The 288,358-nt window shown below is 29.3% G+C and overlaps 3 protein-coding genes across 5 annotated transcripts in view; 1 reads left to right on the top strand and 2 right to left on the bottom strand.

Annotated features, from left to right (window-relative positions):
* Positions 1–39,279: 39,279 nt before the first annotated feature.
* Positions 39,280–186,371, bottom strand: whd (carnitine O-palmitoyltransferase whd). 3 transcript variants are annotated; one of them, XM_075372886.1, is made up of 17 exons: positions 186,128–186,371; positions 96,469–96,614; positions 93,746–93,882; positions 92,274–92,383; positions 85,253–85,419; positions 81,303–81,626; positions 79,122–79,321; positions 74,033–74,237; positions 71,260–71,367; positions 69,510–69,535; positions 64,894–64,971; positions 63,038–63,100; positions 52,762–52,876; positions 51,320–51,454; positions 50,354–50,488; positions 46,764–47,123; positions 39,280–40,167 (listed from the first exon to the last, which is right to left on the bottom strand). In XM_075372886.1, exons 2-17 carry the CDS (start codon positions 96,607–96,609, stop codon positions 40,048–40,050), a joined length of 2,424 nt encoding a protein of 807 aa, XP_075229001.1. In that variant the 5' UTR covers positions 96,610–96,614; positions 186,128–186,371; the 3' UTR covers positions 39,280–40,047. The 3 variants fall into 3 exon arrangements, with proteins under 3 accessions (XP_075229001.1, XP_075229003.1, XP_075229002.1); XM_075372888.1 differs by lacking the exon at positions 64,894–64,971; XM_075372887.1 differs by lacking the exon at positions 63,038–63,100.
* An 18,863-nt stretch (positions 186,372–205,234) lies between these two features.
* On the bottom strand, positions 205,235–258,280 carry snRNP-U1-70K (small ribonucleoprotein particle U1 subunit 70K). The gene is made up of 10 exons (XM_075374259.1): positions 257,962–258,280; positions 250,041–250,158; positions 244,544–244,608; positions 241,834–241,896; positions 233,835–233,916; positions 220,740–220,841; positions 216,521–216,809; positions 210,893–211,072; positions 207,142–207,218; positions 205,235–205,616 (listed from the first exon to the last, which is right to left on the bottom strand). The coding sequence occupies exons 1-10, from the start codon at positions 258,103–258,105 to the stop codon at positions 205,459–205,461; spliced, it is 1,278 nt and encodes a 425-aa protein (XP_075230374.1). The 5' UTR covers positions 258,106–258,280; the 3' UTR covers positions 205,235–205,458.
* A 777-nt stretch (positions 258,281–259,057) lies between these two features.
* The window catches only part of Tudor-SN (Staphylococcal nuclease domain-containing protein 1), a 63,883-nt gene continuing 34,582 nt past the window's right edge, over positions 259,058–288,358 (top strand). The window contains exons 1-8 of the mRNA XM_075374013.1: positions 259,058–259,317; positions 262,074–262,189; positions 265,821–265,966; positions 267,826–267,956; positions 274,188–274,373; positions 279,005–279,163; positions 284,062–284,223; positions 286,165–286,292. Of these exons, the coding sequence (XP_075230128.1) occupies positions 259,282–259,317; positions 262,074–262,189; positions 265,821–265,966; positions 267,826–267,956; positions 274,188–274,373; positions 279,005–279,163; positions 284,062–284,223; positions 286,165–286,292 (1,064 nt within the window). The 5' untranslated portion in view covers positions 259,058–259,281. The remainder of the gene's footprint in view (positions 259,318–262,073; positions 262,190–265,820; positions 265,967–267,825; positions 267,957–274,187; positions 274,374–279,004; positions 279,164–284,061; positions 284,224–286,164; positions 286,293–288,358) is intronic.

Consider the following 288,358-nt stretch of genomic DNA (forward strand, 5'->3'; position numbering starts at 1 on the left):
GCCCCCAGAAAAAAGACCGTTTGAGGTGAAATCGTTTAATCATCTCTTTGAAAAATTTGATATAATAATATATTGATAAAAGTGTTTTTTTGTTGATGGTCTTTTCATGTCCTACTCAGAGCAAACGGTCTTCTCAGATTTGAGAGATGTTATCGCATAGTACTGACTCCCAGGTTAATCAATTTAAGTAAATTAACTATAGAAGAGTGCCCCCGTTTTAATTATCATGAAGCAGTTGAGAGAGCAGTTTTGGCATATTAGGACTTCAGCACTAAATATAATTGTAATCTCCAAGCATCTACGATTACATACGAGGAGCATCCCACCTCATCTTACTGATTATGTTACTTCTGATTTTCATTTTTTGCGGCACAATTTTAAGATGCTCACGAAAGGATAATGTACGGTCTAGAGTTACTCCCAGGTACTCGGGGTTCATCTCAAAGATCAGTCCATCTTTTGAACATGTTGGTCAGACGATACTTTGTATCTCGATTGTTTAGGAAAAATGAAGTAATGATAACTTTCTTTGGGTTCCGTTGCAGCCTCTGCATTGCAAAATGTGTTACTTATGCAACAACATTACCTTCTTCACTCTTATCATACATAAAAATATCAGTAATAGAATGATGGAACAACTCCTATTTACTGTTGAATTAAAATCACGTAGTAGAAATAACTGCACAAGCGCGCGCTTATATGTTTTGTTTTTGTTTTCAATATATTATCCAGAGATTAACTATCTCTTTTGTTAAAGTTGATTTTCTATCGGGCACATTTCTCAACGGAGGCCAAAAAAAAAAGCATGAAGTTTTGAACTTAACTTTTCGCTTGGTTTCCCATAGTGATTTTTTCAAAATTTTGTCGGGCACATTTCTCAACGGAGGCCAAAAAAAAGCATGAAGTTTTGAACTTAACTTTTCGCTTGGTTTCCCATAGTGATTTTTTCAAAATTTTTGACAAAAGAAATACTTCTTTCAATTGTAACCGGAATGAAGTTTTTTGTGCATTTTGTTTGTAACTCTTTAGGAAGATACTGTGTACCGCAGTTATCATTTTTTTAAATAACTTTGCGAAAATCAATTTACGTATTTGTTTATTTTATTTTGTTTACATTATCCAGATGTTCATTTAAATCTGGTTTCCTATTTCAGTTGTAAACTCTTGATTCTAGTTTTCCTTTACAAAGATTTCATTAGTGTAAATTGATTCATTTGCGTGTAAGAAGTTGGTGAGACTACAGTTGAAATGGGAGGAGCCAGATCTCGCATATAATCATGTTATCTTTTTTAAGTGTCGAAAACATTAAAAAAGTGTCACTTTCGTGTAACTTTGTGAAGTTACAGAAAGTTTTTAAAAACAACATTGTAGTTACACTATAACTGGGTCTTTACATCCTGATTGCAGTTGAAAGAAGCATTTTTTGTCAAAAATTTTGAAAAATCACTAGGGAAAACTGCAAGCGAAAAGTTAAATTCAGAAATCCATAATTTTTTTTGGCTTCTAATGAGAAATGTACCCAATAAAAAATCAGTTTTGATAAAAGTGGTGCTTAATATTCAAGCGTATTTACAAAATCGACGAAGGAGCCGGACGACCGTTTACCGCCACAAATGAGGAAAACGTTGAGCGTGCACGCAACATGGTTTTCTTAGACATATGAGTAACTACTGATGAAGTAGCACATCGTCTGCAAATTAGTCACGGTTCTGCCTACGAAATCATCCACAACAGACTTGGGTTTCATAAAGTCTGTGCAAGATGGGTCCCGAAACAACTCGCACAGTTGCATAAACAAACACGCTTGGACATCTGCAAAAAACATTTGTATCGCTATGGTAACGAATAAGTATCTAAGTATCTTCTTAGACAGAATCATCACTGGTGACGAAACATGGATCCATCATTACGAACCGGAAAGTAAACAGCAGAGTATTGAATGGAAACATCAAAATTCGCCCTGGAAAAAAGTTCAAGACCCAACCATCCGCAGAAAAACTGATACTTACGGTTTTTTTGGGACTCACAAGGCCCAATACTGGAACATTATGAGGAAAGGAGCACAACAATAAACAGTGCGCGTTACAATGAGATGCTTACTGCCAAGCTGAAGCCTGTAATTCGAAGCAAACGCCGAGGATTGCTGTCGAAAGGTGTTGTGTTATTGCACGACAATGCCCGTACACATACTGCTGCCCACACTGCTGAAACGCTCCATAAATTCAAATTTGAAGTACTAGCCATTCTCTGTATAGTCCTGATCTTGCCCCTTCTGACTACCACTTGTTTGGTCCCTCAAAGAGGCATAAGGGGCCGTCGATTTACCTCGGACGAAACAGTGAAAGAAGCGGTGCATTCCTGGTTCGGAGCTCGACCGAAAACCTTCTTTTATGAGGGCATCAGGAAGCTTGTACAACGATGGACCAAATGCGTTGAAATGCAAGGGGACTATGTTGAAAAATGATGTACATGTAAGTTTCCTATTTGTATTGCAATAAAATGTATAACTACATTGCGAATTATAATTGACTTACCCTCGTATTTCTACAAAATAACTGCTGATTATGCTAAAATGGTTGACCACTCTTGACGCTCAGAGAAATTAATTCCAAAAGTGAAATTTCTAATCTACTATTTTTCAGGGATGAGTGATTATTCAATTTTATAGACTAAGCACCAATCAATCAGATCTACCAAACTTAAAATAAGGAAACCAGAACCTCCATAATTTAACTGAATGTTCTTTACCCACCAAAAATGGATGTATATTGTGTGAATATTCTTTTATTCTAGTACTATAAGTTTTTGTTATCCTCCAAACGTATTTAGATAAAAATAAGTTTATTTTCTGAAAAAATTTAGTTTATTCAAATTTTGTGTTATTAGTTTTAAAACTAAATAAGTCTATATAAAAAAGAAAAACAATAAGAATAATATCTTGGCATAACCTTCATTTCAAAGATTCTATCTTCATGTTGACCAGTTTTTCCGGTTTCAAGATTACTATATTATCAGGAAATCTTATACTGTCAAGGTAATATTTTTTTTTTTAGGATTTCATAGCGGTGCTTAAGAAACAAATTAACCTTCGTACCATTAAAATCGTTATTTCGTAAGTTCTTAGAAATTTTTATAGTTTTCCTAAGTATACTCTGAATAACTGTATAGAATTACTCTACTCAACAGCCACAAAAAGTTATAAATATGGAACTTTGATTTTGAGGTCCTTTATTTTCAGCACCTTTTACAACCAAAGAATTTATCATTAAAGAGAAAAAATGAAAGAGTTACACCAAGACGAACTCTTTCTATTTTCTGGCTGTTTAGAAAAACGCTTTGTTAGAAAGTTAGGTTATTTTGTTAAACTTCTATATTTAACCATTAGAAGTTGAATCTTTTCAAGTTTTCTTATCGTGTACCGAAGAGAACCTACTATTTCCTATAAACACATTATTCCGGAAATACTTTAATGAATGCTGGAGTGAGAGGTACTTCGAGTTTATAGTATAAATAAACACAATAACTTAACCCTCTTCTACATGTACTTGCTACCAGTTTCCCGCAAATTGTGTTACCACATGCTGACGCAAGATGTCGTGGTATAACTTGCATATTAATAAGTTACCAAGAAGGTTAGTTTACATGTAATTTATTGTTTTGAATATTCCTCTTTAATATTAATTAATGCTTAGGTATATTTTCCTTCCTAATATTTAATTAATTTTAGTATTTTTTTTTTTTTTAATATTTCTTTTAAAGCATAAACTAACCTAAATATTTTAAATAATTTAATTTAAAGCTTTAAATATATTTTCCGATTAAAGCCCATATTTGGAAATTTATACAAAATAACAATATTCCGGACTATGTTATTTTATTTTATTAATATTGATTTTATTTAATTAATTAATTTTAATTATTATTAATTCGAACAGCTGTTTTTTTTTTCAAAGAATTCTAATTGATTTTTCATAATCTTAATGTTATTGTATTTAATCATAAATATTACAACATATTGTATTTATTTAATTGTGTAGATCTCTACTTTTTAAAGGTCCTCCGCCCTTCAGCAAAAAGATAGAAAAAAGTTGTTAGTATAGTATGTTAATAATGATTAAGTTTTAAATAACTTAACTTGTACATAAACTCTCTGTCCATGACAATTAAAAAAAAGTAATTTTGATTTGAAAAATCAATTTTTTAGCTCTTTTCCAAAGCCATCGCCTATCATTACAATATATAAATAAACAAAATACATATTTTCTCGAGAAAAAAAATGAATTTTTTAAATTTTTTTCTCTTATTTTCGGGTATAAAATGATTTCTTAAATCATAATTTACAATGATTGAGGTAAGTGAGGATTTTTGATGTGTTAAAAATGTTTTTTAAAAACATTTTATAACGATTTTTCCCATTAACAAACTCGACCGAGATTTTGGATCGTTATATTTTATGAATCAATTTGAAAGCGATTGGCGCAAAATTACAGCAGTAATCGTATCCACAATTAATTTAATACATATATACATACATAAATGTATATATAAACTTTTTGACTCCTTACAAAAATAAAATAACAAAATCCCAAAATTATTTAGGTTAAAAAAACGACAATTGTTAATTTTTACGGATAAAGAACGCCATTAATTTAAAAATACCGTTTGATCTGTCAGAAATCACTTGATCCCGTTTTATGTATGCAACTATTTTCCTATGTCCAACGTCATTTTGTCGAAGATTTATTAGATAAAGCTGAATAATTGTTAATTTTATTTTGACTTGAAAGATAAATTGTCGTTTTTCATAAAAATATCAATTCATCCCGATCTACATGAAAATTCTATGGACTATATCAAAACTCCATGGATAAAACAAGCTCAAGGTAATAAACAAGTAATTATTAAAATAGTCAAACGTCAGGATTATACTACATATTATTCCTCTATAGTTTCTCATTAAAAAAAAACTCATAAAATCGATGTAAGCTGTGTGATAAAAACTAAAATACTATAATGAATGGACGAAACCGATCGCAACTCTTAATTATCCGGAACGGTGTTACACTCGTAAAACCACCTATTAGAACTTTGCTGAATCTTTTAGAAACTACTAATGAATTGAAAATAAACATCGATGAAATAATTTCCGTGGGGGGGGTAATTTTACTGCCAATGAACATTGATGTAAATAAGCTTTCTAAAACGTGTCATAACATAGTTAATTCGATGGATATTTGCAAATAATTACGATTTAATTGGTAGATTGAATGAACGCCTAGTATAATAATAATAATAATAGTAATTTATCATAAGAAGTCCTACTGAATTCAGGCTCTCATTTATATATGAAAATAATTATTGAGATAAAATAATTTTATCTCATTTATTTTTTTAACTTGCTCTTTTCCCACATAATTAACTAAAATACGAGCATTAGTATAAAAATATTTTTGTCTTATTTTCTGCTCCAAAAAATCGAAAGTGAAGCTTTTATGGGAGCTGGGGAATATTTAAACAAAAATGATCGCTTAAAGGTTTCATGTTTACAACCTTTCAAGAAAATAAATATAATATTAATAATTTATGCGTTCTAACCGCCTGTAAGACGTTAAACACCGTTTAAGTTTACATTAAGTTAGGTTAGTTTTACGTCGGGTGGTTTTTAGTTAAGCTTTTTGATCGATACAATTCTGCAACACCAGACCTTTTTTATATATTGTGAATAAAACTATTTTATCAGTAAGACTTAATTACAGTAGAAGTAAATTTATCATTTTAAATTATTCTATAATTTTTATTTTTATTTTTAAAAAAACAGCTTTTATCTGAAATACCAAATGTTTTTAGTAGTAATTTATTTCTACTTATTTCCGTGTTGTTTTGTTGTTTTTTTTTAAGCACTTCTGTTGTTTTTTTTATTCAACCGATAACGATTAAAAAGAAGGAATGGAAAAGCCACTCAAGAACGGTATGAAATACTGTTTTGCTTTGAAGCGCCTTAGTAAAACGTTTCACTGTCATTATTATTAAATATTTATTATACTACCTTATATTCCCGTCTGAAATATGTAAAATATCATCTCTTGGGAGCTCTATCAGGATCGAGAAGTCAGAATGAGTTTTCAAGATACAATAATGAGTTGTCAAATCATTGTTTGGCAGCCACAAGTACAAATCATGTACCGATTTTCGTCACCGGCATTTCGTACGGAGGTCCCGGGTTTGAATCCCGGCCAGGCAAGGCATCTTTTCATACGCTACCAATTTCCACTGGACTAATGACCATAATTGTTTATCCCCGCTCTTTCATAAAAAAAAAAAAACAAGTAAGCATGATTCATGAAGACCGATATTTACAAAATTGAAGAAGGTTAATTAAACGTTGCGTTTAAAATTATCTATGTACAATCTTTACTAAAAAAAATTGTCAGTTATTAAAACAATCCCTTTTGGCACGCCGGAAGGCGGAGGTAGATTTCACCGGTGCTAAGAAGGAGATAAAAAATATTTCCACCTTAAACTTAAGAAAAAATTCAAATTTACTCAAAAGGACAATGGTTGCATGTGAAAAAGTTCCACATGTTTATCATACGACAACCCCATCTTCTTACAATTACAGCAACATCTTAGTCATCCCTTGCTGTAAGGGTTGGTCATATCAAAAATTGTTTCAGACTAACGTTTTAGGTAATGTTTAGAGGACTAATGAACACTTTAAATTGATTCGATACTGTGCCTATTAAGGGAGGTATGATTTTTTTTTTCTTCCAACGCCATTGCAAGAAATGGAAACACCATTTTTTCCACTCCCTGCGCCAATGCTTGGTGATATCAAAAAGATAAGTTTTAGGCCCTTATCTAAAGAATAGTAGGAACTTTAAACTAATTCGATATTTTACTTAATATAAAATTATAGCGATATTTTGTTTTTTCGAAAAACCCCCTCGATTTCCACCCTCATGATCCGATTTTCCCATTAACAAACTACACCGAGATTTTGGGTCGTTATATTATATGTATCAATTTGAAAGTGATTGGCGCAAAATTACGGCAGTTATCGTGTCCACAAGAAAGTTAAATATATATATATAAACTTACTTCAAAATTTATATATATATATATATATATATATATATATATATATATATGTACACATACATATATATATATATATGTACGAAGTGACGGTGGTTTTGGGGTCTGGGGGATGTGAACGCGAAGATATGTCGAAATTTTCCAGAAGTCAAATCGTGGTACCCATTACAATCGGTAACTTTCTTATGAAATTTACCTAAATAAGCTGACAATACAGTTGTAGGACAGACTACTTGTCAGCTTGATATTATTATCCGGTCGACACTTGATCTCTGTGCTAATTGGAAAAGCCGGGCCGAATGAGTGATCGTAGAAAATTTTATTGCATATTTGGCGAAAGAAAGGATCGCTGAAGGGGTGTGATGTTTTCTTGGACTTTCCTTCTTTGTGTTTATGTTAGGTTATAGATTTTTTTCGTTGGTTATGTTTTTTTGCTCTTATGTTACATTATTTATTGTTATGTTTTGTTAGTGTTTTTGTGTTACGTTTTATGATTCGTCGTATGTCGAATTCCTGCGTGAAAGAGAGTTAAAACAAATCGCTAATAATTTAACTTAATGATTGAAACTGTCCGACTGACATTTTCTTGCACGAACAACAGTTTCCTTAATGAACATCCCACCATTAGGAAAAAAATTCAAACATTTACTTTAAAAATTTTACGAATATTTTTATAAAGACGTCACTAGAAAAATATATAGAAACATTCACAGTCCCTGCATCAGTTATTTAGTAGTGCTTCTTCCTATACATTAATTCCATTGGTTTTTCGGTTACTTCCAATTTTATTATTCTCTTTTGTATAATTGAAAATCACATATCATTTAATTAAGTTTTCCTAGTTCACGTGTTCATTTTTGAAAATTTTGTAGTTTATAAAAGCATATATTCAACTATACGTAAAACAAGACTATCAGTTACTACTTAATGATTGTTGTATAATCTTACTTCCTGATCTAAAAACTAAATCGGCTCTTAAAAGATAATAAATCGAGAAAATAATTTAATTTTCATCCCTTAAAATATTAAGGATCCTGGAAAATAATTTTCAAAATTACTAACGATTTTCAAAAGTATTTTTTTTTTTTTAATGGAAACCTAAAATTTTAGCCAGTAAAATTACCAAAATACAAAAGATTAAAAAATTGATCTTGTTGCAATTTGGAAAATTTTAAACAAATTTGTATTGTAATTTCTCCTTTCCCATCTAGATAGCGCTATAGCTCTACAAGGGAAAGTATTGTAAGCGGTCTAATTTGGGCATATACGGTTTTCACCGGATCTTGACGTTTTGATACCTAAGGAACCCAAAAGACCGAATGGAAATTTCCCGGAAGTTAATTACGTGTGTTCAATGTTGGTCTCTAAATCGCCTTATATCTTCAGAAATACTGGACCGATTTGGACCAAACTTGGTCAGATTACTTCTATATACAGGGCATTCATGATATTAAATTTCAACTGAAAAGGTAAAGGGAGTAAGGCTGTATAGCAAGGTAACCCTCAGTATCCCGAGATTTCGGGATACAAAGTAGTAGACAAAAGGAAAATGAGGAGGTAATCGCTATTTTTTCATAGAACATTTTTTTTATTCATTTCGAAAGTATAATCCGAAAATGAATAGCCAAGACATTTTTTTTTTTTTTGTAACAACCTTCATATTGATTGTTTTGTACTGTTTACATATTAAAAAAAAATCAAATAAAATCATTTAAAAAATAAAATTATAACTAAAGAAAAACGAAAACTCATGAAAAAGAATTTGTTTCAACAAAAAATGGCAGTAAATTTGAACAGAATACGAATTCGTAGACAAAACAAATACCCTGACGGAGAGTCTTACTCTTTAAGATTTTGAGGGTTGGCGTCCCCACGGCCCTAGCATACGTAGCTTTTCTTCCCACTACACCCCGTCTGCTGAATTCTTTACACTATACACCAACATTACACCACAAACATTACACAAATTACAACATACACACTTACACAGCAATACAAATAAAATCTTACACTATTTCTTCTTACACTTACATTATTTGGTGGTTGCGACACCTTACGAAACGCAACCCACAGTGTTTTGTGAAACCCGCAACTATCGTGAGTATCAATCAAACATCGTTTTCGTACAACAGTGAACCCTGGGCACCTACATACAGTTTCCATACCCTTGTATGCAAACCTTGCTCCAGTACGCGCACGCTCTGCGGAGAGGTATGTTACATCACCAGTACTCGTGGGAACCACATGTCAATCACAATAAATATTCTTTCAGTGGTTTTTGTCCACTTTAAAAAGCCACAAACCAGTTGATAACACTATAGCATTGTAAAAACATATATTTACGTATCATATTTCATATAATATAATATTAACAATAATTATGATATAATCGATTAAATTAAAAGGCAATACCTGCACAATTTAATGAAGGAAATATTTCCGGGATAAAATCGTTCCACTTCATAAAAAAAAAAAAAAAATTGTAATCAATTAACTAATGTACATTATAGAAAAATAAATACACATATAATATATATAGACATATATACATTTATTATGAAGAGTTATAAGAAACTCTGACTGACTTTGTCGGCCGAAGATTTAGCTAGTGATAAGGAAACTAGAAACGTTACGGAGGGGGGGGGGGTGAAATTTTCCTGCGTAAGGTTTCTTGTGGTGAGATACAGCGAGGAAGATAAATCGTTTCGTAAGGTTTCTTCCTTCTTGATAAATTAGTGCGTCGCAACAGCTTATGGTTCTCCAAAATCTGTTAAAAAGCTAAGGATTGGGACCCTGCTTGTTGAAATAAATAATGAATAACAGTGCCGGAAACTGTTTACCCTTAGGTATACAGGAAAGGTGGAGCTGTAGTATCTTATGAGGATAAGATTTATTTCACAAGATCTTTTGCCGTAACTTGGCTGACGTAGGGGTTACCTGAAGTAACAGAACAGTTGTCACCGCAGTCAGGCCCGACAGTAGAGAATTATGAGAAAGAAGAATGGTGTTGATGTACCGACCGACATCTTCGTTAGTTCTAACTTTTTCAAGTCCGACCGTTCCTGACAGAATTAAAGTAAGTTACTTTTCTATCCGTGAATGACCATATATACCTAACGCCAGATGCTACTTCTAGTGTTAGGGTTTTGGTCACAACAAAGATGGTTACACGAAAGAACACGTTTGTGCGCGTTGCGGTTGTAAGAGACACGATGACATCATATGCGCTAAAAAAGAAAATGAGCAAATTGTAAAGGTCTAGACTCAGCATGGTTTCGAGAACACCCCATTTACAAAGGAGAAAATGCTATTTTGAAGATCTGTAAGAAAGAACCGAAAGTTCTCTTTCCTGTGGCTCGTCTAGAATACAGAAAGTCCCTCAGAATGAGGATTCCTGTACAACCTGGTATAAGTTTTGTTTCAGACTCTCTCTTCTAACAATATACAAAAAGAGAATGAATGCGGATCTTGCAAAGAACTGACCAAATTGGTAGATGTTTTATCAGACCAAGTAAAGTTCCTCACAGCCGCAATTACGGCACGAGCACTGGCAAGAAGATAACTTCTGCTAGAAAAACCGATGGTGATTTATCTAAATCCACCTTAGTCGTTAAACCATCACATAAAGTTTCTGCTGCACCAATTGCGTAACAAACAACGAAGATCCCTGTGAAGGAATCTATTAAAACATCATCGCCCGGTACGGCATCTCCGTCCTCTCAGGCTTTCAAGTCCCCCTCCACCATCTCGAGATTTCTATGAGAATATGATAGCGGTTGAAGTGCCCAAAGAAGCAAAGTACTTCGTAAAGGGCATAAATTCAAAAAAGATAAACCGGATAATACTTGATAAGTAATCTACACGCAGAGTTTTTATACTTAACAGGAAAAAAGCATTTCCTATAGCTAAAAACATTATTCAGTGAATGTTTGCGGTCTCCGTTCTTGCCGTGAGGATATTGAAAATCTACTAAAGGAAAAAATCCTTTAATACTGTGACTGAGGAGACTCACCTCCGTCCACAGGATGATGTATCCTTTCGTGCTTACATCTGCGAAAGATGCGACCATCAAACTGAGGACTGAGGACGTGAAGGTATGGCTATTTTCCTGAAGTAAATCTTATTAGCCGCGCGTATTCCGCTAGTGACAAACATCTCTGCAGTCTCAGTGAAGATACTGACGCCATTTGAAATAAATATTTACAACTTACACTCATTATCTTCCACCAAATTCTGATATCAGTATGGATGAACTGTCCAGTCTGTTTTCACAAATTCCTTTACACTGCCTAATAACTGGTTATTTCAATGCCCATCACTATTCATCGTGTTCAACATCACGTTCTTCCCGAAGCGCTATAGTTGATCAACTGAAACCTTGGTTCCTTGGTGGGATGAAGACTGCAGCAATGCACTAAGGGATCGGCGCAGAACTTTACGTAATTTCAATCGAAGATCTACGATTAAATTGTTCTGCGCCTTCCGCAACGCGAGGACTATTTGCGATCGAGTGTTTCGGTGTGCTAAACGGAAATCATGGATTATATCGATACCATTTCTCGAACAACTTCATCATCGGTTGTGTGGAGAAAAGTTCGGGCCATACGTCGATCAGGACAGTCACAACAGCCGATTGGATTGGAAAACAACGGCATCCTCATAACAACGGCAATTTCATTTACATCATCATATTGTGAGTTTATCAGGTATGAGTTGCAGGTTGAAAGTATTTCATTTGTTATCGGAGGTTCACAAAATTAATTAAAATTTTTTTGCTTCTGATGAGCTAAATTCTTTTAATGAATCTTGAATAATTCGCGTGACAATTCCCCCAGAAATGATAATATCAGATTCAGTATGTTATTACACGTTCAATATGGATACTGCATTACAACTTTTGTGTATCTACAATAGTATATTTTCTGATTAGGTTTTTCAGATTCTTGGTCAGAAGCATTGGTGATTCCCGAACTGAAACCTGGTAAAGATAAATCATGCCCCTAAAGTTATCGTCCTATCTTCATAGATAGTCTATCGATCTTGTGGTTGCTCTTGAATTCATTCAAAACGCCTTTCTACTTCGCCAGCACCTCGTTGCTGTATTTTTCGATATGCAAAGGCGTAAAATACGGCTTGAAGGAGAATCCTAAATAAACTGCATGAATGGGGTATACAAGGAAATTTTCTTGCATTTATCTGGCAGAGGGTTTTCTCACTAGTCGGTCGACTAGTTTGCTGTAGCCATAAATACTATAGAAAACTGCGTGCGAAAAGCCGTTATGTGTTCTTTGTTTGTAGATGATTTTTCAATTTACGTGGAATCTACAACTTTAGCTATTCGCTGCTCCAAAACACAATGACCCGTTTAGAATCGTGGTGTAATACGACTGTTTTCACGTTTTCTCAGGAGAAAACAAAATGCATTTGCTTTTCACGCTTGAGGGAACATGTTGACCCGTAACTGATTCTTCATGATGAGCCAGTTGAAGTACACACGCGAGTTGGATTTCTAGGATTGTGGTTTGACCAAAGACTAACGTGTGTAACACATTTAAAGAAATTTAAGGTAAAATGTTTAAAAATGCTAAACATGTTAGAGTTCTATCTAATACTTACTGGGGACGGTGATCGAGTAAGCGGGTTGCGCTTATACCAAGCTCTGATCCGTTCCCGCTTAGACTATGGATGCGTGGCTTATTCGTCCGTACGGGCTATCGTTACTCGATGCAGTCCATCATTTATTTATCCATCTTGCCACAGGTGCGTTTCGTGGTAAGTCCACTAATGATGAGCCATTTCTTTGGAATAGACGAAACCAAATGATACGCTCCTACGTGGCTCATATTTAAGCGCAACCAAATCATCCTAGCTTTGATGAGGAATTCTCCAACCGATATGAGGAATTGCCATCATTTACTTTTTCACTAGGTATCACAGCTCAACCCCTTTTCTCAACTCTAAATATATTATTACCTCCAGTTCTTGTTTCTCCATGTTATTAGCTCCCTTGGCGGCCTTCCTAGTAAATTATTGTTTTGATCTTTGTCACTATCATAAGAAGAATATAAATCCGGTTAAATAACAAGAAAATGTTTATAATCTTATAAATAGAATCCTGATGCTACAGTTTATAAAAACTACTCTAAAACCTTGGTTGCGCTTTTATGGTTGGCAACAGAACATAAATGTTTGGCCTTCCCAATATTTTCATTGCAGAGTTGTATGCTATTAATAAGGCCTTAAATATAATTAGTCAAACATTTCAACACATACTTGTCTTGCTCTGATTCCATGAGTGCCTTACAGGTGAGTAGTGGTATGTACTCCAGACACCCTGTTGTCTGTGAGATTCAGTGTGTTATTTCTCAAATGACTCAACATAAACAACTGTGAAATTCTGCTGGATCCCCATATTGGAATTTCCAGCAATGAACGTGCTGACATACTGGCAAAAGGCTTGTTTCCACCCTCCTTTCACTAATCGCATTGTTTCAAACAATCTTGTCTGTTTTCTGAAGAGGGTGGTTCATGATGATGGGGGACAATTGGTAAATCATAGCAAAGTGAATAGAATGCTACCATCAACAATAAACTTCATCCAGTTAAGAACACTGTGTCACCCTGGAGCTCCATGGTGATTCCTATACAGGATTTTGACAGTTATTCCTGTATAGGAATATTATTTGGAATTGGAGGAAGTTATTATTTGCCATTTGCAAATAGGGCACAGTAGGCCCACTCATGGATATCTGATGATGACTCAAACAGACACACCCATTTGTGCTCGCTGCAACTGCCAACTAACTGTACACCACATCCTTATGGACTGTGTCTGTCATGTGGCACTGCATGTAAGTTTAAACTAGTGGCTAACATGTGAAATATGTTAGGGAACAATGTAATGATGTTATCCAATGTCTTACAATTTGTAAAGGCATTGTTCAAAAATTTCCAAATCCTGATACAAAAATTTAATTATTCATACAATTTTTATTGTCTATTTATACCATCTGGTGTAAGCTGGATGGTAATTTTGTTCTTTTATGTTAATTTTTTAATGTTGTATTCACTGTGGTTTTATTTCACTTTTAACATACATCAAGGGCTTTTTTCCATCTATGCTGTATTTTTATAAGACTGTTTAGTTTTTAAATTAATTTTTAATTGTTTTTTCTCAATATTTGTATATTTACTATATAAATCTCATAGCCAGGCACAAATAACAACACTTCATTGTGTGCCCAGAAAAAATCTAAATATAAATATTATACATATAACAAAATTTTATTTATATTTATGAATTTTTAGATATATAAAAATCTAAAACAACCATTAGCACAAGGCTGAAAAGTGAAAGGGAGATATGAACATGTATTTATACAATAAGGGAAACATTCAAGTTACGATTACCGTGTCTCTGGGATTTCTCCATACAGGCAGGGATTTGCAGAGGTGCATGTATGTGTGTGTGTGTGTGTATGTTCACTTCACAGTAGAAAGATAAGCATAGCTACCCAAAATTTTCATTGCAAATGGTTAGAATTGGAGAAGTTAGGATTTTAACAATCTTGGAAGAATTTATTTTATACTTATCAATGTTGTATAATTTCTACTTTATAATATACCTCTAAATATATGGTGAATCATACAATTTTTGTATTATGAACCACTAAATTACTACAGCACTTGCATTCCTTGGGTTTAATAATATTTTATTTTTAACAAATATTTATTTTTGTGTTAAATTTTTATTAATAAAAAATTGTCTTAAATTTTATTTTATTTTATTGAATGGAATTCAACAAAATTGTGATTTTTTTATTCAAATGATCCTTTACAGTTTATTCTTTTTGTTTTGTATTTTTTTCTCATTCTTTGTATTTTTTTTAATACTTTTTGTAAAAGATAACAACATGCAAGCATGTGAAAATGTTATTTTGAGGAAAATCTGAGAAAGATATCTTTTAGAACTGTACTAAGTAAATAAAGGCTTACATAAACTATATTATTTACTTTGCTCCAATAAAAACAATTAAACTATTAAAAATATCATTGAAAGATTATGCATGATGCCAAGTTTTAAAAGAAAAATGCAGACAAGTAAAAATTAATAATAGCTTTAAAGATGGACTTTATACAAGTTCACCCCACATTATTTTATTTTTTTAGTCTTACAAGCATCAACTGCTACTGTCATTAGCTCAATGTGAAATTTACATATTAAATGCCTTATCATATTAAAAAATGCCTTATCTGACCGGGATCTGATTAACTTGGGATCTCCAGATGAAAGACTGAAATGCTAACACTCTGTATTTTGAGATGGGAGAGAATAAGAGATGTTGATATTTGTGCATCAGTGAAAGATGACAAAAATTGATCAGGATGATGCAGCTCAGCCAGTGTGGTACAGACACATTTAGAGGATAAGTGAGGACAGTTGACTGAAATGTTTTCTTTTGAATTAATCAGATTCTGGACAAAAAGAGGACCACCATAATTAATTTAATTTTGACATTATTACACAAACTACACAACTCTGGGAAGATGACAAATTTTGAAATATTTTTTTCAACTTTGTTAATATATGAATACCTCACAATCTGCAAAAGATTGCAGACATTACTTTTTAACTTGCATTAAAAAAAAAGAAATATTTAAAAAATAACACTTTGATTATAAAGTTTCATTTTTTTCCAATGCTACAATGTTTGTTCCTACTGAACTTAATGATTCACTTCATATTTTTTAAGAATCAAAATCAAAACTGTTGTTTGGTGAATCAACTTCTTGTTTATAAAAAACTAAATTGTTGTCCCTCAAGCAGTGCAGATCTAGACAAATAAAAAAATGCAATTTGAATTTTTTATATAAACTTTATCCTTTTGTTTTATATATCAAATTAATTTGAAACAAACAGCATTTTTTTAATGCATCCACACTGTCAAGTTATAATAATAAAAAGTACTTTATCATAAACAAGTTCACGCAGATTTATAGTGAAAGTTTTCTTCCACTTTCATTCATTGAAAAAAAACAGTTTTGGTATGCAGATTGTCAAAAGAGATGTTTAAGTAGGAGGAAGTTTTAAAAAAATTAAGGATAGTAAACTCTGAAAAGTTACTGTTTCAAGCTACAGCGGTTCTATAAAATGTCTGTTATCTATTGAAATAGTTTTACAGTAGTTGTCATTAACCTTTAATTGTTTTTTACATAACTTTTGAAATTTTTTACACCATTAAAAAATATGTAGATAAATTTATTATCTTATTGATAAATAAATGGATTTTCCTATGAAGTATGTTTGTAACACAAGGTACTACAATATCTATTATATTACAGGACATTATATTCCCAGAACTCTTGATTAGATGTAGGAAAAATAAATTAATTTGTGTAGATTTTATATTTACTCCATTTATCTCAATATTTGTCACTTGCTGAATGCCAGATTTTACTACTGTACTGTAGTAGATCAATTTATTCTGGCAATCTCTATTAAACTATCTTGAATTTCTTTCCATTTTTGGGATTATTTGTTAGGATCTTATTCTGGAATTCCTTTTTATTCATTTCTAGAATTTTTTGTATGAATTCTGGAATTCAAACTTTAGGTTTTTGTTTTAAAGCTAGAATAAAATTAATTTTAATCTGAGATAAATAGTGATAGGATTTTATGTTAAACAATTTTCTCTCTTTTACATTCTGAATTTCTTTATAGTAGTTTTTATAGATTGCCAACTGAAATTCTCCCTTGCAAGGATTTATAGAAATCCATGTTTTCTTTTTATTAGATTTAGCTTTAAAATTAGTTGATATTATTTTAAAGTTAAAATTTTTTCACATCTGGATTAATTAATTTTTGTCCATCTTTATTTGTTCTTTTACAGGCTGGTTATGCTCTGTTTATATTTTTAATTTTCTTTCTCTACCGCCTGCATGTTGAAATCTCTCAATAGAATTTTATTATCTTTACGAATTTTGATTATTTCATTTTCTAGAGTATCCCAGAATTCCTCTACTTTTACTTTAATTAATGTTTGTACCTCAATAAGTCAACTAAATAAAACAGACCTGGAAAAAGTAGATTTCTTGCAACACTAAAATTGAAATATTGCATTTTTTAATTCAGTAGTTAATTTTAATTTAATTTTCCAACTTGAATTAAAGAATTTATATTGAAAGTGTCAAAAAACTATTTTCTTTTGTTTTTAAAACTTTCTTGTCATGCTATGACTCCTCACAATATCTTCAAACACCCAGGCACCCCAGAATTCAATTGCCTGATTTTGTTTTCGGGGTAATTTATTATCTGAGAAGTCATTTCCTTATAGTTGGACAGTATCCATCATTAAACTGGTATGGTTGTAGCCCTAGAGGGTTTCATTTTAGTTCACTTAATCCTATCTTTCATCAGATTAAGCTATCCAGCCACACCATCATGAAAGCGCACATCTTCATTGTGTTATTTAACGACTAAAAAAGGATGGAAAGAAAGGGTAGTCATGAAGATGCCAAAATCAAAAGTGCCTTTAATTTCTTTTATTTATTCATTTCTATTTTTTGGGCAAGTTCAACCTAATTAGACAGTAGTTTAAATTTCAAATAATTTATACTATATTTTTGGCTTCATTATATATATATATATATATATATATATATATATATATATATATACATTTTTTAACACCTATTTCTAACTCATGAATAAATTTAATTGTTTCATCTAAATAGCAATTTTAGGTTTAAAGACATTATTCTTGACAACATAAGAATTTTAAATAGCGTAAACACTAAAAATAAGGAGTAATTGACAATACAAATCATAAAGTTATATAAAAATTCATATATAACACACATACAAAGCAGAAATCCACATATAAACTTTTTTTAACTAATAGATTAATAGAAACTGATTACTTCCATTACATCAATTTGAAAACAATGTGGGAATGGGGATTATGAGTAACTTTTGTTGATAATTAAGAGATGAAATGGATGCAAAACTTTTGTTTTAAAAATAAAATTTCTTATGATTACTGCACTTAAAAACATCATGAACAGCCATGTTCTTGAGTGATTGAAAAATGTTGTTTTCAAAGAAATTACCAAATTACATGTCTACCATGAAAGAAAAATTAAAATAAATTGCTCTAACAGAGAAATATGAAAAAAATCAGCAAAGTATTACTACTAGACACAATTTCTGCAGAAGAAAAATCTGAAATAATGAGCTTTTACAGCAGCAGCAGCAGTGTTTACACTGCTAATTAACCAGCCTGACACAGGCTGGTTAATTAAACAATAAGCCTTATTATCATTAAGAAAAGAAAATGAATGAAAATATGGTTTTTGCCAAAGATTGTAAGTATTTACAAAACTCTTTAAAATAGCATAGTATTGAGAAAAAAAATTAATAACACATAAAAAGAATTTAATAATCTCTTTAGTTTGAAAAAATTGCTGTTAACTTTGGGTTGTTTCTGATGCACAGCTTATACACACAACTTAATTTAAAATATTTATCATTTTATTTAAATAAAAAAATTTTTCATTTATTTAATTCAGCGATTCTAACTAAAGTCCGCTTGCACACCATATTTAATTCGCACAATGTGGTGGTTAGCAGCAACAGTTGACACTAAGTTAATGTAATCTCTGGTGTAGTCGTGAACCTAATACACCAGGTACAAGTAAACTAGGCGATCGAGTTTGAGACCCAGCCAGACTGAGTTAATTTTTTACACATTAAATATTACTCATTTGTTTAATTCTATCATTCACCTGTGATGTCACAATATATCAGTAGTTTAGAGCGTTTTTGGGGTGGGAGGTACAATTTTACAAGAATTTTTTTTTTAAATATTTTTATTTTTTAATTGTTAGTAGATGTGCCTAAGAAAAATACAGCCTTAATTAGGTGAAATCGCAAGATACTGAGAGTGACTATGCTCTACAGCCTCATCCCTTTGACCTTTTAAGTTGAAAATTTAACGGCATTAATGTTCCATAGATAGAAGCAATCTGACCAAGTTTGGTCAAAATCGGACCAGTAGTCCTAGAGATATAAGGTGATTTAGAGGCCAACACTGAACACATGCACACACACATACACATGTACATTAAGATCTGGAAAATTTCCATTCTGTTTTTTGGGTTCCTTAGTGTCAAAACATCATGCCTTGGGGGTGTTTAAACCCCCATGCCTTGGGGGTGTTTAAAAAAATACATATTTAAATTTTTTAAAAAGTTTTAAAAAATTTGTCAAAACATCAAGATTCAGTGAAAACTGCATAGACCAAATTAGACTGATTACAATACTTTCCCTTCTATCGCTATAGCACTATCTAGATGGGAAAGTAAATAATTCATTCATATTTGAAATGTAAGAGTTAAAAAAATGACCAAATTTTAATTTGTTAAAATAATTATTAAAAAGAAACACAGAATCTGTTTTTCAAACAGATTCAAGGAATCTGTTTGTTTGAATCTGTTTGTTTGTTTGATTCAAGGAATCTATTCGAAAAACAGATTTATCTGTATGTTTTTAAGCTTGGATGTGAAATAACTTCAAAGCAACATTGTCACTCTTTAATTTAACTTTTCTTATAATACAAAAATCCAGATTATTTTACAAAGGGTAAAATTTAATTAAATTATTTTTCAATGGTTTGCAAAGGTTTCATGTGAAATATTAATGTTTTTAATAAATACAGAATTCAATAAAACATTCATAGTAAGATAAGCATCAATGAATAATACTTACATTTTACTCTTTCTTACAATTTTAATTAGCAAATGATACAAAAATGTTTTCTACAACACAACAAACTCTGCTTTATAAAAATTCTTTCTCAGCCAATATAAAGAAACTAGATTGTACACCAAATCTCTGATGTGATCTGAATTGATTCCCAGTTTGAACTTGGGATTTTCCTTTTTCATTTATCATCTCATTACAGTATGTTAAAAATCTTTGCTCAAGTTATCAATCCCACCACTCACCAAAATTAACTTTTTATCACAATTAAAAAGAAACATTAATTTACAATTATTTACTTGATTGATTGATTAATAATTAATTTAATTAATTTAATTTAATTGATTAATAATTAATAATTAATTTTTCACAAGAAAAATAATGTAAAGAAACAGTTCAATCTGCTTTTTAAAAAATACTTCATAAAAGAAAGCAACACGAAAAAAATTTTTAATTTATTTTTTCAGGAAATTAATAATCTTTTATGCATAAAAGAAAGTAACAACAATCTATACATCTTCTTTTTTGCATAACAAAAAAATCAAAATATTAATTTTGTCTAAGAACATTCCTACAGGCAGAAATTAAAGAAATATACAGAAATGCAGCAATAGAAACATTACACAATCCTGATCCCTGGATTACAATTCTGTAGCTTGAATTTACAAGAGTTCTTCAATATACATAGTGAATCAGTAGGAAAGGGGAAAAATTTGGGAACTGGTTCTAGAGCTTGAAATAAGGAAAAATGTTCATACAAACATATATCCAAAAATGCTGTTATCGAGTTACAGCTAGCAAAATATTACACCCAGATTTCAGTTCCCCCAATGTGATCAAACTGAAATTTTTAAGGCATTATATAATGAGTAAACTTAATAGTTTTTTATGTTTCTTGACATGAAAAATCCATTAAAACAGATCCCAGAACTGCATCTCCCTCAGTTTTCATGATATTCAACATAAAACTGAAAAATTCAGTTAATGAAAAACCTTTTTTTTAGGTTTGAAGTACAGTAACTTTGTTAAATAAGTAATAAATATGTCAATTTTACCCAACTAAATAATTATTTGAAAATAGCAACTTTAATTGGAAAACAGATACAAAGTTTGGCATGGACATTGAGAAATGATTAGTTATTCGGCAATCATTGAGCATATTTTTAGAAAAATATTGTACATTCCACACAGCTGTAAAGTTATCTTGGATTCAAAAATAGTCCAAAAAATGTTTTAAGTATTTTTAAATGTCATTAATGAAATAATTAATTAAAAAACATATTAGCAAAAAACAATAAATCTCTGATCTTTTATTTTTTAAGTAAATTTTTTAAAACTTTAAACTTATTGGTAATGAAGTACAATTAACAGCTGTTGCACAGTTGAGATTGTTCTTATCTCAACTGTGCAAATTGTAATTATTATGTAATTATAAATTTGATTTTTACATAAAGTATATTTTTTTAAATAAAACACTTTCCAATTCCTTTTTGGGACCAATAAGTATAGAATAATCATAATATTTGAAAACCGAATCAATTCTCATAAACCACTATAATAATCATTATAACATAGTTTGTTATATTTCCTAGCCTGTAGAATATCATTGTAGATTGATTTTACAATACAAAGGATTAAACTTTATCAACAAATCCTTTTTTTCTTAAAAAATAACTCCATACCCAATTTCAGAAAATGTACGGACAAAACTGAAATAATAAAATACATGATTTCAAATTACAGTAATTTTTAACACCCTCCCCTCCAATGGCTACCCTTTTCTATGTTTATTATAACAATAATTATTTCATGACAATAAAACACAAGCTGATGTTTATTTTAATTTTTTTTCACATTATAATTTTTTCCAAAAGTAATGTCTTCTCAAACTTTTACAGCACGTGCATTTCAATTTGCTGTGAAGTAAAATCTATTCTAAATTACATATAATTAGTAATGAAATAATTTTAAAATAAATATTTCTGAATAAATGATTAAATCATTTTTAGGAAATTTGTAAATAAAACTGGCAAAATCAACTCGATCTTGTATTATAGAAATAGCATTTTGAGACCTTACTTCAATCTGTTGGATAAATCAGTAACTAAAACAAACAGATAATATTTCACAATCAAGTTTGTTTAGTAACTAATGCTATCTGTTGGAAATAATTTAACTACAATTTTGTATATTTGGTTGCTCTCTATTGGTTAAAAGAGTAATTAAGAACAAGTTAATATTTGAATACTTAAGTACGGGTATTAATATGAAAAAAAAACACATCAATCTTGATAATTTTATCAGCTTTTCCAATTAATAGATGGCATAACCCAGAAACATTAACCTTCCGTTATCATTTAAGCAAATTTGAATTCAGAGAGGCAAGGAAACCTTATCATTATGTCAAACAACTATATATCTAAAAAATGTTAAATCTTTTTTTTTTTTGAATGGTGATGTTAATTAATTTTATGTTTTTCCAGTGTTCACTATGTAACATTTGTGCATAAGTAGCTATTTCTAAGGTTAAAAAGTTAATCTTTGAAACTGAAAAATGTTCCTATAATAAATAAGTTGATTTCTGTGGTAGAGTGGTAGGGTCTTGGCCTTTCATCTCGGGGTCCCATATGGCTTTTTGTTTGCTACAAAATTTCCATTTCATATTCCCAGCGTAAAACCTTCAAAGCTTGTGATGAATTAATCATCCTAAAAAAAATGTTATAAAATTCTGTTTTTGTAAGTAACATTTACACCTGCAGTCAAACGAACAACTACTCAGCAAAATAAAATATTTTTATAGCCTATGTCATTTCATTTGTAATAGTTTTCAATATTGTCAGTATTGTTCAAATTCAGACTTCTTTTCACTTTAAAGTTTTAGTATTAATGATGTATCATTTTCAACAAATATAAAACCATTTTTAAATTAATTAAAGTACAATTTATTTTAAATAAAATAATAAAAACTTTTAACCAAGCTAGAGCAAGATTTTGTCTAAAATCTCTTCAAAGACAGTGCTGTTAAGATATGGTAATGGTGTTTGAATTAGATTTAAAAAGATTTTTGTTGTTCAAGATTTATTCAAAAAGTAAATGTAATTTAAATTTAGTTTGTTCATTTAGAATGTTATTTTGTTTTTTTTTTTATGTTTTATATACTGAGTTGCCCAAATGTACCTAGTTAATATGTCATTTAAACACATCAACAACATGAAAAATCTTACACATGTACAATAAATATACAATACTGGTAAACTATAAATAAAATATAACAATGCTAATTTCTAGATCAACTGTCTTAAGTTCAATTCCCAGGAAGATATGGTATCTTCTCACTAATCCTTACATCTGTATTTAATCTTTTTTATGTTGCAAGATGTCAAATACCATAAAAAAAAACACACACAAGAAATGAAAACTGTATACATTTTAAAAACTCAAAATACACATTCATAAAAATAAAATTCTAAATGACCAAAAGTACAGGGCATAAATAGATTTTTACATGATATAGAAATTTGTTTCATAAAAAAATTAATAACCCATTGTACGATTACCTTATAAGGAAACATTTTAGATCAATTTCACACTTAATACAAATGATATTAGAAAAACTAACAAAATATGAATCTGGGTGTTGCTTGTCGGTAGGAGTGTAACTAGAAACTACAGTCTGAGAATTTTGTGCCTGTTTTCACACATAATTTTTGCAATCCTTTTACAATTTCGACCATATCTCAACTTTTTGTCAACAGATTTGAATAAATGGCATCTCATTTTGTTCAAAATAAAAGGCTTGACATTTATCTTATGGAATATAATTTTATAAAACTAATATGACTACTAACAATAATTAAAAAATTTTAATGTCTGCCATTTTTTAATCTCTAAAGGTAAAATTTAAAAATTTAGTTATTTTGTAAATGTTAAATAGATATACAATAAGTTTCATTAAAATATCTCAGTCTGTTCTTAATAAATAAATTTTTATTTTAAAAAAAACAACAAAATAGTGAATAGTCAAAAAAAAGATAGGATGTTTGTTATGAACTTTTTTATTTTGTTCTGAATCAGTAACTTAAGTTTGGCCAACATCCCTGGATGCCCTGCATAGCTATTGAAAAGGGGTAACAAATTAAAAAACTACATCTACCATAATGATCCTTGCCCGATGGAGTTAAAAATCAGAGAAAAGCTGGGTTATATATAACCAAATTTCAACTTCTTTGGTCAGCAGATTTTTGCGATATGGGAACAAAGACTGTTAAGAAATAATATTTACTATTTCTCAACCTAAAACCTTGACAGCCTTCAACTTTGGAATTTTAAATAACTCAATAAGTACTTTCATCATATTATAACTCAATTTTCCACAATCACAACACAAAAAGTCAAAGATTCAAGATGACAAAAAGTATCTCTCCCCTTTTTTAATTTTATTCAAAATTAAAATTTTTTTTTCTGATCAATATACCTTCCCTTCATATTATAACTATTTATTTATTATCTATATTTATACAGCTACTATATATAGCAACAATGGAGCTATGGCCAGGAAATATAAAATTAAATTACACATATTGCTCAACATATTATGAACAACAAAGACCCTGTAACGACTAATCTAAAAGCAACACCACTTTGCTCAGGAATCCCAGTGGCAATCTCTAAAGAAGCTTGATTTTTAGAAAAAGCATACACAGACTCAGGACAAACTTTTATAACGCTTACTTTAAAATAAAGTGTACTGAAATCAATTTAAAAATACTTTTAGATTCCCTTATTTTAATGACATATTGTATACATTATAAACCTTTAATTAATCTTTGACCTGTATTTTACATAAAATAAGAAAAAGAATAAGGATAAATAAAAATTAATTAATTAAAACTAAAATAAAAACCACAACTATAAATCATTTAATGACTCATTTATGATATTATCAACAATTGTAATCAAATCTATATAAAGAACATGTACTATAATAATGCATTGTTTAATATTATTACAAAACTATATAATACATTCAAAGAACACTATTAACACTGCAGCTCAATTGATGCAATAATACAAAATATAATTATTTCAGTAATACAGCATCACAGAAAACTTACAATGTAATTTGATAACAATCAATTAACCAATCAATAACTTCAAAAAAAAAAGATATACCAGCTAAAAATATAATTGCATTGGTATTTGCATTGAAAGCACCGCTTACGGAAATTATGTTCTTATCTACTAATTAAATTTAGTAATAATCATAATGTAATAATTAAATAAAATAAGTGCATTGTTTAGATATTTATAATTAATTATTAAAATTAAATAATTATTTTTAACAATAAAAATGAGCAAAAGAGCACCAAGAATCAATCAGTTTTAAAATCAACAACATAAATGTGATCATAATAATTATATTAACAAAGTTATCTTTATTACTTGTTTGTACTGTTAATATTTATCACAATATATCATATATACATAAATACAAATTTCTGTAACATTAACTTCCTTAACTTAGTTACTTTATTACCTGCACCAAGAAACATAGAAACAGTAGGTAGTATTATTAAATTACATCATCAATTAAGCTCAAAAAGATTCCATTAATCTTTAAGAAGACCAGAGTCAATCTGGGCTAGACTTGACTGTAGTGTATTTCAATTGTTTTAAATATTAATAAAGTGCTATCTACACAGTTCAATGCATATATAACTGCATTAAAACCCAATCATTGAAAGCAACACAGTATTGCAGAGATAGACTGGCCTACACAATGCCGGTAAAAAATTTTCAGTACATATTATATACTTGAGAACCATATTAATAAATATTATATTCAACTTGTCCCAAAAAAGTCACTATTTTATAACATATAATGAAGAAACCACATTACACTCTATTTGAAACTTCATCACAGTTCCTTTCCAGTCAAGTTCATACTAGAAAATACATACTGAAATGAATAACAATTAACCCATTTATTCGTAACGAAAAACTGGATGAATAACATATGAAGCTGATTTTTTTATTCATTTTAATGCTATTCCTAGACTATAAGGATTTATCTTACTTCGTATGATAAATTTTTTTAAATATATTTATATATATATATATATTAGTTTTAGTAGTATTTCTAGCTATTTTTTAAATATATTTCTCATTAAAAAAGGATTAATTAAAAAATTACTACTTGTTTAGTAGCTTATACAGTCTGATAGTTTGTAACAGAGTCTACTTCATACTTATGATAAGAAAATAGAAATATTTTTTGATTAAATAGTATTTTTTTATTTCCTAAAAAAAATGTTCAACTTATTTACAGTCAAGTTTCTCCAACAAATATGGTACTGTAACTTACAAAAAAAAAAAAATTTAAAGTTTAATGTAGAATTTACTACTTAATATATTTGGAACAGAACAGACTCAAAGATTATCACAGCACATGTTTAAAACAGAGGGGAAAATTTTTTGTTTTTCCGAATAACATAATATGTTATATGAAATAGATTAATGTAATAATTGTTGTCTTACATAGCACTACTACACATTGAAAGTCATATTACATGTCCAGGCATCCGATATATCTTAATAATTTCCAATGTGCATATATGGCAATGAATGAGTTAGTAATTAAATAACTTAAGTTTCATTTATTTTTAAATAATTTTAAATAAATCATCTTTTATAAGAAAATATTTTAAAAACAATTTAATTATTAACCCACAGAGATAAAACAATTTTTAATAAACTATAAAAGTAAAATGATAAATTAAAAAACTCATACACTTTATTAATATCTAATTACTTTAATTCTGAACTTATTTATTTTTTTTATTATTATTAAAATTCAACTAAAAAGAAAAATAATATGAAATTTCCATAAAATAATCTAATATTAAAAATTCTTTGTTCCTGAGATATACTGAGTAATAAATGCTACGTTAAAAGAATTGCTAAAATTTTAAAATCACTGTTTCTAAACACTTTCAAATCATTAATGGCACTCTCATTAAAAACAAATAAGCCAATAAAAATCTTGTACCAGAATTTCACAACAGTTTCAGTAAATAGACAATGAGTTAAAAGTTTTAAAAATGATGATAATCTCAGTATGTATTGTAAACACAAAATTACTTAATAAGAAATGTTCTAAAGCAAAATTTTTAAACTAATTTTATATATTGTTGAAAAATCATAAGTACGAAATAAAACAGGAATTTAAACATGCAACAAAATTGTTGTAGCAACAATAAAGAATAAAAAAAAGGATTAATAAAACCCATGGAATTTGTTAGACGAGAAAAAAACTGGATCAACAAAGAAAACATAAGCAAGTCATCATGGAATCGCAAGAAGTGTTTATTAAGATTATAAAAGGTAAAAATTAATTATAAAGTAAAATATAACTAGTATTGAATCTATAACAGAAATATACAAAAATTTCATAACATGTAAATTGAACAATATAAATAAAAAATAAATAAATAGGTCACTGTGCTGCAAACATATGTGAAAGTAAACTTCAATTAATGATGCTCACAATAGTGTGCACTTTGGTAAGTTTAAATAGTAGAAAGTAAGTAAGTAAGTAAGTAAAGCAGTAAATCTACCTCCATAGATTTAAAAGGAGGGATTCACCCCAATGCGTGTATTGTGGCTACTTGGATACATGCGAACACACATTCTATATGTGCCAACGGTGGTTGAGCATAAAGCAATAATTGGAGCTTACAAGAATTACACCAGATAATACTATTAACATCATGCTACGTGGAAAAGAAGACTGGGCTGTGAATAAGTGCATGCCTACTGATTATCAAAAAGAAGGAAGCTGAGCTCCGAGAGTGGGGTGCAGACTAGTATGGAGTAATGGATAGGATTAATGAGTCATGATAACTGTTTACTTGTCAAAACACCTCTAACATGAAGATGAAGAAACTGAATGGTGAACGAGGGAGAGAGGGACAGCCCTCTGTGCAGTTGTCGTTTGTTTATGCTTGCATAAACAACTCTTAAACCCCTGAACTCAAAGGCACCTCTCAGGGCCTAATAATGCTTGACTGCAGGTCAAGCCCCGGGAGTGAAGGAACGGTGAGAAAGAAGTTTTAATCAGTAAGGTGCAGCAACACATAGGCCTTTAATTAAATCTAGACGAACCCGTGCGAGTCCAACACTCCCCTATTTATGGGAGGTACATAAATGGTATTTCTCCTACTGATCAAGAACAAAAAAAAAAATAGTAGAAAGATTCCAATTAAACAATATACACTAATATAGTTTAATATAAATCATTATAATTTTAAAATGTTGCTGGATTCATTATCTTTATTAAAATAATATATTAATTTATTTCTTAAAAGATAGTAAAATATGTGTATTAAAAAAACCTAAGATACAAATTTATAATTTTGTTAACTTTTACAATAGTAAAATCTGCATACTTTTACATTTTTGTTACGAAGAAAAATTAATTAAAAGCAACAGAGATTAGTAGTAATAAATCCTTAAGGAGATATATAGCAGACATATTCTGAGCAAGTATTGTCCTAGAAGAATCCTGAGCCTCATTTCAGTCGATTCTTTACTATCTGGAGGAAAATAAATTTCTTGCAGCATATATGTAAGCCAGTCTATACACAGTAAATAATTACTAATGTGCTGTTAACATCCTGGTAAACATCTACAATGATCTCCAAAAGAATTCTAAATATGATGTTTGCCCAACCTACAGTACACCTTTGAATAGGAGGTTGTTATCTCTTTTCATAGTTCTTCTATGGACAGATCATCCATTTATCTACCTTTTCCTTATACTTAATCCTTTCCTGCCAGTGGTTTATATGGGTTTTCATTAGATACTTCCTGGATCTGTATTAAGAATGTGGAGACCTCTTCATAGTTACCACATCCTTCATATTTGCAGTTTAATGGAAGCAAGTCTGCCTACACAACTATCTAAAGTTCACTATCCCAAAGTACAAAAAAAAAATAGAGGGTTTTTTATCAAGTAAAACTAGGCATCCTTATCTTTCCTACTTACAATACAACTAAGAATAATAAATTATGTATAAGTTGGCTCAATCGAATCTCACGAATGAAATTTGGCAAGTGCACTAATCCAAAATATAACTAATTAGCGACTGAATTTACTTAAGTAATTGAACACATGATAAACATAATATGAATAACATTGGGCAGGGTATAAATATTAATAGCAATAAATATGTATTATAGTTAAACAATATCTACACCAATTTTAATACTAATTTCTATGCCTCTTTTTAAAATGTATTATAATGAATATTATTAATTTGTTTATAATTTCATATTAAAATAGATAATAAACAGTTATCTAAATGTAATATTACTATTGACAAATGGAACTATTGTTTGACAGATAATGAAACAGAATCTAATTAAAAAATTAAAAAATATGGAGATATGAAAAATTTACTAACATAAAAATAGTACATGTATAAAAGTTCAATATATATTTTTCAATCCGAAAATACAATATACTATACATATGTAAACTAAATGGGTTGAAGAGAAATAGATCTGGTAAAATAGCAGTCAAAAGGTTAAACGATTTACTTAATTATAAAATGTTAATAATCTTTTATAAAATGCACTTAAAGGGATAAATAACGCAACTACCTGAAAGAAAAATAGAAGAGTCTCAAATAAGAATTAAAAAAAAAAACACTTGGCACCAAATAAAAACTAAATACATTACAATAAAATTAAATCCAACTCTTTTTCCTTGAATCTTTTTTCCTTCATCATTCTTTATAAAACAGCATAATTTTTTCTACCGTTATCTTCAGCATAGCTAATATAGCTTTTGAATATAATCAATAAAAATATTAATTATGATCAAAAATTATCTATTATTTTGTGAAATGTCATTTAATATTTTTGAATGGGAAAAGGTTTTTTTAATCCTACCCAACATTTATATTAGAGTACAAAATCCAAATGATAGAGAAATGACGCTTAGATTCTATAAATAATATTGGTAGTTTTAAAAAATATTGGTAGATGTGACATTTTTTAAATTAATTCTATTCCACATACTGTTAACATTACATCTGTAGTAATCAGTATTTTAAAATGTTACTGTAATGAAAATTGATGAAGAAAATAGCCACCAATTCGTGTTTATACTCATCTTTGTATGCTCTGTATTTAATTTTTTCTTATTAAAACCAACAACAATTCTGTAAAAGAAAGTGATCACATTTATATCAGATGAATTTAATTATATATTAGATAATTTTAAATTAATAATTCAGATTTTTCAATGATTTTAGCAATGATGACAATTCTAATATAAACCAGATATTATTTCTGAATATATTTCATGTGATTTGCCAGACAACATTAAGATACAACCTGATACTGATAATAATATAGAGCTAAAATTTTCAATTTAGTACAAGATGATCACCACTGGAAAATAGAATAAGCTTAAATTATATAATAAGGTATGGTGATCCTACAATCATCTCACCATAAAAACAGACCCATATCATTTTTCCAAATCAGACACATTCTACATGCTTAAAATGTCCTTAAATTAAAAATATACATGCTTTAAAATTTGCTTTATACTATTTATATCTTATTTTTAATTACTTTGTTATAACTTTTCTATTCTAACATGGCTAACATTTCAGAAACAGTTATCCGATTAAGCAATTAAAATTAATTGTTCTTTTCAAAAAAAAAAAGTAAAAGATATACCAATACATTTTCAGAAATTTATAGTGTAGGCCAGTCTGTAAAAAATACAGACTACACAAAATATTAACTAATAATTGAGTGGCATGTCAAAATGATAATTTCAATGCATCAGCCTAATTTATTCTAAATTAAAGATTACATAAATAATAAACTTTATTAAAAGAGTACAATCTCTTACTTTTTGTTACACTTTTTATCCAAACTCTTATGTTGGATGATAACTCATAAATTTCTTATTTGCTTCACCTCTCACATTTTCTTCAAAGCAATAAATTTAAAAAAAAATATAAATAAATGAAAATCTTTTCAAATCAAAATTTGACTTATGTATATATACATATATATTAAAATATTAAAAGCCTGTCTTAATTCTACAAAATTACAATACAAACAGAATTAAGATAAAATAAAATTAGTAACACCTTAAAAAAAGTAATCATAATTTGATTTTAAAAAAAACCATCTCAAACTACTCAATATTTTAATAACTGAATAAAACATAAACAAGCTCAGCTTGTTACTTCTAAAATAAAGAATAGAAAAACCACTATTTCGATTGATTTAACAGAAACACATCAATCAGTTAACAAATTAAAACAAAAAAATAAATATATATATAATGATACACATCAATCTACACACACTCAGAATTGTAAAAACTTTACTTACTTGTTTTATAAAAATGTTAATACAAGAAAAAATAAACAATTTCAAAAGTTATTTTTATTTACATTAGAAACACACCTCAATCTTATAATTAACAACAAAAAATAAATAAAACATAAGTAATTAGTATCAAGAAAAATTATTCCATTAAATATTAATTTATTGTAAATTATAAATTAAAATTTACATAACTATAGAATTAATCTGAATATTGGGGAAATTTTTCCAGTCTTCCTGCAATATATTTGATTACAACTATAATATAAATTATGCACAGTTCTTAAAACCGTTCACAATTATTCGCTTTTCATCATGAATTTAATAAAATAAATAAAACTTTTGTTTATAAATTCTGTACTGATATTGAATAATTATATCTTTCTTAATAAAAAAAAGTATAGATTATATAAAACTTGCATCAATAAAATATCTAAGTAAATTTTCATAAACAATAAGAAACTAAATCAATAATTTATATTAAACAAGTAATTTATAATTTTTTTTTTTTTTGCTTTAAATAGAGAGGAAAAAAGTAAATATAAGCTGAGGGTATTAATAATTACAATCTTATAAAATACTGACCAATAACCATAGAAAATTCTTGAATTACATGCTGCTAACCAAAACAATACTATACTTCAGACCTTTAGTTCAACTATTGGCTTTTCCACAACTACCATATTGTAAATAAATAGATAAATATGAATCATAACAGTAAATAATAACTTCTACTTATAAAAAAGGCAAATAAAGATCCATCTAAATTATCTTCCTGGTAATAAACAGCAATATCAGTTAATAATACAGTCCATATTGTTAGCTAAATTAGTAAGAATAACTGATAAATTGTACTATATTGTTTCTACACAAACAATAGAAATATAAATAAATTTAGTTAGTGTTGGTGATTCAGTTCACATCCTTTCATATCAGTAAATGAATAATAAAATAGGTAATATGCATAGCCTATGTAAAAAAAAAATTTAAAAAGGTTAATAAAAAATCAATTTGATCTATTTTCAATCAAGAAACTAAAATAAAGTGCTAAGCATTTATAAATTCAGCTAATAATACTAAATATAATTTAACATAATCAAATAACATACAATACCATAACAGAAACAATGTGTGAACACATGTGTACAGTTAAGTAATTATATTTGTGTACAACCATAAAGTAGTCCGGAGGATTTTAAAGATAAATTCCAAAGCTGACTCATGAGTATAGTATCTTGGGTAGAGAATACAGGTTGAAAATATCAATACGCAAGACAAAAACATTAGGGGTAACATTCATTAGGGGTAATATTTAACACAAAACAAAACTGTATTAGAAACTGTATTTGGTCAAAATGTAAAGCAATAGTAGCTGGATAGTTATACAAAGATAAAATTAAACAAATTTATAGTATATATGATACAGTTAAGAGCATAGCCAACAAACAATGTTTTTATAAAGTAACAGCTTGCCTACTGCTTTTGCACAATAGCAAAACATGGGTTACAACAAAGCAAGTTTTTGAAAAAAGGATATAAAGCATAAGAATGTAGATGTTGTCAACAGAGTAAAGAAATGAAAACTGAAATATTTAGGTCAGATCTTGGGATTTTTTTTTTAATCACAAGTAAAATTGTGATTCCCAGGATGAAAGCTAACCTTCAACAGAAGACAGCATGTAAAGAAAAAATTAAATCTATTTGGATGATATATGAATTGAATTTAAACTGATGGAACTTAATGTTATTAAAAATAATAAATGGAACTGGATTGCTAATTTTGAACTAATGGAAGAAAACACTTTCCCTTGTAAGCTTTAAAATACTAACCTTACGACAAAAGATAGATGTGGAAGACCTGAAAAGAGATGATGGAAGGGTAGTAAGCCAGTATAGGGCTTTTCTTGTCCTAATCTAAAAACATGCTGATAACATTGAACAAAAAAAAAAACAAACAGTCCTACTACATACAGTTGTATGAAGCTTACTTGCATACAGCTGCTTGGTAAAGATAAATATTTATACTAAAGTACTTGGAAATAAAGAAATGTCATAATAATAGATAAATTATTCTTTTCATATAATTCTATTACAAAAAAATATGACGATAAACTGCTTGCACGTTATGATGCAAACATATTAATTTATATTAAAGTATTACAATTAAAAAGGTAACAATCAGTTATTTTCAGAAAGCCATTACTTCACCTCAGTCAAAGTGAGAAGTTATATGAAGTTCATCCTACTAGTTGTTGATCAAAATATTTAAATATAATTTCCAAGTCAAGACTCTAGTCCACCTAAAGTAGACACCACTCTGTTGATTATCAAAACTCACTAAGACAAGCATTAAAATCTTTTTGTTCAAACATTGTTTCCTCAAGCAAGGTAAATAAAAGTTTTGTGGAAGTCATATAACAGTCAAATAAAAATATACTGGATGCATTTACCATCCAATTACAAAATGAATTTACAGAAGTTCAATTGAAATAAAAACTAAAATTTACTCTCTAGGAAAATGCTGTAAAATCTTAATGTTGTGAATAATAAAATTTGTTTTTAAAAGATAACAAAAGAAATATTTATTTGATAACGTATCTATTCTAGTTATAGACTTTTTCCTTAAAGAATTCTGATATATAATTGCATGTACTTTAAAAATATTTTTACTCTTTTGGAGTTTTATGAAGTATCAATATAAAGAAAATAATCCAAAATACCACATGCATAACATCATTTTTAATTTTTCAGTCTTAGTCATTTTGATTAGTAGATTACTACTACTTATTACATTATCACAATTATTTAGTAAAATTTCATCATAGAAATTTCATCCTAATTGGATGTGATATAGATCACGGAAATATTAAATAAACAATCAAAAAATATATTTTAAAGCATTTGGGACAGCATTATCCTAACACTATTACATTAGTTCAAAATATTTACTGTTGATTCCATCGAATCAAAACATGTATATCTAAATATATATTAACAAATAACCTTACCAATACATAATGGACTCTAGGTTAACTAACAAACAGAATTCAGGGCCCTGTAATGAATAGGTCTGTACACACTTCACCAAACAATGAAGATAGTTTCAAAATACATAAATATACTGTCACAATCAACACAATAACTTTCCATCCAATAAAAAAAATGCTAACTATGATAAATGATCAAGTTCATAGCTTATTATAAAAGTATATACATCCTAATACATTATAGATAAATCACTATGTTTTAAAATGTTAGGTTTTTCTCTTAACTCAATGTTAGATTTTATTTAGAGATGTAAACATTATTCATTGATATAAATTATTATATTTCTTCCATGATGAAAAATGAATAATCAAAGAGTGTCTATAGAACTGTGGTAATTTGATACTGTTATTAATAGTGGGCAGCAAAAACAGTCCTTATTCAAAAAAATTTACACCATTCTTATCTTTGAAAATACAAAAATTAAGATTTTTATTCTTTTAATAATACAAGATTTTCCATCTAAAATAAATGATTTTATAATTCTTAAATTTTTACATCCTATTCTGTCTTTATAAAACTCACACAGATTTCCATACCCAGTTTCTGTAAGATATTACTAGCGTATAATGTAAACAAATGATAGGTCTCTGATTATATTACTTAATTTTGTTTATCAAACACGAAGTGTTAATCCATGAACACACTCTATTAAGATTTAGACCAAAAAATACACACAGGATTAATATCAATGATAGATTAATATCAACATCTATTTACGAATACATTCAGCAACAAATCCTTTTGATAATATACTATAATAAAATGTTTATTATAGTTTATTTTTATTATAGTTTATAGTAATTTATTTTTATACATAAACAAAAATATGATTAAATCAAGAAGTCTAATGAAGGCAAATGGACCAGAAATTGCACTTCATAAGTTTAAAAGAAATTTACATATTTAGATTTTTTTCTGTGGAGGCATGTGAAGTCTGGTCTGTTGTCTACTAGTTATATCCAAAAATTATCAAGAACTTAAAGAATCACAACAGAAAACAGCAGCATTACAAAGAAAATGCTTCTATGTGTTCAGGAATCATCATGCTACAGAATGTGTTTACAGTTTGAATATGAAAAATTTACAGCACATCTTCAATAAATAACTAATAATTAGGTATAATAAGGCATTCTGATAATAAAAGTATTTAATTTCACTTTTTTATTAACATATTCTCTTATTTATTAATTTTCCATGTACCCATTGTGCACAACTTCTGCTAAAAATCTCTTACTCCTTTTACAGAAAATCTGATTTTTACTTTCATTTTACCACCCACTTCGGTACTAAAACAAATACTTAGACCAATGAATGCTGTCCTACACCAAAAACGGAACTACTTTTTTACCAAAACATATTATAATAAAAATTAAACACAAAACAATAAATTTTCATCATTTATTACAACTGTTAAAAAAAACTTGTGACATGAAATAAAAATAAATATTATAAAATTATATTTAAAATAAATAAATCATAATCAATAAATTAGCATAGTTGTAAGTACAAATTTTATTAAAATATAAACAGAATTCAATTTTTTATTATATTAACTGCACGCAATATTAAAAATCAAATAAAGAACATAAAAATAATTTAGAATCATTTTAATCCAAATGTTTATTTTAATAAACAGAAAATTTGGTGGAGAAACATAGCATTTATTTTTAGTAGCTCTTAATAATTTCAGAATAATATTAAAAATATTAGGCAGATAAAAAAAAATATTCAGTCCAAAACCAACATGGTACAATTAACATTAATGAAAGAATAATTTCATACTCACAAGCCATTCACAGGACAGCATTGTTTTATTGAAAAAATGTTATTATTAATAAATAATAGTATATATATTTTTAATAAAAAAAATTTTATGAAAATATTATCATTATATAAAAAATCTTACTTCATACCATCCATATATTTCAAAAAAAAAAAATGAAGAACTATAGTTTTTTCATCATTAACCAATTTGAAGCTGTTTTCAAAAAAAAGGAAGAATTAATGCTTAAACTAAATTAACAGATAAGTAGATAAATAAAAAAACATTTCAGTTAAAAAAAAAAATATATATATATATATATATATATAAAATTCATAAAATAAATATTAACTGAAAATAATACTTCTGTGATAAAATAAAAAGCAATAGAAAATAATACATAAAAAATTGAAAATAATGCATAAAAATATTTTATTTTAAATCTAAACAAATTGTAATACTAATATTTCAATACCATTTAAAACTGTCTATTTAAGATATTTTTAAATAGTTCCAAAAATGCCATTTGAAGAACAATTGGGTCATAATTTATAACAATATTTAAATATATACAAAAAAAAAAAATAAATAAAAAAATAATGAACAATCTAATAAAACTGTTATACATAATTTATCTCCAACTTTTATTCATTTTGAGCATCAGGGAAATTTCAACATGAATCACCAGGGATTATCAAGAATAACCAGCAATGACAGGCTAATCACATAAAGTGATGAGTGAGGTGGTTTCAGTGCCTGAAACAGTCAGTGTTGAATTTAAACTGTCCGCTTTATATGTTTTACATAACTAAATGGAAAAAAAAACATTAAAAATGTCATATCAATCAATTTGATACCCTTGAGCTTGGCAATGTCTTCAGTAAATTTATATACAAAATTATACTACTACACAGTTTATAAACTTATAGAAAGAACTTATATAAAGTTTGGTAGAGATAGTAAATAAACAACACAACCTTTCTAGCTGATATCAGAATGACTGTAATATAAGTATTAACATTTGAGATATAAGCAAACTAGTTACAGTTGCTTTCTTTAAGTGTAATGATGCTGACAGTATAATAAGTGTGAACAGAGTAAAGGTGTCACTTGTAAAACTTAATATCACTTACGTTCTGGTGGTCACAGTTTGCCAATAAGCAACAGTATAATTGATATACTGAAGACATCAATAGGGAATTCTAACCTTTTCCTTGTTAACCTAGCATGAAATACACTTGAAAATGGCTGTACTATTTTTGGGAGTAACCGATGTCTCATGGAAAATTGTATATAACAACCATAACACAACAAACAAACATAAAAATCTGATAAAGAAAAATACAAACAATAATCTCCCCTAACATAATCCCCCAAATATAATCCCCAAACATGAAAACTTTAAAGAAACATATGGCTTTGAAATATATTAAAATAAATATAATAACATAATTCATACAAATATTATATAATAAAAATAGTATTTAATCCTGTTAGAATGACGCACTAGTAGTAACTAAAATATACCAATATGGATGAGATCAGTTTACAAAGTACTTCACATTCAATGGATTCATAAAATCTATTCTTAAAATTTAAATTAATATCAAAACTTCCTAATGCAAGAAAAATAAAAAAACTTTATTACCTTTTTTTATTTAAATTTTTATGATTATTATAATTATGCTGTTACTCTGTAACGAGCTTTTAGCTAAAAAAAATGTAGTTAAACATTTATTTGTATATTTTTCTTTTGTTAGATATATATAATATTTGCAACTTTAACATGAATCACCCGGCATTCTCAAGAATAATCAGCCATGCCAGAATAATCATAGAAAGTAGTTAGTTAAATAGTTCCTAAAATGCCATTTGAAGAACAATTGGGTCATAATTTATAACTAGTCAGTGTAGAATTTAAACTGTCCATTTTTTTAATGTATTTTCATGCCTAAATGAAAAAAAGGGATTAAATATGTCAATCAACATCAAAATGGGCATACTCAAGAGATGACAGCAATTGATAAAATAAAATCAAAATTAACAAATAGTTTTACCATACCTTCAAGTAATAATAAAGAATAAAAAAACACAGTCAACATCAGAATTAACTTAAGAAGAAACAGGCTGTATTTTATATAAGTAATTATACTAAATACTGGTAATAAAAATTTAAGAATAACCAATAATATAAAATACTATAGTAAAAATACTGAAATTAAATTAGCTCAGTAATAAATTTTAGTTTATCATAGAATTATTATTTAACTTTCATTCTAAGGTTCTTTGACTCTTTCAACTGAAATAATTCTACCATCCTATCTAGCTCAAAAGTTTAATAACTATATGATTCAGCTTGTAAGTAAAGTTACAATTTATTTTAATTCCTTTGTAATATTTATTCAGGTACAATCAGAAATCAATTAGTAGCTATAAAACCATCAGTAAAATTGTTTAACAATATTAGAGCTGATTCACAATCCATCAGTAATTCAATGACACATTTGTTTGACTGTACTTGTTCATTATATTCTACGTGTTTATAATAACCATTCACAGATAGTAAAAAACAAAATTTTTTATTTTTACAATTGCTTTGAAATATATTTTTATTTACTTTGTTCTATTTTATAAAAACATAAATTGCATTTAGGTAAATATGGCAGCACTAAAAATAACAGGCAATTCATTTATTTTTTTTTTGAAAATTTGTAACTTTAACTCTACTTATTTTAATAAGTAATGAATTACTTATTTTAATAAGTAATGAATTACTTATTAAAGATCCACATTACTTATTAAGATCCACATTACATTATAAACTGCATATGTTATAATACATACTTTTCTTAATACATGTCAATCAATACAAATAATCCACGGACTAATAATAGCAATGTCAAGCAAAAGAATAACTGAAATATTTATGAGTAATAGTTTCATTTTAATATATAAGGTTAATTTTATTGTACAAGCACAATCTGATTTTAGTTAAAATATAAAAAACAGAAACAATTCTTTTCATACATGAAAATAAAACAAAAAATGAAATAATAATTAGGTTTTTTTTGAAAAGAAACCATTACAGAAATACTCAACAAGAAAATTAAATGTATATGCATACAAATAATAATTGATACACCTCCGTATTAACTTGGAAAATAAAAAACTGAATTCATACGATTAAAAAAAAATCACATTTAATTTTAAAAAAAAGTTACTATAGACCACAGAAATTAAGCAAAGCTAGGTCCACTTCCCCATAACATTTGAAGTCATATACTTACAACATTTATTCAAAAAAAAGAGGCAGAGCTAACTTATTGATATCTCCATTATCAATAAATAAATAAAACAATAAAGTTTATTTTCGATACAACAATATTAAATTTACAGATTGCTTTTTTCAAACTGAACATTTTATTTTTAAATTGAAAGGTCATATATTGATTACTAATTGACAAACCTTCTTACAAATTGCACAATATAAACCTATTTAAAGCTCTAATATAGTTAATAAAATCTATCTTCTGATCTCTTCTTTTGTTCATTCAGTTAAGGCGTACAAATTGTCAGTTGTCTATACAATCAACCCAACACATATACAGTACTTATTTCATTTTCAATGACACAGTAAAAATTTGAAAATTTATAACTAGTATCAACAGTTAAAAATAGGATTTCATTAAAAAATACATAATTTTAATGTATTTGAATTTTACAGTTGCTCATCCACATTTTCCAATATGCATATATTTTTGTTTTAATTAATACAATACTGTTGAAAACAGCTCCAATTGGTCCCTTTAAATTAAATTACAATATACCACACATATACTTTTTTAATATTTTTATTTTTTATCGGTATAATAATAATTATACCAGTATAACAAATGTATTTTCTAATAGAACTGTAGTGTATTGTGAACACTAAGGTGAAGAGGTACCACTGGTAAATATCTACCAATTATTTGTTTTTAATGTTTTCATTATTTTGCATTTTTTTGTTTAACATTTTCCAATCCACAAATAAATTTTTCATATCTGTCAATGCTCTCTCTATTTGTTGAGCAAATCGGTTGGCATTCTGGGGAAAAAAGAAAGAAGATATATTAGTCGGGTTAATAAAAATGTTTAATAACACACAAGCAAAATAATCACAATGTGCATTTAATTTCCTGAAGTGAGTACTTGCCATTAAAATAATTATAAGATCAATTTTACAATGTTAATGGTATTGATATACTAATTAATTTAATTACATGATTTTATGCAAACAAATCGATTCACTCGAGATAATCATAAAAATTCTGATAATAGTCAATTAGCAAAATACACTCAGATGTACCTGTTCCTTTTCATGAATGGATCAAGAGTCTTGAAGTTATCAAAGTCACAAATATATATGCATCAAAACAAATCAAGATCTGAAAGATTTAAGATATGGCAAAAATCCTAGTTTTATTCACTAAAACCCATTTATAATGAAACCTGGGTTTAATGAAAACCTGCTCTACAATGAATATGAATTTTAAAAAAATTTAATGTTAATTTTGCCTATATCAAAATCTGGCTAACACAGAAATAGAAGAGAATATCTTGTTAGTGAAACCATTTTCAATGAGTCTAAAAAATTATCCAGGAACTAAGAGAATAGTTAAACTGTTTTTATGTTCATTAATAAACTATATAAATCATTAATATAGATTAGATACCTAAATAAATTACAGTACCTTGGATTATTTTAGAATATATTCTGTATATATTAAACTTTTTAATCTATTTAGAATATCTGTATATATTAAACCAAAATCATTTGAATTTCAAGAACAATAATTCATTTACCAAGAGTTTATTGAAATTTTGAGGATGGTTTTACGTATAAATTTATTCAAATAACACCATTATTTGGTGATCAGTAAAACTTTATCAGAATGGATATCATGTTTACCATGTCATGTTTAATGCAATAATATTTTGAAACGCCGTCTAAATCATATTCTGAACGACATATAACAAAGTTCCTACAAATGAACTTAAAAAAAAAAAAAAATTATTTTTATTATTAGTATCTCATTATCAAAATAAAAAGCTGATCTGCTAACATCTATAAATAAAATATACCATGATTATATTATGTAGGTGACAGACACAAGTTTTTAGCTAACTGAGCATTGTTTACGTACTCTAATGTAAAGTTAAATATTTAATTTGCTAAAATGTGCCTTATTTTCATGATATTAGCGCTGCCGCATAAAAACGAAAACATTATTAAAAATTAAAGTAATTAATTAAAAGGACTTCTGCTTCACTGGTATAATATATTTCTATTACTTGATTTGTGCAAATTTTTACAGGATTATGCCTGAATAACATAACCAGTTTTAATGAATCTTAATGATAGATATTTCAACTGGATGTAATAATATAATCTACATGATTAAATCTTAAGAATGTCTGCAAATTCTAAGTTGAAAAATTTACCAATGGGTTAACATGAAAAACATTTTCATTAGATGCTTTGATTTCACTGCTCAGGATGTATTTTTTACATGCCAGTATTAGAGGTTTATAAATAGGATAATTTATTTTTATTTAATAATTTCAGACAATTTATATATATATATATAAATTGTATTTTTTATAATTAAAAACAAACTTGAACAACCCAAGTACAAAATTACAAAGTAAATGAAATGACACTTACTTTGTTTTTCTTTTCTTTATTCCAATGGCACTTACGGTATCCCATATCACCACTTGTGTATAAGTTATATAAAATTACATATCAAAACATAACTTTTTCTTTTTTTAAAAAAAAATTAAAAGATTAAAATTAGAATTACTATCATATATAGAAAACATGAAGTCAATTAAATAAAATAATTAACTTATTATTATTTTTTAAAACTAGATTTTTAGAACACATTAGAAATTTTAAAAATGGTAAATTGGGTTTGGGTTTATCTAATGTTGCTGACCACCTTATTAAAAAAAAAAAATCTGTATCTGATATTCAGACAAATTTGGAAATCGTGAAAATCAAGATTTAATTAAAATAATAATAGTAAAAGTTCGGACATTTTTGGAGAGATTTTAGATACATAGGTACAAAAGCATTTCCAACTTGATCAACTTTCAGACATAGTATGAACATGGCACTATTATAAAAGGCAACAGATGGGAGCACGTTTTTAGATAAAAATAGATATAATCAGAATGTATATAAATATTTTCAAATCCACTGAGTAATGAAACACTGGCTGGCCAGGTTACATGGCATAAATGTCTAATAATTTTATTTTTTAATTCTTAATTCTTAACTGACATCATTGACGTCTTTATTGGCATTACTTTTTTCAGTTCTTAATTGATATCATATTTAAATATATACAATTATTTTATTTAATTGACTTCATGTTTTCTATATATGATTTTAATTTTAAAATTTTATTTTTCTATAAAAAAAAATTGTTATGTTTTGATATGTAATTTTATATAACTTATATACAACTGATGATGCAGGATCCCGTGAAAGTGCTATTGGAATAAAGAAAATAAAAATAAGGTAAGTGTAATTTCATTTACTTTGTAATTCTGTACTTGGGTTGTTCAAGTTGGTTTTTAATTATAAAAAATACATTATATTGGTACAGAGGAATATGGGTGTTATAAGTATTGACTAAAAAAAAAAAAAAAAAAAAAATATATATATATATATATTTAAATTCTATTAAATAAACTACAAAAAAATATATATATATATTTAAATTCTATTAAATAAACCACCTAGTACTGAGTAGTAAAAATTTAATAGAATTTAGATATTTTAACAATAGAGAGGAATAACATGTATCTTAAAAATATTAATTTCAGTAAAATAATATACATAAATATAAATTAATCAAGTATTTAACATTTTCATTAATTTGTTTGTGATAGAAAAAAAGACTATTTTTAAATAAATGCAACAATGGGAACCCAGGTGGTTGGTGAGAAGTAGACTACTGGCCAAGAAATAAAGAAATTAGTTATCAGACCGAAAGAAGAAATTCTATTAGTCACATTGAATTTGCGAAGTAGACATCATGTTGGCTAAAAGGAGATCATAGCCCAGGAACTAGCCAAATGCAAGATATCAATTGCAGCTTTGTCCGAACTACAGCTCACGGAATTTGGATTGATGACAGTACAACCTCCAGTTGCCAATGAGATGACATTATTCTACTCCGGTGGTGATAAACAAGAAGCAGGTGTTGGGTTCATGGTGGTTAGCCGAGCAGCTAAAAGCATAATTACCTTCCAGCCAATATCAAGTCGGTTAGCAGTCCTCAGCATTGATGGCACCATCAGGACCCACATCCTGTCAATCTATGCCCCAGCTGAAACAAGCTCTGATTCAGCCAAGGATAAATTCTGTACCCCACTCCAACACATGCTGGGGATTCAATCCAAACTGAGATAATCATCCTGGCTGGCGATTTCAATGCTACATTGGTGTGAACAGGCTTAAATGGGAGCTACCACTGGGCAACTTCAGGCATGTAGTCATCAACAACAATGGCCTGTGCTTATTATTCTTCGCAGCATCAAATAATCTGGTTGTGGGGAAATAGCATCTTCCAACACCCATTCAAGACCAGATCACTTGGCGAAATCATCCGGCATTATATTCTGACCAGTATTGGATTATATTCTGACCAGTTCCCAATTTTGGTCACTCCAGGATGTGCATGCCATGCGAGGCCAGACTGTAGATCTGATCATTACCTTGTTCGAGCCAAAATACAATAGATGTATTTTGTGCAATACGCAAGTCACCACCAACAGCCAGACTGATCTGGTAACACCTGCTGGATTCCATACCCAGAAGGGAATTCCAGATTGCACTTTCGAATTGAATTAACCAACTAGAAACAACAGATGATGAGAAGAACCAGGTATCAAAAGCCATCATGGATTGTGCCAAACCATTGTGTCCTGCCATCCAACATAGAACGCAGCCATGGATTTCATATCAGTGCCTGGATATGGTAGAAAAACTAAAACAAGTAAAATTGACGACTATTGGCAATTAAACAAAGATCCAACAGAAAATGAAAAAAGATAGGGAGGCATATTGGAATGAGATAGCAGCTGAACTTGAAGGAGCTGTATCCAAACACGAATGCCATACCCTGTACCACACACTCAGAAAGTTAAGCAGGAAGACAAGATCAACTAACGACATCTGAAAGATGGAAGGATCCTTTCTGCAGTCACCAAATGAACAGCTACAGCACTGGAAGGAGTTTTTCCAGTAACTCTACAACCTCCACAATCCTCCACAGGGGCGCTACAAATTGATGCACCAGCAATGCCATTAAACCATAACCAACCAGCGATTGAAGAAGTTAAAGTAGCAATAAGGTCGTTGAAGAATGGCAAAGCACCTGGGGTGAATAAGGTCCAGCAGAGGCGATCAACACTGAAGGAGCCATTCTGCTTCAACAACTCCACATACTATTTTAGTAGATCTTATTGAAGCCACCTTCCACCTAGAAGAAAGCTGTCCAATCCATAAAAAGAGGGATAGTCAAGATTGCAAAAAGTGTCGCAGCATCAGCCTCCTTTCAATCACTGACAAAGTGTTCATGAAAGTCATTCAACTGTGACTGCAGAAACATCGTGAACAGACAAGCCATGAAGAACAAGCTGGATTTCAGCCACATGGTGGCTCTTGTGATCAGAATTTTGTCTTCTGCCAGCTGATAGAAGAAAGAATCAAGTGCAGAATATGAACAGTTATTGTGTTCATCGACTTTAAATCAGCATTCTACTGCATCCCGTGGCCTGCACTGTGGAATACACTGAAAGGCAAACATGTACCCCGGGAAATCATTCACCTTTTCCAAACATCATACAATGGGTTGTTAATCAGCTGTGTGTGAATTCAAAATGAATTATTCGATGGATTTTTCATTCAAACAGGAGTTTGCCAGGGAGATGTCATCTCCCCGCTGCTGTTCAACATTCTAATTGACGCTATAATGAAGAGAGCATTTGCAGGAAGTTGTGGAGTACAATATGATAAGGATCACTTACCTAACCGATCTGATGTTTGCAGACGACAGCGCCACATTTACTAACAGTAATGCTGAGGCAACAGATATTTTGTATGAGATCTTTTGTATAGCAGAGCCCTTTGGACTCCATTGTTTACCATCACAATCTATTGTTTACCTCGAAGGAGCTTATATCGAACAAGTCCAAGAATTCAAATAACTCGGATCACTGATCCAAGAAAAGTGCCATCTACAACTGAAATTCACGCCAGGATTAGGCAGGCAGCTACAGCTTTCGCCTCACTATAATGGTGTCTATGGAAGCAGGCAAACATTACCATCCAGACAAAAGCCCGGTTCTTTCGCATACTTATCATTGCAATTCTCCTCTATCGATCAGAAACTCAGACCCTCCCCCAAACAGACTTGACTGGCTTTCCAAATGAAAAGGTTTTCCAAATGTTGTGCCTGCTCCAGATCATATGGTTCTCACTTTACGACCATATCCAAAATGAAGTCATCAGATCAAGATGCGGGCAGCAACCAACAGTTGAAGAGCAGATCCAAAGTACAAAGCTGTTTCCTTCAATGTACTCCTCTACCTTATTCACACACTTTTCCCAGCAGTATTTCCACTTCGCAAAGCAGTCCTGGATAACTTCATTTGAAATGGCCTTTAAGGTCTGTGACAAATTTTCTTTAATGTCATCAATAGTCTCAAAACATTGTCCTTTAATCATTTCTTCAAAAATTTAATCGAAAATTCTTCCTTCCAAGCCAATTTTTTAGATTAGGAAACAAGTTATAATCACTGGGAGCCAGATCAGTCTCATCAACTGTCACAAATCGACATAAAAATTCCTCTACATTGTGTCAAAAGAGCTCAAGACAATCACTTGAAATGTTTTTTGGTAATGTTTTTGGTCAGGCATGAGCAAACACAGCACCTGTCTAGCACACATCTTGCTCATGCCGAAATGTTCTTGAAAAATATTGTGAACATGATCTGTTCACATGCCTGCAGACTCTTCTAACTCGATCATTGTCATTCGTCAATCTACCAAAAAAGTTTTAGGCACTTTTTCTATCATTTCTGGCTTAGTCACTTCAGAAGGGCATCTACAGCATGGTTCGTTATAGGTGTTTGTCCCATTTTAAGCTCTGCAATTCAGCATTTAACTGTTATATTTGATGGAGAAATGTCTCTGTATATATCAACCTCTTCTTTAATTTCCTTTGCACTTAAGCCTTTCAGAAAAAAGTATTTAATCATTGCAAAAATTTCCAGTTTTTCCATATTTCAAAAAACTCCCTAATTCTTTACTTTTATAGACTGTAAATACCTTACAAGTGATACAGTGACTTGAAACTCTTACAGTAAATAAATGAAGAATGGAATCATGCAACGGTCGAGAAATTAAGCGTACTAATGCCATCTCTCTATGTGAGGCCTGGAACTTTTAACCCATTCTCGTATACATACATATATACATATATATATACACATGTGCATACATCTTTTCAGAACCTTTGTTAAAGATTTATAACAAACAGTTAAATAAAATAATTAAAGTTTATCACCATTTAAAACAAAAAAATTATTTTTATAGTAAATATTTAATTATAAAATAGAACTTACAGTAACAGGTGAGCTCTTTTTACTTGAAATATGAAAGAACAATAAATCTTCACCAGCGACAATATAAGATACACCATAGCCATCATCTGCAACGGGTCCAAAACCACCACCAGCCGATATACAACGAGGAAATTTCTTCAAGTCTAATCTTGAAGTCTGACCGTGAGGGGTTTGGGATGTAGACAATCTCCAGGGTTCACTTAAAACTTCCTTAAGAAATGGAGAATCCACTTCTAAATATTTTGATACAACATATAGGCAGAACAGATGTCTATCTATTCCTTTACCACACATTGCATCTTGGTAACCTTTTTGGTGCATGTCACATGCTTTTTGTAATAATTGAATTCGTTCTTCCACCTAAAAGAAAGTAAATACAAAAAGAGTATTTTCACATAATTTACCTTTTTTTCCTAACCCAAACAACACTTTATGTTCTATACAAAATTTATTAACTACTACTACAATATGAAAGCAACAATCTAAAATCTAGTAATTTCAGAGAGAGTATTTAAGCCCAAGCATTTTTAGATAAATTCATTTTTTTAGAATTTTATTAGACAAATATAGGAAAATGAAAGATGGTTACCCATGACATTATAATGGCATGTCTATTTCAAATGAAGTTTATTTGCCAATAAAGCATTTATTTTCTGTAGTAAATACACAAGAACAGCATAACAAAATTTTAAATTCTGAAAATCTGTACAGCATCCACAAACAACCACTTAATTCAGTGAAAAGAGATTGAAATGTCTCATCAAAAAAATATTTGTCCAAGTTTATACTAGGTGAAAGTAAATATGGAGATTAATCAGTTTTACAGCTTTCTGAACACTTCTAGATAAACTACTATGTCAAGAAAATTTCTTAACTGACTTTCTAAGAGTAAATAACAGATCCCAAATCCTTCATAAACTTTCAGAAATACTTGGTAAATTGGAAAAAATATGGTAAAACTTCTTGAAATAAAAAAAAAAAGAAGAAAGAAGTAACTAATCATTATGTAATGAATCTATTTGGCAACTACTAAAAACATTTAAAAAACTTATTTGACAAATTAAATATAACTGAAAATTTTAAAACTCTCAATGTACAATATTAAAAGGCTGGCATAAAGATGCATTTCTGATCACTAGTTACAACTAATTTCTTTTTAAATAAATTTTTGGTGAGATTGAATATTTTGGTATTAGCTACCATAAATATCTCACTAAGCGGTAAAACCGCACCCAGCATTGTTTAACTACAGGAAGTACTTTATTAGAAATAGTTACTACTGCTAGCATTTTACCCTTGTTTTACACTCTTTAAAAAAATTTTCAGGAAGGTACCTCTCAGATGTTTAAAATGTTGTAAAACCATTAAGGGGTGCAGTTCAGAATATTACTCAGAACCCAAACTACACATAAAATATTGTTAAAGTTTTATATATTCATGAGCGCAAAGAATGGAGGGAGATACCATTCATTTAACAATAAAATATTTTATTACATTTTATTAATATTTTACTATTAAATGGATGGAAGAAGACAGCTATCTCCCTCCTATTTAAAGTTAAAGATTTATTAATATTTTTTTAATAAACATGTACTCATCATTTGAAGAAGTATCCATCACTGCAAAAGTGTTCATTAAAATAAGTAAAACAACTGAAATGTAGTAAGAAGAGTCTTTATTAAAATAATAATTTTAATATTAAATCCTTCTAGGATGGTTTGCTATAAATTTTTCATTAATCTAACACATTACTATATGTTTGAAAACAAATTAACCGAGGAATAAATACATTTAGCATGGTTATCAGAAGTGCTGCAATTCTAAGAGTAAACTTTCTCTGTTAACACAATTAATTTATATATTACCTTCCTTTTTTAAAAGAGTGTTCCAAAAGTAATGCACTGTGAACATGGGTTAAAAAAAGAGACATGAAATGTCTTACAGAGGACAGCAGCGTATAGCCTGAAATCTCAGCAGATCGTATAAGTTGTTCACTGTCTATTACGTTGTTGCATAACAATATCAAAGCAATCTGAAGATGAGAGAAAAATGAACTTGATTCACACAACAAAATTCAAGTAAGGCGCATACACAAAATCATAAAAGAGATAATAATATGTAAATAATTTATCAATTGTTATGGGAAGTATGTTGTGATGGTACTGCAGATTTTAGCACCATACAGCAATGTCACAAAACATTTAGAGAAGGCAGGAATATCACATATGAACCACGACTCTGGCTAACCATCTGCTGCTACAAGCATAACTACTGTTGCCATGGTAATCATTGAATACCACCACAAGATGGCAAAATTGAAAATGAAACCAGAATATTAAAAACTACAGTACACTTCATTTTAACAGAACGTTTGCACATAAAAAAAAGTTGCAGCATGATGGTACCACATTATTGAATGAACAGCAGAAAGCAAAAATTGCACAAGAATTGCTTACATGTTATGAAAGAAAGGCAAGCAATTCTTGAATCAAATAATTGGTACTGATGAAACAACATGTTACGTGAATTACATGTTATGTGAATAACTTGTAATGAGAACTTTTTTTTTTTTTTTAATCTGAACTGAAATCACAAAGCAGTATTTGGAAGAATCAACACTGTCTGTGAGCAAAGAAATGTTACTGCATTCAATCAAAAACAAAGCAAATGATATTCGCTTACAATAAAGGTGTTATTGCATCAGAAAGAGTAACAAATGATGTTAGTGTAACTGCTGCTTACCACAGAAACTTTATTCAGAAGGTTTGGAGACTGAAAATTCAAAAACTGTGTTCAGAAAAAACGACAGTGGCATGTCAATTTTGCATATCCACATATTGCGAGTTCTATCATTGATACTTTCGTCATTTATGCTTGGGAAGTGCTTTGCCATCCGCCACATAGCTCTGATTTGAGTTTAATCTCTTGTTAAACTCTCTGGATGTTAATCTCTTTCCAAATCTAAAGAACTGCTCCAAGGAATCTGTTTTAGCAATTTCAAAGAGAAACTGCTGCCTTGATCCTGGAAATCTGACACCTCAATAAAGATTGTCTCCTAACAGGAATCTAAGTTTGTCACACTGGATGGTTAGCATGCATTACTCATGGGGGGGCATTATATTGAACAGCTGTCAACTTAATTTGGTGAACAAATAAATTTTCTTTGAATCCTGATGAACTGCGCATTATTTTTGGAACTACCTCAATAAGTTGAATATTCAGACTGTATAATACAGAATGCCCATTAAAAATACAATTGATAATACAGTAATGTATTATTAAACATAATCAAAAATTTTAGAAATATTTAACACATTCTACACAACCCAAAGTGATTTGGATAAGTAACTGACCTAAGATAAAATAAAAACTTCAGTTAGAACAGTTCTTGTCCACGTGAAGTGTGATATATGTATAAATAATCTTAAAAAATTACAACATTCAAAATTACTTTTTTTATCCAAGCTGCTTTTTTGATGTCTAAATATTTAACACCAAGTTTTTCATTTCGACAAACAATTATATCTAAAGTTTGCTCTAACTGAAGTTAAAATAATTAATATAATTGTTATGTAAATATTTGTACATACTGTGCAATCTTTATTTTGCATTGATCTAACCCAAGCTGCAGATTCAATGGTACAAGGTCGAACAGTCTCTGTACGGCCCTCTCTAAACAGACGAGTCATTGAAGCTTCATATGTTAGACTAAATTTTCCCGCATCCTGAAATAGAAATTATTTCATTTTATATATATATATATATAAACATTTAAATTTTATTTAATAAACCGTCTATTACAGAATACAGTTTAAAAAGCTCATATCATAAAATTAATCTGTGTGGAATTTATAAAATTAAATGTAATGATTATGATGGTATTTATAAAGGAAAATAAATAGATCCTTTAAAACTGGATTTCTAGAACATTATAGAAATTTTAAAAAAATAATAAATTAGGTTTATAATATGACATACCATCTAATAAATAATAAACATTATATTTCTGATATTAACGACAAATTTAGAAATATCAGAAATTAATAAAGATGACAAAAAATTAAATTAGAAAAATATTACATATGTAAATACAAACATAATTTTAATCTGATAAACCATCAGACAGTGTTTGAAATTGCAACAGATAGCAGTACATGTGTAAATTAACACACAATTTTTATTATTTTAGTATTTTCAATTTAACGTTTTTATTATGCAATAATGGAATTTTTTATTCATGACAGGATTACTGGATCCTGTGAAAGTACTTAAATTAAGGCAAGATATGTTTTATCTAAATATTCTGTACTACGTGGTTTATTAAATAGAATTTAAATATAATTTAACAGTACTGAGGAATAATATGAATCATAAAAGGATTAATTTTAGTAATATATATATATATATAAATATATTCTGTAAATTTGCATAGTAGAATGTAACACAAAAATATTAAATATAAAAAAAGATTGTACATCAATTTATAAAATTCAAACAACATAATTATATTATCTGATAGTGTTAAATTTACATGAAGTAATCTCTTGTAAACTTACCCGATAATATGCAAGCTGGAGTGCCATTTGTATATAGGCATCAGGGCTAACTCTGCATTCTTTCATAAATCCTTTACCATATAAATTATGTACGTAAATTCTTAATTCAATGTCATCTATTAAACCAAGTACCACCTAGAAGAAAAGAATGAAGATAAATTATAGAATTAATTAAGCCTAAAAAAATAAGCCATTATAAAGTAATAAATAAATTAACAATTAATATAATCCACCTTATTCAGCTTACCAACACCTTACCAGCATCCAAAGATACATTCTCTGCATCTTTCGGCTTACTTGGAAGACATCATCAGGAGTTAAAATTAATGCATTTAAGTTAAAGTTTAAAAATCATAGTTAAAATTTGAAATTTTGAATACCTGAATTGCATACAACATGCAGGAGTATATTTTTTCATTTTTAGCAAAAATATTTTAGGTAGAAAGCTATGTAATGGGTACCATGATTTGACTTCCAGAAAATTTTGACATATCTTCACGTTTCACATCCCCCAAACCCCAAAACCACCATCAACTCAAAGGTTTATACATATATATTTCACTTTCTTGTGGACACGATAACTGCCATAATTTTGTGCCAATCACTTTAAAATTGATACATAAAATATAACGACCCAAAATCTCAGTCGAGTTTGTTAATGGGCAAAATCGGACCATGGGGGTAGCTTTTTCAAAAAAGCAAAAATCATTATAACCTTATTAAGTAAAACATAGAATTCGTTTAAAGTTCCTACTATTCTTTGGATAAGGGCCTAAAACTTATCTAAGTAAAGTTTTTTTATATCACAAACCATTGGCCCAGGGGGTGGAAAAAAATGGGGTTTCTAAGACAAAAAAAATCATACCTCCCTTAATAGGCATAGTATCAAATTGGTTTAAAGTAGTCATAGTCCTCTAAACATTATCTAAAACTTTTGTCTGAAAAATTTTTTGATACGACCAACCCTTATGGCAAAATGTTGGATGACCAAAATGTTGCTGGACTGTAAGATGTGACTTGTCGTATGCTAAACATCTGAAACTTTTTTTACATGCAACCATTGTCGTATTAAATAAATTTGAAATTTTTCTTAACTTTAGGATGGAAATCTTTTTTATCCCCTACTATGCACTGGTGAAATCTACCTCTGCCTTCCAGTATGCCGAAAGGGTTTTTTTTTTATAGAAGTAACATTACTCGACTTATTGTTTGGAAACACTGCCATCATTTTACATAACTAGAAGAGTCACCTTAAAAACAAGTCATTATGAAACTTGATCAATTAAAATAATACTCTATCAACAAAGTACTTCACAGAGAAATTACTCTTTTAAACCCCCAGGCATGGGCATCAAAGATTTGTGGAAGAAAAATTATTTTAAAATTCATACTCCATTACACATCCAGCAGTTAGAAAAAAATGAACACATAGATTTAATTACCTGATAAGAACGATCAATGGCAGCTAAACAAGAAGGTGAAAAGTCCCACTGTAATCGAGTTGGGACAGGTGGCTGAAATTCTGCTTTGCCAACAGTATGGCCATCTTCCCCATATCTAAATAAAGCATCAAAATAGTTAACATAATAAAGAAAAATAAGGAAGAAGGATACAGCAGAAACATTATTCTATATTAAATATATAATTCTAAAAATTAAGTACAGAGACATCTCAATAATTTAAAATCCAATAGTTCAAGCTATAAAAGTTTGAATTCATGAGATCTTGAATTACTGGATTTTAATTAAAAGCCCTAAATTAATGGTATTGTCTTTTAATTTGTAAAGATCTTATAAATCTATTATGTGTCTTTCAATTTGTGAAGATATTATAAATCTATAACTACTAATATGGTTAAAAAAAATGTAATCGTACTTAAAATATTGTGTACTGAATATAATGTAAAAAGCAATGCATTACTGATGCCAAAAAGACATTTTTGTTTTTGACAAAGTCATTATTTTCTGCAGACAATAACCACACCATTGAAAATAATTTTTCTATGAACATTCTACTGATCCTGGACACAGTGCCTACAATTCTGTCTGCTTAACAATTTTAATGCTTTTGACTTTGGGCATTAAAGAGTTTTTTTTCACCTTTTATCATCTTCATAGTTACATTGGTTTCAATTTCCTTCTATTTTTTGTGTAACCTGACAATTTCTTTTATCATTTCCTACACTTGCATCATAAAAAAAGCTTTGAATAATCACATCTCATTAACACTTCTTTCAATACTAAAAAAAATTTAACAAATCATCTTAATGTGGTACAATATTTCAATAATTTAACTTAAATTACTTTAAAATACATATCTTAAATAACCAGACTAGGTTCTCATGCATGGTTGAGACTGGGGATTACAGAAACATGGGTTCTTAACCTGCCAATTTAAACAAGCAAGTTACATGTGGTCTTGATTCTCTAATTTCAAATATTTTTTATCATTTTTATTAGTATCATTGTTAAGATTGTGTAAATTCATTTCTGTGTATTAGCTCTAAGTGAACTGTTTCAAAAGTCGAAATAAACCTTTACTATAAGCTACTTTGTACCCAGACAATCATTAATTTGAAAGTAAATCTTGTCAATTATTTTTTTAATAACTTTTTATAGTTTGTTAAATTCATGAAATATTGATTTTACATAAAATTTCTAGGGAAACTTCAAAAAATATATTGAACGGTAATTTATTTTTAGGTGCTAATACATGCTAAATTTTAAAAGCAAATGGAATAAATGAATAATTTTTTAATAAACCAATAACTAATGTAAGGAATTAAAGTATAAACATGAAAATCGGTTCTCTAAGGCGGATGAGGAAGAAATGTCCCAATGGCTGAAAGAACAGAAGAACCTAGGGAAGTATACCTTGAATGGAAATCCGGCAGGTTTAGAGACAGTAAGGTGGCAGCCGCACCACCAATTTAGCTCTGCACAGTGCTCATATCGCAGTCAGAAGACAATTTAATTAATGGAACATACACATATGCCTCGGATTGGACTGGATTGTGGTAAACAATCAGAAACACTCAAACATTTGAAATTCTTGACATATTATGCTAGGGTACATGGAATGTCAGAAGAATAACAGATAAAATGATTTTACTGGAAAAGATCCCACTAGAATACAAAATTGATATTGCTTATTAATGGAAACTAAAATGAGGCTAGTAAGAAATTATGACTATACACGGTTATATATAGTGGAGTTTCACAGAGTGGAAAAGCTAAAGCAGGTGTAGCAATAATAGCACATAATAAATGGAAACACCAATAAGCATGTATAAATGGATTGACAAAAGAATTTCAGTTTTGATGCAAGACAAAAAGAGGATATATATATTTCACATGTGCATACATGCCAGAAGAGACCAAAACTGAAGAAGCAGGGGAGTTTTATGATCAGTTGTAACAAACATTAAATGAATGTAACATGAATGATTATATCACAATTGGTGAAGATTTGAATGCACGTTGGCAGGATGCCTTTAGAAGGACCTATTGGTACTAATGGAGAAGATGTTCTGAATTCCAACGGCAAACGATTGAAAGACTTTGCAAGTTTTAATAATCTACAAATAATGAATTCATATTTTAAACATAAGAAAATTCATAAGATTACTTGGTCAGCTAGAGGACACGCATCAACTATAGATTATTTTCTTGCAAATCAGAGGACAGCAAAGTTGTTTCGGGATACTAGAGTCTTCAGCCATTGGCACAGACCATTTCCTTTTGCGAGCTGAAATGAATGTCAAAGCATGATGGGTTAAAAGTTGACAGAAGGTTAACAAAAATATGAGATATAAGATTCAGCTCAGAAATAATCAGTAAGAACGTTATACGGTAGAAAAGTGTATTCGATTAATAACAACATTCAACAATCTAATGATATGAATGAAGAATGCAGCAGAATAAAAAAGATTTTATGGAAAGTGATTTATGAAGCCCTTGGATATTAAAGAAGGTCTTAACAGAAGAAGATATATTTTAGACTACATAGATGAAAGAGGGTATACAGAGAAAACAACAAACAAACAGAAAATAACTCATGAAAAAAATGGCTCATGATGAGGATGGAAGGGAATACAATAGACAGAGAATTATTACAAAGAACATATGTAGAGATCAACAAAATAATCAATAGGATTCTTTCATTACAAAGATAGAAAATGACATCCACAGACATCAAAATATTGCTTATAAAGTAATGAAATGTCTGAATAGTGAAGAAAGAAACCTAGCGAATAGCAGCTGTAGAACCTTTGATTTTTTGGCATATTTTGGAAAGCTATGGATAACAAATTTTGAGAATGAAGAGTTAGATACTTTTGAGGATTGCAAGAAAATAGATCGATTGGAGATGTCAGCATTAAGACAAGCATTAAATGATAGCAAGAATGAAATGGCTACTGGATGTGATTGTAATTGAATCGCTCAAATTTGTTAATATAGATGTGAAGAAGAGAGTTTTGCAACTGCTTTTAATTAAAATTAAACATAAATTTGAGAAGTTCAACTTTAATCAGAAATAAAACACAAACTGGATCGGAAAAGTGATACGATTTTAAACAAAACAATTTTCATCAATGTTTGAACAAAATAATGTAAATGAAAATAAATAGAAAACTTATCAACAACAGAAAACAATTAACAAAAAATAGATTTAAAAAAATAAAAATCACTTACTTTTCGGTTTTTTCTAAAAAGAATTAAATAAATATAAAAATTGTTACTTAATAAAGTAGTTGCTCAATGTGGCCGCCGTTCTGTGCAATGCATACACAGTTAACCTCAGTGAATCCATGCTAGCCAGATATGTCTAATAGCATCATTATTATTTCTAATAGTAGCTCCAGCTTCTATTATACAATTTCTCAATTCTTCTGTGCCAATATGAGTGAAATACACTAACAACTTCATCCAATCCAGTCCATTGATGTGAGATAAGGAGATCAAGTGGCCATTTTACTGGTCCATCTTGACCAATCCATTGCTTACTAAATGTGTTATTTACATGATTCATCACATCATGACAGTAGAGAACAGGTGCACCATCATTGAAAAACCACATCTGCAATCTATCAAGTAGAATATCTTCCAAGAGTTTCATCAGATTTGTTTTGCAAAAAATGCAAGTACCACTCTCCATTGAGCCTTGGCGATAAGAAAAAGGGCCTATGAGGTAATCACCAAGACCACACCACACATTAAACAAAAAAGGGTGTTGGAAATGACTTGTAGTAGTCTCATGGGGATTCTCTTCCGCCCAAGTATCAGTGTTTTGATAATTTAAAATTCCATTTCTAGTAAAACAGATTTATCAGTAATTAGAATATTACTTAGAAATCAGGCTGATGTTCACATTTTATAATTAACCATTGACAGAATTTCATCCGTTAGAAGGTAAAAATAACTCTTGTATACGTTTTGCACGGAATACTTACAATTGTTGCTCCCATAACATTTGCCACACACTTGGTTGTGAAACATGAAAGCAATGTGAACCTTCTCGTACATAAGATGGGAGATAATTGTACTGCATTTAATATTGCTTCTTCAATGTTGGCATTTTTCACAAAATATTCGCAACCAGCATTGAATCATTGTAGTTTAGGCATATCTGTTTCTCAAACTCACCCTCTCCAAAGCCTCAAATGTTTTATGATCTGGTACTCTTTAATCTTAATAATTTTCCTTGTATTCATGCACACCTGCCTTGTGATGCTTCTAGTCACCACAACAACCCCCCCCCCCCCACCACTCTTCATAGCCCTAATGGGCTTTAACAGGAGTCGTCTTTCACCCTCTAACTTTTACATCTCATAGTAATAAGCCAGGCCTCGGTAGACATTTGCATCAGTGATCTGTAACTCATCTTTTGCCTTCACTCCAGGCCACACATCTTGAATGTCTTACATCATTTTGTATTCATGCACAGTAGTCAATCCATTTTTATTTACTTTACCATAAGTTAACAACATCTCCATCAACTCTGCAAATGAAAACAAATTTGTGGTATCAGCCATAGTGAATGACTGACTGAACAATAACAGCACAAACACCGCTCAAATGAATATTCAAATGCTAGACATTAAACTTAACTGTTAAGTTGTTCAGCTATTACTGCCAACCTATGAAAAAAAATTTTAATACGTTTTAGAAGGATGTAATTCAAATTTATTTTTACAATTTTTAGGATCTGTAGGTAAATTGCTCTGTTTCAAATTTTATTACTTTTCCAATCTAGTCGGTGTGGTTTGTTTCTAATTTAAGTTGAAATTCTCAAACTTGTGTTTAAATTGTAATAGACATTACTAGAGTTAATTTAAATTAATAGTTAAAAGAAGAGACAGACTTATAGGCCACATATTAAGGCATCCTGGAATAGTCGCTTTAATATTGGAGAGACAGGTAGAAAGAAAAAATTGTGCAGGCAGGAAATGTTTGGAGTATGTAAAACAAATTGTTAGGGATGTCGGATGTAGGGGGTATACTGAAATGAAAAGACTAGCACTAGATAGGGAATCTTGTAGAGCTGCATCAAACCAGTCAAATGACTGAAGACAAAAAAAAGACGTTACTTATCAATTTTCTCAGAATTAAATTTACTACAAAGTTAACTAGAGATTTTTATTTGTTCATTAGTACATTAACAAAGTTATTTTATTCTAAACCTAAAAAGTGTATTTTCCAACAAAACTTATGTGTTTTACCCCGTTTTTCTTAAAACCTAAGTTAGACAGAGGTCTTGAATCAGTTTTATTCAATTTCTTAGATCAAAAACCACAAGGAAAAACCAAATTTACCCCTCAATTTATACCCCAAGAATTTCAGTACGGTTAACTTCACAGAGGGAAGAGAAAGCAAAGCTAAAAGTTTCTCAAGCCAAAGTTCGCTAACAAACCGTTTTCTGACCTATGTTTATAAGAATTTTTTTTCTTATTTTTGACTATAAAATCATTTTTCAAAAGATTGATGTGCAATGTGGAATCACCTTGTAATGCTGAATATCTAAGGCACTGCAATAATTAAAATCTTTCCAAACATAAACTCTCAACTATATAATGAGCTACCAAAGGATATACTTTCTACAAGAGGTACTAACAGGACATAATAACAATTTAAAGCGATTAAAAATATATATACTAGTCCAGCAAAGTTGTCTAGTAAAGGATATAATAGACTTGCAATAGAAGATCTTGAATGATATGAATGACCTTGGTTAAATACAATTTACTATTATATTTGAAACTGTTAGATATCATCAAGAATAAAAAGTGAACTTTTACATTAGGTAAGCAGAACAAACAATTAAGAGATTTTCAGTTATGAAACCTCAGTAATAAAGTCAAAGAGAACTAATGAAAAGAGATTATAACTTTTACAACTGTAAAATTTTTTCAAAGCAGTAATAAATGTCATAAAATTATTTTTTTTAAAATCTAATTAGCATAAAAAGCAACATTTAACCTTTCTTAAACAAAAACTTACATGTAAATATTATACATAAGTTCAAAATTATAATTAAATACACATTATATAATCTATGATTTAAAGTATAATAAATGTACAGTCCAAAAAGAATGAAATTGTTTTCTATTTATGAATGTGCAATGAGAAAAACGACAGTAGGTGTAACAGAGTTTAATTTATCACTACAGTACTGTGTACATAAACACATATATTTTGCCGAATTTTGACCCACTACATCAGATGATTCAAAAAGGACTTAACAACTTTAGAAGCATTTAAAAATTTATTTAGATAACTTACATATTCAGTAAGGTCTCATATCATAGAACACACATCAAATTTTGATTCACATAGTTCAGTAATATCAAATTCAGCTACCAACACTGTCACCAGCGCTGTTAAAAATGGATACATCTACTGGTGCAGAATGTGCTGGCTGTGTGTTTTGGTTTCATGATTTGTAGTCAGCAACTGCAGTTCAATGTAATTTTTGTAGAGCGTACGATTAGGAGCCTCCAAGTACGCATACAATTTACTCTTGACACCAAATTTTCATTGAGACAGGTTAAACATACAAAATCACCAGGACACCCACACATCCTTGAAGTTGCTGTGAACAACTCGGAGAAAGCTTTTCCATGTGCATCATATGAGACTGGCATTCCACAAACGACTTTTTGGCACATATTACGTAAACAATAACAATTCCACTTGAAGCCATATAAACTAAACATGGTTCAACTCATTACAGATGACGACAAAGTTGCTTGGCTGCAGTTTTATGTAAAAATGTTGATAGAATTGCAGACAATAATATATTTTCAATGTAATTTTTAGTGATGAGTCAATGTTTCACATCAGAGGCAAGGTGAACACCAATAACTGCCAAATATGGGTTAGTGAAAACCCTCATGAAACTTTGCACAACATTTGTGATAGTCCTAAGGTCAATGTTTTTGTGCCCTAAGCAAACAAAGACTGCACGACCTGTTCTTCTTCCTGGAGGCCCCCGTAAATGGTATTATTATTTATCTGGACATGCTTCAAAATTTTCTAATTCTTCAGTTATATGATGATAACCAGATGGCCACCATTACTATCAGCAAAACGAAGCATCACCTCACTACCGCCTAGAAATCTGAGATTTTCTTAATACTCGATTCCCAGGTCGATGGATTGGTCATCCAACTGTATAGCCACCTTGCTACCCAGATTTAACACCCAGTATATTTTTTCTTGGGGGGGGGGGTTCATTAAAAATTGAGTTTATGTACCACCTATCCCTGCTAATCTTGTTGAGCTAAGACTTCAAATTAATGCCACAGCTACAGAGGTAATGCCCGCCTTGCTGACTACAGTCTGCAATGAAATCAACTTCAGGTGGGATTTACATCACATTACAAATGGAAGCCATATCGAATCAAAGTATATATTGGGTGACAAATTTTATGTGTTTTTCTATGAAATGAGACCTCTCAACCGAATCTGTAAGTTATCTCAAAAAATCTTTATGTGCTTTTAAAGTTGCAAAGTCCTTTTTGAAACAACTAATACATCTGTCACTTATTTATAAATTTTTTTACTTAAATCACAATACCCAAATACTTCCTTAACAACTTAACAAACATTATATACCAGGGTCAATTTCATTCTTACTGGACCATTCTTAACCAAGAAATTAAAATAAAATTTGCTAAAAATTAGATTAAATGAAAAGTATCAACAATTAATTTTAGATATGTAAATAAATTGCAATTATTATATGCATACGAGTATATTACAAACAGCAATTTTTACCCCTAATACAAGCAACAGCCATGCACCTGTATTGCTTCCTTCGCAAAAATAATAAAATGAAATAACAAATGAATAAAAATTAAAATGATAGATGACTTCCCATGAATCATGCAAATGTGTTAGGTTTATTTTTTCATGTTAACATTTTATGTATAATATTACTACTATTATTATTATTAAGATTATTGATTTTAAATTCATAGATTTTTAAATTCAAAGATAAATGCATTACAAAACCAAGCAAAAGACTGAGGAATACTTTGTTATTTCATATTGCAAAACATGGTCAGTGAATACATAAAAAAAATTTTTTTTAATTAAATAATGTAATTACGCTAACCTATTCTATTCTTTACATACAATCAATAAAAGTGAACAATTGTACATGAAAGATGAAAGAATATAAGAAAAAATAATTCAGATTGTTTCCAAAACAATCAAAATAATATTAGAAGAATTAACATTTTTTTATAAAAACAGAGTTACAACCATGAATAAAACTAGTATATTTAACAACAAAAAAAAGCATAGCATACATAAAGATGTACAGGATGAGCAGGGAAATGTGGATATACAGAAGAATACATGAATAACAGCAGAAGAAGATAAAATTAGCTTTTAACTATTAAAGAAGATTTAGCATTTTTATTGTTTAAATCCAACTGTGTATCCCTCATCTTTAAAATAGACTGGTTACATAACAAATGTGCTTTTTAAATAATTTAGTACTTTGCTATAAAAAGTTTTATTGCAAATTTCATCAAAGTAATTTCCTTCAGCAATATTACCGATTTTATTTCTGACCATTCACTAAGTTGTTAAAAAAACAAATCCTTTATCCCACTCTTAAAAACTTCCTTCAGCTGTTTTTTGCAGCACAGTGCCAACATCAACATCCTTATATAACATTCCTTTCATAGCTGATGTCAAGTAAGGAAGAAAATAAAAATTATCTTGTGCCACACAAATATTTCTAGACAAGAATGGATTGATATGCATGTATCATATATAATTTTATGTGACAATATGATCCAATTTCTGTTCATACTGGAGAATACTATGTCAACTTATCACTTACATGCCAACTTCTGGTATTACTTCCTCAGCAGATTTCCTTTGACCACTCAATATTTTTGTTGTTCATCAAATGGATGAATGACCAGTATAATAATAATCATCATCATCATCAATGTTATCATGACACTCATAGAAAGGCTTGTGTAACATAAACTAATGTGATTTTTCAACTTGAAGTTTAATATATGCTTCTTAAGCTACATCAATATTTCTGCAAGTTATTTTTGAAACTGAGTAAATTTTGACATTTATTTACCATTTAATGAATATTCTGAACTTCAATAAGATCACACTATATTTTACAAACACACCTGCTGCTATTGCTGCACAGCAAAGAAGACTGAAATATTGGCCACATTGTCATCAATGCTGTCAACATATAAAACAATAAATACTGTATCATGATTGCCTTTTTAAACAGAAGGAGCTGATTCTGGGAATTGGGAAAGTTTTGATTCAAGTTCACTTGCCATTATAAAATAAATCAATGAGTAAAAACAAACATTGTATTTAATACTTTCAAGAGTCAAGAACATAAAAATAATTAAAAAAGATTGCACAAGTCAAAACACATGTTAACAACAAATAAAAAATGTCTGTTAAAGAGATCTAATATTCTTGTCCTTAGTTTTTTAAAAATCGCCAAAATAAATCTCCTTACAACTTAATAGTTGTAAAATTCTTTGGACGCTTCATGGAATGCTATAAGGAAATTGAAAGCTGTGAAGGATAAGAAATGTTGAATATAATTTTCTGCCTTTCCTAGCATTTTCACTCTAACATTCATAGTTGATGCATTCCGGAATACCTCCATCCTCAAAACTACTTTTAGCACTGAGTCTTCCTCAGTTGGGATTGTCAAATCAGGTCAAAATTGATTGGAATTGTTTGTTTGAATGATTGAAGTTGCAATTCAGTATATTTTAAACTGTATAATATTGAATTAAAATCTAAACCTGAATGATGCAAGGTAATCTGGATCAACATACCTGGTTCCTTTGAAAGAAAGAAAAACATAATTTAGCCACCAGCAAAAATCAGGAAGGTAGTACATGAATATTTAAACCTTACTAACATAACAATGGATTATTTATTCTTCTAAACCATAAAATGCAAGATATTAAACAAATCAATTTTTCAAACTTGTAAAAAAGGGAATCCAACAATATTTCACTGTGATAATCGTAGACCATTCTGTTCAACTTTAAAGATAATTTTAAACCGAGTAAAAGTTTATCATCATTGATTGTACAAACACTTGATTTAAAAACTGAATTAAATGATTATGTGTAAATAATTAACATTTACATAAGATTAATTAACAATTCCTCAGTCTTTAGATGAGAACATTTTTATTATTTACCCATCTTCAAGATCAGCAGCCAAGATGTGTTCCCACAAGTGGCCCATGACTGGAGCGTCTGCCCTGCACCAGATAATCAGAAAAATAGGAAATAAGAGTAAACAGGTTGTAGGGTAAACCAAGGTAAGGAAAGAGCCAGGTAATAATAAAACCACAGGTAAATAAATAAATGATAGGATGTGATGCGGTAAACACAGTTCACCAACATTCAACGAATGTGAAAAATAATAACTGAAAATAAAATAAAAATAACAAATTATAATGGTGTCTTTGTGGTAAATGTTACATTACGTGGTGAAAACAAAATAAAATTAATATGCAAATAGCTATCTTAAGTATCTACAACAAAAAAAAATCTACAAATAATATGCTAAAAAATTGTGTGCTACATTATCTTTGATGCCAGAAAAATGGCATTTTACCTGAATGTTGTTAAATCTTTTTAATATAAAAAAAAATCAGTATACATCTCTACATTAGACTGTTATTCTTATAATTATTCTATAAATCTTTTTTTTAATGAAAGGTATCAAATTAGTTTGAGAAGTTAAAATTTTCAAAAAACCTTTGTAAAAAACGAATAATATAGCAAATTAAAATTTTTCTACACAATTTTATCAAGAACTCATCTCATAACAAAATACACATCGTTAATATTTTTAAAAATACATAAAGAATACAATTTTTACTTCAACTTTAACCATATATGACTCAATAAATAAGTTCCATAATTTCAACGAAATTTTTTTAAAAAAACAAGTAGTTAAAATGTGTACTTCTAACTTTACCATTACTAATTTTCAAATTCTTTCATCCATTTGGTGATGGTAGATGTTATAAAAAAATTAACATCTCCTCTCTGAATTGGTATATCAAAACAATCTTTCTTTTAGATTATAAAACAATTTTATAATAGCAATCAAAAATGTAGTAACATAAAACTATTTTTTATGATATATATATATATATTTATAGTTCCTTGGTAGGTATGATTCTGGTTTTATGGATCCATTAAACCAGAATCTCATACCTACCAAGAAAATAGTAATGTAATCTATAAACATATTCTATAAATAGATATATTTTCTTTATTAATTTCTCTGCAACCATTAGTTCAAAATTACAAATAGCTTATAAATCTTTTTATATTTTTTATTGTAAATTATTGAAAAAAATTATTTACATAATGATAACTCAGAACTGATTTATTTTAAAAGCCTATACCTGAAGTAATGAATAAAGCAAGCTGCAAATACGTGGATCAAAGAGAGATGTATGGAGTTTAACATAATACTGAATATTTTCTAGAATAAGTTTAATACCCAGTTATAGGTAAGAAAAAGCAGATTCAAAAAATATTTTTTCCATATGTTTATAAAAAAGATACATACACATTTCTTGTTATTTAAATGAATTCTTAATAAAATAATTTTAATTTTGTACATCATATGGTTTTTTACAATGGTTAGTTTGTAAATTATAATAGCTCTAAAACTAGTGATTTTTTTCATCGGTTTAACTATAATCAAACTGAATAAAATACGTTTTAAATTGTATTACAAATTTAAATTTAATAGAAAAAAGAATTAAAGTGTTTATTCTGGAACTAAAAAAAGAAGAAAAAATTAAAACAATTTACATTTCATACAATTTACTACGTTTTTAAAAATTGAAGTTTCATTAATGAAATATACTGAAAATGCATGATTAACCACAACCAAATGAAATAAAAATAAAAAAGCAGAAAATATGAGCGCAGCAATAAAGAAAATTAGTGAGATAGATACAGTTTATTTTTACATCAAATATACATGAAACAAGGTTTTTGTGTGCAATTAATAGATAATATTAATTACCCTATATTATTTGTAATGTTACTTGCTTCATCACACACGATGTATTCCCAGAGATGAGACATAACAGCTGCGTCTGCCCTGGGACATTTATAGAATAATACTCAAAAATAACAACAAAAAAAAGTTTATTATAATCATAATTGATTCATACCAGGTACTTTAATATTCATATATTTTTTTAAATAACTTAGTATTCTATAACAATAAAAAACTACAATCTATTTGATAAGACTTACGGTAAATTATGAATCTAAAACTATTAACAATAAAAAGTAATTATTTTTAAATAAAAGTTTGTTAATAATCATAATATAAGAGTTAAAATGTGTAAAAACTGTTCCCAAAGGTTATTTATTCAAATGATTTTTAACCCTAAAAGTGGTAGTAGTACAGTTCCATTCACTGGCAGGCACACCACTAAAATATTTGTATCACATACTATTCTTACATACCAAAATGAATGTGCATTAATAAGTGAACATCACACAGTTGTGATGTTATATAATCCTATGTTCAAATTTTATATCCTGTTTCTTATAACTGTACCTAGTAATTTATTATTTTATATTCATAAAGATATTAAAATTTGATCTAACTGATGTGATGATGTAACATGTCATCACTAAATATTAAACACTGCTAGATTCAAAGCACTTTTTAGTGCACATCCAATACCTCAAAGCAGATAAGCCCCCATGACAGTTGCATTATTCCACGTTTAAAACATACCTATTATAATGATATGTATATTTTCTTTAAAAACAATTATGAACTCTGAAACCATCAAAAAAACTTGAGATAACAAATTATAAAATTTTTTGTGCTAGCTTCATAAAACTATTTTTAAATTTAACCAGATATAGAAAAAGCATTGGAATGCATCCCATAAGTATAATTTATTTTAAAAACGTCATCTGTATAACAACACAAAAATTCAGGGATTATTCAGAAAGTAAGGTATATTTGGCTGCAATACATTTAAAACACAATTTTTTTAAAAAATTAATTTGATACAATGAAATTTAATTCATTTTTCAACACAATCATACGTTAAATTTAAATATTTAATAAATCACTTAACTAGTTCTTCTACTCCATAGTTACACAAATACATTGTTAGTTTTATCAGCCAAAAAGTGGCATTTTTTACTTAATCATTGCTTTTAAACTGATTGCAGCCTACAAATTCTTTAACTTAAGAAAAAATTAATATCACTGTGGGCCTGATGAGGGTTTTACAGTGGATGCTTGTACTTACCCAAATGTTTTCAGTACCGAGCTACAAAGTTACTGCAACTCAGTCCAGTAATTATGAAATAAATAAAAAAAATAGATTACAAACTTTGTAATCTATCTTACTGCAGAATACAATACTTGCTTTGTAGTGGAACTAGGAAAATAGTCTTTCCCAGGTTTTGTAACAACAGAGCTTATCTTTAATAAGCCTATGAATTTATAATGGCATGAAATCAAATAGTAAAGGCCTTTCTGGCCCAAAAAAAGTTTCACCATCACTTTTAACATTCTAAGAACCTCCTTAATTTGCTTCAGTTCTAAGGGAATTACTGAATGATTCGATTACTGGCGCTCACTTTCTGTAGTTTTATGACAGATCCATACTTAAATACAAGTAGCAATAGGAATAAGAAACTCATTCCCTCACTTACATCAATCATGAAATATCAAGGTCAATTCACTTTTTCCCATTAACTTTTTCTTATCTAATTTAAACAGTAGTCCAGGAACCCAACTGGCACAAATATTTTTGTATCATGAGCATTCAATGACAATCCTGTATAGGAGAAAGGTTAAAATCAGAGGAATGTGACTTATCAGAACCTTATCGGACCTTATGAATTATGTAGCCCATTTTTTCTTTGATTCTTCCATTCCAAGAAATGATCAATCATTCCTTCTATAAAATTGAAGGACTCCTTAATTTTCTCATATTTCACTCATTCATAATCTCCTCATCACCGTACATTTTCCTTATATCCCATTAAATATCTAGACTGAATCTACTTTGCATTTATAAAGAGGATCACCCTTTAAATTTCACATTTGATAAGGATTTTTTTAATGTGTTTAATAGGCTCAGAAAACAAAAATAATATACTTACCGAGGATTAATTATTTTTTCACACTCTGAACAATGAATACTATGAATAAATTAATTATTTAATATTCTTAACAATGGATATTAATAACACAATCATAAAACTTGTGAGCTAACACTACTGACCATGGATGGAAGATTAATGCATAAACATTTTTTCAATACATTCTTTACTTTCTTATGCTCCTTTTATATCTCCTCTGGTCTGATGCCATTTCAGTGTAACCATAGCCTGATTGGTGAGTAAAAATAAAATATATAAAAACTAAATGAGTATTATTTTATTAAAGGAAAGTATTTTTCTTTCAAGGTAAAATTTGTATAACTGTTGAAAGAAACAAGTAAGAAACACATAATTCTGAATATTTAGGAAAACTGGTGATATTTTGTCAAGAAGTTGGCAGCTATCCTCTAGAACACCTTGAGCAACATTATAAAAATATGTTTTATTAACAATTAAAATAAGTAGACTGTATCCTAACACATGAATCTTTATTTGATCCAACTGACTGTAATGATAAAAATACATTAATTCTGTAAAATAAAAAGTATTATAACATACAATTGTGGAAAAGAAGTATTATTTTCAATTAACTATGGATTGTATTAACACTTGAGGTTAATTTTTCAAGCTTGACAGATTTTATGTAGTTCAAGAATGTAAGATATAGATTTATGATAAATAACTTATAACACTGAAGATACATAAAAAACGTTTTTTTCAAGATGTTGTCATGAATTAACTTTAATTACTTCTAGATAAATTTGCAAAATTCAGAATATCTACTTTTTAATGAACCATACATTCAAATACAAGATAAAATATCTATATAAAAGATAAGTACATGAGTCATATGAAAAAAAAAAATCGTATTACCAATACTCACTTAATGAGCAAATAATAATTAAAATTTATTTGGCTAATACTCTAAGTTCAATTTTTTTTTTAAATATTAGAATAAATTACTTATCACCCAAAACTTAAATTAATTTCCAATTGCCTCAACTTTTTGATAAATTTAAAGCTAGTTTTCTTTTAAAAGGAATTTTAGCCAAATTTAACTCAACATACCTTTGAAACTCAAAACAAGATATTTATGAAACAATATAGAAAATGCCTTAACACTGAATAAATGTTTTGTAGGTTAATGCATGAATAGTTGGAGAGACCATCTTAACAATGTATTGGTCACATTACACCTACAGAATTTTAAGTAGCAGACAGAAAAATGTAAACACTGAATTGAAAATTGGGTATCCATCTTGAACATCTATGAGCCATCGAAGTATATGATTTTGTCTTCTCGATAGTCTTATTATACAAATATACGGACAAAAATAATAAAATAAAGAGATAAAAACTGGATTATGAATAAATTATAAAAAAAGGAAAAAATACACAGATGGCTCAATGAAACTGGACCGCAATCAGCACAGGCTCTAGATAAAATACTTATATTATATATATGAGTAAAAAGAGAAGAAAGTGCACTAACCAACTATTAACATGATTATATTTCAACATCCTTCTGGCTGCAAGCCCAATTACAGACACAGTCATTTGTTTTAATTTTTTAAACAAAAATTATAAACAAATGTTTAACTACAGAATTGTCAAAGCGCTGAGATTACCCTTAAAAATGCAAATGTTCTTTTAGCATAATTAGTTTAGTTTTAAGTTATGTTCGATAAGTGATGGATTTTTATCTTTTTCATTTCAAATTACAGTTTAAGTTAATATTAACGCAAACACCATAATAAATAAAAAATGTTTAACAGGAATGCTATCATTAATAAAATACTTTAGCAGAAATTTACAGAAAATTATTAATTTGCTAAAATCTCCAAATCACATATTTAAAATAGCACTGACTAAAGTGTTAATATTATAAATAACTATTAGTACTCCAGTATATATATATTAACACCTTTCTATTGGATAAATGTAAATAATCCAAACATGCATCAACATTCATATAATACTAGGTAGTAATTTAAGATTAGAAATAAAACAATAAAAAAAGTTTAATTTTATTACCAAAAGTAAAAAAAAGGATTATTCTTCACAATATTTTGGTTAATAAATATTAAATTTTAAATAATGTATTGATAAAATTAAATGTAAACTGCAACTCTAAAGAGAAATTTCTCTTTCTATAAATGCAATTATAAAAATATCTGCATTATCAGACAATACTAAATTTATTCTGATGACTTTTATCTGGTTTAAACCAAATATGTAACTTTGAACCAAAAAGGAAAAATTCAGGAACATCATCTTCTTCTATGTAAATGCACAAAAATAGTCTAACCATAAACTGACACACAATGAAAATTAAATAACTAAAATGAAAATTTTATATATACATATAATATAAAAAATATATTTATATATATATTTTATATACACACACGCACGCACGCACGCGCACGCACACACACACTGCATTCCATTATAATTGCAAGATGTTATGATTTATTAAATAAACATAATACTCACCAAGAGTGTTCAGCATTGAAACCAATCTGTAAAAATTAATAAATAATTGTGTAAATTTAAGAGTCCCTTATCCAATATTCAATCAGAACAGAAGCACACAAATTAATAAAACACAGGATTTTTTTAATTTTATTTAATAATTGAAGAAATTTTTGTAACTAAATTTTAATACTTATATATAATTACATTCTTTGTCTGTAAACTGGAGTATATTAAATAATTTTGTATACAAATTTATTGAGTTTTGTTACTGAATAAAATTTTTTACACACTTCTCATATTGTAAAGTAAGTAAGTAAGTAAGCAAGTAAAATATTGGATGCTGATTTTAGAAAATGTTCCAACCATATACTGTACATCTTTTAAAGTATATGGCACAACAAATAACCTTTATCGTAGTAGTGACTTAATTACTATTAATCCTATTTTTAAATAAATTGGTTTCTTTTCAATTTGATGAAATAGCAAGAATAGAAAAGCCTAGTCTTGTAAGTTATTATAGGTGAGGAAAATGTAAAATTTACATAAAAATAAAATTTATTATCTAAAGTGAAGATTCTGTAAGGTACACCATGAATCTGCAGGCAATGCTTGTCACACAACTTCAAACAATGCTTTCTACAGGAAAAAGTAACAAAAGATTTAGGACATTGCCAAGCAAGTGAAATATTTAAGAACTTCAGAAGCCAGAGTACTCCTGACATAATTATCAAATTGAGAATATCTGGGAAAATTAAAAATAAAAATGAAAAACTGAACTATATCACAAAAACTAATCTCATTAAATCAATATCCATAAATTATGCTAAATTATGCTACTTTTGACAAGTCTACCGATCCTGAAAATTTGAAACCATAAATACAAAGATGAGACACCAGTCCTTGTAGGCTTGAAAGTGTACTTCGTTTAAGACTACCAAGTTAAACATTAAATTTTTTGTTGTAAATAAAAAACATCATTCTCAGTTATTTTTCCCTTTACTGACACCACTGCCAATTAAATGCTTTTTCCCTTTTTTTGTTTATTTGACAGTAATGAGTGTGCAACACTTTAACTGCAAATATCAAGGCTATGTTTGTTTGTTGATATAAGCTAAGTTATATAAGCTTCGTTAAATAACAATAAATAGTTTAATGAAATTAAATAACTTTTTTTATTTAATTTTTGTGTAAATGGAATGAAATCTTATTTATTTAGTGAATTTCACACATAAGTTACCTACATGAAAAAGTCATTTTTAAAAATCGATAATTACTCAATTAATTGTCAACACCTATTCAAGAAACATATTTAAAAATAAGAAATAACAAAGTTATATTCAATAGAAAGCTCACATTCTGGTATTATTTAAACTAATAAGATTCTAGCTATTCTTAGACATATGATACTTAAGAAAAAAAAGTCAAAATTTTCTGTAAAAGTTTATCTGAATGGGTTTTGGATTAATACATATGCTATAGAAAATAAAAAACTTAAATTTTTCATTTCTCATGTAACTTTTTTTTTCAGTAGTACTTTATACAGTTTCCTTATGTAAAACAGGAAATAGTAAATTAATATTTTTAAATTTTTCCCTAAATTTTACATTGAAAACTTTTTCTGCAATCTAATAATCATTAGAAAACCATAACTATCTTAGCATTTTATGCATTACCTAAGTTTCTTTTAACTATAATATAGAAGATACAAAAAGTAACTTAAAATTTTATTGATGAACAGACTACAGAAAAAGAAATAAGATTATCTTACCCTTCCATTAGTGCTAATACAGAGAGTAAAAGACTTATCAAACCACCTATCATATCCTTTACCATGCAGTAATATGCGACCATACCTATCCAATTTATCCGGATCTACCTAAAAAAAAACAAAAAAAACATTCTATTTACAAACTTAGTATATACACTGCTTTACGTATTTAGTTCTTGATTGGCTAAAAGGAAATAGTTTTTAAATATATAATGTTTTATCACAAATAATTATACTTACACTCTGTTACATAATACAATCTCAAAACAAAATCATTCAGAAGTAAACTTTCCATTAAAAATGTTGTAATTCTTAAAAAAATTACCATAAATTCCAGCATATTAGTTGAGAACTGAAAACCAAAAATGTTTGACTAAGCTGCTAAACCTTAAATCAAACTTCTTTAATTTTTCTTGCTAATCTATTAAGATCTTAACTATTTATACTATAAATTGATTACTAATTAAACTAATTAAGATACTATTTATACAGTAAATTATTATTTTACATAAAAGAACATGAACTGAAAATAAATTTTTCATTAGTCTTTATTAGTTATACATTTACTCCATATATTACAAATTTATATATAAAACTTTCAGTTTTGCAAAATTTTATTTTATTCAGGATTATATACGAGGGCTATTCAGAAAGTAAGGAACGTTTTGGAATTTTAAAAAACCAAGTACAAGAAAAACTTTTTATTAAATACATGTGAAAGAGGGACTAAAATACTACTTTTCAACATAATCACCATACAAATTCAGGCACTTATCATAGCGGTGGACAAGCTTTGAAATTCCTGTGTCATAGAATTCTGCCGCCTGTGATCTCAACCACTCATTGACGCACCCATCTTGCACAAAATTTGTGGTAGCCTAGCTTCTGTGAAACAATTTCAAACAATAAAGTCCGTGAAACTTGTGGGAAATATAGAGAAAGCTCAGTTATTGTGAAACAGTGGTTTTCACGAATCTTTTTGTCAACTTTGGAGACCAGATCATCAGTCACAATGCTCGGACGTCCACTCTTCTCTTTATCGTGAACGTTTGTTCGGCCGTTTTTAAACTGAATGAACCACTTCCTGATAGAACTTTCACTCATTACGTTGTTCCCGTACACTTCACACAGTTCCCGATGAATTTCTATTGGTTTTAAGTTTTTTGCCAACAAAAAACGAATCACAGACTGCACCTCACAACTGGCGGGATTTTCGATTGCAGCACACATTTCAAATTTGTATATAAAAAAACGGGCAGTGTGGAGATGTTTCCGTTGTCACGGCTGGATGGTGACTGAGGTGCCGAGCACAAGCACACCAATATATACACGATTGGCGTGCGTCTGGCGGCGTCAGGTGGAAACGTTCCTTACTTTCTGAATAGCCCTCGTATTACTCCAATAGCTTACATAAGATGAAATAGCAACTAAAATGCTACTGCAACTAAAATTATTTGGGAAACCTGTTTTTATAACAACAGGCTTTTTAATCCAGAATTACCTAAAATATCATATGATTAATGCATATTACAAGAAGGATATTTTAATTTAATATTACCAATTTCTTAAAGAATAGAATGCACTGATAATTAAAATAAAATTTCCATACTCAGTTAACCAAACTCATTGGAAACATTTTTTGAAAGACTCTATTGCTACTTATATACTCCTAATGGTTTTGTTCAAAAATACTGTTTACAAAACCTTCATATTTCTTGGTGTATCTTCATCTATTAACATATATTGATTTCCTTTCATTGGTTTGGTGCTGGAGTCATATGTCACAGAATTTAGCCACAGTTATGTGCCATTAGGAGTAGTAGTAAAAAATGTTATACTGGCATGGTACTAAATAATTTGTATAATAATTTAAATGCAAAGTCACACATACCTATCCAATTGATACTTTACAGAATGTTTATCAAAGGTTTATTAAGTAAGAGTTCAAAAATAGGTCATCACTTATTTTTTAACTTCAAATAAAAGTTAATAATCATAATTTTAGCAGTAATAATTTTAAATATTAAGAATAAATGTATTATGCTGATTTATTTTTTCTAAAATCTCTTTATTCTAGTGTTTACTCCAACAACTTTTATGTAAAATGTTTAAAACATGATTGTTAAAACATTGATTGTTTATGTAAAACATAGACAATCAAAAACATACTGGTAGAGTTTTCTGGTGTTGAAGATACATCAACATATCTTGCCCACTTCAGGGCATGTGGGTAAATTAAACATAACAGTTAAATCACTGGGCAGTTTTCATTTACTCACTTTTTTCTTCTGTAAGTCAAGCCAAACAAGTTTTGTCTGATTGTGCAGAATATTTTAAACAAGACATATATAAATAATACATACATTAATTTTTCAGCCAATCATCAATAATTTTTTTTACAAACACCTTACTTCACTCCTCTTTACTATTGTATGGATTTTTTTTAAATGTACAAATAGTAATTAAAAGCAAGAATTGCACTTCATATTTTCATTAAAGCTCATTTAAAATATTAAATAAACAACTATAAAAGTAAAACATACTATTAAATGAGTGCATATAATTAAAACTGCAGGCATAAGTTGGATGAATTACATCCAACAAATTTTCAAGAATGCATACTACATATATGTATAGAAGCTTCACATTATAAACTAATTGGGACTAAAATGTGTTTAAATTAACAGACTGCTTGAAACAAACCAAACAATCCAGCCCGTGATGAACACAAATTTTTTTTAAACAAAATTAAAAAATTGAAATTACAACAAACCTCATCAAATTCATAAGGCACATCATCTAATGTGACAACAAATGCAGCCTTTTCAACAGCATCAAGACTCTGTCGATTAATACCTTTAAAAAAAAACTCCTGCCTAGAGTTTGCCCAAGCAGTTCTTTCACCAGCAGTTAAAGCTGCCAGTTGTTCTTCCCCAGTAGCAGGCAGTGATTTATCATCCAATATATGTTGCATCTGACTGTAATAAAACAAAACATCACATGAAAATAATGAATCAACATCTATTAAAATGATTATTTAATAGTTAACTACAGTAAACTGAATTATATTTTTAAAAAAGAGGTACTGTTATGGAAATTAACACAGAGTATTCCTTTTGTATTCCTTTTTTGTAGGTTAAAAAGCTACATTAAAATAATAACTGCAAGGATTCAAAAAAAAGTCGGTTGATATGATGAATGTGGAACAGTACAATTTCACAAAGTGATAATTAAACAGCAGCTTGAGAAAAGACAAGATTATATTCTTATAATTCAGAAATCTATCTTGTTTTAATCAACTTGAGAAAATGTCTGACGATGTAGATCAGACTATTGTAGGAAGGGCTAAAGAGTTTATATGAAAATATTACAATCAAATAACTTTTTAAAGTAGTGTTCCAGAAGTTTGAAAAGGTGTCCTTATCCCCTGTTCTTTTTAATTTATAATTAGATGATCTAATAGTCTTATGGATATGATGTGCACTACTTGGTGTAGATTTAGAAGATGATAAATATCTAAATATAATCCTCAATACAGATGACATGATTGTAATGGGGGAAAGTGAGGATGAACTTGAGTTGGGTGTATATAAGTTGTATAAATTAACAGAAAGTTACGATTCAGTGATTTCTGCATTTGAAATCAAGCTGTTGACATTCAATGATGATGAATCTGCAAGATCTAAAATTGTGATTTCGAAAGATATTGGAACAGTCCAACAAGTTCATTATTTAGGTTCCAACCTTTCTTTTTCATAATAATATGATAGCAATAAAAAGAAATTAAAAATTCTACTGGCATTAAAATTTGAAAATGCATGAAAACTAAGTCTTAAATAAAACAGTGGCCATTCTTACTCTTCTCCATGTAAGATATGGGTGTTTAGGAAAAATGATTTGAGCCAACTGTTGTCTACAGAAATGTTCTTTCTCAAAAGTTTAAAGGAGGTTACTTAATCGATAAGTTATGAAATGAAACAATTTAAGAATATTTAAATATTTATGCTATCATGATAAGATTCAAGATACTAGATAGAACTAAGTTCAGTATCTTTACTATATGGATAAAAAATATCCAAAGATTGCTCTAAATTTTGCACTTAAAGAGATGGAAGCAAATACAGAGAATGAAAAAATGGTGGGAGCCAGAAAGGTGGAAGACCTATAGTATGAAGCAATAGGTCTTTAAGTGCTAATTGTTTAATTATATAATTTTTCTAAGTTTTTTTTCTGTAAACTATTCAGTTTACATATAATATGTAGACTAAATATACATATAACACAATATTTATACTGCAAAGAAATAAAATGCCTAAGTAGTTGATATTTTGTATTATCTGTATGATTTTTGTCTTTGATTTTTGTTTTTTGTCTTATCTGTATGTCTGCATATATATCATACACAATGATGTAAACTACATTAATTCATATTTTAATGATTGTATTTGCATGCGTGCGCGAGTTTTGAATAGGTCAAGGTGAAAGTATATATGAAAGTATGAATACATATATACATACGTACATAAAACATTGTAATCAATAAAATAAATACGTGCTGACTTCTTTGCAGTATTACATGAGTTTCACACAATAAAATAAAAAAACAAAATATATTTACTTATTGAAAAAATTATAATGTAATGTTTATAAAATAATAAAACATTTCTAATCAACAGACTTATATGTACAATTGTATACAACTAAAAATTAAGTACATTCTTGCAATACTAAACATTGATATTAACTTTAAACAATAAAAACTGAACACTATGTTTTGCACCCAAAAAAAAAAATATATATATATATATAAAAAATAAAATAAAAACTGAACCAGAGCTAATTACATTATGACAACATTGTGAAATGAAGATGTTTTGTAAGCAGAATTGCCCAGTACTTAATAAGTACTGGATAATTTATCAGACACAATTATAAATAAAAAAACATACACTTTTAAAAATATTATATGATATAATTAATATTATTAGTCTCGGGGTCTCCCTAAGATGAAAATTTAGGACAGTTCAAGAAGCTATCAAGTCATTTTTTGGCAGTAGTAAATATGACTTTAAATTTTAAAAAACACACTTTTGCAACAACCCAAACCAAACTTCAAAATATAAAATCTTTATAATATAGTTTACTTAATGTTTAGTTAAAATTACAATATAGTTACGAGAAAAGAATGTTCTATTTCAAAATTTAGTTCAGTATATCATCACAAAAAACAATATAATTTTAATATCATCACTGACCATCACAGATCAAAACACATAAAAAAAATCTGATAACTAACTTGAAATACTTTTCTGGCATTGGTTATTTATTCATTGTGGAAATATAACTATACATGAAAAATGTTACCTAAGATTTGTTTTTTTTAGGGTGGGGGTAATTTATGGAGAAAGTTTTATTGTAAAATTACCATTACATGTTTAAATAAACCCAAAAAAGTTTGAAATAATATATAATTTTGTATTTTTTATTTTTTGTTCCCCCACCTCAAAAATCACTTTCCATGATTTTTTTTTATTTCCCTATGTTTATTATGTTAAATGGTAAAAACTAAAAATAATTACATGGTAGTAACTAAAAAGTCAGTTAGATTTCTTTTTTTGGGATAAGGGGTGAATTATGATAAAATTCTATAGCAATATCATTAATAAAAGTTTAAATAAAAGTTTTGAAAAACTAAAAAAAATCAATATTTTTAAATTCTGATCAGCTTCTCCCCTCCAATATTGTCTGCAAAGTATTTTTTGGGGGTCTCACTAGGCACTAGTCCTGTGCCGAAGACATTTTAAAAAATTGGTTAAAAATATGCAATAAATAAAATTAACTTTTTTTATTTTTGGGGCAGGAGGAATTTTAGGGGAAAATTCTTTTTAAAAATGGTAGAATAAGCATGCACAGATGTACTGATTTTAATATAAAGGGGATTAGATTAGCAAAATTTTGAGAAAACTGACTCCACAAAAAGTCCCTACCAGCTCCTGGAGATATTGATCCCAAAATTTTACAAAGTGTCCCACATACATGAGTGTCAGTACAAAATTTCATCAAAATCACTTAATCCAGTCAAAAGGTATTAAGCTTCAAACATGCCAACACACATTATGTGCCAAACATGCCAGCACACGTTATGTGCATACAAACATTATCCCCATGTTTTTTTTTTTTGTTTAATGGGGCTCCTGGATCATGAAATGTTGAGAAATGCAAAAAAATCCCATACCCCATTTTTTGACTGATACTATACTTTCCTTCTTTTCGCACAGCGCTAGAGCTATGATGCCAGGAAAGTAAAAATGAATTGTGTAAAATGATATTTTATGTAAATTAGAAATTGTAACATTTACATGAGTTCATATTTAACGTATTAACTTTCCTTAAAAAAATAATTTTTTTAAAAATAGTAATTTACTACTAAAAAAAATAACAATACGTCTATCAAACCCATAATTAGAATTATTTTCTCATTTCACAGCATAACAAGCATTACTTCAGCCTAAATAAAAGGACTATTATGCTTCTTCTGTTTTAAATAATTTATTGAATCATCTAAAAGATTTTCTAACAGTTTATCTAAAATTAAAATATTTCTTTTAACAAAAGCAATTTTACTCTTTTGATTAGTTTTTAAAATAATACAAAGTCAATATTCTGTATTTTCTACATCCCCATTTAAAATGTACTTAAATATGTTCATTTGACACTTAAAACTTTTTATTTCATTTTGTATTAATTTATTTTCCTTTATATATCTGTAACATTATCATTTCATCAAAACTTTTACATATGAATACAATCTAAAACCACTTCCATTTTATATCACCTAATTTTGCATTCTATGATGCAGATCTGGGCATCATAGTATCTCAAAGTTTTATCCTTCCATGTAAATCCTAAGAATCAGTTATTCAAGGTTTAAACTACTTAATCAAGAAATTATCACATTCAGTATATTTATTTACTGATTTGCATTTTTATTTATTTATTTGAAAAATGCAGCATCTAAGTCAATGATTTCAAAGAAAGTGATATATATACATATATATTATTTTACTGAAATTAATCTTTTTAAGATTCAGATTATTCCTCTGTACTGTTAAATTATATTTAAACTCTATTAAATGAACCACCTAGGACAGAATATTGTGATAAGACATATTATCTTAATTTTTCATGAAAGTACTTTACAATATCTGTAACTATTTAAATAAATACATGGTCTTTAAAAAATATACATTTAAAAGCTATTACTCGAGAAAATTTGCTAAAAAAAAATTCAGTTTAAAATAGTTATCCTGTAATTATTATAAATTACTTTTTAAATAACTTGATTTTAATCAAATATTTAAAGAAAAATATAAATTAATTGAAAATTATTTCCAGCTTAAAAATAATATTCTTGGTAAAGGCTTTGTAAACTTTCAGACTATATATTATTTAGTACAGTGTTCTACACACGATTAAAAATGATGTTTGGAAGCAAATATTTATTGCTGAATAAAGAAAAAGGAATTTTATAATGAATAAATCAGTGAAAATATCAAAATGCCTCAATCATGAAATCTGATCCTTCACTTTTTTCAAATACTCCATATTCTGGATCCACATTATGAAATATTAGGATGTTATAGATAATCATGTTTCTTAGCATAGTAACTTAAAAGACTGGAATTAAACTTATTATATTATTATAAAACTTATATAAACTTATTACATGGTCATTAAATCATTAAAAAAATGAAGACGTCCACATAATTATTGAAAAGAATCACTATAAATATACAGCACAGAATGAATATATTAAGAAAGTAAACAAAAAAGTAAATAAATACAAATCTAAGAATACATACATTTCTAATTCAGGTGGAGTAAGCAATCTGTTCCTGTGATATATTATAACTTTAAAATACCTTCCTTTATGATAAACAATGATGTGTTTCGAGTCATTGTAATGAACTATTTTATCAGATTCAACCCCTGGTACTCTAGTCGTATTAAAAACTCTTTCATACTGCCAAGAGCATAATGGAACAAGTCCCTGAATTAAGATCTGTAACAAATATTCATAAAATAAACAAAAACAATAATAATAAAAGCAATATATCATAAAATAATCTTGATTTTATTTTAATTATTATAAACAGAATTAAGATTAGATGCATCTTTTGTTAAGAAATAATCATACAAATCATTTAAAAATTAACTACAAATCATATAGAGATTCATTATTATAAAATGAACTGAGAATCATTATGATAGATTATTTACAAGGATTAAAAATAGCCAATATAAATTACTAATAAATGGAATTATAATAGTAGTTGTAATAAGGAAAGAAAAAGTTTGTCTTGTAGGTGTTATATCTTACAAACCATTAAATGGAAAAAATTGAGTTTTACACCAAATTCAATCTTGTTACATTTTTAAAAAGAATTGTAGGAATTATGGCAAATTATCAATGAAAAAAATCTTTTTTCCAGGTTTTTTTTAAGGTAGCACAATTGTAATGATCCTTATCCAAAAAATATATAAATAAATTACATTAAAATATTATTGTTATTTGGGAATAAGTAATAACTATTTATGTACTGTTAAATAACTTTTAAAAATTTCTCCAAAGTTAGTTAATCTAAAATATGATGACGAAAGGGTTATAAAGAAAAGAAGGATTTCCATTAAACTGGAAGAGACTTCAACTGACACTGAGGAAATAAAAAATTTACTAAATTTACTTAATAATTGTGAAATATAGTACATTATAATTGTCTAAATTGTTGTTACAACTGTTGAGCAACCACTTTTTTCTTTAACTTAATGTCAAACTTGCTATCAGTTTCATAGAAATCATTCCATCCACCCCAACTGTTTTTCTCTAATTTGTTAACATACATTTTTAATTAAATTACAGAATTTTGAAACTGCACTAAACAAAACAGGAAAACTGATATAATCGTTTATGGATAATTTTTTTAGAATTTCCTGGAGCATTAAATAAACTCCCAAAATAAAGACAAAAAGAACTAAGTTCAATTTGGTGTACAACAAATTTTTCACTCAGTTTCAAAAGTTATAGCTTGACAATGACTTCTTCCATAATAACTACTATATTTCTGCTTTCAATTACCAGATTAGGTTTTTTTATCTTTCATTTAGTTAATTTGTCATTAGACAACCAATTTGTTCTCAACCATTTGAACAAGCTAAGATTGTCAGCTTTTTTCTCAAAAAGGTGCTAACAAATTAGTCTCCATTAAAACAAAATTCCTACCAGCTGATTACACAAACAAGCAATGTAATCATTTTAAACTTAAAACTATTTTAATGAAATCATCTCTATACTTCAGACTAAAAGATTTTTTTGTTTATTTCTACTTTAATGCCTACTATTCTAACTTACTTTAGATGTATATATCCTTAGTAAATCTGTCTTTTTCCGTTTAGTCTCTGAAAATCATCTCTATACTTCAGACTAAAAGATTTTTTTGTTTATTTCTACTTTAATGCCTACTATTCTAACTTACTTTAGATGTATATATCCTTAGTAAATCTGTCTTTTTCCGTTTAGTCTCTGAAAATACCATAAAGTATTACTTCAGAGGATGAATGAGGATGATATGTATGAATGTAAATGTGTAGTCTTATACAGTCTCTGGTCAACCATTCCTGAGATGTGTGGTTAATTGAAACCCAACCACCAAAGAACACTGGTATCCACGATCTAGTATTTTCAAATCTGTATAAAAGTAACTGCCTTTACTAGAATTTAAATCTTAGAACTCTGACATGTTCACCACCAGACCAACCAAGTGGGTATTCTCAGTAAATCTGGCCAATCAAATCAGAACTTATGTTCAGAAAATATGAATCTGTTGTGAATCTTAATTAATGATAACCAATAAGTCTGTGGAATGTTTATACAGGTTATATATACTAGCAATCACATCAGATATTATTAAATTACCCAAATTAATAAATTATTTTGAATAATTAAGCTAAAAAACAATGAAAGATGTATAAAAACAAGCACTCACTGGTTCCAGTTCTTGGCGTTCAATTAATCGGCGATACTGCAAAGCGGTATGAATTATAGTTGCTGCCCTAGCAGCCTGTATATGTGTTGGGTGCATTAAAATTGCATCAATGCCATAAAAATTAGAATTAATTATAAGAGGTGAACGACCCCTCAAATATACATATTCTTCCCACCAATCTGATACATAATTGGTAGACCACCATGACTTGAGAGTTAAATAACGTTGTAATTTAACTGCAATACCATTCTCAAATTCATAAGCTAACCTTTCCATTCTTGAATACTGTACATCATCCAACAAAGGACACACGCTTCTTAAGTACTGAAAATAAAAATAAATATTCATTTTTATTTAATAATTCAAAAAACCTGCAAGCTACCAACATAAGGAACTCTACAGAAAGCAACTATCTTCTCTGCACACTACATCTAAGAGAAATAATTATATAGCTGCATAGAAATACCTAGAGTTCAGTTCATAGCTAATACAGATATGACAATCAACTAATAGGACAATCCTCAATCAACAGACATATTACAATTAACCTTCTGTCCATTGGTGACAGAGCCTTCTCTACCTTTACAACCTCTACCATTTTACAATGTGAATGGCAAAGTGCAGTGAACAACACAAAATTGGCCTCAAATTGTCATGATTGCCACCTACGACTACAATACTATTACCAATATTAGCACTATTGTTAGCATTGGCTGTTTGTTACTAATCTTTCCTATTGCTGGCAATTAAACACTGTTCATCCTTCAATGCAGAATGTTATGTCTCAAAGTTGTGTTTTCCAAATGCTTATTCTGTACAGGAAAAACTGTTATAACCAAACTTTTGAGCATTCAGGATTCTTTAAGCAAATATGTGAAATATCTATTGAAAGGTTCCCTAATAGCAGCATACCAATAAAGAGTATCATTAAGAGATTTGGTTAAAAAGTGGCATATAACAGGGTAGTTTGTAAATCCAAAATGAAATAGACTTCTTTCTGTTAGGACTCCCTATGCCATAGCCAGTATTCAGCACAGAATTTTTGCAATCCAAAAAAATTTATATAAAAATCATGCAACGAAACTGTGTGAAATAGATGTGGCATAATAATACTCTGCATGCTTCAAATTAAAGACTACATTGTGTAATATCTGTGCAACAACTTAAATCAAAAACATTTTAAAAACCAGATCAAAATATTTAAATTATTCCATCTGGCCTATCAATAAAATTGCTAACAGTGAAATAAGACTTGATGCTGTATTTTATGACCAGTGAAGCATAGTTCTATCTTTCTGGACAAGTCAATTCACAAACCCTCACCAACTGTTTCAGAACTTACTTTATGATGTGAAAATCAGTGTTTGGTGCACTGCGTCTGACAAATGTATTATGGGGTCAATATCTTTTGATACAACTGTTAATATAGAAGATACCTCACAATTTTTTAAGAATTCTACGCTTGGTTGATTGATGATGAATTCAAGGTACCACTTCTTTCCCAAGATGGATCAACATGTGACATATCTCGTACTTCTCTGGCTCACATTCATGTAGCTTTTCAGAAAAATGGACAGTCAGTACAATTCTGTGACCTCCATGTTCCCCAGATCTGTTTACTTGTAACTTTTATCTTCGGAGCTACTTCAAGGTTAAAGTTTATGAAACAAATCCCCACTCTTTGGTAGAAATGAGAATTCACAAAGTTAAAGGAGGAGAAAAATCCATTGCTGAGAAAGGCACTCAGTTTAGCATTTTTTTGTAAAATTAAATATGCAAACAATCAATAATAAATACAAGTATTTATGTTTTTTGTGTTTTTATTTACATCACTTATACATAAAATCATTATGTTGGCTGTTTGGACTAGCCTTTAGCAGCAGTGCAATTTTATGATGCTCATGCTGTATATCTATGGTGAACTATACCTAGTTTAGCTGTTATTAAGGAAAATTATCAGGCAACTGTCTCTAAAGCGAGAGAAGAAATAGAAATCAGAAATTTATATCTTAATTTTGATAAAAAGCTGAACAATGTATTGTTTGATAAAACATTATAGCAAAATATGTGCCATGGCCTTTAACTAAGAAACAAAAACATGTTGCCAATTGAGAACTTTTGGATTAATGAAATGGATAGAAATTTTTTTTTTAAATTATATACAGATTATAAATCATGGGTGTATAGTTATCATCGAGAAACCAAAGCACAATTATGCAAAGATGGGAAAATTAGTACTTCAACCAAAACAGAGGGCAAAAAGTCACCAATATCAATGTCTAGTCTTCATGTTCCCACAGCATAAATCGATTGTTTGTCCTTCAAAATCAACAGACAACAATTTTATTTAATAATATTCAGAGTTTAAATAAGAAAGAAGCAGCCAGAAACATGGGACAGCAATTCATGAGTGCTTCAGCTGCTCATGCGCAGTAACTTATCAATGAGTTTTTGGCAGAACATAATATAACTGTTGACTTCAACCCTTTCACTCTCTGAAATTTTCATCTATAGACTTCATTTTCTTTTTAAATAGAAACAACTTTGAAAGGTTCCATTTTAAACAATCAAATATCTGAAAATTTAACAATAAAATTACTGAAAATTTACTAGACAACTACACTCTATTACAGAAACAGAATTCTAAGAAGCTTACCTACAGTGAAAAAAAAAATGCTGAAAGTAGCTCATTTATACTACAGGGAGGTATTTTGAAAGAGGTAAGCCAGAATAAAATGTAAATTAACAAATAAATCTTTTTAAGATTAAAGTTTCGTTTGTTATAAACAGTTAGTTGTTTGGATAAATATTATAGTGGAAGACAAGCAATGGAGTATATATATATATATATATATATATATATATATATATATACAGATAACTGAAGATATTTATATGGCATTAAAATTGAGATTAAAAGTTTAACATAAAATAGAGAGGAACAGGAGAAGAGAATTAAATCTAGCAAAGTGACAGATGGCCTAAATAAAATGTTTAGTGTAGCTTACAGAGTATGCAAACAACAAATATTGGAACTGAAAAAAATAAGAACATATATTTAATTATACTCAAGCTAAAAAATAATAGACCTTAACACACTACAACAGTTAACAATATGAATCTAAATTGTGTAGAGCGATACTCTGCAATGTTGTATAGCCCCTATGATTAGACAGCCAAATATCAGTTTACTTATTTATTGTATAAAAATTAGATAAAAAATTAACATACAAATAAAATAAAATTTTACTTTAACAATAGTGATCAGTTTAAAATCGAAATACATACCCAAACAAAACACGACCCAAAATACATAGCTGAATTACATTATTCAGTTATTTAACCGATGTACTAAGATAAATAACAATGATAGAAAAAAATAAAAAACTTTCATGCACTCTGTGAAAAGATACAAAACATAAAATTAAAAGTATGTTAATTTCCATATAGAATTGCTACCTGTTGAATTAGATTGACTCAGCTGACTTAAATAAGAGTATGTGATTCTTCATCAATACATACAATGCCAAATAAGTAGTGAATACCAACTTGATCATCACTGTAAGCGAATTAGTAAATCTTACAGGTTCACAGATGGAGGTGCATGATTAGAGGAACTTCATCAACCAAATAAATATGACAGTTTGCTACACAACACATTATTTTTAAGATTTTGTTCCATTTTTATTTAATAACTGTCATGAGAGCTCTTTAAATCAAAGATATTCTTCACTAACTGTATTACAAAGCAATAAAAAACAATTTATCTGCAACAGGACACCAATTTTGTGAACTGACATTTTTTACAATCTATGCAACTTTTTTTAAAAAGAATTTAGAGTAATAAAGATTTAAAAAATGCAAATTTGTATGTATTAATAAAACCATTCTTAAGCAATATGAATATTCTAAAGATAGTTAATACATCGAATAAAATTATAATAATTTACCCTTTGCATTGTGTTTCGTACAGATGGCAAAGGAAGTCGAGGCAAAGAACCTTGGTAACTGTAAAGCATCGGTTTGCTACCACCAGAAAATAATTTCACTCCTAATAACCATAATCGAGTTATGAGAGAAATACTTCTATTTTTTCCTCTTGATTCATACATCCAACCTAAATTATTAAGAAAAATAAGAATATAAATAAAAATCAGTACACAACATCAGAAGCGTGTAGCCAATTTTTTCTACCCCCACACAACTGCATGAACTCCTAACAGTTTTTAACAAAATAAAGCACAGAAAAAATCGCTTCTTCTATAACATGTGTTTTATCTACACAATAGGCTATCCCAATTTTTAATTCATTTTTTTAGTGTTATCTGTACATCTGTGGTGACAATAATATTTACCTCCATGTAAAAATAAAAATACATAATAAAACATAATCTAATAAGTATAATTTCCATAGAGGATGCTGATTTGTAAGCAAGTAAAAAGAATGAAGCTAATAGTTCATATATTCATTAATTTTTTTTTATTAATTATCAAATAAATTTAAGAAATCCAAAAACCAAATAGAAATTCTTATATTTAAGAGGAATGCCAGATAATTCAGCTTACATGCTGAACTATCTGGTTTACCTCAGGGTATTAATGTAGTATAGTTTCCCAATACTTTTTGAAAAAATTTAGCTTACATGTAATTTATTGTCATAAAAAATTAGTGAAGGCTTGTTATTATTATAACTTGAAATATAAAAGTATTGTTTTAATATCCTGTGTACTGTCATTTTTGGTTTTAACACTTAACCAAAAATATGAGAGGTTATCTCTAAAGTAAAGACCGTTTCACTGTAAAAAGAATGTATTCTGAAAACTTTATAAATACTTTTTATTTCTCTTAAACTACATACATTATGCGACTTCTTTATACAACCGCCACATGAATTAAAACATTTATCATAGCTATACACCAGCATCAATATACCTTTGTCATTCTTCTGCCACCAGTCCATTTAGCCACTGATTAACAGCATTTTTTAAGTTTATTTGTCACCCATGAATTTGCTTACCACTCAAAAATTCTTTTAATTTCCCAAACAAATGGTAATCAGAAGGAGCTAAGTCCAGACTGTGAGTGATCGTAAATTTCCCATCCAAATTTTCTCAGTAAATTACGAGTTGGACCCGCAATATCGAGTGGACGTGCACTATCATGCAGCAGGATGACATCATCGGTCAGCCGCTCACATCACCAATTTTGAATGATACACTGTAACTTATGTAGGGTTTTGGAGTAGGCTTCTGCATTTATAGTCGTTCCACGAGGCATGAAATCAATCAGCAGTAAGCCAAACCAATCCCAAAAGACTGTGGCCACCAGTTTGTGTCCAAATGGTTGTGGCTTGACCTATGTTGGTGATTGAAAATGACGCCATTCACTTGACTGCCGCTTTCTCTCTGACATGTAATATGAAATCCATGTTTCATCGCTGGTAACAAATGAATTAAGGAACTCATCACCTTTTTCTGTGTAGCGCATCAAAAATTCCGAAGTAGATCTCATTCATTTTGTGATGTTCCATTAAGGCGTGTGGCACCTAACATGCACAAACCTTTCTGAAGCCTAAATAGTTATGAACAATACGACCAATAACAGCTCTTGAAACATCAGGAAAAAGAAGAATCCATGTCAAACCATGTCAAGACATTGTTGAGTAACGATCTTTTCTGATTTCATCACCAATGCGTTTCAACAAGTCCTCAGTGATTATCGAGAGCCTCCTCGAACATTGTTCATCATGTAGATTAATTCTGTTATTTCTAAACCTTTCACAGTATTTTCAGATGTTTCGTTCATTCATTACATTATCATCATACACAGCATCCAACTGCCTATGAATTTCAGCCGACGGCAATATCGATTTTCCTTTCATTTTATAACTAATAACTCACACATAATCAAAGATATTACAACCCAACAACTTACAGACAACAATGCAGTGTGTACATGACTAACATGGTCATGAACAACACAGGTTTGCCAACCTTAATGAGAGTAATTTCCCAGCAGTCTTTACTTTAGAGATATCACTTGTAAATTTAAATTGCACTGATATTTGTTTGATAGACTTGTCAAACACCTCCTACTGAGTTACTAAGAAGTCACCTTAATAACTCAGTCCTAGATATAGCTATAGTTCAGGATAGTGTAAGTTTAGCATTCTTCACCAGGATGATCATAATACACAGAAAAAAGAGGGTTAAAATAATTTTCAGAAAAGTATAATTTGTTCTAAGTTGTGACAGTAGTTTTATATTAAAACTATATGATTATAAAATTACCATCAGGTTTATTTCCTAAATTATTTACTGATTTAAGTAAATATTTTTATTTGACCTTGGATTTTTCTTTTGTCATGATCAATTCATAAAAACATAAATAGTCACAAATGTAGCAGATAGAAAATTGTAATACCACTATTTACATATTATTAAGTAAAAGTTAATAAAAAATAAATAAAATGGTTTTATTGAATTATAATCTCGGAATATAGAAATAATGATGTATGAAAGAGTAAAATATTGCATAGTTTGAAAAACGTTATTAAAGTATTACGCAAAAAATCATAAAATAACACTGATCAGCAAAAAAATAAAAACTAACTGCGTAAACAACTGTTATAATTCAAAGTTCAGAGTTCATTTGCATAACATTTATAAAATAGGACTAAGATTTATTAACAACAGAATATGAATCAAATAAAATAATAATTTAACAGCTCTTTCTACTGCCACTGTTTATCAACAAAAATCATATAACAAGTTTAATGAAAACTGCTCATTTAATTTTTTTTACTAAGATACAAATGTGTGAACATACAAGATGTAAAAGTATACCACCTATTTCTGAAATTTACATACTATATAAAACTAACAAATATCATAAACAGTAAGAATTTTAATAATAAAATATTCTGTTTCATTTTTGTGGTTACGATTTCTAGACTAAACTAAGTGATAGGACCTCTTTTAAGTTGAACACCTGTATAGAGGTGGTATGTAAAGGATCATGTTTGGTGAAGGTGGTCATATGGTAGAATAAACCATAGTCTGATATTAATATTGCATGAAAGTTGAAGGTTCGCTTGGAATTTCTAGAATTGGCACTTCAGTCTTTGTTTACCTCTTAAGTTTTTGTCCTATACACATCTTTGTACTTTTAATAATTATAAGTATATGATTTAATATATGGTTCTATAATACCGGGTGATTCAAAAAGGACTTCACAACTTTAAAAGCAAATAAAGATTTATTGAGATAACTTACAGAATTGGTTGAGATCTCATTTCATAAAAAAAACACATCAAGTTTATCACCCAACTTTCACTTTGGTTCGATATGGCTTCCATTTGTAATGCGACATACATCCCATCTGAAATCAATTTCATTCCTGACTATAACCAGCAAGACAGGCGTTACTTCTGCAGCTGTGGTGTTTATTCGAAGTCTTAGTTCAACAAGATCAGCAGGCAAAGGTGGTACATAAACCCGATCTTTAATGAAACCCCCAAGAAAAAATATAGTGGGATCAAATCTGGGAAGCGAGATGGTCATGCAATTGGACCTTCACAAACAATCCACTGATCTGGGAATCGATTATCAAGAATATCACTTATTAAGTATCACTAGAAATTATATTGCCTAAAAATGTGCAATTGTCTGAAATTCTATCTATCATTTGCACACAAAACTGCAGCCAAGTAACTTTGTCATCAACTATAACATGTTGACCATGGTTAGTTTCTTCATATGCAATCGTTTACATAATATGTGTCATACAGTCATTTGTAGAATGCCAGTCTCATGTGACACATGTAAAGTTGATTTCTTCAGACTATGTACAAAGCTTTCTCTGAGTTGTTCCACAGCAGCTTCAGGGAGACATGGGTGTCCTAATAATTTGTATGTTTAAAGAACAACCTATCTCAATGAAGGTTTGGTGCAGAGAGTAAGGCTCCTTACCATACTTTACAAAAATTATGTTGAACTGCAACTGACTGCGAATCGTGAAACCAAAATACACAGCGAGCATATTCCAAACCAGTAAATGTATCCATTTTTAACAACATTGGTATCAGTGCTGGTGGCTGAATTCAGTACTAATGAACTACATGAATCAAAATTTGATGTGTTCTGCTATGAAATGAGACTTCAACCGAATCTGTAAGTTATCTAAATAAATTTTTAGATGTTTTTTAAAGTTCTGAACTCCTTTTATAATCATCTAGTACATCTAACCCTTTACTAGATTCTGGCACAAATTTCTTTCCTTTTTTATTAATCTTAAGCTATTTATTTTGCACTTTAACTCACTTAATCCTTTACAGAAGGTAGTTGAAAAGACTTCAATTCTCTTCCTTTCTGCTTTTCCTTTTATCAATGTTCCAGAACTAAGCACTTAAATTCATAAAAATATTTTTCTGAATTTCTTTCTAATTTTTAGATCTAGATTTGATATCGAAAATTATTTTCTGCAAAAAGCTCCCCTTGCTTGTACCAGTCTCCTACTGATATTTACCCCATACTTTGTCTATTCTTTGTAATCTACAAATACTGTAATACTGCTTTTACTACATCCTCCTTTCTATCATGTTTCACATAACCTTTCTTTTACATTTATTTATTTTCAAAGTTGAATTTCTCTCTTGCCTACAGAAATTTTAACTCAAGTTATCAATGAATATTGGGATCTTTATTTCCTTTCCCAGAACAACTACTCTTTTATTGAAATACCTGAATAACTTACTCTTAAATTTGTTCTTTAATTCTTGTACAGCTTTTACTACAAATAAGTTAAAAAGAAATATAAAAAGGATCTTGCTTGTCTCTCACCTTTGTGAAACAGAGCTTACTTTTCTGTATCTTCTAATCTTAGCAATATTATCTGATTCTTGTAGATTGTATAAATTTGTCATCATTTTTCTAATCTACATTAACAAATTCCTTCTAGGGTTCTGAGAATACCATGAAGATAGTTTCATTCTAAATTCTACTTTCTAAGAATAGTCTGAGAGCCAGAATGAAATCTCTTGTACTCACAGTTTTTCTGAAAGTAAACTTCTCTTCTGATCTTCCAAGATACATTCCATTCATCTGAAAACAATCCTAGTGAGTATTATTCAAGATGAGACGTTAACACTGACACCGTGGAAGTTCTCATACTTATCTCCTTCATTCTGATCCCCTGAGGGGAAGACACCTTATGAGGATCCCAGTCGCCACACCAACCCCTCTGTTCCTAGCCCGGCTTTACTGGAGGTCATCTTTTAGACCCTCTAAACATGATCAACACAACAAAGTCATCAAATTTGGCCTCTGCCAGGGTGCCACCAATGTAAAAGCCTTGCCAGATATTTCTATCAGTGTATTTAACCACCTACCATAACTTACAACCCTCAACTATCAAATTAATCCGATTCGCAGAAGCACAATCCTTGTGCCTTCCTCTAACACTGAAGGTTTCATACAAAAACTCTTCCTATAACTTCAATTAGATTATGTATTCCTACCATTACTAGATTGCATCTTTAAATACCAAAAATACCTTATCGCAACAAAACAGGTGTTGATTGCAACAACAATTTTGTCCTACAATTCAATTTATTCAAGTCCTCTTGATTTATTTAAAAATCAAGAAATAGATTCACAAATTTAATAAACCTGTAATCAAATAATATTGCTTGTCTTCTTCAGCTTTCTTTTGTACTGTAACAAATAAAATTTTTTTTACCATCTGAACTTCTCCAGTACCAGAAATACTACACACTATTTATACAGTTGTTCAGCCGTGCTTCTCCTAAGCTAGACAATAATTATTTTTTTATATAATCTATTTCTACTGCCTTAGGTTTAAGTCTTTTAGAAAACTAACATAAAAGTTTCCTCTAATATCAATATTTTTCTTGCTCCAAAACACCTGATAATTATTCCTGAACTATTCATTTTTAATGGAAGTAAAATCATTACAAAATCTTTTAACACCATACAGAATTTATTTACTTTAATTTTTAGAGCATTTAACCACATTTTTGACACTACTTGAGTCTAAACAAAGGCACTGAAAATTGTACAAAATTTTAATATTTTTAATGAAAAACAAAAGCAAACTAAAATTTAATTTTTACTTAAGTTTATTACCTAGTTAAAGCATAAATAAAATCACTCATAATGATGTATTAAAAACTGTATTAAATAGAAATTTGGTTTGGTTAAGCCATTACAAAAGTCAATAGTTTAATGGATATATTTTGTTTAGTTACTTTGTAATAATTAATTGTTTCAATAGTAATACATCAGGCCCTAAAAAAGAAGTAAACATCATCTCTAACAACTTGATGGTTCCATAACACCAGGAATGTCTAAGGGAGTAGATACTTACTACAAACTAAAAAGTATAAAGTAAATTTAAAACAATGGTTGCCAAAGCCATATTTATTCTCCCATGATTCCCATAGAATATCAAAGAAGAACAATCCTGTAAACAGTTTCACTCCAAGCTGTTAGCATTTATTAATGGATAAGAAGCATTATAACAGATAAATTGAATCAATAGATACAAAACTTAACAAAAGCTGTGCTAAGTAAATATTTTTTTCCATCTATCAACTTCTAATGTGACGCCATATCTCCTTAGTTTACATTTCTATTGTCTTCTGTAATATCAAAAGAAAAATACACTTGTGAAATACCACTAGCAGAATGAACATCTCTGCTTGCTTTTCTGATACTTTAATACCTGGGTTTAATGGGAAGAAACAAGGTATGTAGCATGGAATGAGATTTAATACCAAAGGCGAAAATGATATGACAATAAATCATATGTTCATTCTCTAGGTTTGAAAGATTCTTCAAGCAATGTAATAAAAACTATAAAAAACGTAAATTTTACTTGGAAAAATTTTAGTATTTAACAGTATAATGTAGTATTTAAAAATATATTACATAAAAAAAAGAAATACAAACCTTTGTACATTAGGAGTAATTTTAGAACATAACGTATTGTGTATATAAATACTAGCCATATTAAAAACGATACTATTGAACAAGCAACTAATTCCCAAACTACAGTTTTTCTGCAAGAAAAAATTAAAAACAAAATGTATAAATTAATTATAATGCAATGAACCAAATAATAGATTCTATCTAAGTACACAAACAAATCAGCATTTAAATAATTTGAATTTTTCACTGACATGCTAATTTACTCACTACATGACATGGATTAATTTTGACAAATCTATATAAATAACAGACTATCTTTGTTTTGTGTGTACCTTAATAAATGATTTCACTGAAAATTTCACAACTTATTACTATTTGTCCCAGGAGTGTTTACATGTTTGTAATTACTTCCATAATACTTAATAATTTAATAAAATATTTAATCACATAATAACTGTCTGAGGAAGTCAATACTGACATAGGCAACGATCGATACAGACAATGACAATCGACATTGACAATATCTCTCGATACATACAACCACATTAAATTCAGTAAAAGAAGTTTCAGTTTATCTATTTATACTTTTTTTATATGATTTATAAAGTAGTGAGATTGGTGAGGTCTGAACTGTGGTAAACATTCTGGCAATAACAAACCATTGCCGGGTCCACTAGTTTAAAATAAAGAAACAAACAAACAAACAACCTGAAAACTGGAATCTTATAACTTAGTTCTTCCCTGAATTCATATAAGTCATAGTACATTCAATTTCCATTATTAACAATTTACATTAACATTATTTATAATTTATTGTTAGTTTTACTACTACAATCTGATCACCTATCAGTAATTCACAGAATCAATGCAGAAGTGTATGAAATTGTATTACATGCTAATTATGCTTTTATTAATTATTTAACTTTAAAAATTGTTTACTTAATGATTAGTAAATTGCAAAAAGTTGTTTTTAATTTGGCACATATTTTTAAAATCAGAATTTAAATAATGCAACAAAAAATTTTTTGTACCTTCTAGTATGTTTCTTTAAGTAAGTTTTATTGTTTTAAAGTATATTTCATTTTAAACTTCCGGTTCTACCTTTATTTAAAATAAGAGTATATCTATAAAAAAAAGCTGCTCGTTCTAAAAAAAATAAACATTTGTTGGAAATCCAAAGTCAAGAAACAGATCTGTAGTGACAAAGGTAAAAAGGAATTCAGAGACAAATATTAAAAAACTAATGCTAAGAAAAAGCAACTCTTTCTCTCCAATTTTAGTCTGTAATTTAATCTTTCAGTAAAATTTAAAATAAAAAATTAAAACATTCCACAACCAGTGATTACACATCAAAACACTAACAGAAATGAAAGTATAAAATATCATCAAAAAAGTTTATTTTAAAAGAAATTTAATTTATTTAATAAATTAAATATTTAATTATTCTACCACTGATTAAAAATTACAATCTAATAAAAAAAATTCACACATACTCTGGTAAGAAATCTAAAAACAATTCTACCCAACCATTGGGAATAATAACACCAGCAAAATGACAACCGGCAACGATGGCTATAGTAGCCCATAAGCTCTGCAGTGGAGCTGGATATGCACCATTCTTTATATTATTCTGAAACAAAAAATAATCATGCATTATATCCAACTGTTTCTGTAAAAAAATATAACTTACAGGTACAATTCCTAAATGAGAAAGGGTACACAACCCTTCAAGTTGCAATTCAATAACATTGCACTAAACATTTGATGATATAGCATATATCCAATTAACAAAAAAATAATAATAATAACCAACAGCTGAAAGATATTTACATTTCTTTTTTTTTTAAATAAGTAGTAAATAAAATTATAACCTGCTTTATACATAACAAAATATGTTATGTTATATTTTAATTACACTTTCAATTTTAGACCCTTTTTCTACAGAATAATTGTCATTCAAGACAACTTTCTTTTAACAATCTTCTTTTGAGGAAATAATTAATTACATGAGATTTTTTCAAAAAAATATTATATTTTGTCATCTTACACTATTATTTTCTAATATAAACCAAACCAAGTTTTAATAGCAATTTAAAGCTCACAAAATTCTTTCAGCTCCATTAGCCACTACTGACTAGAGGTACTGATATGAATTATTTAAATATTATTTTAAATAAATTTTGTTTGATTTATCACTAAAAATTAATAATTTTATATAATAATCACCAATAACTGTCATGGGCAAAAAAACATAAATAATTCATTTTTAAATTGTTATAGATGTATTGTGAAATTACTTGAAATTTTTGATCCTACAGGTGGACTGCATGGCCCTGCTTGGTATAGTGTAATAGCTGACATCTTGGAGTTTAGCTTATTATGGAATGTTGCTTTTCTGTGACCATATCTCTGTTATTTATTTATTTTAATTAAGTATTTTACTACTCAATGAGAATTTTACAGACATAAATACAATGTAGTATCTGAAAACAGTATTATTTTGTGGGTGTCTACGTTCATAAAAAAGGTACTGTGGTGATACAAAACCTCCAGATTGCTACAAATCTGTTTGTAATGAGGAATTTGCTAGTGTTAAATGCAGTCTTTAATTGAAGACCAATGAAATTAACTGTAATGTATATTCCACCTCTGAATCTACCAATAAGTGTTTTCAGAAGATTTAAAGAATTAAATTTCATACAAAAAAGATTCTGATAAATTTATTAACAAACAATAATAAGCAAAAATTTCACAAATGCAAAACAATACCATTTTATTTTGAAAAATGTTAAATGTTTCTCTCAACCTTGTATTTATTATTTATTATCTCTACAGTAAAACATTAAAGACACAATAGATATCCAATAATGATTTCTCAAAACTGAAAGGTACTAATGTATTTTTAATTCCTGGAAAAAATGCTTAGAATTTTCTCATAAACCTCGTTAAAAGTCATTTAATTTATGACTGATAGATTGATATGAATTAATAGGTGCTAATTCCCATCGAAAAAGATATTTTTTGACTAATTAACTTCAAAGAAAAATAAAATTTCAGGACAGCCTGCAGAAGGAAATTTGATAAATAATTAAGTCCTGTGATTTGTGAAGTCATTATTCTTTGTAAGCGTTTCTTTTGATTTATATCTTTGATAATCACAGCAACCCATTACGACACAGTCAGTTTAACTATAAAAGCAATTGTTTCTTAGAAATAGCACAATATCATTCAACTTAAAATCAATAGGTATAAAATCTCATAATATAATAATTAATTAAATGTTACAAAAACGGTTTGTCAAGAAATAATAAAATGATCCAATTAAAAAAAAAATTAATGATTCCAATTAAATAAATTAATTTTTACTTTGAATTTTTAAACTGAAATATTTTTGACTAATTTTATACAAATTTACATTTCTTTTAAAACTTACATTATTTGGAATATCAGAAAATTCATCAAAATGACTTATAACTTCATAATAAGATAAACAGTAATAAATATAATTTTGTTAATAAATGTAATTTTGTGATAAATCTAACCATTAATTTTAATTTATTTATAAGGTACCTATTTAAAATTAAATATTTCAGGGATTTTATGAAAATATGTTTATTACGCAATTTTGAATTAAAATTTAACTATAATTTATTCATTAAAAAATTATAAATTTGATGAATCTTGAAAAGTATTTTAAGATGAACAGGTAATAAATATTTCCTTAGTAATTACAATATAAAAAGTTAATTAAAAAATATAGTGAATGAAAAATCGCTTATGTGTACTCTATCTGAAAGAAGAGTAGTTTGAAATGAGATCGACTGTTACTTGCCAAAAAAGTTTTCTTTTTATGGACAAACACCATTTTTTAATAAAATTAGTGTATATATAAAACTCAATAATTCCAATGCAGCTGGATAAAAAAATTACTTTGAAAATTAAAAAAAAAAAAAATTTATGTAAATTCATTCTAACAACAGTCAATGTAAAAGAAATTAACATGGCAAAAAATTTTTTTTTCAAAATTATCAAAAAACAAAATAATTCTGGATTGATAGAGTTCATTTGGAATGACACCACTGTTGTTCAGTATCCTTGTTTAAACTAATAAAAATAGCATTTTACTAGAGAGTTACACCCATAACAGAACCCCCCCAAAAAAACAATGATTACAAATATACATTAAGTCTTAAAATTAGTGAATGCAAATACATACCTTAAACCTAAAAAATCGTTTTTTCCATGAACGAACACCAGAGGCCCAAATAATATGAAGAACTTCTCTATCAAAATTCACATCCCAACCCTCATGAGTGATTGAAAATGAAAACGCGACAGCAGAGTGTGCTTCTGCCATTTTATCTGAAATCATAAAAATTAACTTATAATACAATATATCTCTTTAATAATAAGAAACAGCACATGAAAAAAAAAACATGCTTTTTGTATGTTTTTGAAGAAAAGATACAACAGGCTACAAGAAAAGAAGCACATGCTTCTTTTAATTTTAATTAAAAATTTATGTAATATGTTACAACAGCACAGATAGTTAGTGCTTGTCTTCCTATACAGGTTGTTTGTTATCAATTGTAATTGATAACTGAAAGACCAGTTAAGAGCTGTTAATGTACATCAACAAAAGCTGTTAAAGCTAGATATTACACCCCCATTGCTGTTCTACTGATGGGTTCTAATCAACAACACACCATGACTTTTATTCAGGAATATAACAAAACAAAGAAAAATGAAACATTTAACTATTTTTTTTTAATAAATAGTTTTCTGTGGTGTATCTATTAGCCATCTAATAATAGTCACAAACAAATTCTAGGATTTGGGTATGAAATTTCCTCTAGTGACTAGTCAGTTGAATAATTTATAATTTGACTGGACATCTACACAATCCAAAAAAAACATTGGGTATTTTAAACAGCAGTTCTGCCAGTTGAATAGCTATGATTCCAAGAGAATCTATTTCCTACTCTGCAGTTTTTAAAAAAATATAACAAAAGTTGATCCTCAACAAATAAAATCAAGCTTCCAAATCCTTTCCACTTGATAAGCACCATTTGCCACTGAAATGTTGCATGCACTCATACAAGAACTGGTTATTATCTCAAATGATATGGAAACACAACATATAAAGTTTCAGGTAATCAGTCCTTTATTCTATATTCATGAAAATTTTTAAAAATAAAAAAAACTACTAAAATCAACTGCAAAAACAAGCACCTTGAGAAATATTTCATCCTATATAAAAAAAAAATAATATCAATGGGTGTACAAAAAATAATATCAATGTTTTCATTTGTTTTAATATCTTGGATAAGGTGAACAGTGCTGATTTAAGGTTAGAATCAAAGAGCAGAAAGGATGTAGTTGCTGCGCATGGCTGTACATTGATTCCCTATCTTTTTGCTCGACAGCAAAACTAGAAGAGGTAACTATTGAACAGAAGCTTTCTGTGTTTTTCAGTTCACAGATTGTGAATCTGTATTACAGTTCAACTTGCACTCTGGAAAGTTTAACTGTAATCCTCCAACTAACAATAACAATTGAACATATCAGGGAATCTTTTCTACTTAGGGAATTAAAAAATTAGGGAAGGCCAGCCGCAAACTAGTAATGCCAGTGACAAAGTGGAATGTTTTAAGGAAACCGTTACATGTGTGTCCATACCATTTACAGCTGTAACAGGCTTTGAAGCTACTGAGTGCGCTGTGCATGCTGATTTCACAATTGGAATGTTGTAGCATGAAGATGACAACTTTCTTGATCATGTTATATTTAACGGATTCAATATTTCATCTTAGTGGAAAAGTAATAAAAATAATCTTCACATCTGGGGCCAAGAAAATACCCATGAACTCTTACAATGTGAAAGGGACATCCCAGAATTAGATATTTCTGTGCAATAATTCAACAGCAAGTTTACAGGCTGATATTTTTGCTGAACCAAGTGTAACAGGAACTTCTTAATTGAATATGCTATATGAAATGCTCTTTTCTCAAGTGTGATGGAAGAGAAAATTTTATTCACCAATAAATTGATGCATCTCCTCACTGGCATAAAACTGTACGGACTGGTTGAATGATGTTTTCCCCAACCGCCAGATCAGTCGCCATGGAACCAGTAAAATAGGTTGTTTACACTGCTCTCACAGTCACCCGATCTGTGATTTTTTTCCTTTGGGGTTTTATAACAGATCTTGTGTAAGCGCTTCCGCTACCGCTGATCTACCAGATTTGAGACGCAGGAGTGAAGCAGCTGTCCATTACTTTAAACATGCTGATTAAAGTATGGAGTAAAATCTCCAATCGGTTGAATGTGTACCATGTGAGAAAAGGTGATAAAATTGAATGCTAGTAATAAACAAATGTAAGATTTATTGTTTCATTTTATAAGATCTATTGATATAGCTTATTATTATAGTTGATATAGTTATTGATATAGCTTATTATTATAGTTGATATAGTTATTGATATAGCTTATTATTATAGTTGATATAGTTATTCATATAACTGTAAGATTTATTGATTCATTACTTGTAAGTCAAAGTTAAGAAATTAAATAGCATTAAAACACTCTTTTTTTATAGACCCCCTATATTTCTCATGTATGTTTTGATGAAAATCACCAGCCTTTCAAGTCTACTATTTTTTCTAAAAACATTATGATTAAAAGAAGAAATTAGCAAATGGCAAACATTAGATGGATGAGAAAGTTGACATTTTTTTTAATTTATTTGGCAAGAAGCATCCTTTGTTCATATTAATGTTACAAATTTACAGTAGTTCAAAGCAATTAACTTTTTATATCTTCTTAATACATATAGATTATGTTTAAAATAACACTTTTTTTTGGAAAATAGGGAAGAAAAACATAATCTGTTTTCTTAACAGTACCAAAAAAACACTCAATATTACATAAAAGAACTGGAGTAGCTTCTTGCGACCCTGCCCCAAAGGATAAAAAAAAACAAATTTTGTCCTTTCTTCTTTATATGTATTTACTACTCCTTGATAACAATGCAGGATTTGGCTGGTTAATGACTTTAGGCTCACCTCAAATCTACCACACAAAAGACACACTTCCTAGATAACCTTCAATACTTATGTCATAAAAAGAAACAAACCAAGTGAACTATAAATGAATGATGATAAACTACAAACTCATTTTGTTTGCATAAAATCCATACCCAACCACAAAACAAACAACTTTTATAAAGTTTTATCCGTGAAGTAAAAATAACAAAACCTTGTTCAGTTTTCTTATTTGTTACAAGTTCAATCTTATCAATAATCAACACAATTTCTACTCCTTCAGAATTAATTTTTTTTTTCATAAATGGATGTGATTTGCTAAATACTTGAGGTAATCTGTTTTTACAGTGATAGTTACTACTGAAATTATAAAACAATTGTTTTATCATTTTTAATTTTTCAATTCTTTCATTTTTCATTGTTTTATTTTTTTTATTTTTTCTATTTAGAGTAGTATGCTATCAAGGTAGCACACTACTCTAAATAGAAAAAAAATATCAGATCACAATTAACAGCCTCTAGTGCTTAATTTAATAAATGAACTTAAATCACAACTTAGGAAAATAATTGCCATGATTTTTAACAGATTATTTTACTTCTCAAGAACTATTCCAATAATTTAAACAATAATACAATACAATATAAAAAGTAATGTAATATGTTAAACATGCCGATATAATTCATCAATAGACAGCATAGAAACTACACCTGACAAAATTCTAAAAATTTATGCTTAAAACATTTCTATTCATCAAAACAGACAGCCATTATTTTTATGTTTGCTGGCTAGATAAAAATAATAATATATAAAAATAATAATAAAATAACAAATAATACAATAATAATATAATATAAATATAATAAAGTATATAACAATAAATATATTAAATTAAATATGTGAAATATATATATATATATATTTAATATGTATTAATATTACGAATATGTAAATTAAGAAGAAAGACAAGTTCACACTAAGTAAAATTGCCTCGTGTACTCCTGGCAGTGCTGTCAAATAATAATTATATATATAATAATATATCTGATATATTAAATGTAATATAAATATAAATAATGTAAAAAAATATAATATAATATAATAAATAATAAATGAATACATAAAAATAGTAATGTTTGCTAAGGAAAAAAAAAATTAAAGTTACTTCCAGGTAGCTTTTTCAATTAGCCTAACATATAACAGATTAGTACACAAATAACACCAAATTACCAATGATTTTCAACTCTATAGCATCATTTTGCAGTGTTCCCCAAATGGACTTAAATTCATACCATACTGAATATTTTATTTTTGTATTTATTTATATTATGTTATATTTATTGTACTTCTTTCTGTCCATGAACAATACAATACTAGACATAAATTTATCATTCTAAGTAGGAAAGGAAAATGAAAAAAATAGAAAAAATGTTTCTGATAAAAGTATTGATAAAAGAGAATTGAATCAATTTTTCTAACGCACAAATAAATAAATTAAACTGGAATAAGGATAAATCAAAAACACCATTTTTAATGTCTAAAATAAAATAAAAAGCAAAAAATAAAAAAAAAATAGGAAAACATCATAATTAATGAATCTTTAAACACCAGATAAACAATTTCAACAACTTGTTACTTTGGTTTATTATATAAGGTTAACGAGTTCTTTTTTCTATAAAGAAAAAGAGGGAAAGAAAGCCAGTATTTTTTTATTGTTATGAAAAACTAAATAACAAATAACTTTTTTTTCATTATATAAAACTTCAGTGAACTTTAGTGTGAAGAAAAGTACACTACATTAAAGCAACTATCATTTTCTTTTCTTTTTTTAACATTTAATTACTTCAATTATAGTAAACAATTATTTATTTATTCATACAATAACAATAGATTGGCATCCAATTACAGTTACATTTTCTTTTTTTATATATTTAAAAAAAAAGAAAAGAATTTGGATGTGAAATCAATCATCCAATAGAAAAATGTATACAGCTTTTTATAACCTCAATGACCTAATGAAACTTAAACTAACCTCTGCCATTTAAACTTTGCAGTACAAGTTTTATGAATATATTTTGAAAAATATTTCCGATTTTATGGAATAATGTTATCAGAATATTGTAGAATAATATTAATTGCTTCTCTAATACATAAAAGTAATATTGTATATAATATTAATTTAAAAAGAAACATTATATTATTATTTTTAACCAAATAAAACAATGAAGTATGTTCTCATTTCAACCCACACGAATGTATTAAACATGCTTTATAATTTGAAGAACAATTGGGCGATCATTAACCTTTTAACACATGAATTTAGCATTTCAGAATGGTTTAAAGCATAAATATTCATATTTTAGTAAAAAAAATAATAATAAATGAAAATAAAATGTATAGTATTAAGAGTTTTAATATTCAAATATTTTATATTTGAGTAACAAGAAAACAATAAGCTACAGAGAGGCCTGGATGTAAATTACTTCACCAGTGTTCTAAACAATTAAGTTATGTATGAATTCCATATATCACAGTTATTACAATAACTGAAGTTATTAAATTTAAAAAAAAATATTAAATTTCATTAGTACTCTATAAATAATATTTCTAAAAGAACGAGAGAAAAAAGCTTTATTAAAAGCTGACCAACCTAAACTAATTTCTGCATTACATAAGTGAATAAAAAATATATCCAAAATATTTTTAAGATAATATCTGTAAGTGTCCCATAAGTTTCCATAGATAGGAAAAATAAACATTTTTTAAATGAAAAACATTTTTACTTTTTTTTATTTAATTTTTTTGTATTCTACGTATGGAAACGTACATTATGGGACACCTATGTATTATTTTATGGCATTAAATAATTTTTTTTTTATAAAGATTATGATAAATACTTTCTATCTCATTTTTTCACGTTTATGATAAGGTCACAGTTAGGTGTTACGTAGCCAGACCAGCAAGTAAGCAACATCATTGTCAGTGCCAAGCCAAGGACTTCCCCAACAGCCAGTAGTTGTTGATTTGTGTTAGGTTAGATCTATACTAGTTATCACTTACTAGTCAAAGTAAATTTTAATTAATATCTAACCAATCGGGTTTAATATATATATTTTTTAATGTGTTCCTTGTTTATTTATCTATTTTATTATTTGCATTACCTTGTCCTTAAAAATGAATCGATTTCCTTATTTTACTTCTTAATTATATTACAATCAAGTAACTGTAATTCAAGTAGTTATCATACTATGTATTTTTTACTATACTTAATTACACAGTTCACTACAGGCTGTTAGCTCAATTATTACCACTAATCCAAAACGATGTAGTAGTAGAATTTGTGCCAGCAAACCTACTTACTGATTTTTCAGAGGAAGTTTCTTTAACTAGCTTTGGTTGTTTTGGATATAAACATAAATTAGTATTAAACATAATTTAAAAAAGATAATTTGTAATAATTTTTTCCTTTTATAAGAAACTACAGACTAACTGCCCAATTACACCTGCTGATAAAAAATAAATTTTTGTAGTATATAAAAATGCTAAGCATGACTGATTTGAACCCAGAACCTCCAGATGAAAAGCAGAGACACTACTGCTCTGCCATGGAGGTCAGTATATAACAATAATTGTATAATTTTAATACTATACCTATGAGAACTGGGAAAGTAAAAACATAAAATTTGTTTTTATCAAAAAATTGAAAATTTATAAACGGAAAATAAAGAAAAAAGTGCCATATATACACTTTATAGAAGCATATTTTCACAGTTACTTATCAAATAGTTTAGACTGTTTGAATAGGTAAAAAAGTTAATTATTAATTTATAATAGGAAGAAAATTCTGAGGTGGCAATTGTAGCAGGATCTTAATAAAATCTAATTTTCTTTATTTCTAGATGGGTTAATTTTGTTCCAAGTATAAGTTTTTCAGCACATTTACTGTTAATATAAGCAAATAATTTCTTACTGTTTAGTAAATAGCCTGAAATAAGTATTTTTCTCCAGTCAATTTTTGATTTTGAAAAAATAATTCATATTAAAAAAAAAATTATTGATCAAACAGCATTATTTTAAATAAGAGTAAACTGTAAAATCTATAAAAAAAAACTTGTTACAGTGTTGATTCAGACCAAAATTACATCACCACTGCAGCTACTTATGCTGAAGTTTTCACAATGTTCAGACTTCGCCAGTTCAGTATGTACATCAACCAGCATCATGTTCAACAATTATTTTTGTTGAAAAAACGGAAAATTTCACATCAGCATATTCTTGTTCAAAACGAGTACAGCGAAAAATTAAAACCATATTAACATTTCAATGTAAAACTTAAAAAAATAACTTATCTTTTTATTCCAACATATTTAAAAACATTTATTTGGCCCACTTTTTAGTATCCACTGTAATAGAATCTTTAAACATATTTCAACAAATTATCATGCTACAGTGCAAGATTTATTTTTACCAAACAATAAAATTAGATACATATTTATTGTATTACCACGATGAATGAAAAATCCAAGAGTGGAGAGTTAAGAAAAAAAATGGAATCATGACTCTAATCTGAGAAAGTGGTTTGGTTGTTCACCAACTGACCTGTTCAACCAGGAGTTTCCAAAATTAGGATCACCATTATAACTGCAATCCTCCGACTGGAAATGGCAGTAAAGAAAAAAGAAGTAATACAAAATAAATATTATTACAGCTTCATAACTTATGGTTCACCATATGCTGTAGGTCCCAACTAGTTTCAATGGACTCCAAATAATTTACTGGAAATAAATATTGAATTTTATATCACTGTAAAAATAACTGCAAATTGCAAATATTAATACAGGGTGGCAGTAGCATCTCTCCCTTTAATCCAGAAGGTCTGGATTAAAGTCCAGCTTCTTTTTTTCTTTTTTTTTTTAACCTCTGGGTCCGCAGTTTAGGATTAGTGCAGAGAGAATGAGATGAATGATTTGTAGCGTGTGTGAAAAATGCCATGCCTGACCAGGATTCGAACCCGGGACCTCCGGGTGAAAGGCTCCCAGTCAAGCTTGGCATGTTCCATTTGATACAAAAATTCATTTCTCATCAATGGCTGTAATTGTGTAGTTAGATTTGTAATTGCTTGAAAAGAGATTCAACTACAAGGACTAAAATTCAAATAAAAATGTATATTCTTTTAATATTTATTTAAATTTACACTTGAACAGTAAACAATGAAAGAAAATTACCCAAATAATACTAACTGCTTGGCTTTAAATTTTGATTATGTTAAAGTACCAAATTAGTTCTAGTGATAAAATTGTAATACCAAATATAACTGATTAAAAAGTTTTTAAAATCATAATTATTTTATAAAAATATTAAAAAAATAGTAATACAAATATTTGTTTCTTCACTAATTTATTATTTTTGTACTTAAATGTGAAAACAATTTTTATTTCATAAAGAGTTCATAATTAGAGTAAACAAAATCACTTACTAATCATTGGTCAATAAATGTTTTATATCAAAAGATGCTAACAAAATTGTTTTTAAATACATTCTTATTCTCATTAAGACTGTTCTCATCTCCCAATAAATCAGCTGTGTGTTTAAAATTTATAGCTAGATACAGATTTTAATAAATTTGAACGTACTAGAAAGTCTTACTACTTATATGTCAAAATAACAGAAAAAATTTAAAATAATAGAAATACATATAATATTAATAGAAAATAACATCTGTTCACAAAACTTAAAGATATTGTTAGACAATAAAACATATCTTATAATCTCATAGCTCAAAAATATTAGTAATAATATCTAATTAATTACCAACCTGAAATTTAAAGAATATGAAGCAAGATTAAAATTCTCACACACAATGCCACATTTAATATACCAGTTCCCATGGAAAATCAAAATGTATAATTGCAGTTATTTTATGTAATGTCAAAAGTCAATGTTATTCTGCTTAAAGTAAAAAAAAATGTAATAAAAACAAAGCACTTAAATGTTTCAATACTTCTCTCTAATCTATATATTAAAAATGCTAACCTTTTTTTAAGCAAAATTATTCCTGGAATTCTATTAAATAAAAATTCTTGTAGAAAAACAATGATTTTAAAAACTATATTTGCACACAAAAATGAAATAGTGTTTTAATTTATTTTATTTTTGTAAAAAAATTAAATTCTGAAGCAAAAAAATCGTCATTATGTGCAAGATATTGTTTGTTTGACAGAGATTATAAAACTGTTTCCTATTATTATTATATTCGTTCATATAAATTTGAATCTAATATTACCATTATTAAAATAAATGCATGTCATTAACATGAGAGTTCTAAGGTTCAAATCCTTGTAAAGGCTTTTATATGGATTTGAATACTAAATCGTGGATACTGGTGTTCTTTGGTGGTTGGGTTTCAATTAACCACACATCTGAGGAATGATCAACCTGAGACTGTACTAGATTACAGTTCATTTACATTCATACATAACATCCTATTCATAATCAAACAGAAAAAGATCGTTCGTATCAAGAAGTATGTGTCATTAACAATAAACATTTTAAACACAAATGTACTTTTTTAACTTTTTTAGATATATTTAAATTACACTATTTTAAATAATAATGAAAAACAGAGTATTTTACTACTTATTTCCCAATATTCAAATGCTAAAAAAATTATATTAAATGAGATTTTTAAATGTATTTATGAATAAAATATGTTAATTAGTAGTGTAGAAAAAATCTAATTGTATGTTTCTTACTATTCATACAAATGAATGGTATGTATAATTAGTACAACAATATATACTATTCATTGGTATGAAATGTAAAAACAATCAATTAAAACTTACATTTTTCTACATTTATTACAAAATGTTTATTTAAACAAAGATAGATTTAAAGAAAAAGAATGAATAATGTGACTAATTAACATCTTTATATTAAAAAAATATATAAGTTATGTAATCATAATTTTTAAATAAAATAACGATTAGTTATGTTTTCAAGTAATATCTACTAAAAACCTTATATTTACTTTGTTCTTTAATTAAATTTTTCACTAATTTTTTAAAAATTATTTCATACACCATGCTATCAAATCAGTTTAAAGAATTCAGTTTACAATAATTAACTATAGTTATAAAATGAAAATAAAAAAATATTCTGTCTGAAAATTTTAATTTGCATATACAATAAAATAGAAAAAAAAATATAAAGAAAAATATAAATCTAAGTAAAACTTATAAACTCATGAAATGATAAATTATATTTGCAGCATGATTTAATTAGAAATTATTATGCTATTTAATAAACTTATCATTTATCACTTTATTTTTCACAAATTTATACATCATTAGTAAATCACAGCAAACAGAAAAAACTTCAAATCAAAATAAAAATTATTAAATAATAATAACAAAAGAACTCAACCAGTTACAAAAAAAAATTTGTAATATTTTTAATGACATCGTATAACCATCTTATTCCAACAATAATAAAATAATATCTGTATTTAACTTTTCATTATAACTATTCAATAATTTTCAAAAATTAACCATAATATAAAATATAACAATGAAATATAAAAAAAAAAAAAAAAAAATTATATTGCACCTAATTTACACTATCTACATTGAATTATGTAAATGTTAAGTGACAAAAACATAACAATTAGACATGACCTGATATGAGTCACAACCAAAATTGATGCAGTCATCCTTGACAATAATTAATCATTCCATATCACATTTACAAGGGAAAATGAGGAATAATGTCATTTCCTATTCCCTTCTAAGGGAAAATGATTGAAATATGCAGTTGCATATCAGCAATTAAAACCACCAAAATTCAGGTGATATTCAGGCCTCAAAGCGTCATCTTCATTCTACTCGCCATAGGAACTGCCTCCATAGTAAACAACATAACTCTTACAGTAAATAACTCTGACTTACTTCACTTATTTTGTTTTACTTGTTCATATTGCAACACAACAAATTAATGTAAATTTTTTTTTAATGAAATGTGTTATACATGCTGGTTACGTTAACTAGAGAAACCAACTGAAATATTAATTGCTGTGAATTTGTCAAACTACAAAAGGAATTTTTTTTACATATAAACTCACAAATTACATGGAAGTCATACCTTCAAAGAACTAATTTTAGTCATTTCAGTACCTTCTTCAGTGATTATTGGTGATATTGATCTTTACGGTGTCCTCATTTAAAAAAAAAAATCAGAAAACCCATTGGGGCTTGATAGTATTAAAATTATAGAGATAGATTAAAGTATTTGATAGCTGAGAAATGCATTCAATCTACACCATAGGTTTTTTTAATTTAATATCTTAGTTTTGTGAAACTTAATGTATTTTTAACTGTAATATTGTTAAGGTGCGATAAGATCATTATATCTGTTATAAAGTCAAATTTCCATTTTATGATTGTCTTTATATTTTAAAAGTATACACTTTTCTAATAATATACACTTAAAATATAATACTTTTCAATAATATCAAGTCAAATAATATCAGTCTAATAATATACACTTTTAAAATAAAAAAATACACACTTAAAATATAAACTTTTCCAATAATAACAGAAAAATTATAATCAGCGTTTTTAATAACTAATATCAAAACATTTTCAGTAATTTTTACTACTATTCAATGATTGGTGTTGCTCTTACACTCCAATATCAGCCAATGTTACTACTTTTGGTTCTTTTTAATTAGGTAGAATGTGGTCGAAAAGTATTAGATTCTCATCTGTTCATTTAGAATAAGTTTTTCGTTTTTTTATTTAATTTTGTGTTTATATGTTTCAAAAAGTATTAAGATATGGTTATTTTTTGTGTATACTGTAGAAAATCACGATTATTATCAATGTCCCAGCATTCACCAGAAAACATCAGCATCAGCAACTGAAGATGGTCACAAAATCGAGTAAAAATATTTCAAAGTTATTAAACAAATTTTTTATAACTGGTTTGATTAATCATTAACAAAAGTTCATATTTTAAAAATATTAATATTACTGACATGGACAAAAACAAAATATGTGTCCTATTTCTACAAAGTAATGAGAGAAAGTTGATTCTGTAGAACAGTATAAAACTACATTCAGTTTTAGAAACAAAATTATTTACTTTTTTTTCAAATTTTCTTAGTATTAGATGATCTATCTATTTATTTAAATTAAAAAAAGTACAAGATGGTATTTAAATATCATCTTACTGAGATGTTTATTGAAAGGTGTTTTCACATTTATAAACAGCTTTCTGAAAAATAAAATTTTGTAGACCTTGCTCAGCCCAGGAAGATGGCAAATGGAAAGATGATTAGAAATGTTTAAGAAGAAAACATTAGTATGCATTCTACTTATTTCAAAATGTACAAGTATCTATTGAAAAACAGGCTACAACCAATCCAATACTGTCCCTGCTACTAGGTGATGTATACAACGCTGGTCCACTAGTAGAATATATGTTTGACTATATAAGAATAACAATAGATGTATTGTATATAAAAATAACATGTGTGTGTGTGGTGTGTGTGTGTGTGTGTGTGTGTGTGTGCACATGCTTCATTTCTTTTCAATGAAGAAAGAGAGACAGACTTTTGGCACACAGTATGATGAAGTGGTGGGAAGAGATAGATATTTTTGTTTACAGTAGTACAGTAACTACGTGACATTGCATATTCCAGTTGTTGTGATATGGATGTACCTACTAATATAATCAGTATTATTATATTTCAGCATTAATTATAGAATTATTATCCAACTATAATGAAGTAGATGCTACAACATCGGTTTTAATATACTGTAACAAGACCGGTATAGCGGGCTTAAGTAATGGATTCCTACCAATTATGAAAGTGGTAGAAAATATAATAATGGAGGAATCCAGAAAGGGACAATAAAAGAAACCCTTTTATTAAAGGTAACAGGTCCGTTTAACAATCGTCTTTTGTTAGACTGCCCTTTCTTTGTCAAACAATGAACACCTATTGTACCATGAGAAGAGATCACGTTTGGAATTAATGGAAACAAAAGCCCCGATCTTCATTCTCACGTTTCAACTTGGTCCGGTCCGGCAGGTAGAGACTAGAAGTATAAATAGAAGTAAGACAGCTAAAAATCAGTTATACTAGAATGCGAGACGTTACGACATCAGTTCCACGAGGAGAGACTGCGAGATGGCAGTTGTGTGAGTTTCGCGGGGTTCTGTGATTATATTTTTAGGGTTATTATTACTATTTTCCTCATTATTATTGTGGTTGTAATTACTATATTAATATTTGTTAGCTTACCATTTTTATTAATTGTTTTATTATCACTTATTATTACAGATTTGTCTGGTTATAATTATGAACATTTTAAACCAATAAATTGAAATTATATAAACATTCTAAAATGTTAATCTCTCAATTTCCTGATCCAGCCGCGAACATGCGACAATATCAATAGTATACATGCCTCTTGTTGTGATCTATATATTAATATAATCTTTATTAAAATAAATTTTAACAAAAAGGCATAATTAAAGCAACTTAAAAATCAGCAATTCAATTTGTATGCTTCCATAAAAACAAAAATAGTCATAGATTTCTTGTAGAACTTTGTTAATTGATTATCATTAAAAATGTCTTTAGTAGAAAGCTTACTTTTGAAATTATTAGTACCTGCCTACAGCTTATATTAAAATTATACACAGAGATATTCACGAAGAATGTAACACATTCTTGGGACCCAAAGTAAGGGTAATGTATATTCAGTGGTTTTATAAATCTTACCTGAAAAATTGAAAAAATTTGGGAGATGACTGATGAACTGAACTTAAGTTTCTACGTGGTTCAGTCAATTTTAACTGACGGTTTGAACATGCATCGAGTGTCTGCAAAATTCATTGCAAAATTGTCAGACCAGCAGAAACAACACTGACTTGAAGTGTCCCATGAACTGATTAATTGGGCTGAAACTGAACCAATTTGTTAAAAAGGGGTAATTATACGGGACAAACCATAGGTTTACGAGTATGACTTAGAAAAAAGGCACAAACATTGCAGTGGAAGGATCCAAGTTCGCCATGACCGAAAAAAGCAAGACAAAGTCCAATCGAATGTGAAGACAATATTTGTAGTTTTCTTCCATTCTACGGATATTGTACATCACAAATTTGCCCCTAGGGGCGGACAATCAATCACGAATATTAAAAAACTGTCCTTCAGCATTTTTGAAAAATGTGCAGAAGAAAAGGCCTGCACTCTGGACAACACACCGGTTCATAGTGCATTCTTGATCATGGAATTTTTGGCCAAATTCCTGTGCTTCTGCAACTCCCCTATTCCTCTGATATAGCCCCTGCCTGTTTCTACCTGTTTTCTAAACTGAAATTTTTGCTGAAAGTTAACCAATTTCACTAAATTGAAGACATCCAGACACAAATATGAAGAAGGTTCTTAACACCCTTAAGAAAATCTCCAGGAGTGCTTTCAAATGTGGAAAAATCGTTGGAGTCAATACGTTCAGTAAGGAGGGGACTACTTCAAAGGAGATCCATCACAACAGCCTTTAAGTACTACGATTTAAAATTACAAGCCCAGGCTTAAAACTCTCGAATCACACCTCATGTGCACGTGTGTGTGTGTATACAGATAAATGGCATGAAACACAGAAGAATGGCTTTAGTAGAAGAAATTCAAAATGAAAACTAATGTAAACACAATAGCAGTATAAAATACAAACAGAGGCAGCAATAATTATAGAATTTCATTACAGCCAAGACTCCATATAACAAATCATAGTGCATCACACAAGTAGGACAACATGGTAGAAATCCAACAATTCTGAATAAAAGGTTTTTTCATATCTATAAAAATTAAAATACAACAAAAAAAAATTAAAAACATTCCTATAAAAAAAAATTACATTATACATATAAAGACCAATAATACAATAAAGTTTTCCATCAACTAATAACATTCAATAATATTACTGATTAAATCTGCTATTCAAAACAATAAGGAAAACTACAAATGATAGTTATGATTGTTATTTTTATCGTGGGAGAAAACAATTTTCCATCATTTACAATAATGAAAAAAGTTTATAAAAAAACTTATATATTCAATTATATTTTTATTTACATAGATTATCTATAACTAAAGAATAATTTATTACATCAAATTAAGTTATGAATTATTTTTAAATAAATTAAATTGAATATAAAATAATTTTATTATATTTTAGAATAAATTCTTAATTCAATTTACTATTCAAACATAACATCTATTATTAAAAATTTCCTATTTCAATTTTTTATTATTAATTAATACATTAGACTACTAAATACTATTAGTATTACTTAATTTAACTGTTCTAAGTAATAGTAAAACAAATATTTAATTGTTTTACTAACCTTACATACATAAACATATTTAAATTATTTATTATATTAGCAAGAAGGGGATTACTTTGAAATAGATCCATCACAATATCCTGAAAGTATTGCCATTCTAAAATTACAAGCCCAGTCTAAAAACTTTCCCGCCACACTTTGTATAAATATAAATATATATATATATCTGTACAATTTACATGTTACTTTATCTTATTTACACTTCCAAAATCCAAATGTAGAATCAATTAAAATCTACAATTACACAATTATTAAAAGTAGCATTGGGTATGCAATTCCTGTGTGGAATCCCTGTTCTAAGATTCCTAAGGTATTTTAGGATATTTTTTATATTATGAAAAGAGTACTGTGTAACATCCAACATATTTTCTATCCAAGAATTTCAGAATAAATTTTGCAAAATGTGGTCCACATTTTGCTATTATATGCAAAAAGAATGTTTTTATAAAAAGACTTTCTTAATTATGTAACTGATCAGATAAAGGTACCTAATTCTAGATACTGCATCAGGCTCACTATGTTTCTAACAAGCATTCAGAAAAAGTCTTTCAATGTAATTTATCAATAATTATTAAAATTAGTAGACACCATTAATGCAGTAGTGAGTCCACTGATTTTTATGATCTTTATCGCTTTCGGTAAGTTTTACGAAGGTGTCATGATCCCTTGAAATTCATATCATTGCTGCAGTAATCTTACTTTTTTCTTGTGATCATCAGAACTATCTTTTTTTTTTAATTTGTAAAAGCTTTTTGAATAATTGTACCATGCATGGTATTCAACTCGCATCTTTTTATGTATATTTATGTTCTTTATGAATTTTATATATCAGCTAATTTTAAATTTCATTCACATATATTTATATAATTACTTAAAAATAACTCGCCTTACAGCGTTTTAATCCCTATGTCTATTCAAAAATATTTTCATGGCAACTGTTACTTCATCGGATGAGAAAGACAATATTTTATTTTTTTTTTTTTATTACTTTTAAGACCATAATGGATCACTTTAGTCAATTTTTTTTTTTTTTGGCAAGTTCTATCTTTTCTTGCTGATTTGTTGTTTTTCAGCTTTTCTTTTTTGCCAGTAATTTCTAAGGGTTTCAGATCTTCCTGCCCTTTCTTGTTCAGAGTACACCGGGCTTATTGTTTTCTTGGGTTTTGATAGGAATCTTGTTTCTTTATTCTTTAATTTCTCATAGTTACCGTTTTTAGCTTTTCACGGGTTATGTCTAATTCCTCCATGTCTTTCTGTACTTCGTTTAACCAGTTCGGTCTGCTTTTTTTGTTCCAGAAAAGTTCGATTATCCGTCTGATAAGTCTGGTCTCTTCCATTCTGAAAATATGTCCTAGAAAGGAAATTCTCTTCTTTCTAAATTTATTAGTTATCGGGAAGATAGTTTTGTAAATCTCTTCGTTTGGAATAATTCTCCAAATCCCATCTTTTTTAATGTTTTTCCCGATGCATCGTCGTAGAATCTGTCTTTTAATCTTTTCCAGTTTGTCGGTAAACCTTGTCTGGTACAATCCAAATATGGTTTTGCATCCGTAAAGTATTTCTGGTTGGATAACTGAGTTATAATGTCTTATTTTTGTGTTTATGGACATGCATTTTTTGTTATAGATGTTTTGTGTTTTTATTGTGGCTTTGATGAGTTTATTTATTCTTTCATTCCAGTTTGGAATTTCTTGGAGGTTGTGCGTGATGTTTTCCCCCAAATATTTAAAGTTTTCTACTAGTTCTATGTCATTATTGTTTATTTTTACTTTGCTTATGCATAGTGGGTCTATCACCATAATTTTGGTTTTTTCGTATGAAATTTTTAGACCGATTTTTCCTGCAATCTCTTCCAGTGTTGACAGTTGGTATCTGGCCTCTTCTATATTTTGGGATTGTAGGGCTAAATCGTCCGCAAAGCCTAAGCAATTTACTGAGATACCTTTTCCAATTTTAACGTTGTCTTTATTTAATTTTTTCCAATCCCGTATTATAAATTCAAGGGCACAGTTGAATAAAAGCGGTGACAGTCCATCTCCTTGTCTCAGTCCTGTTTTGATGTCGAATGGATCAGATATTTCTCCCCTGAATTTAACCTTGGATTTGGTATCCGTTAGTGTTAGTCCGATGATTTTGACTAGTTTTGGGTGAAGCCCTAAATTTCTCAGGATTTTTAGTAGGGATTCTCGATGTGCACAATCATAGGCTTTCTTGAAATCAATAAAAGTCACTACCAGTTGTTTATTCCTTAGTTTATGATGCCCTATAATTAATTTTAAATTTAGAATTTGTTCTGGGCAGCCTGCCATGGTCTAAATCCCCCTTGGTATTCCCCTAGTTCTGGTACCAGTTGGTCTTTGATTCTGTTGTAAATTATTCTTGATAGAAATTTGTAAGTGCAATCTAGTAAGGAAATTCCCCTATAGTTGTCAGGGTTGGTTTTATCATCTTTTTTATGTAAAGGGTGGATTATTGCGGTTTTCCATTCTTCTGGAAATTCCTCTTTGTGCCATATTTTTACCATTTCTTCGTGGAGATTTCTGTGTACTTTCTCTGACGCGTTCTTCCATAATTCTGCAGACAGGAAATTTTCTCCACTTGCTTGGTTATTTTTCATTTGCTTCAGAGCTATCTTTACTTCTGCTAATGTTGGTGGAAGGATATTTTCTCTTGGTGTTTTAATCTGGGTATTTGTGTTTATTTCCAGAAGTTCTTTTGGTTCTTCACAATTCAGAAGTTTTCTAAAGCTTTCTCTCATGATGTTGGCATTTTCTTTATCAGTGAGTGCCAGATTTCCTTCTGAATTTCTTAACATTAGTGTTGGGGCATTAAATGTAGTGTTATTCAGTTTAAAGTTTTTGTAATATTGTCTTGTATTATATTTATGGAATTCTTCCTCAATCTGTTCTAGTAATTTCTTGTGATACTCCCTCTTTTGATTTCGGATTATTTTTTGTGCGAGTTTTCTTTGCACTCTTAGTTTTTGTTCGTTCTCTTCTGTCTTTCTTGATTGGAAGATCAACCAAGCCTTGTGTCTGTTTGCCAGTGCTTGATCACAGATAATGTTCCACCACTGGTGTTTCCTTTTTTTATCTGGCGGTGCAATTTCTGATGCTATTTCTTTTAGTTTTTCCACCAGGGCTTCTAGTTTGTTTTCAGTCCCTAGTTGGTCTTTTTTTTTAGTGTGTGACATTTCCTGTAATTTTATTCTGATCCTATTGCTTTTTAAATCTTTTGTCCCTTGCAGATGTTCTCCATGGTGTCATTTTGATTTTAATTTTGATTAAGTAATGATCTGAGTCTACTTCCATGAATTTAAATAAAAGGTAGTGACTTCTACAGTAATCCACCAGTCTTTGGCCATTTGCATCTGTTCTTTTCTGTACAGGCCATTTACCAATGATATCTTGGTATCTTTTTCCTTTCCCAACTGTGCATTGAAATCCCCTAATAGAATTTTGGTATGCCTTTTGTTTATTTTGGTAGTTATCTGGTCCAATAGGTTCCAGAAGTTTTCCACTTCCTTAGGGTTAGTCCTGTTTTTAATGTTTGTTGGTGCATGTGCGTTGATTAGTGTGTAGAATTTGTTTGCTGATTTTATCGTCAATGTTGCGATTCGGTCTGAGTACACTTGAAAATCTATGACTGAATAGAGTATTGTATTTTTGACAATGAAACCTGTTCCAAACAGCGGGACATTTTTCATGACTTTTTTGCCAGAAATTCCTTGGTAGATTCTGAACCCTTGTGATTCGTAGTGTTCTTGTGTGGTATTTCTCATTTCTTGTAATGCTAATATTACTATTTTCTGCTGTTCTAGTATGTTTGTGAGGTTTTTGAGTTTCCCTGTTTTCATTAGTGAATTAATGTTTAATGTCGCAAAGTAGTGGAACTGTTTTGTTTTAACTGTTTGTTTTTTGGGTGTATTCCGACGCTCCGATTCGTCTTTAGAAGTTTCTCTTATTTGTCCACCTCCCCAATCTGATGGTGAACTTCTCTGGTTATTACCAGAAGGGATATAGTTAGTAATAAAAGAACTTTCCATACTTGAACTTTCTAGGATGTTTCTTTCCTGTGTTGTGGGCAAGCCCACGAGTTTACAACTTTGGAGTTTAGCCAAAGAGGTTTGACTTCACTTAGATATTTAGTAGATATTTATAGAGATTTAGTTCACTTATGGATATCTCCAGTTCTCCATAAGCTATCCAGATGAACCACGTGGAGGCCCGAACGATTTTAAGAATTAGATTTTGTATTTGGAGAAGGTTTTAAAATCATTCTGAAATCACTTCGTCATATTTTATTTAATTTAATAGAAAAGATAAAATAGATCTTATCAAGTTGCTACACAACTTATAATACTGATGAATCAATTACATGTAAACATTTAAAAAAGTAACATGGTTTTCTTAAATTTCAAGCCTTAAACTTTATTATGTTTACACAAGTAACTTCAAAAATTTTTAATTTTTTATAAAAGAAATGATGACATAGGTACCTTCAAAAATGTAACCTCCCAATATACTGTTCAACATTACATTGAAGATTTGATAAGGAATATATTAGAAGAGAAGAAATAAGTATAGGAGGATGAAAAATAAGATGCATAAGGTTTACTGATGTTATGATAAAGTATGATGATGATGATGATATGATAAGGTACGCAAGTGCTTCAAAAATTTTTAACAGTCCTAGAGGAAAGAACAAAAGAGTATGGAATGAAAATAAACATAGGAAAAACTAAAATAATAAAAGTAAACAACAAAGAGGATTAATAGTAAAACATAAGTGAAGAAAGAATAGAAAAAGTAAAAAATTACATATACTTGGAGATTATATTGACAGAAGACTGGAAGACAGCAATAGAAATAAAAGGTAGGATGGCAATGGCAAAGGAAGCCTTCAGTAAGAAGAGGAAATTACTATTTAGTAAAAGTCTGAACTTTAAGTAAACCAAAAGTTAAGGAAGTTACCAAAGGCTACTTATGGAGTGTAAAGACACTCCATAAGTATGGAAGTAGGTATGGAAGTGAAGCATTAATGATGAGGAAGAAGTAGAGAAAATGGATTGAGGCTTTTGAGATGCAGATATGGAGAAAGTAACATGGTTGCATAAAGTGAGAAAGTAATAAACATTATTAAAGAAGAAAGAAAGTTTTATGAGAAGTACACAAAAGAAACTGGTAAGGCTAGACTACCCAAATCAAACTTTTAATAATAAAATTGGAGTTGTAACTCTCATTTATAACCAACATGAAATATAACCTTGAACCAGATACTACTTTAGAAAATGATCAGCTTCAATTACCAGAGCAAACGAAGCAAGTAGAAATCAATATACAGAGTGATATTTAAGCATGTAAACAGCTTTATATTGAATATCTGAGAGGTATTTGAAGGCAGAAAGAAATGGGGTTCTACATAGTTAAAAAAAATCTGCATTATGGTGGGTTTTTTATTTTTTCCGCCATATTGAATCAAATTTGACATTTTTAAATGGTAAGGTGGACATATTACACATGATTTTGATTTAAAATTTTACAAGAAAAACTATGATGAAACCCGTTTTTCTGTTAAAGTCTTCATTAAGTTATATGTATTCAAAGTTGCAATGACAGAAAAATCGTGTTAACAATAAAATGAGGTAAAACACACTGCCTGAACAATTTTATTGCATTTTATAATCATAATGCATACAACAATGAACTTTAAACAGTGCTACAATACTGATAATAATTAACAACACTACAACAAATTAAACGGCTGTATCAACTGCTATTATTTACTTTAAATATTACAATATTTATTTTAAAATTTTAAATAAATGTTTTTGATTGTAAATTACTAATGAAATAAATTCTGAAAGCATACCATTCTACAATAAATTTTTCCCCTCTATAGCTAGGCAGTGTGCTAATCTTAAGCAATATCAGTTTATAACTTGTTGAATCATCTCTGGTTGTACACAACTGATTCATTTCTTCTTTTCTCATTCTTCTTTTCAATTCATCAATGTTTGCAGGTTTTGTTTTGTAGACATCATGTCTCGGGTACCCCCAAAAACTTAATCCAGAGGAAACAGGTCTGATGACCTGGCACGCCATTCTATGGCTCCTCTATGACCTACCCAGCAATTTGGAAATTATTCATTTAAAATTTGCTGTGACCTTGGATGAGGTGGTACCCCATCTTGCTGAAACCATACATTATTATTTAATTTTCGTCCAACATTTTCCGAGATATTTGGTATAATCCTATCAGCTAACAAGTTGCAGTAGGCATCTCCTGTAAGATTATCATCTAAAATAAAAGACCCTACAATACAATGACCGACAATTCCTGCCCAAACATTCACTTTCTGAGGGTGCTATGTATGAACTTCCAACAACCATCTGGTATTATTATCACTCCAATATTGACAGTTTTGGTTATTTATAGGACCATATAACATAAAAATCGCTTTATCAGTAAATACTATTGAATTATGAAAAAATTTACATCTATGTCTAATTTTTGCATTATATCACAATACTCAACTCGGCGGTCAAAATCATATTCCAAAAGTTCTTGCACCAGATATAGCTTATACGGGTGAAATTTGTTTGTTTTAAGAATGTTTTGAACTGAAAAACAACTGTCATGTTGGACAACAGCTTTCTGAATTGATGAATGAGAGTCTTTAACAAAGGTCTGCAATACATCTGATGCCTTTGCATCAGTTGTGACAGTTTTTAATCTACCGGTGCAACGATGATTCTTTACAGTACTGGTTTCTTCAAATCACTGTACTGTCTTGATCACAGTCGATTTACATATTGTTCTCTGTTTGGAAATCTATTATTAAATAAATCACATACCTCTTGTAAAGATCGAACTCTGTCACCATACCCATACATCATCAACAGAGTTATTCTTTTAGTTTCACTTAAAGAAGGTATTGCTATTTGAAGATTTAACATTTAATAAAACTAAATAAATAAAGGAGGACACTGGAAGTTAATTTTTATTTAGAAAATATCAGTTGATATAGCCGTTTAATTTTTTGTTGTGTTGTTAATAGTTATTGTTTATTATCATCAATATTATAGCACAGTTTATAATTCATTATTGTAGTATGAACAGAAACAATTGATATGTTTCAACATTTAAGTAAATTCAATACTGAACAGCAACCTGTAATGCATACTCCAATTGCTGGATGCTTTTACTATGTACAATACAATACATTGTAATGTGTTTTCATTGATACACTGTTTAAAATTTAATAAAAAAAACTCATAACAGCAAAGTAATTAAAGTTAATCTTATATTTACCTATTAAATTATAATTATATGGATTTCACTTTATAAAAAAGGATCTTCAATATGCAAACTATAAATTTCATATATTTAAAACACATACATTTGTGTTTTATAAGAATTCAGCATAACTGAAAGACATGAAGAAAATTGTTTCAGATTGACACATATTTTTTTTAAATATACAAAATTAATAATTGCAAAACAATGAAGATGCTTTTATAAAAGGTGAATGTTTTTTTTTTTTTTAATAGCAGGTGTAAACAATATTTTTATACACACAAAATATATTATTCTTTTTAACAATATTAACATTAATTTTAATTAATTAAAATGGAATTTTTTCCTTGCGTGAACAACAGTGATTAAAATCTGATAATAATTTTACAGCGTAGGTCATGGTACAATAATACTGATAATATGTAATGAGAATATATAAAGTTAATAGCAGCAAGGTTTATGTTAACAGATTAGAATTTTCTCATACTTTAAACTAAATTTTTCAGTAAAACAATGTGAATAGAGCTGAAATTCAGCATGTAGAAATAACATTCAGTATGGAGTAACAAACATTGCAAAAATTAAAAATTTCAAGATGAATATTAAATACTACATTTTTTATTACTCTCTTTCTTTTATTACTCCTTTTCATTCATATTCTGATATAATTATTACTGCTTTTTTTCTACATTTACTATATAATTCTACTATTATTATTAGTTTCCTACATTCATCATTGTTCATCAGTCATCATTCATCATTCATCAGTGTTTTCTACATAAACCATTTACTACTTATTTTCTCAATGTCTGTTATTTTGATTAAATATAATTAATTCTATTAAACAAAGGATAAAGTAAAGAAAGACGTATGAGCCAAAAATCCGGTATACATTGCTTAACTAATTGTTTTTTTAATAACTCCTTTAAACTGAATTTATCTTACATAAAATGGGCAATCTAATCCAGTGTACACTAATTAATCAAATAAAATTTTAATGCAAAATTTTGCTGTTAAAAATCTAATAAAAAAGTGATTTTATTTTTAACTCTGATTATAAAATATGCATTACATGCTTAAAATAACAGAGGTGTTTCTTTTCCAACACCTTGATTAACAGTCAAATATAAAAAAGTGACATTACGAAAAAATTCAGCCAATGGGAATTTCAATGTACATGCTTTGGATTAAATGTAATAAAACGATTAAAATGAATTTTCATTGAAAGAATAATTCAAATATGATCCAAAAACAGACAAGTGGTTGGAAACATCGGCATTAAAAACTGTCTATTGATTAACACAATAACTGTGGCTCGTGTGTTTTCACCAAAAACTGAATATTCTTACACTTTTATATACTGCAATTCTTAATTCTCATACAGTTTTAACTTCATCAAAAAACTGGCACTAGGTGTTTTAGGTCACCCTATACCACAATAAGGGCTTTATCAATCATCTAATCCTTAAATTCTCTTAGTTGTTAGATTGTTTAAAAGATATTTGTTAACAGTATATTATTATGTTATAACAGTTTTTACATAGTAAAAACAAGTAAAACTTGTACAACCTTTTACATAGTAAAAAGTTGTACATTTCCATGTAAATTCTTTCCCAAAAAACAAACAAATTTATAATGAAAAAAAAAATATTACATGATAAGAATCATTTTGCATTTTTTTTTGGACATTAAATCAAATCAGGTAAAAAAAATCATCAAAAATCTGTACTTTTCTTAAATTTTTCTTCAGTTTTTTGGAAAAAAATCAATAACCAAATGAAATGTTACAGATTAACATCAGGATAACATAAAAATGAGGAATAAAACAAAACTATCCTCAATCTTATTTTTTTATATACTGAAAAGCAAATTGTTATACATGAAAGTATAGAGTCAAAGACATTGCATCCACAGTATTTTTTCACTGAATTGTAAATTAACTAACGGTCATAAATAATAAAGGCCATATGCGTTATTCAACGCATATATTACATTTCACATAATGACAGAAGGAATTAATTACCAAAGGTAGCAAGATTAATTGTTTAAAAGGTAAGATTATAACTTAAAAACACTCAAATAATAGAGCAATTTGTAAAATAATAAATTATAATTACATACAATTAATTGTAATTCATACATTTAAGAACTTTTAATGAAATGTTGCTAATTAAAATTAACACACCAATCAGGTATATAAGTTTTGGGCCTTAACTTTTTATAATATTTTTTTTTTTTAATGTAGCTTAAATTAAAAGTAATAATAACAGTAATGAACTTTCATAAACAATAAGTAGGAAATTATTAAATAAGTAGAATAACATTAATAACAATCTGCATAAAGTAAGATTGATTTCTCTTTTATTAATAATTTAAAATTTAGGTGAAATGTTTCAAAACAAATTAAAAAGTTTACAAGCGTACCTAATAACAGTACAATAATTAGCATTTAATATAAGAATGATTATCAAGCAACACAAACGTATAATATATATATATATGTGTGTGTGCAAAACACAATTACATTACTATGCTACTAGCACTATTTTAATACTATGATATAGTACATTAACCCCCACTCAAATAACTACAATATACATTATTTACAAGGTCATTATTGTCTATGTAATTTAGCATAATAACCTAAACCATTATAAAATACAAAAGGAAAAACCAAAGTTAAATTAATAGGGAATTGTAGAACAAAAAACTCAGTAATTTATTAATTAAAATATATTTAAAAAAAACAAAAAAACTAACGCAATTGTAGGACTTTTCCGTCACGTGGCTTTTTTCTGATGCACACAGCTTACATACACAACTTAATTTAAAATATTTTTTGTTTATTTAATTCAATGATTCTAACTAAAGCGCAGACGCAAACAGTATTTCATTAGCACGTCTGTGGCGGTACTAGTGGCACTTTAAATTTTTTTTTACCTTTAAATGTTAATGCTCACCAGTGATGTCACAACATAGCAGGCAACTACAACAACAGCTGTACGTTGGTAATACACTAGCGCACCTTGTGGGGAGAGGGAGTATTATTGATGCAGAATACTCAATCACTAGTTTACTTGGATCATTTTTTGGAGTGGGAGTGCGATTTTGCAAAAATGTTTTTTTTTTTTGCAAATATTATATTTAACAAATAGGCGAAATCTCGAGATACTGAGGGTGACCTTGCTCTACAGCATCACCCCCCTTGGCCTTTTAAGTTGAAAATTTAATGGCATCAATGCCCCATATATAGAAGTAATCTGACCCCAAGTTTGTTAAAAATTGGTCCAGCAGTCCTGGAGATATAAGATGATTTAGAGGCCAACACCGAACACACACACATGTACATACGAATATCCGGAAAATTTCCAGTTGTTATCTGGGTTCCTTAGGTATCAAAACATCAAGATCCAGTGCAAACCACATATGCCCAAACTGAACCGATTACAACACTTTCCTTTCTAAAGCTATTCCTCTACTATAGTGCTAGTCAGGAAAGTAGAATTTAAAATATTTTAGCTAAATTTGTCCTTAATTCTCATACATATAACAATAATTAATTAAATGTCACTAGTGCAATGATGAAATTTAATTACTTGTTATTTTAAGTTAAATAATTAATCATTTTGAATGCAAACCTGTTAAATAATAAAACAAGAGTAAAAATTAACTACATTCAATCAACCCACACTTTCATATATGTCTTATAATTAACTACCAGAAACTCTTAAGAATCTGAATGCAGAAAATAAAACTGTTAAGACCACATTAAAAAAGTGGATGCATAAGGGATAAAGTATAAATTTAAGATAACTACAAAAACTGGAAATAATATTAACAAACTATTATTAACATAGACATGATTGTGAACATTTTAAGTTAAGTACATGTAAGTTTAAGTATGTAATTTCAAATAATATGTGTAATCACGGCTACTCATAGGTAAATAATACCTTCTGCATAACTAGAATTATTATTACCCGACTATGAATACAAGTGGAGTAGACAATGTATGTCTATTTAAGTTTGTTATGTATGTTTGTTCCCTTCTGGTAGCTTCACATATCCAATTAATTACAATCAACATTTGCACAGTAACAGGTCTTAGATCTGGAAGTAATGTAAGCTATATTAAATTATCTTAACCAAAAGGGGGGACAACACTGCACAAAATTATAAAATTACACTGTTTTTAAATGTTAATGACAGTATTCCATAAAACAATAAAAATGAAATACCTTTAGCCACTTGTGATTTTTTTTTTCAAAAAATTCATCGTTCTCGAAATATAAGGGAAAAATCTGCTCAGCAAAAGGAAGCAGTAATGCAACGCGGCAAGCAGCTGCCAGCAGCGTGCTGTATGTTGCCAGTATGTCTTGCATTGCATCGCTGGTAACATTCAAATTTTTATTTAAGTAAACGTTAAGTAAACAACATTTCTAAACAACATAAAAAATATACCAGTATCGTATAATTTGTATATTGAATAATAACGTTCATTATAAAGCGCTAAATAAAGTATCTATTAAAAAACAAAAAATCCGACTATTAATTGTACACATCTACCTAGAATACTTATGACTGAGAATATTTATGAATACTTGCTGAAAAACGAACAAAAAAGTTTTAAATAACTGGTTCTTTCATTCTTACATGCATATTTTCAGAATAAAGTAAGTTAGTCATTACTTTTACATTTTATGTTGTAGTCAGGTACCTGTGTAGGCTGTATGAGATGATGATTTTATTTAATGGCTTTCATTTTGATGCCCATAAAAAAGAAAGAAAAACTTATTTAACTATTTTATTTTTGTTTTTATATTATTTTAGGTGAATGTGTATAATTAGTAGTCGGGTTTTTGTTTATTTTTTAATAATTACCTTATAATGAGAATAGCTAGTTAATTATAAGTACCTGACAAATAAATATTTTATGCTGTTTAAAAAAAGATTAAGTTTTAAAAAATTTACCTCACATCCTTGTAATTACAGATCATAAGTACGTTTAAGAGCAATTTAAAAAATAATAATAGAAATACTCAATTAAAAAAAATTAAAATAATAAACTTAACCTTACAATAAAATACAGATTTATAAAAAAAAAAACTGCAAATACGAATAAATCAATTTTTAAAAAAAACTGCAAAGAAAGAAATAACAATTTATTAATTTTTCTTTAAATTTCATTACTTTTATTTAAATAAGTACAAAATTAAAAACTTACAAACCCTTAGTTTGGCGCAGACTTCAAGATAACAAATTTAAAGAACTGTAGAATAAGAAACTGTAGTTTTTAATCTAGTTTATTTTGAAATCAATTTAAGATACGGGTAAACCTACAAAAAATGTTACCCGTAAGAAAAAAATCCCATTCACAAGAAAGGCAAAAGGAAAGAATAATTTTATCAAGCATGACCCGTTGGTATGATTATACAATAAATAATTAAAATATAAAACATACAACGGTGGAAACATTCATTATGACAGGACGTTAGGTCGACGCAATTTTAACATATATATTTTATATACTTTACATAACAATTCTATTCATGATTACAAAATTTTAAGTTCCTGAAGATGGAATTCATTTCCAAAAACGCTAGAATGAATTAAAAGATTGTTGGTAAATGGGTTTTATATTTGAATTTTTAATTATTCAAAAAGGCAAGAATCCTGCCTTTTTCTAAAAATAACAGTGATAAGTTGAATAATTCTTTTTCAGATAAATTCGGTAAAAGATTTCTTTTAAACAAAAAACTACAATTTATAAACAGATGATTTGAAGAAATTAATTTTCTTTCGTTGTCTTCATTTCTTAACATTCTCTCTTTTTCCTGTTTAGCCTCCGGTAATTACCTTTCAGATAATACTTAAGAGGATGATATGTATGCGTGTAAATAAAGTGTAGTCTTGTACAGTCCCAGATCGACTATTCGTGAGATGTGTGGTTAATTGAAACCCAGCCACCAAAGAACACCGGTATCCACGATCTAGTATTCATTTCTTAACACTTTCTTTTTTTTTCCTGTTTAGCCTCCGGTAACTACCGTTTAGATAATTCTTCAAAGGATGAATGAGGATGATATGTATGAGTGTAAATGAAGTGTAGTCTTGTACATTCCCAGTTCGACCATTTCTGAGATGTGTGGTTAATTGAAACCCAACCACCAAAGAACACCGGTATCTACGATCTAGTATTCAAATCCGAGTAAAAATAACTGGCTTTACTAGGACTTGAACGCTGTAACTCTCGACTTCCAAATCAGCTGATTTGGGAAGACGTGTTAACCACTAGACCAATCCGGTGGGTTTCATTTCTTAACACTAACTTGCTATAGAGTAACTTAGCAGAATAGTAGCATCACACCACTTGATCTGGAAAATTCGAATCCCGGTAGCACATAGCATTTTTTTATTCCAGGCAACAAAATTTCCATTTCATACTTTCAAATATAAGCTTTGAGTTTATTTGATGAATTAAAATCTGATATTAAACGCAATTCAGCAGGAAAAAAAAATTGTATGAAAACTTGGGTATGTTTAACCACACCCTAAAGAGCCAAGTTTACGCTCGTTTATGTCTCTTTATGTCATTTCTCTGCATTCCTACTTTTAATTTTTATCAAGATGCAGGTTTCATTCAATTTATTCAGTTAATCCTTCATGCTACATCAGGAATAATTGCATAAAGTTTCAGTTTTCGCGGGCTGGTTAAATTCTTATCTGGTAAAAAAAAGAAAAGCTGACAACACCTAGGTTGTTTCTGATGCACGGTTTACACACACAACTTAATTAAAAATATTTATCGTTTTATTTACATATAATATTTTTTCGTTTATTTAATTCAACGATTCTAACTAAACCGCGCGCGCATACGTGTTTAATTCGCGCGGGTGTGGCGATACTAGCGGCGACGGTCAGCACTAATTTAAGTAATGTAATTTCACAAATTACATTGAACAAATTTAGCTTGTACGGTTGGCAGACTGTAGTCGCGAGACTAAACGCCCAGGTTTCGTGTCGTAAACGTGTTGTGTCGTAATCGTACACATCATGGGAAAACCGCATATGCCCAAATTATACCAATACCTTCCCTACTAGAGCTATGGCGCTATCTAGACTGGAAAATAAGACATACAAAATCGGTTGTTTATAAATTTCCAAATATTTTGTTGATATTTACGTTCAAATTTTATTGAACAAAAAAAATAATAAGCTATATTAATCTTAGGTAAGATAAATGCACTATCAGTTAAAATGTTAAAAGCATGTTGATGAAAATTGTGACGAAGGCTATAATTCTATTCCCCTCCTCAGAGTTCCTTCTTGCCTTACTCAAACAGTATTTTTGATAATCACGTATACAAACAAAATGACAAGTAAAAATAAATAAAACAGATAACACGAAATAAATTTCTTAAACGCTTAAGTTATTGCAAAACTGTGTCAGAGTCCGAATTCATGCAACGCGTATCGCAGGACAGTTATTTTATTATTAATACAGTATTGTTATCGTTAGAAATTACGTCCTGAAGAAATAAAACACATATAAGTTACATCAGTAATACGCTATATACATACTACAATACTGCTTTCACTCGTTAGAAAATCCGGAAATGTTAAACATACAAGCCAGTCCTGAAATATCGTAAGTAATAACGACGACTGTCTGCCTTATATTTACATTAGAAAGGCCAAGAACTATAAACCATTAAATTTTATTACAATAACCAATATTGAATTTCAATACAATAACCCTTTTGTTTATACCATTATAACGATTGGACATAATAACACTCATACAAGATTAACGCGATTTCATCTTCCAAATTTATCTTTAAAAAAACCGTTCGAAATCATAATAAGCAAAAGGGAATTAAAAAAATAATTTTAGAAAACGGCAATGACAAGTTCTCATTTACCACACTATCATTTGTCACTTTTACCATCAATATTAATCATGTAACCAAAGAATGGGCTGAAAAACAGCATTGTTTAACAAAATAAATTTTTTACTAAATCTTCATCTGAAATGACTATTCTTTACCGACTACGTAGTCGTTTACAAAGTTAGAGACAAAACTGTTACAGTCTTTTATTATAAGATTGACAAAAACGGAGTGTAATATATTTAAGGTGTATGTATATATGTTTGTTCCACCGTAGCAGCTCGACGGATGAACCGATTCAGATGTAACAGCCCGCCTTGGAATCCTTACATTACCGGGAGTATAAGCTAAAAAAAAGGTCAAATCTGTAACTGATAAACCTGGATGGTATTATTTCTCTTCAAATAAGCCCGCAATGGAATTCTTATGTTACCGGTAGCCTCATAGGTTTTATATATATTATATGTTTAAATAAATTAAAAAAATTTTAAAACAAAATTATACTATATACAAAATTGTCATCCACTCTTTAAAGGGCCTACATTAAAAGAGCAATGTTTTTATTGGCAGTAGTGTTTTTTAATTTTTAATATTTATTTCTTGTTTTTCTTAATCTCTTCAAAAAAAAGATTATCTTATTAACCAATCGCCTTCTTAAGGGAGAAGGTTCTTATTTCGACCCGTATGTTTTATTTTTTCATTTTTACTTCCTTGTACGAAGTAAAGGATGTATTACACGATCACGAAAAATTTCGGTTTTCAGATTTCAACGGAAATATGACTAGTTAATTTTCACTAGTTTCGGCGTGACGTCTGTACGTACGTATCTCGCACAACTCAAACACTATTAGCCGTAGGATGTTGAAATGTTGTATTTAGGACTGTTGTAGCATCTAGTTGTGCACCTCCCCTTTTGATTGCAATCGACTGAACTAAAAGTGTCAAAAAAAGCCCAGAATCCAAACAAATTTGTTTTTGGACTTTTTCTTAGCTGAAGTAATAAGCCCTCGGTGAGAGCTTTTCAACGATGTATCATAAGTGGTAATTATTTTCATTGGTTCCAGCGTTATAGCCAAATAAAGTTTTAATTAAAGAAATATTTGGATCTTACAAGGGGAAGGCACATCGATTCGAATCCGATTTCATAAACATATATTTTTTCAACTTACTTTTTTTAACTTAGATATATTGACTTATAAATAATTATTAACCTCTAATTGTAAAAAGGTTTTAACAAATAATAATTCAATAATAACAATACAAAAAAAATCAGAAGTTATTACTAAAATAAAATTTTATGTACTTTTCATTGTAATACAATTATTTTTTTACAATCAGAGGTTAAAAATTAATAAGCCAATCAATTTAAATTAAAAAAAAGTTTAAAAAATCCCTTTCGGCAAGCCGGAAGGCGGAGATAGATTTCACCGGTGCTAAGTAGGCAGCAAAAAAGATTTCCACCTTATAATTAAGAAAAACTTCTAAGTTACTCAATACGACAATGGATATATGTGAAAAAAGTTTTACATGTTTAGCATACGACAAGCCCATCTTCTTACAATTTCAGCAAAAATTTGATCATTCCTTGCCGTAAGGGTTGGTCATATCATAAATTGTTTCAGACAAAGGTTTTACGTAATGTTTAGAGGACTAATGTGACCTCTTTAAATCGATTCGATACTTTGCCTATTAAGGGAGGTATGATGTTTTTTGTCTTCAAAACCCCATTTTTTCCACCCCCTGGTTTAATGGTTGGTGATATCAAAAAACTTTACTTACATAAGCTATAGACCCTTATCCAAAAATCTATATATGTACATACATACATATGTATGTATGTACATGCTTTCTTATGAAATCTACCTAAAAAATATGTACATGAAGTCGGATTCGAACCGATGTGCGCATGGTAACAGATCCGACACGTTCTCACTTACACCACTATCTATTTGAACGACGTGAAACAAAATTAATATATAAACTAATATAAAATGCTGATACGGACCCCACAAAAAAATTTTACGCAATGTGATGTCCACCACAATGCAATTGTGTAACTATTCAAGTTATTAAACAATTGGAGGATCGTATCTCACTTTCAGATGTAATAATTTTAAATGAAGTGCCGCAAAAAATGTGTGTATGTAATTTAAAAGGTGTAAAAAAAGTCACGTGGTGTCCACATCAGATTTTTAATTCAAGATTTACTCATCAAATGGACAGATTTAGAATTTTATTTTTGTAGAGGAAAGTTTGTCTGGTGATCCCGTTGTAAGATTTTTCATATTTCTTAAGTGGAAATGGTTTTAAATAAAACGTTAGGTTGTCTTCAACAAAGATTCTCGATATATTTTTCATTTGTTCGTTGATATAGTTACTTAGTATTGATTTTTCTATAGCGCAATGACACACAACCGGATTTAATTCTAAAATTCAAAGTATTTTTACATTTTTTAAGAAAATTAGTTAAAAGCTTTGAGTAGAGTAATATATGCATCCGGATTCTAGAAAGGTTTAATTTGCTTGCCGTAGAAGTGTCTTTACGTCGCTTCTCAGTTCAATTAAATTTCTTACTTTTATCAAGACAAGTTTCTCGTCTTTACGCTTTTAGAGAACTACTTTTTTCAGAGGGGAAGAAATTTTACCAGACTTATCTTATTTTAATAAAAATAAAACTCAAAATTGTAAAATTAACTTTTTTAACAAAATAAAATAGAATTTAAAAAAATTCCACCAAAAATTAAAAAACGAATAACAAAAAAAGGATTATTTTCTCATTTTTAGCGTATATTTTAAATTATTCTTTTATTAAATTCATCTCTCCGTGGCTGAATAATGCCTTTCATCAGGAGGTTCAAGGTTCGAGCCCCGATCAGGCAAGATATTTTTCACACGTTATAAAAAATTAATTTCATATTCATCTCCAGCCGGTACAGAGTGCCAGCCAGAAACAGGAGATAACATTCAACACATCTATGCATCGTTTCAAAAGAGAAGAGGTAGCAGATGTTTAACTAGAAGTTTGTAGATGTTTAATAAATAATTTATGAATACTAGACAGTGGATACCGGTATATGGTACTGGTAGTTGGGGTTCAATTAACCGAACGTCTCAGGAATGGTTGGTCTGAGTGTATACAAGACTACATCTCATTTACAAGTTATATATACGATCATCCTCATGCCACTGGGCCACGGGGACGGGGTGGTTTGCTCATTGCTCACTGTTCACTAGTTGAACAAACACTATTATTACGACGTACACATTAGGAACAATAAAGTTTTCACAACTTCTTTTTTTTGTAATTTTTAATGAATAAACGCCGTTATAAATTCCATATTCTATTCGCAAGTGTATAAGGACAACTTCATTAATACAAAAAAAAAAATACATATATATATATATAGGTAAATTAAAAAAAAATAATCTCATGTGGATAGCACATGACTTTCTTGTACGGCCGTTAAATTACATTAACATATTTTATTAAAATGAAAAGTACATAAAATTTTATTACATTAATACTTTCTCTTTTTTTTTTAATTATTATTTATCCTATTTTTTTTTTAATAAATCAACATATTTAAATTTTAAAAAAAGTTAAAAAGAAGATGAAGTCTGATTCGAACCGATGTGTCTTCTTTTAAGATCCAAATATTTCATTAATTAAAATTTCATTTGGCATAACTCTGGAACCAATGAAAAAAACTACCACTTATGAATATCGCTGAAAAGCTCTCGACGAGGGCTTATTACTGCAGTTAAGAAAAAGTCCAAAATCCAAATTTGTTTGGATTCTGGGCTTTTTTGGACACTTTTTGTTCAGTCGATTGCAATCAAAAAGGGAGGTGCACAACTATATATTACATCAGTAAATATAACATTTCAACATCCTACGAATAATTGTTTTTGAGTTATGCAAGATACATACGCACGTACGTACAGACGTCACGCCGAAAATAGGCAAAATGGATTTTTCCGTTAAACCAATATTTTTCGCGATCACAATACTTCCATTTAAAGGAAGTAATTAACTGACAAAGAATATCAATGCGACATTTGAATATATTTAGTCGCATTCGTCTTTAATTGAAATTAATTAATATCAAACTTCTATATAAAAGAAATTTGTTAATAATCAATGATATTAATGAGGAGCTATATTTCATTACTAATAATAATTAATTGACAGTCAACCTTAAAAACTCAAAAATATTTTTTTCTTTAGCGAGAAGCAGAAAGTTACAATGTTACACATACATATAAAAATTACAAAATAAACTGCGATTTCAACCGACTACAGCTAAGAAGGAACATATTAATCCATCAACTCAGATAAACCGGTCAGGAGGTTGGAATTTGTCTGTTTACATAGTACAAAAAACCTGCTACGTATTTATAATATGAATATAGTATTATCTTCTTTCAAAATATTAGATATTTACCAGGAATTTAAAGTTTTATTAGGTGTTATATAATTATTTATTTAAAAGACCTTCAAATCATTAATCTACAGGTGACAAAAACTTTACTTGAATTCATCGATTACGTTTTAATTAATTCGTAAAAATGCTGCTTGTAATAATTCCTAAGATAAGGCTTGATGAATAAATAGGTTTATTAATAAATTTATTAATTTATTATTATTTTTTTTTTTAATTGGATTCTGTAAATCAACAAAAGCATTTTCATTTTACTTTATTTAAATGGGTACAATGCATGACGACCACTATGGTATTTTAGTATTTCATTAAAACCTTAAACTTTGAAATAATGTTACGGATTACTTAATCTCATTCCGTGTACTTATGTAGATATAAATCGTTCCTTTCACTTTTATCTGTACCTTCCTTATCGGTGACGTTATGCAGGTTTTATTCACACCATGGATTTCGCTTACAAAAGTAACCGGAAACTCTTCTTGGCAAATCATTTTACCTTCAACCAATTTTTAAGCAAGAAAATTTATTTTCAAGTGAATCACAATGGAGCACGAAGTTAGGTTTTTCAAAAAGCAGTTAAAAGAATGGTATTTTCACAATGTATCTCGGTCAATCTTTGACACATATCCGTCAGACAAAAAACCAAGTTAAAGAAAACATTTTTTAAAGAGCTATCTTCATATACTTTTTCATAAACTTTTAGACATTAGAAGAAGAAAAACTGTTGTTTTTTTTTTCATCTAATGGGAGAAAAAAATCGCGATTTCCCCGTCTACTAAAATAAGTGGAAAAAATAATCTACTAAAATAATCGATCATGCTATGGATTCATTGATTCTTGAAAGATTACCGATCAATGAACATCTATGCCAATTTTCCGTAACTTAGTATTTCCTTTTTTCTATTTTATTTAATTTTTTTTTTTATTTGAGTAAACAGAAAATAATATCCTGCAGCAGTTTTTCGAAGATTAGCCAAATTTTAGGCTATGTTGTCAATATCTGGTTTTTTCTTACTAAAATACACCTACACATAAATTCCGTTCCCCTATTAAAAAAAAACGATTTTCCAATTAATTTTTTACGCTTAGATCACTTTGACGAACTTATCTTTTTACACGACTGCCCAAAAAGGAGTATAATGTATTTAGGATGTATGTTGTATTTATGTATATATATGTATGTATGTTCCACCGTGGCAGCTCAACAGCCGATTTAGATGTATGATCTCGCGTTGGAGGCCTTACGTTACCGGGAGTGTCATAGGTTAAATACATATGTGTGTGTGTGTGTGTGTGTGCGCGCGCGCGCGCGCTTTTGTCGCTGTAATAGAAGTAGTAGTAGTAGTAGTAGTGGAAATTTTCCAGTTGAAGCACAAATTTTAATGAATTAACAAACTGTGAACTGTGAGTCTCTTATCACTGTGTTAGCTGGATTTTAACTGAATGACTCAAATCAATCGAAGGAATAATATTTTAAAAAAACTGACGTGACTACATGACTTCCTTGTAAGCTTATTAGATTACATGAACACAATTTTTTTGTACGCCTATTAAATTACATATACACTTTTTTTTTAATGAAAAGTACATAAAAATTTTATTTCATTAACAACTTTAGATATTTTTTCATATATTTTTTTTTTTTATGGTTATTATTGAACTTTATTTATCGTAAAACCTTTTTTACAATCAGGGGTTATTACTTATTAATAAATCAATATATTTAAATTAAAAAAAAGTTAAAAAAAAAGGAGATGAAGTCTGATTCTAGGTGATGTGCCTTCTTCCCCTTTACCCAAATATTACATGAATTAAAATTTTATTTGTCTATAACTCTGGAACCAATGAAAATAAGTATCACTTATGATATATAGTTGAAAAGCTCTGAATGGGGGCTTATTCTGCAGTTAACAAAAAGTCTAAAATCCAAATGTTTTTGGATTTTGGGCTTTTTTGGGCTCTTTTGGTTCGGTCGATTGCAATCAAAAAGGGAGGTACACAACTAGATGTTACAACAGTCCTAAATACAAAATTTCAACATCCTACGGCTAATCGTGTTTGAGTTATGCAAGATACATACGTACGTACATACACACATACGTGCGTACGTACAGACGTCACGCCGAAACTAATCAACATGGATTCAGGAATGGTAATAATGGATATTTCCGTTGAAATCTGAAAATTGAAATTGTTCGCGATCACAATACTTCCTTCACTTCGTAAAGGAAAGTGAAAATAATAGAATTAAATTTACCTTAAATAAAATAAAATAATATTAAATTAAAAAAATTGCTGTTTAATAATAATAATGGGCTTTCCGTGGAGGACTGCGTATGAGGCTAGAGGTGTGGTAATGCGAACACCTCGTACGAGGCTAGACCAATCATCCACCATTAACCGGTAACAAACGGGACGCCCCTAGGGCGCTGTTTTGGAAAGTGCAATGGGGGTGGTTATATCTCTGCATACAATCCTCCGATTTTCAAAATTCAATCGAGTTATTTGTTATAGCAGGTTGAAGGCTAACTTTTGCATGCATCAGGTAAATTCTCGATCTAACACATCAAAGTTATTTGGAATTTTTTTATATTTTAGCTACTAATCTTCCAATTTTCAATATTCAAACGAGTGGGTATTTGCTAGTTATAATACAAAATCACGATGGAACCAAACCAAAACAGTGTTTTTTTTTTCGGCAGTCGTGGTTTTTTTTTAATATTTATTTATCTGAACTATACGATTAATTTATATGACACACCCACCGTATTGACAAAACTGTAATTAGATCTAAATGATTAATATATTCACCGGGATTTGGTTTGCTTGGCATTTCTCCTGCCATCACTCCATTCGGTCGCCTTAAAGCATAAGGCCGAATGTATGTGCAATAAACGGCTACTAAGCCTCGATACAGTTCAGCGACCAGTGTCCTAAATAGCTCCTAGAGCTTACCTAACAGCGTGAGCGGACTAGGCGCGGTGCCATACACCGCCGGCTTACGTGTCCCAATCGCCTCACTTGTCATAAATTTACTAAAATGGCTAGGGGCACCCCGTCAACTACTAAAAATACATATGACATCCATAAATTTAAATTTACTTCGTCTCGACAGCGATTCGCTGCCACGCCTAAGTCGCTGAATGCCAACAAGTACTTGTCCAACATATTAAAGCGCTTAGAGCCTTAATTGGTTTGTGGTCAGCCATATATCTCTAGATTGGCTTCCCACAGCAGTGCGGTAGGAGTCTTTCCCTTAAGTAAACTACTGATGTCGGTTGAACAAAGCAACCGCCTCACGAGATTCCCACACGGTCCGACAATGCGGCTCTCGCCACATTGAATCGCCGCTTGTGAGTGGCCAATTTTCCCTTTGACCTCTAAGTTCCAGGGTGCCCGGTCTCCCCCCCCCCCCCCAGAGCAGGGCAGTCAAGCATCAGGTGTTCATCTGACTGGACCTCCGTGCAGACGCACAGCTCATCAGCTGCCACGCGGAACCGAAACAGGGAATATTCACGGGGATAGGTGTACTCCACAACACGCTCTTAAATTTACCTCAGGTTTTTTCAATCATCCGTATTTATTTTTGAATATAAATATATTAATCGCATTTAAAGTACACTTAATTCAAGAAGTATTAGTTCAAAACTACTCTCCCACAATCCAAACGAATGAAGTATTGCTATGAATTAAATATCACCATTAGAACAAACAGAAACAAAAAAAGGGGAACAAGATAAAAGGATTTCCGGAAAAGTGGTTGTAAAACGATTAATACCTCAAGTAAACCTTGTACAATAATAATACAACTATAAATTTTGTTTATAATTTTTTTAAATAATTAAAATTACAAGTAAACAAGTTACAAACCAGTATTCACTTATTTATACATTAAAACATGCAATAGTTAAATAAGAAGGAAAAAATCTTATTGCAAACTCTACGACCTTCAGTCATTCTAGAACTGAAACGTACAAAACTACAAATAAAATTAAAAAAATACACTAACAAGTAATATCGGCGCTACAATGACATCAAAACAATTTTGAATACGTATACCGTATAATAACACTAAATAATTACAGAAATCAAGCCGTGTTCTAAAAAAAATTATTATCTTAAATTTTATTTCATAAGAAAATGCGTAACGAAAGAGTATTTAACTTATAAAATTAATTTATCCGATTAAAAGTTTTTTTTAAGTCGATTTAAAGTTTATTAAAATAAACTTATAACTTATTAACTGACAGTTCCTCAATTCTTATTACATACTAAAAACAAAGATATTCCTGTCATCAAAAAAAATTTTAAATTAAATAAATACTCACCTTAATCCAATTCTCTTTTGTTATACGTTTTATAATTTTTTTTTTTTTTTTTTTAATTTTTATGGATAAATTAATCGTGATTATTTTTTAGACAGAAATGATAATAAATATCGATTAGTTTTATACTATTAAAAAAAATAATAACATATTTAATTTAAAAAAGTACCTTGGTTTTTTCTTTCTTTTTTATTTTATTGGTTTTTTTTAATGCTTTATTTTTATTAAAAAAAAAAAAAAAAATTCGATTAAAAACTTAAAACATTTAAGTTTTTACTTTTTATTTTAATCGGCTTTTGTTTTAAATATATATATAACAATCAAGAGGCGAAAAAACGAAAAGTGTAAGAGCGAAATATTAGCTATATACAAAATTTTAGTTTTTAAATAATACAAATTCAAAAAAAAAAGGGATAGAAAAAAATACTGCTACCCCAAAGACATACAGAGAGGCAATCACTTTACACAATAATCTTTTATTATTTCTAAACATTTTAGTTTTAAATCGACTTTTTAATATTAATTTTAATAGACATATTTTATCCCACTTTTTAATTAATAAAAAAAAAGGTCTGATGTGGGCACTACCATGACTTCCTTGTACGCCTATTAAATTACCTATACACATTTTTTTTTTAAATGAAAAGTACATAAAATTTTATTTCATTAATAACTTCTAATATTATTTCTTTTTTTTTTTACTGTTATTGAATTATTATTCATCGTAAATTTTTTTTTACAATCAAAGATTAATAATTTATTAATAAGTAAATATATTCAAATTAACAAAACAAAAGTTAAAAAAAAGGAGATGAAGTCTAATTCTAACCGATGAGCCTTCCCCCTTCTCAGATCCAAATATTTCATTAGGGTGTAACTCTGAAACCAATGAAAGTACGTACCAATTATGATATATGGTTGAAAAGTTCTCAATGAGAGCTTATTACTGCAGTTAAGAAAAAGTCAAAAATCCAAACTTTTTTGGACGCTTTTGATTCAATCGATTGCAATCAAAAAGGGAGATGCACAACTAGATATTACAACAGTCCTAAATCCAACATTTCAACATCTTACGTCTAATCGTTTTTGAGTTATAAAAGATGAGTATGTACGTACATACAGAAGTCACGCCGAAACTAGTCAAAATGGATTCAAGGTTGGTCAAAATGGATATTTCTGTTGAAATCTGAAAACCGACATTTTTCGCGATCACAATACTCCCGTTTTACTTTGTACAAGGAAGTAAAAAGTAAATAATATCTAATTATTATCAAAGAAAATTTATATATACAAATGTTCATAAATCTTTACAATTAGCCATTAAGATTTTTTTTTTACATCAACTCGTATAACTCTTTAGTGTAAATTTAAATAAGTTTAATTAATAGACTATTAATAATAATAAACGTTACCGTTTAACGTAGAGTAATTAAAATGTACTTCATTCATTCATTCATTCATTCATTCATTAAATTAAAATGCATAAGAATAATTACGTTCCAAGTTATTAAGAACAATAGAATAAATGAGATGATTGATTCTTATTTTAGAAAGCCACTACCACAGGAGACCTTAAAAATACAAAAAAAGAAAAATTATTGACAAAACAGAAATCAAAACGATAAAGAAATGTTTTTACACGTTACAAAGCAGGAAAAGAAAATATAATTTTCATTACGAAAACACGAGAGAAAACGGAAACAGAAAAGAAGGTTACAGAAAAATCAATGAATTTTAATTGTTTTACTACTATTATTCATCCTGCATTTAACTCTATATAGATTTATTTATTTGTTAACGCTCTGGAGGATACAATAGAATATAACTTGATTTTATTACAGATATTTATTGAAAAAGTCAAAAGAGAAAATTTCAATAGTCAAAACGTTACCGCCAATTCATCCAGTTAATCTCCAAAATCTGTTAAATTAAACCTATTAGGTTTTTACCATGCACGGCAGCAACTCTGCGAGAAATATAAAAAAGATTCAATTCATTTTTTTTTTAACCTGACCCTCTTATGTCATTAACCTATTCAGAACACACACACACACACACACACACACACACACACACACACACACACACACACACACACACACACACACACACACACACACACACACACACACACACACACACACACACACACACATATATATATATATATATATATATATATATATATATATATATATATATACATCTGAAATGTATCTGTAGATGATTATTCGTATTAAACTGAAAAAGTACAACGAATAAAGGCCTAAAAAAGTTTTTTTCAAAACAGAGACCACTAAAACATTTTTAAGGACAAATTAAAAAAAAAACTATTCTTAATACTTAAAACAGTGGTTCCCAAACTTTTCCGAGTTGCGGCGCCATTTTTCAATTAAAATTTTTCCATGGCGCCTTACCCAAGTAAAAGTATGACACTCGTAAGCAAGAGAAAAAATAAATAAAATTCGTTTATCTTCTTTATTTTTTTTTTTTTTTACTTTATTAACATTAAATTAATAATTATTAATGTCTTGGTTCAATTAATTACGAATCTTTTACAATATTTCGCGGCGCCCCTGTGAAGAGGCCGCGGCTCCCCGGGGCGGCGCACAGTTTGGGAATCACTGACTTAAAACATTGATATCTAATTTATTATAATAGATCAAATGAAAAAGAAGTTAATCTCACTCAGTGTTTAATTTAAAACATGATAAAATTTCAGACCGTAAAATTTTCAAAACTTTTCTTGAGCGTGATTCAACAACTATGGGGGCCTGTAGAGTTTTTGTTTTAATTTACTCATTACGGATACACTTTATAAAAATATTTCAAGGGCTAAAATTTAAACAAGAATAATTTTAACTATAATTTACTAAAAAATAAACAAAATAATTTTTTTCTACAGATCAGTCGGTAAATAATTACAACTTGAATAGATCATACACAAGGTGAAGATTACCTTGAGATCAAAGAAAACATCGCTAACTGATAAATAGAATGTTATTATAGCCCATAATATTGCATAAAAATAATAATTTAGATGCGATGTGAAGATAACAAAATAAATAAGATCGGCATAGTTTGTAATAATAATTTCGAAGACAAATAAAAATGTTCCAATCTTTAAAATTCACTACAAACGCTGAATCGACATATTTTTGATAAACCGTATATTTCGTGGTTTATACGCTCAAAATTAACATTCAAATATTACTAGTTATTTAAAAATCAATAAATAATTTAAACACAAATCTCCGAATAAAGCTATTTTGACGCTATTTTTCAATTAGCGTCAAAAATTATTTCACAACTTATTGAAATAATTTTTGACGCTATTTGAAAAATTATTTTAAGATTTTACCGTATACACCAATCCAAATATCACAACTTTACATAAATATTCCCGCGTAAACAAATATAAGATAGCAAGAAAGATAAAACGCGAGTCAGTTTGTAAATAACTGTAAAAAGTACATTAAAAATTTAACAAAAAATCATACTTCAAGTACAGAGACGTAACTAAACATCAATTACACATCAACTCGATATCAAAACGTTACAAGTACGCGACTAGCAGTTACCGATAACTAATATAATATTCATTAACAACAGTGATAAAGTGCTACGTTTATAAAAGATTGCATTTGACAGAACACAGTAAAAATTACGTCAGTCTCCAGGGCTGTTATCGTTTAGATTATATACAACAGCATAAAAAAAAATCCACCTGCAATTACTTAAGAACATGTTCGAACGTTGGTGTGGGCGTGTATGTGAAGTATCGCTTGCATGCAAATATATATATATATATATATACACGTAATATTTTGCTTGACTTATAACAATCTAAATAGTATTCATAAGACTTACATTTAATAAATAATAAACCAATCCAGAAAAACATTTTTTTTCCAACAACCCTACAAGTAAAAGAATACAACTGAAATTTAATTTTACTCAATTTCGGTAGAGCTAATGTCGAAATCATAACTCGAAATTAAAAACACAGATATCAGATTTTATATAAATACATCGGTAACGGAAACAAAGAGTCTCTATCGTGTAATAATAAGCACTTAGTCAAAACAAACCTAACAGTCGATAAAATTAACAAGAATTACATTTCAAAAGAACTATTCTGATTGCAATAAAAATCAATGTAGTAAAGAAATTTTATTTTACAAAATTATAAACGTACCATACTAATTACTGGCCGCCCACTACAGCAGAATTTCGCTTTGCTGTTTTACAGTACTATGAAACTGGATTCAATTCCTAGAACGAAGAGGCTACGGCTACTCATTTACCAGAGAATCCAGGGCTACCTGCTTATAGGAGTGGTTGATGTATTTTACTCAACAGGTATCAAAAGCTATTTGACTGGTTTGATGCTACTTCCCATCCCTTTCTGTTCAATACAAATCTTTTAACGACAGTATAAGTACACAATCATACATACATCCTGAGTTTTATTTTATACTCCAATTTTTGCTTTTTTTTCAACGTTTTTTCACTCTTAAAAAATTAATTAAACCATGACGTCTTTAACATTTAAATTTAATTAGTATCTTTTCAAAATTCTGCCTTCAAGTTTCTCGCATTTTAACTTCATCGACCCGTTTAAATATAAACATCCAATCAAATTTCAAATGTCTTAAAACCATCTTCTTTCTAATTTTCCTGTTGCCCATGTTTCGCTGCCAAAAAATGCAGTACCGCAATGCACAAATATTTTTTCTTTCTAGTTCCTAAAATACAATTAACGCTAAAACAGTAAATCTACTTACTTGTGAAAAAGCTATGTATATATTGCACAATAAATATTTTCTGACTCAAATTTGTATCCAGTCAAAGAGACGTGCAGAAACTGTTGGTAATTAATAAAAATAATAAAAACTTTGTCTATTAACGCCGTAGTAATCGCAAGCGATCTGACATAGGTACTACAAAAATCAAACTTAAAACTGTTACACGCAAACTTAAAAGCAACGAGCTACAGATACTAATATAATGAACTATGATTATAATGTACAATTAATCTAGTTCATCCTTAATTTTTTTATGAATTAAAATTAAAAGTGAATTTGATTTTGTAAATAATTACACATCTTTGATAATTAAGGATACTGCATTTAAAAGTTTTGTTTCACAACATAATGGCACATTACTTATTGCTTCATACTATTTGTTTTTTGTCAATTAATAGATGTGATGCGCAACTTAAGGTACAAAAACAAACAGTCATATTTGCTTTGTTTGAGTAATAATGCCCATTACATTACTTAATAGTGTGAAGGTTTAATTTTAACGTAGATTATTTGCTCATTTCAGGTAATTTACAAATCTAACGTTAAATTTAATTCAGTTTATTATATTTGTCTTATTTAACTTTGGTTTTTATGAGCGCGGACATGCTACGTATTTTAAAGAATAAGAGGAGGTGAAAAAATACTAAAATAGTTCTGATATTTCCTTTTTTTTAGATAACCCTTGAAATAGGAAAATGAGACCGTTAAAAAATGCCAATAAAAATACCTTTAAATAATTATTTTAAAGTTTACAAAAAATTTTGAATCAATTTTAAATTTGGTGCAAATCAAACAAAAGAAACCATAGCCATAATAAAGGACATCGATAATAACCAATAACTCTTCATAATCCTTCACACTAAAACTACAAATCAATTTATCTAGAAAAAACAAAAGAATTAAGTAAAGTTTTTTTTAGGCACGCATTCACATTAAAGAAAAAAGCAATAGCAACTCTATGAATATTTTTTAATTGCCTTTCATTACCCGATAATTTCTTATCCCTTCACAAACACACACCACACGTGTTTGTTTGAGCGCGCGCATGGTTACTCCTTTTTACTTATAGTTAACCGGCTGTTAACTTTTACTAATCGCCACATATAACGAGTCCAAGGACGATTTCTGAACGTATTGTGCCGTGAATTAAGCACAATCGGTTAGTCCGATCATAAAACAAAATTTGAACGTTAGCTGACAACAGCAGTACTCTTAAATATCCAAATCTTATAAAAAAAAAAAAATAATCTACCGACCTCAAATTGTAGCAATACATGTCTATTTAATTAGAAAAATAAATGTTAAAAATCTCAAGAGTAAAATAAATTGGTATCATGTATAATAAACGGTCACTACAGGTGGACCCATAATCTTTAAACACACGCGCTCCAGAGGTTCTCTAAAGTAAAGACCGTTTCATTGTAAAAAAAATGTATTCTGAAAACTTTAAAAATATTTTTTTATTTCTCTTACACTACATACCTTATACCACTTCTCTATATAATCACCACATGAATTAAGGCATTTATCGTAGCGATACACCAACTTCAATATACTCTCGTCGTAATCTTCTGCGGCCAATTCATTTAGCCACTGATTAACAGCATTTTTAACTTCATCGTTACCCGCGAATTGCTTACCACTCAAAGATTCAACTTCCCAAACAAATGGTAATCAGAAGGAGCTAAGTCCGGACTGGTGGGTGATCGTAAATCTCCCATCCAAATGTTCTCGGTAAATCACGTGTCGGACCCGCAACATGTGGACGTGCATTATCGTGCAGCAGGATGACGCCGTCGGTCACAACCGCCCGCGTTGCCGATTTTGAATGGCGCGCCGCAACTTACGTAGAGTTTCGCAGTAGGTTTCTGCATTTATAGTCGTTCCACGTTGCATGAAATTGATCAGCAGTATGCCAAACCGATCCCAAAAGACTGTGGCCATCAGTTTGCGTCCCAATCGCTGTGAGTTGACCCTTTGTCGGTCTGGTTGGTGATTGAGGATGACGTCATTCACTTGACTGCCGCTTTCTCTCAGGCGTGTAATACGAAATCCATGTTTCATCGCCGGTAACGATTGATGATTGAAAATCATCACCTTTTTTGTGTAGCGCATCAAAAATTCCAAAGCAGATCCCAATCGGATTTTTTGTGACGTTCCGTTAAGACGTGCGACCCCCTGACTTGTACAAACCTTTCTGAAGCCTAAATGGTCACGAACAATGCGACCGATAACATCTCTTGAAACATCAGGAAAAAGAAGAATCAGGTCGAAAATCGTTGAGCGACTATCTTTCCTGATTTCATCATCGATGCGTTTCAACAAGTCCTCGGTGATTATCGTGGGCCTCCACGAACGTTCTTCATCGTGCACATTAATTGTTATTTCTAAACTTTTCACACCATTTTCGGACGTTTCTTTCATTCATTACATTATCACCGTACACAGCAACCAACTGCCTATAAATTTCAGCCGGTTTAACATTTTGATGGTTTAAAAAACGTATGACTCCACGTATTTCACAGTCGGCGGCAACATCGATTTTCCTATTCATTTTATTACTTAATAACTCATACAACTCACTGATACTAAAACGCGACAACTTACAGACAATAATGCAGGATGTAGATACTAGCGTGGCCATGAACGACAAAGGTTAACAACTTTAAGGAATGAAATTTCCCAGCGGTCTTTACTTTAGATATATCCTCGTATATATACTATATATTAGACCGTCAGCGTGTTTGTTTTCTTTTATTAATATTGGCTTTAAACTCAGAAACAGCTAGATCGATTTGCATGATTTTTTTACTGTTGTTCTAATTGAACCTTATGGATGGTTTTAGACTGTCGATTTACTTAGATAACTCCTTTATTAAATAAACAGTAGAGGAAAAGGAACAAACAGCGTAACTTATTTTACAGCATAATCTATCGTTTACCAATATTTAGAGTGGCTGATTAAATCGCACTTTTTAAGAGTTAGCTGGAACTAATATTTCTGTGAAAGAAACTTAGAAAAAATTCTGAATTTTATGTTGATGATTCATTTACCAGAATTAAATTAATTAGATTTTTTCCTCGAGATATTTCGATTTAATAAGAAATATTATAATTAAAAAATCGTCCTAAGTGAATAACCCATTTTTTTTGTAGCGTGCTCTATTTTCTTACTGTATATGTAACTGAATTATGTAAATAAATTACATAAATTACTAAGATTTTTTTTTTATTTTCATATTATCTTTGCGTTTCATACTAAAACTGAAGAAAATTCCAATTCCTTCTGTTTTTTCTCATTATATGTAATATCATTGTCTCGAATTGTAATACTTACGTACGGTAAAATCTGATTTAAAGATAGTTGGAGAATGAACTTACTTTAACCAGACGTAGGAAGAATTTATACACGTAATATTTTAATTATCATGTTAATATTTTGTCTATCATGTTTTCAATAGAAATATTTCCCAATAGCCGACTCTTCTAGATGAAGAAGATTTTTGTATTTACTCATTCAGAATACACAAAAAAAAACCAGGAAAATATTCCCTTTCTTTTGGATGATTCTGTTTTAAATCTGCGTAATTAGGATGGTTAACAAAAATTATAACGTACAGAAATAATACAACTTTTCTTGGAAGGTTTTTCTAAAGGGAAAACGGTCACCTAACATTAAAAAAAGATATATGTTTTTTATTATTTAAGGATAAATTTTAGTATATTTAATTTTTTTTCTATTACTTTTTAATTTCAAACAGAAACTTCTCCAATTTTACAGGAAGCGTTTTGCGATTCCGTCTTATCGATTATTTATTTTAGTAAAATATTTCGAGAAAGTAAGAATTAAAAAAAATATTTAACAATTTTCATGTGAAATATTTTTTTTTTAAATTCAGATGATGATCTCTTCTTTGTAATAGATAAGGACTGATATTCTACGAAAACCGAGTAATTGAAGTCATTTATTACAATACAAAATTGTATAACATTGGCAACAGATTAAATTATTATTATTGTTGTTGTTGATATTATGTTATTGTGGTTGTACATCAAACATCAACTAACAAATCGACGCAGAAAACAACCTTGATAGCTTAATTGAGTATCAAGAACGCAGATGTGGACCCGCGCATTAATGCTAGTAGTAAATAATACCAGACTCTTGTTCTGTTCTGCATTTAACAGCGTCAATAAAATTTGTAACCGGTGGCTACAAAAACACCAATACCATAAAGAATTTTTCAGGTTTATATTACTGTGATCTTTTTTTTTTTAAATCTTCACTATTAAACAATTCAATTTTTGCGCACTGATTTGCAGAAACCCCACTTTTTTAGCGAATTCTAGGTAGGAAAAATGAATTTATATCATTATATTATAACATAGTAAGGGAAATTATCCATACAAGTACGTATAATTTGTTCCACACGTTTTAGCGAGCACACATATTTAAAAAAAAATCAATATAGAGTGGTAACGTAAGACTATCTTAAGTACTCAATGAAGAAGCTTAAGCCTCTTGATGTTATAATTACTTGAATTAGATGTTTTCACAGTTAATTTTAAAGGTTCTGACGTACGAAAAAATAAGTACTCCACAGATAAACATAAAATAATACATGAACCATCTACATCCTGATAAAAAAGTTAGTTTATCATTTATACTACATAGAATAACCTCGTTATAAAATAATTTACAAACTACCATTCAAAAAGGTTGTCGGATGAACTCCCAAAAATGTGCAGTATATTTCACAAAATCGAACTACAAAACTAAAATACACATTAGGAAAAGTAAACTAATATAATTTACTCGGAAAAATAAATTATACTGTCCTACACATAGATAAAGATATATAATATCAATTTAAAAGAAATACACTGATCAAAGGTAACCATAAAATAAATAATTAAAAATAACATGCCCGAATTTAAAATAATCGCCCTCCTGTTAGATTAAACGCAGTAAAATGGAATTGTGATGAAGCAAAACTTTTCTATTAACCCACCGGGTTAGGACTAGTGGTGAACGCGTCTTCCCAAATCAGCTGATTTCGAAGTCAAGAGTTCAAATCCTAGTAAAATCAGTTATTTCTATACGGATTTGATTACTACATCGTGGATACCGGTGTTCTTAGGTGGTTGTGTTTCAATTAACCACACATCTCAGGAACGGTCGAACTGAGACTGTACAAGACTACACTTCATTCACACTCATACATATCATCCTCATTCATTCTCTGAAGTAATACCTGAACGGTAACTTCCGGAGGGTAAACAGGAAAAAGAAGAGGTCTTTTGTATGAATAACATGATTTTTCACGAAGTATATCCTTTCAGCATTTTCATTACGATTACAGAACTCTTAGTAAGCTGAGTAACCAGGTGAAAGGTTAGGTATCTGACCGTGGCGGGAAGCCGGGTCAGCGAAAGCAGAAATGTGTTGGAGCTGGAGTGTTTTTATATTAACTTTTGGCGTTAGCAATTCGATTGATGAGTAGTCTTCCAGTTCTGGAAATAAGAAATGAAACGATCTGAAATCTGAAACAGCGGCGTTTACAGTAAGCGTGAATTTCAGAAGGAACCCCCTTTATTGTATACAAATGTTGTAGGTAGTATTCAGTTTCATGTCCTCCTTATTAATGGTAAATAAACTATCTAATTTTTTTCTTCTTACTTATGTAAAACATATAAATTTGTTATACTAGTTGAGTTCAACAAGTGTTTTATATTATGCATTTTTAGTTTTTAATTGTATTGTTAGTCTAAATCAATTTCTAAAGGATGTAACTTAAAATGTGTAACTAAATATAAATTCATTAATTATAACACTCTTTAAACTGGAAACGTTCACCATTTTTAAACTCAAAAATGTGTGATAAGTTACTAATTATATATTTAAATAAGTGACAATGTATCTAAATGTGTTATACTTTATTTAGACTTATTAGACTTTATTTAAAGATTTTAATAATCCAACGGCATAAATTCTGAATAATGAAAGATGCACTTAGACCCAGTTATACGAACCAGGTAGATCCTCTGCACCGATTAATTTTCTTCCTTCTATATTTATATTTTAAAAAAGAATAAACCGAACATAAAATTAATTCAATTATATTTTGAAACGGAATAAGTTCACAGATTGACGCTAACGGAAATGTTGAATGGAAACAAATAGAAGACCTTGTAAGGGAGTGATGAAAGCGGAAAGTTTTCTATCTCGATCCTCATATGGCAACTGAATTTTTAAGTACATAATAAAAATAAGGAAACTCGTACACCAGTAAAAAATAAGGAAAAATTCTTTTAACTTAATTCTTTTTAAACTTAATTGTTATCATAGAAAATAAAAGGGAAAAAACTAGTTGAACGATGAAAATAGGTACAGATATTTAATGTATCTTTCAAAAAATCAATATTCCACGGCACGATCAATGTCTGTAATTCAAAGGGAATAGGAAGTGTGAAAATTACGAAGAAATAAGAGGAAAAACAAATTACAGGAAATTTTATATGCCCAAAAAGTTTTCTTGACACTTTTATAAAACCATTTCTTTTGGAAATATTTAAAAAAAGTATTTTTTTCCTTTTCCTCCCATTAAACTACCTCTGACTTTGTTGTGGACTCATTTCATTGATTCCTGAAACAATTACGAAAACTGAACGTCCAAATAAATATTCACTAATCAATACAATTTCCTTTTTATTGAAAAAAAAAGAAGAAATGTTACTTATACAGAATATAAAATAAAAAAAGTTTAACATACTGTAAATCTAAAATCCAAAATCGGCGTCAGAGAACACCAGATTTCCTCTGAAATAAAATAATTTTTTCGTTCTAAAAGCATGAACTTAAAGACGTAAACCTAAATAAATTATGGTTTTCTAGAAAGTGAAAAAGGACATTCTTTACAACTTCAGTTGTACTTAACTTCAGAGAGTCCCGGGTTCGAATCATCTTAGCGAATCATTTCACGCAAAATAAATAGGATTCATTTCTTATTCGTATCACAAAACAAATAAATACAAAACGAACATCTAAAAGTTAATAAATTCCTTAATTTTCAGATTGTAGAAAGAAAGAATAAACTAAAAAAAGTAATAAGTAATGAAAAAAATTATTTAAAACAAATGAACGGTGAAAAGAGCTGGATTGCTGGTTAAGTACGTCAATATTAATAAAAAAAATATTAAAAAAAAAATATATATATATTTTTTTATATATATGTATATATACATATTTTATATATGTAATGTCATATAACTATTAAATTTCAATTATAATAAAAATGACTAAAGTGTGTAATATTAATTCGACTAAATTCTAGTTAAATCAATTCTTAATCTAACAATTCAAATAAGACGCTATTAATAGACGGGACCTTTTACACAATATTACTGTTATCACGTAACGATATTAATTTAGCAGTGCGTTTTTGTACCACGAAAATATTAACACCCTCTTTCAAGTTTATTTTTTTTAGATTAATCCAAGAAAAGTCTAATTTTAATAAGGTGACAATATTTTTTTTTAAATTACTTGAGGCAAAAGTAATAATTTCCCATTTACTTCGTTGGAGATGACCGCAACGATAAATGATTAATCTTTTTTAATGATTTTCTACTAGACGACGGTAAAAATTAGTCGAAATGAAAATAATAACAGGGAGGAAAGAATCTCTTTTTAAACAAATTTGTTTTCGTTAAACAAAGAGCTTTTTCGAACGGAAAGTCGGGTTTTGAATCTAAAAAATAATTGACATTTATTGAAAATATTACAAAAACCCTTGAAGTACGTATCTTTCCAGGTGAATTTGGAAAGGATTAGATTAATTAACATTCTAACATTTAATTATCTTAGAATGTTAACAACAGTTCTATGTTAACAACAGTCTGTTGTTAACATAGACTAATTTATAATATCGATATTCCACACACAGACATAATAACGCGCCCCAAGTATCGATATTTGACATTATTTTTATAAGACTACTAGATGACGGGAGCACAACTTACAAAGCTCTTTTTTTCTGTTTAGCCTCCGAAACTACCGTAAGGAATTACTTCGAATGAGGATATGTATGATTGTAAATGAAGTGTAGTCTTGTAGTCTCATGTCGACCATTCCTGAGATGTTTGGTTAATTGTTGAAACCCAATCACCAAAAATCACCAAAAAACACCGATATCCACGATCTAGTATTCAAATCCATATAAAAGTAACTAACTACCTTTACTAGGATTTGAAACCTTAGAACTCTCGACTTCGAAATCAGATGATTTGCGATGAGGAGTTAACCACTAGACCAGGCCGGTGGGCTGAATTTTACATACTATACAGAACTTATGAATCTGTTAATATTAATATTACAACAAAAATTTAACCCTGTAATTTAACTGAACTGAAACTAACACTTGAATGATAAACGTGTATTATTAAAAAAAGAAAAATAATTAACAAGTTAATCCCCGCATCTATTAATACAAGGGTAATTTGGATTACTGAATAATTCGAGTTACCGAATGTCGTAGTATATAATTAAGCTGAAATAATTAAGACAAATTCAAATTAAAGCAGTGATTTATATCTAAGAAAATTCCTACTACATTAGACAGAAAAGAAAATTAGGAAAGAAAATAAACAACATATATCAACGAAGTCTTACAAAATGACCCATGTTTTCCACAAAAAAAAATGGTTTATGTCCCCTTCTACAAAAATAAACACCAAATAGAAAGGTAATAAAACACACGTTGACAAATATGCATCCAATCAAATATTACATATTAATATTACAATATTAATATAGTAACATTACATAGTAATATTACAATATTACATATAATCAAATATACGTAGTAAGACAGATATTCAGAATCGCACACACATTATAAACAAAACAATAAAATCTTGCAAATCGTCCCATAGAAACAGAATAAACACACACACAACAGATTAACCACAAACGCAAATTTTACATGTATGATTAAAGTCTACATGTACGTCAAAATCTCGACGTACTTAGAACAATATGAAATTTACAAACCGGGCAAAGTTTGAGAAAAGCAACTAATTAAGCGAATAAACATAATATAGGTCAAACAAACTATTCGATTACGTATACGTTTTTAAGGCGGGAGCTATTAACAATGCAGCCGGAAATTCGACTACGGAAGTTACTGATATCACAAGAAGTTACTTTCTAAAGGTCTATACAAAAAAATTAATTTGAAGGCGAAATTTATATATATTTTTTTAATAATAATTTAAAAGTATTAGAAGGTTTCGTTTTGCTGTTCAACGAATTCAAAAAAAAATTTAATTTATTAAAACGATAAATCTTTTTCTCTTACCATAAAAAAGTTAATTTATTTGGACAGTTCGCTTTAATTAATTTCATTTCAACAATTCGAATTTATATATATACACTCGTATATATGAACTTTGCTTCCCATTAAATGTTTTTCAGATTTCCAACCTATACCAAGCGGGAATTCAAAACAGGAAACCGCTAAACATGCGTGGTCGATTGCGTTTGCAGCTGGATTGTGCTGTTTAATTTCATCTTCTTTTATAATAATTTTAAAACTAGCGGCTTATGTTTATTTCATTGGAATACAGTTAATTCATTGTTTGTAATTTTGTTGCACGGTTATAATTCACTACAGAAAGAAACCTACTAACTTATTGGGCTACCGACTCAATTTTTTATCATACTATCACCTTCACTCTTTGTAGTCAACACGAAGACTGACCAAAATTTATTCCAAAATAAAATAATTTTAGTCTGTAAAAAATATAATTTACACACGAAGGTCCCAACACAAGACATACAACCTAACCAGACGATACCTCAAGACTCATTCAGGCAATCGATGCCCATCTCGTTTACAATCCTTCGGGAGATTAGGACGTTTTTACCCAAATGGAAGCAGCGAATTATCGAGCAATGATTTTGCGACGATTTGCTTTAATATATATCGCAATAGGAATCACTTTTCCTGGGGAAATTACGGGACCCACTTGAAAAAAAGACCCAGGCTTCCTAAAGAATTACCTCTCAACTCTCGCCGGAATTTTACGTAAAGTATTTTGTGTAAAAGTATTCAACTGAAATAGGACTCAAGTCAGATCCCTACTGGAGGATGTGTTGTTGGCTTTTTGATCTGACCAATATTTAATTTTACTTTTCCTGAATCGGTTTCAAGTGGTTTGACGTAACCGTCATTAAATTGCACAAACGATACCTCAATAACTTTAATAAGTCGACATATTTTTTCGTAAGAGAAAAATTATATTTCGACCACTGTTTGAGGATAGGAGGAGCAAGAATAAAAAAAAGTTTTTTTTTATTTTCACAAAATTACGCTAAATTAAAATAACTTTCCTTTTAAAAAAAATGAAAGATAAACGAACAAAAATTTATTAAAAATTAATATTTTTTTCTATTTTTTGTTTTAATTGGATATCTTTTACTAAAATTTGTATTTAACGAGAAAACTATTTTGATTAAAACTGAATTAAAATGTTAAAGATACTACTTCTTTCAATTTGTTTTATAAATTTAAAAATCGTTAACAATAATGAACAACATATAAAAACTTTTAAAACACTTAACTGGACACCACCTACAAAAAATCGAATTTTAAAAAATTGAAATTTTTTTTCCTTTAAAAATTATGTTATTAAAATGTTTTTAAAGTATTTTAAAACTTATGTCACGATTTTTAAAAATTAACGTTTTTAATACAATTTTCATTTAAAATATAAAAATAGCTCCGACAAAAAGCTGTTCGAATAAAAAAAGCAGTCCCGAAAAACGTAAGACGAGAAACCTCGGTCCCGATAGAAATATAAGAAAATACGCATATGCATATATTATTTTTTTGTAGCCTTCAAATTAATTCTCTTGGATTATAAAATGTATTTGATTACTGGAATGGTATGAAGTTATATATAACAATCTGTTCTAATAACAATATTAATGACATGACAACAAATAGAAAGATGAAAAAATGTTTGTCTATAATATCTGAATAAAAATTACAGCTGGCAGTGTAACGTCCTCTGTAGAATAAAATAGAATCATCTAATACATCGATGCGTTTGATGAAACACAAGGCTTTAAATTCATGATAAAAACTAACGAGTCGAACCGAGAACAAACTCATTTTATTAGAGAAGTTTAAAAATGTATATCCCTATAAAAATAAAGGCTATTTTATTAATGTTTATGTTTTAAGTATATAATTATTAATATTAATAAAAAATAAAATCTCTGATATCACGGCTTATTTATGAGATTAAAAAAGGATATACAAAGCAAAGCCGTCAAAGATAGCAGTGTAGAGAAATACTGCATTAGCAATCGATAAAATTCACGTGACCAAATCCTCAGCCAATTAATCTGATATACGAATTTAACTTGTGTTAGTACAAAACAATTTAAATGTTAAGGGCAGTAAAGAACTTCACGGTCGATAAAAAGAAAACGGTTTTCTCTCCAAAAGAAAAAACAAAATAGAATATAACTTAGAAATAAAAATATGTTTTAGCAAACTACTCACAAATTTTAAACTAAATAAATATTTTCAGCATTTATCATAAGAGGGACTATCCATTAGTTGCATAAATGAAAATAAAGGAATGGAAAGTTTACAAAATCGTGCATCATTTTACGTTCTACAATCTAAAATACTAATAGATAAAGATTCCTTATAGAAATTTAAAAGACTGTACTTTTTCTTTTAGATCAAAATTTAATCAAAATAAAATAAATGCTAAACTACTTTATAGCAAATCTCTAATTTTAAAATAAAAAAAATTAAAAAGATAAAAGTGGTTGTAATGTAAAAGTGGCGACAAATTTGTTTGAAAATCGTTTACCTTGTTGATTATATTTATAAAAAAAAAAAGACCATACCGTGTTCAATTTCTATTAGGTATGTATAACCTTGAATATAACGCTTAAAAATATACAGCAAATATTGAAAAAGGTAATAAAACTCCAAAACGCAATATTATTAAAAAATATCTTTGATATTTAAAAATTCCACATCTTAGTAGTTTAAAAATAAATACAATATTACAGAAATACTACAGATCAAAGTAATATTGTTAGTTTAAAAATTCACGTTTATGTTAGATAAAAAAAAAAAAACTGCCAATAAATTTCACATATCTTCCTTTACTTTTCGTAAATAACCAATTTTTACATTAATTACGGTGTAAAAAAAATGATAATACAATGCTTAGTAATGAAACAAGTATTTTAATTAACATCCTAATCCCACTTTATTTTTATAGCATTACATTTTTCTATCGTATTATTTACTTTTAGAAATATTCCTTAAAAATTAATAAGTAATTTATAAAAAATATTTATAAATTAAACTAATCAAACACGATACATACAGTAAACAATAAATAGTTGAAAACATTACAATAGATCATTTTTTTTAAATTGTTCATTTGCTCCTTACTTTCTAATTTTATTTTTGAACTAGCATACCCAGCAATGCCTCGCTATTTCAGTATATATAGATTTCAGTATATACTGAAATATATATACTGATATATATATATAATATATATACTGAAATGTATTCATTTAATCTATATATATATATATATATATATATATATATATATATATATATATATATATGTACGTTTGAACGTTTGATAAAACATCAACAAAATGAACATTACGGAGCTTCACAAAATTTAACCTTTCCCTTTTAACCTTTCTCTCTTTTTCCCTTTCCCATGTCCTTTCACCATTTTCATTTTTGCTTCCCTTTCGCTTTTCCCCATTTCCCCCTTTATATTTCTTTCCCCCATTATCTCTTTCCCTTCTTTCCTTTCCCCCTTTTTCTTTATCATATCAGAAACACTAAAATGGAATCGTAAAATATTTAGTAAAGCGTGTGTAGCTTTTATATCCAACAGATAGCACAGTTTAAAAAAAAAAAATCATGTTTTACCTGTCACAGGTAGGCATCTTAGGTATATAAAAACACGCGTGTATTCGAATGCAATGTGTCAAAATTTCAAAGCAATCGGTGAAGAACTTTCGGAGATTTAACATTTTGAACAAACGAACATTTACATTTTTATTTATACAGATTGGGGAAGAAAGGTTCTAAAATCTAATGGAATCTCACACATGGAAGAGCGCAACAGAAAATCATAACGTTTACGTTAATGTAATTTATGGATGATCCCAAGTATTGGCGACCGACGACATTAGTGTACAGTATATAACGATACATCCCTCGACATTACTTTAAATGGAAATTACATTTTAAATTAACTTCGGTCTTACTAAGATAAATGCCACTAATTGAAACCCGATAAGAGAGGAACATGAAAAATTTAATTTGTATAAAAAGTAAATATACGAGTATTTTTAGAAACCGATGTTTTACAAACAATTAGAATAAAAATATTGTATCCCATTTTTTAATATTTTTTTAAGGCACTGATCTTAACGGTACAATTTAACCGGTATAATTTGAAATTATTTAAATAAAAATGTAGCGTAGAGAATGTTACATTCTTTTAAATTTTTTTATTTACGGTATAAAAAATCAGTTCACTAATTAAGTGGAAAAATATAACATGTAAACTTATCAAACCGGAAATAATTGTTATGACTACCACTGTATAAAACAGTCAACAAAAATAAAAAAATATTTATTTTTATGACAAATCAAACCAAATTTATTAAAAATAATTTTAAAAACTCTCATCAAAATATTTGAACTCACTTTTACAGCCATAAATGTCTGTTCGATTATTTGGGTTAAGTAAATCGAAAATTTTTCATTGAAAACTAAAACTGATTTTCGTAAATAATATTTAAAATATTACAAGGAAAAATGAGTAAAATTATAAAGAAAACGTTTATTTTTACACGTCTTTCAAAAAAGATACAAATAGTAAAAATATATTAAACATTAAATAGATATGAAATTTAAATTCATTTATTATTTTAGTATTATTGTCCATAAAGAAAGTTTAAAAACGACAAGAATAATAATATAAAAATTAATTAGGTTTATAATACATGCATACATTCACGTACCCACGCGCACACGCATATATAACGCATGGATACACGTGTGAAACCGTTTCTGCTGTATTTAAACTTCCTTTTTATTTTATTATTATTAGTACTACTACTACTACATTTTTAATACGTAAACACGACTGAAAAATAAATGAAAATAACTGACTCAAATTCTAAGTAAGCGCAATGAATTAAAACAGGTGGAAAAACAGGTCGCTTGAACAATAGCAACTTGCTTAAAGCAGCAAATAATAACAAAGTAAAGAAATAGGCATTTTATAGATAAATGCGATGAAGTAGTTTATCAGTTTCAGAAGTATTTTACCGATATTATTCCCAAATTAACTATGTTTTCCCAAAAATATTCTATTCAAAACAGAATATAAAACGTTATTAATAACAATGATTTCGATCTAGATATAACCAAAGAATATAAAAAAAACCGCTGCGGGAGCCAGAATTAAAAAAAAAAAAAAAACAGTCATATTGCCCTGCCAGAATACTTGGTATAGCCATCTGCCTCCAGTAAAACTTTAGAATCTAAAAATAAAAAAATGGAAATATAAATCCACATTATTTTTATCAATAATCAACATTTATTACGAAAAAATCTCCAAGTAAATAAAAATTTCATCCAGTTTTTCTTTACTGCCTTATGGAGAAATTATATGAACCATTTTGCTAAGCGACTCAAGAGAACGAAAAAAACCATTTAAAAAATAATACTTTTTTTTAAACTTCAACCCCAAAATTCTTTGCATATACGGCTGAAATTTTCCAATATAATATATAAAAAAGTACATGAGAACATAAATTTTCTTTAGAAAAATTGTTCGCCGTGAAAGGAAAAAACTTCAAAACGACCCATTAGTCAAACTTCTTATTTTTTTATAGATGAAATACATAGCTTGAAAGGCTTTCATATTTTATTTCACGCGAATAGCGGCATAATGAATTTGCCGATATAGAAGACGTTCAATAACTTTTCATAACTTGAGAAAAAAATATCGAGACGGGTCTTAATTTATTTCCCAATCATTCTTTGTCTAACGATAAATTTTTCTTAACCGAAATATATTTTAGATAAAGTTCTTTCTTACTTCAAGCTTCATTTTTTATTATATTTCAATCTAACTCGACTTTACACACATTTGATACGCGTTAAAAGATTTTTAAAATTAGCGATTAACTGCATAATTTTTTTCTGTCTTCATCAAACTTGGATATTTTTGGACCATTGGTTAATCAGTTATCGCCCAGTTTCCAAGTAATAGCTATTTTACTAACTTCATTATTTTCTTTAAAAATTAAAAACTACTTAATTTTTATTTTTTCAAATAAAAATTTGTAAAACCTCTGACGAAATTGGGAATGTGAGTCAATTCAGAACAATTAGCATCAAAAAGATAATGATTCAAAATAATATAGTCCTCTGAAGTCTTTCCACCCCGACTACAATACTTAACCTGCAAGAAATCTTTCTATTAAGCCGAACAACCCAGCGGAAGGTCGGGAAACCAGCGCCGATGGAAAACTAGCTAGATGAAGAGGTTTAGGTCCGAAAGACTAGATACTTTTACTGTATTTTTACCTCACAACCTGATAGTTTAGGAACTAATAAAATGTCTTAGGTACTGAAAACCAAGAGACGTTAGGGAGTAATTTTCTTACAAAATCAGAAGGGCACACCGAAGCCTTGAGATGGCCACTCCAACATCGCGGACCAGTCTCCCATTTTCTTTACATTTTCACGACTAAAACGTTAAGAGAAAACGGACCAAATTCTTTACATTGGCAAGCTTAGAACATAGAAAGTAGGTGGGGTTGAATGATACGAAATTAGAATCGGTTGGAGAAATGAACCCGACAAATGTGTGAGGAAAGACTGTCTCAAAATGTTTACAAGTATAGAGCTCAGGGGAAAAGGGGCATGTTAGGCCCAGGAATAGATGAAGGGAACGGATCTGAAGTAGCGAGGAGAAATATTTAGAATAGCAATAAATAAAACGTTACAAGATGGACAGCTGTCGTGACCTCAACATCTAGGCGGTGCAAGATTATACAATAACTTGTTAAGTCTGCCACGTAATACAGTTTCTTTTCATTTATATTCAATGTCAATTAAACGTTACATCAATCCTAATGCACAGCGCATTTGAATGAAGCAATTTTTTTTAATACATCAGCATTTTTTCACCGATGCCAAACAAAAATTATTCACTAACGTTTTATTTTTTTATTTTTTTGTAAAATCGGTAACTTTTAAATTCAATGAAGAATTTAAGATCCTTTTTCATTTTCGTTTGGAACTATTATTATTAAAAATATTAGATGCACAACTAAATAATTAAAATATTACATTAAATGAGACAATAAAATAAACGGAATCGTATTATCATTTCGTTATTTTCATTGACGCTGGTCCTTTGCATCATCACAGCCCACCGGACCGGTCTAGTTGTTAACTCGTCATCGCAAATCAGCTGATTTCGAAATCGAGAGTTCTAATGTTCAAATTCTAGTAAAGGCATTTACTTTTATATGGATTTAAATACTAGATCGTGGATACCGGTTTTCTTTGGTGGTTGGGTTTCAATTAACCACACATCTCCGGAATTGTCGAGCTGAGAATGTACAAGATTACACTTCATTTTACATTCATATATGTCATCCTCTCAAGTAATATCTTACGACAGTTCCGGAGGCTAAACAGAAAAAAAAATAAAGTCTAACCATCAACATTTTCTTCTAATTCCATGTAAACGTTTGGGTTTTTGATAGTCCCATTTTCTTTTGCACCGTCCAGAATTTTTTATTTTTTCTGCTATCCTCCTTAACAATCTTTCATTGAATCTTTTGCACTGTTTTAATCAATTCTTCTTTTCATAATATTTTTCCCAGACAATTAGCTTTACTATGTTGAACCGTTCCGATTAATCTTCTAGTCTCGTTTCTTTTCCTCATTACTTCTTCAAATCTCACTCTCAATCCATTTAATCTTCTCCTACCTCCCACACACGCACAAACTCCGATCCAAAAAAAATTGCCAATATCAAATAAAAATAAGGATTCGCCATCCTTTACCACTACTTCTCACAATAAATAAACTAATTTCTCCTTCTTAGCCTCCTTAAATGTCACTGATGTAATACTACACAGCCAAGGATTCGTTCCGATGTGTTTTCCATTGATGTACACCTAGCAACGAAATCGCATTCACTTCTCGAGTTGTAATGCCGACTTAGGTTAAGTGGAAAAAAAACAAATTATAGATTAAGAAGCCACGACGACTTTATCAAATAGGCACCTCCGCCAGTCATTACTTAGGTATTTTATGCACAAAAAAAAAATGGCAGCAGAAAAGAATTCCCATACAGTTCCAAAGAGTGCAAATTTATTTCGTCATGTGCAATACCTTTGGTTCGATTACCAGCAAGAGTGTAGATTTCTTTCACCTACAATTTTTACTGTCGATAAAACGTAAGGAAACGTTTCATTTTCATCAAAATACATAAGAAACACGCCTAAAGGCATAATAATAGAATAATACGTATATCCTCTCCACTCGATGGAATTAAAATATTCGTTCAAAAAACTTTATAAAGCCAGCAACCTCGAAAGACATATTACAGACGTCATGAATTATGTATGACCTTCACCTTACTCTACATTCAAATTTTAATTTAACAACATCCGATTATTATATCATAGAACAAATAAATAATGGTCCAAGAAACGACTGAGGGGAGCTTTGACTCTAAATGCAGAATGTTGCGTTGTCTGAGAACATCACTAATAAAATACGGATTTTGTGCATACAATTTTTCTTGGCCTACTACTCCAATTCCAGTACAAGTTACAAGAGGTAACCGTAGCGATCAAATAGGAATACCTCATATACCTAAAAGAACGTGCGATAGTCAACCCGAACTGGAAGACGATTCGACGAGCTAATTTGTACCGGGGAATAAGAACATTTCCTTAGTTTTATCCTCATAATCTGATAAATGAACGATAATATTTTTCATCTCAGCAAGTAAAACCTGTTACATCTGATAATGAAATGAGGGCTGGGTGAAAACCCCCAAAACGATTGCACAAACCATTAAAACAGCTTCACAATGATACAGAACTGCAGGCCAATCTATAAGCATTCCAAAAAATCTTCATTAAAAGAAATAAAATGACTTAACTGAATCTATAAGATCTAATTAGAGCAGCTTAATAAAGAAATTATGTATTAAGTACACAATTTTAAAAAAAGGAAAAAGGTCATAACAAGATGGCGGGCTCTTTGTAAGATCTCTATAACCACCGGTGAATAAAAAAGGGTAATAACAAAAGAGTAAATTAAAAAAAGCAAAGTCAAACAAGGAAAACTTGTTCCCATTTAAATAACAAATAATACCTAATATTATTTTTAGCGAGTAAAAATATCTAAAACATCGTACATCATAAAATAGATCTCATAGAATTATCCTCTGTTAAAAAAATGACAAAAAGAAATATAAGATTTAATGAATATTAATTAATTAGACATCCTTCACCAAGGATAAATATTATAAAAGAAAATTTACGAAAATCGTTTCTGAATGACAAACTGAGAAAAAATAAGTATGTAATTATAATCATGATTGTTTTCTACCTATTTAACAATTGTTACCTATTTAACAATCTTAACAAAAAAAAATATGTATTTACTTTAAATGAAAAATTAATATGAACAATTGTGACCTATTCTTAATGAAATTACATTCTACACATTAATGAGACTAAGTAACCTTCCGAATAAATAAGTCTAATAATACTTTTTAATAAGTATTCATATTGACGTTTCATATCTACGGATGAGAATGGATTTTTATTTTTTTGAAAAGGAGCCTTATCTTTCCTAGTCTTTCTAATGATACAAAAAAAAAACACTGATATGGAAGAATCACCGGTCAAAGTTTGTTTCTCCGAGAACAATGATGTTCAAAATAAAGCCAGTCCTATCATTGATAACAGAATAAAAATCTCATTTTAGGCTTAATATCCTGCAACAGTTCAATGAATAACTTACGTAAACCCCTTCATTCCTCTGCTAAGGTAGTTTGTATATTCTTGAATTAGGCAATGCAATTTTTAATCGACTTGTATATTATATCAGTCCGGTTAAGCCCTTCGGTTATTGCAATTAAAGATATAGATTTCACTATTTTCACTTAAAAGCCGTGTTATTTTGATTTATCCGTAGGTGGATGATTTGCGAAGAAAGCTTTTCAATGCGCCTGCAGGAAAACGCTCGCGGATATGTTTAACAGGAGGGAAATATTCAAAATCAAACGCGAGTATATAGATTAAGTGTTGAAATGGCGGGCAGCCTGTGAGCAGATAGTTAACTTGTTAACTGATTTTAGTCGATGTGCTGCGAATTATTCACGTCACACAGAGTATACAACTAGAAAGAAACACCGTAAGCGTAATTAAGTCAGCAAGTAATCGAGTTGTTGTTTTGTTTCTATTATGGCAGATAAAGATTGGAAATCCCGTTGACCGTCTTTGCTGGATCCATTCCTGTTGGTCTCCCTTGCGGCGATGAATTTCAGGAACTTATCTGATTATCAGCCGAGGGGTCCACCTATAACCAGCCTACACAATTTAACATTTTAAGTCTTCTTACGACGAAGATGTACCGTATCGTTATCGTAGGTTCTAAATACGGTAGGGAGAGCTAGGCCCAGTTCACACGATACGGTTTCGGTTCGGTTTTTTGCCGTATCGTTTATTTTACCGAATCGAATGTGGTGTTCACACACAGATCCGATTTCTTTCACTCGTAGTTGTGAGATCGTGGAAGATTGATGTTAATAATATAAACACGGTTTTTTCTTTTGTATTGCTATCGCCGCCGTCAAAAAAAGTTATGAAATAAAAATAAAAAATACTGGATACATCCTATTTTGAAGGAAAGGTTTTGGCGCTTTTAGAACATTAATGTGTTAGAAACGACGAGTCGGAATTTTTTAACTATTTCCGAATGTCTCAGGCTTCATTTGATAACCTAGCACGTAACTTGCTACTGTTCTAGAGTCTGGAATCCTTCATTTAACGCAATACATATTTCCCTCCACGCTAATTCATTAATACGTTTGTCTTTATAGGATTCTAAAGACTATTCCCATATTGCAGGTCGTTATCGAAGCAAATCGATCCAAAGTTCTGATTTAGATCGGAACTGTCCCGTACAGTAAGCGTTCTCTCCTTCCGGAGTTACTGTATAAACTACTCCCATCCATAAACAGGATGACCATTCCAAATTACTTTTGATATTTCTGATTTACTAGGATATGCGAGGTGTTTTCGGAATTGAACTTTTAAATCGTTAGTTTAATCGTGAATAATATGGTATAGTTGTTTATGAAACTAATTAATCACGTGTAATCAGTTAATAAATGAATTCGCTGAAAGTTCAGGAGATTGACCTACGGTAAGTGTTGTGGGTAAAGTGAAGAACGATCCGTCGACGCAACCAGTCACCTTAAACAGGAATGTGTAACAAATTCCTATTAGCCTTTCCAATCCAATTCCCAAATACTTCTCTAGCGAAGCTTCTTCGGCATCTAACTCGGTGGAAGTTTGCATAGCTAACCTCTCCCAGCATAAAGCCGGTCAGTGACGAGATTCGAGTCGGGGACCTGAAAGTAAAATGAACGGATATAATATTTAAACCTCTCGGTTAGTACGCTTCAGTTTCAAATTTTTTTCTTTTTCACTTCAGAGGATGATATGTACGAATGTAAGTAAAGTGTAGTCTTGTACACTCTCAGGTCGACCATTCCAGAGATGCGTGATTAATTGAAACCCAACCACCAAAGAACACCGGTATCCACGATGTAGCAACTTTTTAAGTCTACGCTTAGGTGTTCGAAGGTGGAAGCTCCACCTACAGGAGTAGGTGGATTCTTGAATCGATTCGCAGGAACTCGAAGTTATTTTTATTAAAAGTAAAGGCAGTAGACCAACTATCTGACCAGAATTATCGAAACTATAAATGGAGAGCTTACAAAACATAATTTACTGCTATTAAAATCAAATTAAAACTAACAACTGAGATGGTTACATCATTTTTTTAAAATTTTATTACAAAGGATTATAAAAAAGGTAGGTTTTGTAAAATGGATGCAATAAAAGAAAGTGATACATCACGAAGGAGATAAAAGTATGGTTTTCGGAAGCTGCTGGAATACCGGGGAATTGTTTGGCTAAGTTTAACAATTGAAGCGCAAGGCAGAAAACACCTGTAAAACCGGCATAAACTAATATTTGTACGTCAACAATGAGTAAATAATAAAATCAAAAACGTTAGATTAGAATTTAGAAGTAAAAATGAGATTTATACGCTGTAATATTTTTTGTATATTAAACGACTCCATGTTATTTCAATTTTTTTTTTTAGATTTAACGATTTTAAAAAATTCTCCCGGCCCTACTTTGAAATTTATCGATTACAGAAATTAACTACTACTTCTTATGTGTTCTCAACACAGTCTGACCGCTTACTCTGACCAAGCAACCGATCAGACATGAAAAACAAACCATTACCTTCATCAAGTCAGCGTGTTTTTTAAAGTTTGATAAGAAAACGGGAATGCTATTGACAAATTAAATAATAAAAATAATTAACACCGAAGTCCTAACACTTCGATAGGATACAATTTTATTTATTTGTTCATATTATTGGGAAGATAAATAAAATAATTATCAGTGGTGTTTACAAAGAATATGTAATTTTTTTTTTTAAATTTGTCGATAATAAATTCAATCGAAACGCGTTATTAAAATAATTAACGGAATTATTTTAACGACAGTAATAATTTAGAATTCATTAAAATAGAACAGAGTGAGTGACATTACATTTACATTTGTACTTAAAAATAGACAACCGATAAATATTTATTTATGCCGTCAATAATTTTCATAAATCATTACGAAACTACCAAATCCAGAAAACTGAATTTTATTAAAGCGATAATTAAAAATTAACATTTTTTTAAAAATCAATCCGGCCTGTAACTGATATCTGTTCGAGTAATAGTTGAAGACGATTATAAATTAACTTAACAAAAATTCTATTTCTGACGTAGTATATGACGTCAAAGTAAGAATACTGAAACTAAAATAAGTGTAAAATAACTCGCCAAACTGGGTACTACCGGTTAACTGCTACAACACAACGTACATAAAAATATTTTTAATCTACACTTTTCCTTAACAGAAAAAAAATAATGAGATGAATAAAACTGAAATAATGAAAAGTTCCAAATTTATACCTCATTAATATATTACTATGATGAATTTTAACTGTAAATAAATGTGCCATGTATACACATTCAGGCCAAGATTATTACGAGGCGTATCGCTTTGCGACGTTCACATAATGGACGAAAAGTCACAGAACTCTATTTATTATAATAATCATTAATAAGAAAAAGTTCTCGTTTAACCGAATATTTTATTAAACAGACTTATTTGTCGGTCCCGATCAAGTCGAATGGCAGTAACAACTAAAAACTGTTGAGTAAAATAATCTTTTAAAAAATAAAAAGAGTTTTACATCTTTAAATTTAAGAATAGATTTAAGACTCGGCACTAAATTACATGTTTTTTAACTTGTCACTGACTTCTAAAATCGAAATTTTAAGATCTAATATTATTTTTTAATTAATTTATTGCATTTTATATACCGCTTCGATAATTGAACGTTAACTATTATTTCGAACAGGTTAGGAAACAAACCGTTAGACATATACAATAAGCCCACCCACCGGGTTGGTCTAGTGGTGAATGCGTCTTCTCAAATCAGCTTATTTGGAAGTCGAGAGTTCCAGCGTTTAAGTACTAGTAGAATCAGTTACTTTTACACGGATTTGAATATTAGATCGTGGATGCCGGTGTTCTTTGGTGGTTGGGTTACAATTAACCACACATCTCAGGAATGGTCGAACTGAGACAGTACAAGACTACACTTCATTAACACTCATACATATCATCCTCTTAAGTATTATCTGAAAGATAATTACCGGAGGCTTAACAGGAGGAAGAAAGAAAGGCATGTAAAATAGACCAGTGATTCCCTAACTGTGCGCCGCGGCGTCTTCACAGGGGCGCCCCGCGAAATATTGTAAAAACTTCATAATTAATTGAACCAAGACTTTTTTACTTTATTAACGTTAAATTAATAATAATAAATAATGAAAGTACACGAGTTTTATATATTTTTATCTCTTACTTACGAGTAGTCTTACTTTTACTTACAGTAGGGCACCATAGAAAAGGTTTTATTGAAAAAGGGCGCCGCAACTCGGAAAAGTTTGGGAGCCACTGCATTAGATCTAGTAACTTGGAATCGCGTGATGTTTCCGTAAATGTTAACTGCGGAAGACGAAATTAACCGCCGAATGAAGTCGCTTACCTCTTGCACTGGGATGGGATATTATGTCGTGTTGTTTTAAATGATAACGCAATCGGACCTCGCCTAATTCATACGTCATCAGACCATAAATTTATGTTTATTTCTATCAATTCCGTTTCAGGTTGTCAGTTTTTAAGTGCAGTGAACTATTAAACATGAAGTTCATTTGTTTTACATTAATTAGCTACTCATAATTTTTTTAAATTCAAATCTTTGATAAAATTATTTATTTAAACTTCTAAAGGTACAGAATAATTTTTCCTCTTGCGATTATCTACGCCCATCAATTTTTCAAAATTAATATACAGAGTAATTTCTCAACTTTTTTCGTTTCATTTACGTATTTTATTATATTTATATATTTTGCAATTTTTTTTCTATTTCCTAACTACAAATCTTTTAGTAATTTCCAACAAGTTTTTTTCACGAAATTTTTATATATTTCAGCAATGATACGGGATTATATTTAAATACGTCTACAAAAACTGTAATTTTTTAATAATTAAAAAATAAAATAGTACTTTCTTTTCAAAGAATGTTAAAGAAAGGGTGCGCTAATGGTTTTTTATCCGTGCACGTAAAAACAAATAATTCTGAACAGTATATATGGTACAGTAAGTTTTCCACCTATGTATTTTTTACCGATTTAAGAACAACCTGAAATGATGATTAAATAATCATTAGGGAGAATGAAAGAAGAAGAACGTTACTAATCTAAGCATCAAAAACGCAGCAGGAATTTGAAAGGATACATTAAGAAAAGTGTGTACATTTGATAAGACAGAATGCAATAAGATTGTTCAATTTTTTTTTAAATTTGAATTTAAATATAGAAAGTTATTTATAATTTGCACTAAAGTTAGATTGTTAAGAAAATAACCGAATTTTATTTTTTTAATCTTTTTTATTAATGTTACAAATTACTGGCACTTGTTCCCTTCAAAGCATTCCCCTCCCTATTCACACACTTTTCCTAGCGGTGTTTCCACTTCGCGAAGCAGTCCTGGATAGCTTCATTTGAAATGGCCTTTAAGGTCCATAACGAATTTGCTTTAATATCATCATTAGTCTCAAAACGACGTCCTTTTATCACCGACTTTAATTTCGGAAAAAAGAAAAAATCGCAAGGAGCCAGGTCTGGCGAGTAGTGAGGCTGAGGGAGGATAATCATCTGATTTTTGACACAAAACTTGACGAATTGACAAAGCTGCGTGTGCGGATGCATTATCGTGGTGAAGGAATCATGAGTTGTCTCGCCACAACTCTCGTCTCTTTTTGCGAATTTTTTCACGTAACCGTTGTAAAACGCTTTGATAGTACCCAGGGTCCACTGTTTCACCTTGAGGCAAGAATTCAAATGCACATTCCATTAAAATCGAAAAAAACAAAGAGCATCATTTTTACATTGGATCGAGACTGACGCTTTCTGGGGGGGGGGAGATCCTTTGCTGATCCATTGTGATGACTGAACTTTCGCCTCAATGACGTAGCTGTAAACCCGGCTTTCGTCTCCGGTTATTATCCTTTGCATGAACGTTTCATCATCATCGACTTGTCCAAGAAGTTACCGACAAATCTCCACTCGATGTTCTTTCTGCTGTTCAGTCATTGCTGCAAGTCGATGTATGTTCAATTTTTCAGTCAAAATGTCATGGAATGCTCCAGTCGGGATGCTAACCTCTTCTGCAAGTTCTCTGACAGTCAATCGGCGATTTGCACGCACCAGATCGTTCATTTTCTGAACGTAACTGTCATCAGTTGAAGTCAAAGGCTTTCCTGGTCGAGGGACATCTTCGATTGACTGACAACTACTTTTAAATCGTAAAAGCCAATCGTAACATTGCGTACGACCCAGAGCATCATCTCCGTAAGCTTGTTTCAAACTCTGAAACGTTTCTGTGAAAAATTTTCCCAGTTTCATGCAAAATTTTACGTTACATCATTCCTCCCGAAAATCGCACATTACAAAATTCGCTACTAACACTTAAACACGTTACAATCAAATAACAATAACACAACAACTAAACGAGATAGCAACAATCCAAGCATGTGGTTACAGAGGTTATGCGGAAAATAATGCTCCCAACAGCAAGTCATTAAATATCTCTGTTGACGCGTAATTAAAAATATTCGGTCATTTTCTGAACAGACCTCGTATACTACGCTTAATGAACAAATACTTCCTTTCACAAAAAAATCAGAAATAAACAGCATCGAAAATTAGAGAGAACTACGGGTAAAGTTGTTCATCGTCAATACTTTTGTAGCAAGGCAAGCGACTACTCCCAAATAAAATGTGAACTTCGGAAATTGTCCTTGAAAACAAACTCATGTATTAGCAGCTGATAAAATTTTTAAAAGTGATGAGCGTAAAAATTAATATAATCTGCAGATATTATAAAGAGATTTTATAAAATGATATATAAAAAAAAAAATAGTTATGACAAGTAAATTTAACAATTTACTTCGATTCAGGAACAAACTATTAATTTAGTAGACAAAGATCAAGAGGTACTATTTTAGGTAAGTAGATTTCCCACTGTTAATGTATGTTTCAAACACAGCGTTGAACAATGAGCCCCGCAAACTCAGAATCAGTAAAGAATATAACAAACCTTATTTACAATGCTAAATTATTTTAAACACGGCAAACAATTCAAAGTTTTACAATTAAAGTTAATACAATACAATAATTAATTAATATATTTTTTCTGAATAGACACACTGATCTATGAATACAAATAATTAGCATTTTCGTAAAGAATATATATGAGGCGGTAAACTATTAATCATTTAACAGTTGTTAAATGATTAATTAAACAAGCAAACTGTAATGAAAGAAAAGAATACGTAAACAATAAGAGCAAACAACAAAACATTAAGTGTTTATCGTATTTACTTTCCATAAATATAATTCAATGATAAAATAAAATTTAAAGTAGAATTTCACAACAAAATAGAATGGTAAATATGAAATACTTAGACTTAATGTATATTATCACTTTATAAGAAAACACACAATATTTGTGCATGAAAAGCATTTATTTGTTAGGGACAATATAATGTTTAGGTAGATTTCATAAGAAACTACCTATTGTAATGGGTACCGTGATTTGACTTCCGGAAAATTTCAACATATCTTCACGTTTTACATCCCCCAAACCCCAAAATCACCGTCAGTTCAAAAGTTTGTATATATATATATTTCACTTTCTTGTGGACAGGATAACTGCCGTAATTTTACGCCAATCAATTTCGAATTGATACATAAAATATAACGACCCAAAATCTCGGTCGAGTTCGTTAATGGACAAAATCGGACCATGGGAGTTGAAATGGGGAGGGATTTTTTGAAAAAATAAAATATCGCTATAACTTTCTTATTAAGTAAAATATCGAATTCGTTGGATAAGGGCCTAAAACTTATGTAAGTAAAGTTTTTTGATATCACCAACCATTGGCCCAAGGAGTGTAAAATTTCGAACACAAAAAAAATCATACCTTTCGTGTGCCTTTTTTAATAGGCACAGTATGGAATCGGTTTAAAGTGGTAGTTGTCATCTAAACATTACCTAAAACTTTTGTCTGAAACAATTTTTGATGACCAACCATTACGGCAAGAGGTGACCAAAATGTTGTTGGAATTGTAAGATAGGGCTGTCGTATGCTAAATATGTGAACTTTTTTCAAACGCAACCATTGTCGTATTGAGTAAATTTCAAGTTTTTCTTAATTTTAAGGTGGAATTTTTTTTTATCCCCTACTTAGCACCGGTGAAATCTACTTCCTTCCGCCTTCCGGCGTGCCGAAAGGGATTTGTTTTAACTTGGTCGAACTGATGATAGATAAATTCATGAATAAAAACAATAATACATCTTTTACGTAATTAAGCAATTTTTAAATATACTCGTATTTTCTACATTAAAAATTGAATAAATCAAATTACATGTAATCATCAATACATTTTCTAAAAATAGAAAAATAAAGTGCAAGTTAAAATGTTAATTAGAAATCAATGAAACGATAAATGAAGAAATCATCAACAAAAAAATTCTGTAGTAGTCTATTTTTTACAGAAAGTATTGTACAAGTGATAAAAAAATAGTAACGTAAACGAGTTTAATTCTCCAAACAGCCATTCGGTTGAGTAGAAGCAGTTACAAACACATGTATAGAAAACTCTCTTTTTTTGTAATTGAATGCAAACATAAATAGAAATATCCATAGTTTAAAATGCCGTTAACAAAAGTAAATTAAAATTTTAATTACAAAAGTATTTAATAACTGTGTTTATTAAATTTAACAACGTATAAATGTAAAAATGTTTATATCTGAGAAAATCCGATGATAATAACCTCTCACGTTCATTAATAAGAACAGTTTATATAATTAATACCCATTACATTCATGTTATAAAAACAAGCAATAAAATGCATTTCCATGACTATGACCTTTATTGTAAGGTAAAGTTAACGTCTGTACAATATTAATTATTATACGTGTAATAAACAACAAAACAAAATTACAGCCTATTTCTTAAATTATATATAATTAATTTACATAATTTAATACTCCATATAAAGGCCAACATTAAATAATCATTTACATAAAATTAAATATTTAATAATAATTAAACATATTTATTAAACAATAAATTAATCATTCGATTCAATTTTGCAAAGGGTGGATACACAAACCAACAAATGCAACCAATTATTTTTGGCCACATTCGGCAAGTATATTGAAACGTCATCATACAGACAATTTTCTTATGGTCACAATCTGAACTGAAATGAGTTTTTTAAAAGTAATATTATAAAGTAAAACTATTTAAAAGTGTATATATATATATATATATATATATATATATATATATATATATATATATATATATATATATATATACCCTGTATATAAAATGCCGTTAACAAAAGTAAATTAAAATTTTAATTACAAAACTATTTAATAACTGTGTTTATTAAATTTATATACCCTGTATATATATATATATATATATATATATATATATACATACAGGGTCATTGACAGGAACCGGATGTTTTTAAAGTAATCATAAAAAATTGAATATTTACTTAAAAAAATTTTGTTATTTGGGAAGTAGAATTACTAAAGATGGACGAAGCAGGAGCGATATAAAATGCCGAATAGCACAAGCTAAACGAGCCTTCAGTAAGAAATATAAGTTGTTTACATCAAAAATTAATTTAAATGTCAGGAAAAGATTTTTGAAAGTGTATGTTTGGAGTGTCGCTTTATATGGAAGTGAAACTTGGACAATCGGAGTATCTGAGAAGAAAAGGTTAGAAGCTTTTGAAATGTGGTGCTATAGGAGAATGTTAAAAATCAGATGGGTGGATAAAGTGACAAATGAGGAGGTATTGCGGCAAATAGATGAAGAAAGAAGCATTTGGAAAAATATAGTTAAAAGAAGAGACAGACTTATAGGCCACATACTAAGGCATCCTGGAATAGTCGCTTTAATTTTGGAAGGACAGGTAGAAGGGAAAAATTGTGTAGGCAGGCCACGTTTGGAATATGTAAAACAAATTGTTAGGGATGTAGGATGTAGAGGGTATACTGAAATGAAACGACTAGCACTAGATAGGGAATCTTGGAGAGCTGCATCAAACCAGTCAAATGACTGAAGACAAAAAAAAAAACTTAAAAAAAGTTTTATTGGTACTGAAACACTTGTTAAATCAAAGCATTTGTTACTTACTCATGGACGAAAAATTATGTCCATTTTGGACAATACATTGTTGTAGCCTTTCACGGTAACTGGCCTCAATTCTTTGCAGCATGTCTACATCAATCTGGGTGACGTGATGACGAATTGCGATCTTTAGGTCCTCCAATGTACGCGGTTTATTGCCGTACACACGCGATTTCAGAAACCCCCAAAGAAAAAAATCACAACTACTCAAGTCGGGGGACCGAGGGGGCCAAGGAATGTCGCCGAATCTGGACGATCCGTCCCGGAAACAAGTTACGGAGAACAGCCATCGTTGCCCTCGCTGTGTGCGCTGTAGCTCCATACTGCTGGAATAACACATTTTGAAAATCGATTCCCCGGTTTCGTAACTCAGGGATGAAAAACGTATTCAACATCGCAATGTAACGATCTGTTGTTACAGTTACGGCAGCGTCATTTTCTTCAAAAAAATATGGTCCGATAACACCGACCTTTCCTATTGCACACCAGTCACCTCTGGGCTATGAAGTGGTCTCTCGTGAAGCTGATGTGGGTTTCTTTCTGCCCAATACCGGCAATTCTGTTTGTTGACGAAGCCATTCAGATGAAAATGGGCTTCGTCACTCATTAACAATAACAAATTTTCATTTTCTTCAAAAACGGTAAGCATTTGTCGACAAAATTGTAATCGCTGCGTGAAATCTTGCTCGTTTAACTGCTGCACGACGGCTATCTTGTAAGGATGGAAATGCAGGTCTGTATGCAGAATTCGTCTTACCGTACTTGTTCTCATATGAAGCGCTGCTGAATGCCTCTGAATAAAGCGGCGTGGGCTTCTGACAATGGCTTCCCTTACTCGTTCGATGTTCTCCGGAGTGCTAACAGTTCGTCGGGGACCCGGTGGTTTTTTCTTCAATATTGAACCGCTTGTTCGAAGGTCGTTTACCCATCGTAATATTGTGTTATGAGAAGGGACACTTGCATTACGATGGATATTAAACTGATGGCGGAAATCTCGCTGAACAGCAGTTACGGATTCGTCATTTCGCACAAAACTGTCATACGCGTCCACGGCTCCATCCCAACGACTAAAATGTAAATGTTATGAACAAAGGAAACGTCAGACACCAGCCACGTGCCCCTCCCACCACGAACACCCGAGTACAACCCACTTCAGAAACATCCGGTTCCCGTGAATGACCCTGTATGTATGTGTGTATATATATATATATATATATATATATATACAGAATATTATCACAAAGTTCTCCCGGGACTTTCATAACCTACTCTACTCGTGAAAATAATGGAAAAAGTACGTATAAACAATTTCCTAAAATGCTTCGTTTGTGAGTTAAGGCTAGTGAAAGATTTCAATCGGATTTCAACTACCCCGGTGAAATGAAATCGTACTGAAATTTTTAGGTCGTTAATTAAGGGCCAGAATCGGTGACTTCATATGGTTTTGACCTGAAAAATCGGATAAAATAGGTATCACAACCGTATCTGCAGTATTTTTTTAGAAATCTGGGTTGAAAACCAATGAATTGGGATAAAAATCCTTGTTTTTTAAGTTCGACGTACAATAACTTTGTTACATAGGTAATATTAAACAAAAAGTGTAGAGAATTTAATTCTGAACAAAATGGTTTAAAACTTAGAAAATTTTGAATTTTATTTAGAAACAGTACTTTATGTCAGAAGAGTAACTTACGAGTATTTAATGTATACAAAAACAAAATACTTTTTTGTTGATGTGAAAAATCAGTAAAATCAAAATTTACTCTCAAAATTGTTAAAAAATTACTAAAAAAACTGAAATTACGCATTTCTAAAATAAAAATTACTTAGATAATAATATTTTTTATTAATAACAGAAATACAAGAAAAAATAATTTGTAAAACTATTATTTCAAAGTTGGCAATAAAATAGCAGCTGATCAACAATGCGCAATAGTGTATTAGTTTATATAATCCTGTAAGGTACGTTACGTATATCGGGTACCGTGAACTGTGCTCCTACTTTATTCGATATTTCAGTTCAAAAACCATACGAAATCACTATTTCTGCGTCTTAATTAACATCCTAAAAATTTAAGTACGGTCTCGTTTCACCAGGGTAGCTGAAATCCGGGAAATTTTTTACTAGGTTATATAAATTTTTTCCATTATTTTCAGTAGTAGAGTAGGTTATGAAAGTCCCGTGAGAACTTCATGATAAACCTGTATATATCAGGAAATCTTATTTCGAAGGGTTCCTTATCGAATCATGTTTCAATAAATCAGCTATCGATTGGGTTTTTTATATTAAAATCTAGGTATATAATTTTATCTAAATTAAATTATCTTCTGACTCTATAGCCAATTTGAAATAAAACCCCATGCAGATGGATTTTTTAGGAAAGAGAAGAAACACAACAGGGTCATAGAATTACAAACTAAATCCTTTAACACAACCTGGTTTCCCCATAACACCATAAAAATGTGAGGAGCAGTTTAAAAAAACCAAATAAAACCAGCAGTGGTTGTGTCATTATGGCCCACAGGCGTCTGCCTTTTTATGAAGAAGATTGACCGTATTGACAGAGCTACATAATTTAAAATTAAAAACCTTGTCTTCTCAATACTTTTTCCAGATACTGCTTAGGAACTCATACTGTACTGGTATCCCCTGCCAAAACAGTTTAACTAACAAAAATAATACTCTTCCACCCACTCATATGATCACATTTTTCTTTGACAGTTATATTTAAATACCTTTCATCGACCTATATAAAAACAACAACAAATTAATCGAAATTATGATACCAAGCCATTATTTTCTTAAATTAATACTTGTTCAAAACTTCTGCTTTCATCACTAAATATTGTTGAACACCTTTGTGAGGACATTCATTTTTAAAGAATTATTAAGTTAAATTCTTATAAGAAAGGCTAACATTACTGATTTAAAATAACCTGTAATTTGTTTCGCAAATATATTTGTAATTAATATTTTAGAAATATTAAATTAACTATTACTTTTCTGTCTTTAGCACACCGGTTTAATTAAGAGGCATATTACAATTTCACTTATCTCTTCTCAAAATGAATTTTTAATTTATAAAATAATTCACAATTTTAAGATAATTAAAACTACCTTTTATTACAACATTCCTTTAGACGATAACTTTATTATAAAATAGTTTAACAATGTTTAAAAGTCATGAACTTTTAAGTTCTTAACTAAAATGAATTTAGGTATTATTACAAAACAATATTAACAAAGAGTCAATTAATAATTAAATGAAGTATTACAATATTGTATGTATGTTTTGTGCCAGGCTTGATCTGTAAAGTGTAGAATAGTTTTCTTCTTCAAATGAGTCAAACATAATGTAAATATATTACGCCAAGCCCAGTGAAGACTTCAGGTGTACAATTTAAATATTCATTCCATTCACCATAGAGGTTGGATGTACAGTGAACATCATTAATCTCTAAGAAGACATTCTGAATACTGTCCACTTGCTTCTCGGATGCATTAATACACACACAGCCATAAAAAAAAAAACAAGGGTACATTGTGTAAAGCAACAAATTAATGAACATCTTCAGTCAATGAAATCCCCATTATACATACATACACGCGCTCACACATATGATACACACACATAGAGGGGGAGGGGACATACACACACACACACACACACACATTTTTATTAGGAGATAATATTAAAAGGTCCATATCCTTAAAATTATATGAAACAAAAATTTTGATCAATACTGTAAATATAGACCTTTGGTAACTCTCTTGCAACTATCCATGCATAAATTAACAGCTGGTAACTATATTTTGAGAATTACCGCAATAAGAATTTAACAGAAAAATTTGGAAATTGTTAATATATGTTCAGAGATAATTCAATAAAAGACATAAAAAATAAAGTTTTGAAAAGATCAACTGATAAAGTAATCTAAGATAGACTGAAAAATTAGTAATAATATTTTCTTAATGATTGATTATCCACAAACGATGTTTGACTAGTTAATGATGCAGAGATCACAACTATAATGATAAACCTAACATTAACAGTTATTTTTTGATAAAATTTTTTAACAGGAAATTTAATAGGTATAAAAAGTAAAGATGTTTAATCAAATAAATCAATAAGGTAACAACTACATTTTTATATAATTAAATAACCATTTTTTTTATACAAATTGATTTAAATGTTTTTTCAATAAAAGTTTTAATCATTTTAAAAATGTATTATGTGCCTACTTAAAACCAGTAAAAAACTGACATTTAATTATTCAAATAATCAGTAAAAATAAGTTAATTGCTTTTAAATTTCATAATTATTTATAAAATATTAATCATTACAAACTTCTTATCAATAAAACAATATTTCCAGTCCCATACATCTTATTAAATCCAATTCCTACATAAATTCTCAGGGAAATAAAACCGGGTAGGAAGTAAACAATAGTGAGCATCATGTTCAACATATTAATTTTCTTTAGATCACAGATATTACATAACAGAAACGGTTGGTTATCTTCATAAGTAAATAAATAATCATTTACCAAATATTATAAATACATTCTACTATAAATTGTGTAGATTATATCATGAATAATGAGCAGGTATGGGACTGCATGGATAAAAAAAACTGTACCAGCATTGGTCTGGACAGATCAATGAAAGACATTTAGTCTAAATTAATACACTAAAATAAAAGTATAATACACTAAAAGTACAAAATATATAATGGTTAGAAAATGTTAATGGAAATCATTTAAGTAGATATTATTTAAACATGAACAGAGATGTAATTTCAGTTTTATTTTAATTGCGATTAATATTTTAAAAACTCATTTACAGTAATACTTTTTCTATAAATAAAAAAAACATTTAATTTTATTTTAGATGAATAGGTCGCATAAATTGATTTAAATGTGTCAATAATTAAAAATATAAATGTAGGCATAACAAATCCCTTTCTTGTATGCCAAAGTATTGTACTGAGTTATGTGAAAATAGTTATAACATCCATTTTCATTAAAATAGGTACTATGGTTTTTATTGTATGAAAAAAATGTAGCTCCATGGAGGGATTAACTTGATACCACGGAGAAAATGATACCAACCAATAACGGGACGCTTCAATATAAAAAAAAGTACAACGATGAAATCCATCTTTTTTATTTTATGTGTACAGAAGAGGAAAAAATCAAACTAAAAATAAAAGGTTACCAAAATATGGTAAAAGAGGTAAAAAATATATATATATATATATAAATAAATAATAATAAAAAAGACAAATATAAAAAGTAGGATATCATAATAAAGAAATTAAAATAATTTTTTCAAATATTTTATCCATTTTCAGAAAAAAAAACAGATTTAAAATATAAAAAAAACCCTTTATTTTTAACATTTTTTACCAGGTACAGCTACGATAGTGAAACATTAACAGGAAAGCCAAATAAGCAAAAACTAAAGGCTTTTGAAACATGATAATAATTTTTCAAAATTATTTTCCAACATCATAATTTTTTTCGAAAATAATAATTTGAAAATTATGTCGACAGATGAGATTTAAAATGAAGAAGTTAAAATAAATTGGAGTAAAAAGAAACCTGTGTAAATTCTTACTAAAAGAATTATGTTAGTAAGTATACTTACTAAGGCATCCACCATAGAAACATAAATATACATAAAGATTAAATAACATAACTCGTACATAAACATACATTAAATATTAATTACATTAAGAAACACAGGGGTGGTTAATTTATTAATGGAAGAATGTGTACAGAAGTTAAATATAGAAGAAGATTAATACAGCCAGACTACATGAAATAATAATTAAAAATGTAGGGTGTAAAAAATATATCAAGATTAATAAATAACAGAAAGGAATAAGAAGCACATTGAACAATTGTTGATGACAACAGACTGCACATTTGATACATGAAATGATACACAAATGATACATGAAGAACGCAATAAATACATTAAGAAAGCAATAAAAACGATATACTAACAGTACTGTTACAAGTTTTTTATGAATAAAAAGTATGTAGTTATTATTATTGTGATACAGTTTTTATTGTGTAAAATTTTAGTACATCTGAAATAAATATATTGACAAAACACCACAACATTTTTCTTCCGAAATCAAAGTAAAATTATTTTAAACTTTTTCCCCTTCATTTCAGGGGAATGTGCTTCCAAAATCCACCTCAGCGAGTGCAAAAATTAGCAATATTTTCTTTACTTTTAAACAATAATGTAAAATTATTTCACTTTAGTTCATTCACAGTTAACCATAATTAATAATAATAGAAATATTAACCCGATTTAACTTAGAACCTTAATTGTAAATTTATCTACTATTTTAGAATTGAAAGATAAGATAAAATGAATGTGAACATACAAGAACTAATACAATAATAACTTTTTATTAATACTTTTAACCTTTTTCTTTTGTTTATACGTGAAACATTATAAGCTAAAAGACTACAAACAAGAAAATAATAAATAAATGCAATATGATAACTAAAAATATCTTTAAAATATTTCTACTAGTTAATAATTCAGTACTGATCACAGCAATTTCATATTGCAATAAATGTACAAAAATTAAAACAAAAGATTGGCACAAAAAAATTAAATAACATAACTTAATAGAGTATATATAATTAAAAATTATCTTGATAATTTCTTTTTAATTTATTTCATAGTAAGTTAAATAGTAGTTATTCAAACAGTTCTAATTCATAAAAAAAAAAACATAATCAAAAAAAGGATTTACAAATATAAACAGACAAAACATTGTTGGCCCCAACTTCCAAAACACTTTGTTTCAACAAGATGGTGCCCTGCCTCATTTCAGTCTTCAGGTAGGTGAAATTTTAAAAGCATTTTTCCTGGAAGATGGATTGGCTTAAGAGGTCAAATAGAATGGCCAGCGAGATCATCTGCCTTGTCACGATCAGATTACTACGGGGCCACTTTAAAAGCATTGCTTATCACAAACCCTAAGATATCGATGATTTACAAAATATAATTCAATAATCAGCACAAAATATCAATAGGCAATCATTGAATAATGCAGTATGATCATCATATCATCCTTTAACAACCAACTTAACTTGTACAATGTCAAACAACAGAAAGAAATTTTAAACATTTATTAAGATGAAATTAGGTAAACAGCAAACATTACATGCATAATAGTTTTTTTTAAATAAATTTATTAATCAGCAACAACATTTCCTTAAAATTATCAATGTCATTTTTTCCAAAATCCAAAATTGATCCACCACCATTTTGGGAACAGACATCATACAAACAGTTTATTTAAACAATTTTTCTTGCCTTAAAGAGGTCTTTAAAATGATTTATCTCACAAAGAGTATTACCATTTTAAATAGCTGAGTTACAACCCCTGGACCAACCCCCCCCCCAGGGGTTGAAATTTTATTTCCTCGTCAAAAGGTAAAGTAGTTGATCTTACTCTGAAGATTACAGTATTTTATCTGGAACAGTTTTGAAGTTATTGAGTGGTTTCCATATTTTTAACTCGCTCTTTAATAACAGACCTGGTACTCAAAACTTTTATGAACAAAATCTCATACTGTGTGTTGACAGTCAACATAAAAGAGTTCTCTAAGGTTCAAATTCTGGTAAAGGCAGTTACTTTTATAAGGATTTGAATACTAGATCGTGGATACCGGTGTTCTGATCGATCTAATGTGACCAGAATACTATAAACTTTCCCAGACACTAATAAAGAGTAATATCCTTGAGATTAAAGCATGTGAAATATGATAAAATCACAATAACAAAGCCCCACATTTAATAAACCTGTTACCATACATCACCAAAGTTAATAATATATAGTGCACCCTTATGTATGTTTTCAATTTACTAATGGCTAATAACCATAACAGATAAAAAAAAAATTACACTTAGAAAATAAATATTAAAACAATTCAACAGAATTATACAAATCACTGCGTAACAAAATAATATTTATGTTTGAAATCAATTCCATTACCAAAGGTCGTATGATAAAGATTATTCAAAGTAACCAGTAATTTTGTTTTGTATGAACAAAAACAAAAATACCATAAATCTAAAACCACAAACTGTTAATCATTTAGAAATTGAAGAAATGAAAGTATATGTAATAAACAAAAACATTTTAATATTATTCTTCTGGCAATAAGAAAAGCCTATTAAAAATAGATATACTGATCATTTAATACACTAAAAATTATAATTTTTAAAATATTTAAAAAATAAACCTTATTATTAAATAAACATAAAAAAAAGGCTCAATTAATAATAAAAACCGTTAATCCTTTAAAATAATGTAGATTAATTAATCGTTATATAAGAGATATAATAAATCCCACATTTTTCTAGCTTAAAAAAATTAAGTAAATTTTAAACAGACTCTTATAGCCTTCACTGAAAAAGCATTAAAATATTTAATATACAATTGTAAACTTCCGACAATCATAATAATTATGATCGTGAATATACAATCAAAATATACAACATAGATATACAGGGGGTGATTCAGCTTTCTGAGTTCATTCTACTAGCGAAGATAATGAAAAAAGCTCATACAAACATGGATGTGGAAACGCTCTGTTAGCGAGTTAATGATTTTGTCCTGATTCCTGGGTATAGAGGGAAGGAAAACCATACTGAAATTATAGGAGCCCGAATTACGGGGTAAACCTAATGGTTTCTTATGGTTTTTGGGCTGACAAATTGAAAAAAACATTCCACAACCATATCTCTGGTAGTTTTCATAATATCCGACGTAAAACGAAAATATTTGTTATCTGAAAACACATTTTTTAATACAAAAACTTTGTTAAACGACTAATAAATGCATAAAATTTATTATCAAAACTAGAGAATTTAATTCTGAGAAAAGTGATGTAAAAATAGCCCAATTAAAAACAAATAATAGTTCAAGAAATTTGATTTTATTATTAACACTTACCGTATGAAAACGAAAGGATTACACGTACAAAGAATGTTTACTTTCCTACTAAGTGAACTGATACAAAAAATATTGTTGTATTAAAGATAAAGATAAAAATAAAATAAAAAATTAAAACAAAAACACAGTAAACTGTTGAAGTAAATATCCTTACATTTGCAGACGATTTAGCTGTACTTTCTGAAAATCTAACAGATGTGACAACACACATTAATCTATTAGAAGAAATGGCTAGAAAAACAGGTTTAAGAACTTCTGTAGAAAAAACTAAAGTTATGTCCAACATTAAGAGAGCCCCAAGATTTTTGTTAGCAAATATCGGTTGCATAGAAAAAATTAAAAATGTAAATATCTAGGAGTCAATCCAAGAAAATGGATAAGAGAAATCTGCCGTAATAGGATTCATAGAATGCAAAGAGCGTATGATCTGACAAAGAACATCTACAACAAAATATGCTTATAAAAAAATGCAAAAATATGCTTTATAACCGTGTAATTAAAACAAAATATTTATATGCTTGTGAATGTCTATCACTTAATTATTGATCAGAATTGTTAGAGAGAAGAATTATTAGGAAAATATTGTGTCTATTAAAAACCAATGAAGGCTGAAAAATAAGAAGTAATGATGAAGTACACAAAAACGTAGAAAAAATTTCAGAACCAATGAGAAAAAGGTTTTTTTTGGGTACATATATAGAGTGATTGACAAGAGATTAACGAAACAGATTTTCAAGTGCCTTTGGGAAAAGAAGTTAAGAAGCTGGATCCAAGAAATCAAAATAGAACTAGAAAAAAACAACAACAAAAAGAAGGAAATAATAGAAAATGATGTGTTTCGTAGAAAGCGCAAACAGACTTCTTAGAAGGTAGGAAGGATAAGAGAACTGGAATAAAGTGGTTCGAGAAAAGGAAAATACGCACAGCTAAAAAATGAAAGAGTACTGGAAGATAAAAAAATAACAAAGAAGGAAATGAAAGCGGCCACCCACCTGTCCGCCAAGATTACGTGATCTAACTCAGATTTTTGGGTATAAAGTTGGATTAAAAGTATTGAATGAAAGAGAAAAGCTCATACATGTGAAGAGTTGGTTGCTCGTATTACAGATTCTGCCACACAAATAATGGAAAGTCGTACAGAATTACGGAGAGCAATGCTAGCAATCCGAAAGCGTGAAGACATGTATTGAAAATTTATTAAATGTATCAATGTATTAAATGTTAATTTTGTTAATTCATTTTCTGTAGTTGATAACATTCAAAAGTTTTCTCACGGTAAATGTTAGTAATAAAATCAGACTTCTTGTACTAGTATTTGTTTTTACACAACCGCTCTAAAAGTAGTGTATGTATTTAGGATGTATGTATTTGTTTGTTCCACTGTAGGAGCTCAATGACTAAACCAATTTAGATGTATGACCCCGCGTTGGAATCCTTACATTACTGGGTGTGACATAGGAACATAAATGTATATATGTATGTATATATACAGGGCGTTTCATAATGTACTTAGGAGTTACAAAAATTCAGTACAAAAAAAGTATTTCACTTACCCAAATGAAAGTTGTACAACGTGATGCAGAGGCTCAAACAGTTTTTGTTAAAATCTATAAATGTTCAATATGTGCTCCTTTGGTGACACGGCACACATCAACACGAAAATCTAGCTCTTGCCAAACTCGTTCTAACATCTCATTTTCGAGTTGATTGCATTGATAATGCGATCCTTTAGCTCAGCGATATCGTGCGGCATTGGTGGGATAAACACCGTACCTTTCACCTAAGCCCAGAGAAATAAATCACATGGCGTGAGGTATGGTGATATTGGTGGCCACAGCATAATGTGTTGGTCTTCTTCAGACGCATGTCCTATCCAGCGACAAGATAATGTTGTGTTAAGGTACTGTCGAACCTTGTATGAAAATGGGCAGGGCAACCATCTTGCTGGAAAATGAAGTCGTTGAGTAGCTGAGGCATAATCCATAATTGTAACATATACAGGTATATCACGCCGGTTACTGTCGTTTCCACAAAAAAGAACGGCCCATACACTGCCTCACGAGAGATCGCACAAAAAACGTTTACTTTCAGAGTATCCCGAATGTGTTCCATAAGCGTGTGGGTTTTCAGTTCCCCAAACTCGCACGTTATGACGGTTTACTTTGCCGCTAATATGGAAAGTAGCTTCATCGCTGAAAATCATCTTGTTTAGAAAATCTTCATCTAACAACATCTTTTCCTGTAACTGTAAAAAAAAATCAAGCCTACGCGTTTTATCTCCATCAGAAAGACGCTGCATTAATTGAAGATGGTACGGTTTGCATAATAAACGTTTACGGAGAAATCTCCACACTGTTGTTTTCGGAATTCCTAATTCTCTGCCTGCAGTCGCAGTCGATTTTGATGAGCTGCGAATGAAACTTGCACGCACACGTTGACTTCTGAGGTTGATGGACGACCAGTAGTTGATTTTCGCTTGCACAAGCAATCAGTTTCACTGAATTGTTTATACCATGCACGAATTGAATTGTCACTTGGTGGCTCCTTATGAAATTTCAACCGAAACGCACGTTGCACAGAAATTACTGACTTTGACAAGTGAAATTCTAACACACAAAACGACTTCTCGCTTCCCGTGGCAGCCATTTTCTCTACTGTCGACGCCTAGCGAGCAAATGGTTTACTAACTGCCTAGTATATGTGGAAAAAAAACTATTTGAAGTTTTATTTTATACTTCAAAAACTATTTGAATAAAACTTGTTTTATTCTTATGAGTGAAATAGTTTTTTGTTAATGAATTTTCGAAACTCCGAAGAACATTATGATATAAAATCAAAACAAATTATGACATGAATGAGTCGTTTTTTAATAACTCGCATCTCAGATCTTCATTCTGAACGATTCGGTAACCTAGTATCTCATACGTGTGAAGTTGTCTTACCAGTGTTTTTGCACGACTGTCTAAAAAGAGGTGTAAAGTATCTAAGGTGTATGTATGTATGTATGTTCCACCGTAGCAATTGAACGGCTGAACCGATTGTTACCCGCAAGCTCTTTATCCTACATCATCAGTAATTATCCTATATAAAAAGAGCAATGTTTGTCAACAATGTTTTAATTTTGGCAGTCATTTTTTAATTTTGAATATTTTTCTCTTGTTTAGTCGCTATTTTACTTAAATTTTCTCAGAAATGAATTCTCTACAAAATTTAGTAAAATATTTTATGCATTAATTAGTCATTAACAAAGTTTTTGTATTACAAACCTAAAAACGTATTTTTAGACAACAAATTTTTCTGGATTTACATCATATATTATGAAAACAACTGGAAATATGGTTCTGAAACCTGTTTTATTCAATTTGTCAAGTCAAAAATCATCAAGCTTACCCCCTTAATTTGGATTCCTGCAATTTCAGTATGGTTTTATTTCCCCTCTTAAACCAGAAACCAGGGAGAAAAGAGAGCGTTAACTAAGCCATGTTAAATTAATTTTTTTCATTATCTTCACTAGTAGAATGAACTCGGATAGCGCCCGTAACACTACGTTAATCACCCTCATAACTGACTAAAACAAATGAAAACCATGCGCGCGCGCGCACACACTTTCCTAATGCAGAAAAGAGCAGCAAATTGTCACAACACTTTGCTAATACTAATGTACAAAGTTTAGTACAAAAAAATAAAGCATAAATAAATTTCTTTAAAAAGATTAATCGAATTGACATTTTTTCCTTGATAGTGTAAATAAATGTAAACATTTTCGACTTACATTTATTTACATTTATTAAATTAACATTTTTAACTGCCTGCCTCCGTGGCGCAAGTAGTAGCATCTCAGTCTTTCATTCAGAGGTCCCGGGTTCGAATCCCATTCGGGCATAGCATTTTCACACACGCTATAAATCATTCATTTCATCCTCTTAAGCAATACCTACGGGTAGAACCGGAGGTTATAAAAAAATTCAATATATTTTCTTTTCTTTTTTTGAAATTGACATGCTTAATTGTATGTAAACATGTCACATGTTAAACATATATCTTAAATCAATTTTAAAATAAATCCTTCATTCACTAAAAAATATGTTTTCTAAATACATTTTGGTAATTTTGTAACCTGTACACATATTCCTTTTGGTTATGTTTGGCTACATACAATTACATAATCTAACCAAACCTTTTTTTTTGATCTAATAACCTTTTTTTTCCCTGTTTAGCCTCCGGTAACTACCGTTTAGATAATTCTTCAGAGGATGATATATGTATGAGTGTGAATGAAATGTAGTCTTGTACATTCTCAGTTCGACCATTCCTGGGATGTGTGGTTAATTAAAACCCAACCACCAAGGAACACAGATATCCACGATCTAGTATTCAAATTCATATAAAAATAACTGGCTTTACTAGGACTTGAACGCTGGAACTCTCGTCTTCCAAATCAGCTGATTTGGGAAGACGCGTTCACCACTAGACCAACCCAGTGGATTAACCAAACATAACCTACCTCCCTTCGTTCACTTACCTTGATTAACTGTTTTGAATAATAAATAAATTTAAATAATAATAATATGTGTGAATAAGTAATTAATAATAAATGAATAAAATAATAAATTAATTTATATGAATTAGCATCTCTTAGCAAAATGATTTTTTTTTTTTAATTACTTGAATTACTTCTAAAGACTAGCGTTAGATAAATAAGAGATACATAATAAGAAAATTATGTAAAATATCTTTGTACTCAAGATCTAGAAAAGGAATTTAAAAGTTCTAGATCAGCAAAACACAAAATTTTAATAACTTTTAGTAAGAGAATATTCATTATTCCAAACTATAAATAATTATTTTTTTACTATTTTTTTAAATAGAAAAAATGGTTGTTTGTAACAAAGTGTTAAAAAAATTTAAATAGTTTTAAAACACTATTGCCCAATTTATAAAAATTTTGAGAAGTTGCCTTTGATGAGAAGTTAACACAGGTTATATTAAAAGCAATGTGCTTTTATTTAATCACATCACATCCAAAATTAGAAATAAATTTGATGTGATAATTAATAAATATGTCAAATAAGTTATCTCATACATGTAGTTAAAATTAAATTAAGTTATAATATCTCAGTACGATTCAGTTTATCATATCGATTGACAAAATTAGTTTATTGATAAATTTGATTGTTAAACACAAAAACATATGAAAATGGATTTATAAACTGACAAAATGTTAATTTGAATATACAGCATAGCTAGCGTGTTTCTTGATTCAGACGCCTCAAAATCTACAGGTTAAGAATGATCACCAAATTCATAAATATAGCAGAACATAAATATTTTTTGATAAATAAACAAATGAAAATCTTAATACAAATTTATTAAATAACAATTTAAAAGCAATTTCTGCTGCTAAAATAAGAAGTATGATTAATTAAAAGAAAATCTGAATAACATTCATTTAGATTTCTGACTGATGGTAATAAACAAATTAATTACATATATAAAATCATAAACAATTATTTCTAAAGTGTAGTTTAACATAAATACAACCCACTAATCAATAACTTATCATATATATGTAATATTATAATTAACTGATCAAAATTAATTTTCTAAAGCTACAGTAACAGTTTATTAAACAGACAGCTTACTACTTAAAACACTACTTAAAAATTATCATACATTTTACTTTTCACTTTAAATGAATGAACCAATTTGTTTTAAATTTCATTCACCATTACAGAAATCTGGATTTCCCTTAAGTCTGTGTCAAATTATCACATTACAAAATACAAAGATTGAAATAATACAATGAAACATACAAGATTGTTATGTAAGTAATATTCAGGGCTACTTATTTACAAGGCAGATACCACAAAAATCTTTTCTTTTTTTTCCTAATGAACCTTCCAATTTGAACTTCAGAACCTTCAACTAAACATTTTCAACTGTTACATTTATTAAATGTAACATTTTCAACTGCTGGCCTCTTTGGCGCAAATGGTAGCATCTCGGTCTTTCATCCAGAGGTCCTGGGTTCGAATCCCAGTAAAATCAGAAACTGATTTGCAACAAGTTTAACTACTAGACTAGCCCATATAAAAAGTTCTTTTTAAATCAATTTTTTTTACACAAAAAAATTTTCAGCTGCGGTTATCAACATTAATTAAAAATAAATTACTGAATAAACTTCTACATTCAATAGATTTAAAATATTCGACTAATTTTAATGTAATACAACACAATTAAATGTGGCATGCAAACAATAAATTAACACAAAATATCATGTTCAAAGAATGGAAGTAAAGGAATTATGATAGCGTCATCCATACTGAAAGAATGTACGTTAATTCTACAATACTTACAAAACCTACACTAATGAAGTAAAATTACTGTTTGGTAGACAGTTGAATTACTTAAATTTTAATAAAGAAGTGCAGCATTAATCTTACACTAAAACACAGCAAGTACTGTAGAATAACACACAATGACAATGAAATATATATTTTATGGATAAGATGCAGAGATATATCTATTTCTATAACTAGTAGGGAACATGTATATTCATAAAAAATAAAATAAAACTATGCTAATTAATTTTATAAAAATAAAACCCCTACCCTAAGAAAACATTCTGAACACCCTGATCAATTTAATACATATGATTATCTCTCATAATACAATTTTAGTTAAGGTAATTTACTTGGTTACATCAATACTTGACTACATCAATATTTGACTGTAATAAAACCAGCAAAAACAATATAACTATCTAAAACCACCTGGTTTTGAGTTATTTTTATTTTGCTAAAAACTTTCACAATATATTTAAAAAATTTCACACTCAATTTATATTACTGATATAGTAGTTTATAAAAAACACTTTCTAGGAACATAGTACTGATTCCACAGAAATAATTATTAGATTTTTTAATAACAATACAACAGATAATATTTTACACCTAAATGACATAAACATTGTGTTTAATCTCTCTTGAATTACTACATGAGAAAACCGAATGAACAGATAATACAAACACAAATTTTAATGAGTCAACACAAACGAAATTGTTCCCAAAATTACGAACTCAATTATTTTTTTATGGTATTTTGACAAAATAAACCCACGCAGAATTATGAATAACTATTATGAAACTGTGAGGTAACAAATGAAACTAACTGGCAAGTAACAAATTACCTTTTTTAATAGGTAATAAAGTTCAAATAGTTAAAAGCAGGTTATGATAATCTTTACCGCCACATACAACAGTAAAATATACACTAACCATTCAAGTTAATACACAAATTAATTCTATAATAACGAGTAAATATCGAATCTTGCAAAATAATTACACAAGATAAGGGAATAACAGCACACATTTGGAAAATAAACCTTGTGATCCTCACCTGTACTTATCAACGGTAACACGGAAGTGTAAAGTAGGCCTTGGCAGTCAAAAGAAAATAAACGAATCTAGAAAAATATTACTAAACGTAAATTAATAACGATAGCAAAATCTAATAGTTCAATCAACACTAAATGAGTATTATGAATGTCTTTAATGCTAAACGTAATGAATACGCACAATCTTCACCAAAACACATCCACGATAGCCAAACTCAAACTGAACCGATAGGTTTCACTGTAGGAACCAACTGCAGCGCAGTAGTGGCGATGTGGCCTTCGCAATCATATGATTATACAATTTAAAATTTCCTCTATCAGAACAACTTTTTTTGGTTTTAGAAACAAAATATCCTTGTTTGCAAAAATTATCTCCAAATAGGTATATAATTTATATTTATAAAAGAAAATGTGAATTACCTGTTATTTTTTGAATATATATTTACGGGTAGAGTTCATATATATTATCTCTTATCAGTAAAGACGGCTAGTATTGTTTAAACTGAATAAGTAAACAACAGTTTTTATTTAGTGATTCATGGCTATTAGATGTTTGAAATAAAATCCATTAAAAAACACTAAATTATAAAACTCCATATACTTTAGTATCGTTAAGTGAAGCAACAGCGCTTTATTTAAAATCACACCACTGCACAAAAAATCGAATCGTTTTTATTGAATTTATTTCTGTTTTATGCTTGTCCACATCTCAAGTAGTTACACACAGAATGAAATATTTACTTAAAAGTTAAATCTATAAACGCATTTTGTTTAGAATGATTCTTATCACCCATGCTGTGGTATATAATTTTATTGGCAAACATAAAGGATTTGATAACACAATAGATTCTCAAATCCTTTGCAAAGATAAACAGGCATTAACATAAACCCACATAATATTCCAGGCGGTTAGAAATACAATGTTTGAAAGAACGATTTACAAAGAGGGTTCACATAATAAAATAAACAAATCCACAATGAAGGAATGCTTTAGGCCTCTCCAGGAAATAGATGCTCACCTTACAATTCCTTTAAGTTGGAATTCATTATGAAAGCAACTAGTACATATTACATTAGATTACAAGGACACATTGCTAACTAATTTTCATAGACCACTTCAAATAAATACCTTCTAGGTAAAAAGATATCCAAATATATACTCAGGTTTTACAAAAAGATTACACTTCCTCGTCCCCAGAATTGTACACCATGTTTAGTATTTAACCAAATTAATATCTGTTCAGTTAGATCCCAATGTTCTATGTTTTATTTCTCTGTCAAGTATTTTTCCTTTAAATCTCTAAATCACTGTTATACCCTTTCTTACTTTTCCTTTAATTTTTATTACCATTATTCTCCTACATGTAATTTTTACTTTGGTTCTTCCCAAAACCAAATGTATTCATCTCAAAATGCAGTAATATAAACAACCATATCTGTTCAAACATTACAAGGACACATAAATGTAATTTTGATGTAATTTTGAACATGTGATGTACATTTGAAAAAGGACAAAAGGTATTATTACATATTAAAATTAATAAAAATAGTGTTATATTTTTTTCACCTTGAGTTTACAAAACTTTAACGACAGTTAGGGGATAGCAAAAATATAAAAGAGTAGATAACTGAATGCCTAATAACACATAAGTAATAAGTTTTTCAGAAAAAATGTAGTTTCAGATTACATATCAATAACTGTTTATTACAAACAATATTGTAACAGATGTGTCAGCTTATAAATGAATGAAATACTACAAAAACAAGATTTGCAAATTTTTTTCAAAGCAATTTCTAGTACATAATGAATTTTTTGGTTATGGTCTCAAACAAATTGCTGACAAAACTATACTTCCCTCACATGCTATTGACAAAATTTTTATTCGCAAACCTGAATTTGAATATCATTTCATATCAGCTACATCTTTTGACATAAAGTTGTCATATTACTATCTATACATGGATCTTTTCAAAAATGCAAGAAGCAAAATAAAAATTCATATAAGTAGATCTTGAAAATAAATAGTTGTACAAGACCAATAGTAATAATAATTTCTTAAGATAATCTCATTAGTAATTTTACTTGATAATAAATAGTATTCTTGGGATAACAATCAAAATGGTTTAGATTTATTTACAGTTTAATACTATGTTAAAACGGTTTTGCAAACTCACACCATTTTTTTTGTCTTGAATTGTTTTTAAAAAATATGACAAAATTATATTGCTTTCCTGGCAATGGTTATTTATTCTTTTACAGTATAAAATAATTATGCATGAAAAAACTTACCTAAGATTGCTTTTTGGGGTGAAGATAATTTATGATGAAGTTTTATTGTACATTTTATCATTATACATTTTAAATTTAAAAAATGGTATTCTCTTTATTTTTCTGTTTACTTTAAATGGAAGAAACTGAAAAATGTACTACCCACGAAAAGTTACCTAATAAATCTTTTTTAGAGCATGGATGGTGAAATTTATTTTTAACTTTTAATAGTATTTAAACCAAAAAAAATTTTTTTAATTCAATCAATTTTTTAAAACTTGATCAGCTCCCCCACCACCAATATATACACCTCATATACATAAGCCTCTGTACAAAACTTCATCAAAATTGGTTTCTCCAGACAAAAGTCATAAAAATTCAAATATGTATATATGAACATTAGACACCACTCTTGCTTGTTTTTTGGGGTCTCCGTTTTTAAAAATTATATGCATTTTAATCACTCTCATTTAAAATCGTATATACCACATTTAAAAACAATAATTGCAATTGCTGTTTTTAAGAGCGGATCTTAAAATCAGTAATTGTAAATATTATTTTTAACAGATTATAAGTTTAAAAATTTTTGGAGCACTAGAAAATCTTTGATTCTCAGTGTGTGCGGTGGGCAAAAAGGTTTTAGAGTCTAGAGCTATGATGCCAGAAAGGTAAATATAAATGAAATAGCTTATTTGCCTGGAAAACAATTTGGTTAGTTTACTAGTAATAATTCTGTAAACTGAATTATTTTCAAATGTTTATTTCATTAATATGTATTTATACAAAGTGGTTCATAAATAGTTTGTATTAATGTTTTACTTTTTTAATCTATCTTCATAATTTTTTTCAGTAATGTAATAAGTTATGCATAAACAATGAGGTTTTAAACATGTTCCTAAACATTTTGAATTCTTCTGAAAGCAAACAGTAATTAGCAAAACTTGACTTTTATTTTTTTTTTTGCAGGAATAGATATGAGTCAGCATTTTGTGAACTTGATTTTTTAAAAGTTGATATTAATTTTACATCAGTTTGTACTTTTAGCAATCATATTCCTCCCTAAAAATGTTAATTAGCATCTACATTATTAGACAAGTAAAAAATTGGCTTGACAATGTAAAAAATGTAATGCTCATATAAAAAAAAGGCAACTGTTGTTTTATTATGGAGGAGGAATGGCTCAAATCTAACTTACAGTTTTTAAACTGAAATATATACCATTAATTTTAAGCTTTATATGAAATTTAAGAAAAAAGAAAATTTGTATAAACTAAGTTAACCAAATCCTTTGTAAATATAAAAATCTTGAGTCCAGTCTTAAAAACATCTGTATAGCATTAATCTTAGTGGATTACTAAGCTAAGAGATAATCTTAAAAAACTATACTTACTGTACACAATTACAAAATAATACAGTCGGCTCTTGATAATCTGACATTCTTTAGCCCAACACCTCTAGTAATTCAACACTATACTGTATTCAGTTAGCTTATAGAATTAAGAATAAACAAATGTTGCATTTGTACGACCAAGTTTGTCAAAATTCTGCTGGGGCACATGTATTAGTGTCGATTCACAACTAATCAACATATAATTAGTCATATAATAAACATTTATATAATGTTATGTCTTCTCAGTTCTATTAAAACCATTGATCTTTTCATGTGATCATTCTTTTGTTTAGGATGGATCATGTTTAGAACTGTAAACATAGTTCGTTGACTTCGCCGTCCGTCCAGTTCTCCGGACTCTTTACCGTCGAAGTTCTAACGAACTACGTGATGTAATTTTTTTAATTTTAATAGAAAGTGAGTATTCCTAGATTTGTGTCTGTATGACTTAGATTATTAACATTACTTTGACGGTGTCAAAGTAATGTTTCGGTGTAATCGGTGTCAAAGTAACCGATTCAGCAGATAATAGAACACGATTATTGATATCCCCTTCGAAAACAGCCCTTATGTCGTGCGGAAAAACACATCAAATTACATGCTTACAAAAGCGAATTAAACTGTAATCCAACGGCGTTGATTTTGGATGACGTTAATAAAACTGCTAACATAAGTGAAGGTAGTGTTGTTTCAGTGTACAAAGTGACTCGCGAGTATAAATTTACTAATGAATTACGGTCAAGGTTGACAAGGAAAGTATTTTCCGAGTGGTTTAATGAGCAGTTCCTGTCATCAGTAAAAAAATTCCTTAAATAGACGGTTACCATAAAAAACATTATTACTTTTAGACAACTGTACGGGACACCCAGACGAGGAAGACTTAGATAGTAAAGATATCCGTGTCTTATTTCTACCTCCAAAAGTTATGGCTATCAATCAGCCGATGCATCAAAATGTAATCCGGATGGTTAAAACAAATTAAGAAAAGAGTCTAATGTATAGTGTAAAGAGTAAATTGGAAAATACGTCTATTTTAAAATGTTTAAAAGAAATAAATCTTAAAGACATCGTGGTTGATCTCGCACAAGCATGGGAAACGATTCTTGCCAAAACAATAGTGTTCTTGGGAAAAATTTGTGGCCAACTCAAACTCTTTTACATTTATACGAAAAACGCAACAAAAAAAACTAGAGGAAAGTGAACGAATATGATTACATCCGAAGGTTGTAATTTCAGTCCTGATGCTGAAATATACAACATTAGGTAGTCGCTAACCGAACTATGGAGTTAGGACGACTCAAGACTACGTAAATGAATGACTGACAGTAATTGCAGATGAAAATATCAATTAATGACAATCTGGAAGATAACTGAAGATGTGCTGGATCAGGAAGACTATGATGACAGCAAAAAACTTGACACCCTTGCTATCCATTAGTACTATAGATCATGAAAGAGCTTAGAGTGCGTTTAATGTATCAAGTGGGCTGAAGAAAATGAAGTAGCAGATCCCGATATTTTGCGAGAAAATAATTTTAAACTGTCCATCAATGCAAAAACAAAAGACTATTGACAAGTATTTTTCTGTTAAGTAGGTAGTTGTATCATTGTTATTTTCTTAATCAAATTAATAAATGCATAGAAAGAACGTAACATTTTTATTTCATTAAACTAAGGGTAATTCCAGTAATCCGACACCAAGGCTGCCCGATTATGTCGATTTTCGAAAGCCTATTGTAAAAAGTGAATTTTCTAAATTAGTTTTAAATAATTTTACCAATTAAAATGAATATGTTATTGATCAATTATATAATAAAAAGTCGGTCTATTCCCATCATTATTACATTCAGATTCTAATCGCATTGATTCATCATGCCAGAATAAAATTACATTTGCCTAGTTCTAGCTACTTTTACAACATAATTTATACAATTATTTCTTATTAATCAAATAAATTTCTTCCTGGGATTCTTTATATCCTGTGAATTTAAAGAATGTTTAAATGCAGTGGTGGCTGGCTCATAGCAAAAATCAGTGTGGACGTTGATACAGAAATTTTTTTCAGGGAGTTTTCAGGCTTTGGTTAAAATTTTCTGTAAAATATAATTGAAAAAACAAATCAAAAAGAATTGCTGGAAGCAAGAAAATAATCTAATTTTACACATTAAAGAATATTGTACACATATTTGTGCTTAAAAATAGTATTCGGTTTAACCGAATAAATAAAATGTCAATACAGATAATTTTTAGTCTTATTACATAATAACTTAATAAAATGTCTTAAAAACACTATAGTTCAGTGGTGCTTAATTTAAATTTCTATGTATCCAGAAAGAAAGAAATAATTAGTTTTCACTAATTACCTTCTCTTTTGCCCTTCCAGCGTGTTTTTGGCTAGAGCCCTTGATTTCCACAATCTGATCACTACTGAAAAAACAACTAAACCAGAAAAGGAACCGAACAAAGAATGTTCTGTACAGATAAGGAGTAAAATAAAACTACCTTCCACCAGCACACCAGGGTTGGCACTGTGGGAGCGACAGTGCTCTCTCTCCCCCTTGCAGCAGCTTCCTACGTGCGCATGCACACAACAGCAAAACACCACACTGCTGGGAATTGTGAAGCACACAGTTCCATACAAAGTTTTATGTTTTTTTTTTTCATAAAGTGGGGAAGGAATGGCTACTGACATTAAGCTTAAGGGTTATATATTGTACACATATAAAGAAAGGACTCTATATTAAATGTTATCAATAATACAAAAGTGGAAATAGGTGGTGCTGCAGTTCCACAGTGCCTATATGCGAGCCACCGGTTTAAATGTTTGTACTAGTATATCAAAATGCTTAATACAAACTACATACCCTTTACCTTGACTACTAATTGATTCTATAAGATTAGGTTTAAAATGATTTGGAAAATCTTATCGCTGTGATGGGCTTCTTTCTAGTATGAAATCAACAATGGAATTGCCAATCTCTATCATCTGAAGTTTATAGGTTTGAGTCTCAGTCGTGCATATAATTTATATACACAAAAAAAAACTGCTTACAAACAATTGAATTTGACACGTTCAAGGACTTTTAGAATTAAATTCCATCTTCAGGAACTCTCATATTCATCCTACTTATAATATTAATTACAATTTCACATGTAAAATTATATGAAAATCGTAATATTTGCTTAAAACATAACAGATGGTCATCATATGTTTTAAAATTATGTCAACATAAACTTCTGTCAATTTCGTGGTCTCAACAATTGCAACCACCAAATTGACAGGACATTTACGGTGACATAATTTTATAACATATTGAGAGCGATTTTTTTTTTTGTGTATATTAACTATTATTATATATTATACCAATGAGCATGCTTAACAAAATTATGCATGTAATTTTTTACATGCTTACAAGATACATTGTAGCAACTTCTACTGTGTTATCAGCCTATTGATAGTTAAGAATGAATGAATATATAAATTGTTTCTGTCTTTTGTAAAAGTTTGGTTTAATTTATTTGTAACAAAATTATCTTTTCACCTCCTAAAACCAAGAAACTACATTATGAATACAACTATATCAATGATATACACACTGACGTCATTATTATTGTTTGTTGTACATTTAACCATCATTTTTATGCAGACATTTGTTTATTTACAAGATTTGAAATGAACAAATTTTGGATTATTAGGAAAATGATAAATATTTAAATATCACACACAAGTAGATAAAATGAACAAAATGTCACTTGTAGGGGTAAACATCATTTAGTCTCAGGGAACTTTGACAAGCTGATAAGCAATTATACTAGGTACAGCAGAAACAGTGATACATTTTAAACATTAGATTTAAAATGAAGAATTGGTATTATTTGTTTCTGTTTGAAAGAACATTTCATACCATTCCTTAAACATGTCTCTTTCTGTACATTATGTCAACCAGGAGACCACCATTATTGGCGTGCAATCTTCAGCACGCACACTCACCATACCCTTACACAGAGTGTCTCTTGTTATGGTCTCAATTTCGGCGTGAATGTTGTTTTTCAATTCCTGAATATTTACTGACCTGTTAGTGTACACTTTGGATTTCAGGAATCCCCCCAGAAAAAAATCACACACCAGTATATAGGTGAATGGAGTGGCCAGTTGACATGACAAACTGGGAAAAAGGTGCTTTGGAAACATTTTTCATAAGGTTGTCATGAACATTCTTGCTGTGCGAGCAGTTGCACTATCCTGTTGGAACTACAACAACTGCATATTGATGTTCTTACAACATATTTGCAGTTACAAATTGTTGCAACATAACAATCTGCTGTGACTGTTGTCTGCAACATTCTCAATTTTTTTTTCTCAAAATTATAAGTCCCTGAGAAGCCACTCTGCAGTAACTTCTGGGTTATGAAGTTGATAACGATTATCAGGTGCCCAGTATCTACAGTTTTGTTTATGTAATCATATAAATGAAAATGGATCTTGTCGATATCATCAAACTGTGACAAAATCAGGTTGAGTGCTTATCATCTGCAAAGCTGTACAGAAATTTCAACATGCATCTATATCTCTGTTAATATCCATATACATCTGTCGCACACTTTTGTTCGATATCTTAAGGGCTTATGAATCCTAATGAACTGATTGTTAAACTTTGCTCTAAAGCAGCTCTTAGTGTTGCAACTGTTGTCTGGGGTGCACACTGTATGTAGCCTACCAGGTGGCTTCACGTTTTAAACTGATGCTATTGTTCTGAACTGCCTGACCCACCTTGTAATTGCCTTCTACGATGGATCTTGTCAATTTCAAAATGTAGCTAAAACAAATGCTACGTTCTTGATACTATCAGCACATTTGAAAAGTTTTAATTGTAAATGTTACATGTTCATCTGACTAGCACTTCATACTGACTGCCAAGGTCATGTAATATGGCAGACAGAAAATGCTTTGAACTGCAATATGCAATGGCATAAACATCATCTCTCTAGGAAGCCATGACCAACAATAACAAAATTTTAAACTGGTCATGTCTGTGTAACACCTAATATATTTAGTTCAGAAAATAAAGAAAAGGCAAAACATCATTCCCACTTTTTTAATAAACCAGCAGTGCATTACCTTAAGAGTAATTATGCAATTTTTACACCTGATTTGTAACTCATTTCAGAGACGTGTATCCAAACTCTTAGTTTTGTGACAGAATTCTTAACTTTGTGAAAAAGTGATTACTTTTCTTTAAAGCAACATATTTTAATGATGCATCATTATAAATGTATGCTAGACCAGTCAATGTATGTAGAATGGTCCTTTCTTAAATGCTGGACGACTTCATTCTGAGAAAAAGTTTATTATAAAAAAGTTCAAAATGCTGGATGTTACTGCCATGATATAACAGAATTTTAAAAAATGCAAGGGATGAATTGAGTTGATATTCATTCATATTCAAAGTACTAATTGAAAAATACTTAAAAAAGAAAATATTTTTCCACTATTTAGAATCTCCCTCTATGAATCATGAGACCTTGACGATGGTGAGAGGGCTTCAGTGCTCAATGAAACAGAGTAGCTGGATCGAAGGTGCAACCATGTCGGAGAGGTATCTGTTGAGAGCCAGACTAAGGAATGATTCCTCAAAGAGGGCAGCAGCTCTCAGTAGTTGTTAAGGGCGTAGGTCAGGTGGACTTAAACAGCCACATAAACATCATTCAATCTTCTGAGTACTGTGCAGCTGAAAGCAATGGAAAACTACAGCTTCTTTTCTTCAAGAAAATGTAACTCTCTGTAGTAACAAATACGGAGGCGCGTTCCTTGGTAAAATATTCTGGAGGTAAACTAGTCCCCCATTTCGATTTCCAGGTGGGGACTACTAAGGAAGAAGTCACCAAAAAATTAAAAAAATAACATTCTAAGAGTCGGAGCATAGAATGTTGGAAGTCTAAAAAAGGTTGGTAGGTTAGAAAATTTAAAGAGGGAAATGGATAGATTAAATTTAGATGTAGTAGGAATTAGCGAGGTTCAGTGGGAAGATGAAAACGACTTTTGGTCAGGTGATTTTAGAATAATTAATACAGCTTCAAATAAAGGGCAGGCAGGAGTGGTTTTGTAATGAACAAGAAGTTAGGGAAGAGGGTAGAGTATTTCAAAATGCATAGCGACAGAATCATCGTAATAAGGATAAAATCAAAACCTAAGCTGATGATTGTTAACATCTGTCTGCCTACAAGTATCCATGATGATGAGGTAGAGTGTGTATACAAAGAAACTGACGAAGAAATTAAACAGACAATTGCTTCGTCAGTTTCTTTGTATACACACTCTACCTCAAAAGGGGATGAAAATTTAATAATAGTTAGAGATTGGAATGCAGGCATTGGAAAAGGCAAGGAAGGAATTATTGTGGGTGAATATGGGCTGGGCAAAAGAAATTAAAGAAGGAATCGACTTATAGAGTTTTGCACAAAGTATAATTTAATAATTGCCAACACCCAGTTTAAAAATCATAACAGAAGAATATAACCATGGAAAAAGCCAGGTGATATTGCAAGGTATCAGATAGACTATATCATGGTTAAGCAAAGATTTAGAAATCAACTCATCGACTGCAAAGTTTACCCTGGAGCAGGACATTGATGGCGACCATAATCTGGTGAAAATTAAATGTAGATTGGGGTATAAAAACCTGAAGAAAAGGTACTAGATGATCAGTGGAATTTAGAAAAGCTTGAGGAAGAGGAGGTAAAGAAGAATTTTGAGGACATCACAAGAGGTCTGAGTAAAAAAGATAAGGTAGAAAATGTAGAAGGGGAAATGTTAAAAATGAAATTCTTAAATCAGAGAAACGAACTTGGGCCTAACAAAGAGAACTGGTAGAAAACCTTGGATATCAGAGGATAAATTGCAGCTGATGGATGAACATAAAAAATATAAGAATGCTAGTGATGAAGAAAGTAAAAGGAATTACCGACAATTAAGAAATACTATAAACAGGAAGTGCAAAGTAGTGAAAAAAGAGTGGATATTAAAGAAAAGGGTTCAGAAGTGGAAGTGAAAGTAGACGGAGCATACAGGAAAGTTGTTAAGGAAAATTTTGTGGTACATAAATTAAAATCTAATAATTGGTACACAGATTTATAATACGAAAGGAAAGGTTGATAGGTAAGTGGAATATATTAAAGAGTTATAACGAGGAAATTAATTAGAAAATGATGTTATAGAGGAAGAAGAGGAAGTCAAAGAGGATGAAAGGGGAGAAACAATACTGAGATCTGAATTTAAGAGCGTTAAAAGATTTGAATGGCAGAAAGGCTCCTGAAATAAGACGGAATACCTGCAGAATTACTGCGCAGTGTAGGTAAGGAAGCGACAGATTATACCAACTGGTATGTAATATTTACTAAAAAGGGGAAGTTCTATCAGACTTCAAAAAGAGTGTTATAGTCATGATACTAAAGAAAGCGGAGCAGATAAATGTGAAGAATACAGAACAATTAGCTTAACTAGTCATCCATCAAAAATCTTAACTAGAATTCTGTACAGAATTGGGAGGATAGTGGAAGAAGTGTTAGAAGAAGACCAATTTGGTTTCAGGAAAGTATAGGGACAAGGGAAACAATTTTAGCCCTCAGATTAATTGTAGAAGAAAGATTAAAGAAAAAAAAACCAACATACTTGGCAATTACAGACTTAGAAAAGGCATTTGATAATGTACACTGGAATAAAATGTTCAGCATTTTAAAAAATTAGGGTTCAAGTACAGAGACAGAAGAACAATTACTAACATTTACAGGAACCAAACAGCAACAGTAATAATTGAAGAACATAAGAAAGAAGTAATAAAAAAGGTAGTCTGACAAGGATGTTCCTTATCCCAGTTATTTTTTAATCTTTACATTGAACTAGCAGTTAATAATAAATAAAAATTCAGATCTGCAGTAACAGTACAAGGTAAAAAGATAAAGATGCTATGATTTTCTGATGATATAATAATTCTAGCTGAGAGTGAAAAAGACTTAAAACAAACAATGAACGGCATGGATGAAATCCTACGCAAGAACTACCGCATGAAAATAAACAAGAACACAAAAGGAATGAAATGTAGTAGAAATAATGTAGATGAACCACTGAATATAAAAATTGGAAAAGTAAAGATTACAGAGGTAGAAGAATTTTGTTATTTGGGAAGTAGAATTACTAACGATGGACGAAGAAGGAGCGATATAAAATGCCGAATAGCACAAGCAAAGCAAGCCTTCATTCAGAAATATAATTTGTCTACATTAAACTGAAAAACGCTTTTGCATTATCATCGCCTGGAACAAACATAATACAATATTATAAAAGACAACATTTAAATAATTTATTATTAAATAGTTGAATACAGATGTAGGGCCTTAAGAAACAAGACATTCGTTATCATCATCGTACTTTTCCTAGAATATCTTGGATATTAACTTCTAATTTAAATTTACATCACAATGCCGCTTAACACACACAGTCCACAAGTATGTGGTGTATTGTTAATTGTCATAAATGAATATATCAGTCTAACTCATTAGGTATATCCATGTGTAAGATTAGTAGGCCCTACTTGTAAACTGCTAATAACTTCTCTATGATTATTCCAGGTTGAAGAGCTCCATGACAGCACAGTATCCTTGATGAGTTTGAGTTTATTATCTACAGTAATAGTCCAGTCACCTTGCCACCTTCCTAATAGTGTGTTTAATAGAACTAATAAAGTTGGTAGCAGTAAAATGGATGATGAAAGACAATTGACTACACGCATCTTTAGCAGTGAAATCCACACGTTCAATACCTGGGATTTTCACATGGCTAGGGATCCAGCAGAAACTCATTCGTGTGTTGCAACAGTTAAACTCAGCGATTGCATGTTACGAATAGGATGACGATAGAATGTTTAAAATAACAATCTTCTAAGCTTGAAGTGCACTACACGAATCACTACAAATGAGGATGTGACGGTATTTTGGGTTAATGATATTGAAAGCCTTATTGATAGCGTACAGTTCAGCATTGTAGACACCTGTAATACGAGGTAGATTGAACATATACATTCTGTCAATTACAACAAGAGTGGTATAATTGTGTTTCGATCCATCTGTGTATAATACTGCATCTGGATTTGTCTTCAACAGAAATTGGTAAAACATTGCTGAAAGATGATACGAGTTTTTGATTTTCTTTGTTATATATAGTGAGGTCAAAATTAAAATTTATCAGGTCGACTCTCCATGGAGGATATAAATACGGATAGGTTGGGAAAATAGGTGTCAAAATTTAAAAGTACAGTAAACACCAGGCACAAACACTCATTGGTGGTGTACAACATGTATGGTTGGTTTTCATATTGAGAATTTTCGTAAATGAGAATTTGCAAGGACTATTTAAAAACTGGGTGATTTGGTTGTTCTTTAAGATGGGCAGAGTAAGATGCTAGCAGTTTGTTGAGCTCCATGAAGTATGGTGGGCACTAAGATCCTGAACTATTAATAACAGAGATGGAATTTGGACAAGGAGATTTTGTATATCTAGTGCATTGAACTTCGAGATTGGCAAGAGATATAGACTGCAGATATGCAATTTGAAAAGGACAGACATTTTCATGGCAGCTGCAGGTATGCGAGTAATTAATTAGTGATATCCTTTTAGCTGACACCCCATTCTGCATGAGACTGTCATATCTCTTACAGAAATAGCCCCTGAATGTTACTACATCTTGTTGCAGTAGGTACGTTTCTTGGAAGTACATTATTAAAGGTTTTTGTGCATGCATCGATGCTTTAACATCTTCAATGTGTGATCGAAGATCTTAAAAGTTCCACTGGATATATTAATAAATGATGGTAAACTATAGATATAGAATTACAGATACATATACACACACAAGGTCTGTTCAAAAAATATGTAGACGGACGACATAAAACAAAATGTACTTTATTTAGAAGTTACTTGTCTGGGTCCCCTTCAAAGTACTCTCCTCCCCGACGCACACACTTATCCCAACAGTGTTTCCACTTTAGGAAACAGTCCTGGAACGCTTCTTTTGTGATGTTCTTCAGTTCCTTCATTGCATTTTACTCAATCTCGGGAATCGTCTCAAATCTTCTTCCTTTCAAAGGTCTTTTGAGTTTGGGGAACCAGAAGTCACAAGTAGTGAGGTCAGGTGAGTAGGGTGGGTGGGGAAGAGCAGTGATCAAGTGTTTGGCCAAAAACTCACAAGTTCTGGGGGCTGAATGGGCTGGAGCATTGTCGTGATGAAAAAACCAGTCACCACTCTTCCACATTTCTGGCCTTTTCTATCGGATAGCATCCCGCAGACATTTGAGAACTTCAATGTAGTAAGTCTGGTTCACTGTGGAGCCTTTGGGAGGAGGTACTCGTGGTGGACTATGCCCTGAGCATCAAAAAAACTGCCAACATCACCTTCACATTGGAACGAACTTGGCGAGCTTTTTTTGATCTGGGAGATGTTTCACCCACCTACTGGGTTGACTGAACCTTTGTTTCCATCACCTGTTATGATCCTCGACAAGAAAAGAACTTTTTATCTTCTGAAGATGAAAAGCAATTCTTGACAAGCTTTTTGGTCGTCCGTCATCAGGCATGGAACTAATTTTGCAGCAACGTGGTGCATCTTCAATTTTTCGGTCAAAATCTCGTAACATTCCAACTGATATTCCATACTCTTCAGCAAGCTCTCTTGATGGTCAGACGTCAATTTGCCTGAACCAGGGTATTGATTTTGTCTACGTGTGAGTCGTCAGTTGACGTGGAAGGATGTCCACAACACTCATCATCTTCAATTGACTGACAACTATCTTTAAAACATATCGCATGCTTCATGGAAACATCACCGTAAGCCGTCTTGAGCATATCAAAAGTTTCACTTGCAGATTTTCCGAGTTTAACACAAAATTTCACGGCAACTCTTTGCTTGTTCAAGTCACTCATTCTAAAATCCGCCAAATGAAAAAATACTCTTCACAAACAACCGCGTAGATAAGCATTAAAAAAACTGTGTTGTAATCAGCTGATCTGTATGAACATGGCAACGTAAAGCAGATTTGACTGAACCAACTGGACCCAAGCATTTCAAACAGTCTACGTATTTCTTGAACAGACCTTGTGTGTGTGTGTATGTATATATATATAAATTAGTTAACAGGTAATTTGGTTTTTCTTTTTAGAACTTTTCCTCAATTATATCCATTACTATATGAGGTGATGATAGGGGAGATTTTGAAAAATGGGAAGTTGCAGATGACAACCCAGAGGAGGATGTTTGCATAGGGGTCCCTTAACTGTGAACTTATTGGATGGCTTACCATCAACTGTATTCATTCCTGCCTGTAAAGGCAAAAAAACTTTAGGGACAGGAGTTTTCACAGGTATTCCACTAGTGTTATCTTAGCTCTGAGATAGTGGCTATGAGTGAAGAAACTTGATCACGTAACATCTGAACAAGCTTTTTAACTTGTTGCAGGATACACACTATTGATTAACAGCATTTTCAGGGACTTGTCTTGATGAAGTAATAGCAAATGAGAACTCTGATTTAACCAGGTTACAAGAATTCAACGACTTTTATACTCTGTAATGGTTCATGTCAAATTTTCCTTTCTATTGTCCAAATCATTAGCTGCATGAATTAAATATTCTTCAATCTTCTCTCTAAACTAGAGGTAGTAAAAAACTGCAGATTGGTGCACGTTTAGAGATCCCTTAGATGTTCAATCCACGAAGCTGCATATATCAATCATGTGAAATATTATCTCCCAGTTCACTTCTACTGCTAATTCTATACATGATAATAACTCTGTCAAGAAAGTCAATGCTTCCTATATTTGTGTTGTATGAGTTCACCACTGATTATATTATATAAACATATTTAGTCTTTTTTTGACAATTGCTCGTTCCTGAAGCAAAGTTTCATCTTTAGTTGAAATAAATGGGACTGGCCAATTATTGAACAAATTAGACCTTCACACTACATACAGACTGATCAACAGATCCTCTAGCCTCCTTTTGCATTACCACGTCAGCTTTTAATTTACTGTCTTTAGAAATTCTTTTCATTTGTATGGTACAAATTGCTTGACATTCTATCTGAAAATGCATAACATCAAATAGAGCAACAGATTTAAAAAATCTGTCCACGTAAAGGGTGACCCCAAGATGGCAAGGTTTCTGTAAGCTTTAGAACTGATTGACAGCTAGGACTTAGCTGGCAGCCAATATGCACACATTCAAAAATCTGATGTGGACATCACATGACTTTCTTGTATGCCTATTAGATTACACATACACATTTTTTGCTGCACTTCATTTAGAGTTATTTCACTTGAAAGTGAGATATGATCCCCCAATTCTTTAACAAAGTGGACAGTTACCCAATTGCATTGTGGTGGACACCACATTGCATCACATTTCTTTATGGTGTCCATATCAACATTTTAAATTATTAGTTTATAAATTAATTTTTTTCACGTTGCTCAAGTAGTTATGTGGTGTAAGTGAAAACATGTCAGATCTGTAACCATGCACACATCAGTTCAAATCCGACTTCATATACATACATTTTTAACTTTTTTTTTTTTTTTTTTTTAATTGAAAAGTACTTAAAACTATTTTACTAATAACTTCTGATATTTTTTCATTATTATTATTTATTGTAAAATTAGTTTTACAACCAATTAATAAATCAATATATTTAAATTAACAAAAAAAAAAAAAGGTTGTATATGAAGTTGAATTCGAACCAATGTGCATTCTCCTAGTAAAATCCAAATATTTCATTAATTAAAATTTTATTTGGCTATAACTCTAAAACCATGAAAATAAGTACTATTTATATATATTGAAAAGCTCTCAATGAGGACTTATTACTGCAGTTAAGAAAAGTTAAAAATTCAAATTTTTTGGATCTTAGACTTTTTTAGATACTTTTGGTTCATTCGTCTGTAATCAAAAGGGAAGGTGCACAACTAGATGTTACAACAGTCCTAAATCCAAAATTTCAAAATCCTGTGGCTCATTTTTGAGTTATGCGAGATATGTACGTATGTACAGACATCACACCAAAACCAGTCAAAATGGATTCAGGGATGATCAAAATAGATATTTCTGTTGAAATCTGAAAACCAAAATTTTTCATGATCACAATACTTCCTTTACTTTGTACAAGGAAGTAACAATGGGTGAATTTTCCAAAATTTGTCAATGTCCTCTACTTGCTGAAGTACAATATGGTCATCTAAAATTTTTAGACTTGTATTAAAAAATACCTGTCCTTAGATGTTATCTGCAATTACAGGGACTCTAGCCTTTTTTGCCCAATACATTCTAATTCTTGGGTAACCAATGAATGTTCTGGAGCAGAAAGGGTCGCCAGAACAGGGGAATGTAGTACATTCATTACTATCTCTACTGCTATCAGTATTAATATTCAAATCCTCTATCCTGTTAAACAAAACAGCTAGATCATGATTTTCATCAGACAATTCAGCATCTGATGTACTGTCATCAAGTACCTCATATATGAATTTCTCCAAATGAGCATTATCTGTAACACAAAAATAAAAAAAAATGTATTGTTAGAAAAATATTCATATGAAATTATTTCTCAGAAAAAATAGTACTGCTAAGATTTTAGATCTTTACAATCATTGTTAATATTTTTTTGAATATTAAAATTTGTGAATAATTTTATTCAAAATTTCTGAAAATTACAGCAAGAATGATTGCTGAAAAATGCAGTAAATAATTCAAAATCATGTAGTAATAATCTTTTGCATTTACACAAGTCATGGTAGCTTAAGAAGTTTTTTTATAAAATATGGAGAAACTCATTAAACTTCTATTTAATTTAAGAAAAGTTGTTTCATTTTTATTACATGCAAACAAAAATTATTGCCAGCTTTAATGTTTTAATTTTCAAAACCAAGTGTATATTATTAATCAAAAAATTACAGTTTATATTTGATTCACCCTCGTAGTAGCATGATTGTAAGTTCCAAATATTGTATTTAGTCCTTTAATTAAATAAATTTAATTTTTTCAATTAATAAATAAAAATATTTAATTCTTTTAATAAATAAATATCACAACAAAAATGGAAAACATAATTACGTATTTTATTTAAAACTTACCAGGTACTCGTTTTTGTTGGCCACTGCAGGATGCCGTTTTTAAAAACTGTACTGCTAGTAGGCAAATGAAGTTTTCTACCCACCTATACGACTGATGTGTGCTGCAATCTCTTGAGAACTGTAAACGCTAAATACCAATACTACCAACTAATTCAAAAATTAAAAACCATTATAACATCTTATGTGTCTTGTAGATGAAGCCAGGCTTGGAGGAGAACCCACTTGGTTTGTCTAGTGGTGAACGTGTCTCCCCAAATCACTTGATTTGGAAGTCGAGAGTTCTAGCTTTCAAATCCTAGTAAAGTCAGTCATTTTTATACGGATTTGAATTCTAGATTGTGGACATCGGTGTTCTTTGTTGGTTGGGTTTCAATTAACCACAAATCTCAGGAGTGGTCGAACTGAGATGTAGAAGACTATACCTCATGTACACTCATACATATCATCCTCTAAAGTAATACCTGAATGGTAATTCCCAGAGGCTAAACAGGAAAAGGAAAAGACCTGAGGAGGTTAAAGTTAGTGTTTCTGTTTTTAATTAACATGTTTAAGTCAACTGTAAGACTCATTCACCAATTGTGAAATCAAGTCTGTAAATTTATTTTTTGATTGCTAGGATTGTGCAGTTTAGTATAATTCAACAAAGGATTTAAGATGTGTAGTGAATGTTTGATCTGTGATAATATGGTTAAGATGTAAGTTTGAATGTTAACTAAAAGACAAGAGAATACACATGATGAAACTATAAATGGTTGGTATCTTTGGTGAATACTGTGAATAGTAGAACCAGTAAAAATGTTTGTATGGACTAATATCCCTCAATTTCCACATTCTTATTAATTTCCTGAAATTTCACAATCTGTGCAGCATAAAATCATTACATTATATTTGAATTATTAAAAAAAAAGTGTGCATATTTTGGAGTACTGGATGCTCAATAGGAACAGATGACTTACCATATCATAAGCATTTAGACATTTCATTTCTGGCATATTACCAAGAAGTTGAAATGTTGAGCCATGTTGTAATAACAGGAAACAAAATTAAAAATACAATTTGGTGTCTTTTTATTTAATAATGGAACTTTAAAACAATTATTCTTATTAAAAACAAAAATTAAAATTGAATATAGATTCAATATCTAATTAATGATGAAATTACACATTTTGTAGAAAATCAATTGCTACACAAGAATAAAAATTTGTATCTTTTCAAAACGAAACAAATCACTTTTGACATAAAAAAAGGATAGGTCTAAAATTACATGACAATAGAATAATATTAGAGTACTACCATTTTTATTGATGTACAATAAAGCATCATATATCAATTACAATGTAAACTAACATAATCTAACCTTTTTTTAAATTTAGTAATGGATCTTATAATAAAATTAAATAAATCGGCCATAATAAAAAATAAAAATAACTGGCTGATAATGATAAAATGGATTAAAAACAACGATGAGTATGATAATACAAAATAAAATTTACTTATAATTAATATTAATAATCCTCTTCATACTCATAATTATTTCTTCCATTTGGTTCTCTATCAATTGCCATATTTCTTTGTCCTCCATCATCTTCATCTTTCTCATACTTTACCATGTTTTCGTCATATTCAGCTTCATCATAATTATTTTGTGAATAATCAGGATAATCTGTATAAAAAAAAAAAAAAAAATAGAATGTGTTTCAATTAATTTATAAGAGGAATCAATATGTATAGAAATAATATACTTCATAAAAGTTAAAGATTAAACCCAAAGAAAAAACAAAATCAGATGGAAAGAACCTTCAATATAGATTAATTTGGGTGCAGTTTTGATTTGTTCTGACTTCACCTTACCGAGAAATTTTTAACGTCAGTGTTAACAAACAATAATTATAACTTTAAAAACAAATATTATTTTAATTCTGCATATAAAAAATTTCTTAATAACACATGTAAAATAAAAAGTTTAATAATGACAGTAACTACAGTTAATAATAAAACATTTATATATTCATACACATGAATACACATACTACCTTCTATTGTTACAATATGCCTGAGTACTTTTGTAAGTAGAATGCACAAATATAAGTTAATATTGATGGTTTTTCTTTAAAATAAGCTAACCTTCTATTTACAAAAATCTAAGCTAACAATAATATTAAATTTTGGGTCACATCATATAAAATTACAAAAAATATTTTTATGTGTAAAGATAAAAAGAGTTAATTTTGATAGACATGTTTTCCTATATGTTTATAAAATTATACTTTATTTCTCCTTTTCTGTGAACTAAATAATAGTCTTCGAAATACACTTTCAATATTCTTAATAAATTATTCTAATTTTTGTGTGCCAACAAATTTTTTAATTTGTGTTATGGAACTACTTATATTTAATAAAAAATCATGTTTGACATGATAGTTGGAGACAGTCATTATTTTGATTTTTATTGAGGCTTAATATAGCTGAAATAATCATTGAAATGAACTAAAATTTCATTACGTAAATATAAAAGTGCATATGTTAAGAAAATATTTTATTTTATATATTATTTTTAAGAAAGTTATTTTATTTATTATTAAGAAAGTTCAAAGGTCAGAAATTGCATATAGAAAAAAGTACATAACTGTATTTTCATACATTCTCTTTAGATCTAAACAATATATTTCTTAATTAAAACATAAAGCTGACCTCTGTGATAACGTCTTAAGCTTTTATCTGCAAGTCCTGGGTTCAAATTCCAGGCATGGTTTATAAAGCCAGGCATGGCTTGGTATTTTTCATAGCTAGAAAATTTCATTTTCACATTCCTATATACAAGTTTCAAAGTTTCTGTGGCGAATTTATGAATAATTCTCATTATAAAAAAAAACACAGAAGCAGGTTTCAATTTGGTATTCGTAACATTTTTATTTTTACCAATTACAAAATTTATAATAGATCAAATTTCTATCTCTTGTTTACGGGTTATGCAAATTTTTATCTGGGCTTAGTTTTAAGTTTTGGACATATCTAATTGATCAAATTTCAATCTTAACACTATTCTGAGATTTGTATATTGTGCACTGTGTATATTTTGTAGTATGGAAGTCAAGGGGACTAAAGAAGGAACTTCTTTTTACTACCTTAGAGCTTTATAAATTAAAAAATAATAATTATATATTTATTATTAAGGATTAAATACTTACCATCAGGAGGTTCTTGCTTAATTCGAACCTTCTCTTCGTAATCTGGATCACGCTCTCTACGCTCACGTTCCTTGTCCCTAATAAAAAATAGTTTTTACTTTTACTTTAAAATATATATATAATGTTAATTACATAAAAAAAATCAGTTTAACTGAATGTTTTAATATAATCTAACAGCTTCTTAGTAACCTAATCTTTACTTTCAGCATTTCAATGATGGCAAACTGGTTAAAAAAATCTAATTGCATGGATAAACATAGTCACAGATAAGATCTCAAATTAAAAGATACTGTAACTTGTTACTTCTATATCTATAAAAAATGGGTTTATTATTTTTTTAAATCTGTTATTTGACTGGTTTGATGCTATTCCATGTTATGCAAATTTTTTAATCTTATAACTGTATCAAACATCTTTATCTATCCATTTCATTTATCTTTGTCTTCCTTTACAGTTTTTTATCTTCTACAAATAATGATGAAAAACTGGATGACTTACAAATTGAGCCAACTAATCTAGATTGTCTCTTTACAAAATTTTTAACACTATCTGGTCTCTCCTATTTGTCTAACGGCCTCTTTGTTTTAAACTTCCTCAACCCACCTAATTTTCGGCATTGTCCTGTAACACCACATTTGCCCGCACTCTAATTTCTCAATGCTTCTATTCTTTTCTTTTTTAGTTTTCCTATAATTAATGATCTGTTACTGACATAATAAATTTCACTTAAATATTTTTTAAGAACATTGCTTTAATTTATAGCTTTTACATTTTTTTCTGAATGCTAGCAGACTTCTTTCCTGCATGAAAAGTTCTCCTTGCTTATGTTAGTTTGCTTTTGCTATTTACCTTACTATTTCCATCCACTGTAATTTTACTCCCAAAATAGTAAAATTTAATAATTACTGTTTTATAACATCCCATATCTCAATACCTTATTCCTCATTATCTTACTTTCTGTTGTACTTTTCTCCTTTAACTTATAAAATGCATATCTCAGCTAGCAATAAATCCTACCAATTCACCACAAATCCAACACCTTTCTTCTCTTTGGGCAATTAATACACTCTTAGATTTGTCTTTATTTTCCTGTACTCTTTGTTCAACATAACAGTTAAAAAGCAATGTCGACAGACTATATTTACCATTCCCACGCTTTGACTTTCTTCATTTTCTTTCTTATTGCAATTTGATCTTGTATAGATTGAACATAAGTTTTCTTTCACTATATTTCAGTCCATAATTTACCATAAAAAATATCTATTATATTCTTTTATATTTTAAACCAGAAAAAACAATAGTATTGACAGCAAAAAAAATAAAAAAGTTTTATTCTTTTTAATTTCCTGGCCTCATAATTCTAGAACTATGCTGCAAGAAGGAAAGTATGATAATCAGTCAAATTATGGGGCATGGTATTTTTTCATTTCTTAATGTTTCATAGCCCACAGACCTCAAAAAACAAAAAAATAATGGAGAGTAATGTTCATATGTACATACATATTTGTTGGCATGTTTGAAGCTTATTAACTTCTGACTGACTGGTTAAACCAATTTTGAGATCAATTCTCCAAGGAAGTATATAGTTTTTGAAGTCTATTTTTTCAAAATTTTGAAAATATAACCCCACTTAATATTAAGCTCAGTACATGTTTATGCATGCTTATCTTACCATTTAAAAAAAATTTGCCTCAAAATTCCCACCTTCCCCAAAAATTGAAAAATGCTTATTACTTACTATATGGTTATTAACCAAATTTTTTTTTTTTTTTTGTTTTACTTGTCTTATTAAGTAGTAGTGCCAAAGTGCCAAGTGAGCAAAAAAACGTTGGGGGGGCAATATTGGGGGAGGGGGTGCAGATGAAATTAAAAAATATTGATTTTTTGAATTTTCATACTTCTTTAGGTTTTAAAATTTATAATATTATTAAAGGTTTGAATAATAAACTTTTAGTAATAACATAATAAAATTTCATCATAACCCCCCCCCCCCCCCGTCTTAACTTTTTGTTATTTTTTAGTGAAATTTTTTTTAATTCCTCAATTTAACAAAGTAAGTGTTGAAAAATCAAAAAAAAATTCTTGGACGCGAGGGAGCAAAAAAATTGTAATTTTTTAAACTGGTTTTTCGGTTTATTTAAACATAAGCTACAACCTTAACATATGCCAATGATATTATATCAAAGTAGTGATATCAAGCTAAAAAAATTATAATTTTACAATAAAACCTGATCATAAATTACCTCCATCCCCCCAAAAAAATTTAGATAACTTTTTTCATGTGTAATTATTTTCCCACAATTATTATTATCTTTTATGATCGCATAAGATCACTTCAGTCAGTCCATTATCAAAGTCTCTTCGATATGTCTGTTTGGGCCTTGAGGTTCTTCTAGTACCTTTATCATACATTCCATCTTTGCAGCTTTTCTAGTGTTCAGTTTTGAGTGTGAAGCGATAGTTTTTGTTCTTGATTTTCTTGTTTAATTTTATCTCATCTGTGGTGTCTTCCAGCTTCAGGCCAATTTCTTCAGATCCTCTTTTTTTCTCCGATTCACCTGCATCCAGTTTTGGTGTTTTTCGAATCAAGATAGGGCTGTACTAGCTGTTTTAGAAGTCTTGAATCTTGCATCCTCATATGTCTAAAGAATCCTAGACTCCTGTTACGTATGGAATCAGTGATGGGTTCTAACTCTTTGTACATGACTTTGTTGAGCACAATCCACCACTACCAGTTTTTCTGGTACTTTTTTTTATTGATGCAGGTTCTTCCAATTCTTCATTTGACTTTCTGGAGTCTGTCTGTCTGTCTTGTTCAAGATTGTTCATTCAGATGTAAAATTGTTTCTGCAGCATAAGTGGCTTCTGGTTTTATAACTGTTATAATGTCTTATTTTTGCATTTATTGATAAGCATTTTTTATTGTAAGTGTACCAGATTAATTTTTGGGCTTTAGGTAATTTGTTTCTAATTACTGGATCACTATATAAGAATAGATAACCAATGCCAGAAAAGGATTACAATGTCAGCTTTTTTTTTTTTATTTAACAGAAAATATAATTCTACAACTAAAACATTATATAAATACATATCATTTACTATTAATAAATAACTATGTAGAAAAATTTTTAATTCTTCCATAACATTTCCTAAATTTGAAATCATTACTATATATATTTTTTTAAACAAAGTAGTTCTATTATTGCAATCTGCATTCAATTTTTTCTTATTTTTTATATTTAGTTTAAAAATAATTTTAAAAAAGAGTAATAAATAATAAACAAAAAATTGTGCTTGCCTTCATTTAACTTTAACATACTAGTACACATGTTATGTAACGGATACTTTTGCAGTATTAACATCAGCAAGTCAAGCTGTGGCAGACGACTCGCTTCTTTAGTCTCAGAAAAACCTGCGTTTATGCCTTGAGTATAATTAATTAATAACTAAGTGGGAAAAACATAAACTCAGTCTCTTAGTTAAAATATTCCAGTTAAATCTGTAGACAATTTCTTGAAATCAAACTTTAGTGTTACAAATCAGTAAAGTCTAATATTTTAGGAAATTGATATATTGATAGCAAAATAATCAAGATTCAATAATTAATCAATTTCATTTTTATTTTGTAATGACAATGTCCCATAACATGCTACAACCCCAACAAATGTAAGTCAATCTTGATCATTAACAACAAGCTGAAATCATAATTATGACTTCAAAAACTTGAAAGGAATATTCATGATTTGCTTACCTATCACGATCACGATCCCTCCTGTCTCTCTTCCTGTCTCTATCACGTGAGTGGCTTCGTCTGCGTTTACGATCTCGATCGCGATCACGATCTCTCTCTCGTGGTCGTTCCTCAATTTCTTCAATATCAGGATCCTTAATGCGGTCCCTGCTTCTTCTCCTTTTTCTGTCCCTGGAACGACTGAAACAAGAAAAAAGAAAATACAGCAAAAAGCAATGTCACATAATGTACAATAGTTTACAGATTAAAACTACTTGGTAAATAAATCTTGAGAATTACCATTAAGTGTAATACTTATTATTTCTTCATGGAAAAATCTTAATGAAAATGAATTTACAAGTCTGAGTTAGTTTATTACAAAACTAATAGAATTCAAATCTTACACACAGAACAATGATTTTGAAATATTTACCACACAACCTCTATTTGGTTCTTACTCATAATTGAAAACATTAACTTCAAAATTGATAGGTGTAATCTAACATCTCTAGCTCACAGCACTTTTAATTATTAATGCTCAACTGTCCCAATTTTCTCAAAACATTTCTTTTTTATACTTAAGTCGGGATATTCACCACCAATTTAAACCTATTCTTACTCAACTGCACAGAAATTACCATTGCAATGTTACATGTTTTATTACAAACTTTTATAATAATAACTGAAGTATGTTTGAATTTCCTTATTTTGTAAAAGTACAATGTTCCTCAAACAGATTTATTTAATGTTAAATTATATTTGTTTTGTGACAGTTTCTTTCTTTTCCTGTTTAGCCTCCGGTAACTACTGTTGAATGAGAATGATATGTATGAGTGTAAATGAAGTGTAGTCTTGTACATTCTCAGTTCAACCATTCCTGAGATGTGTAGTTAATTGAAACCTAACCACCAAAGAACAACGGTATTCACGATCTAGTATTCAAATTTGTGTAAAAATAACTGGCTTTACTAGGACTTGAACGCTGGAACAATCGACTTACAATCAGCTGATTTGGGAAGACACGTTCACCACTAGACCAACCCGGTGGGTTTTGTGACAGTTTATCTGTAAGTAATCATGATTATTTCTGCTTCTTATAAATTAAGTGATGTTACAAAAATATATGAAATTGCAAAATATTTGAACATTATGGACAGTATTACCAGATTCTGTTAAAACACCTGCAGTTTAGAACCAATTTTTCCTCAGAACTGAAAAATATCACACTTAAATATTGCTAGCAAGATAAGCTACAAACATTACAAAAGAGGGTAACCCTCTTGATAGAAAAAAAAGATAGTTGACAGAAAAGAAGATAAAAAAAAAATTATAGTAGAGTGTACCTAGTAAATAACTCTGAAAGTAAGAAAACACTCTAAAACTATTTACAAAAATGTTACTTTAAGTTTAAAAATAGATTCCATTTTAATAGTAACCACCACAATCATCATCAATAGCAGCAGATATTGGTGAAATAATCTGGATATTAATTCTAGAACTTGAAATAAAGAAAAAATGTCATACAAACATATGTCTAAAAACACTTGTTATAGAATTATAGCTTCCAAACAACTTTGCCCAGATTTCAATTCCCTGGTGAAATGATACTGAAATTCTTAAGGCATTATATATGGAGTAAAAACTTGATGGTTTCTATGTTATCAAATAAAGCAGGTCCCAGAACTGTATCTTCCAGATTTTCATGAAAACTTAAAACAGAAAAAGTTTGGTGGTGAAAAACAAGTTTCTTTTAGTTTGAATTCAATAACTTTGTTACATGACTAATAAATGCATAAATTTTATTATTATTAAAACTTGTAGAGAATAGTTGTAAGAAAATTATTGCAATAAAGATGGATGAAATGTGGGGTACACAAGCAAAAACTAGACAAATGTTGAAGTGTCTGCTTGCATTCTCAATGCTGCTGCCCTCATCAAGGAATGCACAAACATAGGTTAGCGACAAAAAATGTAAGGAAGTGAGTTGAAATGCGCATCGATGTCAATGGTGGAATTTTCAAACACTTATTGTAAATTAATACAGTTTAAACCACAGTGAATAATTATATTTAAGTAAATAAATATTTTAATTTTTTAAAGGTTTAAATTTATTGTACTTCAAACAGCTATTTTTAATTGTTACAAATTTATAACATTTTTCTGATCTGTTATTAATAATAAAACATTTATCTTTATTTTTTGTTTTTCGTCACTGAATTTTTCTACTTTACATTGGATATCATGAAGACTACAGGACACAGTACTGGAACCTGTTTATTTAATTTTTCAGGCAAAATAAAACACACAGAAACCATCAAGTTTCCCACTTAAAAATTTAGTATGACCTCATTTCACCAGGAAAACTGAAATCTAGGCAAATTTTTTCACTAACCATAACTTGATAAAGTGTTTTCGAACATATGTTTATATGAACATTTTCCTTTTTCAAGCTCTAGAATCAGTTTCCAAATTAGTCTCTCTTCCTCCTGAATCACCTGTATGTACAGAGAAATCCAAAAGTTGCTAACACCAAAGTAATAAAAAAAAAAATCAGACAAAGTAATAATATTTAATATTTAAAGATTTATTTTCACAAAATAAGCTCAAAATGGCTGCCTTATATGCTTGTACAAATTCTTTTCACCATGTTTGAGGCCACTTTGTGGAGTACATGTACACTAAAGTTAATTTCCGTTATATTTATCTTTAGTTCCTCTAGTGTGTGCAGCCTGTTTTTATAGATCTTTCCTTTAAGATAACCCCAGAGGAAGAGATTTGGGGACATCAAATTGGGTGAATGTGGCAGCCATAATCCTTTAAAGATGATAATCACCAAAAAATTGAGTTCACCAGCAAGAAATGCATGGTTTCATTATATGTGTGATAAGTGGCACTGTCCAGCTGGAACCAACAATCAAGTTCATAATCTTCAAGAAGTGCAATAAACTGTGTAATGATGTCTTGGTACACAACATTGTTCTCTGTAGTTTCAAAGAAAATGGGGCCCACTATTCGATGACGGGATACAGCACACCACACTTTCTGAGTGTGTAAAGCGTTTTCATGGAAAAAAGTGGAATTTCAATTGACCAAATTCTAGTTTTGACTGTTCAAATTGCTACTAAGGTGAACCCATGCCTCAGTGAAAAAAACATGGCCAAGCTCTGCAATTCCATGGTTCCAACAAATGACCAAAACCTTGTACAGTACACTATGTGCCTTTTTTTATATAGTTCCTTCAATTTCTGAACACTGCGAACATGACATGCATGAACGTGTAACCGCTTCATCGCACTCTAACCTATGATATCAAATTTCACTTTCATATGAAATCTAAGAGTGTGCTGATAGTCTCCTCAAGCTTTTTGAAGGTAAACATTGCATCACATTCTTAACCTCAGCCAGTTTTTCTACAGCATAAGAGCGACTGGAAAAATAATGTTCAGCAATGAAAACTTGTTGCTCTTGGGAAAAACAACACATTTACCAAGCAATAAACAAAGCACTACTGCAAGCATTGTGTGATCAATTCACATCACAATGGCATCTAGGTTTGTTGTTAATAATCTTGGTGCTATCTTAAATGATAAATAGAACTTTTTCAAATATACTACTATTAATAGACACTTTAATTTTGAAATGCGCGATTTTATGATCACTTTTGGATCTCTCTGTATGTATGTATGTATATCTTGACTGCAAAATGCTACAAAATAAAAATTATATAACATTTATAAAAGTAAAAAATATAAACAAATGTCATTTTAATCAATCCTATGGAAAAACTTAAATTGGGGGATTTTTAAATGTTTTTTAAATATTATTTTCTCAATATCTACTGACGTTGATTATTGTCTAATAATTGAAATTTCTATACAGTTTTGAGATTTGTAATAAAATTACAGGTATAAGTACTTAAAATGTTGTAAAAAAAAAATTATTGACCATTTTCTTATTTTTCCATTATTTCAATAACTCTTTAGTGTAATTCTTTTTTTAAATGTCTAATAAAGGATTACATGATGCATGTATAACAATTAGTTAAAAAAGGTATGCCAGAAACAAGTGGAAGCTTTGATTAATACATAAGATTAAGATTTAGTAAATAAGAGTAATTAGTAAAATTTCTTTTTTCATTTGTCATATTGTTATGAAAATGACAAAATATGTTATAAAAATTGTCAATTATCCAGTAAATGAATTATAATCACATAGAAAGAAAGATATAACAGACAAAACTGACCAATTAATTTACAAATATTAATATGATTCAATCTGAAAACTTCCATTAAGTTATTCTACTGTAATATTAGATTAATCAAAAACAGTTGAATATTACTTACAAGTGCAATTAATACTTTGTTTTATAGAAATGAATACAATTTTAAAAAATGTCAAAAAATGATCAAAAATGTTCCACTGGAAGTGACTCACAAGTTCTTGGAGTTCTTCAAATACTGTGAGGAAAAGCATTGTCATGCAAAAAAACAACACCAGATGACTGCATACCGCAATGTTTGTTCAGAATGGCTCACTTAAGTTTCTTTAAAGTATTAGACTGCTGAAGTAATCATCGTATCAGATTCCATAAAATCGACTAGAACTCCCTTGGCATTCTAAAAAACTGTAGCCATAACCTTTCTTGGTGAGCCTTCTTCAGCTTGCATAGAGAACTGGTGTGGCCCTAGGCCATCAACTGTTGTTTCATTTTGGTGTTCACATGGGCCACCCAAGTTTCATCCTGTCACAATTCTCTTCAAAAAATACTCTCTTCCGCATTCATAGCATGAAAGGAAGTCCAAGGCAGAGCCCATTAGTTTGGTTCAATGGATTTTTGTGAGCATTTTTATAACCCACCGAGCACAGACCTTCAGTAGCCTAATTTATCAGCGACAATCTCATACAAAACTGTATGAGAAATTTTCAGAAATTTTTTCACTGATCTTGTCAGTGAAATTGACTTACTCACAACAGAAGGTCTACCACTCTTCTCTTCTCCATGGATGTTTGTCCTTTTATTTTTAAAAAATCAGATCCATTGTTGCACTACAGTTACTCATAACGTTTGGGCAAACACAATACACAACTGACGATGGATGTCTGCTGCCAAAACATTTTGTGCCCAAAGAAATCTTATGGCAGCATGCACCTCAAAACACATATTGCGGGATTTCCTACTGCAGCGCTCATGTTTTTATAACAAGCCAACGGGCTAAAGCATGCAGCAGCTCAAACTGACACAGCTGGAAGCGCACTGATTCAGAGTATGCTGATGTGTCAATGGCAGCAACACTAACACTACTAAAGCTATGCTACAACAGAGATTACTTTCTGAACTTCCCTCATGTAAATAAAACAATATTTTTTACTTTTTTCTATCTCTGTCAATTGGTTTATGCTATTGTTCATTTCTTCGAGCTGTGTGCAAATTGTATAACCATAATTGTAAAACCATTACATATACAATTCAAATGTAGTACATAATTATGTAATGTCCCAGTTAAATAATAAAAAATAGTAATTTTTATTTTTGTAGTGTAATAAACACATTAGATAGTGAATATTATTACTAATGAATTAATTTATTGACAGTCTTTAAGTTTTTACACTTAAACATAAATAAATTATTAATAACTGTTAAAAATGTACCTTCGAGTACGATGTTTTCTATCACGTTCCCGGCTACGTGAACGTCGTCGTTCTCTTTCTAATCTTTCTCTATCACGATCTCGTTCACGGTCACGATCACGTTCACGGTCTCTATCTCTTTCCCGTTCCCTGGTCCTACTTCTAACGCCTCTTCCTCCTCTATCTCTATCTGCAGCCTCTCTTTCTCTTTCAAGCCTGTATCGTTCCCTTTCACGTTCATTATCTTCTCTTCCAGAATGCTTCAAGTTCACTTCTGGCCCACCACGACGTGTTCCACCAAGACCACCACCTGTTAAAGAATTTAATGCATTTTAATATTTTTTATTTACAATAATTGGCTATTAACCTAATCAAAAGTAATTCTGATAAATGTTAACATACTGAAAAAAAAATTGATTATGCATTTAAGTGGGAAATTAATAACTTCACTAATTAAAAACATTTGTATTGCCCAATAAGATTTGTTTCCTTTCAATCTCTAATTGAGTATATTGTTATACTCAAAAAAATGTTTTCATTAAATTGACTTTTTTCCAGTTTAATTAGCTTCTGGACTAGCTAGTCTGCAGTTCAATTCCAGCCAAAGTTATGGCTTATTTCATATCATTTTATCCTCTTTGTTAAAATAAATGTGTAACATATGAAATACATATAATAAAAATTTAAGGACTGAACTGAAAGTAACTCCTATTACCGCTTTCTTCAAAATAATACGCATAAATTCATTGCTTTTACACAATCGCATAGAGCAACTTTTACTTCATAATGATGCCACTATCAAAAAAAGAATAATACGCATAAATTCATTGCTTTTACACAATCGCATAGAGCAACTTTTACTTCATAATGATGCCACTATCAAAAAAAGAAATGAAGTCATTTTTTAAAGGAAAGATCAACTGACATCTTACTGGGCGTGGTACTATTTCACTACTCTAACCCCTATCATGAAAATTAATTTCAAAAACAAACAACTGCTTTGTAAATCTTGAAAAAAATTAAAAACATTTAGTATAATAATAACAATAATTCTTAACTAACATATGTACATTTTTTCATCCATTTATTATATATATATATATATATATATATATATATATATATACCCGCAAATATACATGAGGGTCATTCAATAATTAAAGAAACAAAATAAACTAAAACTGTTTGATATTCAAGTTGGCACCTCCATATAAAATATAAGCAACTCGAAGAGAATTTCCATTATAACCTCTTTAATTTATTTTAAAGTGTTGGCTGTAATCACAGAAGAACGCCATGCTGGGATAAGATTTTTATTTTCTGTAGGTGTATATCAGGATGAAATTCACTTGGAGATGTGAAAACAATATGGCAAAAAGTGTATTTATTATTTGAGCAAGTTTTTTAGGTAGATTGAACAATTTAAATTGGAAAGAACAATTGTCATTAGTTTCAATCACAGTGGAAGACCAGCAGAAGTGTTGACTGATGCTTTCAAAAATTGCATTAATGACCTTCTCAAAATCAGAAAGACATCCAAAATTACATACATTTATATGGAACTTAAAACAATGGTTTTTTGCAGAAGGTTATTTTTAAATTGGATAACTTGTGAATAAACCTGGATACATCAATATGGGTTGGACTCCAAAAGCTAGAGTATGAAATTGGAAACATCCAAGTTTGCTTGCCAGGAAAAAATTCAAAAATTTTGTGTCAGTCAATATGTGATGCTCACAGTTTTTAAACTATAAGGGCCCAATCTATTTTGATTATTTGTGCTAGAAAATAAAGTGAAACCTATAATAAGGAGAAAATATCCTGGTTCTCAAAAAACATAATTCTTCTGCATTATAATGCCTGCTCTCACACCACTCAAAATTCATGGGAAGTTATTCAAAATGTGAGAGGGAATATGTTGACACAACTATCTTATAGTTTCGATCTTGCATTGCCAAGTTTTTTTTGTTCTCTTAAAATGTTTACATAGCACCAAGATCGGCAACAATGATCAAGCCAAAAATGGTTAAGACACCATGATGAACAATTCATTACTAATGGAATGGAAGTGATAAAATTAAAAATTTTAAAAACCCACAAAGCCATTTTGAAGAAATATACATATCTACTGCAGTGCCCCATGGTGGATTATAAGTGTAAAACTAATCTAAGAACCTGCCCTAAGGTGATACCTATGTAATGGAAAAAACCACAACAAAATCACCCTAACCATTTTAGTCAAACACATCTACTGCAGCGCCCTCTGGTGGCCTATTGCCGTAAAACATATCTAAGAACCTGCTCTAAATTGATAACTGTGGTAGGTAATACAAAAAAACCGCATCAAAATAGGCACACCTGATTTAGAGAAACACATCTACTGCAAAATTCCTGGTGGCCTATAAAACATGTCTAAAAACCTGCTCTGAAGCGATACCTATGTAATACAAAAACAACATCGAAATCAGTCCAGTAGTTTTTGAGGAAAATGGTAACAAACATATGCGCGTGCGTGCACACACACGTGCAAAAAACCTCTTATCCCAAACACATATACTGTCTCTGTTCAGCACCCACTGGTGGCCTAAAACCTTTTAAAACATGTCTAAGAAAGTGCTCTGAAGTGATGCAAAATCAGCAATGAATTCGATCCAGTAGTTTTTGAGGAAAATGGTAATAAGACATACAAACAATCTCTTACCCCAAATGCATATATGTCTCCGTTCCGTCATGGGTAAAAAGCTGAAAGGATTGGATCATGACTGAAAATGTAGTCAAAAATTACATTGAAAAGTGGTGTTATGTTTCATTGGCATTGAGCAACAATAATTTTTCTAGTCATTTATCTCTAATTATTAAACACACACACACAAAGATTTTAAACAGAACGACCATTATTTCTGTATGTAAACAGAAGGAAAACTGAACTTACACTCTGTGCGCTGTCTGATGCAGAAATTGCATACCAAGATAATGAAACAAAAATGAGAAAAAGGAAATATTAAAGGAAGTAGGCTGCTTCTTAAGTTTCTTTTTTTCGAAAAAATCATTATGCAATAAAATTGATCATTTAAAACTACAACTGGAAAAATTTGAAACAAAAGATTTTATTGATTTAATTTATGCTAAATTAAAAAAAAATTATACACTAAATTCAACATTAATTAGGTTCTTCAGCCTTCACTTTTTTCAAGTGAGGGCTGAAAACCTCATGATTTTTCCCATGTAAATCATCAATTACACACTTAATGTGGAATTGCTGTAGAAATAATTGTTGTTAAGGGAAGTAAAAATTGTTGAGGGCTGTTATAAAAAAATATTTTTTATAAATATTCTTTTTAATGGGACCAACATTTTTGTAGAACCAGAAAAATTAATTATATAGAAACAATACCTTCTGACAGTGAACGTACAATTCTAATTACACAATAATGTAGATCCAGTGATTTGGTATGATCATTATACAAAGAACATAGGACGGGTTTAAACATCATCCTACCAAACCTTTACATTTTCTTAATTTTCTGATTTTTATTGAAAGTATTTTCAATAAGTCTGAGTTTTTCTTACTATGGAAAAAAATTCAATGATTCATGGAATGAGAATTAAGACTGAGATAGAACATAATATATTGACTAGAATATTGCTGGTTCAGTAATACTGTTATAGTTATAGTCCATAAATAGAGAAGGTGGATTCCAGCACATAAATGCACATCACAGTACAGCATGAGTGTGACACTTCTAGAGAATATGTTTCATGGAAGGATAATTTTCAAAATATTTGTAGCCTACTGGTATGGCTCATCTTAATTTTTTCTTAGAGTAAACATAAAATCCACTGTTTGTGTGATGGAATTATAATAATGGCAAAATTACAAATGAATAATTAGCAATACATAGCAAACATTTGTAATTGTAGTTAATTGTAGGAACCAGAAAACATTCATAATTTCATTATTTCACATGAACTGTGTTGGTTTATTGAATATAAATAAGATCAGTGTAAAAAAAAATAAAATCTTAGGCCATTAAAAAAAAATTTCTTTCATATTAACTTTTAGGACCTTCAAAATATCACTTATGATTCAACAAACTTAGCCAGCAATTTTCTCAGTGCTGACAGTTAAATCAAGGACCTACCTCTTGATAACTTTAAGAGAAAGAAAAAATATGATAAATTAGTTTTTTGAACATACATTAGTTAATAATGGAATATTAATACAGCTAATATTACAAACCTAATCGACGAGGCAACCATCCTTTTACTGTTCGGCCTCTTTCAACATCAACAAGAACTCTGCGTCCATCAATTTTCTTACCATCAGCATGCTTGTATGCAGCTAAAAAATTTACAAAATCAAATATCAATTTAAGAATTACATTAAGAAAATATTAAAAATAATATACTTACCGCATTAAACATCAGTTGCATCAACACGTTATTTTTTTAATTTTTAATATTACCGTTCACAAATGAATAATGTTATACATTAAAAAGGGATTTCAGAAATTAATTGACATAACAATCTTGACAAGAAAAATAATCATTAAAAATGAATACACTGCAATACATTCATTTTTTTCTTGGATATTTTGTTTAAGAATGGATTAAATTGATAGGAAAAAAATAAAATGGGTAAATACAAACACAATTGAAAAATTCCACTAGCCTCCAATATCTTAAAAATTTACATAATCCATGCAATTTTCAAGGTGAAACTAAAAATCTGTTTCTAAAAATCTTAATTAATTAAAGCGAGTTATATATGCTTTTATAACTCACTGAGTTTAGAATTCTTATAAGTAGGAAGTACTTTAAGAAAGAACTATAACCAAAGAATGCTTAATTTAAGTAATATCACACTCTACTCATTGAATTGAAGAACAAGGAATTTACTGTTTTTAACAGGAAAAAATTAATGAAAAGAGACTATAAATTTGTGTTACACAAAAAAAAGGAATCAACATTAGTAGAATTAAACATTATATTACAATGATGTTCAGTAAATAACTGTACTTTAATGATAATAATAAAAAACATAAGTCAGTCCGGATCAGCAAATTGTCAATGTAAACAAACAGTGACAGAATACAAAAATTATAGAACAATACAACTACAATCTGTGAATGGTGTTAGTACAATCAGAAACAAATTCTTACTATTTTTATCACCTAAAATATTGATATATATTATTTTTAACTTGTAATTTCAGCAGAAAACAATCCAGAAGTACAAAAATTATGAATAGTAAATGTCAAATATGATTTTATTACAGAAAGAATCAGAACAAATTTTTTATTCAGTTATAAGAGAAATTGAATTACCAATTAGCATAATTATGAAATTAGAAAAAGGATTATAAAAGGTTAAAAAAGACATCTGATGCCCTATTCTGAAAATGTGTTAATGGTAAGGAAATTATTATTCTATGATATCTGTATAAATTGAAGGATAAGTCTGTGATAGGAACTTTTATGCTTGTGATGTAGACTATTTGAAACGGAGTTAATTTGACAAATACATTTACATTTAATGAAGTAGCAAACTTCTTTGGAATTTAAAAGAAATTAAATTTGAATAATCAAAATTACTTCATTTTTTTGTATATGTATATCTAATATGCATTTAAAATGCATTTTCAATCACATACACGTGTTTTACAGATATTAATGTATATATTATATATTCTATACATAAATATTATTAAATATACACAGTATTAAAAAAAGAAGAGTACCTACCAAGTTTCATGTACTTACATAAATATTTCAAAGGGCAGGTCAATAGAAACACGGAATTCAATCACAGCGCGGTGTTAACATTGGTGGAAACAAGTTGTTAAGATATCCCGTCAGAAGATGTTTGATTGACATTAGGTTTTGTATTACCTGGTGCGCTAGTTATCTTACCATGCGCAACTTTATACTCTCATAAAACTACTATTACATTAAATAAGATAATAAAAAAGTGTTTGCTTTTTACCATATTATAATTATAAAAAAATCATATTTCATTATTTCACAACAAAAAAATAAGTAACTGCCCATTTGCAAACTATTTTATGCAATGAATAACATTTTATTGATTTGGTATAAATTCATTAATTACACGGCAAAAATGTAACAAAGAAGTAAAACAGAACATAATCAAAACATTTAAGGAAAAAAATTGTTTAGTATGAGATTGATGGTATCAAAAATTATGACATTACTCATTGAATTACACAAATATTTTTTACATGAAAATACCTCAAAGCCATGATAATGTAAAGAAAGAAATACAGTTTTGTTTTCAAAGAACATCTGATCAAATAAATAAAATTTTGTTAATAAGTTTTTTGATAAAGCTAAGTATATCAATTATTCAACATATCCAACAAATAATATTTTATTGTTTTATCACGTATATCTTTATTTAAAAATCAAACAATAATAAACAGTCTAATAATTATACAACCAGTTCAATTAACTTTTTTTTAAACTCCTGAAATTGTAAGCAAGAAAGCTATCATAATTAAACATGTTTAAAAAAATAATTTCAAAGAAAAACCTAATTTGAACAATTTGATTTTGAACTCATAAAACTAACAACAAAAACAAGTCAATAAACTTCAAGAAAATTAAATATTGAATTAAATGAATTTTGACACCTAAATAAGGGAACAATTCAATTTAAAGCCATTAAGTAAAATTTATTTTATTATTTTTTTTACTGTTTTGAATTCTATAAATTAAATCAATTTATTCACCTTACGTTAAGAAAAATAATGCCTAGTTGAAAATAAACAAATAATGCATACAAAAGCAATATGCACTACGGTGATATGTACACAAAAAAAAAACTATCTCTGCAGATTTTTTTTATGTAAACAATTATTTGTGTCAGCAATACCTATTCTGTAACGTGTTAAAACTTTGTTAGCCTACGGAAACTACCTTGTAAAATGAAGTCTACAAACCACAATGATGAAATTTAATAAATTTAACTAAATTTTGTTGTTCTCTGACACATTTACTGAATAAAATACCTTACGACTAATTGAAATGATTATCACATTTCTTTTGTTAAAAACCTGTTACACTAACATTATCTACAAAATAAAACTTTATACTATGTATTTATTACAAATTTTAACAATACAGACCATACAAACAACTGCCAAATAGAAACTTACACATTTTTACAATAGTTAATAAAAAAGAATTAGTTTAACAACTGTGCTAAAACTATATTTAGGAAATCAGGCTTAAGACACTTCTTCCTGAAATGACAATAGCAAAAAAATTGAAATGAACAATACTTGTTACACCACTGATTATAAATTTTTAACTACTGAAAAAAAGAACCTGTACAATGAGCATTTCATTTTATAAAAAAAAAAATTACAGTAAAAATTTGCTAAAACCAGTTGGAGTTTCCAGTTACACACAATATTTCAAGATATTAAAATCTGTTAAGTCAAACACAATATATTTCTTTAAAAAAGAAATCATAATGATTACTTCAGTAAATTTGCTTGAAAGAAAGAAGTGCAATGTTTTAATATTATTTTAAATACTTATTTCAATAGCAGATGAAAATTTATACCTGTATAAGTTTCCCTCTTTCTTCTGTATTAGAAGTAAGCATTTTAATACTTTCTGTAGATACTTCATCATGTAGAGCAATCAGATTATCCTACTCTTAAGGCAGATGTCTTATTATGTGAGATTGTAGTAGCATGAAGCTTAGCTATCAAACTGACAGTCTTGCTTAGCAAAACCATTCATATGTATATATTGTGTGCAAACCCACACAAACTTCAAAACCTTTATCACAATAATTCTGGGTTGCCACATCATTACAGTACTGAATCCAAGCAATATTTTATTCACCTGTGCAGACTTTTTGTCAATTTTCTTTAGATTGCTACTAAAAAATAGTTCACTGGTAGTATGAACATAAATTGCATTATTAGTAACAGAACAGTTCTTTTATTTTCATTGATGTATTTTGGAAAATAAGCTTTATTTATATTTTTTATTGTTTCACCTTTTTTTAACCACAGAACTGCATTTGTACAAGCCCAACACCAGACATATTAATACTACACGTGTAATAACAATTGAGAATTTACAATAATTTTATTAATTAGCAGTTTCTTTATTTTAATACATATATTTTATATGTTGTATAATTTTCTACCTAAGGAAGAATTATTACAACTATTAAAAACAATCCTGAAGTAAACATTTTTAGACCAATGAATATAAACAAATTTTACCAAAATAAACAAGTTCCCCTTTATTTAACTAATTAAACATTATTACTGTGCAACTGTTACCAATTGTTAGTAACATGATTTTTTCAAATTTTAAGGGCTGAAAATGCAGCTACATAAAATGGATGCTATTAATTTTTTTAAATGCATTTGTGACACAAACTAATTGAAAATTGCATTTATATATTTTTATGATAAACAAACGTAAATATCTCTATCATAATCAATATAAGTAAAACTTTTTACGTTAAATATAAACTATGGACACGCAAAAATGTTGAAATTACATTTCCCTCAAAAATTGTCATGATTCAAATTTTGTAGGTTCCATAACTACGCTGTAATTTCATAGACATGTGGATAAACCAAGTTACAATACTAACGTAGTAATCTTACAAGAATAACAAATAATTTAATTCAGCATGCATCATTAAGTATGGAAATGATCGACAAGTTACTCAAACTAAGATTAAATTATTTGTTTACTGTCACAACAAACTGTAACCCCAAATTATTACATTTAAGACATGGCAGTTAACCAATTTCAGGCCTAACAGTCCTTAAACTATATTGTTAACTAAAGCCTCCAACTAATAAAACTGTGTCTGTAACGTGGAACTGGATTTTCTTTTTAATAAATTTAAAATAAACTTTTTTTTTTAATTTCTATCTTGCAGTATCATTGAATAACAGTCACAACAGCAGATCAGCAATAATACTAATCATGTTACTAGGGTGGGCTACATTAAGAAAAATCTGTAAAAAAATTATTCAGCAATAACCGATAACCAAATTAAAAAAGTCTTTATTTTATAAAAGATACAGCTACGCAGATAAATTAAGGTTCATAGAATTTAGTTAGGACAGCAATAGATTATAACATCAATATATTTTGAAAATTAAAGTGCGCATGAAAAATTACAATTCTGAAAAGAAATTAAAAATATTAATGACATCGGAAAATACAACTGGTATTAAACAAATGTACAGTTTTTAAATAAAATTAAAAATTAATGTAAAAATAAATAATCCAGGTATCAGTAGTACAGTACAAACGGTCATGCAGCAAATCTTGAGTTTGCTGTTAACATGAAAATCAAATTTTTTCTGTCCTTGTCCACCAAAGGATGCTAAGTTATCAGTCCAATGTCTCCTTGATAACATTTTATCTCTGTATACATTCATGATAAACAAAACTCACCTTCTTACCTTCATTTTTTCAATATCAATTTTTCTATTGTAAAGTTGATTTTCTTTTTTGAATTACTTGTCATGATAATGATGGTGACAATTTCCATGTTTTACAACTTTCACAAAGCGTACAATATATCTGTACACATATATGCATACATACTGCTTTCATTAAAATTAATTCACTCAGTATTAAATAAAGTAATATAAAAGAAGAAAGATCTTACCAATTCCACTTGAATACTTACATAATTATTTCTTCACTTGAATGAATACAAATTTCTTTACTTACTCTTAACTCCTAGAAATATCAATTCTGTTCCTTATATAAAAATCTTGTTACGGTTTCAATTTCTATTTTTCAAAAATGCAGAATAACTTCTTTTACAAGGTTTTCTTACCATAAAAGATCCTCTTCCCGATGTTTACTTTGAGATATTAAAAATATAATCCTTCTTCCTTTCATTAACTGTTCATGACCACTGATGTTTAATATGCTAGCAGACTTATTTCTATCTTATTTAATGAAGCTGGCTCTACGCATACCCACCCAGATTCCAGAATTACATATATAATTTTTCTTACAATTATTGTACATTATAATTTAAGTAACCAACTAAGAAATTTAGAATGCAAGAAACTTCAGAAGAAATTCATAAACTTTTGATTCTATAACAGTTGAAGTAAATTATATTATCATATAATAATAACATAAATAACTTGTATTTCTATTTTTACCAACAAGTATTTTACATATTATTTTTCTTCAAATAATTAAAAATATTCCTTCTAAAAGCTAATAAAGGGAAGATATTTAAAATTTAAGCAGTGGATTTCTAAAAGACTTGCATATGAAATTTTCCGAAATATAACAAATTACTATTTTTCAGCTTTTTCTGTGTATTTGTGGAATTAGTACATAATGAAAAAAAAGTTATTTAAAGTACTAAAAAAATTTGTAATGCTCGTAATAAGCACTGTTCAGAACAATTTATAAAGTGGGAAAACTTATACAAAATATTATGCTACATAATTTTTTATTTAACATGCAGCAAATAATTTTGGTTCAATATAAAAATCTTAACAATGAAAGTAATAACTGGTTTCTATTTTTAGAGAAATTAAGTAAAAAATAACAAACATCTTTATGACTTCTAGTCAAATGTGTAATTATGCTCATATTGTTAAGAGCTTCCTTTATATAAATAAAACCTAGTATTATATGCATGGACAAGTAGAATCCTCAGTAAAGTAGTAGCTGCACAATTCCCCTGTGTTACCCATTAAGGGAAGAGGGCTTTTATCAGCAGATAGGGGTGATTACAGTAAGATCTAACTGATTCAATTTATAATAAATTATACTGTGAATAAGGAACAAAACAACTACATTTTTTTAAAAATTCACGTTTTAGATAATTAAAGCTCATTATTAACATAATGACCAGTGTTTGTGCAATAACTAGAATCCATTGTATCATTCTATTAATTGCCAATAATATACAACATTTAAGGTAAAATTCTGTTCAAAATTTGTTTTAATAGTTGACGTTTTACTGTAATCACAATTTTTCAAACAATTTGAATAAAATATTTTCACTGGGAAGTTAGTCTTTTTCTATAATCAATCATACTTTTATCTTAACTACAATGTTCCTAACAATGGCATCAACAAATCCAATCAACTACTCTTCCTGTACACTTTAAATTTATGCCTTCTTTAAGATTTTACCTTTTATTCTTTCTAGTATCACCTATATAAAACCAGAATGACTTAAAAGGCAATTTATGAAAAAACAAAAAATATTTTTCTCTATGATTAAAAAAAACAACACAAAACTAATAATAATAATAAATTATACTCTCTTTTTCTTTAATATTTTCTAATTGGTAACAGAAATTAAATATATATATAAAGAAAGTCAGCCTGAAGCTGGATAATTTCAATAACATAATTTTAACAAGGTTGATTACTACTTGTTAATTAATAAGATGTGATGCGATTAAAAAAGAGAATTGTATAAATGTTTTTACTTCAAACCATTAAAGAAAAGGGATATTTTTATAACATCATATAATATATAAACATAAAATATATTTGTTTAACATAAATGTTTTTTCTAGATGAATCACTTTCTAAATACTTTGAAAAAAAGCTTCCTTATCTTTTCACATCTAAAATACAGTTCCTTGTCCATTGGTGATATCTTGAAGTGGTTAAGAAATCTGCTTTATTATGTAGAAATTTTTGTCTTATTATTAAAACATTATCTTGTTCAACTGTCTTGATCTGATAGCTTTTACATAAGACATTAAAAAAGTACACATTGTAATAATAATTTTTAAGTGGGAATCCAATAATTATAAGATGATTCGGAAAAGTTGGCCGTTGCATTTGCAGTTGTATACTTTCTTTGAATCAATATATGCTCATCACTTTGCACGAAGTAATACTGCAGTCAATACAATTTATTCATATTCCTGATATTGTCTGCTTTTGTTAATATGTTATGAAATTATTGTATAACTTTTGAAAGCAGTATAATAGCTTTCTTTTCTGATTGTGTTATACTTTGTACATCATATATTACACATATTTTTTCATTTGTTTTTTTATTCTGTATGTTCATATAGCACGTTATCTATAAGTGTCCATGCATACATCTTTTGATTTCTTCAATCATTTAAAAATAAAAGTTCTATTTCAATTAGAATTTAGAAATACAATTTTTATTCTACTAAAATTGATTTAAAAAATCTTTTAACACATTCCTCCAATAAAGCAATAACATTATACAAATCTCAGTGCTGTTGTTCTGCTAAGTCCAAACTGTCACCATTTATGTTGACAGTACAATCATGATAAAACAATCTTTACTTTCTTCAGGATAATTTACTGTATATTAAATTATCATGAATTAACTGTTATCCCCCTTTAATAACATAGAAAAAAGTAAAGTTATCACTTAATAAATCATACAGTTTAGTTAAGTTAAAAAAATGATATTAGACATCTGTTTTTATACTTCAGAGCTTAAGTTTTACAAAGACTTACTATCAAATGTTTAATTAATTTTCAGATTTTAAATTTATGAAGATTATCTGAATTCTGTTGAGGTATTACGTAGCTATAATATGTATAGTAGTAGCTGCTAAAGGGTTAATTGAAGAAAGATAAGTTATGAACAATAACGTTAAAATTTCAACAATAATTTATGCTACATAGTGAATGATGTGTTCACTAAATAACAGTAACATTTTTAATTATACCTTACTAAAATATACGATCTAATTTATTTAAATTTAATCAAATACAAGCGGTAATGCCAATCAATAAAATTTAAGTACACAATTTAGTAACTATGGAATTCTTCATTAAAAAACCATTATTTACTAAATGTGGGTGTTCCTAAAAGAATCTAAGAAAAAAGTTTAAGACATTTTGAAACGTATTTCTGCTGAATCTGATATAAACAAGAAATAAGTTTATTTTTTCTTTTAATCAGCCAATCTCAACTTACATAGATTTGGAAACATATGTTTCCAAAATAAGCAATCTCAAAAATAAAATAAAATTATATAAAAACCCCAGGCTACACAAAATTATAAATTATTTGAATTTAGAGAACCACTATTTTAGTAATAATCAAGTAAACAACTAGCTAAAACCTGAAAAATTCCTTACCAAATTGAATAGAACAGCAGAGATTTACAGCATGCTATTGTGATTGTAGATTGTACAACAATAAACCTACCACATTCATCATGTTATACAAAGAGATTTGCAAAACAATAATAATGATAAAGAGCAAATTAATTTTCAATATCAAATGCATGATAATTAAGCACATCTAAATGAAACCCACCTTTTCAGTTTTTTCTATTTCTTATTATTATAAGAAGATACAATGAAATGAAACAAACAAATTAAGCAAACAAGTATACGTAAAATGTTTTCTACAAACAACCAAAACAATCTCCTCAAAGACAACTTATTGAAATGACTTAAATTGCAGTCATTCAAATAAGATCACTACAACAAGATTTAACAAATTATTAATGATCAGAAGCTCTTGAAGTAAAATTAAAATGTTTTATGTTAAGGGCTACATTATAAATGTTATAACTTAGTGCCAATGACAAGGGAGTATATGTAACATTAAGATAAACATTGTGTTAGCTTGTTGCTATGATTTTGTATTTTACCACAGTTATTTAATTTATGCTTCATTTACACCTGCTAGTATTTTGGTTCTAAAAATCCCATTATTATTCGCTGAAGTATAATATAATTATTTCATAAGTTATTACAAAAAACAATTATTCTTAAATAAAAATGTATCTCTGAATCATTGGCACTGGTGAATTTATAAAACTTGAATTATGAGAATATTATAAAATATCACAATATTGTACTCCCACTTGAACGGGATAATTGAAACCAAGAATAATTACAGGAGAAAAACTTAATCAATATTTCAGTTATTACTAGAAAAGTGATAATTTTAATTTAAAAAATAAACACTCCAGTCACCCACATAAAAAATGCAGGTAACCCTACCGATTAAGTTATTTAATTATTGCTCTTCTTTAATTGTGAAATTAATATGAAATACTGTTTAAAGTAATGTCTAGTGGTACTAAATTTAATGAATTTTCATTATAGATTGATACCTGAGTACCAAAAACTGAGATCATACATTTACTGATATTAATGTCAAACTTATTCAATAACATTGAATACAGCTGATAACTAAGCTCCTTAAAATATTAAGATATTGTCAAATTAAATATATACGATCTTTATTTTAAGTGATAATTTATATAATAATTACTAAACATATTAAATGACTTTCCATGAAATCACTATCAGAATTTAAGCATTATCACCCATTAAGTTCAGCAAAAATTTTCTTATTATTAACAATAAAGTACATGTGTTTGAAGAAGTTATGACTAAACTTTTTTTATCTCCTTCAGTTCCCAAAAAATAATTTCAGCTAGTAAAATAAATAAAAAATTAATGACAAACCAACAACAAAATTCATGCATTACATAAAAAGAAAACACTTTTTACTCAATAAACTTACCACAATAATTAATTTTAACATACGATGTTGTATTATAAAATTGATGAGCAAACACACTGAAAATCAGTTATAATGAAACCAATAACAATGATGAACCAAGTACTTTTATAATATCACCCGAAACATAGTATTTATTAATTTTACTTCATTATTTATTCAATTTATTTCTCCATCTAGTTGGTTTTAATTTTAATCATACAAGTCACATGCTTCCTTGCATGTGACTTGTATAGAATAATCTACATTCATCAAGAAAAGGACTGAGGTATTTATTTATATCCAGTTAAGAGAAAAATTAACTTTTTTCAGAACTTTTCATCTACTATCATATGTTAATTCAGATTTTAAAACAGAATTAACACTTTATAATTGCCACAATATGAACTTTCACAGTATACTACCTCATATTACTCACTGAATTTATTCATAAACATCAATGAAATAAGTTTATAATGAATTGGTAGCATTTTATGATATGTTTATGGTACTCTGATGTACTAGTGATTTTATACAGTTTCACAGAAAACTGAAATTAATTATGCACACACAACATGCTTAGAAGTTAATTCTGTTGTTATACTGCAAAAAAAATAAATTGTTGCCAAATAAGTAATTTTTTTTTAGTTTCATAAAAAAATTTATCTGTAGTTAGTCTGAACTATTAATTCTTTTCCAAAATCAGTGTCTAAGGAAAAAGAAAAACTGTTGAATAATGTATATAAAAATTAGTAATGGGCAATAATATTAAGAAGTATTTGAATATAATGCTATAGGACTATCTTAGGCACAGTGAATATTACATTCAACAAGGACATTCAGGACAGGTCACATACCATAATTTTTATACTCCATGAGTCACAAAATGGGACGATGTTTGCTATGACACCTAACAGATTTCAGGCATGCATGTATGACCTCAAAAAAATTAATAAATTAAACTTTCTAATTTAAAATAAGAATTAAAATAACAATCTTAAGTACTAGAATAACTGAAATCTGACTAATTATTTTAAGAAAGTTTGTATCTGTCCCATCACTAATACAAAGTACCAGTTTTACAAAGTAAAAAGTGTTAAATTTTTTTTCTTCTTTTGTTTCTTTTCAGAAGTAAATAGATATTTATATATAGATGATTAAAAAATCAAAAGTTCAATCTTTATACATAACAATTTTAGTAAGTGTAACAATTTTTTAAAAAATCAAACAAGTTTCATTACAATGAAAAATTTTCCTTTTTAACATTCCACAGAGAAAAGATAACAGTTCATTCTAAACACAAAATTAAAAGAAATAATTTTTTTTAAATTAAGTAACAAACTAATAATGAAAAAAAAATTGCCATCTTAGAGCTACTGAAGTCTTAAATCATGAATAAGAACTATAATATATTATATAACATTTATATTTATTTCAAACTGTAACATTCATTTATTAATGGCAATTTCTATACTAGTCTAATTATTTAATGATTATGAAGCTCAAAGTATCCTATCAGATGACAATACCCAACAATTAGTTATAACGACCGTTCAGACCTGAATCAATCCTGTTTTGAAACTAACATTCAATAAAACAAAGTTGAAAACATTTCAATGGTTTACAAATTGAAAGAAAGTCATTAGTTTATATAAGAAGAAAATAGAAAAAAAAATATTATGGAGAAATTAGCAAGCATTTATTAGCAGAGAATACAATAGATCCACTGCTGGTAAATTCTTGAAAGCCATTCTGCAAATCGATGATACATTCTGGAGATCAGTTGATATTGATACTACGTATCACGTAGAGGCGTGTATTTGTTAAGATAAGCTGTTACTAAAAATGAGCACACTAGCTATCTCTTGCGAGCACATTACAACTGATTTTCACTGCAGATTGTTGCTTAAAATTTCTTATAGTAGAACAATTTATGTTTTTACATTTATAACAGCTAATCCAAAAATAAATACACAAGGTTTATAAAAGAATAAAACCTGTTAAGAACTTGAAAATCCATTAACACCAGGTCCATTATTTTTTTAATTAAACTGCATCTTCCCAATAAAATGTTTTATTTGGGTTTTTACTGCCTCACTCAAGTCGTGTAATTTTTCTATAAAGTTTAATTAAATATAATTTATTATACGTACAAATTTTATTTTAACGAAGTCAAATAATAATCCAGATAACTACATAAAAGGGCCAAATGTTTGAATTTGCTAAGTAACTACATGGAAAGTAATTAATACCAGTAAGTAATTATTGTATAATCCTGAAATTAAAAGTGGAGAAGTTTTATGCCTGAGGAATATTGTAGTTTTTTGAGGCAGTCTTTTATTAACTGATCAATTTATTTAATTTTTGTTTTATATTTAATAACCAAAGTTAGTATTTTGTGTAGTATGCTACTATTTTTGTATGCTGGATCTTACCACACATACAAACCTAAGAGTAATGACAGAGTGTGGCCCAATGGTATTCAAATGTGAGAGGCATAGTACCAGCAGCACGCCATACTGTACCAAGAACAACATAAAAACAATATTAGCTATTAGTAAACTACAATTAAAAAAAATATTACCATCATAATTTAATGGGAATTTCTATCTTTTTAAATATATTCTTTAAAAATAATCTTGTAGTTTATTGTTTTCTAACCCCTTATACAAAAAAAAAAAAAAAAAAAAAAAAATACTAATAACAACTGTTATCAGTAATGCATATGAATCAGAAATGTGCAAATTTATTTGACGCCCACATTTCTTAACTCTTTTTTTTTGTTATACTTTTTTCATTTATGATGAAGTTAACTCACAGTGCATATCCCGCTCGTGTTCATACTCTATGAAAGCATAACCTCTTGGCTTTCCATTCACTGTATTATGGGTCACAACAATCTGCAAAACAAACAAAAAATGTTATTTTCTTAAATAGATTGTCATTTATAAACTTTTTTGAAACAATCCCTATATGTAGCATGTAAACAAATAAGAATAAGAAAAAAATATGAGGATTTAACCAGTAAACTCCTGAACTTTTTAAATAAGATATTTTGCCATGCAAAATATCTTGCAAAGTATCACCTCTACTATTTTTTCCATCCTATGAAATGTTCCTGGAACACTTCATTCACCATCTATACAATTCCATTAGTAAATTTTCTTTTATTAATTCAATCAATTCAAAATGTCAGCCTTTTAAAACTTAATCCTCTCCTGTCAGATCCATTGTCAAAGTCAGTCCGACACGCTAAAAACAGTCCTATTTCCTTGCTGTAACTCACTTTACCAGCCTGTTTATGTAATTACAATGTTTGTCAATAGATTGTAAATCATATTACTTCTTTACATACATTAAGAATTCATAGATTTTATACAATGATGAAATACAATTGCTGATGTCATGACTGTAAACAAACATGGCACAACCTCATGTGTGTCGAGATTGAAAATATTTTATATGAAAGTAATTCATGAAGTGATTTTAGTGATGAATCTGACTTTTTTGAAATAAATATTGAGGAAAATGATACTGACAGTGTTAGTAGTGAAAATGAAGTTGCGGATGAAAGTAACGTTTGGAGGTTAATTGAGGAAAATGATCCAGACCTAAAGTAATTTCCTTTCACAGAAAATTCATCCGGTTTTCAAATACCTATTAACCAAAGACCCATTAATGAATTAGGTATTTCCAATTATTTTTCACAGATGAATTACTCACACAAATAGTTAATGCTACTAATGAGTATGCGAAAATAAAAATCCTAAAGCAGACACCTCTTCCTCAGTATTCTATTTGGAATATACATATACAAGTACAATATTATTATATATTACAATATATATATATATACAATATTATTATTATTATTATTATAAATATTATGTAATCATGTACGATACAAATACACGAGACGCTTCGATTGGTGTTTCATTGAATATGGGCCTCAATCTAAAAGATAATTAGTTGAATATTTTTCTGAAGATTGGTTTTCATTTTTCAAAGATGCTTTCTGCAATTATTTTGGAATCTCTATCTCACTGCTTCTCGCTCAGTTTTCCAAGGTGTACAATCCAGAAAAAGTAAAATTAAAAATATCAATGAATATTTAGATAAAAAAAGCAGGGAATTATATAAACCACAGCGTGAAATTTCAATTGATGAAAACACTAAAAGTTTCAAAAGAATGGTTCTTTGGTAACTTTATTAACCCAAATAAGCCTACAAAATGGAAAGAGCAAGTTTATTCTTTGTGACTCTGTAAATGGTCGTTTGTTGTAATTTGCCATACTATGATAAAACATGGTTATAATACTATGGTAATATAAACAACTGATAGTTTAGAATTTCCATTTACAACCCAGATTGTCCTTCATTTGCTGCAAATATTACTTTAAACTACTGAAAGTGATGACTACCACCTTTTTACTGATAGATTTTATACTGGACCAGATCTTGCCATAGAGCTTCGGAAACTGAAATTGTACACCACAGGAAGAGTAATAACAAACAGTTGAGACCTACCATGTGAGATAAAGAAATCAAAACTTCAGGTAAACAATACAATTTCTTTAAAAAAAAAAACTGAGAAATAATGACATTAGGTTTTCGTGATAAAAGGATTGTCACAATATTATCAACATTTTATGGCCACCAAATTACATTAAGTTCAACAAATTGTGAAAGGATATACTGTAAGAAATTACAATAAGCCTGATTGGAAAATTTTTTTTTGGCTGTTGGAATTGGGAATAGTATTGTACTAACAAAACTTAAAAATAATAACACATAAAATTTATGGAAAAAGAATAAGATAATTGGCTGGAGATTTATGCAACAAGATTTCAAGGAAATAAGGCCATCCCTCATCAACTGATAGTGAGCAAAAATTAGATGGAAAGCTCCACTTTCACACAAAGACAAAGTATAAGTAAATTTGTTGTAAAATAATAAAAAACCACCATGAAAATATATAAATATAGCACTAGTAAGAAACAGTGCTAAATAAGAAGTTAAGAGGAAGTAAATAATAAGGTAAGTAGCTACAATTGTTATATTTGTGATATTATGCATGAAAATTATGAGTTACTGTCAATGCATGTGAATAACAATTAGATTAGAAAGGGGTAATCAAGAAAACTGATGAATAGCAGTATGTGTCAGTGCATTGTTAATGTACAATATTCACCGTTTAACATCCAAGGCAATCTTTTCTCCCCTAACAGCTTTATGGGGAAGTTTTATTACTCCAAAATATTTCTTTGTCACTGTCTTACCTCGTGAAAGAAATTCTAATGACTTCTCTAACTTTCACAATTACATCACAGTTATGGATATTAACATTCAGTCTGAACAAGGATCATCAGTTGGAGTTCAGCTACCTTTTATGGTTTCCATCATTCATATGTCTGAGTCCACCATACTAAATCCTCATTTCTAAATTGTGTTTTTAATATTTCACAATCTCTGTAAAGGGATTTCTCAATTTAACAAAAATTGAATTGCGAATTTTCGCTATACAACTTAGCACTGTTGCCACTAGGGCACAGCATGATATGCATTCCACACAGTAATTAATTATAAAGTTCAAGAATTTACAGGGCAAAACTAATATAGTAAAAAATATTAAAAAGAAAAGGAGGATTATAGTACAATAACGAATTATCTTATTTATAATTATGAAAAGTTAATTACTAAACTTCAACTAGAACTAAACAATTTATTTTTTTATTTTTTCACTTTATAAGGAATAAAACTTGTGACATATGAGGTGTGGCTATTAAATAACACAACTAATGCTGTTAAAATTTTATTTTAAATTTATACATATTTAGTTATCCCCTTCAATATACACCCCCTCCCACTACCCCATACAACACTCCATGTAAATTTTCCATTGTTCGAAACAGTGCTGGAAGTCTTCTGTGAGCTCTTTCCTGATGCGGGCCACTTTCTCTTTCACAGCTTCAATGGTCTGAAATTACATGCTGCCAGGTCAAGCAAATAAGGCCAATGGTCTAGCACTGGGATGTTATACTTGATTGGAAATGTTTTGACAGACAATGCAGTGTGAGCCAGTACGTTTTCCTGATGAAGATCCCACAACTTGTTTTTCCACAATTCAGGTCATTTTTTTTACACGGAGTTGAGCAAGGACCTCAAGTTTAGTTAATGTTGATTAGTAGTTTGACCTTCAGGAACCCAGTGAAGGTAAACAATTCTATAAATATCGAAAGAAAAAACAATCGTCATTATCAGTTTGAATTTTGATCATCTTCAATGTCTTCTTGGCCATCGTGGAACTGCTTAACCATTAAAAAACCTGTGCACATGATAGACGTTCATTGCCATATACTTTTTTTTAATAAAAGATAAGTTTCAGTACCAGTTTTTCCAAGTTTCATATCAAACTTCACAACAATTCTTTGCTCTAATAAAACACTTCATTTTTTCAGCAAAACAAAAAAAACAGATGTTATCCAAACGAAGGCCACAGCCAGACTAATATGTCTAGAGAAGCTAGAATGGCAACAGTCGAAAGAGAAGGCTTTGCTGGCACATGTGCAGTTCTTCTGTAGCAGCATTAGTCTCGTTATTTAATAGCCACAACTTGTACATGTTAAAACTGGTATAATTATGGTAAGTGTTTCAAACCACTCTATCAAATGCCACAAAGTATAACACAATTTTCATTATTTTATTTCAAAGCTATAGGACACAATATTTAGTGGACCTTGTAATAATTTTGTTATTGTTGGCAGATGCTGTAAATGGTTACTAGATACAAAACATTAGTCTCTCTGAATTTTCTGATACATTGTGTTGGTATATTTTGCATGGTTTTAAAGTTGAATTAATTTTTGGAGATTGTATCAACTGAATATTGGTGTAATCAAGTCAAATGAGGTTTTTATAGTGCTTTTCTTAAATACATTTTTTTAAAAATGAATAGGTTTTTACTAAACAGCAAGTGTTGTGAGTAAAAAATTAAGATGACACATCATCAATCAATGGCAAGAGTCTGAAGAAGTGTAAAATTTGAAAATGTGATGACAGCTATTTAGACTCAGGTTTTATATCGACAGAAATCGATGGCAAAGAGAGGCAACAACGTGTATGAAAGTTCTGTGTATGAAGGTTTTGGCACCAGAGTGCACATTACCAAGAAATGCCATTTAAAAACCATTCATCCCAGTGTAAATCATTTAAGTATGTAGAAAGAACTAAAAGAGTTAAATCAACAAAGGATAGTTTTAATAACCAGGTATCAATATCAAGCAATACTTTGCTCGCATCTTACAAGGTAGGCACATAGATCCACAAAATGTAAGAAGCTCCAAACAAATGCAGAATTCATTCTACTGGCTGGCGCAGATGTGGTGAACATCGTAATTATGCAACTATTTTCAAAAATGTCCAGTAATACTATAAGTAGCAGAATACAGCTCACCGCAAAGGATCTCAATGATCAATTAATTGAAAAATTAAAAGGAAAGAAATTTGGCTCTCAACAGGAAGAGGCCACAGATAAAAATAATGATGCTCATATGATTTGCTACTTGAAGTTTGTCTGCTTATATCAGTTTACATCTGCAATGTTATTTTCTCACTTGGCAAGCAAAACCTTCTCTTCTGTAAAGGTATAACTGCTAGTGCAAAGGATAAAAACTTGTTTGAGATCCTTGATACTTAAATATCCGAAAACAGTTTAGAGTGGATTAAGTGCAAGGTCTCTGTCCTGATGGTGCTAGTTCTATGGAACTTTTGTTTGAAGGCTTTCGCAGACTTTTATTTGAAGCCTTTGAAGCACTCACATCAAAATATCTGTGTTCTACAATGAACTAGGTCTTAGAATTTGAAGTGAATGTATGTTACTTTATAGAAACTTGGCCTCTGAAGACCAAATTTTCCAAAAATCTATGCGAGGAAATGAGATCTGTTGTACAACAGCACTTTGCAATGGTTTTCTTGTGATAATGTACCGATTTGTATGTTTGAACTGCAACAAGAACTTTATATTTTTCTTAAAGAGGAGAAACACAGGTAAACTGAACATTTTGTGACCTTTTTGAAAAGCTGAATGCTCTGAATCTTTCCATGCAGAGATAGAATATGCACCTTTCAAAGTAAATTGCAAAAATTTCAGCTTTTATAAAAAAACTAAAGCTATGGAAAAAAATGAATGAAGATGGAAGCAAGAAATGTTCCTCCTGTCTACGCTTATTATTATGTGCTTGTAATGAAAAAATGAGTAAAGTACATTAATTTTAATAAATTGCAATTAAAATTTCTATTTTGGTACAGTAATGCAATAGAATTTTGTAAAATTTATTTCAACAACAAAACTGCAAACAATTACAATACATTCATTTAATAGCGTTTTTTTTTTTTAATGCATTTATATTCTTGGAAGTCACTGCACATTAGCACTTAAAAATCCAATTGTTGCATCTATAAAATACACTTCAATTGGTATCAACAAAATATTTTCTAATATAAGGTGTAAATTCACGTGTATGAAAGAAATATCCTCTCTTAAAAATCTATATTTTTTCTTAAAAATTTGTATTTTTAACTTATGTTAAGGATAACTTTAAAAAGAAGGCTGGATGAAGCATGTATAATAACAAACTTTAATGACCGGAGCCATGTGCTGAATTTCAATAGTACTGTATAACATCTGTAGCAGTGGCCCATGGAGCTTTTTCTTAATTATTTAATCATCTAGTGAATCGCTGCCATAATCTTTCGGCTCTTTTTCTGTTAACCAAAGTGAGATAGTAATTCTTCAGTATCATCTTGAGAGACCTCAAAATTTGATTTTTAGGATCTGTGTCTTGTTAAAAACTATGCATAAGAAAACTCATATTGTTAAACATATCCCTTATCCAGTACTGCACCACTTTACTGCTTTCTGTAATAACTTCTTTTGTTTAAGAAATACAGATATTACAAAACAGTAATTCATTAAAATGATACAGACATGGTTTCAGAAAAGAATGCATCCTGTTTGTTAAAACTGAAATGTAGATGGATGGTGGTACAAAATATGCTTGTTATTAGGATACCATATATTGGAGCTTCTACTGTACCTGGAAGGGTTTTTTGTGGTATTTTTTAATAAATTATCCCCATTTCATTGTTCATCCCTTGAACAAGGGGTGAACAATGAAATGTTCATTTAATCCCTTTTATCTCAAGGGGTCCTCAATCCCTTCTATCTCAGAGTATTCTGTGATTTTTTAATAAATGCTTAGTGGATCCAATCTAGGATTCTTCACAATCATGGAGTTATTTTTGCAGTTGATGGGAGGCAGCTCTGCCTAGACTTGTCTGGAATTTTTTTAATTTAAATAATAGGGAATTTTTTTGTTCTTAATAGATCAATTTTTTCAGGTGATATTTATCTTTTACATGGTATACACAAGTAACATAACCCCAATCACAATTACTCTAATATTAAATTCTATTTTTTATTAAACACTGTTGTATGGATACCTGTTCTTCAGATTTTGTATTCCTCATTGTTTGTTTTAGCCATTGTTTTGGGATGTTTCAAACATGTTTACTTCATTATAACATGTATTTTTAGGCACTTGTTATTTATTCCACTATATTTATAAATATATAAGTTTATTTTGCTATTTATTTATTTACATTTCAGCATTTTAATCTATTAAAGAATTTTTGTATATTGGTATTACATAAAATATATCTATACTAGTGACTAAAATGAGCGTAGGTCTATGAGTCTAGCTCCAACAGGTTACCTATATGTACATCTATGTATGAATGTCTGTCAACTTTGTGAGTCGGTCAGCCAGCCTGACGTGTGTTACGTTCATCATATCACATAGTATATGATATATGATGAATACATATTCCACTATTCTCTCTTTATCAATGAACTAGTTGTCTATAATGTCAAGATTTATCCTATGAAGAAGATTCCTAAAAAAATTGCTGTAAAATATACAATACCATCCTTCACAGCATAGTTGTGATGACCCTGCCTTTTACCCAAAAGTTTTTGGCTTCAAATCCCAGTCAGGCTTGGTAATTTTAACGTGCTACAAAATTCAATTCTTATATAATAAAAAAGAGAGATGAGTGGGCTGTAATTGGGTGTAGGCTCGTAGTGTTAAGACAGCATAAATAAATAAAAAGTTAAAAAAATAATGTTTGATATATTCTCTATTGTTCAGTTATGCCCTTGTTCTCTTTCTAAAGAGGGTGTATGTTAAATTTCTTTTATGAAGCTTAAATACAATTTAAACCTGAATCATATACCATCATTCAGTAATTTGCTTCAAATTTGAATTATTTAATTAAACAACAGGCACCCTCTTTAGAAAGAGAGGGAGGGAACAAGGCATGACTGAACAATAGAGAATATATTAAACATTATTTTATAACATTTTATTTATTTATGTAGTCTTAACACTGCAGGCCTACGCCCAATTACAGGCCATTTATCTCCCTTTTTATTACATAAGAAATGAATTTTGTAGCACATGAAAATTACCAAGCCTGACAGGGATTTGAAGTGAAAAAACTTTTAGATAAAAGGCAGGGTCATCACAACTATGCTGTGGAGGATGGTATTGTATATGTTACAGCAATGTTCTAGGAGTCTTCATAGGATAAGCCTTGACATTGTTATAGACAACAAGATCATTGATAAGCGAGAGTAGTGGAATATGTAAAATAAAAAGTTCAATATTACCTGAAACTCTACAGAATTACAGGAGAAAGATGAAAACATACTATGACTGATAGATAAAATAAGAAACTTAATATAGTAATTTATTCACCTTCTTAATGGCACCATACATTTCAAACTCACGTCGCAGTTTTGACTCTGATGTATCATAATTCTGTTAACATAATTACATAAGAAAAATTAATGTATATTAAAATGAAATAATAAAACATATAACTAAACCAGATTAAGAAAAAAAGTTATTTTTAAAATAAATGAATTTACTTACCATAAATCAAATTAAGCCATTCATTCGATTACAAATGAATTTTCTTGAGAAGAAAATTCAGAATTAATCCGTTCTAACTGTTAAATTGCTAGAAGTTCTTGAGTGCATTACAAGCTGTGGCAGGGTAAGAAAGTGGTCTTGTTGTTACAAGGGTATTATCACAATAGTTACTACCCACTTTACATTTAGTTTTAATGATAATTTGAATTGTATTTATACTTTCAGTTGGCTGTGTAATGTGACTCAGCTGCTGTCTTTCCAGTTAACTAAAATTAGTGGACTGGCATTACAGTTCACTTAATAATTCAATCTTAAAGAGAAAAATGGCACTAACACCACTGTGTCCAACTTCACCCAGATGGTTCTTTTACACCTAAAACACTTGTGAAGGTAGCAGCCAATGAAACTGAAAGTTCAGAAAATGGCTGGCTAGTTTCAGGCTGAAATTGATTCCAATAAAATATCAGCTACAAATAAACAAAGAGAATTATTATTTTGCTACCACACCAAACACTCATATGATGGATGATAAGAGTGAGTTTACAGTTTTAAATATAACTGTATTATAAGTATTAGACATAAGAGAAGGAAATATTATAGAATAACCCTGCTCCGGGATTAGTTAGGGCCAACAACTGTCCAGTGCAAACTAACTGTTAGTGAAACTGTACGTTTGCTTACTGAACAGGTAGTTTACGTGGTAATATGATTATTAGTGATGCTAAATTCCCATTCTGTTAATTATGGATTAATATGCTGACCTCAATAAAAATATATTGTGACCAAGGTTGATGGGTATATTATGAAATTATATTTAAAAATCTGAAGAAAAAATTAAAATTGTTAAGAGGAAGGGCTATAAAAATCTGGAACACAATAATTAAAATCGATTTAAAATAAAAAATTCATAGGCATAAATAATTCAACACTGCACATGTTGAAAACAAAGCCAGTAGTAAAAAATTAGATATGATGCGAGAAAGAAAAAACCTGTATGATAGCAAATTCGAATCTAAGTTCTTTATATCTTGCATGATTTTGTAATTTTATTAACATTATTTATTGATGTAGTAAAAATTAAGATATTATATTAACCCACGCCTACTGGAGATAAACTGAATTTTTATCAATATATCTTTGCTAATAACTATAAATATACTCAATCACACATTTCAAATAAATGTTTATTTAGGAAGAGGATTTTACACTATGCCTAAACAGCTTCCATCAAAGTACTATTTACAGCAACATTTTAATTTGGTTGAACATATTTACTATCCTATTTAATGTTTTAATGCTATATTGGTTATATAAGTTCACAATATCATTCTTGATAATATTAAGAAATTTCAATTGTTTAATTTTGTTTTTCTGTCATAAGAATTATATTCTCAATTACATAATTAATAACACCTATAAAGTAAACATAATTTAGAATTTTCTTTTCTTTTAAAACTGTTACAACTATACATTGTATATTTTTATATAGTATGAAAATTTGATATTTTTTTTGTTTCCCCTCAATAAACTGAGATTCTTTAGTAAAGTTTTGTCAGTTAAATTTAAAAAAAATAAAATAGTTTTTTTGGTGGAAAAAAATTGAAATGAAATTTTAGCGATTTAGTTTATTTGGCTAAAAAGTAAAGAAATAATTTTTTGAAATGTAACATTTAAAAAATTGTAGAAATCTGGAAAATGATAAGGGTATTAATTAGAGGAGTGTAAAAACCCACAAAATAATAAACAAGACAAATATGTTAAATAAGTAAGGAACATAATTTAAAAAAATTAACTTAAAAAAAGGGAGGTTCTCAATTTGACTCTGCAATTTCCTTTTAAGGAAGTTTGTCCTTATTCTTCACCAAAGGGATTTTTTTTTTCTGAGAAAGTTCCTTTGACAATCCTGTTATTTGATAAGTTTCCTTAAAAATGCTTAAATAAACAATAGTGTCTCTCTGATAATACAGATTTGACAACCATGACTACTTAATTGAAGGTCTGAAAATTTCTTTCACACAAAGGTAACTTTACAAAATATGTTTTACAATGTACATTAGACACGAAATCAATATATTATAGAAGAAATAATGTAAGTTATCATATTGAAAATTGCAATACAATTGAAAATTTAAAAGAAGAAAAAATATTATAGTGTTCTAGCACTACTTATTGATCAGTTTCATATAAATAATATACTACGCTATAAAATACTGAGCAATAATAGAAATGCTTATGAATAATTTATATGTGGTTAACTTGTTAAAAGATCCGTTTTAAACATCAAACTGGACTAAGTTACATATCAAAACATGATATAATTATTTTAAAACAATTACAAAAACACAGCTATATGTATATCACACACACTTTATATATATAGTAAAGTGGCCCCAAATACTGTAAAGTGGCAGTATTATTTATGAAAATAAATTCTATTCATATTTATTGTGATTTGGAAGCACACTATTCTCGACAACATAGTTTTTAAAAATTCACTAGGAAAAAAGTTTACTAAAATACAATAAGAACTTACAATTCTTGCCACAAAGAGTGATTTAAAAGGGTCAACAGTAGCAGTTGTAATACTGTGTGGATCCCCTGAAATCAAACAAAAAACATAATTAGTAGTACACAAGTACATAATACATACTACTGCATAATTAGTATACAACCACAACTTAAATAAAATTGCAGACTATTGTATTAATATTTCACAAATACATTTCTTCGAATCATACACATAAAATGCGTATTGAAGTAGGACAAATTTTTTGAAAATTTACTATAAACTTTATTAAATGTTATCAATTTTAAACTTCATGCGTGTAAAGGTTGGTTGGTTGCTCCTATTACAGATACCACTGCACAAATTAAGAAAATTAAATAAATAATTGCGGAGAGCAACACTAGCAATCTGAAAGCACGCAGCTAAGTATATGTAGTATGTGTGTATGTTGAAGTAGAAGGTTCATTCCACGTCAAGTGGACCAGGGGTCCCCAGTCAATCATCTCTAAACTTCATCAAATTTCGCATGGAAATTCACTGTGGTCTTAAATGCCATCTAACCAAATTGTAGCTCTATATCTGCTATTGTTGATCTTCTGTGACGTCTTGAAAAAAGGGTACTTATTGGTAGTTCACGCATACATACATAAAATTGTAACTTTGACTTATAATTTTGAAGGCAATAATAAAGCTGTAGGTTTGAGTTAATACTTTTGGTTTTTTGGTTAACAATTTATGCTGAATTCAAGTTATTTACAAGTTTGTTTTAGCACCTGGTTTTGAGATATAGCACTTTAAATTCAGCTAAAAAGTTGTGACATTTTGTAATTCAAAGTTTGAGCTTACATAATTCCTTATCTAGTACTTTAGCTGGAACAAAACTTTGTAACCTGGAAAAGGGCATAATTGTGTGTCAACATCCTAAAGTTTCAAAACAACTGAAGGCTTATGTCAGGAAATATTCATCATTAAATATTGTCAAAAAATTTTTAGCTAAATTTTTGACCAAAACTTTAAAAGCTTATATCTCAGGTATACTTTCTTAGATTTTGTTAGTTTTATAATAGTTAGAAAGAACAACTTTTAAAATACAAAATTCATGCAGTTTGTTTTTTGACCCTTAGTTTATAAGTGGCAGAAAAAACAGTTGAAAGATAATGCATAAATGACAGAAGGAGCAAGTTTTCCATAATGTTTATGAATTAAATGAATACTCTCCAGTAGAAAGCAATTTTTTATTATTAAATAATATCATCCATTTTGCTGCCCGTTAATACAAAGTTGTTAACAATATTAGCTGTACCCTGCCTCCAATTGAATGCAGAGGAGACAGCTTCAACTAATTATATCTGATACAGCAATTACAATTTTTTTAAAACATTTATTAAACATGAACATAAATACTAAAATCGTGAACAAAATGAAATATAGTTGTAGTAGTAATAATGGAGTGCATAAGTATTACATTATAGAATACAGTAGCTTCAAAATAAAATAAAAATATATAAAGTAGTCAAACCTTTTAATTCCACTTAAATTGTTTCTCAATCTTCTGGATACATATATTGTCGTCCTGATGTTGATGGTGCTTAAGAGTAGCAAAAATGTGCTGTTCTAAAATTCAACAACTGTCCTTTCTACGGGGCCAATGATAAGAACAAGCAGCACCATGAGTGTGCAAAAAACTACTAAGGGCATCATGTTCTTCAAAAGATATATCACATATATTTCCAATCCACCAAGTATTGTCATACATGCAAGCCACATACTGACCTGGTTGCAAGCTGGTTAAGTGATATGTCTTGAGTAGGTTTGAGCAGTTTCATAAAATCAACTTCAAATACTGAAGTATCATTTGAGACTCTGCTGAATTGTATTTTAGCTTTGCTAACTGGCTTAAACTGGCGGTTCTCTCTTGTTCCAGCAACTGTGTGACCACTACTAAACTGGCTTTCCTGTTCAGGTCTGATTCTCTCAACTTCTTCTATCGGAGTAAAAAAAGAACCTGATTCCTGGTATACTTTCTTTACAAAATTCAACAAGTCTCTTGGTGTCAATATCTGTATTTCTATAGGTTGCTGTAGACTGGCACGTGCTGCTAATCGTTTTGCTACATACTTCCAATTCCATCATGTTGATTTTCTGTGGCTAGTACCAAAGACGTTCCATTCAAATGTTATTCCAAAGTCTTCTTCATAGTGCCACAAATTGATAAAATTCTTGTATTAAGTAGCTGAACCACTCACTGAAATAAGTGTATATGCTTTATTTCAGTCAAAAATATATGAACAGCATACGATTCCGATTCCAAGTGTTGACAGTGAAGCATCCATCCATCCCATTCTTCCAGAATCTTCTAGCATTTCCACATCACTATATTCTGATTCTTGTTGATCACCCTTTGGCTGAATCTCTCTTTGAGCCAATTCTTGCCTACAACATAGGCATAACTTTTGACCTGGCTTGAAGTCATAATTTGTTAAAGCTTTTAATCGGTCAGCAGAATCAATATCAATAAGCCACAATCCTTTTCTGGCTTTGTACGACTCTTTTCCAAATGGGTAACAGCAGTCCTTCTGTAGGAATTCAAACTTTGTCAGCATAACAGCTTTATGATAGGAACATATGTCAACATCTTCATTAAAGCTAATTCCAGATGGCCGCTGTAAAAGCCTCTTTATCCACTGCTGATACTTCTTCCACAGGCAACAAAAAAGCTTTTCCATAATTAAACATCAAAGACTTGTGGCAATTAGAGCCATCAGGCTTGCCAAAATGGCAGGGCCAAGAACTCATTTAAAAAAAATTCAAAATACAGTTTAGATAACAATCAATGTCACAACTGAGTATAGAAGTTATTCACTAACAACTCTGCTAATTCACAAAAAGTTTATGCTTCCTTCCCTTTCTTCAAAATAAAGAACATTCTAGAAGAAATTGAATTTTCCAGAATATCCAGAAATTCCTAGAATGTTTTGGAGAATGGAGTTTACCAGAAAATTGTAGAAAATGGATTTTTTCAGATCAGCCTAGAAAGTTCTAAAATAGTCCAATTTTTTTGGAACACTGAACATTTTTTTCAAGATATTGTAAATTTTAGAAAATTCTTTAAAAAATCTAATAATATTCTGAAGCAATGAATGTTTTTCCAGCTTCAGATCAACTAGAAATTTCCACAGATTATAAATCTGTCACATGCAAATATTTATTATTTATTAATTAATTATCTTTGAAAAGCTGCCCTTTTCACCTATTATAAAACTAACAAAATCTAAGAAGGTATACCTGAGGTATACGCCTTCAAATGGATGGACCAAAAATCATAAACTATTTTTGAACTAATTTGGTGATGGATTTCTCCTGACATAAGATTCCCACTGCTTTGAAACTGCAGGATCCTACACTTAATTATTCCCTTTTTAAAATTACAAAACTTTATTTCAATTAAAGAATTAGATAAGGAAATATATCAGCTCAAACTTTGACTTCCAAAATGTTGCAAAAAAATTGTTTTTCTTAATTTCAGTTGCTATATCTCAAAACCAGGTTCCAAAAGAAACTTACAACTAACATATTCAGATATAGCATAAAAGGTTAACCAACAGTACCAAAATTATTAAAAAAAGATAACAATTTTATAATTATTAGTCAAAGATAACAATTTTTAAATGTGTAATAAGTACCCCTTTTCCAAGAGGCTACAAAAAATCATCCATAACAGATAAAGATGTGCAATATGGTAAAATGGAATTTCAGACCATGGGGAACCTTCACCAAAAATTTTATATTTGAAGATGGTCAACTGCTGGAGACGATTTTCAAAGCGGGAACCACTTGACATGGAATGACCCAGAATAGATTTTTGAAAATTTACTGAAAACTTTATTAAGTGTATCAATTACATTTTTATTTTTTTAACACCATTTCAAATTGTTAACTGCATTTTCTTTAGTTGATTCTATATATTTAATAAAATTAAATTTCTTCAACTAGTATTTTCTTTTCATGGGCTACATTCATCAATTTTCTCAGAATTAAATTTCTCAAGTTTTGATAATAAATTTTATGCATTTATTAGTTATTTAACATAGTTTTTGTATTGCAAATGTAAAAAAAAAGTGTTGGACAACAAATTTTCCTGTATTACATCTGATATTAAGAAAACTATTAGCTATATGGTTCTAGAACCTGTTTTATTTGATCTGAGATATTTTTATTTAATTTAGTGTTTTAATAAATCTTACATAGAACATTCAACAGAGGCCAAAAATCACAATTTATCAAGCTACATTCTGGAAGTACATAGAAATACTGCAGATCTATAATGCATTAACAGATAAATGTAATAATTTATTTTCATCAAGTCAACTTATTACAAAACAATTGCAGCACAAATACTAGTAAACAGCTGCCATTTTATACTCTTATGTAAACAATATCGTCAAATATATCGCTAGTGTGTTCTTAACATCACTGAATGAGAAAAAACTCTATAAACATAGGTTCGGGAATTCCTTTTTATCCATCTGCCCATCATTTGTTTTTTTAAATAGAAAAATAATATCGCACAATAGATTAAGATAGTTTACAAAAATCAAATATATTTTTAAATTTATGTTCAGTCAAATTTGGGGTCTGATTATTATACTGTGATGATAATATAAATATATATATTTAAATGAATCTAAGAATTATGATTCTCTGAAAGATTAACTGCCAGAGCAGCAACAAATTGTAACAATTTCTATGAAGTTTTAAAAGTTATCTGGAAGTTAGATTAGTACAGCAAATTATCTTTCTTCTCTTGCAATATTTAAATAGGATTATGCAAGATCATTTAAAAGGAAAAAGTGGCTTGTGATTATGAATGCAATTGGAAAGAGATGGGATATTATTCTGTAAAAAGAACTTCAATATAATATGAGCTAAGAATGAGCTGTTCATTTAATTTGGAGATCCTGCTATTCTGATATCAGATAATGAACCCCAAATGACTAGTTATTAATTTAATATAAACATAAAATTTTACACAACAATAATCATACCAAAGAGAGTAAAAAACATTAGTTTACAGAACTGTAGAATGTAAAATGAACTTAAAAAATAAGTTTCCTGCATTCACATTTGGATTCCCTTCCAAAACTTTGTCCTTTAATCAGGATTACAAAAACAAAGGAATCAGGTAAGAGGTTTTAAAGAAGGTATTACGCGCTTGTATAACACACCATAATACTTTAAATTATAAATATTTTTTATTCATATTTCTTTTAAACTCTTGAGCATTAGAAAATCTGTTTGCAGAACTGTAATCTAAAGAAAAAATAATACAGAAAATAATACGAAAAATAGAGAAGTATTGAAAAATAACTTTTTGCACAAATTATAAAAACACTAAAGAAGAAAATGTAATGCTAGATTCACAGAACAGTCCAGAAAATTCAGCGCAAACAAGAATTAAAATTTAATGAAGATGCTTAAAAACATTAAAACCTTAAATACATGAAAGTAAATACATAATACATACAAACAGCAATTTCTTGTTCAAGCTTATATGCAACTTGCTCTGCACGCTCTCTTCGTCTGCGCTCCAGGCGTTCTTCACGGGTTTCAACCCTCGTAGGTGGAGGTGTCTCAGATGGATCCTACAATAATCAATAATACAATAATTGATAAATCAATTATAACACATGAATGTACAAGTGCAAGGGTATAAGATCATACATGTACTGTGTATCCTTGTTAAGTGCATGTATCAAATATCATTCATTACCTTTATATATTGTTAACTATTCTCATATATTATTTAAACGAATTATAAATAAAGTAATAATTCAATTAATAATATTAATTTTAAATTAAATAATATAAATTATATATTATTTTATATTATACAAATATTTTAGCTACATAACAGTATGCGCAAAAAGTACTATCTCTTGTGTTTTGAAATAATAAGTAGTTTTGCATCAGTATTTTAAGAGGGGTGAGTTCACGTAATAGGCACCTATTTTAAGTAATTTCATAAGAAAGCTACCTATTGTAATGGGTACCATCCGTAATTCAACTTCTGGAAAATCGACATATTTTTGTGTTCCATATCCCTCAGACCCCAAAACCATCAACAGCTCAAAAGTTTTTATATATATATATATATTTTTTTTATTTCACTTTCTTGTGGACACGATAAATGCCATAATTTTGTGCCAATCACTTTCAAATTGTTCCCTAAGAATAACTCAACCCAAAATATCAGTTGACTTTGTTAATGCCTAAAATCAAACCATGGGGGTGGCTTTAAAAAAACAACAAAATACCGCTATAACTTTCTTATTAAGTAAAATATCAAATTTGTTTAATGTTCCTACTATTCTTTGGATGAGAGCCTAAAATTTATCTAAGTAAAATTTTTTGATAACAACCATTGGTCCAGAGGATGGAAAAAATAGAATTTTGAAGACAAAAAAAATTATACCTTCCATAATAGGCACAGTTTTGAATCAGTTTAAAGTGGTCATTAGTCCTCTAAACATTACCTAAAACTTTTGTCTGAAACAATTTTTGTTATGACCAACCCTTACAGCAAGGAATGACCAAACTTTTGCTGGAATTGCAACATGGGGTCTGTCATATGCTAACCATGTGAAACTTTTTTTCACACGCAACCACTGTCATATTGAGTAAATTTGAAGTTTTTGTTAAATTTAAGGTGAAAATTTTTTTTATCCCCTAGTTAGCACTGGTGAAATCTATCTCCGTCTTCCAGCGTGCCAAAAGGGATTTTTTAATTTATTCTGTAGCCGCTGGACTCAAAACAGATTGCAATAAGGTGCACAGGAAGTTACATCCTACCAGATCTCACTAAGATTGGGAACTAGTTCCACAGATCTCTGCATGGAGTGAGATGTGATAAGAGGGTATTGCAGGAAGGGCAAGGGTGGTTGAATATGTGACATACTCCCTTATTTGATAAGAAACACAGAAGGCAAATAACCCTTCACATAGGGTACCTTCAAGTCCTCCAGACACTTAAGTGCCCACTGCACCTAGTCTCTTGAGATAATTTTACCCAGGATGAGGACAGCACATTATATATCAGTGATTTTGTAATGATTAGAACTACATTTTTTTATTATGAAGAGGGAAATCTAAAGCTTGCTGCCAGGAGTGTAGATACTTGTAACATAACTGACATGTCATTAAAGGGATGTCAAGTAGGAGGTAGGAAGCATGGAGACTGCAGGTTGGAATCAGAATGGTGAGAAACCAAGAGAATCCATACAAACATCATAGTGAAGAAGAGAACAAAAAAAAGGAAAATATAACTGGGAAAAAATTGAAATGAGGCTGTCGGACTCAAAGAAAGGTATTTCAGTTTGCAATGTAGCAGGTAAAGATGCAAATCATTTTTTTTTTAAATTTCTAAGCAATAACTTTTATTTTTCTTGAAAAATTTGCAGTAGACCAGCTCCATTCTATTTGGGAGTTTGCTGTTACAGGTCTAAATTCAAGAGATTATAGGTTAACTAGAGTTGTGCTAGAAATCCATAAAGATAAACAAAACTTTGGTCATTCCTGTATATATAACTGATAAAAATAGAAAAGAAGGAAGTTTATTATTTATTGCCAGATTTTTCAACCAAATCTGAGTGGTAGGAGTAGTTTAATTATAGCAGGGATTGGAATGAGAATCTAGATTATCTCAATGGAGATTTCTTTAGGTAACTTAGTCTCTGTCTAGCAGTGGTTGTGAAAGGACGTGTTTTCTAGTGCTCTGTGTAATGTGTGTGTGTACCTGAATACCAGTTACAGTGTTGTCACCAACATACCATTAGGATGCCCAGTTCAGCCAATGATAACATTATATCTTTTGTTTGACCTTCCGGTCAAACTGGATAAGTTTTAGCATAGTTTACTTTTATTCGATTTTAAAGAGGTTATAACGAGTGTTACAAACTTTTATCTAAATCCTACCTTAATTTATTTTAAATACTATTTTCTTTTTACCAGTATCTAACAATTGGTTAAGTAAGTAAATTTTATTTTTAGGTCTATGACAAAGTAATTCTATTACTTTCAAACTATTTTATAGATTAAGTAGTGAGCAGTATTAAGTAAATCATTTTTACTTAAATTTTATTTAGTTGTATATTTATTCAGTTGATAAAGATACTTACCAGGTTTAATCACCACCTTCTATTGGCAATTTACACTAATGTAAGCTGTTATCCACTAAAACTTTTTATTTTTTTTAAGTGAATTTATTCCTTTTATGAATCTAAACTTAAGGTAGTGTTAAAATTTAATTAATTTTTTTTTTAATTTAGGCTAATGCCGACTAATCGCCCACCACCTCCTCGTTCTCCCTCCCTGGAAATTCAAGCGGAGCAGTTTCTAACCAAGAGAGCCCAGAAGAGGGCCAACATGAGACGTTGGTAGCTGTGGACACCGAGTCCATGGAGCCAACCACAACCAATGGTGGTCCAGAAATGGCAGCCACCACCATAGAAATTGCAGGGGAAACCCCTCATAACCTCCAGTTGAGAAGCAGGAGAAAATCCCACCCATAATGTTGGACTGCCCCAGGGAGTGGTCCATGTTGGTGAACACCATATCCACCACAATCCACAAGCGCCTGGTCGCAAAGAGCATCTTAGTAAGGCTGCAATTAAGCAGCAAAGGCGATTTCCAGGAAGTGCAGAGCTTTCTGCACTCAACGGGCATCGCTTTCCACACTTACCAGCTCCCTAAGAAGAGGGAGCTTAAAGTTGTGGTCTGGGGTATCTCCTTTGGGACAAACATGAAGAAGTGAGAAAGGAGTTCTACTCACTAGGCCGTGATATGGCGTCAGTGAAAAAGCTGACTGCAAGGGAGACCCCTACGTGCCCACAGCTACCCTGACGGTGGGAAAGGAGGCGCTACCTCCTCCCACACCGCAAAATCCCCAACGGGTTCTGGTAACCGATAAGGTTGCGTTCAAGTCCTAGTAAAGCTAGTTATTTTTACACGGATTTGAATACTAGATCGTGGATACCGGTGTTCTTTGGTGGTTGGATTTCAATTAACCACACATCTCAGGAATGGTCGAACTAAGAATGTACAAGACTACACTTCATTTACACTCATACATATCATCCTCATTCATCCTCTGAAGAATTATCTAAACGGTAGTTACTGGAGGCTAAACAGGAAAAAAAAAGGAAAGAAAAGTGAATAACTGAAGAGAATCAAACTGGACTGTATATGGGATATTCAGGTGCTGATAATAAATTTGCATTATATATTTGATCAAGTAAAATTTAAGTGTAAATCAAACAACTATAACTGTGTTTTTAATAGATTATAGGCAGTTTTTGAAAGTACGGAAAAGGATTTACTTTTTTTATAAACTTTGAGTTACCACTATTAAACAAATCTGAATATATTAAAAAGTTATATAAAAACAATACCATGGTTTAATGAAAGGGGGTACACTACACCACATCTTTAAAAACAAAAATGGTGTTATTATCACTTTGCTCCTTTTTTATTTCCTTCTTTTTTATATTTGGTAATTTATGATTTGCTTTTTATTTATAATTTTTCTATGATGGTGTTTAACTATGGAGGATTTCAAAATCCACAATTAATGTGCATGAATGTTTTAGTGTTTTTTTTTTAACAGTGTGTGTCCCAAAAAATAATTCACAAATAGGCTAGTTAACTGTTTTTTTAGAAACTAGTTTATATTATGCTTCACAGTCTATTTTATTAAAATATAACACATAAACAATCATCAACAAATCAACGTGTACAATCATAGTGTAAATGATTATTTACACAATGTATTTTGCATTTAAATAAACAAATTAAAACTTTCCTGCTAAAATGCTCCAAACTGTCATGGCCTCTCATATGATGTCACACCTTACAAAACAATCAGATTTTTGGCGGAGTGTTTCCGGTGTTTTGAAAATTACTAAGTCTAAAATTAATTCCAAGTTTTACAAGCAATGTAGTGACTCAGTGTGAAAGTACTACCATTAAAACTTCAAAAACTGCATACAATTTCACATGAACTAAAAAACATATGGTCAAAATCTGTTACGTCGACAGGCTATTAAGTGTTGTGGGCTTATAATGGATTTGACCAACAATACTTATATAGCAGACCGTAATGAGGTAATAATTACATAATATTATAAAAAACTAATGAACAGCAATGTTTATAGTTGTGTACTTTTGATATTTCAGAATTCCGCTAAGTAGATGTGAAAAACATTGCCAGCAAAACCTCAACAATTTTGGGCTAGTTACTGCAGTTGGCTTTTGCGAACCCTGCTTCCATTGCAGACTTGCAGTCGTACTATTGCAGAAAATCATATAACAAAAAATGTGTCTTAGAGCACAAAATCAACAAACAAAATCTAATGTTTTGCTAGACATGATGTTATGCGCTCTGATTGGTGTTTTGTCACGTGACCACCAGGCTTTATTTTTACTTATTTATCTCTTGAAAATATTAAATAATCTCAAATAAATTAACAAATTAGATTCATTTTCAATATTTTTAGATTAAGATCAATGGTAGAAAATAAAATTCTATCAGGTTTTTCGTTACTGTCATCTAGTCTACTATGAGAACATTCTAATTGTTGGAATTTAACATTAAACTTGAATTATACGTATTTAAAATGCAAAAAGCCTGAGTCAAAATTAAAGAAAATAAAACTATAGAGAGGAGGAAGGTAACAGAAATGGTAAAAAAATATATAGTAAATTATTATTATACAATAATAATTATTTTCAATAAATAGAATGTTTAAGTATAATAATTTACTTACTTATTGTCACTTGTGGCCTATTTTAAAAATTATATAAACCTTTGTGAAGTATAGTATTAGTAGTGTACGATGAAGATCAATTTTAAATGACGATGTAACTAAATCGTTTACATGGCAAGTTTTTAATGGAGAAAGCAGTGCTGTAGACACATATACGATTTTAAACATGAGATTACCTGAAGCGTTTTCAATTTTTTTTTATTAAAAAGCTATATGGTTTAGAGAAGAATTTGCCAAATTACACATTGTATTTGGAATGCAGTGAAGATGTGTGGTTGCTTATACATTTTTACACATCCTGAAAATATTTACTCTCCTTTACAACACGTTTAGACAATAGATCTATTTGTTAAAGGTGGTTGGTACAAAGGATGATTAACCTTGTGTTGTGCACAAACTCTCAATTGTATAGACAGTTTCATAAAGGGATAACAGCAGAGTATAATGTTCAAAGGAAAATTAATATGGCAAAGAATGAAAAAGGTAGTAGTCAGTTTTTTTAACCTTTATCCTCTGCCACACTAAATTCTATAAAATTCTAAAATAAAAAAGAATAATAATCTTGTTATGTTATCACGTAGAATTTATATTCTAATTTTTTTATCATTTTGATTTTGTTATAATTCATGTTTTGCTTTTATTTATTTATAAATTGAATTTGTAATTTTTTTATTATACTAATTATCAATAGGCATGATAAAAATGTATTAAGCTACCACTTCTAGATGACAGTTCTCACCTAGTCTAATGGATGTATTAAAATCATACATACTATTATTATTATAAGTACTGTATACATTTATAAAATAACAGTCTGATCATGAAAAAACTGTTTTTATCATATCATAGATCCACTAAACTCTGGCACATAATTCAGGGTCCTCATAATTTCTGTAAGCTCTCAATTTCGCAATATAATTCCTTTTTCAAATAATTATCATCTTTCAAGCCAAAAAAGCAGTACTTTCAAAATAAATTCAACAAACTTTATTTATAGATACTTTAATTTATTTCCTGCTTTGCCTAATTGAGTCTTAAATTTCACACTTTTTCAACCAAACCCTTCCTTCTAGCATATGTACACTAAAAAATTAAAATCTGGCACTGCATTTAGATACAGGGTTTGAAGGTCTCTAGTAAAAAAAACGAATCGCTTTACTAGCAAAATTTGATTTCCAGAACTTGAACAAGATTTGAAAACCACTTGCTCAGTTAACTTAAGTTTGTGAACCTCTTGGGCTGTACAATCACACAACATTAAGTTGGTCTTTAAATAAAGCCAAAGATTGATCATATATACATTTTAATTTCAATATACCAATATTTTTTTAGATATTTAAGTGTAAAAGGCTAAATTGCTTATATGCCATTTAAGATAAAATATTAGGTAGATCAGATTGGCTTTTATTTCATACAGTTACTGAAAATATTCTGTTAAGTTTTATATAAACACAGAATATTATGTTAAAAAAAAACTTCTAACTCACTTCTAACAAAAATATATGGAAAATAATCCTGACAAAAAAAAAATTATTTTTAAATTAGTTTATAAACAATCAGATATTAAATTCATACACTTTTGCAACTGCAAAAATGAATATTTTCAATCAGTTTACAAAAATCCAATACCTTACTAAAGCTATTCATTGTGTTAATTTACAAACACATTACACTAGGTGACCAGCAACAATTCTGTAAATTAAAAATCTTTTAATTACCTTTTTACCTCCCATTAATATTATATGCAAAATTAAATTATGGACAGATTTCTCATAAATTCACCATTGTAACTTTAAATTCACAGATCAATTACGGACGTTTATTCCAAAATTTCTATTACTATTATTAAGACAAACATGTTATAGCCTACTTGAAGATACAAAAAATGTAACGCATGAGGCATTTGCTAGTAACTTTTCAAATATAAAATATATTGAATATATATTTGAGTTAAGATAATTCAAACTCAGAACATAAAGTAATGTGGAATTTCCTCAAAATCAAAAATATATTTTGCAATGATGAATCAAATGTTATAACAAAAGTAATGGTATTATAAATCCACAAAAACTAATTACTTCTGACCTCAATTCAGGTAAGTCAGTAAGCTCATGTATATTTTAAAGAATATACAATAAATCATAATCACAAACAGACGAACAGCTAAAACAGTTTATTTGGTATTGCTGCAATACAAAATGTTTCAATTTATTCAGCATTTCTGAATGCTGAACTAATTATTAATATTGCTTGACACTATTTTTTAGGTTTGTCACAAGTAACTATTCTATAAACAACAAATATATTAACTGTAGTTCTACTAAACAAAGTTGTTTATCAGAATTCAATAAGATCCTAGGTTCTAACATCTAATTCTGAAATGGAAGAAATTTTTAAGCAACTGAGGAAAATAAGAAAAGCTAATATCTTACATAGGCAATTCCAACTTTGTATGATTATAAATTTCTCTCATCAATTTATCATAATATAAATTACATCTAGTTCATAAAGTAATCAAATAGATAAACACACGAAGTTAAAAAAAATGCACGGGCACGGAGGCCCACTATCACATTACATCGAAACCAAAATAAATAAAAACGATTAAGTAAAATTTTACCATACCTCAAACTGGTCAAGGAAAGCACCAACTCCAACATATCCTCTATTCTTTTTTTCATGAGGTAGCTTAGCAGCTGGAGGTAAAAATGGTATAGGATCTCGAGGGGCAAATAATGCCAACAAATTGGGGGGCAAAAACTGAGTCATTGTTATTAGCAATAGTAACAGTCAAAGCCAAGAAATCTATTACTTCATCATAATAGCTCATAAAAATCGTAACTATTCACATAAAACAAAAATCTAGTATTCACGCACAAAAACTCTAATCGCAAATTAACTATAGATAGACGCCATTGCAACCATAAGTAACATCAATATGATACATGTATACCACGACAACAAAATTGAACATAGTTAGAAAATGTTTTGTTTTTTATTCTTGCTTACAAAAATATCGATTTGATAAGCTGAATACACTAAAGCCTATATATAAATATACTCAAACACATTAAATAGATAATAAAAAGAATAATTATATACAATGATTCAATATTCAAAACCTTGATTTTTACGGTAAATTAATATAACATATATAAATTTTAATGTCGTATTAGATGTATTATGTTGCTTATTATTAAAACCATAAAACGATTTTTAAAAGCAACATATTATCGAATCAACTCCAACAGATGAAATAAATGCCTCCGGACATATAAACTGCTCTGAGCAGACGTGTATTAATATGTGCACGTGTCACAAATGATGTGTTAACACAATTACTTAAATGACGAATTAAGTTAGAATTATGAAGTGGTTTGAGTAGAAGTCAATTTCAGTTTTCTTGTTTTCATTATTCTGAATTCTTCTTAAAAAGATAATGTAGATTTAAAAAGTGATGCCGGTATATGAATACCTTTTATCGTTCTGATTTATTAGAATTTGGATAAGATATTTATATTTGTTATGAACGGAGTATTTGAAGTAGAACATTTTGTTTCAACAAATATTTTTTCTCAATAATGAAATTTTGAAAAGAAATCTAAGTTAAAGTAACAGAATTTACTTATAATATCTTTGTAAAAATTTAAAAAAATTAAGACGATCGTAAAAATTTAGTTTCGGGTTTTACCAACAGATGGCGTATCCCATTTATGTTTCGGATTTCATTCACGCCACATCATCATAAGTTCATTTCCCATTTAGATTCACTGGAGAGGGATGGTGTGTTTACGTTGTATTGGTTTTTAAAATTTTCCAAAATCTTTAGATTAATTATTTAGGCATACCAAAACTTAGGTAACATTACGTCCTTTAATCGTAAGACGTCTTTGACGTCACGTTGTTTGACTCCGACCTTTTGAGATTTATCTGTATGGCCTCAGCATGAGTGGATCCACTAAAGTCGGGATTGTGAAACAGGTGAATATTATTAATTTGTTTAGTGGTTTGTTATTTTATTATGTAATTTATAATTTTTAAATTCTGTAAAATGAAGGTTTTCAAGTAGTTGTTACTCCGTAATCAAAATTTTACATTGAAATTTATCTTTTTAATAATTACATTTGTTAGTACAAAATGTTGCACATGGTACAGATTTCTCTTGTAATTTGACCCTAATAAATAATCGTTTAAATTAAAAAATCGTTTAGAAATTTAATTATCTTACTTTACTTAGTTGCTAGTGTAAGGCTTATTTTTTATTTTCTAGTTAATAAATTATTTAGAATGTAGAAAAAATTGTAAGATTTGTTACTTTTGTTTGAACATAACAGATGGAAATTAAAAAGTTAACTTAAAATATTTTTAATTTTCAGAAGCTGAATGAAGTCATATGTTCAAACAGTTTATTTCCATTTTATACGTCGTTTAAAGTTTAATTTTTGTTAAATAGGTTATGACCGACTTGTTTAAAAAAAAAATCGCTATTTTTAAGAAACGTGGTAGAATTTTATTGTTAAGTTTCGTGAAGTTTTACTTTAATAATGTTTTTTTATTTTGTGATTAATTTACTTTCTCCCGTAATTTGTGAATCCATATTTCGTCAATATGTTTACGGATACTAAAAGTTTTGTTTGTAAAATATTGTTCTTAATTTAAGATATTAAATTAAGCACAAATAATGAGTTTAAAATGTTAATCACAGAAAACATGTTTTATTTTGAGTAGTTTTTTGTATTTAAAATTGTTTCTTTATCTTTTAATGTTGAAAATAGGGCCGTGAAGGCTTTAATTTAAATGATTATTTATGAGGATGTACAACTTTTTATGGTGTTTTCTTATCACTTAAAATGTAATGCATCATTTTTATAACATCATGAAAAAAATCTTCTCAATCACTTCGTGTTGAGTATTTGTCTAATTGAAGTAAAGTTATAACTTTTAAAAACATCAAGATTTTGAATTAGATTATTTAATACTTTCACTCCAGCCACTTAAGTTGCCCTTCCCATTTACTGTATTAGTTAAAATAATTGATTTTTTCAGAATTACAGTCTATGTTGTAGATGAAAGGTGAATGTGTAATAATAAAATATGCATCAAAATAAAGATGAATAATTGATATACCAGTTTTATTAAAAGTACCAAAACCCAGTCCTGTTGATGGTATTTATGATAGTAATATCATAAATCTAATTTACAAATGTAAATTTTTATGTATTTTAATTATTTACAAACAGATGTTTCTTTACTATAAATAATAAATACTTCATATTTATTAAGAATGTCTATAGTAACTGGTATAAATATATATTAAATTGTATTCATTTTTAATCTAATTCTCTAAATCTTATGTATTCAAAAACTTGTCAATAAGAAACATTCTAAGTTTGTCTAAAAACTAGATTCAGTAAGAACATAAGTTTTATAAATCCTGTAAAATTTATCATAAATTTTCTGTAAATTTTATATTTTTAACTGCAATAAAAGTTAAAATTGGTCATTTAATTGAAAACATGTTAAACATTAAAAGTAAATGTTTAAAAAAAGTATCAGTTACTTAATTATTCATTTTAGTTGTAATTTGCAAAAATATGTCAATTTTTGTAATAAAATTAAATATTTTGATAAAGTTAAAAAGAACGAAAATATTGATAAATAAAAAAAAAAAATTACTGGATTTCCATTGTCGTAGTATTATATTTGATTGATCAGTACCAAAATGGTTGTAAACTTTTGTCTTTTGTTATAATATTTAAATGATTGTTTATACTTAAATTTGTTATTTTCAAAGTTATTAGTTATATTAGAATGAGTGCCTACGTAATTGATAAAGTAATTTGTTAATAAGTAAACACTGACGACAGATATACGGTATAGGGAACCTATTATTAAAAAAATAAAAATGTGTATGGTTGGTTTATTTGTTAGACCAAATATAATTCAGTTATTACTGAGCCCATTATTTAAACAGAAACCAGTTTTAATTAATTAATTACAAAGTAAAATTTAAATAGATTTCTCTTTTTAAGTACTCAGTATTGTTTATTTAAATTTTTTATGTGCAGACTTCTCCAAAATTAACCCAGTTTTGTTTCTTGGAAGCATGTATTATTTTTTATGCAGGTGCATTTAATAGAATGTTAAGTCCATTAAATTGTGCTGCTCTACCATTGAAAAGCACAATTTAATTAGACTAAACTGTGCTTGTAAATAATGAATTACGATTGCTATTCAGAATTTGTAAAATGTTTATTTTTTTATCAATGTTTATTTTAAAAACTGCAACTAATTTTGGTTCAAATTTTTTTATATTCTTGTTTCTGGGAATAGTAGTTAATAAATAGTTGTAAAAAAAAAATTTCTAATTATTATAAAAATATTTACTGATAATAAATGTTCGCTCCACTCAAGTGTTGGCTTAAATGCTAAGTAATAATTTCACTTTATCCTTTGTTAAAATCTTAGTAACAAAGAAATTTATTGTGTAATTATTGATTATCTCTCATATTTTAACTTTGATGTGGTTAAATTTATATCTTAAAATGGAACATAAAAATATTTTTTCAAATAGTTATTGGGATTAAATTATTTGAAAATTAATTAAAAATTATATCTAGGCCAATGTTCCTTTATTATCTTCGAGTTTCTGTTTGATTATACCATGAATTTATTTTTGTAATTATGATATATTTATGTTGCAATAAGAAGCATGTATAAATAAATGTCTTTTGCAGGTGGTATCTGGTGATACTATTATTGTCCGGGGACAACCACGTAATGGACCTCCTCCAGAAGCTACTTTAATCCTCTCCAACATATCTGCCCCAAAATTAGCAAAAAGACCCACAGGGTATGTATTTTTTCTTAAATTTTAATAGAAATAAATAGTTGAGCATTTGAATTTATAAAAACAGAGAATACTCTTAAGAAAGTGTTAATTTTCAGACTTATCAAATAAGATGTTAAAAAAAATTAATAAATTTTTGCTGTAATATGATGTTTTTTTATTCAAAATATATGTTACGGGGTTTTTCCTTTATGAAAGTAGCCTTTTTTTAAGCAAGTCATAATGGTGATGATACAAGATTATTATTGACATACTCCAATAAATTTATATTTTTTGTAAAAAAATCATACTATCTCCACAATGGTGTGTTATTGTGTTTGCCTTTTGGGTCAAAATATTGTACAACATTTTAGAGCAAATTTGTTATATCTTCAAATGTTTTCAAAGGAAAAAGTCAGCAGGTGTTACTCCTGAGATCTCAAAAACGGTTAAATCTCGAATTAACAAGCATATCATTTCAGACTTAAAGGAGTAAATTTTTTTCACATTTTCTTTGTTAAGCCATAATGTTCCACATCAACAAGCCAGGCCCATCAAAATTTTTGGCTTCATAAGAAATACTTTCAACCTGTTCACCATAGAACTTGCTGTATAGTTAACATCATTATTGTCAAAGAAAGCCGTATTGACTAGTACATTTCATACCTCAAGTACTTTAAATGCATCACAGCCATAAGAAGACTAGGATGGATAATGTAAAACATCAAATTAATGTATCTCTTTTGTGGAGAAACAATATTAAAAATAATTTTATAGGGGATATCTCCTTTTCTGTGTTAACAGTTTGTGTATATCAGTCTACAGTATTATTGTCATCTGATTAAGTACACTTTTATGTTTTCCTTCTTTTTTTGTTTTTCTTATTTATTATTAATCTTATGAAATATCTATAGCATCTTAACTTTTTAAAGAAAATTGAATTATGATTTTATAAAGAATTACTGGATGAAAACCTGGGTTTTTATGAGTAAAGTATTTTGCAATGTAAATTGTACGTTTGACCATAATTTTTAGAGATATAGCAAATACATATACTTAAACACTTAATTGTAAAATATGTATAATTTTCTGTAGCTTATAAATGAGATATAGAGAGCATGCCTAAGTAAAGAACATGTGTTACTCAGAACTAGATTTCTATGATATGTAAAGATTCAAAAAGGAGGTTTAATTAGTGGTTGTAATTGTTTGCTAAAAGAATGTAGTACAAATCAAACTTTTAATAAATATTGAGTTTCTTATTACAATTAGGTTAATAAAAGCTTACGTATGGATATCCCCAACACTTAGAAAAGAAGATATAATTTTCTGTATTTATCACCTTATGCTCTGAAGCACTAAGCATTGAGGTCAAACTGTAGTATATAACCTACTTAAACATGCTCTGTAAATGTTGAAATTGAGAGACATTTCTGTTGACTATATGTTGAACTTATTTTAATTAAAGTAAATTTTAGGATTTACGTTTCTTTTTACCACTGTTTTCTGAAGTATGTAGTACAGTTACATTCTGCAAATTTTTACTTTACACTATTGTAAAGGTTAATTTTGAGGAACTTGACAACATTATCTAAAACCTTTTTACTCTTGTACAATTTTAATTGATAAAATAGAAAAATCCTCATAAATTGGTTTATAACAAAGCAACCTTTTTAAGAGTTTTATACTTAAAAACTTCATTTCAATAACTGTTTTGTCATAACTTTTCAGTTGGACTTACAGACAAAAATATACACAGAAAAGAAGTAATGCTGTGCCAATCAGTTGAATATTATAATTAGTGAATATTAAGATATGACCAATATATATGCATTTTTTTTCCACTGTACCTAACAGTCTTAATTGGTGGACAAGTTGGCTTTGTAATCTGAGTGTTTACTGTTTGCATTTTAGTTGGGTTAAAATTTTTTCATTTCTCCTTCTATTTTTTATAAAAGATAAAGGTTTAGATTGAGTAGATGAAGGCAACTTCATCTCCGTTTTTAATTTTGAAATGAAGTAGTTCTACCTTTTAATATTTATATTTATTGAACTTAAAACTTGTAAGTTTAATTGGTTGACACTACTGAGGTTGCTACGGATTTACATTGTGCAAATCCGTAGGATTTTTTTTTTTGTGTAGCAATACTTTTTAAATGTTGTAATCAGCTGTAAAATTTTGCTTAATTGCTTATTGAATGCCAGAAAGAAAATGGGAAATTTTTTTTTAAATATTTGGGACTGGTGGTTTGAATTAATGTTTTAGAAAATATTAATTCCTGTTCTTAATCTCTTTTCACAAACTTGTCACCATGTTTCTTTGATAAAAATTAAGAAAATTCCACAAAATTGTTTTAAAACAAAAACTCAGTTGAAATGTTTTATATTTCTTTTTTTTTTAATGAGTTATTTTTCTTGGATTTAATTGATTGATTTAGAATAATTCTTTATTATATACTATATAAATAAATTATTCTGATCATTATAATTCATTACATGGATCATGTCAGGGGTGGGTAATAGCTTCAATGCAAAACTCTGATATCTTAAGTGATTTACTATGTTTTAAATCTTCATAAAAGAAGAATTCAATAACTTAATCTTGGGTTGATTACAGACATTTTAAAATACGATATCGATGTTGTATCTGCAGTAACTTAGTTTATACTGACTTCATTTCCCTTACATATAACTGTCAGGTACAAGGTGAAAAGATAAAGATGCTACGATTTGCTGATGATATAGTAATTCTAGCCGAGAGTAAAAAGGATTTAGAAGAAACAATGAACGGCATAGATGAAGTCCTACGCAAAAACTATCGCATGAAAATAAACAAGAACAAAACAAAAGTAATGAAATGTAGTAGAAATAACAAAGATGGACCACTGAATGTGAAAATAGGAGGAGAAAAGATTATGGAGGTAGAAGAATTTTGTTATTTGGGAAGTAAAATTACTAAAGATGGACGAAGCAGGAGCGATATAAAATGCCGAATAGTACAAGCTAAACGAGCCTTCAGTAAGAAATATAATTTGTTTACATCAAAAATGAATTTAAATGTCAGGAAAAGATTTTTGAAAGTGTATGTTTGGAGTGTCGCTTTATATGGAAGTGAAACTTGGACAATCGGAGTATCTGAGAAGAAAAGATTAGAAGCTTTTGAAATGTGGTGCTATAGGAGAATGTTAAAAATCAGATGGGTGGATAAAGTGACAAATGAAGAGGTATTGCGGCAAATAGATGAAGAAAGTAGCATTTGGAAAAATATAGTTAAAAGAAGAGACAGACTTATAGGCCACATACTAAGGCATCCTGGAATAGTCGCTTTAATATTGGAAGGACAGGTAGAAGGGAAAAATTGTGTAGGCAGGCCACGTTTGGAGTATGTAAAACAAATTGTTGGGGATGTAGGATGTAGAGGGTATACTGAAATGAAACGACTAGCACTAGATAGGGAATCTTGGAGAGCTGCATCAAACCAGTCAAATGACTGAAGACAAAAAAAAAAAAAAAATAACTGTCAGAAGGTATATGTTAATAAATGAGATTGTCAATGTTATTTTCCTTTTATGAAAGTATCTTAAAATACCCGTATAATTTTTATAAATTTATGATAATTTGTTACTGAAAATATTTATTATTTTATTTATTTTAGCAATGATGAAACTAAAGATGATGAACCGTATGCATGGGAAGCAAGAGAATTTCTTAGAAAGAAATTAATTGGTGAAAATGTTAGTTTTACTTCTGAAAAACCACAAAATGCCACAAGGGAATATAATTACGTGTATTTTGGAAAAGGTATTTTTGATAGTTTCATTTATATATAAATTTTTCATTTTACATTAAACAAATTAATTTTAATACTTGAAATTTAAATATTTTAATGAATTTACTTTGGTTTTTTTTATGATCAGGGCAAGTTTTGTAAATACTGTGCTGTTTTCTCTAATGCAGTGCTATTAATTTCTGCTTGCTTGCACATGTGCATGTATGTATGCTAGAGAGAAATTATACAAAGTAACATATTCTTTTTAAATAAATTTTCATAATTACTGTAAGGATATTTATACATTTTTAGTCGTGCCTATTTTGAACAGCTGTGAAAGTAGAACAACTATTGATCCTTCTTCATTAATATGTAACTTCTTTCTCTAATAATTTCAACCTGCCTGCCAACCTCCTTTCTTTTTCTCTTTTCCATTTTAATCCCCTTGATCGTACTTTTTATATCCTCCCAATTTGTCATTTTACTTTCATCAGATATTTCCTCTCCTATTATCTTTAACACCTACCAAATTTCATTTCATTTTATACATATAGACATTGTTTGATCTAATTCCTTTATTTTTTCATCATACGTTTCCTAATTAGATGAATAAAAGAGAGTAGGAAAATGACTAGAGTAATTCTGTTTGAAAGATGTAGAGACCAAATAACTAACCTTGAAATGAAAAACTATGACAAAAACTGTCGTAAGTATGTAAAACAATGAAAAATAGTATTAGAATAGTATAATATAGTCTGTGGATCCAAATCATATTATATGTATGGTAAATGCAAAGAATATGATTACGAAGTGTGAAAAGTATATTTTAAGATTTTTAAATAAATATTTGTGTTGTAGTATTTACATATAAATAAGAAACTGCTCCGTTTTTATGACGTGATAATGCAGACAAATAAAATAGAACAAAAGTGGTATAATTTGTTTATGGTTAGGAAGTAACAAATAAATTAAATAAAGTAATAAATAAAATATGTTGTATGTATTTGTATTGATAAAGGTATTTTATGTATTATCAGATAAAAATAATAAATAAATAATTATGCATGTTTATTTTTTTGTTTATAATTTAAAAAAGAAAAGTCTAAATCATTCACTGAAGCGTAATTATGTAACTAGTAGAGCAGAGACTTAGGTGATTACGCTGGAGTAAGTAAAAAAATGTTGTAGCTGTGAAATGGATTTTCTTCAATAGAGCTGTAAAGTTCTTGTTTAGAGCAAATGCATAAGATAAAAAAGGGATGTTATTGAAAAGTTCAAGCAAGATGAGATAAAAAGCCAATTAACTAAAATTTATGGAAACCAGTGGCCTAATAAATTATAGATACAGAGTCCATGTAGAATGAATGAGAGATCCTCTAGAAGTTGAATGATGGATGTTATTGAAACAGTACAGATAAATAACCTGAGCATTGATGGCAAATCTTTGTCTAAGAAACAAAGATTTTTTGCAGTTAGCTTGTGATAGACAGTAATGATTCTGCAAAAAACTTACTGTGCATGTTGTCGTACTGCAAATAGTTGTATTACATGCTAAATTTTTATAGTGAATGTAAACATTTAACATTTTTATCAGGTTTGTAGTTTTTCTTCAGCGACTTTTTTTGTACTTGTTTACTCCTCTTTTGAAAAATGTCTTAATAAATTTATTTGGGTATTAAAGTTTTAAAATAGAGAATGTGTCCCCCCCCCCCAAAAAAAAAAATATATATATAAAAAACTTGTTTGATGAAGTAGCTACTATCACTATTGAAGGAATTATTTATTAGTCCATTGGGTAATTATTAAAATTAATTATTCTATTGTAGCTGCATTACTATAAATTATTTGTTTATAATGAATTGATATAAAATACTTATATTTGTTTTGTTAGATGAAGAAAATATTAATGAAACTCTTGTAAAAGAAGGACTTGTTACTGCACGTGGATCACCATTAAGAGACTTGGAAGAACATGCCAAAACTGCTGGAAAAGGAAAATATAATAAAGCATCAAAAGATGAGGTAATCATTTTATAATAATAGAATGAATTATCTGCTACCTGAAAGTTCTCACCAGGAGGTGTTACAAACTCCCATATGAATAAACCCATCTGTATCAGTGAAACAGAGCAATAAGGATTTAATGTTACTCTTGATTTGATAGGCTTTCTTTTACCAAAGTGAAGATAGGTCATTCTGGTGGGATAATTATTGCTTAGTTTCAGAATCATATACATAAACCCAACTTCTCTTCTCTCTGATTATCTTAGAAAGAAAATCTGGATAAGTTTGAAGCAGTTTTTTTAGTTCACTGCCGGCTGTATCTGTTCATCACTCAGCAATCATGACATGAACTTTGCTGCAATTCTTGTGACAAAATTGCTGATAGCCACACAATAATCCTGGAATGTTGTCAGTGGTTGCCTTCCATGATTGCATTTTGATCAACAATAATATTACCTGGTATAATGTCAGTAAATTGTCATCCCAAATATTCAGCTGTTTTTAAAATGTTTCAGCTATTAATATTTGTGACTGACCTGTGTGGTTAACATTGCTTGCACTAACATTTTGTACATTTGTGTGCTTTACCAAATTTAAAACAGAATTTGATAAAGGTTTTTTTCTTGTATTGGTGATTGCAAAATTGCAGTTACAAGCTATAGTGAGAGTGGAAAAACTGCCTTCCAATAACTCACATACCACTCATTAGGTCAAAACTGCTAGGCATAAAGAATGTATTACACTGTTACAAATGATGTTTGGTTGTACTAGCTCTTAATTCATTTCAGGATCATATAATAGTTCATTAGTGAATTTTAAAAAATCTTTTACTTATTCCTTTTTCCATTAGCTCTGTTAGATATTTACAAACAGATCATGTCTGTTTCTTTATAATGGATTCTTATAAGGAAATAATAACTCTCTCGGTCATTTTCTTAACTGTCATTATTAAAATTGAATACTGCTGTTGTTCTTTCCTTAAGTGCATTTACGTTAAGACTTTTAACCAAGACTGTAAAGTGCTACCAGCTTTTCTATTGATTGTTGATTATGGAGAATTTTTTAATATCGCTCACCTTAAATGTTTCCTCAAAAAATCCTAATTTCTTTCTGATATTTTTTCCACAAGAAGTGTGAAAATTGCCTCCTGTAAAAAAATTATTTTACTTCATTTTATCAAATAATTTTTCAAATCTTGAATATTATACAGCTGAAGTTTTGTCAGATTAGCTGAGATTGTGTGTTAACTGATTTATGCTAAACATTTTTGTTATTTGACTGTTTATAAATCTATTAATAAGATGACTCCATTATGTTTTTTTATTCATAAACATAATTCCTCCAAAAATTATTATTAGATTATTTAATTCAGATTAATTTGAATTATTTCATTTCTCCTTTGTTGTAACTAGTTACTGTAGTAGAATTTCTTTACAGATAATGTGTTTTCATCATCTTTAGTTAAAAAGGAAATGTAGTATATTAAATAGATATTTGCATATGCAGTGCTTCCCAGATATGCTTTATTTAAAAGAAGTTGTGATGAGATCTGTATTATATTTATAACTGCTGTTTAAGGAATGAGCTTGTGTATCAACTTTTTTTTAATTTTGTACTGAACAAAGGCTTTTTTATACTGATGAACTATTATATGTAGCTTAAAAATGTTTTTATACTTTAAATTAGTTTACAATTAAATTCATTTACAAACTGTAAATTAATCTTGTATTTGGATCCAAACACAAAAAAGCATGCTACAGTTCTGTAATAAACAGGATTAAAGTATTTTTGAATAATTAATATTTGTGTAATAGTAGAAAATGTACTTTAATTCTCAATACATGACAATAATAAATTTGCATAATACAAGATAATATTTCAAAAAAATTATATAAAAAAAGTAAAAAATCTTCTTCTAAATAGATTGTAGTTTGTAATATCAAGTAACATTATGTTAATAATCCTCTTTCTTTTATTTAATTTTATTTTTTATAGTTTATTTTATATAATTGACAATTCAGTTAAGTCAGAGATTCTCAACCTTTTTGAACCTGTGTCTCCTTAGTGTTCTCAAATTAATTCCACACACCCCAAGACAATGAATTGAAGTAAAAAGGTTCTACTATGCTGTTAGGGTTAATTAAACTTTATTATTGTTATTTATTAGGGTTAATAATGCTTTTATTATTACAGATATAAAAAGATACTAATACTTGTTTTGTTGAAAGAAGATTTTAATTAATTAAATATACTTAACAGGACTACATTACAAAGGATTGTGCTCTCACTGCAGTTAAAATTTCAGGCTACATTATTTGATTTTATTTCTTAAGAACTCAATTAATGAGAGGGCTGGTACATGTTTTCTTTCACAAGTTGTTGAATGTTTGGTTCCAACTGTGATAATGCACACCTCATCTCTTTGAAGAGCCAGTCATGCTTGGTATTTTGATCTGATACAGGTGATTCAAAGAAACGGGAAATTTTGAAAGTTGTGTTGGTAGCCGTGGGCGATTGGTACCACTTTATAAGTGGACCAGCCTCTCTAACCTAACCTGCCATTTAGTTGTCATGGATCCTTGGAGTGGTGCGCAACGTGCATTTGCTATCAAAGTGTATTACAAAAAAAATGACAGTGTGGAGGGAGTGCGTATAGAATTTTGCCGTCATTTTAATCTGGGATGACGACCGTGTTCCATCAGCACATGCAATTAAAACATGGATATCTAATTTTGAGGAAACTGGTTCGGCAATGAAAAAGAAACCTCCAGGCCGTGAGCGAACCGTTCGTACACCACAGAATGTTCAAGCTTTACAAGATGCTATCACACGAAGCCCACATCGGTCAATCTGTCTTCTCTCAGCATCTTTACAATTGCATAGTTCAAGTGTTCGAAGAATGTTAGTGAAGGACTTGCAATTCCATCCATACAAGTTGCAGATCGTCCAGGAACTGAAACCGAACGATGCAGTTGTGCGAGCACAATTCTGTAATGTAATGCTTCAGAAGATAAATGGTAACGAAGAGTTTGTTCACGAACTGTGGATGTCAGACAAAGTGAATTTCCTCCTCAGTGGATTTGTAACAAGCAAAATTTCAGATACTGGGCACAAGAAAATCGTATGTAGCTACACCAGCGTCCGTTGCACAGCCAGAAAGTGACCTTGTGGTGTGCTAAGTCATCTTACGGTGCTATAGGCCCTTATTTTTTTTAGGATGACAACGGTCTTGCGATTACAGTGACGTTGGCTCGTTACGTAGCCATCTTGAAACCTTTGTTGTGGAACAACAAAAGAGATTTCCACCAATTTTTAACAGCCTGGTTTCAACAAGATGGAGGAACATCACATACTGCACGAATATCGATGGCAGCTGTAGGCCGATTGTTTGGACAACGTGTCATTTCACAAAATGGTGACATTAGATGGCCTCCCAGATTGCCTGATCTCTCAGCTTGTGATTACTTTTTGTGCGGTCACCTTAAAAGCAAAGTGTTCCTCAGTAGACCTGCTACAACGGAAGAACTGAAGGCAAAGATCCGAGAAGCAATTGTGGAAATTGCAGTTGAGATGTTACGTCAAACCATGAACAATTTAACGAAGATACTTCGTGAGTGTTTACGTAGAAGAGGAAAAAATAAACTAAAATGTATGTATCCTAAAATGGCAACATATGTACAATTACATGAAATAAAATTCATTTTCTAAAAAAAATTTCATTAATGTTATTTAATTTTTTTAATTTCCCTTTTCTTTGAATCACCAGCTTAGTAAAGCCAAACTCACAAGATACATTGATGAAAACTGCTACAATAAACTTGCAGCTTCCGTAACAACTTGTACACAGGAAAATAGCTTAATCAAAAATGTTCAAAAGTCATGCGTGGGAATTCTACTTTTCTTTGAGAATCACATTTTAGGTCGATTGCTTGCTTCTGAAAGTAATCAGGAGGAAACCTGACCACTTCAACTTGGAACAGATTTTGTATCGAGTAAAATTTCTAGTTATCTGAAGAAAGATGTGGAAAATATTGTCTAGTTTTGGTTTTCAAGAGTACAAATGTTCTGAAATCAAATTCTTCAATTCACTTTTCAAATTTAATGAAAGATTTTGTGTGCCACCAAGATCATTAAGACGTGGGAAGGACAAAAAGTTGGGTTCTGAACTCTGAGGGCAACTTTGCCACAAAGATATTTTTTCTAAGAAACCTTTCATTGGATCATAAGACTTCAAAATGACAGTTTTCTGTCCTTGCAGTTTTAAATTTAAAAGATTGATAGATTCAGAGAAGTCTGATAAATATGCCAAGTGGTGGATACATTTCTCATTTGCAAATTGCATATACAGATGTACAGATCTTCGTCATTTGAGCTCATCAAAAAGATTTGAACTTCTGATTTTAGATGGCATAGTGTGCCATCACACAATGTGCACATTACCTTTTGAGAGCCAATGAACTTCTTGTAGTAAAGAAGAGTATGTTGATCATTGTTCAATTCGTAACATAAAGCCTCAAAAAGTCTAGTATTCAGAGCACTCGATTTAAAAATTTTACCAGTTTGGTACAAATTTCAAAACATTATTAAGTGTTTCAGGCAGATGCTTGCAAGCCATAGTTTGTTTGTGTATGATACAAAGAGAACCTGTGATATTAGGGTTCTGTTTTTTGCAAGCAACAAATCCAGAATGGCATCCTGTCATGGCTTGTGCCTTATCAGTGTGTATTTCAGCAACATTTTCCCAAGGAAGATTACTAGCTATCAAAAAAATTTAAAAAGAGCAGAAAAAACATCCTTAGATTTTGTAGTTGTCTGAAGAGTTTGGGAAAATATTTCCTTTATTTAATATGTTTCTTTCTGTCAATATATCTGCAATAAAACAACAACTGTAAGTGCTTTGAAATGTCAGTTGTTTTGTCACATAGCAGAGAAAAAATGGAGATTACTTTAACTTTAATAATCTATTAATTTTTTTTTTTTTTTTTTAATTTTGTGCCATTTCATCAATTCTTCGTTTTACTATGTCATTTGAGAGTGGTATTCTTGCAATTTTATTGCAACTTTCCTCTTCAAGTAAAGTGACTCACCAATGACATGTGGTTTTTTGCCTTTAGCTATAAACAAAGTGAGCTTGTAAGAAATTTCAGTGGCCTTTTCATTCTCCACTTGAAAATTTTCAAGTGAATCAGGTCTCATTTAAGCAAGTTTTTCTTTACATCAAGAAAACCTTGGTTTGTCTTTCAAGCTGGGATGAATACTAGTCAAGTGGCATTCTGTATGTCCTTGTCACATCATTACTTAGAACATTGTCACAAATTATACAATGAGGTAAATGATAATTGTTGTCAATGTATGTAAAGCTGAACCTTATACAGTCATCACTATATATTCGTTTCTTTGGTAATGATTTAGGTGTGTTTAACAATACTATTAATGACAGTCGCTCACCCAACAACTGGAACACAATAACAATCATCTGTTTTGTGCACTATACCTGCCACCAAGTAGTAAAATTATCCTATCATGTAGTGTTTTCTCTAGAAATACTTTTGTCTGCTTTCAACAGAGATGTAGAAGGGCATCTCTGATTGGAGTATCAGGGCAAACTATTTGGGTATAGCTCAGGATAAATAAGACATATGCCACAATGCAGTTAAGTCTAATTGTGATGAGAACTATTTGCAGAAGTCGCTTTTCTAAGACTTTGCGTGAGCAGTTTGTGTTTGTTACAACTTTTTATTGTTTGGCTAATTTATATCATCGCTACACTGAGAAAAAAATTGATCAAACCAAAAAAAAATTTTTTCAGTGTACCATACTGCATATTGAATATAGTATGTCCTTCATAATCATGATACCTCTTGTTTTCTTGAATAGCATTTTCGATTATTTCTTCATCATTTATCTGTTCTGCTGCTCCATAATTGCAAAATCTGGTTCCCCAAGTGTGATTCTAAGAATTGATTAATATTATTTATATTTGCTAATAATCACAGAAGTTAATTTCTCATTTTGTTTCCATATTTTCCTGTAATTGCTAAAATTTCTAAGTTTTTTCTTATTCAGTTTTGTAAAATTAGAATTTATAATAATAAAAGACTTTTTGAAAAAATTATGTTTTCAAGAAAAAGATGCGAGACAATAATTTACCTGCAGTATGTCCAAAACTGCTGTGTAACTGAGGAATACTATGAAGTAACGGAATTTGTTTTTCTATTTATTCTATGAGTTCAAATAATTTTTTTTAAGGACCACATCAGAGATATAAAGTGGAATGTATCCATTGAAATGCTTCAAGCTTTGATCGACAAGTACCAAGGGAAACCTGTGAAGGCTATTGTAGAGCACGTGAGGGATGGTTCAACGGTCAGATGTTTCATTCAAGATGAAAATAAAACTTTTTATTACATCACTCTAATGATTGCTGGAATTAAGGTAATTAGGATTTTTATTTATGCTAAATTTATCTCATTTTTTTTATATATATGTTTTATTATAAAACACTTTTATAACTATTCTTTAAAATATTTGTTATGTTACATATATATAAAATATATGTTTTGACAACTTTTTTTGACATAGAGGCAGCATTTCCTTTCTTGTGTTTGAGTTTTGTCGTCGATGAGTTGGAACGCCGCAATGTTCCTGTAGCCCTGCAGGCCATAGTACGTGACTACTTGTCTGATTGCATGGCTCTGTTAAAGGATGCGCACCTAGTAGTGGAAAAGTCTGTAACCAGAGGAAGCCCACAGGGCTCCGTTCTCAAACCCTTGCTGTGGAACTTGGTATTTGATGGATTTTTGGAACTGACATTACCAGAAGGGGTGACGACCCAGGCTTTTGCCGATGAATGTCTCCTGTTAGTTCATGGTAACTCACTATCGCAGCTAAAAAATCAAGTGCAGACGGCTTTGTTAACTGCAGAGGGCTGGATGGACATTCAAAATTTAATGATTTCTGTGCCCAAGACAAAGTTTATGCTTCTTAAGGGTGCAGACAAATTTTCAAACAATCATAACCCCCATATTAAGTATAAAGGCTGTGTAATCAGCCCAGTTCGAGTTCATAAGTACCTGGGTGTTTTGTTTGATGAGGAGTTGCTATTCAGCAACCACATTAGGCAAGTAGCGGCGGACGCCGTCTCTGATGCACAAGCTTAGGAGGATTGCTCGAAAGGATTATGGGCTGTTGGGATGTCATTTGTACTTGGTGTATCAAGTTGTCTTCAAAAGCATGACCTTATGCGGCGTCCATTTGGGCATATAGGTTGAAAAGTAATCGGCCATTATTCAAAATTTAAGGAGTGCCCAGTCTTAATTGTATGCACTGGTGTTTTTAAAACAACCTCCTACGAGGCTACCACTGTATTGGGAAAGCCTCTCCCAATCAATTCAGTGGTGAAAGTTCGGGCGGTCATGTGGAAATTGCAAAGAGACAGGGAGGCTGGGGTATTTGGGATGTAGTTTCGAGCTAGAACTGTGATCTCAATGCACCGGTTCTAAATTTTGAACAGTTTCCCATCTCCTGCCTGCAGAGGAGGCTTTACAGCCTCACGATGGAAGCATGGCAGCAAGAATGGCACGCCACTACTAAGGGAAGGTCCTTGTATAGATTTATGCAGGATCTGGAAGGATGGTATGCTTCACCTTCATTTTTAAGGGCAAAGGGAGCCTGAGTGAGTGCTCTCCAACCATGTAAAATTAATATTTTGTTTCGGTTCCGCCTGGCAGCTTATGAGCTGTGCGTCTGCGTGGAGGTCCAGACGGACAAACACATGATGTTCGACTGCCTAGCTCTTGGTGGGAGGGGGCGGGCAGAACTCAGGCCTCCCTGGAACTTAGAGATCAAAGGGAAAATTGGCTACTCAAAGTTGTGAGTCAGTGTGGCGAGAGCCGCATTGTCTGACCATGTGGTAGTTCCTTGATTGGTTGCTTTGTTCAACCGACATCAGTTGTTTACCTAAGGGAAAAGACTCCTACCACGTTGCTGTAGGAAGCTAACCAAGAGATATGGCTAGCTACCAGCCAGATTAGGGCTCCAAGCGCTTGAATGGTGGACAGGTACTTGCTAGCATTCAGTGGCCTAGGCATGGCAGCGAATTGCTGTCTTTGACGAGATAAATTTAATTATTGATAGTCATATATTTAGTAGTTGATGGGGTGCACCTACCCATTTTAATGATATATGACAACTGGGCGGTAGGACGCGCAAGTGAGTGGTGTATATTATCATGCTTATTCCGCTCATGCCTTTAGGTTAGCTCTAGGAGCTAGTTAGGACACCGATCACTAAACTGTTTCGAGGCTCAGTAGCAGTTTGTGGCACAAACATTCGGTCTTATGCTTTAGGGTGACCAAATGGGGTGGTGGCGGGAGAAATGCCAAGCAAACCAAACTATTCTTTTTAAAAAAATATATATGTTTAAAGAATCATATATATATATATTATTTTACTGAAATTAATCTTTTTAAGATTCATATTGTTCCTCTGTACTATTAAATATATTTAAATTCTACTAATTCAATCACCTTATACAGATTATTGAGATAAGACACACACTTATCTACCTTAATTTTTCATGAAAGTACTTTTGCAGGATCCTGCATCCTCATTCATGATTGAAATAATTCTGTTACTGCATAATAAAGATTAAAAAATAGAAATAATAAAATAATGAAAATTGCTTATTAATTTATTAAGAGTGTTGCAGTTTTTATAAGACAGTCTCCTTCAAACACTGTCTGATGTTTTATCTATTGAGATTGTGTTTGTATTTATATATTTAATATTTTTCTAATATATTTCATTTTATATTAATCTGTAATATTTCTAAATTTGTGTTAATATCAGAATTATAATGTTTATTTGATGGTCTGCCATGTTAACCCAATTTATTATTTTTGTAATTTCTTTAATGTTCAAGAAATCTAGTTTTAAAGGATCTATTTGGTTTTCCTTTGTAAATACCATCCCAATCATTACATTAAATTGTATAAATAGCTGTAACTTGAAACAAAGCATTTTAGGACTTCTGCTTGTATGAAATTTGTCCATTATTTTTATGATTAGAAGAGGTTATGAAAGTCCCAGGAGAACTTTGTGATGTATGTGTATAATTAAACTATGCAATCCATTTAATTGTGCGTTGCAATTAATAGGATTGTCGTTTATTACTTTAGTACGTAATATAGAATGTAGGATGAAACATATATTATTACAGATCAGTGTATAAAAATAGCACAAGAAAAAAATTTGATATTTTAAGAAAGTTAAGATAAAAACCATAAAAGTTAAGATAAAACCATAAACTTATTAAAAATGTAGTAATATTTTTAAATTTAAAAAAATGTACAAAATCCGCATACCCTGTGCTTGTATAATTATGACAATTTATTTCACATAATTTTTGCAAAAAAAAATAATATATATATATATATATAATTAATGGCTATTAACCTAACCATGTTACTTTTCCTTATTCAAATTTTATAAGAGCATATTCTTACAAAGTTGTAGTTTGATACAAATTTATAATAATTAGTAAATTACGCATTATAGTATGTTTTTAAATTTCTGTTACTTTGAAAGAAAAACTGATTTAGACTTTCAAAATTAAAGAAAGGAACATTTTGAGATCTTACTTATTACAGTCTGTGAAATACATTATGAGTTCCACAAGTCATCCTGCACACATCAATGAGGTAATACTTTCCTGTCTTATTCTGCCGGGGGCATTAGGAGTGAAAGTTGAAGCTACCTTCGTTATCTATGTTCCAAGGGTTAGATGTCAATGATAGTTGGTATGGTATACATATTTTACTTCACTCCAGAAGTAAAAGTTTGTAAGTGTAAGATCAGAAGACCATAGGGATGACGCTTTTATCTACCTATTCTGTTCCATTGTTGGAATGTTTCCTCATTGAGGAATTCAACAACAATGTATATGATCACTGCCGTTTTGAAAGATAACATTACAGTCACTTATTTAGAAAAACATAAAATTACATCCAACTAATTGTATGATAGATGTTCGACAAAAAATAAAAAAAAATTTTAAGTTTATTTTGAGAGCGCAGGAAATGCTTATTTGTAGGGAATCGTGTTTGTGATTAATGAACTATTATGGATTTTCTGTGTTGAAATCCTGACTGACATTGTGTCTATGAACAAACCCAGAAATATAAAAATTGACTTCATTACTGAAAATCACTATCAGGAAAAAATTTTGTCATTGTTAATTTCATTGAGAATGTCAATGCAAATTCATTCTTCTGCTGGTTATCACTCGGACATAATTTATGCAGTAACGAGTTTATTTATCATGTGACAAAGTTGTTTTTGTAATATCTTATGAATAGGTTTTTTTGACATTCCAATTTCACTTGTACATTCATTCTCAGATCTTCTGAAAGAATGTAACTTTCCCAACTTTTATTTAAAGCTTTTTCACTGAGAGTTTTTCTGTTTAATGTCTCTTGTCTGTTATCCCTCTTTCATTCACCTACTGTCCCAGTGACTAATGTTTCTACGTGGAGAATTATTGAAAATGCAGTATTGTTCTCTTCACACAAGCATTTATAATGCTGATAATGATCATTTCTTTTTTCATTGATAATTTATTATTATTTGTCTTTTTATCAGAATTATTGTTGTATGGTAATTGTTATAAATAACTTTGTATTGATCAATCATTGCTAAGGCAGTTAATTTTATGTATATATGAACTATATCCTTCAAACTCGGGTAAATGAATTATGCATTTAACCTGTATGTTTATATGTCCTACTCATAACAGTATTTTTATGTAGAAAGTACTTCATATACTATTTCTCTTCTGGAATCCTTTCGGAATTTCTCTGTCCATATGTTGAAATATTGTTTTATTAATCATGTTTTTCAGATTGAATTTGCATCTGAAGTTACATGCAAGTTAGATTTTTTGTATTTATTAATTTCTTAATGGTTTTGTGTAGTTTACTATTTTTGTTAATGTAAATAATTCTTGGTTTTTAATATCCTATAATAATTTTTATTAATGATGATTTTTTTAATTTATTTTTTTATAGTGTCCAGGTTATAAAATGGAAGGTGGTAAACCTGGTGCTCCTGAACCATTAACAGAAGAAGCTAAGTTCGTTGTTGAATCAAGACTGCTGCAGCGTGATGTTGAAATTACACTTGATTCCATCAGTGGCAGCAATGTTGTTGGCAGCATTTTACATCCAGTAAGTTATTAATTTCTTATAGTTGTTCATGTATTTATATATGAATCCTTTTATTAATTCAAATTATTAACACCTGATAAAAGAAAAAAGAGTAAATTTTATCCCCATATTTACCCATTAGTGTGGAGCAGTAGGTAATACTACAGGATAAATGATTAAAAACCTATATTTTACTTAGTAAATTGTTGATAAAAGTGTGAGTCTATTTCATCAATAATTTAAGTTTTATTTGCTTGTTTCCCATCAATTCATGCTTGCTGTTGCAACGAAGAATAGATTGAAAAAATTACTAGAAATTTGTAAGGACATTTATTTAATTAAAGAGTTTGCATATTTACTTTATGAGGAATGTACAATAAGTTTGTGCAAACACAATTCTTTAGGAAAAATATCTTTTATTTCCCAACATAATTTTTTAAGTCTACATATAGTCCAACGATTCTGAAGTTTTTTGATTCCATTTGTGCAGTATGATTTAACCACATCTTCAAAATAAGCAGATGTTTTAGTAATAATTTAATCATTTCATGTAAATATCTTTCCCGAAACTCACTCCGTATTTTTAAACAGGTAGTCGGAAAATACTGAATCTGGTAAGTAGGGATGCAGAAAAATTTTGTAGTGTAATTTGAGCAAATTCGCTGTTGCAGTCACAGAAAAGTGAGCTGGTGTATTGTATTTTTTCATCAAATGCGGTAGTTTTTTCTTTATTTCCTCATTCAGGCGATCTAGCAAAGATGCATAATACTGCCTGGTTATATTGTTTTACCATTCCCCAAGTCAGTGAAGATTATGTTTGAGCATCTCAAAGATGATTGATATCACATTTTCTGTTGATGGAACTGTTTTCATTTTCTTTGGATCAAGTTCCTTGGCTGCAATGCACTGTTTTAATGTTTGGTTTCAGATCAGTAGTGATATATCCAAGTATATTCCATCAGTTGTGAAATGGTGCAAAACTTCTCGATTACATTGAAACATGATTAGAAATGTTTATTCATTCATAATGCGTCACCCTTGCAGACAGCTGTTATATGAAAATATACATGTAAAATATGATGCATCCATTCATTTGTGATATCTTGTCTTAGAAATTTACTGCACTTTAATATTCTATCCTCCATTACAATATTTTTTCAATATTCAATCCAGTTATAAATTCAGTACTCGTACAGAATGTCCATTGTTTTTTTTGGGCTCATATGTATCCAAACTTCATTTCTAAACAAGTAGTTTTTTCAAATGAAACAATCAGTTTCGTTTGAAACTACTTGTAATCTGTTCTAATCCATGGAGCTGATTCGTCATAATATTTATCCAGTTTGACTTTTAGTTTACTGTGCAGTTTTGCCTTTAAAAAGGTACGCTTCATTATTTCATGAAATTCTCCTTGTCCAATTTTCACAAATCAACTCAAATGATTGCCAATAACATAATCTTTTGGGTTTATCTGATTGAAACTTGATGTTTGTGTCTAGTGGAGGCATGGGAAATTAAGTGTGTGCTCATTAAGTATATACGTGTGCTGTCTCTTTGACTTAGCATCAAACACACTTTTAATATGTTTTAGAAGGATGTTATTAAAATTTATTTTTATAATTTTTAGCATTGTATGTAAATTGTTTTGTTTAAAATCATATCACTCTTCCGATCCAGTTTGTGTGTTTTGTTTCTAATTAAAGTTGAATTCAAATTTGTGTTTAATTTTAATAGATGTTATTTACATAAATTTTCCCAGAATTAAATTTCCTGGAAAATGTTTACTAAAAAATTGTTATTTGTTTATCGGTAAATTAACAACTTATTTTTTTGAAACCTAAAAAAGTGTATTTTCAGGAAAATGTTTTCATATTTTACCCCGTATTCTTAAAACCTAAGTCAGATAGAGGTCTGGGACCACTTTTATTCAATTTCTTAGATCAGAAACCCATGAGGAAGTATCAAATTTATCCTATGATTTGTTCCCCAAGAATTTTAGTATGGTTTAATTTCACTGAGGGAGCAGAAGCAGGACTAAATGTTTCATGAGCTTTGAAAATGAACTGTTTTTAGGATTTAACTTAAAACTGTTGTTCATCATTGTAGATGAACATGTCTAAAGCAGTAATTCTCAACCTTTTTAGCTCCACAATCCCCAAAAAGTAAAAAAAAAATTATGAATATTTTGTGAAACTCCAACCCCAACCAATGAAATGATGAAACCTAGTTAAACTGTTTAGTCGTGTTGATAGCAATGGGTATAAAGGGGTAAAAACATGAGCAATCTACAGCTTCTAGCTTGTGTACGTGCTTCTTGTAATTTGACCTGCTTGTGTAATATTCACTGTAAGAGCATCGTGTGCTTACATGTGATATGATATATGTTTAACATATATGTTTGAACACGTCATGCCCTCAACAGTTTAAAAGAAGCAATGAGGGATTACAGAATAACCGTGTTAACATTGTTATTGGAATTGTGAGATGAATTAATAATATTTTTCCAGGATAAAGAAATGCCATTCTCAATGTTTTTACAGAATATAATATATGTTACTGTTTGCTTACTTAGCAGATGTATTTTCACATTGAAATCACTTTGAGTGTGAATTTACATGAAGGGGATAAAAATATTTTATTAATGACATACAAAGTTCATGATTTCATTCAGGTGCTTAATATCTGGATTACTTGTCTTCAAAGCAAAAATTTTGATATGTTTTCACTACGTTTGATTATATTGAGAAACATTTGAATGAAGAAGACACTATTATTCACCACTGTTTGGGTGGCATGAAGATGTATTTGCGTGAGCTAAAAATTCAGTTGGCGAAGTATTTCCTGGAAAATGAAGATGATTTCTTAAAGAGATGAGTGTTGAATCCATTTAGGGAAACTTTGTTGCAGCTTTTAAGTTACCAGTTGAGACTCACAACTAGTTCATCGAAACATCTGCCAATATAATGTTACAACTACAATCACATCTGAAGATTTAGATATGTTTTGACTTGCTTGTTGAAGTGAAAATTTAGTCATAGAAGTGTGAAAATATTAATCCCTCTTGCCACTTTTTCTGTGATAATAGTTTTTCATCTATGATTGCACTAAACATTAAAAATAGGAATCATGTTTTGTCAGTTAAAAACAATTTGCCTTTGCATGTTTCTCATCCAAATATTGATAAACTTTTAAATTGAAAACAAAGGCAACCATCTCAACTTTTTTTCTTAAATGATTTTGTTGTTGTTTATGTCTAAAGTAGTAGTAGATTAATTTCCTGGACCCCCCCCCCTCCCACAATGTTTAGTAATGCTGATCTAAACCATTGATACAAATACAATGTTAAAAATGTATCAAAGGCTTAAGAAATCCCACATTATAGTTGATCATTACTAAATAAATTATGTCTTACCAGAAAGTAAATGAATTATTTTTGCTATAGAAAAGAAATAGCCATATGATTTCAGATACCAGATTGAAAGACTCCTCATAATTAAATATACCAACTTCAGCAATACTGAATATATCAAGTTTTTCAATTTGTAATTTTCAAATTGGTATTTACTTAGTGTTACAGGATGATCTATTTATAAAAAATGAGAAATTTAAGTGTAAAAGGCATCACATCCGGAAACCACTTACCTGGTTACTTTTCTTAATGTATAGGATATTTGTTATCCTGGGAATGGCTGTGCCAGATCTGTTAGCGACTTATCTATGTTAGGTTACTTACAACCTTTCTCTGTTTTGTTTATTTTCATTGATTTAGTAAAATTTATTTTAATATACTAGTTGATATCAGTTCTACTTTATTTAAAAAAAAATCAGCTTTTATTAATTATTATCAACTGTCTGTGATTTTGTTTTCATTATTTACTCATCATCAATTGTGCAGTTGAGATCATCTGACATCTACTCCTTAAAAATCTGTGAATTCCTTATATTGACACAAACATACTCTGTTACTTATTACCTTTTTCCTGCACCTACTCTTTAACAAAGATTTGCTTTGTTGATTTTTTCTGCTTTTTTTAAGTCGGATATTTTTAAATTCTATTTCATACTTTTGTTTATTAATGACCATATTATTCTCTAGAACTCCTGTTGAAAAATAATTTGTATGAAAAAAAGATCAGAACAACCAAAGAGGTAATCTAACTTGGTAAGCATCTTAACTGAGAAATCTGTACTTTCAAAAATTGTATTCATAAAGGTGGTTTTGGAACAAGAAGTTAGTTCTAGCATTGCAATAAATTCAAATGTGTTAACTTTTAATATATATTTTATATTCATTAGTCTGATCTTAACTGATATTTTTTAGTCTATTACCTTGAGTGTGTTGATTGCTATGAAAATTATTTCTAATATGCCATAAATGGGTAGACATGTATTATGCCATGAAATATTCCTACAGTAACATGAACACCTTCATATCAAATTTTTCAGAATAAAACAGAATTTTTTATGTATTTTAGATATTATTCTATGAATAGCATTTAAACACAGTAATTTAAACAAAATATGCAATTTAAATTTAATTCATTAAACTGGTTGAGTGGTGGTATGTTCTTTACATAAGTAACTGTCTTGTTTCTCAAATATCATTAAAAAAAAGTGAAGACTAAAAATGAAAACCTTAGAAACTGTAAAAAATAGTAATTTATTATAAAACATTTAGATTCACTTAGATTTTGAAATAAAATCAGAAAATGTTTTACATTTCTGAGTTTTCCTTTTTAGTATTATATAATGTAAATAATTGTTTAAGATAAATTTATTGTTTCTATTTCTGTTTACACAATTTTTAAATGGTGTATGATTTTGGGTAGAAATATTAAAAAAAAAAAACAGTTGTCGACAACAATTCTTACATATTTTTATTTTTTAAAATTGTATGATAAATAATTGTTTGTATACAGAAAGGAAATATAGCTGAATTACTTTTACAAGAAGGTTATGCAAAATGTTTGGATTGGACAATGAAATTTGTTAAAAATGCTGAGACGTTCAGGAAGTATGAGAAGATAGCAAAAGAAAAGCGTCTTAAGTTATGGAAAGATTGGAAGCCCACTACACCTCAGGTAGATAATTAGTTCAATATTTTATTGTTAATTTTCTTAATTTTTATTTATGGTTATAGTTATTGTTACTGTTATTTAATTTTTATTTTTTACAGCAATTTGTTCTTACTGCATTTGTTATTATTTGACTAGATGTGATGATAAATTTTATTTAAAATTGTACCAGAAATTTTAACGGAATTTGTGGGATTATTTCTAGCTGCTGCTATTTGGATTGCATAGGTCTCACTGTTAATCTGTTTTCAGTTTTTGAAAACCTTGAAGTTTTCTAATAAAATTCAAAATCTGCATGAAGTACACAGTAGTTTTTCAAAACTATTTTTTTCATTGTGTAGATATGATTACTATCTTTCTCGTCAGTTGGTGAGTAATCAGATAAGTGTTTCTATCACAAGTACATTTATTACGCTTAGAAAAAATATGTACAACTTATCATTAGACCACTTCTGTTTTGCATTAAGTAGAGATTAAAACCCCCTTAAATAAAGTTGACTTGAAGGGAGATAGACATTACAAAATATTTTATATCTGATAGGAGATCCAGTTGGCTTCCATCTTACATTCATTTCAAAATTTTTAAACAGGACTAGGTTATGAAACTCATTCACTGCAATGGCATTTTGATAATTACCCGAAATTGCTACATGGGAGCAATAATGAATAAAGATCACGACAGTTCATAAGTTCAATGTTTATATGATTGCTGTCAAAACTTCATGACATTCTTTTGATTAGTTTTTTTATAATTGTTCAAAGAAACCTAACTTTAAGAAATAAATGGAAAATAATGAATGTTATTCTGTGATTAAATATTTGTTTTTGTAAGGCCTAACAGTCCTTTTTACAAAAGAGGGTTTTATAACCTAGATTATAATATAATTTTATGTTTTTCATTTAGTATTATCTTAATTTTAAATTTAATACTTTTTATTACTATTGTGGTAACCATGATAGGCACAGTTGGACTGGGTTAGGTTTACAATGAAGGAAAGTTTCTTCATACCTCTCTTAGTAAGCATGCACAGAATAGATTTTATTTCTGAGAATAGTTATGTCCATTTTGCGGGTGGTTGATGTTTCATGTCTGGTCACATATAACAGTTTTGATAACAGATACCACATACTAGGGATTTAACTGCAATTTAATTAATAAATTTCTTAAAAAAGGATATTAAAAATGTTCTAAAACTGGAAGGAGGATGATTCTCAACGTATTCAAAACCTACTAACAAAGTTAACCAAGAGTTAACATACATGCAGAAATGTAAGACCAATGTACATTCACTTCATAGTAAGTGAAAAAGAGTTCGTTAAGATTTTTGTAGTTTAATATTTGATCTTCAGTTCATTTCTTAATATTTTTATTTAATGTAATACTTCAAGAGTGTAGATCACAGTCTTGAATAAATATATGTTTGCAAGTTAAAATCTGACTAATTTTATAAATTTTGTCTGGTTGTCTGGTGAGTATATAAAAACATGCCCTGAATTTAGTAAGTTTTTAGCTTATAATTGTGTTTTAATGATCACTAATATTTAAAAGAGTATTAACACAGCTCACAGCTGAAATATATTTCAATTTAATGTTTTTGTCGTGCTAACTGCTAGTTTTGTATGCGGCTAAGTAGCTCATTGTTTGAAATTAGTAAATTCTTGTTTTAAAGAATTGATCGCTATCATACTTGAAAAAATATTATAAAATATACTAATAATTTTTTTTGAATGTACTAATATAAAAATTGATTTATCCGTTAATTGGTTTTGTTCTGCCGATTTTTTTTAAACAGAATAAGTTGAAATTTTAAAATGGTGGAATTATGTATACTTTTTAAATAAACTTTTTTTTTTAAATTAAAATAATAATATTTTTTAAAAAAAGATTTAATTAAAATATTTAATAGTTTTACAATCTAATAATTGTTATCATGTTCTGTGTTTCAGTTATCTGGAGTAGAAAAAGAGTATCAGGCTACTGTTGTTGAAGTTAGTAATGGTGATGCGCTGATAGTTAAATTAGCAAATGGAAGTCATGAGAAAGTTTTCCTCTCCAGTATACGACCTCCCAGATTGTAAGTGCTAAATCTTATTGAAAATGAAAATTGATTTATTTGTAGTTATTTTTAAACAAATAACTTGTATATCGCATTAACTTATAATTCGGAATAATTCTGACATTATACTTTCCTATTCCAGTCGATTGTTAGAATTTGATAGACAAGTACTTTTTGTTCATATGCTAGGTCAACAATTGAAGTAATTGTATTAGTAACTGTAATTACAGAACTAAATTTATTAAATATTTTTAAATGTACATCCATCTTTAGAAGCAGGCCTGATGAAGTTAAATTCTGAAGTTCATTTCAAACCCAAAATTAACATCTTATACTTACACTGAATCATCATACTCTTACCCAGGAGAATTTTCTGCATTTTGAAGATAAAGTTTTTAATCTATGTTTATTACTGTTGGTTAATTGTTGCAATTCTGATTTTTTTCTTATTTCCTTGTACTTTATTTTAATCAGCTTTACAAAATTTTATTTATTTATTTTTTTATATCTGAATTATCACTGGCCTTCTTTTTAATTGTCACTGTTTTTAATAATAATAATCACAATACGTCACATTTTATAAGATGTGACATATTGATTTGCCATTCTATATGTTCAATAAAAATCTTACCTATTTTTTAATTTTGGTAAAATTTTATTAATTTGAACTGCAGTTAAATATTTAAAAAAACGTTTTTTTTGTATATTAAAATACTGTTAAATTTAATGGTCTAAAGCAGCATTTATCAACTTTTCATTACCATTAACCACTTCATTACCATTACTGTACTGTGTTCTGACAGGCCCCCTAAATTTTTCCGTAATTAATGTTGATCAACTTAATGTCCCCTCATTAAATATTTGAATAATGTAACAAATTAAACATCTTAAGGAGTGATATAGCAAAATTACATTTCAATTTTGGGTTGTAAATGTATCTGATAACACATTATAAAAATAAACGTAATTTTATATGATGTCACCGTGAAAAAATTCTCTTATCTTACTATAAGGTTGTTAGTGGGATGATTAATGATGTTTTGCAGCTACCTTGTTTTGCAGATTTCAGTTTTCTGAAATCTGGTTCCACTTAAGTATTTTTCTATACTTGTTTTTCAAGAAGACTAGAGCAGAAAATACACTCGCACAAGTATGTTGATGCAAATGGTAGGAAGTATTGTAATGCTGTACAAGAAATGTCGAGTATATTGGACATACATGCAACCATAATTGTAACAGGGTTAAATAGGAAATACAATTTTCTGGAATCACACAATAATTCCTAACAACAAGCTCCTCCTTATACTTTGATCAGAAGGACAGTTCTTGCCACCATGAAGGGTTTTTCATCCAGTTACTATTTCCACTTAAGGAAAATATTCCTTTAATTTCAATGCGAGTGACTTTTTTTTATGTTATCAATGATGTCGGACAAGAATTAATCATAATTTGTTGCAAGAAAGTTACTGAGAGAGAAATGAACTGAATTCTCGACTAGCAATTCAGTGTGACCATAAGTTTAATTTCTCTGTTGTTGCTTCAATTTTATCCTGAACAGAGAACACTGTTAAAGACAGACCCTGAAGACTGGAACTTAGATCATTTAAAAAGATAGTTAGGCAAGGCAAGCCAAGAAAAGTTCCACAAGCAATCTTTTCAAATATGAAGTCAAGAAGAAAATCCTCACCTTGTCAAACAGCTGAAACAGGCATGGTAACACCTTACCTAATGATAACCACCACACCTTTGAATAAAGCAGCAAATGTTCATGTTTACTTCCCATTCTTGACATAGTGTGGGGAAGATGCAAGAATTAAGAGACAGATCTAATGAAATTTATTATTTTCACTGCATCATCAAGAATGGATTTCATATAAGTAGGCATAGTACTTGAGGCCAACACTATGAATACTACACGAATACTATAATGTATCAACTACATAGATGAAAATCCATTAAACTTTCCTACGATTGCCCTTGCGGCATCTGTGCACATTTCAACACATTTATCCCAATTAATTCCACTGCCTTTGATTAAATTATTAACAAATATAGCCTCATCAGTAGCTTGTAATGGCACTCCA

The sequence above is a fragment of the Lycorma delicatula genome, chromosome 8, assembly GCF_047948215.1.
Source record: "Lycorma delicatula isolate Av1 chromosome 8, ASM4794821v1, whole genome shotgun sequence".
NCBI lineage: Eukaryota > Metazoa > Arthropoda > Insecta > Hemiptera > Fulgoridae > Lycorma > Lycorma delicatula.

Bases quoted from the DNA above. Each gene is read 5' to 3' on its own strand.
- whd (XM_075372886.1), bottom strand. From the start codon at position 96,609: ATGGCAGAAGCACACTCTGCTGTCGCGTTTTCATTTTCAATCACTCAT. The intron at 85,420-92,273 runs GTTTGTATTTCT...TTAATAATTTAG, and splicing joins ATTACTCCTAATGTACAAAG to GTTGGATGTATGAATCAAGA. The intron at 63,101-64,893 runs GTAATTAATATT...TATCTGGTGCAG, and splicing joins AACATTACAAATAATATAGG to GGCAGACGCTCCAGTCATGG.
- snRNP-U1-70K (XM_075374259.1), bottom strand. From the start codon at position 258,105: ATGACTCAGTTTTTGCCCCCCAATTTGTTGGCATTATTTGCCCCTCGA. The intron at 220,842-233,834 runs GTGAGTTAACTT...TAAATTTTTTAG, and splicing joins ACACGAGCGGGATATGCACT to CTGCATACAAGCATGCTGAT. The intron at 205,617-207,141 runs GTAAGTATTTAA...TTTTTTATACAG, and splicing joins TAAGCAAGAACCTCCTGATG to ATTATCCTGATTATTCACAA.